Below are 288,358 nucleotides of genomic sequence, written 5' to 3'. Positions count from 1 at the left end.
ACCTTTAGATCATGTGCTTTTGACAATTGCATAGTTTCTCCATCGCATATTACACGAACATTTGTTCGAGTATTTTATTCACACCTACAAATACACGCTTTCATTTAGATATGCTTTCGTTGTTATGTGTCCACATATATGTACATACATACATATATTTACATAAGCATTAGTTGCATATGCCGGAGATATTACGCTGAAGCACGTTCATCTTGGCTAACTCCTTTGTTATGCAATCCAAAGAATTTTCGAATAAGTGAAATGGCATGCACTTTTGTGTGTGCGAATTTGTGCTTGAATGAATGCAAGAGTATATATATACATGCATCTACAAGTTGAGATATGTCTCTTCTAAGCTTGGTATTTGTGGAATTGCGCATATTATTTATGCTTTGTCATTTTTGATAAAGACATAATAGTACAAGCATGCTGTTTAGAATTATTTTATTTAAATTTAACTGTACTTTTGCATACTAGTTTGTTCGAAATATGCATATACATATGTACATACATACATACATGTATACACTATGCCTTTCGTATGTGCCATGGTGTCAAGCAGGTATTTGCTGCCTGTGCTTTAAGGGGGTACTCTCATGTAAACGCATACATTTTACCACTTTCTAGGAAAATTTTTTTATGCGACAACAAAATTCAATCATCATTTTAATTTTTTAATGTATTTTTATTTGTATTTTGAAATGTCCAAAAAAAAAAATTTTTTCGTTTTTTACATTTTTGATATATTTTTTTTTAATCAAAGTAGTCCCCAACAAAAAAAAGTAGTTCACTGGTCATGATGATAGCGGCTGTTCATGTTGTCTGAAATAAAAAAATCGAATGGATTATTATTCAGTAGTTCTGCGGCTACCAAATATAATCAACTTCATTAAAAAAAAATCGCGAACTTCAAAAAAAAGTCACGAAAATCTTGATTTTTTCGTTAAAAATCGTTTAAAAAAAATATGAAAAAATTTTCGAAAATAAAAAATTCTGGTAGAGACGATAACTGTAAATGAGTAGAAGAACATATATGTATTTTAAAGCAATCGGTTGAATACTTTTTTTAGGACCATGACAGTTTCAGAAATTGATGATTCGAGAAAAATGGGTTTAAAGTTTCAAGAGAGGTAGACAGTCGCTTACGACACATCGGCGACTATGAGCTGTAACTTATCAAATACTATGAATTTCGGTCAGAATTTTTCACAGCATATTTTCAATAGGTTTTACTGTCAAAATATAAAAAAAAAAAACAAAAAAACCGTCATAATAAAATATTAGTTTTGTATATTTCGAAGAATTTTCTCTTAAGCATCTTACACGCTCTTTATTTTTAAAAGTTTTTGTTACAAAATTCCAAAAATTTCACATAAATTTTTTTTTTGCAATAAAATAAAAGCTAAAAAAATTTTTAATTTTTTCGTTGGAAAAAAGTTTGTCTCAATATCATAAAGTTGCAATAAATTTAACTTTTTAAGTAAAACATGCGATATTTTAAGAAAAATTGTTCTTCCTTCCGATTTTTTTGTTTCTTCCTATGAAAGATATGTATGTATGTATGTGTGCTATTATGTAGGGTTGCCATTTTAACTCAATTGCAATGAGGACTACATGTGCGCCTACATGCAGAATGTTCTTTTATTCGCTCGTTAATAAATTCCTGAGTACCTTTTTCGTATTTTTTTTATTCAGATTTCTTGTGCATTCACTTTTCTTTTTTGAATTTCTGGCATACGCTGTCCTATGTAAGAGAAATATAAAATTTATGTTAGCAACAAACTAATCAACGTTTTATCGTTTCTTCGTGCAGTTAGTATGAACAGGTAGATGCAAAATAAGAGGCATATATGTATGTATAAGCATCTCTCGAATATTAACCCTATAGTGAGTAGTGAGTACTTATTGTTTTCATATGAGGAACTAATTTATAGTCGTCCGAAATCGGCTGTTCTGACAAATGAGAAACTCCTTAAGGAGCAAAAGACGTGAGTAAAATTACAGATCGATATCTAAAAATTGAGGGACTAGTTCATACCGACAGATAGGCCAAATCGATTCGACTAGCCATCCAGATCCTGTATATATATATTTTATAGGGTTTCTGACATTTTCTGCCATAAATTTTCTGACAAATTTGGTTGATTGGTTGAAAAAAGGAGGCGCATGAGCGTCAGAACGTGGATCTCCGCACTTAGGCCATCATTAAGCCCATTGCGCTCCCGGGCGGTAACCAAATTAAGTTTTATCCAGTAACTTAGCCGAACGAAGCAAATTTAAATGATTTTTTTTCCAGTTTTGAATGTCAAAAACTTGTAAATTCTGAACATCCACTTTCAAAACGGAACGCTGAAGACTCTGGAATACTTGTATTAGAGTCTCTCATAACTAACGTTCCATTGGAAAGATTAAGGCGAAGCTTAATCTTATTTGCTTTAAACCGAACTGATTTTACAGGACCGCAGAACCCGCATTTGATCTCAACTATGGACAAAGATTTCTAATCTGCAAACTATTAACAATTTCTGAACTCGCCCTCTATGGTATCACACTGCCACAATTTGGTTGGAGTACGCCACTTATTTCTTTGCATATACAGTTATATGTATAAACTGAGTTTTGCACGGCGATTTGCCTGAATTCTGATTGCAACTACACGGATGAAGTGCAGCAGTGGCGGAAGCCTTTTAAATGTCAGCTCAGCAGGATGCAGCATGGCTGTAGCAACAGCAACTCACACACAGATTATCACATACTATTTTACCGACTCAATCGGCAACTTTTCGTTATCGAGCTGAACCATATACCCATATATAACTGTGTATGCGTCAGCCCATACCTCCATAGATACTTTTCGCAATCTGCTTTATATTTGCGTCTATTGGTATTCGCTTGGGGCTATTAGTGAAATCGTTCTTCTATTCACTCACCTTGCAACGCCTTCTGGCCATCGCTTTCATTTCAGCTTCCACGAGCGTTCGTGTGCACTGTTATATGTAAGCTTATTTAAAATGTTTTGCATGTGTGTATGTATGTGTGTGTGTGTGTGTGTGTGTGTTGGCTTTGTTTGCTATGTTCGTGCCATATTGCCACACCAATTTGCAGCAAGTGCTGGCGCTTGTATTCACGCTGTGATACAACAACAACAACAACAAAAACACACATATACACTCATCTATAAAAGTGCAGAATACAAATAACGGCACATACCGTTCCATGCACCCAAGTAAGTGTATGTGTGTGCGTGTGTGTGTGAGTCAGTCCTCTTCCTGTTCTTGCTTTTCCTGCTTGCCGCTAGTAGTGCTGCTGCTGCAGTTCCGTGTTCCCGACTAACGTGCCCGGTTGCTTGCACTCCTGTGTTTGCATTCTATAAAATTAGGTCAAAGTTCAAATGCGATAAAAATCGACAGCACAAGTTGTTGAAAATAAAGTGAACGTATGCCGTTAAAAAGCGCGCACTCAGAAATGGAAAGCCGAATGGCGCTGCTAGACGATTGCGATCTTACCCAGCGTATACACTCATTCCTCAAATGTATGCGTGTGTGTGTGTGTGTCGTTAAAGCTCTGTAAAAGTTTAATTTCAGCGCTTTCCTTTTACAACTATAGTCTTATGGTTCGCCAGTGTACGTGACTGCGGCGTCGAACTTTTCTTCTTGTAAATAAATATGTGTCAGTTACTTGGCACGTATTGCCCACTGTGAAAATTTTAACGATATCATAAAAGGACTGTTTTCACTGTTTATTTAAGAGGAGTTCATCGCCCAGACAACTTCAAAAAGAAGACATTTTAGAATCTGACGCATTATGGGTACATTTTGCAACTCGAATTGCTAAGACACCTCTTCAGTAACATTTAGTGTTCGGAAAAACTTTTCCTCGAGCAAATTTTGTAACATTTGCAAATCAATCTTAGTACTGAAAAACTTTCGCTGGTTAACTCCTTGATTGCTGCACACCTACACTTCAGGAACAACTTAGACTACAGGATTTCTTTTCCATACATACATACATATGTATGATAGAGGAGTCTCACCGTATTCGTTCTCACTGTTAATTCGCTTCCAGTGCAACATTTATACTTAGAGCAAATATATGTGACCCTAACCTTGTGCACCTCTATAAATTCTGTGCTTGATTTGCTGCCAGGCCAAAAATTCTTCTCAAATGCGTTGGAAGATCGCCAAAACTACTTTTGATCAGACTTTTGTCCTAACGTTAGCTCTTGCAACACGAAATTCTCATGTTCAAATGCCAGTATGAACACTTCTAAATTTTGTAATGAGAAAAAGTTGTTTCATAATAGCGAAGACCGCTTGTAGTTAATTCTGAGCATAATAATATTTGTGTCAAAAGTATTTTGACGCCATTTCCGAGTCCTTTGCAGTCTGTATGACCGATTTATTCACGCCTTCATGTTACGAGGTCTTATACAAAAGCGATATAAGAATCAAAATTGAATTTGGACAAGTGAAACAGAGCTGGCAAGTTATTTCATCGTAAGTGGCAACCCTTGAGGCGTCAGAGAGCTTTGTTTTGATCGTTTTTATGTCCAACACTCTGTTCATTCTAATAAGACCAGAATATGGAAGTGATATAAAAACTGATTCTTAGTCAAACTTTGCTTTCATTTCGTGTTTAATCTTGCTCTTTTTCTGGTAAATAGATAAGCTAAAGCCAATTTTATTCAGACTTCGACTGCCTAAAGGAAATTATCAGAGGCTTGTTCGTGTTAGGATTATGACAAGAGATTTTTTAGAATACAGATCATAATGAATCCGTCCCAGTCTTGTAGTTTAAAAGACAACTCAGTCTACATAACTGATATCTGTTACAACATCTAGTTTGCCAAGATCACAATAATTCCGAATTTAGAATTTAGACCGATTTAGACCGACACGATATAGAAAAATGATCAATTAATGACTCAAAGCGATTTGTGTTTGAATGTGAGATTGTTGTGCAACCATCGATTCGCTGTTTTTATAACCTGAGAGGGGTATATTAAGTTTAAGTTTGCCAGGAAGTAGGTAAACTCCAGAAGAAAGCGTTGGAGAGCCTAATCTTGTCAAACGATACAATTTATTTATATTTTAGATACATACATACATATATGTATATGTATTACATCTATACATATGCTTAGCATAATCCTCGATTAATCAAATGACCGTCATATACAGTTATATGTGTTTCCATATCACATTCGCTAACGCAAATTATTTAGTGCCCCGCTTATCTTTACTATTTCACGATTTCGACAACAATTTCATTAGGCAAATGGCCACTTCATATACAGTTAGTCGTATGTTTATGACACTTATGCTTTGTCCCCCAAATTCCACACTTGTAGCAACACTTGCCGTGCACATCCTGCTGTCTTACCTCTGTTACCCGAAGAAGCGGCGCAAAACGGAAAACACACTCAGGTCTCCATGGCTGCGCGTACTTATGTGATTACCCACACAAGCGTACGAACACTTGATAAATGGATTAGTGTGGTGAAATTGAATTTCTGCTGGAGATATCATTCCATTCCACTTGCGCTTCTTATGACATTTCGTCGTTTTTGCCGCTAGTGTAGCTTCTATTTACAGTTACCAGTTTTTTGTCATATTTATTTCGACCGTTTTCACTTTTTTCGTCTGACACATCAAGATTGTGCTTTTTGGTTTTTTTTTTATTTCATCTGGCATAAGTTTTTTCCATATCGAACGTTGATTGGGTAGGCGGCACACCTGACACTCACGTGTCATTGAACGACAGACAGGCATACAAATGTATATCGTTGCCTCAAAAGAAATCCCTGCAGCGAGGCGTGACACGGTGGCAAACTAAATTCAAATCAAAACTGTGGATAAACGTAGCAGGGAAGGTAAGCGGAGTGAAAGTGACGTGACAACTACATTTCAGGATATTTACGACGTTTAATGCACTTTTCTAATTAATGACTGAGTGCTGGCTAAAAATCTTTCGTTAGCGTGCGAATTCGTCTATGCATTACATTCAGTCGCGTATGTAGACATTTTTCAGCATATTTTTCAGAAAAGCAAAAACACTCGGTTAGTGTCAGGGTTGTATGAGACGAGAAATTTTTTAAGAGAAATATACATTTTTAAAATTAAATTTCAAAAAACTTTAGGTAAAACTCCTGATTTTTCGCTCTACTTCTTCTTTAATGGCGTATACACCTCTTACGTGGTTATAGCCGAGTTAACAACGAGCACACTAGTCGTTTCTTCTTTCTGCAATGTGACGCCCTGGCGGGTACTGCGTCGAATACTCTCTGAGCTTGAGTGTTTTCATCCGTACAGTACGACATGACCTAGCCAGCGTAGCCGCTGTCTTTTAATTCGCTGAACTATATCAATGTCGTCATATATCTCATACAGCTCATCGTTCCATCGAATGCGATATTTGCCGTTGACAAAGCGCAAAGGACCATAAATCTTCTGCAGAATCTTTCTCTCGAAAACTCGTAACGTCGACTCATCAGCTGTTGTCATCGTTCAAGCCTCTGCATCATATAGCAGGACGGGAATAATGAGTTACTTATAGAGTTTGGCCTTTGTTCGTCGAGAGAGGAACAATTCTCAATTGCCTACTCAGCCCGAAGTAGCACCTGTTGGCAAGAATTATTCGCGCTTGATCTCGAAGCTGACATTGTTGTTGGTGTTCATACTGGTTCCAAAATAGATGAAATTATCTACTACTTTGAAGTTATGACTGTCAACAGTGACGTGGGAGCCAAGTTGTGAGTCGCGACGACTGTTTGTTTGATGGCACGAGATATTGCGTATTGTCCTCGTTCAATACCAGACCCATTTTCTTCGTTTTCTTATCCTGTCTAGAGAAAGCAAAACTAACAGTGAGGATGTTGATATCAATATCATCGGCGTACGGCAGCAGCTATACTATACACTCTTATAAAAGATTGTGCCTTCTCGATTCAGCTCTGCAGCTCCAATTATTTTCTCCAAGAGTGGATTGACGAAGTCGCACGATAGGGAGTCGCCTTGTCTGAAACATCGTTTGGTACCGAACGGCATGGAGAGGTCCTTCCCGATCCTGACGGAGCTTTCGGTATTGCTCAACGTCAGTTTACACAGCCGTATTATTTTACGGGGTTGCCAAATTCAGATATAGCGGCATAAATGCAGCTCTTTTTCATGCTGCCAAAAGCAGCTTTCGACGAAGGGTGGTGTGTGTCGATTCTCTTTTCACGGGTCTTTTCCAAAACTTGGCGTATGGTGAATATCTGGTCGGTTGTTGATATGCCAAGTCTAAAGCCATACTGACAAGGTCCACTGAAAATTAATGTGGAAATATGTATTATACGAGTATATATAATTTATATTCACTACAAATATGTTTTTCGGACATTTTTTTTCGCATGGCACAACAAATGGCTTCGACCTATTTTCGCCACTGCCACAGTTTAGCCAAACTTTGATTTCCCTACTGTTTATGTCATATTTTATTCACTTAGTGCCGTTATTTTGCATATTTTTTAATATTTTAAGTTTTCTATTTCCCTTTCTATTTTGATGGCAGTGCATTTTCAATTCCACTCAATTTTATTCGCCTTGATTTTCTTCAGTTCCATTTTGTTTGGAGCTTTTGTTCGCACTGATTAAATTTTTAGTAGCCCAATACACTAGAAATATATACGCTCATCTCTATAGCAACAAAAGGTCACTTTCACAAATATATATAACTATGTATGTATGTGTGTAATGTAAGTAAGAAAGAGCAACTGCAGTTTGGGGTCCGCCGTCGTTACTAACGGCAATGCAGCATATGGATGAATGCAAAGCTCATTAACTTACTCAGGAACTGCCAGCAGAATGTCGTGATCCAAATGCTGTGTGCAGTAAAATGGTTCTGCAAATGCAATTCATCCATTTTAATTACTTAAATAAATGGATTTCGTATTAAAATTTTTTGATCATGCAATGCTTTTCCTGGAATATTAAAAGTATTCTTAACGTACATAGTTCCTTAAAATGTGCTATCGCATTTGTCCCACGAAATCTGAGCAAATTCTTTTTCTAATATCTCAAGCGTGATTGCCTTGAAACATTAGCATGGATAATATGATACGAGACTTTCGCATTGGCTCTCACTTTTCTCTCAAACGCGTTCCCTGATTATTTGACAGCGAAGGAGATCAGGGAATTTCGAAGCTGATTTTAGAAAAGGTGTGATGCCAGAAGTAAACCGCTATAATTACTTGTCGAAATTAGTGTGAAATGAAATTTCATTGAACTGTGCGAACATATTTTGGCAAAATAAATGTTTATATAAATTAATTAATGATTTTTCATTTTAGCATTTATATATGTATGCATTTTCAAAGTGTTAAATTTAGTGTTTTGTATAATTTATTAAATACTCAATCTAATATTTTTCAGCAGTGGCATCATTGGCAAATGTTATAAAAAATGCGAGTTTTGACAGCTCTCTCTCGAATCAAAGAGTCTCGCATCATATTATCCATGACATTAGTATCGCTCTTAAGCTCAAGGAAGCTAGGTATATGAAGTGGTCCGAAAAAAGACACGCCGGGATTCTCTCTCTCTCTTATCTTTCAATTGCATTCCTGAAAACTTGGATCACGCAGACGCGGGGCGGCTTGTTCTCTGCTCACATATTGACGAGGGAGATGTGGGTAGAGGGAAGTGGCTGGTGAAGAGCCATAGGGATCTTTTTTACGGATGGAAGCTAGGAGGGAAGGTCGTTTTCTGTAGAGAACTCTCCGTTCATCTTAGCTTTAAACTACCGAATCACTGTATTGTTTTTCAGGCAGAAGTGGCTATTATCCGGTAGACGTACTGCTATAAAGTGCTGCCTCTTTCGAGGAGGTGAGCATTTGCTTCGACAGCAGAGCGGCAATACTAGCGCTTGGAGTAGAACGCTTCTACAGAACTACTTGCCATTAGCAAAGTTAATCTTCCCGAAATTGTAATAGTTCTTACTGGATACTTTTCAATTGATATTTCTGCGGTCAGGCTTAAAATCTTGTCGCACACTCCATTGTATGAAGACGAGGGTGATGTTGAAACATCCAGTCACTTTTTCCTCATTGTCAAGCCTTTGTAAGACTGAGTTTGAAACATCTCGGTAGTCTTCACTTCGGCAAACTAGAAGACATAGCCGAAACTGATATTTGCCGTTTCAACATATTTGTGACAGGCTCAAAGCGCTTTGTCTGTAAGGTCTATTATATTTATAGGTACCACAAAGGACTGAGCTTCTAAGCTGTCCAAGTAAGATTGTTTTTAGCATCGACATTTAACTCCAATCTAACGTATCTTGTCTAATAAGACATTTTTAATATACAAATTTGGTTTGAGTAGCTTTTTGAAGATTCGAAGGATTCAGATAGATATCTCGAAACCTGAGGAGCAGTCGCATGTATACAGATGGATAGACAGACGGGCATGGCAAAAACTACTCACTCATCATCATCATCATGATGATTTATGCATTTATAGGGTCTCAGATGTGTCGTAAAGCTGGCTTCTAAGTTAAGATGATTGCAGAAAAATCCTGAAATCGTCCTGGTTCCTGGTTCCTGTGTTCCAGCATTTGACTGTTCCTCTGACATATATTCAGACTTATCCAGCTACTTAGATTTCGTATTATTTGGCACTTATGGATAGTTATTTAGAATTTGGACATAGTTTCCATGAATTTTGAGAAGATATGAAATTTTATTCATAATTGGCATAAAAGTGTGCTGCACCAAAACCAAGAAGAACTGAAATTCGCTGAAATTGCTCCACAGACGTCCAATTAAACCAATGCATCGTTTTCAAAACAAGGATTTGCTCTTATATTATTGAAATTTGTATTAGAAAAAGCGTTTTCAATTTTTAACGAAATTAAGTTTTAATATTCAAACGAAATACTTTTTTCTCTTATGCATTTTCAGTAAAGCAATGTCTACAAGTTGAAGATATTATTTATAACCACAGGGATTTGGTCGTTTTGGCCTCATTGGTGCATTTACACTGTAATGAAGTCATTCATTCTATATTTAAGCAGCACAGCCTTCATTAAAGCATTTAAAAATCAGTCGAGAAGCACAGCCAGGCAATAAAGTGGAAAATTTAAGTGCCACCGCATCGAAAAGAGTCCACACATACATACAAATGCCAACTCATTCATATAACAAAAGGAAAGATTGGCCACTTCTAGTATTTAGGCGAGCATTGAAAGCACGAAAGAAATTCAAATGACCATTACACACACATACTCGAACACTTGCAGTTCATGCATATAAGCACACATATACGAATTATCCTGCAATACATACACACACATGCATAGATAAAATTAAAATACAAGTAGAAAGCCACATTGAGTGCAAGTTGTGAATTCAAGTAGCCCTGTTTTTGTGAAAACCAAAAATTGTAAACAAAACCTGGCAAGAGCGCACCTATTCAGGCAGGCAACTACGGTGCTCTTCCGTTCTTTCATCTATCTATTCATACATTCTTTCAACCAAGCGGGCAAACGAACCTTCTAAATTCTAAACTCTCGTTCAAATGCACGCTTTGGTCGACCAAAAATAATGTTTTCCGAGTACAACTGTAGGTACTCATATACACGTGTGTGTTTTCGTATGTGTGTGTGAATAACACATACACAAATATAGTTACTTATTTTTGTGAAAACTTCATTTAACCCGGCTAGTTTAAATAGTAAAAAGATGACGGAATTCACAGGTTGCTTGCTGTATTTGCTGCTACTGCTGTTGCTTTTGTTGTTGTAGGCAGCATATGGCACTAAAATTTCATTAAAAATTTAACAACATATGGTAAATTTCCGCTGAGAAATGCAAATGGCCAAACTAGCAGCAGCAACAGGAACGGATCGGTCAAAGTGGCACTGAGAAAGCTAGAAGAAGAGGGGATGAGTGGCAAAATAATACTGTTCTTCCCTATATGAAGCATAGAGACACACAGAAACTGCTCATAAGTTTGTATAGACGATTCCAAGCTCACATGTTTCCGTGCATTGAAGCATTTGAGGTCCCACCAGCAGCTGCAATGGCACCCTTTAACAACACCCTTTGTTTGTTGTGACTAACCATCGCATAAAAGCGTTTGCATTGCAAAGTTATAGAAACTCCAGGTAATTGCAGCAGTTGAAGAAGCTTCACTATTCTATTATATTCTATTTGCATTCTCCATTATGCTTATTTACCGTTGACCAGCGCCAGTGGGGGTTCGGCTAACCGCGCCCAATGGGCTGTGCATTTTATGTTGCGGTATAGTGTGGTGCTGTCGTTGTGGTTTCGTATGTGGTCGTCATAAGGGACTGAGCGCCACTTCCTTTCGAGTGCTTCAATATATTATTGTAGTATGTTATCTATAAGATTTAAACTCTGTGCTGTGTGTGTTAGTGAAGTATCTCGTAGTTGCCAGAAATTCTGGTGCAAATTGGGATTGAGAAGAGAGTAGAAGTAGCATTGCTCTTTAACTTTTTTATTTCAAATGACGATTTTAATTTGTTAAACTAAGCTCCAATTTAGCACGCTTTTAAAATTTATTTTTTCAAAACTTTCTGCTTGAAAAATTATATTTAGACCAGGATAGATAACTTCCGAGAGCAAAAAAAGCATAAACGTAGAATCAAGTCCATTGGAAGCGAAAATTAAAGGAAAAAGAATTTACGGGCGATCTGAGGTCGGGAAAGGTAAGGTGGTTGGGGCGTGTTTGATTTTTAAGGGTTAATATGATTTATCTTGATTACCGGCAAAACTACGAAACTTATAGAAAGAAATTGTATGATAAAGTTGTAGCTAATGAAAAGCACTATAACGTTTGTATCTACACCTCTTTCACATAACCTCAAAATTTATATGAAAAATTCAAATATTCAAGATTTGAGTTTTCCAATATTGGGTAGTCGAAAAAGTCTTTTCGTATTTTGTCAATAAATGTCGTTGCAGTCGTATATAGTGTTGGAAAGGCGAGATAACCTTCATTTAAGAAAAAGTTAAAAGAAGGTTACAGCTGTTCAAAAATGAGGGAAAATAATGAACAAAGAAATCTCTATATTATGAAATATTTGTATAAAAAAAGGAAGAATGCCCGCAAGCCACCAATGAAATTTATAAAATTTACGGAGACACAGCATCGTCTATCAGTTCGTTTAGCACAACAACAATTCGCTCGCTCTGGTCGACCTATTGTTGAACAAGTCGATGAAATTATGGAAAAGTTTGACCAGGACCGTCACATAAGCAGCCATGACATTGCTAAAGAACTTAGCATTCATCATCAAACCATTGAACCATTTAAAGAAGGCTAGCTTGTCTGTGAAAAATGTAATGGACCGAATCAACATCGGCGATTCTTTGCTGAAACGAAATGAAAACGAAACATTTCTGAAGCGAAAGGTAACAGGAGACGAAAAGTGGATCAAATACGACAATAATGTGCGAAAAAGATCATGACCAAGCGTTGTGAAGCTCAGCAAATGGTCGAAAAGCCAGGATTGACGCTTATGACGGTTATGCTGAGTGTTTGGTGGGATTGGAAAGGAATCATTCACTATGACCTGCCTCAGCCTGGTCAGACGATTGATTCTACATCTACAACGTTGGAACTAACTTCTAAAAAACTCTTGTTATTACTCAAAATAGGGAGCTAAACGTAGTTTTAGAGTGGTAGGGCGCTTTTTTTTACCACTATATCACGCCCGTCTCTATTGTTGTTTTGGTTATTTAAAATATCTACAATAATTAATCTAATAAAATCCCTTAAAGCTATGCGTAAACACATAATATTTTACAAAAATCAGCTTAGTAGAGTAACGAATTGTCGGACAGACATGGTAAATTTTATAATATTTACTAATGTTTTTTCAAATATTAATTGCCTATACTATAAATGGATAAATGTTTATTGTATGGCATTAAGCAAATATCCGGTCATGCCCATTTTCCAAATCAACTCATTGACAATCAAAAGTAAAACGCTTGCAAGTCATTAGATCATAACAGAGATAACTTAAACGGATTTCAACCGGAACGCAAATAATAACTTTGCTCATGCAAATAATGAGTGAAAATAAAGCAAAAGAGCGAATAAACACACATTTTTAACTCGCTCAATAAAAAACTAATTGGAACAGAACGTCCAGAAAATGACAAAGCAACAACATCAGAAAAAAACCGTGCCACTTTTTTTCAAACAATTTTCTTTTCTGCCGTTGAATCGGCAGCACGCTTCAAACTTTGGAGATATTTCTTCTCGCTTACCTCTCCCTTCGCTGCGCCACCAACTAGAGGAACTCGTGAAAATGCTCCAGTGACATAACTTACATAACTGCATATATATGTATGCCTAGATATATTTATACTTACATTATGTTTTTGCTTTTGTTTCTTGTTGCTTGTGTCTGCTGGTTTGCAACTTTGCTATCTGGTTGTACGTGTGGTAGAGCAAGTTAAGGTTTTTTAATTCACTTTTAGCTTGCTTTTTGGTTGTTAGTTAAGAAATATAATGTTTTTATTTGAAGAAATATTACGGATAGCTAAAACTAACATTATTTGAGTAGGTTCATGGCAATGCCTTGGCTGTTTAGCAGTTAGCTACATGTCCGAAGAACAAGTTTATGCCACAATTTGTGGTGCAGCGCGTGCAAGTGCCGACAAATTTTCAAACTTTTAAATGTTACAAACTCGCAATAATATGATTTGAATTTATTTACTTATTTTCATTTAAATTGCATTTCGGTTTTCTCTTATTTACAGAGTAAATTGCCACTGAACGCATGCAACAGCAGAAACTGAAGAGAAAGGTGAGTGCATTTAACTTCCTTATATCTATATAATGTATAAAGTATTCATTTTTGATCATGTCATGAGCTAAGTGATACAAAAAGGCTTTGATATCACTATCTTCGTAATTGATTCCTTTTATACTACTTTGGGCAAAAAAAGTAAGACTTTTTAAATTAAAATTCGCGCCAAAACCCGTTCGTCGAAATATTTCTTTTCATCAGTGAAAACCATTTTGAGACATCATTTGGACTTCAGAAAAGTGATAACCGATTGGTTCTAAAATCACTCAATTTTCTCGTCGCGTTAACGTATGTGAGACAATGTTTTCCGAATACCAGAATGTCACGAAATGGTATATTATTACTGGCAATGGGTCTTGGATCTATGCCTACGACCCGGAAACAAACGATCAATCGAGCGAATATCGTGGCAAAGGTGAGCCGAAGTCGAAAAAATCATGCCAAAGCAGATCAAAAATTAAGGTTATGTGGCAGTTTTCTTCGATTATCGAGGTGTGGTGCACTCTGAATTCCTTCCGTCTGTCCAAACTGCCAACGCGTAATACTAGCTGAGTGTTATGCGTCATTTGCGCGAGACTATTCGTATAAAGAGGCCGGGATTATGGGCAGATAACTCTTGGTTTTTGCACCACGATAATACACCGTCGCAAACTGCATCGATTTTTCGTGAGTTTTTAGCCAAGTTATCAACCGCAACCACCATGTTCGCTTTATTTAGCTCCGTGTGACTTCTGGTTATTCAGAAAACTCAAATGACCGCTCCGGGAAAACCATTTTGTGTCAAGTGAAGACATTAAACATGAATCGATACGCGCATTGAAGGCTATTCAGGAAATTGACTACAATAACTTTTCAGAAGACTTAAAAAAACAATGACACAAGTGTATTGGGCCCACTTTGAAAGAGATCATATATGAATATATTGAAGAATAAATTAAGAAATTTAAAATTATGCAGAAAGTCTTACTATATTTTGCTTATTAAGCGGTCATTTAGTACAATATTTCTTTGCTTAGTAAGCAAAGAGGTTTTATGACAGATTCTCCTGACAGAGATTACCCTTTGACGTTGACGACCAAACCAGAGAAATTGTACAAAACCATGTAATTTTTACCCTCTCTCATGAAACGTTTACAGCTTCGTCTTTATTTTTATCATTTCCTACTATCTGTATGCCATACCTAATGAACCATAAGCTCTTGTCAAACGTTCAATAATGTTTAAGCGCTTGTTACCATCATAACGTCAATTACATAAATATTCCTAAATATTTATGAAAAACAATTGAATGTGCAAAGCAAACCAAATCATAAACGCGAGCAACTTTTGCCATCATACCCACAAAAATATTATATAATGCGATTAATGAAAGCACAAATTCCCTTGTAACTTCTACTTTTCTCATAGTTACTCGCTTTAATCCGGTTTCGTGCGAAAATAAACTGGTCGCGCATTGTTTTAGTTTCGTTTGACATAAAAGTCAGTTAACAGCGCTCACATTGTGCTTTTGTTTTTGTAAACGCGGTTTTGATTTTCCATTTTATTGCATTTATTACAACATTATTCGCACGTTGATCTTGTGTATTTGGTCATTGGAGGTGTGACTCAATATGTACTGCAAAGTTCAATTGCAAACAAATTACTTTTACATTAATATTTTCTTAAAAAAAAAATTTTATAAAAAAAAATTCTTTCAATCTTTTAATATTTGATATAATATACAATAATTTACATATGTATATGGAAAATTTGGGTAGACATTTATTTGACTGCTTAACTAGTAAAAATATAAATTGTCGCGATTGCTCAAAATATTAAGCTTTTCAGTGATTGGGATACAGCGAGTGTAAATGTTTAGTAGAAAATTGCAGTATGTCAGTTACTGCCTAAAAGTCTCCCGAATTGACCATTTCAGTTTGAAAATATTGTTTTTGTATAATAGTTGTACACCGCCTTCTAATTACTAGAAGAAAATAGTTACGTTAGATGAATTCACTTACGGGGGTATTCTGGTCTAGAAATTTAAAAAAATCGAAATTTTTTTTTTATATTTTCAAAGTTTAACTATTCAAGAATATGTGTACAAGAGGATTTTTCAAAATTCAAAATATTTTCGGAGATGTAGGCATTTTACTGACCCGGCATCCAAACTGGTTTGGTCGGAACTAATCGAACAAAAGACTTTACGCGAAACTTTAAACGCGTTTTTCTCAAAACTGACTTTTTCGGAACGATACCCACGATTTCTCAGGTTCTACTGTACCGATTTACTTAAACATTTTTAAAGAGTCTTCTTTATAGGCTTGTCTATGGTTGGAACTAGCCCCATCCCCAAATTTTAATTTTTATAATTTTAAAAAAATTCGAAATAGTCAGAAAAGCGATCCAAAAAACTTTTTTTTTCAGGCAGTCGCCAATTTGTGAAAATAATTTTTTCCCACTTTTCGTAGTTCCAGCCATTGCGACATTATTCTAGATTAATAATCTTTTTTTTTGGTTTCAGATAACTAGGAGGGTTGAAATCATGGGTATGGTCACGTGGAAATTTTTAGAGACCCCCCACTTTGTCAGCTCATAATTTTTGAAATTTTTTACTTTTTTTAGTTTTTAATTTTTTTCTGTACTCTTCTAAAATTAACAAATAACTAATAAAAACTTGGATAGTAAAAATATTAATTGCCTTTTTTACGACACTTTAAAAATTACCTGAACTTCATGCTTCTAGACCAGAATACTCCGTTAATCTGAATAGAAGGAAAAATGCATTTATTTGAAAAGCTTGATATTAATCGAACACTTTAGTTTCTAACTTTTTGCACTAAGTTGCTTCTTGACCTGTAAAGCACAACAAGTGAACTCACTCTCTGAACTCCGCCACTACTCTCTAAAAAACACTATTGTATATTTGGAAAATACCCTCCAGTTTGCACATCAGTAACGAAACAAGTATAACGTTTGAAGCGATTATCCATGCCAGTATTGATATTTCACCATTATAATATTTATTCTAGAACGGAACGGTCCAAGAAAACGTAAAACTAATACTGCGATCGAAATACTATGGCTTCTTTCTTTCTAAAAATCATTATTCTATATTTGGAAAAGACCCTAAAAGATGTGGATCAATGACGAAAGTTGCATAAGATTTAAAACAATATTCTTCATCTTACAGAAATTTATTACTATTTTCGTACAATTCTATACATTTGAAACTCTGTGGACTCAAGGAACTCGAACTAGACCTGTCAATAATTTTGTTTATATTTGCATAATACTCTTCTACTTTACTGGCGTAGAAATCGCTTATAACCGAATTAACAACAGCGCGGAAGTCGTTTCTTCTTTTCGCAACGTGGCGTCAATTGGAAATGCCACGTGAAGCCAGGCTTTTCTCCACCTGGTCTTTCCAGCGGAGTGGATGTCTCTTCGTCCTTTTTCTCTACTTCCACGAACGTGTACTGCGTCGAATATTCTGAGAGCTGGGTTTTTTCTTTCATACGGAAGACTTGACCTAGCCAGCAGAGTCACTGTCTCTTAATTCGCTGTACCATGTCAATGTCGTCGTATATCTCGTACAGCTCATCGGTCCATCAAATGCGATATTCGCCGTGGCCATGGCGCAAAGGACCATAAATCTTCCGCAGAACCTTTCTATCGAAAACTCGAATCGCCGATAGTGTTGGACCATCATTTAGCTCATCTCAAGCTAATTTGAAGAACGTTTTTTGTCTCGTTTTGATCATCGTTATGTCATAGTTACCGCATTGGTTTTTTTCTAAATTTAACAGAAGATAAAAGCTGAATCGAAAAAGGTCTTTAAAGCTATACCGGAAAAAGAATATTTCGGCAATTTCGAAGAATGGAAACAAAAGTGCGCTTTAACGAAGAGGCGATTTACATTTTCCAAAAAATCGATCCAAAGCTGAGGCGCAAATTTCTTGCAAGCGTTTATCATAAACGTTCTCCTTTAAGTGTGAGTAACCTTTGCGGCAGCACCTGCGATGAAAGTCAATGGTATCATAGCAGAAATTAAACGGAAATTAAACTTCAGTAGTCATGTAGCTCACATTGAAAGAGGCCCAACATGTGGCAGCGATAACGTTCACGCGGCTCGGTGCAGTGTGCTTGCAACAATTAAAATCTCCCGTATGTATGCGCACACCTACAACCCTAAGCGTGCATGTGTGTATGTTCACAAAGCAGAATTGACGCCAACACCGTTGAGGCTTTGAGCGCTGCTGTCTTTGCTGCACAACCCTGGTGGCCAAGAGAAATGCATTGTCTGGGTTAGCAGTAAATTCTGTATTTGCAATCAATGAACTGGCTGTTTACAAGGAGCCGAAAATGCACAAAGCGCTGCATGTGGCACAAACCGTGGTACATAGCGGCGACGATGCAACAATGACAAAGCCAATAACAACACAAGTCAATAACAAAACAACTTGCCACAGTTATAGAAGCTAAGACTGCAGCTGAAACTGAAACTGTAGCTGAAGCTGCGGCGGTGACTGTAGCGGAGGCTGAGCCTACCTCTCAGCCGAAAACTGTGTCTCTAGGTGGGACTGGCGGTTGGCGTTGCCGCCGCTTTGCAGTTATGTGCAGCGGTAAATGTCTGATTCAGTTATGTTTGATTTTGCTGTTACATTGTACTAGTTGTTGTTATTGTTGTTGTTAGTTGGAAACTGCAGCCTCTATTCGTTTACTGCGTTAACTAACGCTTGCTCTTTGTTGTTGTAACACATTTGTTGTAGGCCCAAAACCGGTTTTGGCTGCACCAGAAACTCAGATTATATTTCGGCTCAAGCGGTTTGCATGCCAGTGACGGCTGAGGGGGCGGCAAAGCACTGTCTACATACAAACACACACACACACACACAGAAACTGTTAATATTTCTGCCAACATGTTATATATCGCCCATTTGTTGCCTTTGTTTGCTCAAACATGTTATGTGTATAGCATATGTTGCTATGTGTGTGTGTGCGATAGTGTGTTAACTCAATAATATGTCTGTATGTGTGTGTTGGTGGGTATGTGCGGCTGGCAGTGTTTTATTCTTCGCTTTGCCATCGCCAATGCTTGTTTGTTAGCAAATTATTACTGCTTTTGTTGTTGCAATTGTTGCTATTGTTGTTTACCACGGCTGAGATTAGCCGAAATGTGAATGCAAGCGTGGCTTACCGCATGCAACATGCTACATATAGTACTTCATGTCACACGCCACATACACGCTACTCTACTCCACCAATAGACCCCATCCAACAGCTCGGTACCCTGCCCGTCACTCACCTACCCTCCAAAACTCTGCAAGCCAATAAGCAAATTTATGCATTTGGAGCTTAAAGCTGGTTAGCCATTGGCGTGCCAGGCAAAGTGGCTTTGGATTACTTTGTGCAGACTGGACCAAATTACTTATGTGTATGCGTATGTGTGTGTGTGTGCTTATAATAAGTAGCGCGCAGCGAGATTATCTCTGCTTTAGTGATTTTTAATCCAAAGCCTCCATTAATGTTTTCATCGCGTAAAAAATGCCGTTTTTGCAGCGAAATTAAACACCTAATTTTAAAATATTTTGTGTATTGTTGTTTTTGTATCGTGTGCGGCCGGTGCGTGTAGTTGCTTGAAGGTTGCTTTGAATTAGATTTTAGTTTGGAATACTATTTGAATGCGTCCAATCACTTTGTTATTATGGTGGCCACATTGTTGGTTGTATGCTCATAACAGCGCCTTCAGCTTTGAATTCGTTTTGAGATCTATATTTGTTCCAGTAATCTAATTGTTTGCCACCGTAATATGAATATTCAATTTCCTCCAAGTTCGCACTCTGTTCTGAGAAAATATTATCCATCCGCTCACTTGTCTAAGGACAGGGCGCTTTCGAGCTTAACTTTTCTAAAGCTTTCACTTTTGTAAAAAATGAGCTTTCGGCCTTTTAAAGAGCTTTAATTTTTGTTTAAAGTTCAATAAGCTTTCACTATTTGTGTGTGTGTACACTTGCTTATTTCTTGAAAACTATTTAATGGCGATCAAAGCTTTTTTTGGAGCTTTAATTTTTTCGCTGTCACTGTGCTTTCGCTCTACTATATATGGTGCGCGTTCACTTTTTGTTTTGTTAAGCATTACGCGCTTCCAAAAACATTTTTTGCAGCTTTCATTTGTGTTCGAAACTCGTTGAGCTTTCACTCTTTTTGCGCAAGTTAGTTTTTGTGTAGTTTTTTATTTAGGATTATTTTCTCTCGAGGAAAACTTTTTTAAATGAAAGATTTTTATATACATATATAACTATATTTTGTGTTGACCATTATTGGGCTCACTGAGGTTGGGTTTTAGACATTATTTCACTTAAGAGTCCTATTGTATGACGCTCTCAAATAGATGTTTTGTTTCAATTGAATAATTTACTTACAAATCTTCCGTCAATTTCGCAATATAATTTTAATATCGTCAGAAATTTTATGCAAGGGACTTCGACAATTTTAGAACTGTTCATCGACAATAGTTTAGTATTGAGAGTTCATAAACCATTGAAATGTTTATTGTGAATCGATTGAACACTCTTGCATTAAGTAACATAAGGTCAGCTTGAAGTATGACACTGGAAGCAATTTGATTCTTAAAGATGCCTCAGAACCAGTTTCATGCTGCCACGAAATACCACGTATCGTCAAACAAATAAACCGTTAACACAATCGTAATTATTTTCTCTCGTTAACAATAACATTTCCTGGTCTTCCTTCACTGTAATGTAATGTCACTATTTACGATCAAAATCCAAAGGCTTGTAATTTTATTTAATCCACTTAACGCTAAACACTGCCTATGTTCTTAACTCTGCTAGAGACCTTAGCTTGGGAACAGTTACTAAAGAAACATAAACAACTTGCAGCATTTGTTTGTTGTTTTAAGCATGCTGCTTCTTTTTTCGCAGAAGCAAAAGTGAAAAATATTAGATTTTTAAAGCGAGTAGATCTTTATCCAAAGCAGAGCGGTGATTAAACGAGGCAAATCGCCCATAAGCAATTTGAAAGCTTAGCCATGACAGAGTACACTCGGGTTGACTTATGTCCAGGCTAACCAACAACGAGTGGGGAGTGATACGAAAACTTTAGATGGGTTGACGAAACAAACTGTCTCCAAGTCGACGCACACGCACCCGTGTGAAACCGAGGTTCGAGTAAGCGACGGCTTAGATAACTTTGGAGCGTCGTGCTGCCGACTGGCCGAGACTGAATGAATGAATATGAATGAAGAAGGCAAGCTCGCTTTGATTTGAGGCGCTCTTGCGTTGGAACAAATATAAACATGTGCATAAATACATACATATGCTGACTCTACACTTGCAGGGGCAATTAATGAAGACTGAAAAATACGCCGTTATGTAGTCATAAATTTTTGATGCCTCTTGTTTGTTTTGAGATTTTCAGCAGCGCCGTGTTGGCAGCAATGACATATGCCAAATGACTCGCAGGGCCAAAAAGGCGACGCTTTGTTGCAAGCATGATTCATAAATAATTACGTAGTTAGTTGAGAGCAGTTGTAAACATTCTACATGCTCATAAGCGCGTAAGTAAGACATATGAACTAAGCGTTGTTTGTGTGGCTTGTTTGGGCTACACTGGTACTTTGCACCAGATAACGGTGTGTCTGACCATGGAAAATGAACCGACAATACATAAATGTTCTAAAAGGTTAAGTGAGGCATATCCATAAACCTTTTTATATATGTATGTATGTATATACTATAACTGATATTCAATACGCAACCAACAGCCTGCGGAGCATACTATAAATGTTGAACAGAACACATTTCATACATGATTAGAAACCGAAAACCTTAGCCTGCTATAGTCGAAAATGCAAATGAAATAGGAGCTCAACAAACCAACCTAGAGGAGTCTTGAACTTCGGCCGGTGGTAAGGCCGGCGCTGAGTTTCAATAATTTAGACTTTTCCAAAAAACTCTTGTAAAGCATTGTTTCCTAATTTGTGGCTTTCGTTGGTATAACATATCCGTAAATACGTTCTAATCAAACTTCAACTTATTTTTTGTCATATTTATAATGTACTTTTTGCCATTTTTCCACTAAAGGCATTATGCCATCAGTGTAAAACTTTTCTGGCTTCTCGGCGAAAAACTGCGCAAAATAATTTTCGCAGGCTTCTCTTGAAGCCAACATTACTCCATTAAGGGAGTTCTGCATTGACCAAAACAAATGGTAGTCCGCTGGTGCAAGGTCAAGGCTATATGGTGGATGGATAAAAACTTCCCAGCCAAGCTCTCCAAGTTTTTGGTTGTGTGTGGTCTAGCTTTGTTCTGATGGAAGACGAAGCCCTTTCTGTTGATCAGTTCTGGCCGTTTTTTTTCAATTGCTTGCTTCAATCTCATCAGTTGTTGACAGTAAAATGTAGAATAAGTACTTCGATTAGGCTGGAACAGCTCATAGTGTATTATTCCTTTCCAATCCCACCAAAAACTCAGCATAACCTTTCGAGGCGTCAATCCTGGCTTTCCGACCATTTGTTGAGCTCCACCACGCTTGGACCATGATCTTTTTCACACATTATTGACATGTTTGATCCACTTTTCATCTCCTGTTACCATTCGCTTCAGAAATGGTGCGATTTCATTTCGTCTTAGCAAAGAATTGCAAATGTTAATTCGGTTCCTTAAATTTTTCACAGACAATTCATGTGGTACCCAAACATCGAGCTTCTTTTTTATAGCCAACCTTTTTTAAATGGTTCAAAAGCTTTTGATGATGAATATTAAGTTCCTTAGCGATGGCATGGCTGCTTATGTGACGGTCTTGGTCAATATTTTCCATAATTTCAACGACTTTTTTAACGATAGATCGACCAGAGCAGGGTGTATCTTTCACATCGAAATTTCCAGACCGGAAGCGAGCGAACCATTGTTGTGCTACACGAACTGATACAGCATCGTCTCCGTAAAATTCACAAATTTCATTGGTGGCTTGCGTGGCATTCTTCCGTTTTTTATACAAAAATTTAAAACACATATAGCAAATTTCTTCATTATTTTCACTCATCTTTGAACAGTTGTAACTTTTTTTCAACATCTCCGAATGCAATGGCACCTATTGACAAATTACGAAAAGACTTTTTCGACTACCCAATATTTGATATGAACAACATGAGTGGGCTTTGCTTTATATTTATGAATAGCAAAGCTGATTTGCAACATATTTTCCGCGGTAAACGCTTCTCGGCACACCAAGCTCCCTTTTTAGTGCTTCGTTAGACTTATTTATTAATACATAAATGTTGCAATAATCGAAAATAGTACTCACAAACGATTCCACTCGTTATGTGCAAAAATTGATGTGGAGACACACAATGTCAAAGTCCGCATACATTAAATTAATTACATTTTAATCGCTGCAGCAGAGCTTGAAACATATTTGCCACATCGTTTTAATTTCCATTCGAAAATTCTTGATAAATCGGTGCATTGTGTACATTGAAGTAATTTACTCGTAAAAGCACACACACATACATAGTGCAAGGAAAGGGCATTCAAAGTGCGCTGCGCTTCAGTGCGTCGATTTGTCCAATCGTCGCTCGTCTCGTCACACATCCGTTCACCCGTTCGACAGACTCTACACATCCGTTTCCGTTGTTAACAGCTTCATTGTTGTGTTATTGAATTCGAAATGGGCCAACAAAAACAAAAAACATCACAAAGCACACACACATATATATAAAAATCATACAAACAACAAAATGCAATACTTTGTGATTTTGTGGCTGCCGCCGCTGCTAAAATAGTAGTGTAATTTACATTATCATCATGCAAAGCTTAACCCCATTTTATTAAAAGCGGGCACAAACTCATTTGACTATCTCGCCTGCGTCGCGCTGCTACCAATTTGCGCAGCTTAAAACCAATCGCCCGGCCAGCCAGTCAGCCAGCCAGCCACTCACCCATTGCCGTCAGCACCGGATTTGGTTACCGGTGAAACGCGTCAATACTTTGTCTTCGGCGCGGCAGCGAAACGGAACACAGGAGTGAATAAACCATTTTTTGTATATGCAGTAGGGTGGGCCGAAAGAACTGCTTTAGATACTCAGAAAATATCGGTTGAAAAGTCGAAAAAAATTAATGATTTTATAACACAATAAACATTTTTAATCTTTTTATACTTTCAACTAGGTGATTCTTAAATGTTCTAACGGGTGATCCAAGTAGAGTATGCGTGAGTCGTGTCAAGCTGTCATGTTTTTTTTTTTTTTTTTTTTTTGTTCAGTATTCTTTGGCATTTTATCATGGAAAGAGTAACGCCTGAACAACGTTTACAGATCTTTCTCGAAATGTATCAGCCGTTATTTCCCCTTATTTTTAATCGTGCGAAATAAAAAACAAACTTTTCATCTGTTTTTCGAATAAAAATAACAAAAGTCATAAAAAATAAATTATTTTATGATTTTGAGGCATTCTTTTTTGAAATAAGGCAAAAAGTTGTAAAAATTACTCTTTGGGATTTAAGGTTAGACTTTGACCTGAAATAACTTTAAGGCGACTCGACTTAGCAAAAAATAAAGTTAGACCGTTTTGTAGATCCCTAAATTTCCTACAAAAGCAAGTTTTCATTTTCTCTATACAATACTTTGTATAATGCATAAACAGCTAAAAAAAATTAAAGCATATTTCAATGTTATTCATATGTCAATATAGATGCATAAAGCGCCACCAGATTTATACAAAGAGCACAAACTTTAGCAGACTTCTTATTTCGTAATTTCCGACTAATATAGTCACAAAATATGTCAAAGGAAAAAATTTAAGATTTTTTTTGGCCCACCTTAATATTCGTACACCTATAATGTATACATTTTTATTCATATATTAACATGTACAGCTATATAAAAATAAAAGGTACACCCCAGCGCGACGAGGGTGGCAGGCATTGGCTGTTAGTCAATTAAATGCGAACGAAAATGTCATAAAGGCCAACAAAAAATGGTGAGCAGTCGAAAAACATACAAACATGAAAGCTGGAACTAAATGTAAGCAGCGGCTCGTAACGCACATACATTAGCAGAGGCTATTTAATACACGCCATTACCATGGCTGAAAACTACAAGCACAGACATATACATACATACAAATATAAATATGTAGTATATCTGCTACTACCGATATTGCGCCCTTTCAAATAATGTACAATTAAAGCAACTACAATTTTTGTTGAAAAAGAAACAAAAAACTGAAAAAAAGGAAAATTTGTTGGCGGTAGGCGGCGCGCGGGCGAATCGTCTACACAAACGTGCAACCGACTGTGACCGGCAGTTTGATGGACGGCTACCCAGGTGTGACAAATAATTACGCGAATAATGTGCACATGCCGGAAAGGAAAAAGTTCATTGAAAACAGTCAAGCTAAAATACACAAGAACAAAATTTCAATGCAACACTCGTGAACATGGAAAAATACGTACAGGAATGAGGGCAAAGTCCACACACTACAAATCAGGTTTTCAATTATGTTTTGTTTTGAATAATTTCCTATTTATTTATTATTATTATTATTTTTTGTTTTCATGAATATATATTCTTTTACTTTATATTATCACATTGAACCGTTTTATGAAAGCATGATTCCAATGAACTTCATCGTGCAGATCAATCTCATCATTTAACCTATATTTTGCTAATATCTGAAATACAAAACTAGAAGAATATCTCTATTCGAACACTTTTAATTTGAGTTTAGTTGCTATACTTTATACTTTTTATGACCTTTTCGTTTTAAGGGGTTAGAAGGCCGAAAAAAGCGAATTTTCCTGAATTTTTTTAAGAAATTTTTGAATTTATTGCTCCAAAAATTTGTACACATATCTTGGTATCTTTCAACTGTATTTTAAGACTTAGTATTAGTAAAAATATTTATTTAGAAAAGAACTAAAGCTGTTTTCCGCGAGCTCCTCTCAAAACAGACGTCTTGAGGTGATCATTGAATCTCTGAGCTGGATCCTCTGAATTTTGTAGAGTTAAATCTAGTAAACAAAATCGAAGGAAGGAAGGCATATACAATTTTTTGATATTCCAAAAAAAAAAAATTTTTGACCAAAATTCTGCCGTTAAATTGATTATAAAAAACTATTAATCGGTGAAATCTACGATTTAATACTAAAAAATGTGAGACTAAACAGTTTTGCCGTTTTCAAATAATGCTGGTCGCCGACTTTGAAAATACCACTTTGAGAAAAGCACGTTTAAAGTTTGGCCTTTTACTTCCAAGCATTCTAAAAAGCCTTTTCAAATTTTCGTGTAACTTCGAAAATATTCATTAATTTTCTGAGTGTATTCTTAAATACATTATGTACATTAAAAAAATAAATTAAAATAAATCGATTTTTTTTTTAATTCTAACGGTATAGCGTTAAAGTAAGTGCAAATTACACGCACTTACATTACTGTCACTCAAAATTTGGTATTTACTTTGTGAGTTAAACTCACCAAATATATACTAATGATTATATTAAAAAACTTTCTCCCAAATTTTATCACTAGGCACACTAAAAACCTTCTTAGATGTTTTCTTGTTTTCAATTTAGAACTTTTTATGCAGTGCTATCAGAGCGAGTCGCGTCATCGTCATATATGCAAATGAAAATAAGCCAACAAAATTCTGCTACAAAAATATGCACTTAAAGCCCATAAAGGTTTTTTCACGACAATTATAAATCACCCCCAATAAGTTGCTTGATATCAAAAATAAGTTCTACTCGAAAAACAACCCCAACGAATCGAAATAATGAGAATTACATCATAAAAGAAAGCAGCAAAACAAAAAGAATCAATAATAAAATTGCGTCAGGCGGTACAAAGACAGGGGAGCGCACTCACTTTTGTCGTATAAGCCACTTTGTACATACCGACACACCTTTGCCGCGACATACACAGTTACAAAAAGTTATTAATATATACATATATTATATATGTTGGTATGTATATATGTTTGCCGATATATCATTTTAACCATTTATTCTCACTCGCCTCTCTGACGTCATCTACAACGCAGCGCCGCTTGGCATTTAACAAACACCTGCTTTTAGGCGTTCAGCAGCGTTGATGCGGTCACCATTAATTCACAGCCCTTCCACACGCCGCTCTAGCACATGTCCAACATTTTATTTGGTCAACAACGCACACGGTTTTCTCTTTTCGCCAAGTAAAGAGCATAAATTGTGAGACATTTAAGTTTTAAGAGAAAGACAGTGTGGATAAAATGAAGCAAAAGTCAAAAACAGCAATGCATTTGGCTGCAGAAGAGACAATCGAGCGTGAGCATGTTGACGTCTGCCTGACAGATGGTTGGCAGATATGAGTGCATGCGTAGGCAAAAGCATAAACAGGCATGCCGCTTTCGCCCAAACATATACTGGCATTATTATATATGTATATACATACATACATATAGTTATATACATATGTAATGTAACAAGAAGAAAATAAATGGAATTTGAATCTAATATCCGGCGTATTCAGTAGCTATTTAACGTTGATGTTTGTTTTATTCTTCCGATCTTTATTTATGTATAAACTATAAACAGGAGTCGTTCGCTTTAATTAGTTAATTAGTTTGTTTGTCAAAGATAAAAAGTTCAAACCTACATTTTGAACACACAAACTATGCAAGGGTTGCTTACTTGATCGTGATCTATTAAAGAAAACTGCCAAAAAAAAAGTAAACATTTTTGAATGATCGATATATCAACCGAATTTGCAGTTGAACATTGTTTTAATCTAACACCGAGGTTAAAAATGCCTTTTCTACATACATCTTATTAAAATTGGCCAAGGTAGAAATCTGTGGACTGAGCTGTCATTTGGTTATCGGAAAGTGTGATACCAATTCTTGAAAGATGTTTGTTGAAAACATGCCTCGTTCTGGACGACCTCCGACCTCTGCAACTGATAAAAATATTACAAAAGTGTAGAACATGGTGGTGGAAAATCATCAGGCAACTGTTAGAGTGATGGCAAGAGAGCTTGACATCTCTCGCGATTCCGTTTGAATGATTTTGGTGGATATTTTGGGTGCGAAACGCGTTCTTGCTCGGCTCGTCCTGATAAAGCTGAATTTTTTTTTAAAAAGAGTACCGTAAACAGGTCTTTGTGGACATGCTTTATCGTGCAAATTCCGATCCTACATTCATTAAAAGCATTATAATTACAGATGAGACAAGGGTTTATGAGTTTGACATGCAAACAAGTCAACAGTTATCGGAATGGAGGGAAAAATGAGCCGTAACCAAAAAACTACGCCAAAACTGCTCAAAAATCAACGTGATGCTCATTGTTTTTTTCTTGGTTTGGTGCATCATGAATTTGTGCCGGAGAAATAGACGGTAAATAAGGAGTTCAACTTGGTCGTATTGAGATGTTTACGTGAAAACAACCGTCGGCAACGGGCGGAATCATGGAAGAACAGTCATGAGCCACAATTGTGACCAAATTTAAAGCCAAAAATGTAATGAATACTATTGATCAACCACCATATTCACCAAATTTGGCTCCGTCTGATTTTTTCTTGTTCCTCAAACTGAAATCAGTAGTTTTTAGTCGATCGAAGAGATAAAAAAAATGCGCTGAAGGAGCAGAAGGCCATCCCAAAACGTGCTTATGAAAAGTGTTTCGAGGATTATAAAAATCATTGGCATAAATGTATTACAGCTGGTAGAAATTACTTTGATGAATAATTAGTACTTTTTGTTCGTCGAGGAAGAGATATGCTTCCCAAAAGTAGCACCTGCAGGCAAGAGTTATTCTGCGCTTGATCTCCAGTCTTAGATTATTAGTGGAATTTATGCTGGTTCGGAGATAAGAAAAGTCCTTAAATTTTTCAATTTCATGGTTGCCTGTTGTGTGTGGTCTCCACCTACTGTGGTCGCGAACGCATGGGAAAGTAAATATCTGAGGCTTTCTTGGTACCTTCTTATTTTTGCTACTTTTATTGGTACACTTACTCAGACATATTTTCGGTATTTAATTCTATCAAGCTTTTCCTATTCGTACGAAAACCCATATCAATCATATTATATGTAGTTTGATTTGATATCACCGTGTTTACTCCTCTAATCGAACGAAATTCTCAAATTTTCAATCGATATTTGTTGGCTAACATGTCATAAAAACGCCATATTTGTAAAGAATGTAGCCCCGTTATCGATCAAACAATTTTCTGTCTACTTTTTATTTGTTCACTTCAAAATAATAATACAAAAACTATAATTTTCCTATTGACTGCATAAAATAAACACAATTTTTATGACACAAGCACGATAACTCACAAATGGCGCAACTCGGTATTACAACAACAAAATTAGCTGTCTATAATTTGATAATAATTGCTGTTTGTCAGGACATCAAAGTTGACAAAGTCAAAACAAAATTGTTTGGTTTATATTAACAAGTGGTAATGGGGCAGGCGTTTACCAGTCTATATAGACAAGTGTATAGATATGTATATAATTGTACATATATATCTAAGAGGTTTATATACGTAGTTATATAAAGCAGTTACATAAGAACCTTGGAAACATAAGCAAAGTAATATAGCTAAAAACTAATTTGAATACAAGAAAAAATAAACCGCTGCAGCAAATGTCATGTTTGATCGATATGAGTAATCGTTTTTTCTCAATTGACAATTACATGTCACGAATGTTTTGGCAGCAACAACAAGCGAAGTTACGACATGATTAATATAGCTCTTATAGAAAATTCCGGCGACATTTGCTGCGCTGATTTGCAACTTCATTTAACTACTTATGTTATTGCATGAAACAAATCTGTGATTACATAACACAGCTTAATTTTACCGAAATTTGAAAAAAAATCTGCATTTCTGAAAAGTATCTGAACTCTAAACACGTTCAGGCGCTTACAAACTGCCACAGATTATTTGCCAAACTGGAACTAGGTGAGGACATGACAAGCCTTTGCGGCCAATGAGGTGAGGAAAGTGCGTCAAGAGCATATGCCAAGCCGTCACCACCGCATACAGCAGCTGATAAGCGCAAGTGGCGCTGCTAAGCTGGTTGAGGTGTTGCAACTTGCGTCGCTCCCGAATACGCAGACATGCCGACGGCAAGCAGAAACTTGTGGAGCTAACCAACCGGAGAAATAAATAAGAATGCGACAAAATGAGAATTACATAAATTCATGCTTACATATGCCCGCAGCACGGGGAATCCAGTCAGCTTAAGCGTTTTCGTAAATTTAATGCGGCAACTTACAACCCTCCTTACCGCTTGTTACACTGTCCATGCGATGTCTTAGGAAAGAGCACAGTAACACTAAATAGAGGAAATAAGGTATGCGGCAGTGCTTAACTTAGAACCGCCACTGGCGTTACTACAATGCTGCGCTGAAGCATAGCGGTTTATTTACAGCGTCAACCAAACCATTTCAGTTTGGCCAAAAGTGCGTCAAGCCAATTTTCAGTCAAGTGCAACACACAGGTGCAGGTGCAATGTGGCAGCACTTTGTTGCAATGCACTTGCAATGGCGTTAGCGCATACCGGTATATATACAGTTAGTTGTGCGCGTCTCTGCGGCGAGGGTGCATTTCAGCGTGTGTGTACGCTTTTGTTGATTTGTCTAAAGTATAAATAGAGTTTAGTTGGAAATGAAATTGAGCCGGCAACAGCAGTAACAACAACACAATGGTGTGGCATAGAAATGTCAAAGCAATATATTTGCTCGCGGCTGAATGGAAAGTGCAAGTGCATTGCAGCGAAATTGGTGCATGTGGGAAAAGTATGACTGAAAGCAAAAATGTGTTATGAAAGGAATGTCATGTGTGTAGTTGTAGTTATTGCTATATACAATATAATACAATAGTAAAATATTTGTGTTGAGAAAATGCATTTTTCGCATATATTTATACGCGGGTTTGGTGAGCGTCCTGAGAGTAGAGTCTCCCTACAAGATCGTTTACACTTTGTCACAAAACATGCTCTCATTGCAGGCGATCTCCTCAATGGACTTGGGTGTGATCCGTACCTCTCTGATATGCTGAAGTGTATAGTATACTTTGGTTTTATTTAGTTTTCAGAGAAACTACTTAAACTTAACTAATTTAACTAACCTAAGCTTCAAAAAATAATTGCTACCTTCTCGTTTTAGAAAAAGGAGGGGTCATAATTTCAGCTGCCTAAGTTAGGTTAGGTAAATAAGATAATATTCGTGGGACAAAGAAAGATGCAACTTGGACTGCCAGAGACGCTTGTCCGTTGTGATGACCAGAATTCCTAAGTACAGATCAAAACGTTACATTTATTGAGAAAACTGATATCTACTCCAGCCAATTCGCCGAGATCGTTGAGAGTCTGGCAACCGAGATGCGAACGCTTTTCAGTAAAGAAGAAAGTGTCAGATGTTTCCATTTCACCTTCTTCTCTGCAACTTTGCCAAGTTGCATTCTCCAAAATTTTTTGCCAATTGGACCAGTTGAAATACCTATAATTGCGACCATGCGAACCTTGCTAAAAGCTCAGAGTTCCATGGATCTTTTACATTCTACTCTGTGCCAGAAAGCCGTCGCAACCCGACAAGTGCTGGTTGCTGACAAACGCTTGTTGGGCTCGCTCGAGGCACATAGATCCAGTGCCCGGATCTATGGGCCTCGATCTCACCCTGTAAATAGCTTGATGCCATCGATAGCGAGATAGTGTTCAGACAGAGCGGTTCTTTAGCGAGTTATTACGAACATGGGAAGAAGTTTTAACCAGCCCTATATATGCACTACGATAATATTCGTCAGCAAGGCTGTGGCTGTTCCACGGACATTTTGTTAGAAGATTGAAGACATTTTCAAAACAGTCCTGCAAATTAAAAATCCACCAGGATAGAAGGTATTTTTTCCATACCGTGAGTAACTGTGGGTGTAAGAGGCGTCCTATTCCAGTAAACAAACGAATAAAGTAGAGCAAGACTTTTCTTTTCACTACTTTAAAGTAAACCAAAGCTATGACACTTAGCCTTTAACGCTCTGCAAATACGATAAGTCTAAAATATGTGCATTTCTAAAGACTATTTTAAACGATTTCCTCTCTTTTCATATTTCCTAATTTTCCGCCTTTCCTTTAAGGACTTGCACAATTTCCTAAACCATTCGCAGCAGTCGTTTCAGATGATGTTTTTGTTGCGATTTCTGCTGTGATTTGTTGCGGAAGCGTCCAGTTGTCGCAGCTTGACTACAGTACGGGCATGTTGACCGAGCAGTTAAGACATCTTGCTGCCAACGTCAGAGCAGCGCACATATGCTCGCAAGCGGAAACCAGTGTGCGTGTGTGTGTTCGTGTATTTTGTCCACTTCACTTTAAGAAGCAAATAAATGCGTAAAAATACTTTACGCACACGACGCCAAAGCTATTGGCTTACGCTTCCAGAGTGCCTGCAAGAAATTTCGATGAATAAAAATTTCTTTCCTCACTAAACAGTTATTGTAACTGCGATTGGAAAAGGCTAATTTTGGCTATACACTTTCTATTGCAACAAATAAAATGTTACTTGGTGCTTGGCATACCTAGGCGTTATTGTCTCGGATTCCCCAGTTAGCAATTGAAAGCCACTCACTTTCCTTTTTGGGCTCTTTTTCAAAGCTTTGCTTTGTGTTTAGATGTGCCCGTGTGTGAGTGTGAAGTGATATGTCCCAGCATGTGTGCACATATTTCACATTTTATGCGCCTGTGTGGGTTCTGGCTGTTTGCTAGTTTGTCGGAAGTGTATTTTCTTTTCGTTTTTACTGTGATGTTTTAATTTAGTGCTTTGGGCAACTGCTTACACTGGTGTTGTTGGAGTGATTTTTGCAGCCCGAAAAAATCCCTCGTCGCTTGTAAACACACTTTAGTTCGTATTTAAGGATGTGTTGGTTGAAAAACGGATCAAATATTTAAGTGAAAATGTTCAATGGAGCTTTCAAGCTTTCAACTTATTTTAGTAGTTGATATATATTTATTTTTAAATTACTTTAATAAAAGTTTAATCGACACTTTACTTTTTGAATATTCTTTTTAAGTGCTTAGTGAATTTATAAAGAAAATTTGCCAAAGAAATCTTTCTTAGATAAGCTTTATAAGCGAATTTTTCTTCTACAAAATAAAAAGCATAAACAGTTTTTATAATCTACAAATATAACTATAACTCACTTATATATATAACAATCTATTGATATTATATGAGGAAAAATCAGTACAAATTGTTATTTGACGCTTGTCAGAACTTTGTTGAGTAGAACTCATAGTTATTGGTGTCAAAAAACTTTATGATACCAGCTTTCATATAGGAGATCTAGAAGATGATATATGGTATATGTAGAAAGTATTTGCTTTAATTTTTGAACATATTCGAAAATATGAAATCACTTATTTTGACCGCAGCGACTTAAAATCACCTGAAAACAGACAAAATGGTCTTTACATACACTATATTTCTTCTTAATTTTTCGCAAGCGGAAAGGTAGTTCGTTTACTTACCAACAGTTCTGTTTCAAAGTTCACGATGCCTACAGCGAAGTCAAGTTTTCAGAAAAAGTGGTGCTATTTTTTATTTTAGTGGACTATAAGGCCACTCATATATAATAATCGAACCAATTCAGACATCAAAACTGTTCCAGAACGCATTCGCAGAACTTCCTTTGAAAATCAGAACTTAATTTCAAGGGAAATATATACATATATAGACCAAATCAATATCAAGGTTTATTTGAGATGAACTCCACATAAAATCCCACCCAGTGGCGAGCGGCCAACGGCCATGAAAGTATCCTTTTTATAGATGAAAGAACATGTTGAAGAAGTTCTACTTTGAAACGCTTGTTACTTCACGGATTAATTTACCAACCAGCTGCTGTAATAGACACAGGTTTGGTATATTACTTATGTGAAAATGGGGTTAAAACTGGGACAAACCTTGAGAACTTGTGCGCTCGAGGCTAGCTAGGCTAAGAAACTGTGTTTTTGAAGTCGGTTGGCAAGATTTATCGAGAACTAGTCAACCGATCTTCATGAAATTTTACACTGGTCTTTGAGATACAATTTTTAAAGAATTGGACCAAGAATTTTTCTTCGAAAAAGGATTTCTCTTTATAACAAATAAAAATTTAGAGAAATTTTATTTTTTTTTTTTTGAAAAAATGTCTGTCAAATATTCAATTTTCAGTTTTTTTTCTTAAAATATATTTTTTTAAATCTTTTTTTTTTCCAAACAAAAAATTTCGGAATTTCTTTTCTTATACACATATGTACATATGTATGTACATACGTGTATATATTTGTTCATATGTATGTACATAGGGATACACTTAAAAATTAATATATACATACATACATGTATATAATATTATGAGGACATGTATTTATATAAAATGAAATGAAATTACTTCACTGGTATAAAGAGAAAAATGAACCTGCTGCCCACCTGCAATTTTAGATAGATTCCACACAAAGGTACATGCAGACACCTACTGTGTTTTTGTAGATACACTCCAGCTGCCCATTTGCATGCTCAGAACTCACACATACTCGCAAAGACATATCTAGATAAACATATACGTAAGCAACATGCTGAAAGATACACGTTAATACGAAGCAAGCGCTTGCTGCCACCAGCCAAAGAGAGTGTGGAACGCAACTGAAATTTGCTCTTAATAATTTATCTACCGAATATGAAAACCACAACAAAGGCGGTGATGAAAATTACGAAGCAGAAATAATGCTATAACGGCGGGTTGCCATTGCAGGTAGCAGTTGAAAGTGTATGATAGCATGGAGTATAGCTAACTTTTGCTAAGAAATTTTAAATTTATTTAAATTTTTTCTATAAAAAATGTATCTTAAATAAAGAAAATTGTATGTATTCTAAACTCAAGTATATACATATGTATGAATATAAAATCTGTATTTCATCAAGTTCCTAACCATTGAGAAAAGGTAGTAACTAATTGGTAACCAAGAGCAACGAATTGCGTTAGTAACAGCTAAACAGCTGAGCGCCAAACTTTGTCAGCCGACAGTGGAGCGTACACACACACACTAAGAAAATATATGTAAATATATACATATATGTATGAATGTATGTGCGAGTTTTGCAGAGCCGAAAGCAAACGGCAACAAACGAGTGAGCGAGCACAACCGAATTGGCGCAATGGTGGTGGCGCTGGCACGAACGAGCGCGCGAACGAATGCGTTGAAGTATACCCGGTAGATTTGTTTGTGGATGCGGCAGTCATTATACTACATACATACATAGGTATACGAAGGCTTGCATTCGCACTCGCTGTATACGGCGCACCGTAGATACTTTATCCGTCGCAGTTATACGAGTCGTCAGTCTAGTGTCAGATACGAAGTTATTCAGCTCAACGTGCGGAAGAAAAATATCCACATTCTCACACATCTGCTTATTGCTAGTAATGTTTGAATGAACGACAGCAATAGTAGTAAAACAATAATATCGTTAATAATAATACAAAAAAAAAAAAAATTCACAATAATTGCAACAGTGTGAGCAATAAATGTAACAACACTAGAACTGGAAAAGTGTGCAAAAATATTACGTAGTAAATTGAAATAAAAACCAATTTTAAAAAATCTAAGCTAAACACAAAGTGGAAGTAAAATTCAAAAGTAGCGCCACGCCAAGCCGTTACAAAGTGTAAAAAGTTTACAAAATTAAAATTAAAAATTTACAAAAATATTAAAAAATTATAAATAAAAAACTTTACTTATTAAAAAATCCATATATGTATACTTTATGTGTTAAATGTTTACACTAACTGACAAACAATACAATTTTTAGTGTTTTAACAAAAATTTCAGCTAAAACAAAGTAAGCTAAAATATTTCAAACAAAAGTTATTTTTATTAAATAAGTTTATTTATTGTGTACCAATAACATAAAAAACAAATTAAATTCATACATAGTGACTTAAAAAATATTAAATTTAGAACTGTATGCGGCGTAGAAAATTTTAAGTAATTAAATAACTTGAAAGTAATATTTTTTATTAAAAAATAAAAATAAATAGAAACAAAAACGAAAAATTAAAAAAAAATAATATTTATATAAAATTAAAAAATAAAAAAATAAAATTTTATAATAAATTAAAAAATATAAAATCTTCAAAATAAATTAAAAATTACAATAAGATTAAAGTTGCATATAGTGTAAAACTTTTAACTTATTTAATAAAGAGCTTAAAAAATATTTTTTATATAAAAATAAAATTGAAAATAAAAAAGTACTTTTTATAAATAATTAATATGTTTTTTATAAATTTTTTATAAATATTTTTTTATATAAAAATAAAATTATAAATACAATAAATTATTGAAAAATTAACAACATACATAGTTACCTATGAACGCAAAATCAAAAATAAGGCAACAACAATTTAAACACTATACCAAACACCAACAAAAATTTGTGCTGACTTTTAATAACCCATCAACGAAGCCAAGCGACAAATTATTTTAAATAATAACCCAAATACGTACATTTAAATAACTGCGTTCAATTTTATTCAACCACAAAGAGTTTATGTAGGTTTTTATGCTTTATTTGATGCGCTTCAGAAGCAATTATTTATGCTTTTCTTATGCTCCTAGAAAAGTTTCTTGCATGTTTGCTATTTGCTTAACCAAGCGTTGTGTCGGTGCTTTGCTAGTTTTCTAACGGTATTGATGTGGTCTTGAGTTCAGTTTAAAAAGCAGCCAACTTCGCTACGCTCGCTCGCATATGTGTGCGTGTTGCTGTAGCAATTTGTGCGCCAATTGATTACCCTGCTTTGTTACGGTCAAGCGGGAATACAATTCAAGGCATAATTAGGGATATGGAAATGCAAATCATAATTAGTTAGTAATTACGAACACATATATACATTTGTATGTATGTACATATGTATATATACTCGTACATATGTGCGGTAAGCGTAGAGTTAACGATGCGAAAAAACTGTAAATTATGAGAACATGGTAAACAAAGATATAAAACATAAAAGTTGTGTTTGAAAAATACGATTTTACTACAAAATAAAATATTTGCAAAGCAAATTTAAATGCTTTTTCAACAGTTCACATTTGTATAATAAACTAAATTGTTTCTGTTTTATGTAATATGCCAAATTTACAACACACTGTGGCATATTTGCGACAACTTCAATGTTTTCAAAAGTAGTATAACCTCAAAATATGTATACAAAAACACATGCTAAAAATTTTAGTTCTTCGAGCTTAAACTAGTCCTATGCATAAATGAATATTATGGTTACATAATTAATTAAAAGCATAAGAATAAAAATTTAAAGCAAAATATAAATAAAATATAATAAAATTTAATAGCTAATATTTTTTTTTCAATATACTGATTCATTATTATTCAAAAATATAGATTTCTCTTCTGTCTCTTTCCCCAATCACTTCAGTTTAAAACTGCATTTATTTCCTACAATTAACCATCATTTTTCTCAGTGTATATTAACATTTCTCAACACAACTCATTTAACTCATCATCTCTAAATCCACTTCGGAAAATAGCCATATTTAATTACAACTACTTGCATATATGGAAAACAACGCCCACACCACTGAGACGAAGCGAACTTTCTTAGCAAAATATTAAGTTTTATAAGTTTCTTGACTGCGTGCGTTCAGCTTCTTTTGATTCAAATACGTTAACAATTTTGTAGAAATATAATTTAAATGAGAAAGCCGCATAAAGCTGCGAAAAAATCGTAGGCAAATCAAATAAGTCATTAGCGTGAGGCAAAATAAGCTATCGAACGCTCACGTTTGTGAAAGAAAAAAAGTTATTTGTATATACAAAAATGCATATATAGGTGACACATGCATTTACATCAGCAATAAAAGTACATGCGAAATAAATATGTGTTTATTTTAAGGTATTTGCATTATTTTTTCATGAAATGTAAATGCCCTGAGAGCAATTGTAGAATATAAATATGTATGTACTTGTTTATAAATTTGTTCCACTGTGCTCGCTGAAATTTGGCAACAGTGCTAGTTGTCTGAAATGTTAAATTTTTATGAGTGAAATTACTAATTTTCACTAATAATATCCGAATTTTTAAAGATACTTAGTATCAAATCTCTCTTCGCAGTGCTGAAGTCAGTATTAATGATTAAATATAATGTTATTTATCCCTAACAACAAGCTCACAAAAGAAAAAAAAATGTCATACTAGTTTCGTTAAATTTACCACTTTTGTTCTTAAAAAAATATATACATATATATAAAATAAGCGTTTGAAGCTTTTTCGATGGTGAACTACTTATGAAGTTTCCGAAGTTTCCTACAACGACTTTGTATTCATATTTGATTATTACTCCCACAAATATTTTCAAGAATACTACCGAGTTAACTGTCTTTAGTCGATTATAAATTCTGGACCGTGTCTGTTGCAAATAAGTAATTGTCGTCGGAATGTGCTCAATTTTCATACCATTGGCCGCTCAAGGCCTCAGCTGTTAAATAAAGTCGAAGAAACAGCTCATCGCAATTAGCTGAAATTTTAATATAATTAATTTTAATTTCTAACAGAATTACAAATTTTTTAGAGCTAAGTTTTGCGATTAAAGAACTAATAATTTTTAATTAAAACTATAATTAAAAATTTAATTTTTAATCCCAAAATGAGAATTAAAAATTGATAAAATATAAACAGTCAGAATGTGCAGTTTACTGACTCTCTCTCTAGAATCTGGAAGATGATGACAACATTGCTTGCTGTCATAAATATTAGTATAACAATACAACAATCAAAGGTCTCTAATAATTATCAATGGGAGAAGGGTGCTAATATAAAATTAAAATTGTCTAACTGTATATTTAATAAATATATTTTCTAATAAAATTCAAGAATTGGGCTGAAAAATAATTTTTTGTACACTTGTGCATATTAATGACCACCCTAATGTAGTGTCAAAGTCAACTCCCAACTCCTAAGCGAAAAGGAAATAAATTAATAAAATAATAAAAATAAGTAAGGTATATACGAATACTTATATATGTATATACTATACAAACTAGAAGTGTTATTTCGAAATCGTGATCGCGTGCAAAAACGGAGCAGAAAGCAAATATAATGTGAAGCCACACCGGTTGTTGGAAAAATTATTTTTTACTCTTGTTTATTGAGATAAAAAATGTTTAAATAGAATTTCATGTTCAGCAGAAATAAATGCATATAAATAAATATATATATATATATGTATATTCTTACTCATGTAGTATATACATGTACATATATAAAAATATGAATGTATATATAGCACCCGGCGCGTTCTTATGTAATAATAGTACTTCGCTTTCAAACAAACGCGGATTTTTAATGGTCTAGACTTGGCTATTTTACTATTTTTTCTTCTCAGTAGTAATATTTACATATACAAAAAGACTTATATGTATACATACATACATATGTATATGCGAATATGACTATGAATTTTATTTTAAGTGCGCGCCTGCTACATATGTGTCTGAGTTTACTGTTGAATAATTATTATTCTTCTACTTTTTTCCATAATGCCACAATCAAGTAACTAACGGACGGTCAGTTGAGTTGAGAACGACGCAATGTGGAAGTAATTAAGTCTTAATTAAAGTAGTCAGCTACACAGACATGCGCGCACACACACACACACTTGAATGCAGCATATGAAGCATACATAAAGCTTTGCAGAAGTATGCGTTATATACAGCTTTTTTGTATGTATGGATATATGTATATATGGGTGTGTGTGTGCTGGCTGTACATTGTCCGCAAGTAAGTGCTCGCATTCGCACAAAAGTCGAACGGAAGGCGCTTGTGGAGAAACTCATTGAATTTTATGAATTATAGGCAAAACCCATAGCACACAGCATAGTTTAGCGTGAGATACAGTAATAAGCTGAAAAAGCGTGCATGTACATGAACTTTTTATGTACTTCAATATATGTATTATATACATACATACATGCATGCATGTGGTCAATAAAGCATATGGCTTACGAGCTCTAGCGCTAAGTAGCGTATATTGAGGGTATATAATAAAACTTACATTGCATTTATTTACTTACCGGCTGATATTATGACTAAGTCATATTAAGCGGCATTAAAATTCGTTGCGCTGACCCGTAAATGAAAGTATTTATTTGAAAGGCGCCTAGAAGCTGACTTGTGCTATGCAAGTAATGTCGTCATCCTAATGAGAAACATACATGAGGACCAGTTATAGTCTACGAAAAATAATCAAAATAGAGCTTTTTAAATTTGGCGGAGGAAAGGATCTTTTTTTAAGTAAATGCCGGAGTGAATGTATTTTGGTTATTCACACTTCGCTTTCAATGTTAATTAAGTGGTTTGGATCGATTTTTTTCTTTAGTTTTAGAAAAACTAAATGTGGATTTAAATTTGAGATGGACAATCTCTTTTCCCAATGATTCTTTTTTGTGCTCAATATGAACTATTAAATTGAAAATTCGCTTAGATTCGTAAGACTACGTCTATTTCGGGAAAAGTTAGTAACTAACTGCTAACCAAATCTCACTAATTTGTCTAAAATTATTTTCTGACCCTTTTAGAACTATTCTTCTATAGATGTGTCTGGGAACTTAAATTATTTTTTAGTTGATCATGTGTACATTGCAATACTGACCTTTGTTCTTGGAGTTTTTTTAAAGATTTTTTAACCAAATATAAACTAGTCAATCAGAGATTTTTCTCTGTGAATCAATTGACTTGTTGCTGGACTTTTATATTCGTCTAGCTTGTCTACCGCAGCGCTTAGTTGAATATCGGGAGAAGGAACAAGTGTAAAACAAGAAACAAAATAACCGCTCATGACAGTTTTCTTGAGTTTATCGAGTTCGTTCTTGCAAAAAATTTCATATTTTGGTATCAGTCCCTCGAGGACCAAAACACAAAACCAAAAGAGGTTATTAGATACAAAAATAGTATTAAAAACCTCTCTATACATTTCTACCGCGCATGAGGTTTGAAAGCATTCATTACCATCAATTCCTCCATGTTTCAGTTGATAAAGAATTTTGCATTATAAGCTCGTAAAAAGTCCGTTATTCCATATTATTGATAACTTTTCTCTTACCATGCTGAATGTTTTCAAGTTAACACTCACTGAAATTGCACAACTAGCATAAACAACAATTTTCCAAATTTTTTAAATTAGAGAGAAAAGATAAAAATTGCAAAGATTTCAGCACAAAGGCATCCTTTGCAATCTAAGCTTGAATGAAAATTTACGCCGTTTCAACAATTTAATGCTGCCTCGATTAATTTACCGTTACACAATTGCATTCACTTAAACAACAACCACATCAGCAATTCATTGAAGCTGCAACTTGTCCGCTGCTGCCATGGATAACTTTCCGGCTAGCTGAAATCTTCGCCATTGCAGCAAAACTTTTTCCTTTCGACATTTCCACGCGCAAAATCAAATGAACTAAATTGCCGCAAAAGTCGAAAACGCGGCAAAAGTACAGAATTTCCGAAAAGTAAATGAAAGGGATGAATTGCCAAAGAGTCTTCGACGCGCCAACTGTTGGGACCATTTAATTTTCGAAGAATTTGTATGCCTTTCCGCATTCCTATACTTGTGTGTGTGCAAGTGTTTGTTTTTTTTATAATTTTTTAGTCAGATAGCTACACAATATATTTAAGCCAAGTTCGCCAGCATAACCGCAGGGCAAGCCGTTAAGCGGCCTGGGAGTTAGCCAGCTGGCCGTTTGAGCAGCGGTCACCGCCGCTCTGCCCTCCTTCTTCCGCTTTGTCGTTTTGGCATTTCGCTTCGCGTTCTCACTCTATTCGGTGGCAGCTGTTGGATTGACGGTAAGCGATTGCCACGACTTATACGAGTGCATGTGCCTCTCTGACTCAATGTACGCAAGTACCTGTTCTTTATATGCCCAGTAGGGTATTCTATGAGATTGTTAATGCATTAAATATCTTATTATATCTGTATAACTACTTTTAGTGTGAGCACTTCCCTTAATTACCGTAAAATGAATAGCATTTTTGCACTTTAGAAGACTTTTCACATATTCTGAGAAAAAAAGAAATCCTTATTTCTTCAACAAAAATAAAAAGGTAGTAGTGTGACATGATTTCTTTTTTAGCTTTTTTGCTCTAATTTCCATTCAATTAGTTTTATTATTTTGATTTAAATTTTTTCTAACCTCTACTTTTCCTACGAAGGCATTTGTAAGCATATTTGCTGCTCTCATTTTAGTGCTAATCCTGTCAGCTGTTTTTTTTTGCTGACATTGAAATCTCGAAGTTCCAATTTGCTTAGCCAACTTAGCTTATAGCTTTATTTTATTTTTGCATTGTATGCCGACTTCGTAGATGTCTAGGCATTGAAAAGTTAGCAAACCTCTCAATTTAGTAGCTAAGTCTCAACAAGAAGTACGCAATTTTTCATTTAAGTTAATTGTAATTACTTGTCTTAAAGAAAGATTTGATCTCAATGCCCTTGTCGTGGTACTTACTTATCCGTCTTTGCCATTTAAGCCATCTGCCCGTTGTTCTAGTCGGGCGCCCACTAACCACAATAGGTATCTAGAAAACCTCTCGGCAGGCGCATACCTTTGCGCTTGTATTTATGTATGTGATGGCACTTTACAGCTATTTATCACTGTTTGTGCACAGCCTCTCAGTTTTTGTACTCACCTCAACAGCTGGTTCGGTAAAAACAGTTAAACATCTTCAGTCACGATTATTTATTGTAGGAGCGATTATAAATTAAATATATTATATACTGTTATCTAGTATTTCAATCAACTCAAAATTTTAATCTCTCTTTTTTCTCTGCTAGCATGAACCCCTTTTTTTTCTTTTTTTTCATCAACCTTCCAAAAAACACACCTGTCACTAGGAAGTTCCAACAATATATGTATTCCGTTTTGGATGGATATTTGACTAGATTATTTTTGGCCATGAATAGCCTGAGTTCATTAAGTCATGTAGGATCAGAAATTGCACCTAGCATTATTTGAATATTTACCCATAAACTTGTGTTTAGATTCATTTTAGTGGTTGGCATTTAACCCTGCTTTCAAATATGGAGTTTACCGTACATTGTGCTTTTCTTAACTCGCCTTAACTACCACTTTTTTGGGGTTTTGCCCATTTACATCGTATAGAAAGCTGAGACCTCAGCTATACTTAACTGAAACCTAAAACCCGAGTTTGTAGCAAAAGGTGAGTGTACCACAAATTGGTCGGATAATATATGTATATAGAACGAAAAACATATTGCTTATGGCAGCTATTAACGATTTCATAAAAAAGTATGTCTTCTACAGTCAACGCAAGGTTTGCATGGATATATGTAAGTGCTTCACGCTAATTTCGATATACTCAGATATTTTTCTATTGAAAAGAAAAAATCTATATACCCTTTTCGTGGTATAAAAATATGTATATTTCAACAGAGATGCGCATGAATCTCTTAGAACAAATGGTGAAACTTAAAAAGCGGCTGATTACCTACGTTAGCACCATTTTTTTCTGAAACTTAGTGAGTAATGAAAGGATGAGTAGATATTGCCTTACGATTGAATTCGTCGTAGCTTCCTGTTAGGGCGCTTCGGATTCAACTCACATAACCTCTACCATTACAATTAAGCCAATATAATATATCTTTATATTATATACATATACACAGATATCTTCTACAAATTGCCAAAATTCTGCTTCTGAAAATATTACACAATATAATTGGATTTATCATGTAGTTCAGAACAAAAAAAAACAAAAACAGAAATATTTCGGGATATTAATGCGACACACGTCGTCATTGGCGCTGTGATTGCACACCATTACAGATTTATGGCATTGTTTTAAATTCACTCAAATATGCGTATATATATGTATATGTATGTGTTGGTATTATCTTTAATGTGCGCCTAATAAAAAAATCGCGCACGTAATGCGAGATCTTGACAAATTTGACACTTTTACTTTCAAGCGTAAGCTGCTATTATTGGCTGTTGTTATTGTTTTATTGTTGTTGTATTATAAAGAAGTCAAGCAATTGTCTGCTGCTTACTTGTGCAGCGCGTACAGCCACCTTTTGCGTTGTTGTACAACAAGTGTTGAATATTATTTTTATTTGAAGAAAATAAAATTTAAATAAAAAACGAAATATTTTTGTTGGACATGCTGTTGTTGCCCATAATATTTGTGTGTGCAGCAGCTAAATGAGGTAGCAAATGGCTAGGAAGTTAACCAGTTTCTGCGCGCCAATCAATTAGTAATTAATCAGACGTGGTTTGGCAAGAACCGGTTGCCGTCGTAACTGGGCTAAGGCGCTCGACGGCCACAGTGCGGGAAACGTGAACTTGTCTATTTTCGGTGGTCGTGCTGATTGTCGAAAATATTGTTTATATGCACATTAACAAAATATTAAGCATAATTTCAAGTGATTTGTGGCGTTTGTGTGAAATATTATTTATACACAATAAACAATTAAATGGCATATATGAATGCACGTTTGACAAGACAAGACAATTAAAGCAAATAACATGTGAATGAAGGCGCTTGGCCAATAAATGTGCGCGCAAATGTTAAATAATAATAGAAAATATTGAATGATAATAAAAAATATTAAATAATAATAAAATAATAAAAATATTAAAAAAATAAAGTAAAATAAAAAAAATTAAAAAAAAATTGAAAACATGAAAAAAATAAGAAATTGTAAAAATAAAATAAATAAGTAATAAAAATTTTAAATAAAAAAAAATAAAAAAACAAAAAAAATAAAAAACATAAAAAATAAAAAACATTAAAAAAATAAATAAAAAATAGTAAAAATAAAATAAATAAGTAATAAAAATAATCAAACAAAAATTCAGATAACAGCACTTTTCAATAACGGAAAATTCATAATACCGCTAAATAATTCCTCAAAATCATCAAAACTTTTCAATGAATTTAAGCGATTAAGTGAAAAGCAACACAAATTTTTGTTGAGTGTTAAGAGATTGCGTGAAACTTTTAAAAAATTCTAAACTAAATGCTTTATTTGGTCGAAATTAATATTTTTTGTTTCTTTCTATTTTCAGTTTCACACAATTTTACATTTCAATGTAAAGAAAAATCAATATTCAAATTCATCAAACTATTAATGGTCAGCGTAAAACATACCTAAAAACAACTTAATACCAAAAACTAAGCCAAGCTTAAGAGTATTTAGTGCATATTGTGATAAATAGAGAACAAGCGTTAAGTGGAAAGCAGAAAAATTTGCGCTTATACAATTTTCGGAAAAGCTGAATATTAAAGGAAATAATACAAAAAGTTCGGTTTAAGTGACACACAAATCGCTGCACGGTAAAAAACGCAAAGCAAAACCAAAAAGCCGTAAAACAACTATTTGAAAGTGTAGAAAACTCATTATGCTCCAAGTGGAAAAAAAAAATAATATTTCCAGATAATTAGTGGCAAGCCAGTGATGCAAAAGGAAAAAATACTTTAAAATTATCAGCAAACAACAAAAATAGCAAAAAGCATATTAAGAAAAAAATTTCTTCACAAAAAACAATATTTAGAAACCAAAAATACCGCATACATACAAACTTTTCAGTGTAGTGTAGTTGTGTATTGTGTAAAAATTAAAGCCGATTTGTGGAAACTTGCGCGCATTAATTGTGAAAAATTTGCGAAACCAAATTAGTAACGCAAAGCCAAACAACAAAACAAAAATAAAAAAAAATCACTAAACAACCAAAATTTAAAATACAACCCAGCAGCGCTATAAAAATCGTGAAAAGTTTAACCCCTGAAAAATAAGCAATCGTAATATAGCTTATTGGAGTACGCATTTATTCGAGCATAAATGGTAAATAATTTATTTGATTAAGCTTTAAAAAAATATAAAAAACTTTTGCGCTGATAATTTTGTAGTTGTATTGCTAGCTGAAAAATATCGTGTGTACATACATACATACATATATAACGTGACTACTAAAAGCGACTAGTCATATGGAGTACGCCACCGATTGGATGCTACACATGAAATTTAGTTAGGTTATGTTCGAAAACTATTTGCAATTTCAATTAAAGACAACTTTAGTATTTGGTATCAAATTGCAGCGCTGAAAATGTGGTGAAATGGTTATGGCGGTGGTTATGCTCTGGATTACAGAAGAATAAAATATGTATTAGGTTGACATTATATGTAAATAATGACTACATTCGCTACTATTGGGTAGTCGAAAAAATATTTTCGTATTTCTAATCAAATTTTAACTTATCTTTTTATATTTATTACAATAAATAAATAAAAAAACTAATATGTACCATTTTGGCCGACCACTTTTTGCCATTTTTCCGCTAGAGACATTATTCCATCAGTGTAAAACTTTCTTCAGTGTAAATCGAAATTTCGAAAGTTCCAGAACGAAAGCTTAAAATCTCACCTTTCCAGCACTTTATGATATGACACAATGTGATTGGTAGCGCTGGAGATATACGACTGCAACGATATCTGTTGACAAAATACGAAAAGACTTTTTCGACTACCTAATATTTAGTGTGACCCTCCAAAATATCATAGATTTTCGCGATTTTTTTTTTAATGTTGAAATAATTTAATTTGTCCGATTTTTTCATAAATAAATAAATTCATGACGAATATAATATTTATTGGGTGTATAGTAGTTAAATAAATTGTTGAAATGGCACGTAAAAAAGAAGGACCTCGATTGCGGCCGCAATTTTGGTATAAAGCAAAAATTTCAAAAAGATTATTAATCTGTTGGAAAGCCGCGTTCATGCTATGAAAGCTTGTTTTGTTTTTTGAAATTTGACAAAGTGGCGGCGGTCTGAACAAAAAGCATCGAATTTGGATTTTTTTCGACACTTTTTCGAAGAACAAAATAAGAAGATTTCAAAAAGAATAACATAAAAGCTTCTATAGCGCGGTACTACTACTCTCAAGAGCACAATAAGTAAATTGTTTTCTGTAACTCGCCTTCGACATTATTGGTGTTTACGAAATGTTCGTGTAACTACAAATTTTGAGTTGTGTTGACAATTTTTGCCTTTGACATTAAACACTACAATCAAGACAATACTTGTACATTTCGTTTAACTCGCCTTTGAACCGCTGCTTTCCAGCGATTGTTATTATTACTTGTTTTTAACGATTTTCGAACACCTCATGGTATATTAACCCAACATTAAATAAATTTTTTTTTTTTTTTATATAAACTCAGATTTTATGTCAAACAAATTTTTGTTTTTTTTTTTTATAAAAACTCAGATTTTATTGTTATTATTATAAAAGAAGTATAAAAATATTTAATTTTCCTTCTAAGTTTTCGCCATCAAAAACAATTTCAAATTCCTTCTCTCTTATAAATATCTAATAATGAGTAAATATTTAACTTTTATAACAAAAAATCGTTATCTTCGTGCAGTTGGAGATTGAAGTGTGAGGCGTAACAGCGGCAGTCAAAGCATTAGTTTATTTATTTATACTCGTACATAGCTAGTATTTGTTTATAAATGAAATAATGGAACCAAGACTGAGACCGACACGCCGTCACAGTGCCTTAGCAAGTGTTTCTCTGTTTACATATATTAAAAACAACAAATAAGTACAAACACATGTAGGTAGATACATGCATAAATACATACATACGTTGAGCATATATAGCAGTTGTGGACAGTCACTGGCTCACTTGCCGGGTTGCAATGTTTTGCGTCTTTAAAAAATCTACAAGCCAAGTGGGTGAACAAGTGGAGCTCACTTTTTCGGCGCTGAGTACGCCCGTATATATGTAAGTGTATATACATATATTTATAAATTGATATATTTATATGGGTGTGTTTTTCACTTGAATTAGTACATTCAATAATTGAGACCTTTTTTATGATATTTCAGAACTGAGCGCATTTTTGCTATACTAAAATGGGGGTTCCTAGGCTTTGTGAGCCGATATGAAAGCGACAAATGTCTGGTGACGAGTTTCTATATATTAAAATATATTCATTATGTATTTATATATATACATTATATACACTCCTCAATATATTGATATACATGTATGCATGTATGTATGTATGTATGCTTGTATGCAATGCTCGTAGTTCACATTAATTGACTTCGTCAAATTAAACAATTTTCGCTTTGCCATTTTGCTTTTGTTAGCCTTGCTTGCTCTGTTGCTTTGTGCGCGTGCATTCTGAGTGAGAGTTAAAAAGCTGATGATAGGAAATACATAAATGAAAAAATTGAATTGTAAAAATTATTGGCCGCCAGTGATCATGAATCGAATTAATTGAAAGAAACTGGCGAATATTTCAGGAAAGAGTGTGGTTTTACTTTATCTTATTTCTATACGTATGGATAGTGTATATACTATAAATCTAAAAGCTCGAGTCATAAATTGTCGGCCACATACATACATTATACATACTTATTTTATAGATGTCTGATCTGATGAATTTCCTTGGAGATTCTAGCGTAACCCTGGCTAACACGCTTTGCAAAATCTTGTGAAGATATCTTTACTTTGATTGATAAGTTTGTGTAATTTTTACATATGTATGTACATAGATATGTATATTCTTCTCTAGTCTCATCAGCTCATAGTGATATATTGTATCTATGTGGTTTTAAATATCGTGGGGTAAGATCGTTGTCGCCACGTACTCACCTGAAAACACGATGACTATTGTTGTAGTCTAATATCGGCGTTTCCAACAAATACCTAGCTTCTTGGAAACAAAAGTGTGCAAACTTTATGAACGAGATCTCAAAAACTAACAGACTAGTTTGCGTATATACAGATAGACGAATGGACATATGTACATACAAATGTACATAGGGACGTCACGCTGATCATTTACATTGTCTGTACATACATAAGTACTTCGTATCAAAGGCTACATGATCAGGATACAAAATAATGGTCAATAACTTACAGTCCTGTAAATTTCTCAGAAAGTGAACATTTTTTGCTGTTTTGTACGATATGAGTGGAATAGATAATATATTTGAGTGTAACTAAAGAGTGTTTTTAATCGAGGTTTTGAAATTTAAAAAAATGTTTCGAACCAATATTAGAGTCAAAATGCGCATATTCAAATATTATATATTTACATACATAAAAAACCTTCCCTATGCATATAGTAAAAGTACTTTTTTATTTATAGACTTTGAAAGCGAATTATTTTTGGCTTCAAAAACTTTCTTTTTTACTTTTGTTACAACGGTATCCTTATCTAAACTAACATTTTTTTGCCTGTAGTATATGCATTTCAATTAGTTAACAAAAATTTTACGCTTTTTGGTGGAGCTTATCAGGCTTATTGAGTGTAGCGATAAGATTTGCCGACAACAACATTAAAAGCATATGAACATATTTGCATAGTTCAGTAAATAAAAATAAATTACATTTGGGACACATTTGCAACGGTTCATATAAACAGTTATAAATAAATATAGATTTCTGTTCATAAAAATGCGGATTTTCAACTTTTTTGGAATTAAGTGTGGATTTTCGCCTGTTTGCTAAAAGTAAAATGTGTTCTAGTTTGCACTGATTGCTCCTGGAATTTTCTGAAAACCATTTTAAGTGAATAAATAGACTGGGCGTTGTGATATTGGCGAAAAAAATGTGATTCGCTCTTAAAACACAATATTAAAATGACTACGTATTTGAAAATTTCTAGGCTAATATTTGAATGAAGATTGCTGGACTAACAAGTAATAGATAAATGGAATTTTCAACTGAAATATATAATAATAATAATGATAATAATAATAATAATAATAATAATAATAATAATCATAATAATAATAATAATAATAATAATAATAATAATAATAATAATAATAATAATAATAATAATAATAATAATAATAATAATACACAATCATTTCCGATAATCTCAAAATACAAATTAACTACAACAAACCCAAGAAAAAACGTTAACTTCGGCTGCACCGAAGCTAATATACCCTTCACAGGTGCATTTCTTTTAGTAACTATGTGTTCAGTTTCTATAGAAGCTATATGCTATAGTAATCTGATTTGAACATTTTTTTCGGAGATTATATTATTACCTTAAGCAATAATCCATGTCAAATTTCGTGAGGATACCACGTCAAATGCAAAAGTTTTCCATACAAACCCTTGATTTCGATCGTTCGGTTTGTATGGCAGCTATATGCTATAGTGGGCCGATCTGAACAATTTCTTCCCATATTACATTGTTTCTATGAACAATAACTTATACCAAATTTCGTGAAGATATATTGTGAAATGAGGAAGTTTCCCATGCAAGTATTGATTGCAATCATTCAGCTTATATGGCAGCTATATGCTATAGTTAACTGATCTGAACATGAACAATAATCTATACCAAATTTCGTGAAGATACCACGTCAAATGTGAAAGTTTTCCATACAAGAACTTGATTCCCAATCGTTCAGTTTATATGGCAGCTATATGTTATGGTGATCCGATATCGGCAGTTCCGACAAATGAGCAGCTTCTTGAAGAGAAAATGACGTTTGCGAAATTTCAAAACGATATCTTAAAAACTGAGGGACTAGTTCGTATATATACAGACAGACAGACAGACAGAATCGACTCAGCTCAACATACTGATCATTTATATAGGTACATATATCCGACCTGGTCTACGAAAAGGGGGCTAACGTGCGAAAACTAGTTTTCTGGGAAAAAGCTGTTAAAAATAGTCGTCAGTTTCTCGTTATCTCATTAATTGTTCTCCTTTTTTTGACACCTAAGCCCCCTTTTCGTAGACCAGGTCACATATACTTTATAGGGTCTCCGACGCTTCCTTCTGGCTGTTACAAACTTCGTGACAAACTTAATATACTCTGTTCAGGGTATAATTAAAATCATTACCAGATGTTTATAAATTGGTCTAAAAAATCACTATCGATTTAGCTAAAGTACCGATAAAAACGGCGCTAGTGACTAATGGGCGAAAAGTAAATACATTTGTATATATGTATGTACATATGTACATAAGTAGATTTGTATACCCACTCGTATGCATGGCAAAAGGAAATCACAGGTTTATCGGAAGCAAAGTGTTTTTTTTTTTTGTTTTCCAAAAAGCACCGCTTGAGATAAGAAAAAACGTCAGCTAGTGCGTTCTTTTTGAACATTTTTTCACATGGCACACACACTCACACACAAGTGCATTGTATCTTAATTCATTAAGTCAATGCATTCCATATAAAAGCAAATAGCTTTTTTCGGTTGAAGTAAAGTACATACATATGTGTTGTGGTGATTTCAGGTAAGTGTGTGTGTGTGTTTGTGAGCTTGCGCCTGGCGCTGGGGGTATTACGATGACGGGCCGTAATTTGTGGCCAACGTCGTTATCTCGTTAAGGTTTTTCGAGTACTTTGACATTATTTTTGTGTTGGAGCACAGACAAGTTCTGCTGAGCAGTCACAGTTATCATATTTATTTGCCTTTTTATTTGTTTATCGTAAATTTTGCAATGTTTTCCTTTTCGTTTGTAGATCTAGTTTGCGTTTGTGTGAAAGTGCAATATTTGACTTATCTACAAACTATAAATATATACATATAAAGCTGATGAAAAGTTATCTAATTTTACTTCTGATAAATTGTATACCCTGAACAGGGTATATTAAGTTTGTCCGAAAGTTTGTAACACCCTGAACGAAACGCCGAAGACCATAGGAAATATATGTATGTGTGTATATTTAGTGATCATGGTGATGAGCTGAGCCAATTTCGCCATGTCCGTCAGTCTGTCTGCCTGTATATACGCGAACTAATCACTAAATTTTGGAGATATCGATTTGTAGTTTCGCAGACGTAGTTCTCGAACCAAAAAGCTGCTCATCTGTCGAAGCCGGCGATATAGGATCCCTATGACATATGTATACTTATGTACTTACTTTGCTGCCATACAAACTGAACGATCGGTATCATAGACTTTTTTGAAACTCCTTTTATTCCACTAAACATATTCACGAAATTTTGCATAGATTATTATCTAAGCCAACGTTATAACATACGAAACAATTTTCTTCAAATTGGACAACTATATCAAATAGCTGCCATACAAACTGAACGATAAAAATCAAGTGTTTGTGCAAAATAAAGATATTCTATGAAAACTTCATTACTTGTGAATGGTATTGCAGCTTCAGTACAAAAGTAGTTAAATTTTTTTTCGTTTATTATGCGTTTATGACAATCATTCCCTTCAAGGAAATAAATTTTAATATTTATGCAACACGTCTGGCGGCTTAACAGCACCTATTGTTAATTCATGTTAACTTCATGTTAATAGCTCAGCTCTGTTGCAAATTTTCAGTTTATGTAATGTTAGTTACTCTGCTCTATAAGGAATTACATAGTCACCATTCTGTTAGCTTCGCTTTGCTCTTCTTACAGTTGTAACATTCCTACCGCCGAAGAAGTTAAGCTCCGTTGATTCTGCTTATCATTTTAGAGAGCTTTAGAGCGATAATGGAAAAGATAGTTGACTTCGAGGTATACACCCTTTCTTAAATATATTTTTTTCCATGAAAATAGCAATTTTTTACCGTTATCGCTGTGTAATTTTAATAAATTCAAATACCACACAAATATGAAATATTTTTAGACTGATAAGACTTGCCATTTTATTTATCTGTTTGACAAGAAAATCGCTTCTTGCATTTTTTCATATCGGCTCTGTTGATTTACTTACGGTTGTTTGCATACACACACATATGTAAGTTTGCTGTGTGTTTCTTTAATTGTACGGCCACACGCAGTAAACCCCAAATTAGTCGCTGCCGGCATGAAAGCACACACACACACACATACACTATTTTTCATTTGTGAACACACACATACAAAACCATATCTCGCTTGTAGTTATGTAGTTAAGCATATGAGTACAAATTTTATTGGAAATTTTCTGCGGTTAGTTGTTAGGTCACACACATTTGGTTTATTTTCTTTTAATTCAATTAAGCGCAATTACTTCCACAAATGCCACACGCACATACATACAAATTGACTGGCAATAAATTTTAATTGAATTTCGTGAAATTTTTCTCAGCCACTTTTTGTAATTGCTCACATGCAAGCGGTTTCTTGCTTTTAAATTTTTTCTCTCGTCATTGTTCCAACCGTTTGCCACACAGCAATCACATAATATACTTGTATGTGTATTGTTGTGTACATACATATATAGACATTGAATTGATTGATGTGAACGTGTTGCCGCCAGTCACAAGCTTCGACCACGGCCCATCAATGACTAACTTCGGGGGTTACGTCCATTTCTTCACTCATTCCATCGATAAGTTTGAACTACCATTGCATCGGTGACCTTTCATAACACATACCACTTGCATATTATCTTATTTTCAATTATCATTTACTCTTAAAGTTGTCATATTTCTTTGGCTCGGCGCGCGTTGACATCTTTCCGTGTGCCTTGCGCGAACTCCAAGTCAAGTTAAGTCAAATTTTATCATTTGATCTCTATGATCTTGACAGCGTGTTGTCGCTGCTTTTACTGTTGTTGCTGTTATTGTACAAATATTATTCTTGTCAATGTGGTTATTCACTTTATTTCCTCAAGTGTTTACACAGTTATGCCGAGTATTCTTGCGCTCTACTTCCAAAACCCTCTTCACCCTTCAACCCGCCGCTCTGCAGGCAACCCACCGCTTGCTTAATGTTTGTGATAAATTGCTTTTGCACGCTGGCAACAATTTGGATATTTTCAAACGATTTTCACATCATTGGCAAATACACATACATACATATATACTTACGTACAATGGTTATCTTGTAACTGTGTTTGTACCGTGTTTCAACTGCATTGAGAGTTTAATTGACTTTGCATTGTTTGGGCGTGAATTGAGTTCAAAACATGGGTCAATCGAATGAATTGCTCTCTACGGCGAAATGTGCATTTCAACCCACGTGTGTATTGGGTTGTGGAAATGACTCGTAAGTCAGCTAAACGCATATAAGGGTCAGCATGATTGATTGCCTGATAAGGTTAAAAACATATTAGTATTTGTAATGAAAATTTATGCACAATTTTATTCAGTAGAAAATTTATATAATAGTTATCCGATACTATAAAATAAGGTTGGATATATACAGAAGAATGTAGCCGGTACTTTGAGAAGTTGGTCTATTTTTATTGGAAACTTTTACTTTATAGAAAAACCGCAATATCATTATTATTCAGAAAGAGCTATATACCCACAACGGCTTTATTTAACTTTTCTAGGTAATTTTTATGGTACCATAGGCAGCTTTTGCTTCAAAAACTATCTCAGTCTCGGCAACTGCTTCCTGAATGTCTATAAATTCTTGCCTGCAACCTTCCTCTGGAGATTTGTGATTAGGAAAAAGTTGCTGAGGACAGATATGTAGAAAACAGGGAATGCAAAAGCAATTCGAAGCTCCATTTATGAAATTGCCAGAGTTATATCTCAACACAGAGTCTTCTTGACACTTCTAGGGTCATTATCAGCCATCTGTCAGTTAAGTTCTGGTTAAAATATAAGGTTATTTACAGAAAAAACGTGTCTTGGTTAAGTTAACCAGAACTTAACTCCTAGATGGCTGCTGAAGAGACATTGATAAAACAACGCTTAGAATGTTTGCTATCTTGCTGAATTTCAACTTCAAACATTTTTTCCAAAATCTTTTTGTGCCGCTTTTTCGGCTGTTGGGGCTGGCGCCATTGTTAGCATTTGTTATATAGCCTGATTGGAATTAAGCAAACCATCTTTTGTATTATCTACGTGCCTTTCTAATGTGCTGGCGGCCTCATTTTTCCTCGGTTACTACGAACGTTTAACGTAACAAAAACACTTGGACTTCGAGAATTGGTATTAATTCGAACGCAGGCTAACAGATATGTATGTTCTGAGCCTTTGTACCTTACAAACCATTCGCTAGTCTTACCATCGGAGATGCTGTTCACATTACCGAAACTGATATTAGCCGTCTCAACAAATTTGTGATAGGTTGAGCAGTTTGTCGCGCTGTAGGGGTCTTATGATTCTGTTCTAAGCTGTCTAAGTGAGTTCCTTCTTAGGATTGATCTCTTAACTTAACGTAAAGATCATAAAAATCACTTATGTTCTACAGATACAACTTTAAAAATTAATATGAATGTTTCCAGAAGTACTTTAAAGTATATAAATATCATTTTACATACATACATAACTTACAACTTCTCAGTGTGTATATTTATTATTACGCCAGAGGTCAGCGCTGTAACTTCCGCTACAACCTTTACTTTTTTATTTTCTTTACATTTCTGTACTTGTATTTTTTACAGTTTTTCCACACATTTTTGTTTCATTTTTTACGCTTTAACTTTTTTCTCATAACAACTGATCACCACCTGACAAAATTTTTTCGTGCAACTGTCAACTGCGGAGCGCACAACCGGCTGTTGTGGAGCGGAATACAAACTTATGTATTTACACATATGTACATACTTTTATATAAATGTACAAACATACATATGTATACAATATGTGTGAAGAACAGTGTCTATATTTCTTTAGCAGCCGCACCGCCAATCAACGAACCGGCTAACAAGAACTGTCGCCGCCGAGCATTTTGATATGATATTTATTTGCTAAGGTGCGCAAGACCATGCATGTTTGTTTGTTTGTTTGTGTGTGTCTTTGCTTAACATTGCAACCCATTTTCTGCTGAAATGTAGTTCAGTGCCCTTTGGTGTTTTGGTGCTCAAATATGCTCAGTGTATACACATACATATACATATATATAAATATATAATGATAAGTTCATATGTGCATTGTAAACACTACTAAAATATGCGACGAATGCTATATAAATACTCTATAACTACGTACCTCAATTTATAGCAAATATTATCAGCTGTCGACCAAACAACTCGGCGCATGCATCTATACCCAATGACGTTGAGTGTTTGACAGTTATAAATGAGTGTGAACGCCGCACACCTACGCAGGCGCGTTTATTGGTATATGTTTTGTAACCACCACCGCTTTCATGGCAGTTTATGCAACTCCCTGGCTCATTCGCACATTTTAAACCTCTAATGCACTTAATGTGCCTCTTGTGTATGTGTGTATCGAGCCTATGGGTGTGTGTGCGCTTGGTTGTTCACACTGTTATCCTTTTACCTTTAGTCGGCTAGTTGATGGGCTTGGCTCGTTCATTTTCCGCACATTTAATGCTAGCATGCAACCTGAAAATTAGTGGCAAGTAGTTTTTTTTATGGATGCATGTGTTTTTATCATGCCACACGGAGCTTTGGTCGAAGTTGTGCGCTCCAAAACCGCTTGCCTGCTAGGTCCTGCCTTACCTATGTTGTTCCGTAATCAAAGCACGTATGAACAGCGGAAGGATTCGTGCCGAAAACTACAGCTTGTAGGACTATTAATGGAATCGAAACACTTCTTGCAACATATTCGAATTTTATAGGGTGTTTAACAAAGCATAATAATCACAATCTAAATAAAAAACATTTTGTACTTAGTAGTACTGGTTGGAACTGAAGTAGTTATGCTTAAGTTTTGTGCAATAGTGTTAATGTAAGGCACATATGGCCACATGGCACGCCGTGTGCAACAAAAGTGCTCATAAAAGCGGCGCGCCCCTAATTGTGTCCGTTTGTTAGTGTGCGTGTCGACTGATGTTAAAGTGTGCGTGTGTGTGTCTCGAAGCTAGTGTAATTACGCCATATCCTGACGTCCTGTTCGTGTTTGTTTGCTGTGTGCGGTCGATTTTCTAATTCATTGTATTTTTTAAGGTGTGTCACCAACATTTGAGTGATATACATACAAACAGGCATAAGTATGTATCTCAGATAGCAAAAATATAACTTTTGGGGGAGTAAATAATCAGTTTAAGCCATATGCTTGATTATTGTCCTTAAACAAACAGTTCTGTATTGTTTTTTTTGCCATTTGGGTAAGAACAATGAACCTTATAAGAATTTTTCTAAATTTTTCTGAATTTTTGAAAGGCGACTTCTAAATGACTTCGCCTGGAAACTTCTCCAGCTTTGCAGCTGTTTTCCACAACATATTTCCACTTTAAGTTAAAGGATCTTTATCTATACTGTGACTTGCGTATTTTTTTCGAGTTCGAACATAATTCCATTTTATATTAAAAGTTTCGTTTAAAGCTCCTCCAGTTTCAGCTGGATGTGATCCTTTTGATGTTTCTGTTACCACTTGTTCCGCTACATTCAGCCGATCTAGCGCAAAGAAGTCTATAGACTTCACATAAAAAGTGAAAAACAGCTTCAGATAGATTGTCGTTGAAAACAAATTTGAATTCTGAACAAGCTTATAGCTCAAAAGCATTATTTTCTAAGGACTGCTTCACTGATTTTTCCTTAATGTATGCGCAAACCTAGAGATGTCACGACTTCTGCATATCCTGGTGTATACGTACCACACTAACAACTTCTACATCATTTCTAAAAAAGTTTTAGTCAAATATTGGTATTATGTTTTGCTGGAAAAACTTGTAAAAGCTTACTTGTGACTCAGCACGTCCTTAAGAAAAGTGACAAGCAATCCAGTTTATAGCCTTACCAATTTACAGCTGATCTCTACTGTAAATGCCTCACTCATACGAATTGACTTCTCAGCTTAAGTTAAGTCGAGTGACTTGATCCAACGAGGCAAAGTAGAATAAAAAGCGAATATGTGCCCTAATAAACAGTTTAATGGGAAAGGTGTGTGAGATAAGGCAAAAGCTACCACTAAAGGTTGGCCATATCGGGAAGCACAATGATGTATAAACCACCAACCCACCCCGAATACTGGTGAGCGGTGGCACTTAGCACGCTCATCAATTGCACATGACGGCGGTGAAGACCAACAATCGGCACGTTGACAACAGCGAGCAGCAACAACCCGCCACCGGTGCCAAGCATAACGCTGTGTTTGGAACCTAAGGTGTATGAGGTGCATAAGGCAATGCAGCCGTCGGCAGCTGAAGTGGAGCAGCTTCATCCCCTCCGCAGTTGTGGTGACAAAAGATGAGTCTTGCAAACTAGTTCCTTCAAGTGGGTTGTTAGCCGAAAAACTGGCACACTGCAAGACGAGAACGATGGCGAAAGAAAAAAAGAACAACAACAAATGCAAGACAATTGCAGGATAATAGCGACAGGACATAGGGGCCCACACAAGCGTATGCCAACCGCAGTGACTTGAACCCCCTGCCAACAGAGCTCGTTCCATTTAAAGCCCGCTTACATATCTACATACGAGTATGTGGTTGCGTGGGGGCAAGTGCGAGTGCACTGGCATGCAGCACTGTATGTGTTCATGGGTGTGTGGCTGTGTGCGTGATTTTCGTTGCGGTGGCATGGAAGCAATTAATGCTGCAAAGGTGTTGCAGCAGACCGGAATGCGGGTAGCAGTGAGCACAAAAAGAAATGCATCGACCAAAATAGCTACGACACAACAACATGCAACCACAACAACTATGCGGTGGCAAGGTGGGGAAAACAGTTAATATAAACGGTTATTTTAAGCATCTTCTGCTCATCCTTGTGACGGCAATTTAAAGTTTTCCGCTTAAAAGCAAAGCCAACCACAGAACACAGAAAAGGCAACAACAACAAATGCACTTGCATAGATTTCCTTACGTTTAAAGCGAGTTCGAGTTGTTCGAGTAAAATGGAAATTTAATGACAGAAAAAGGCAACGGGTGAAATTTTTAATAGTTGCCAGAAGTTTGTAATGAATTGCTGCCTGCACACTCAACCGGTGAGGGTGATTTACGGAGTTCAGAAAATGATTATAAAAACAAAGCGGAAATTAAAAGTTCATCAGTGTGCTGGCAGAATGCAATTTGCTTCAAAAGCTGTTGTTGTGATTTTTTGAAACTACTATTAACTTTTAAATTTTTTAAAAACAGGAAAAATAAGTGACTTACTTTATTGGTTTGCCGAGCTAAGATGTATCTCTTTCAATAAAATTGATATATTTCCTTTCTCATTTGGTCATTCCGAAGCAGAGCTGATATGCATCCAACTTTCTGTTTTCAGTTCTAATGTTACTTTTCATCGTCTTTCTTGTTGTCTTATTAATAAATAACAACATTCTTCTCTCTTTAGGAGCCGGTTTTATACTATTATCTACATCTCAACTTCACTTTACTATTTGCTCTCAGCAGGTTGAACTATGATACGTGGATGAACGTCGCTCTTCATATCGATTAAAAGTTCTTCTTTCATTTTTGCAATAATTAAGCTTTGAAAGACCCTCCATCTAGATTTATATATAATGGTTACGGCCCTCTTTCTCTCAGATTTTTCCAAAATTCCTTATTTTTGTATACCAATATTTTCATAAGGTAGCTTCAAGTGCTTTTAAACTCTCGATAATTTTCTCTTTTGCGCTCTTAAATCTAATAACGGCTTCAACGACCATTTGTAGAGGGAGAATTGTTATTCTGATCCGGATACACCACTTTTCTTTAAAAGCAATGTAATAAAGAAAAATAAAATAAAAAAATAAAATAAAATAATATAAAAAAATAAAATAAAATAAAAAAATAAAATAAAATAAAATAAAAAAAATAAAATAAAATAAAATAAAATAAAATAAAATAAAATAAAATAAAATAAAATAAAATAAAAAAATAAAATAAAGTAAAATAAAATAAAATGAAATGAAATAAAATAAATAAAATAAAATGAAGCAAAATAACATAAAATAAAAATAACAAAAAAATAAATAAAAATTAAATTAAAATTAATTAAACGAAATAAAAATAAAAATAAATACAAAAATTAAATTAAATAAACAAATAAGAAAAATAAAATCAAGTAAATTATTACAAAACAAAGGAAAAATTTTAATTTGAGTTTAATTTGGCGCCTTACTGTTCGCCTCTCACTGCTATTAGCTTACTTTTTCAAACTTCTATTTTTGTATTTTTTTCTCTCGAGTAAATTACTAGCAATCGCCTACACGTATATACAACTTGCCAACACACAGATAAATATTTACGTGTTTATTTTTGTGTAATTTCTCAGCTTAAGCTCGCCTTCCATCCATAAAACGATAATAAAAACGCTTTTGAAAAACTTAGTTTCTTATTACATAAGTAGAAACACCTACACAGACACACAAATCGGCAGATGATCGAGTGATTTTTCAACTTTTCTATTAGCGCAGCAGCGGAAACAATTTATCATGTGTAGGCTTGCATAACAGAACACAAAAAAAAATGTAAATAAATTATAAGCTGAACAGAAGACGCCTCAGTAGAATCAAGGTTTCAACAAATGGCGCACAAAAAGCCTACATTTCTTTAAGTTATAAGCGCATTAAGCGATGTTTGTGTGTATATACCTATTTCGTTATAGATGTATTAGTAAAATATATTAGGGTGAGACAAAATAAACGAAAATTTTTTTGCTTCGTACATTGAAAAATTGGTTGAAAGGCACTTCTGAGAAAGGCTCTCCAAGTATGAGCTCTTAATTGTAACGAGAAAGTTGTCTGCCTAACGGTTTTCTCCGCTCTACTATAAGGCGAAAAAAGTTGTCGCTATTTTTGACCCACCCTAATATACCATATATGTATTTACTTACGGTATGTAGAAAAACGTCTGTACAAAGCATTTTTAATCAATGCTTTTTCACCTGTGTAATTGTCAGACAAATAAGTGTTGCCACCAAATGATTGATTTGGTGAAGAAGTTCAGCTCATTTAACCTTGCATAATAATGCACAAAAATTTCAAGTTTTAGTTCGATATTAATATAATTTTTTTCTCTATATTTTCTTTCAGGTGAGTGACTCATCGGTTTTATATATGAGAAAAAGTGTAAGTTTAACACTAGAAAAATGTCGAAAACGTGGTAGACCGAAAACTATTGCGCTTTGCATATTAGTAATAGTAAATTTTGTTATCGATAAATTCTAAGGATATACATATATTTTTTTGGCTCTGTTTTACTTTTGTATAACCAAAGCAAAGGAAATGAAACCAAAATGCATTCAGTGTTATGCACTCTAATAGAGTGCATTTTAATGTCGATATGAGTTATCGATATATTCTTGTTAATCGATAAATATCGATAAACTTTTATACGAATGTTATAAGACTTTAGGTTCAGGGAATATAGAAATTTTCAAAAAATATACCAATTTTTTTTCAAGTCATCGATAGAGAATTTATTAACTTCTCGAGTAAATTTTTCATCTCACATACTTATTCTCCGCTCTCCATAAATTCTTAAAATTTCCAGTTATGATGCTACTTCACTTACAGTTTTAGACTCAAGTTTTCAGCGCTTACGTTTACGTGTTTGAAGGCGAACTTGAAAGAGTAATTACAAAAGTATTTCAATAGCAATGCACTGAGTTTACACCCAAGTATTTGAAAGTATTTGTATGTGCCTATATCTCTAAACTTGTTTTCGCGCATTCGCTATGCCTTCTACTTCATTCACATATTAATTTCTAATGTTTTTTGTCTCTGGCATATTTTCTTACAACTAATTTTTCCCTTTCTGACCTTCAATGCCACGCCACAGCTGTGAGCACTATCAGTGTATGCGCGAATGTAGCTTGGGAAATAAAACTATTTACTAGTGTGTGTGCGTGTATATAGAAAACATGCAAATATCTGCTTATTACGTTGGCGCAAACAATAAAAAGTTAAAAAAAATCTTAAAATATTTTTTTATATGAAAAATTAAATTTTTTTTTTTTAATTTTATTTTAATTAAAAATTTTATTTAAATTTTATTAATTTTATATATTTTAAAATTTTTTCGTTTTCAAAAAAGTTGTTTTTTAAATATTAACATTTTGGTTAAGATTTAGTAGTATTTTAATATTATTTGTCTACCAAACTTATTATTTTTGTATTATATTTAAACTTAATATTTTGTCTCACCCTATCGTCATTTTGCAAATTATAATTTTTTATAATCAAACATTTAATTAATTTATTTTTTATGAAAAGGTCAAAATTTCGGAGAGCTTTGATAGCTTTTCCTTTTCAAACCTATGAATAAATGGATTTTCATGTTCATTTATGAGACACCCTAATGCGCATAATACACATTTGGCTAACCCTGCTTCTCACTTTGCACACACTCTTTCTGTAGACTTTTGGCAAAGAATCTGCTCAGGTGCCTCATTGTGCCTGCTACTTCGATTTGATTTACACACGGCTTTTTATTGCATTGTAGCGGCAGCAATATTGCCGTTCAATAAATACAAATAAGCAATAATAATGATGATAATCAAGCGGGAAGTGAGTACAAAACACAAAGAAAATGAAAGGGCAGCAAGCGAGTGGCTACGTCGAAGGGCAACGCGAGACGGATGTGTGTCTCAAGCGGAAAGCAAAAAGCGATTTATATTACAAACATATATACATATACTATGTATGCATGTGAGTATGTAAGTATGTGTACGTGTACGTATGCGGTCAGCTGAGCTGTCAGTCTACGTACAAAAGCCAAATATGAAATTCGATGCGAGTATTGAGAAGTTTGCTGGGCTTGGACAGCTTAATAAGTGCAGCCACACACACCGCACATACATATGTATGTACATACATACATATACTCGTATATCCATAACCCACACATATGCGATGAATTTGCATATAGTTGTTGGCAACGGTTGCCGTTGATTTTGCAACAGCTTTTCTTCGCAGCATCTTGCCACAGAGTCAGCCTCCCAGGTATGTAAGTGGCAGTCACACAGCGGCGCGGTATGGGCAGACCAAAGACAGCGCACAATTGGAAACAAAGAATATCGTACAAGTCAGTTCTGAAAGTGGCAATTGTATGGATTGATTGCTGCCACATCGTGTAGCAAATGACAATGGCTGCAACAGCAGCAACAACAGCAACAACAACATAGGTTGTAAGAAACAGCAAACCAGCGATATTGGCGATAAAAACATGTCAATGGCAGTTTTTTTCTCTCTTTTATTGCTTCAACTTTTTCCGTAAGATACATACCAATTTGTTGCTGGCGCATATTCTTTTCATATCACTTCATTCCCCAATCTTCGCTATTGTGGCATACTTGCGGCAATGTTGCAATTTTGCCATTGTTCCGACTTGTCGAGTTGCGAATGCATAGATAAAGTGAAGCGTCCGAAGTGAAGACTCAAATCAAATGGCAACAGCTAATAGAACAATAGCAACAACAATAAAAAACAACAAATAACTATAGCAACAACTAACACCGCGATTAGCAAGTGACCCTAACCACGATATTGGAAATTCACGTGCAATACTTTTTATATACATACATACATATGTACATACATGCCATGTGCTTATACGCATCCATATCTCCGCTTGTTTGCCGTATCGCTATAGAGTACTAAAAGTGGGTTTCGGAGAATTAAACTTACTTTGGATCACAATTTAATGCAAACTAAGAAAATTCAGCTGTCATACTTATTTCTTAAGGTTTTAGAAAAATAGCTCGAAATAGCTGATTCTAAAGAGAAAGAAAGAGAGAGAGAGAGAGAGAGAGAGAGAGAGAGAGAAAGAAGAAAAGAGACAAGGATAAGGAGAAAGAGAAGTTGTTTGGTACCTCAAACATAGACTGAAAACCGAACTTTCCTTTTTGGAGGGACCCACTAGCTTTTAGTCGACTTCCATGAGCTGATGGATCTTATAATAATATGATCGGAGCCTTTAAATTTCTAACCGAAAGCGATTGTTTTAGATATACATACGTACATGGAGAATACTGAGGAACACTACCAATAATTTCTGTTCAAACGACAGTGGGGTCTAAGTAACCGCATTTTTATCCGGCCAAGGGCTGTCAACTTGGCAGAATTCTGCCGTTAAAACAAAAACAATCAAGAATTTTCGTTCGCATATCAACCCGAATTTTTCTCAACTATGTTAAATCAACTGACGGCTCGAAGTCTGATCCTGCGTAATAACAGTAATCATATCTTACTACAAATTCTAACTTATTCGTATATTATGAAGTTCCTCCTTGAGAAATCTTGACAAATCATTAGAAAAAAATATTCTCACATTTTCAACATGCTGAAAGATTAAGTCAGTGTATCCAAATCATCATAGAAACATCTAACCGTGAGAGATGTAAGCGATAAATACTTTATTTTTATTTTTTCTTCATGTTTTTCTACTATATAACAGTTTTGTTAGCACGAAAATATTAAAATTATACAAAATTTCCCAAGTAGGTGTTGTGAATCGAACACGCTAATCAACAAAGCGCAGCCGGTGGAAAGATATTAAGTTGCAAAAAAGTTACAACAAATCACTGAACTTGTAAATATGTAACTATGTACGTATATAAATACGTCACCCAGTCACAGATTGCTTCGACGAAAGGCAACACTCACTAATAGTCACAGAAACTGGGAATAAAGTGTGTAATGCAATAACCAAAGCCGCCAAAGTACAAAAACAAGCGATGCAAAAGTGTGCATTTCCACATTAACAAATACGAGTAAGCACACTGAGTATAGTTCGTGTATATTATATATATTTAGTACATATGTATGTAAGTATATAAGCAGTTACCGGAATACATGATGCACATTTACTAAATATCAGATTTCTATTGCTTCACGCTCGCATTAACACGCTCACGTTATTCGAAAAACTTAACAAAGCGCTGGCGGTGCCAAGCAAAATACAAAATAGCTAATAAATACTATACAGATTCAAATGATTTTATGTGGTTTTAAGATACCATATACCACACATGTATAGTATGTACATATATGTAAGTGGAAATGCATAATTCACAAACTAAAATCACAATTTATAAATTCAAGGCGCTAACGTTGACTGCCTCGACAAATTTCTCTGGAGACTTGTGCTTGAATGGCAACTAGTACCAAAAATTGAATATTTAGAACAATTTTGTAGTTGAAACAATTTTGTTATTATTTAATTTTTTTATTGAAATGCGAAATATTTTTTGATAACTCACAAATTTTATTTCTTTAAGGGATCATTGGGGTAATCTGGCCTGCTTTTTGACATTTTTTTTTTATAGAAATTTTTGTTCCACAATAGCACTGTTTTCGCATATCATGAGCTATATCATGAAGTGTATAAACAAATTTTTTCGGAATTGTTTGATGACATCTGCCGGAGATGGATAAATGAGATGCGTTTTTTCACTGGCGGACACGATTTCTCATGTTTGGATCATCAAAAACCCAATTTATTCTTAAAAAGTACGAGCCACGAGAATGGTTATCATTCCTACTAGAATCATGAAAAAATATTGATAAATAAAAAAGTAATTAACGCTTTTTTTTTGTAATTCTTCCCCACGTTTTTTTACATAAATTTTGTCATAACAGTGTCAATAAATTATAAAATTATATAGGGACGATAGCCAGGTGTTTTGTGAACATTAAAAAAAAAGTAAGCAAATCGGGAGAGTAGTTCGTCCAGAATCATGTCCGCCAGTTTAAAAAAGTGTGTGTTTGAGAAAAACGCGTTTAAAGTTTGAGGTGTGCACTCCGAGCGCTCCGAACGTCGCGCGGTATTATTATTTTTAGGCCTTTTCCGAAACCTTCCAATGGTAAAGTGGGTTTCTACATTAATTCTAAGGGTTTAAGAGAACAGAAAATGCAAAAAAAAAAAAAAAAAATTTGAAAAAAGATTACACTACTGTTTACTACCTCTTAATGTTTTAGCATAATGAAATTATGCATGCTTAAAGGCTCTAAGTGACTCATTACAAAGGAAAACTTATTTAACTCTTTCTATTAAGAAATTTTGGTTCCATATAAATTTATAAATTTTTGTGACAACCAATTCAATCATTTTGTTTTAAGATAAATTACTTATTAACCGATATATGCGGTATAAAGTCATCCGGAAGTTCGAAAAATTTTATACGAGTATTAGGTATATGAGGGAAGTATTGACCTGATTCGATCCATTGACACACATACATACTATTACTATCAGGAAAGGAATCTCCCTGAATTTTAACTATACATTGGTCAATATGTCTGTTAAAAATCAACTAAAAGTATTGGGGTCCAAATATTCGGTACCTAGGGTCTTCAACTGTTTTTGTTGGATTTGGATAATTTATTGGTCGTAAGGTGGCATACTCTAAAGGGAATATTCGTGAAAAGTTGTATATAGTTATACTAACTGCTTCTTGATTTGTACACTCGAAAGGAAAGAATCAGAAGTAGGCGTGGCTGTCATCCGATTTCGCACTGCGAAATAACAATGTCACAGGAATGTCACATGCCATGGTTGACATCGGTCTCGAGCTGTGTGATTTCACCTAAAAGTGGGCGGTGCAATTTAACTAGTAAAATTATTATTTTTTACCTGTACCGTTATATGGGGAGTGAGTAATATTGTTAGAGGGCGGTCTTAGTTATGGCAATTTGTAAGTTTTCGGTTAACTCGTACTTTTTGCTGCTTTGCAAGTGCCACAAGTTAGCTGTTTATATTTGGATAGACAATATTTTTCTTTTTTATTTTTTGTTTGCTAAGCCTTAAAAAAAAACACTTCTACAAACAAGTGAAAAGTATAAAAACTTGAGCATATTTATCTGGTTACAGTGGGACAAAAAAAAATATAGTATATATATATATTAAATTAACGCTCATATATGTATATGCAAGACTTTTTCATAAAAAAAAAAATTTTAATACTTTTTGTTGAGTTTTAAATATAATTAGACTATTGAATTGATATATTTTTCGTATCTAAGCTTTCAATTATTTTACAGTGACAACGAAAGTGGTTAACTATCAATTGCAGCAAACTTAAGCACTTAACATTTGATAGCATCGATTACAAAACGATTAATTAATTTAAAAATGTACCTTTCAAATTTATGTGGCTTATCAAATGGCTTCCTCAGCACTTTGTTGTTGTGTAATGCTCGATATTACAAAGCAAATATAGCCGCAAACCCAAAGGTTCTATATGGATGTGGGCTTAGATATACTTATGTTTGTATGCATGCCTACCCACACTTTCTAAGCAAAAACAAAACAAAAGAGTCGAGGCGATAAAACGATTAGGCTGCTGTTGAAATGATAACGCTAATTGGTTTCAGTAAATAAAGTGAAGCACATAATAAAGTTTCATTGCACCAGCAGGCGATGGTAAAAATCTGCGTAACCCTTTGGACAAAAAAACGAAAATAATAATTAAAACAAATGTAACGAACGCTGCCGCTGCGGAGATAAGAGATAGTGGAGTGTTTACGGCGATGTGGGTATATGTTGTGTGTAAAAAATATAAAAAAAAACAAAAACAACAAAAATAAACTAACTAATTTATTGTACTAAAAAAGCGAATAAAAATCAATTAGTAGGTGTCATAAGTTTAGAGCTAAATGTTAAACTAAATGTGTTAATACATCTTTTTTTTTTGTGTTTTGGGTTATAATAACCCCAAAATCTAGAAAAAATATATGATAATGGAGAGAAAAAATTAAAATAATTTAAAATAAAGTGAATATTTTAGCCAAAAAAAAAACAATATTTTGAATTACTAGACTACGGTAGCATTAAATTTTTAATGGCCTTACAGACAAGTATTTCATAACATAAATATGTTCAAACATGCTTTGCACATTTCTGGCTGGCAATTTAAGTATTAAATTTCGCGCTTTCAAATAAAAACATTGCAATGATATTATTTTATTTGTTTTAATAAAAAAAAAAAAAAACATTTTAAATTACTTATTTTTGTGGTCTATGGTATTTTGGTAGTCTATGGCATAATTGAATTACATTGGAATATCAAAAAATATATAAATTTAATTATTTATTTCTGCGATGCTTAAAATTCTTTAATAATATTTAATAAGGCGTAGGCAAAACTTTATAGCAGCTGGAAGTTCGAAAATCTTTCTATTAGGTATGTATATTCTTCTGCTTCTTTATTGACGTAGACACCGCTTACGCGGTTATAGCCGAGTTTACAACACCGCGCCAGTCGGATGTTTTTTGGTTACCCAGAGGATACTTGGTTTAAGACTGGAAGTCGTGAGCTGCTTGAGTCATATGTAAAAGAATCGATTCTAGTCATTCCCAAGTAATTAGCGCGCAGAGAACTTTCCTCAATTACGTGAACTACTAACATATGGCTCCATAGTAGTTATATTAGGTACAAGTATATTGGGTATATTATTTTGAAAGAAACATTTTCGCCGAATTACAATGGTATATCTCACAGATCAGTCATACGCACTGGGCTGCACATATTTGGAGTTTGTATGTGATGATGTAAGAATTTCAGGGTACTATTACATATCAAACTTGGTTAAAATCGGTAGAGTATGTCACGAGATAATATATTTTCAGCTTAATGTGGGTGTTTGACAATGGTTCCTATAAAGCTCTTCTTAGCTTTAATGATTTAATGATGGGCGGAGCCACGCCCATTTTAAAATTTCTTTTAGGTGCTCCATACCTTGCATTTGCAGCAACTAGTAAAAGTTGAACCTTATTGAGGGTGAGAACTTCTCATTTTCCTAAAATTTCACACACTCAAACCTTCTTATGTTCTGTATTTCAAGTTCCTTATTGCCCTTTATAAACAACGCCATAACACTGTGCGCTGACCGCCTTATTATTGACCAACTAGCCAAAGCGAGGTAACATAAATTTCGATTTAGCACACATCAATCAGTTATATGCACACACACACACTTGCATATGTATGGAAATGTAAATTTTGAGCAATAAATAAAGCACTCGATGCTGAGTAAGCATTATAAAGTGTAATACAGCTTAACTTTCGAACAGCGAAAGAAGATTAAGAGAAGTTGAGAAAACGTGGAAATAAATTATTACGAAATAAAGTATTATTTACAACATTATTTGGCAATCAGGTTCATTAACAAATGCATTTGTCAGCGTTTCATTCGACACATAATGATTGATATATACGAAAAACGTTGGCTTGAGCTTCAACAATGGCACAGTGACTCTCAACGTCGGCAAATTATTGAAAAATATTATTATTTAATAGAAATGCAAGCGCATAAAAAAGCTGTGAAACAATAAAGTGTCAAATAAAAATTGAAAAACAAAATGAGTAAGATATGAAAATGAAATTTTTAACAAGAAATCATATTATTTGACTCGACTTTGGCTAGGCATACGGCTTAAGCAGCGCTCTTGCTATTTATTGCTGTTATACATGTGTTGTTATTGGCATTGTGGATGCTTAAGCAACGCGCGAAATGCACGTGCCACATTACAAGTGGACGTGGCTTTTCGAGTGCGAGTTCAGTGGCGAGTTTGCAATGAATTATGATTATCAGGCTTAAAGCTCCACAAACGCACTTAATGGGTAATAATAGATTGCAAAAGGCAATAACACCATGAGAAGTCACGCATACCCTGTTGTTTGTTTGCGTGTTTTAATAACAGCATACAATCGATTTTGCGGATGTACGTAAGTATATACAAACATAAAATTATAATTTATATAATATGTTTGTACATACTTATGTATATACTCTCCAACTTTAGTTGTATTTAAAAACAAATCTGTCTACATGCCTCCAAAAATCCACAGGTGTATGGATATATGTGTGCACCTTTATCAGCATGAGGCAGATTAAGTGAGTAGAAAGCGCAAGAAGCTCGTAAAACTAATTTATGGATTTCAGCGTCTTTGGGCCACATAAGTGAGTATTTCTGTGATTTGCAGGTATATAATTTGCTCGCGATGTTTGGATATACATAAGCTTTGAGTGTTTGACAACGTCGCCGTGGGCGCTAAAAAGCAAAATCAAAGATAATGTCGGCTTGCTTCATTTGTCACATTCGTTCAACTTTAGTCGCTGATTTATTTTCACATTTATTAAGGTCATGTTTTTGTAATTCGCTATGGTTACATTGTCTACCGATTAAAATTTTTTCGAAAATTTTGATTTTTTTCTTTTTGGTCGATAATTACTATTTTAATAGGTTTTACCAAAATTTTATATATATTATTTTTAAATTTTATTTTTCAGCAATTTTATTTTCTAAAATTCAATATTCTTTTATAAAAAGTAATGTTTATTAATGCCCACCGCTCTTTAAGTTTATTATCTCTAGTTGGCGCTAAAGCCAAATTATTAAAAGTAAAATTGGCCTCAAATGAAATGAAATTAAATTAATTTAAATTGAATTAAATTAAATAAATTAATTTTTATTAAATTATATTAAATTTAGTTAAATTAAATTAAATTAAATTAAACTAAATTAAATTGAATTAAATTAAATTAAATTAAATTAGATTAAATTAAATTAATTAAATTACATAAATTAAATTTTCAGGTGGAATTTAAAATTGTGTTATATGGGAAGTACCCGTGGTTTTTATACGATTTCGCCCACTTTCTTCATGTGATATAATAATTCAGTGTAATATCACATACCAAACTTGATAGAATAAGTCCATGGATATCGATTTTCAAATAAAATGAAACTAAGTTAAATTAAATAAAATAAAATTAAATTAATTTAAAATAAACTTATATAAATTAAATAAAATAAAATAAAATAATTTAAATTAAATTAATATAAATTAAATTAAATTAAATAAAGTTAAATTAAATAAAACAAAGTAATAACAAATAACAAATAAAAATAGAAGGCAAAAGAAAGTTGTAAATCCAAAATTAGTCTCATTGAGCTGGAAACATGTTACATGTTCTACAAAACCACTTGCTCTCTTAGAGCTTACACCCATATTGAAAATAAATATTTATTTTGATAGATTTCCGAAAATAAATAAAGAATATTAATCTATCTACCGCTCACAGGCAAAAATACACATATGTATATATACTCGTCTATGCATACTATATATGAAAAGTATATAAATAAATATTAAAATAATAAGCGGAAAAATCTGTTTGCTCATTTGTCATTTGAAGCTCTACAAACGACATATAAATTTCACTGTTGCAAATACAAGAAAATCAAAGCAAACATTGTTATGCGTTAGCCAGCGCAGGAGTGTTGTAATAGAGAAATAGCTGACACTATCATCCTTAAACAAACACACACAGAACTATACATATGTATACACACACAAATGCAGTGGAGAGTGCAAATTCTGACAGAGAATTGACACTCATGTTCGGTGGAGATTATTTACAAATCATTAGCAGCGCACGCGCTGAGCGCTTCTACGCCTACAAGCATGCCACATAGAAGACGCTATAGCGCACAGCACATATATATATAGTATAGCTGTGTTTAGTGGCTGTGTTTATACATTTTTTTATATAATTTTTTTATATATAAAGCAGGGAAACTGAGAGTCTACAACTAACTATGCTTATTGTTATTACTTTGTTATGGACGCGATAGCAGCGTATTTGCCTACATACGTGTATACACATATGTAAATACTTATGTTTATATACACGCCTATGTATTATATTTGATATATTTATGCGTCAAACAGCCAGCTCATATTCTTCTTTGTCTCAATTTGCGTTCCGCTCCAAATATCCTGACGCAACTTACTCTAATGACAACTGCCAAGCACCGCGCACCACAGGCAACGCGCGCCAACACTTGGCCTGCCTGTGTGTGTATAGGTAGTGGAGCCAACAATGCGATGCGAGCGTCTATTTAGCACTTGTAATGCTATTTAGTTACACAAATCAAAATTTTCACTCTTTTTTCTCTGTGTGTTGCCACATTTTCACTTTTGTTTCCTTTGTCGCTTTGACAAGAAACAGACACACGCATACACACAGTTAAACATATTCGACGCTATGAAAATAAAAGTATGTGAATGTAAAATATTATGAAAGTCTGCTTGTATTATTTACACGCTCGTTCTCTGCTTTATTTTTCCAACGTCATGGCGGAATTTTGCCAAAGCAAGCGTGAAATAGCGACACTGCTTGGGCGACCCTTGCTGTTGCATGTGGCACAATAGACGCAGCAAACCTGTCTGCTGCCACACTGACACACACCAATACATATACACGCACGCGCTTATGCAGTGGCAGCACAAAAGCACGAGGGTAGCTCGTTGGCTTGTTCGGCGGTGGTGCGGGAGGTGGACTGTGCGCAAAACAGCATGAAAGGAAATAAAGAAATAAAATAAGATACTAAAATATTAAGTTATATTCGTAAGCTGATATGCTTATATCTCGTAAATGCTTATGAGTAACGCTGATACATCGCAGACGTATGCTCGACATGACATGACATGCCAACATGCAACAACCCCTTCATGTGTGGACTTTGTGCGCGCTTTAGGTTTGTGTGCAAATGGTTGATCCTTGTGTCGTATGCGCGCACCCAATATCCTGTTTTGCTGCTGAGGGTTATCAGCGATTGCAAATAGCCCCGGTAAGTGTGTGCTGCTTGCTTCCGCCTTCTATTTATGTTTCGGTGTCTGACGATTTTATTTTATTACCACTGCGTTCTCCTTTCCATTCTGCTTTGTTGTTTTCATTTTTTTTATATTGTGGGCGTCTTGTATTACATGCTGGCGGTATTACAGAATTCCTTCCTTCATTCCTGCTATCCTGTGGATAATGGGCGCTCAAAGTGTTGTTGCTGCACACGTCTTCTGGCTAAACACAGCTAAAGCGTAGGGGTTATTGCCTTCCGCTTGATTTGTGCTGCAGCGCGCTGTTTAAGCTTGTCTGCTGCTTCGACTTCGTCTTCGGCTGCCTCTTAAGCCTTCGATTCCTTGCATTATAAATTTATGTCTTGCAGACTTTATTTATATTTCCTTCTGCCCTGCTCTGGTAACAAGCCGCTTAGCGTGAGCTACTTAAGCGGACTTTACTGTAGGTGTTGCCTTTGAATTGGAGTATTAGAACGTATTTAAATTTCATGCAGGCGGTTCTGTAAAATAATAAATGTTATGAAGTTGAAAAGAAAATCTTTATGTATAAGTTAAGAAAGATATGTAGCTTGAGTATAGTAGGCACTTAAATGTGTTGTTAGTGTGTCTGTTAATTAAATCTAATCACGAAATAATGAAACGAATTTCGATAAAATGAAAATATATAAATTTCGAGAGAGATTCGTAAGACCACTTATCTACGCGTATACACATTAGAGCAGGTCGATTTTTTTTCTATAAAATCGCGTATGCGGCATAAGTGGTTTCGAGCCATCGATATTTGAGATGAAATTTAATTTTTCGGGATCATACACATTTATTTTTGGAAATCGTACAACTATAACATATCTCTCTAATACAACCGATTACTCAGACTTTTTCCGGTTAATGCCTTCCATGAAAAGCTCAATGTTTGTAATTTTGCAGAATAGTTCTCCAATGTATATAAAGAAACCGGTTTTAGACCGATATTTTCTTAGACAAAGCTGTTAAGAACGATCCGAAGATTGCCAAACTTCTGCCATACACAATTTTTCCGTTTTTTTGGCTTCCTATAAATCAATCCGCTCTAATACACATGCACTTACTTCTTAAGCTCTGCGGCACATACAAGTTTGCGAACCTTGCGAAGTTGTTGTAAGCAAAGATATTCGCACATAAATCTCATCTTATAAAGAAGGAAGTTGTTGTACATAAAAAAAGTAAGTAACTTAAAAACCAGTAAGATAGTATTGAACGATGTACTGCAGATATTGTGAACCTGCAGGGATTATTGAAATATCCTTAGACATATGTACATATGTATACGTACATAAGCAGATACGCACTTGTGTGAGAGAGTTTGTGTACAGCGTTCAGAGATCCATTATATTTTATTGTTATTTATTTGCATATTTCCAATGCTGAGTTTATATTTATGTGCATACCTTTATTTCAAAGGAAAAATCATAACTCTCATATGGTTCACCTTGTATCTCTCTTTTGGCATTGCGTACAGCAATAGTCCTCTTTATAGGCGACAGGTGCTGTTGTTTGGATAATATAGTATATGTGACCTGGTCCACGAAAAGGGAGCTAACGCGCGAAAACTAGTTTTCTGGGAAAAGCTGTTAAAAATAATCGTCAGTTTCTCGTTATCTCATTAATTGTTCTCCTTTTTTTGACACCTAAGCCCCCTTTCCGTAGACCAGGTCACATATAGTGTTGTTGTCTTCAGAGTAATTTGAAATATTCCGCGAATAGTTTTGTGGAATTCTGCTACGCCACCACGCTAGTTGACCGAATATGAGTAGGTTTCGAGACCGATTACGTTTCAACAATATGAAGTATGTATGAGTTGAATGAATACTATGTAACTTCCATGAAAATAGTGCGCATATAGTCTTGATTCTGATGAGATGGTTGACACAATTGCCACTAATTTCATTTCCTCTTTCCTTGGAAGATTTCACAGTGCATCCCCTTTTCATTTACAATGTTATTTCATTTTAGCAAAATACCAAGAATTTGCAGAGTTGATATTACTGATAAGTTCTCGAAATATAGTGTTGTACAATCTTTGATGGATCGCTAAAAACAGAGATTGTCAATGCAAAACGGCATAAGCAAACCGAAGTTTAACGTACTTCGGAATATCCTTAATCTAATGACTCTTGATTAGATAAGAAACGGAGAGGGAGAGGACAAACTCTTTTGAGAAAGTCTGGTTAAAAAATTACGTTTTCTATGTTAATGGGTTACATGGGTTTACGGATTTCAAACGATCGAAATTTTATTTGTCTTATTAAGTTCTATTACACCTTTAGAATATTGCCCTAAATTTTCAAGTTGACCCGAGGCTAGGGGCGCCGTCTTTAAAAGCGTTTTTTTTAGAAACTGTGTTTTTGAAGTCGGTTGGCAAGATTTCTCTACAACTACTCAACCGATCTTCATTACACACAGGTCTTTGAGATACAATTCTTAAAGACTTGGACAAAGGATTTTTTTCGATTACAATTATTTGAAAAAAATTTCGCGAAATTTTCAGTTTTTTGTAAAAGTGTCTGCCAAAAATCCAATTTTTAGTTTTTTTTCTCTTCGTCCAAGTTCTACATAAATTAACGTTTTAACTAAGACAAGTATATTTTTCACTTTAGCTGATCCGGTAAGGAGTTATCCTACCAAATGCTGGCGCATCTTTTTTCCGTGGGGTCACCGGAAATGGCGTCTTTTTTCCAAAAATTTTTGTTTATATGTTTGTGACGTTAAAAATTTTAATTAAATATTTAATTTTTTATATGAGAAAAAAATTGTTGAAAAAAGGCTGTGATCTACGAATCCTCCGAAAAGGAAACCAAAACGTTAGTAATGCTGGGGTGGATAAAGTTTGAATATGATAAATGTGGAAACAAACAGACTGGTATAAACAAATTATCGAAACAAAAAAAAAACTTAACAGACTGTTCAAAAAAAGCTACGAATTTGTAATGAAAGCACAAAAAAAAATGTCCATTAAGCAAAAGCTCCAGAAACCTTATGGAAATATGCCCAAAATTTGGAAACCACGCTTTCCTTTCAGTGCATTTTATTCCAAAAGCTTGTGCGTCTTTTGATATGTCATTAATACATATATATATTATTATTTTTATTTTATTATATATGTATATAAATGTATATATGAGTATATAAATATGTTTTTAACTTATATCAGTGAAAATATGCTTATATGTTTGTAATGCATTGGTGCCTTTTATCAGCCAAGCGTACGCCTCCCCTAGTATGCGTCAGTCCACTTGTTTTGTTGCTGTAACTGGCACCTGTGTGCCAGTGTCACACACACACACACTCGTACAGGCAGGCGTCATTAAATAAGGGTTCATTTCTTGACTTTACAGCCACAAGACTTCTCGTATTCTGCTTGCAATCCCTTATTTCCTTGTAACAGCCGCCTTTTGTTTATGTTGTTGCAACCTTGTCGGCATACACACACTACTACTGTTTATGCATTATTCACCTGTTCGCCTTTGAAACGGTTTCCCTTATTTAAAACTTGTCTTCAGCCACACTTGGTGCACAGCACACACACATACATATCTGCATCTTGGTGTGTATGTGTGTGTGTACGCATGTGAGCGCGTGTGAACGCAGTTCCTTTGTTGGCGCAACTCTTCGTAGCTGCACAACAATGCCAGAGTCGCGCGCCACATTCAGCTTATCTTTCGCAGATGTACATACTATATGTATACGTAGGTACATACATATGTATTTACACACTTGCATATGGAGGTACGTCTTTCAATGTGTTCTTGCTGTTGCCGCGCCGCATGCAAACACTTCACTTGCACAATTCTTTGGCTTCGCATTGGTGGTGCATTGTGTTCATCGGTATTCACCGACAAGATTCCTTACATGTGCGCGTTTGCATTATTGTCTTATTGTGCGATTGCATTCACTTCACTTCACTTCACTTGTTTGCCTTTACTTTTGCGCGTACGCGTCTCTTTGCTTACATTTTCGGCTCAATTGCGGCTTTTGCGATGACGCGTTTATTTGCCACCACCGGCCGCTCTCTTACCGCTGCTGCTTACTACGTTGCTGTTGCTGTTGTTGTTGCACAGCTGCGACTGCAGGTGTCTGCTGACTTCGCATTAGCGTTAGTCTATTGTTTACACGCTCGAAACAGATGATTTTCAGAGGTTTTATCTATGGTGCCGCCAGTTAGTTGTGAATTGTGTTGCGATTGCGTTGCGGTAAAACGAAAAAAAATACACAATTGCAGAACTGCCACCAGTTAATGCTGTAATTAAAATTCAAATTGTATTTACTCACAAACACAGCGAATGCTTAGATATGAGACTCTATTGTTTGCTCTCTCAGAGTTGTATGTACATACATATATTTGGGCGGTCTGTATTTCGAAAGATCTGTGAATCATGTTGCTAAAACTTTTAAAATAAGTGCTAGTAGCGTACTGCGAAATTGCTAACAGAACAATAACTCTATAATAAATAACGGTAATAAATAGTTTAATGTGGATTATTATGCATAGCCCGAACACCGCCCACTCTTTAACAACTTTATACTCGTATACATGGCAAACCCCTCAACCAATTTGAACGAAATTCTGTACGTAGTATTCACATGGTAGTTCTAGTAATTCTTAAGTGTGGTGTGAAAATAAACGAAATCGGTCGAGATCTACGTCTATTGCAAGTATAACGAAAATCCAAATACTGTCAGTCAATTTGTCATGCCAATGTAATTTTAATAACATTTTGGTCGGTGAAGTTGACAACGCTTTCGATTTAATAAAAGATATGTACGAATCAGTTCAGTTCTCTAGTTGCTGACCCATAGAGTTCAACGGTTGTCCTAGAAGCTCTAGAACTCTTCCAAACATTGTGGCTGTTGTTAACTTAACTGTAACCGTGTAAGCAGTGTCTACTCCAGTAAAGAAGAAGAAGAAGAGCTTGCAAGAGTACAGATGCTGAAACCAACTTTCGACGGTTTTAAAGCATAAATAGGCTGATACTACTGCAAATTCTAGTTCGTTATTCGTTCGAAGCTCATCAATCGTCGCTGGCTTGTTGGCATAGACTCCGTAGGTTGCTATATATATTTCTGGCCTAATAATGTAAATAGGCATATTTATCAACGAAAATGGTTTTTTTTTTTTTTTTTTTTTTTTTTTTTTTTTTTTTTTGTCCATTGCTGTTTTGTTTCGGGCTCATACGCATAGATCCATAATTCGTCACCTGTGACGATCTTATAAATTGTGCGGGATCCAACGAGAACAAACCGTTTTTACGGCCAGGTGTTCATGCAATATCGAATGTATGCTGGTGGGAGAAATGCATAGGCATGCCTCTATCTGAAGGTATTGTTACATGACGGTTTTGCGTTATCAGTTCACGTACGGCATCGATGTTTTCTGGCACAACGGCTGTTTTTGGACGATCTTCACGGAATTCGTCTTTAAGCGAGCGTGGGCCACGATTGAATTCGTTGTACCAGTTTTTCTCAGTGCTATAGGATGGTGCTTCATAGCCATACAAAGATATTAGTTCATCGATGCACTCTTGTCGTGATAATCCACGTCGAAAGTTGTGAAAAATGATGGCACGAAAATGTTCACGAGTTAATTCCATTTTTTGGCCGAGATGAATTTTTTAATTCCCTGTAAATAAAACAATTCACGATTAAATGACAAAACGTTCTGAGTGATGTTATGCTAAAAAAATGACAAACTTTCCAATGGAAATGTCAGATTGCACCTGTCAACACTTAGTGTTGTCCTAAGCCAGAATATATATAGCAGCCCTCGTATAACCAAACATTTCTCTCGCCTAGCCCCACAGGAAATAGTCTAACGGTGTCAAATCGCACGACCGAGACGGCTAATTGACTGGGCCATTTTGTGAGATAACACGTTCACCAAACTTGGTTTTCAATAAATAGATTGTGACATTCGTTGTGGGGCTTGAGGCGCCGTCCTGTTGGAACCATATATTGTCCAAGTCCATATCATCCAATTTAAGCCAAAAATATTCGGTTATTTTTGAGCGGTAGCGATTACCATTCACAGCAACGTGCTGGTCTGGATCATTACGGTAGAAGTACGGCACAATGACGGCGGCGGCCCATAAATCGAACCAAACCGTGTTTTTTTCGGGATGCAATGGTGACTCGTGGATACGTGTGAATTGCTGCCTGACCAACAACGCATATTTTGCTTATTGACGAAACCCTTCAGCCAGAAATCATCGCTGAACATGATTTTTCGATGAAAATCTGGATCATTTTCTAATTGTTGCTCAGCCCAATTCACGAACATACGACTATTCTGGTGGTCAAGTGGCTTCAGTTCTTGCGTCAATTTGATCTTGTAAGGATGAGAACTTTTCTCAATATTCGCTACAACGACGTCACAGAAACGCCTAACACTTGAGAACGACGTGTGAGAGACTGATTTGGGTCTTCCTCAATTGATGCACTAGCGGCAGCAATATTATTGACAACAACGCCCTTCTTTGTCTCACTGGCACGGAGCATTTTGTACTGTGCCTGTGTATTTAAATTTTTTCTGTAGACGCTCAAATATTGATCCGACAAGACGATTATGACGACCATAAATTAGACTTAGCGGTCTTAAAGTTGAAGCCACTGACTCCGAATTTCGGCAGTAAACTTTAATAATTTCGACTCGTTGTTGGATCGTATATCCAATCTTTCCATGATGAATTGGAATGTAGCATCTCTAGTGCATATAGTCTCACTGTATCCCCAAGTAGTTTAATTTTCTATTTCCATCATTATAAGTTTCTTATGTGCATTGCAAAACAAAATGGATTGAAATCAATTTCATAATTCCGAAAATAAAGAATTATTACTATCTGTTTTGCGTGATGCTCCTCCCCTCTATTTTATTATATTTGCACAACTAACGACTGTCTGCATGAAATCAGCAAAAATTAAGTGTACAACTGGCACATGCAGACGCAAATCTCTCACTCCGGCAGCGGCGAGTGCTTTTTTATTTTTTATGTTTTCTTTCATTTTCCTTTCACTTCAGTCCGTTTAACCAACGTGCAATACCCGTCGGTCCGTCCGTCCATGCTGCAAACAGCATCTTCATTTATTCTAACATTGGTTGCTCAAAAGTTTTTGCTGGCGGTCGCATGGTTAGTCGCTTCCATCGTACGCATGGCTGGGCGGTCGGGTGGTGGGTCGGTTGGTTTGGTGAATTTAACCGTTATTCGTTCATACAGACGCTCGTTAGTCTATCCATGGTCTATGCCAGTCACTTCTTTGTTTTTATGTGTGTCTGTGCTCCGGTTTTTGCGGTGAGTTTGGCAAATTCTGAGCCAAGATAATCAACTTTCAAATCTTTCACGCAAACATGCCAACAACACTTATGCACTGCGTACAAATATACATACATATATGTAAATAAGCAACATTTAGCATCATACAATTTCGTTTGCTGGTCGCGTGCTTCTACAGAATTTGTTTATTTGGCGCTGTGGCAGCATTGCCAAAATAATGCTACGGGTAAGTATATGCTACTGTTATTGTTGCTACTTGTATGCTACTAGTTCCACTGACCGCCAATTCAGGCACATTCTACGTGTGACTGTGTGTGATTTCTTGCTTTTCCCCTAGCACCGGCTGAGATTTTAGCTCCAATCCTGATAGTTGGGTGCGTCCCCACCCCAGCAAATTCTTTGATTGTGCGCCTGCTGTTGGCACATAGCGCAGTTAAAGCGTCTTTGAAAATTGCTAGGAGTAATTGAATTTCAAAGTTCGGCACAATTGCAAATCGTTTCGGTTTATTGAATTTGTATGTGACTTTGTATGCTCGATGAGCGAATGGTAGGCTTGACTTTAAAATTGGGTTATGGTTGAAGGCTTTTGCTGATTTCACTACAAATCGATTATTTATTTCAATGCTGTTTTTATGCTAAGCTATAAGCTTCAAATATTGCTCATGCAAATTGAATAAATCATACTTATATTGCTTTACCTTTTCGTTTCAGGTGAGTACTCAGTCGAAGTCGAGGTCAAGGTGATCGATTTTCAAAACTTTCAATCAAAGTTAAAGGAAGCCGAGTTAGGTGTCTAAATGTGAGTAAATATATTTATGCATTGATTTAGTTAAGTATAGGAGAGTACACAAGACGAGTTCATGCAAAAATTTCAGTATTAGTGAGCCATAATTTTATTGATATATTGCCAAGACTTCATTTTCGAGAGCTTATGACGCAGTCTCACATATAATTTGCCTTAAATAGTGAGTGCGTCGTTCTTAAAGCCGCGGCTCTTACGACATCCAAGTTTTCACAACAACATAACTCAGTTAAATCTATAAATATTATGCATAATTATGCCCACTCTCCCTTTGACCACTTAACCAGCACTCATTTAACAAATGACCCACTCATTTGCCAAATGTAAAAAATCAAAGTGCTTCAAACAAAATCAGAACCAGTGCCACACATTTACAGACTTACCGCATTAAAAACTTTTAAATTAGTGAAGATTAATCGCTGCTCTTTAAGCTTTAGCACTCTGCCAAAGAACTTCTCCGCAGAGTCCCACTTGACTGCGGCAGACCGAAGAGTAAACACTTGCAAACTATGTAGTTGCAATAAGAATGGAGCACCAACAAAGATGTTAACACGACAGCCACCCAACTGAAGCCGCGCATGGGGGTGTTCTAGGTGGCCGATCAGCTGGTCGCAAATAGAGAGCCGGAAATAAGTTTCTTTCCAAAAAGTAAACTAAGGGAAATTGTTGTTGAAGAAGTGTGGTTGAGACACGAGGTGAACGGGTGTTCGATTGTATGTGCGACTGTTAGGCGAGAAGTAACGATGTTGTATTCCGAAAAGCGAATAGCTCGATACTCGTGAAATGAAAACTCAACTGGGGAGTATCTTTGATTTATTGACTCGTTGCTGGGAAGCTGGCTGCACAAACAACTATTAACATTTAAATGAATATATATGTATATACGGACTAATGTGTTCAAGTACTATCAATGTATTTGTAGTTGTTTTTGTATATGTATTAAAATATATTGGCGCGCAACGCCCGCAGAACGCATTGCAGAATTGCCAATAAAAGTCATAGGAAGAAAGTGCTGCGGCGTCTGATGTACAAACTTTCGCTGTTGTTTTTAGTTTATGCCACTCTCATGGCATTCTGCTTAGGAGCTTCAAGGCTAGCTTCAAAGAAAGCAATTCTGTACGTGTGCATTGGTAACGCCGACTTTCTTCACGCTGATGGGCGACTCAAAGCCGCGTAGGAATTACCGACGCACCAATGACCTCTCCAAATGCAAAAACAGCCAAACAGCAAAATAATCAGCTGCCCAATCATTTCTTTTGCTGCTACTTTTCTATTCTACACACTTCTTTTATTTAATTCCCAAGCCGTGTGGTGCCTCTAACGCTTTGTGAGCGGTCTTTACCCATAAGTCTGCGGCATTATATTCGTGGAACGCAAGCAAGTCTCAACTATTTCTGCAGCTAAAGTGTTAAAAGTGGTATTTTCAATCGTTTCTTCTTTCATAAAAATATTCTACTATTACTGCCATATTCTCTCCAGAGAAAAAAAAAATAGTTTTTTTCCATTGCTTCGTACACGATTCGCGCTTCATTTATCACGCTGAGCAATGTCGGTTGCGGTAAAAACTATGTCCAGCTCAAAAGATTGCTTCAACACACACACACACACTTTTATATATTTAATAGAGTTCATTTTCATACACACACACACGCACGAACCGAGATGTCGTGCTGTGTGTGTAAGCGCTTGCCACCATGAATGATAGTCGAAAAAGAGAAGATTTGTAATGGTTTTAGAATGGAAAGAAAGCGGCGCATGGGAAAAAGTGCTTAAAGCTTTAATTGTTTTCAGCGAAGATTAATTAATCTTTTATTCCACAAACCGAAAAAGTCTACAAAGTTGAATTACGAGAAAATATAAAGCGTATAATTTTAATTTGAGCAACTAAACACCCAAAACGCAGACTGAAAATGCGAAGACGGCATGAAAGTGGAAATTTTTGAGACTTGACTTGAGATTTTAATTTGGATATTTCATTTTGTGAATCTTTGTGAAGCAATAAATGCAAATATTGCTACCGCAGACTCATACGAAAAGGCTTTTTCGACTACCAAAAAAAAAATTCTGTGAATTGAATAGCTTTGGTAAATAAAATACAAACTTTTAGGCATTCTCTATAAATATCGAACAAATATTGAGCTTTGTGTGTGAAAGCTCGCCGATAAAGCTCAGTTTTCGGTTTCAGTTGTAATATATTAACACTCCGTGATTAATACTAAACATTTGTTTAATTTCTGTTGATTATAATATAGTCCCATTTTGAAAATTATAAGGTAATTCTTTAAATATTTCGATTGGTGTGCCATCTATTGGAGTTTTTGCACGCTTTTTATTTCTTTTAATGAAAGAAGACGGATGGGCATTATTAAAGATGACACATGCATAAAGTGGTGGGAAGTAGGCCGCTGGAACAGCTTCTATGTTCCTGTCTAATATTATCTAGAACTTGCTTTAAATATGTAGGAGCTTCAGAGTTCAAGAAACTAGATGAAATATATAAATTAGAAACCAAGTAGCTCTTAAAGTTCGCAAAAAGTGTTGACGTATGTATGACGAATACTTAAGCTCAAATTAACCTCCATCTGGTATTACTAAAGATCAGTCGGTCTATGGGATTGAAAAAATAACGAATTTAAGGATGCTTTTTCAATGTCTGATCGGCCAATGTGAATGGTTAATTAAGATGTCCGCTTAATAGAGCGTCCATTTAATAGAGCTTTCACTTTATTTTTTTATTTATTAATTGTTTTTACTACCCTAAATTTTGCTAAAATCGGTTCAGTAGTTTGGGAGTTCAACGCGGACAAAGAACGTGAACGTCATTTTTATATATAAAGATATATAACCTAACTTAACCTATATTTTTTGTCGCCTGTCTTTGATAACATTGGAACTTTTGCTTTGGGGAAAGCACGATGATGCTTTAAGTCTATTCTAAACAGCCGATAGATTTTTATGAGATTAAAATGTAAATTTTTTAGTATCTTACTTCCACATTTTTCAAGTCATCAATATTTTGAGCTTCATATTTTTTCCTATGGTCAGACTTCCAACAGTGGAGTTATGAACTTGTATAGAAATTTGTTTTAGATTTAAGTCAAAATGTTTAATTCGAGAGCCAGGCTTAAGCACTGAGGAATTTTTGTGTGTATTATGAACTTTTCTACTTATTTTGTTTTTCATTTTGAAAACGTTTTTAGCATTTAACAAAGTTTAGAGGCTAGTTTAAACGCTTTGAAACTTTTTACCTGATTATGTACTTTTTTTGAGCGATGTTTTTTTTTTCTAAACAACTTTACGGGTTAGCTTGAGAGCATAGCTTGAACGCTTCGAAATTCTTTAGTAACTTAAAATCTCTTCTTTTTTTACATTTTATCTCACCATTTTCCACCTACGAGTTGGAATAACTCCACCCTGCATTAAATTGACACAATATTCAATGCTGACCTGTGTTTAAGTGCAGACGTCTTTTCGTGTCACACGAAACTGCTTTGGTTAAACAATGCCTCATGTTATATTGTTATATAATATATATATATGTATATAAGTACATGTTCCAAATGTGTGTAAGTAATGAATATTGAAACAATGTTTGCTACCACAAAACCTAAACATTTCATTAAATGCACAGAATATTTAATGAATTTTATTTGTATGAGGGGATGGCAACACATAACGGCACAACGCACAGCTGCAATTGTTGCATCAAAGCCAATTTGGCCAAAAACCAACTGTTGGCTTAATGACAAAAGGGTGGTGGGTTACAGGCTCCCAAAGCACATTTATCGTGTCACAGTGGCGCACAGGTACACACACGCTCACACATACATGCACATAAATATTTATGTGGTTAACATACAGTTGGAATGTGATATGTAAATATGTAAATTATTTAGATTAAAAAACGGAAATGCGAACACACATGTTTTCAAAATAACGGCAACAACAGCAACAAGAGGGATTTCAAGGCAAACGACATTGCATATTTCCCGAGTGGCCTGCGACAAGGCGCACCTCGACAACAATTTCCATTAACAAAAACAAAGCCATTGAAACAACACATGAGCGCTTGTACACACATATGTTTATACAAACATTTATAGCCATGTACATATGTATGTACTTGTGTTAGCATACTTAATAAAAAATGCGAGCACACTAACGGCGGCGCTTATGTCCGCCAACAAATGGCAAATAAGAGCGTTACACAAACAATTAATTTTTTGTTTGTTGTAGTTATTGTTGTTGTGCTCATGTTACACGTACAAGTTATGCGAAGCATGCAGCATGTTCGGCGGAGTTCCCCACGGCGGCTACGCCCCACGAAATCGCTGTCGCCTCCCGCACCAGCCAAACGAAAAACAACAAAGTCGCGTAGAAAATTAAATTGAGAAACGTGGCAGCTTCCTAACCACAACAACTAACCGGGCGCAGAGTGATCGAATGGCGACAGAGCCAGCCAAAAAGCACACGGGACACAGCGGCAAAAAGGCTGCAGCCAGCAGTGCGAGTTGCTATCAAAACCGCGGCTTTGTTGGCAAATTTATTTAGCTGCCGCTTGTATTCCCACAACGTATGTTGCCGTCGCACCGCTAGCTGCATGGGAGAGAGTGTGCCTGTGGCGGTCGGTGGCAGCAACAAGAGTCGTACGCATTTGTTTTGCGCCGTGTTGCATGTGTCGCACTGCTTGTTGGCAACAAATATTGCCACACGCGCACGCACACACATTTCTTTCGACGCCCGCGCTGTCATTCATGGCGTTGGCGCACTAAGCGAATTTTCATGTTGTTGCAACAATGCGTAACATGAGCAACTTAGCGCCTTTGTACATGCGCGCACACATGCATACACGCACTGACGCATGATGATTTCATCACTGGTCGGGCGCGTCTGTCACTTGCATGACCAAAATCAATGAGGCAGCATGTGTTGCTGCGCCTAAATGCCACAGCCGCAGCTTTGGACAATTCTGCAGCTACGCTACGTAACAGCATAGCAGCATGCTTGTGGCATGTGGCGTTTGATATGTGGCATGTAGCAGGCAACGCGGCAACGCATGTGACACTAGTGCCTATGTCTGTAGGTATGCGCGTGTGTTTGGCATGCGTCAAAAGGGGTTTGCTAAGTAATCCAATGTGTTCGCCATGGCACGCAGGCGCAAATTGCTCGTTAGCCTACCCGTTGCGCCACTGCTGAAATGTGGCTCACATCTTCCACGCCATCAAAGTGGGATTTGTCAACATGCGGCTCATGATTCCTTTCATTTCTGCCATGTTGAATGTGCTTTTAATTGTCGAGGGGCGGCGCTCTTCGGCACTCAGGAGCACACGAGACGTGTCGAGCGGAGATGAAAGTGCAGAGGCGCACAACTTCTAATCATTTATTTCTGCTGATTGATATGTGTATGGCAGTACAGTGCTTGGTTGGTTGGTTAGTTGGTTGCGCGCTGGTTTTGTCCGTTATGGTTCGAAGGTGTGCAAATGCAAAATGAGGCGACTAATTTGACTGATTTGTGAAAAGCAGCCAAACGCGTCTTCCCACTTTGCAGCAGATTAATAGAGAGGGATTTTCTGAAAATCAATGCAACTGGTTAGATGAAGTGCTTGTTGTTTGTTTGGGTTTTGACTTGTGAAAGAGTTGAGCGGCAAGGCGAATAACTAAAGGCGGTACGAATGAGAAAGAATACATTTTTAATTTATTTAGTTTCATTTTCAAATTATCTTATCGAAATCACCAAAAAATTATGTTCGCGATCTATTCCTCTGATTGAGCTTTTCCGATTTTTCTTTATCTTTGAAATTAATATTCAAGCTTTCTAATCTCGAAAGAAGCCATTACTGAACTAATGTTCTCTTCAGATGAGTTCAAACTCCAAATCCACAGACCAGAGATGAAAGAGAATGCAACCCGTAAGCTTACTTAAGACACTAGGCTTGTATTTATCTGCATTTTGTTGCATTTCAGAGGTATTGATGAACTTCTTATTCTTCCTCGGCCGTTTTTCGTCTGCTTGAGAAGGAAACCAAATCTAATCCACATGGTGGTTGACATCTTTTCGCAAATCTTATAGTTTTTGAAGAACTCAATGAAAATATTGGTAGTCGATAAAGTCTTTTCGTATTTTTAATCAAATTTCAGCATATATTTTTTTATATTTATAATGATAAATAAATAAACGAATATGTACCATTTTGGTCGACCACTTTTTGCCATTTTTCCGCTGAAGACATCAATCCATCAATGTGAAACTTTCATCAGTGTAAATCGAAACTTCGAAATTTCCAGAACGGAAGCGAGCGAACCACTGTTGTGCTACACGCACTGATATAGCATCGTCTCCGTAAACTTCACAAATTTCATTGGTGACTTGCGAGGCATTCTTCCATTTAAAAAGAAAAAAATTCAAAATATACCGAATTTCTTCGTTATTTTCACTCATTTTTGAACAGCTGCAACTTTTTTCCAACTTCTCCGAATTTAATTCGGTTTTTGGATGAATGAAGCTTAAAATCTCACATTTCCAACACTGTTCCAACACAATGCAATGTGTTTGGTAGCACAGGGGATATACGGTTGCAACAACATCTATTAACAAATTACGAAAATACTTTTTCGACTGCCCAATATTTGATCTTTTTGCTCTCTCCGAGGTAATCGTAGTATTATGTATAATCTAAATCCTCTTGGTTAAAGTTTTCCCCAGTTTTCATTATCTAAACAAGGTTTATTAAATTTGCCACAAAGTTTGTATCACCCATAAGGAAAAAATAGTGAGCCTAAAGTTCAACTTTTGTAGAACCCCCAAAGGTGATCTATTGACCGATGCCCAGAGCACACTAAAATTATGGAGGGAACACTTCTCCAGCCTGCTGAATGGCAGTGAACGCACAACGCCAGGAGAAGGCGAACCCGATTTCCCAATCGATGACGATGGAGCAGACTTTCTATTTCCTGACCATGAAGAAGTTCGAATAGCAATTACCCGCCAGAAGAGCAACAAAGCGGCGGTGGCCGAAGTATTGCCGACCGAGCTATTCAAACACGGCGGCGAAGAACTGATAAGGAGCATGCATCAGCTTCTTTGTAAAATATGGTCGGACGAAACCCAATGCCCAACGATTGGAATTTGAGTGTGCTATGCCCAATCCATAAAAAAGGAGACCCCACAATCTGCGCCAACTACCGTGGGATTAGCCTCCTCAACATCGCATATAAGGTTCTATCGAGCGTATTGTGTGAAAGATTAAAGCCCACCCTCAACAAACTGATTGGACCTTATCAGTGTGGCTTCAGACCTGGTAAATCAACAACCGACCAGATATTCACCATGCGCCAAATCTTGGAAAAGACCCGTGAAAGAAGAATCGACACACACCACCTCTTCGTCGATTTCAAAGCTGCTTTCGACAGCACGAAAAGGAGCTGCCTTTATGCCGCGATGTCTGAATTTGGTATCCCCGCAAAACTAATACGGCTGTGTAAACTGACGTTGAGTAACACCAAAAGCTCCGTCAGGATCGGGAAGGACCTCTCCGAGCCGTTCAATACCAAACGAGGTTTCAGACAAGGTGACTCCCTATCGTGCTACTTCTTCAACCTGCTTCTGGAGAAAATAGTTTGAGCTGCAGAACTAAATAGACAAGGTACAATCTTCTATAAAAGTGTACAGCTGCTGGTGTATGCCGACGATATTGATATCATCGGCCTCAACACCCGCGCCGTTAGTTCTGCTTTCTCTAGGCTGGACAAGGAAGCACAGAAAATGGGTCTGGCAGTGAACGAGGGCAAAACGAAATATCTCCTGTTATCAAACAAACAGTCGTCGCACTCGCGACTTGGCACTCACGCCACTGTTGACAGTCATAACTTTGAAGTCGTAGATAATTTCGTCTATCTTGGAACCAGCGTAAACACCACCAACAATGTCAGCCTAGAAATCCAACGCAGGATTGCTCTTGCCAACAGGTGCTACTTCGGACTGAGTAGGCAATTGAATAGTAAAGTCCTCTCTCGACGAACAAAAACTAAACTCTATAAGTCGCTCATAATTCCCGTCCGGAAGGACCAAGTGGAGAAGGACCTGGCTTCGCTTGGAATATCCAATTGGCGCCACGTAGCGAAAAGAAGAAACGACTGACGCGCTGTTGTTAACTCGGCTACAATCGCGTAAGCGGTGTCTACGCCAATTAAGAAGAAGAAGAAAGTTCAACTTTTTAGATATCTACATAACACACACACATGATGCACATGTCATTTTCTCTACAAGACGCTGCTCAGTTGTCTTGTATGGATTTCGAAATTTGCGATGTATAATGGTCAAATATTTTCAGATTGTATTGCTGATCTTATATAAATTGATTGACCAAAATTAAGATAACGATATTTTTAAACCCTTTAGTGCTATAAGAAATGCGCTTAAGAAGGGTTGGTGCAGCCGTTCCTGCTTTAATATCACTTTCGCTCAATGAGTACTTTGACTCTCTTAGCTTTCTTAGTGTTTTGTGACTCTTACAGAGAGCGTCGAAATAAGAGACAAGGAAGAAACTCCTTCATAATTTGATCAACGCATCCAAAAATTAGTTCGAAATTCTAATCCAGCCGTACTTACAGGTGTTCTCGAGCCAAATTTGTTTCATACAACAAATTTTACGGTGATATAAAGAAACGCGCAGCACCGCTTTTCATAGTTTTATATAATGATTGAGCATGCAAAGCTTTAACAAAAAATATTGAAGGTCACTGGTTTGATGTGTGACTTCTAAGTGACGCCTCTTTAAAATGTTCCATATATCTCATTTGGATCTTATAGTTTCACTATTTCTAGTTTGCATCACAAAACCAAAATAATGACTTGCTCCATCCTCTAAAGCGTAAATATGAATTCCTAATCGTACACTATAGAGATCTACCCAATAATATAAAGCGTTTCCTATTTAATAGCACCAAACCTAAGTAAAGCAGAGTAGCAGTCACTGACTGCAGGAAGTCACAAATCTATACTCGTGGTTATAGTCATGGCAACAATCACGCGTCAGTTACTGATTCGACGATTTGCCAACAATTGAAGCAAACCGCATTATATTCGAGTGCCACATCAAGTACCGTTGTTCATACGGGTAACTTGGGTAGAACACATTTCCATACTGCGAATTGATAAACCGCAAATCCAAGGCTTCCGTAACCGCATTTACCTACATGCTGTGCACTGTGGTTGAGCTTCCTTCGCAATGGCAATAAACAGATACTTACTTTACAATAATACAGGGCAATTGCAACAACAGCGTTGCAAGCGCTTCAGGGCATAAGCTGCCGTGGCGGTATGTATGTATGTATAACAAAGCGCGTGTGTTTATGTGAGAATAGAGTCGAGCATACTTGTACACACACACACACACATACAGTTGCGGCAAGTGCTGTTTGTTTGGTTTTTGTTGTTTGTTTTTGATAAAAGTTTACTGGGTTATGTGGGTAGCAGGTGTGGTGCGTGCGTCGCACCAGTCTTTCAGGCTAGTATGGCGACGCAAAATGGCATTCGGCTTCTAGATGGCAACATATGTTTGTGCGTCCTTGTGTCTGTGTGTGTGTATGTGTGAGTGTATGTGTGAGTGTGAGTGTGCCGGAGCATTAGTATTGTTCTCCAATGCAGCTTGGCTGCTGTTAAAGTCAGCAATAGACAAATCTACGAACGTCGATCTCATGGCAACGTCGTACGATTGTTGTTGCAGGTAAATGCAATCAGTTATGACATTCTCCAATTTTTTTGCGGTTGCGTTTTTAGCTTTGTGTCACGTAATTTTTGCTTGAACAACAGATCGAATATTAGTTTGCGCTTTTATTGTTTGTGTAACTCTCTTCTTACCTAACTGAACTTGGAAATATATGCTTGTATGTACATATGTACGTGTAACTATATGAATATCTGAGGAAATGTGCACTTTCAATGCAAGCAGACGCTATTTAATCTGCTGAAAGTTTGTCTTGCAAATTATTGTTTTCTGTTGTCATTGCGGTAGAAATTCGAGTAGACAATTACATGCCAATATATCCGTTTATATGTGTGTATATGTGTGCAAATGCGCATGTGTAACATTACCACAAAATAATTACTTATGTGTGTGTTTATGCGGTTAGTTAAATATACAAAAGTATATGCAACATTTGCAAATATTGTTTGCTCTAACTTTTGAGTCATATTTACATAACACTCCGGCAACAAATTCAATACGCAGCGCAAGTATGCTGCCAGCCAACAAGCTTACAGCCCTCGAAAGAGTGGAATTGAATTTAAAGCGAAGCGATTTGCGTTGTTAAATAAATGGTTGTCAACCACATATGTATGTATGTATGTATGTATGTAATAGAGGAAGCAAAAGCGTTATAAATATGTACATGCTTATGGCACAGAGAGAGCTCAAAAATATGTGAAGTGAGTCGAATTTCGAACAAATTGTGTTTGAAAACGATTATTTTAGCTTTATGGTGTTAACAGAGGACCTTACCATTTCTTATTGGTTGATATTGTGGTTCATCATTTGAATATGATGCCCTTTTTGCGTCACTCTTGTGTCGAAAGTGCTGATAATTTTGTAAAAAAAAACTTTGAATAGAAGTCGGGAGCAGGATGTTTGTCAGGAAAACACATTGATATTCAATTTCTGGTACTGTATAAACTATATTTAGCTGCCTAAGTGTGAGCTTTTCCCTCTCGGTAACCGCAAATATATTGCAGCCGTATGCTTTATTACAAAACTTCCTTTTTATATACTGAACGAGTCCCACAGTTTTGAGATATCGGCTTGAAATTTTGCGCAGATCCTTTTCTCGCCAAGAAGCTGTTGATTTAATATTAATTAATTAACGTCGGCCTACTATTTCATTTAGCTGCCATGCAAACTGAGCAATCAAAAACAAGCATTTTTGTGGAAATATTTTTTATCTCCGAGATATCTCAACGAATTTTGGCATATATTAAACTCCATGTCGAAAATATAATCCGCGAAAAAATTGTTAAGATCGGATGACTATTGCTTAAAGCTGCCATGCAAATTGAGCAGTCAAAAACAAGCATTTGTGTGGAAATATTTTGTATCTCCAAGATATCTCCACGAATTTTAACACATAAGTATTATACTCCATGCCAATCATATAGTATACCATGAAATTATTAAGATCGCACAACCATAGCATATAATTGACCAATCACCAATCAAGCTCAAGTCCTTCTCGAATATTATCGCTTCGCTGACACCGAAGTTTACTTTTTTGCTTGTTCCACTTCATTTTCAAAGCGTTTCGGCAGTCACTGACAGCTGAGCGAGTAACACTGCGCGCTTTTCAATCTCTAGAACACTCACTCACTTATAATTTGTTGAATCCATTTTGATTTCCTGCTGAATTTTCAAAATGCCAACACTACTACGCATATCAAGCAACAACAACAATATTAATGGTGAAATTATGTACGCCCTTTTGATTTCTCAAAACTCCCAGCAGCTCTCCGCGAGTGACTTGCATTTCACTCGTACATACCGTACTTGCCGCATTCTTGCTTGCCACAACGTGCTGCAGCGATCACATTGCAGCTGAACTGCATGTCAGCACCGCAACAACAACAGCAGCATCGACATCAATGATCGTTAGCTCAGCTAGCTATGTATGTGGCAATTTCCTTTATATTTCTTATGCTTTATGCCAGTTCTTCTGCCGTTGTATTGTTGTTGTGTGGAAAATGCAAATTAAATAAAACTACTACAGAACTATACAAATATATTGTTCGGGATTGAAGGCGATACGGCAAATGGAAAACAGCTGAAACAAAGCGCACGAAGCGACAGCCACAGCTGCGCAGTTGAACCGCCGTGCGAACTCAGCGGCGGACAGTGGCGCGGCTTTGTTACATTGAACTTTTGAACTAGTTTCACTTTGAAGGTTTTTTAGCAAGAGCAACACCGCCGAAAGACACGTCAGTCAGACGTTAGCCGGCTATGTATATAATTTTCGACACGCTCCCCCGCCTTTTCACAGTTTCACTGCAAGGCACTTAGTGAGGCGACTGCACGCTCGTATTGTCTCTAGCCGCTTCCCAACGTCAAACTCATTATGTGCTGCTGATATACATAGCAGTATGCACATATGTACATAGTTAGTTGTATACTTATTTACTACAGCAAATGGAGTAAATTGGACTTTTCCCGCACTCACAGCTTACTTTCCTTTTGTTGTTGCTTTCTTATTGCTGTTGTTGTATTTTGCATTTCTTGCTTTTTTCTTTTCGTATTTTGTAGAGTTCAGATCTTTGCTGTAGATCGGCGAGCACGCACAAATTGTCTGTAAGAAAGTCTGCAACGCCGCCTTAAATTACAATAATGAGAGATCTACTTACGCTTATTTGCTTATTTGCTTGTTTGCATTGGAATTGAAAGTTTAACTTCCAGATTCATGCTTTTCTAGCATTTGCAAATAATTAGATAATCGCGTGTGTAGCGGCATTAGTCACTTGGCATTCCCAAATCTCGAAATAAGCGAAGAAGTGGCATTGCATATATGTTTGTGATATGTCTGTCTGTGAGTATCTGCAGTGGGAGCCAGTTCTCAAATTTCCTCAAAACTCGTTTTTAATGCAAATTACAGCGCTATTATGCTTGTAAGCACATAAGAGTCTGCCAATGCTTAGTTTATTGGGTCACGAAAACGTAAACTCTTTGATCAGACTTGGAGGAAATGTCCAAAATCACTGAAAAGCACATACTGGTGAGAAGAGCAAGTATGTTTTTTGAGTATAAAGTTGGCGTAAGTCTTCGATAATAACCAATGATAATGAATATATATTTTTTGAGTCTTCCTTTACTCGGTTGAGGCCATTTCCAGGCTGTGAAGTTAACCGTAAAAAATTTCGAAATTTTTAATCATTGGTTTTACAAATAAATATATTATATAACAAGTTTTATCGCTTCGTCCTGGTGGTTAACTAGTAATTATGGTAATTAAACAAAAATAACTAAGCATATATCCAGGCGCTGAAACATAAGTTTTCCTGAAATTTTAAAACCTTTTTGGATGGCGCAACTTCACGTTTCCGGTGTTTAAAGTTAATATTTAATTGTTGAAGAGTACAAGTTCCAGTTGATTACAAGGAGGAAGGCTGTAACTGTACAGGCAATAATTTGGAAAAAAATATTTTAATAAGATTTAACTAGCAAAATATTTTTGGTGCATTTCTGCTTCTATTTACTTCCATAATACATATCCATATATGTATATGTTCATATATAAATATATCCAAATATAGTCTGGTTTTTGATATACCATGATGATGCTTCGAAATATTGTTGACTAATCATGATTTTCCAATCGACCACGAAGCAGATTAGGGTTTAATTAAATGCACGCGAGTTAGAAAATATGATACCAATAAAGAAAATATTCAAATAACGGTTTCATAGTCCATAACGATAGGTGCAAACTACCGCCGCTAATGGATTTATAGTTGCATACTGTGTGCCAGAAAGGCACCACATCAAGCTGCAAGCTGCTTTCTTAATATTCCAACTCAAATTCAACCCCCTCGATCCAGGTCGTTAATGGATTTTGTAATTTTATATCACTTTGAGCGGTTGCTAACCCATTTTAAATGCAGTTTGTGGCTACACGAAGGATGTGGTTATCATCCCCGATTGTTGAGATATGCTCGTATATACATATATTTACCATTTGTTCGACAGCATAGTTGCATATGTATGTGGGTAACAATCTGTGGGTGGTTGTTAAATTGTAAGTTGAAAGTAAGGAGGACAAGCCAAAATAAATCCAAAGTGAGTATTACCAATAAAGAAAATACATTCACTTGTGTGTGATTCTGAAAATTCGTTGTGTGGCGTTGGAACCTTCATTGATGTGGGGTGGATAGGGAAATATTGATCCTTTTAACCTTAGAACTGAGCTATATTTAAATGCTGAAATGTGAAGGAAAAAGTAAAAAAGTCGACTATTAGAGTGACCATATTAATATACGAAGTCTATATTGACACTGATTTTTTTATTAGAATGAAACTGTTTGTGCATTTTCCGATCTCTTTTTGTGACCGTTTTCAGAAGCTTTGCTTTGACAGATCACAAGTGTGTCGTGTCAAGCTGTCATGTCAGTTTTGTACAGTTTTGTTTGACATGAGACTTACGCCTGAACATCCGTTACAAATTGTTCAACTTTATTACAAAAATTCACGCTCTCTAAAGACGATTTTTCGCGCGCTTAGCTCAACTTATGGTAAAAATAATCGGTCTACTGAGCTTGCTGTTCGCAACACCATCATCCATCTTGAGACACAGCATTCATTATTGGATAATATTCGACCGAATAGACCACGTCCAGCACGCAATGAAGAAAATGTAGCAACCGTAGCTGACAGTGTACACGAAGACCGTGGAGAGTCGATTCGGCGCCGTGCGCAGCCACTCGGATTGACGTATGGAACGACTCTTCGTATTTTACGTCGCTATCTTAAATTGAAAGTGTACAAAATAGCGTTCGACTTTCTCGAGCGACATTGAGCGTTCCAAGAAGATTCGACGTTTTCGAGCAAAATTTTGTTCAGCGCTGCGGCCCATTTCTGTCTCAATGGGTATGTAAATAAGCAAAACTGCCACCTGAAGAGATTCAAGGGCTGCCATTTCATCCAGAAAAAGCAACGGGTTGGTTCTTCAAAAATGATGCCAGTAAAATCGTATTCCTGAAATTGAAACTCGTGATCTCGGTGACATATGGATTCAACAAGACGACTCCACTTCGCACACACCGCATCAATAATTGGATTTATTCCGCAAATTTCTCGTTTTGTGCCGATCGATTGGCCACCGTAATCGTGTGATATCACCCAGTTATACTTTTTCCTGTTTGGATATGTAAAGTTTTAAGTATATGCGAACAATCCCGCTTCAATTCTGGGTTTGAAGCAAAACATCACGCGTGTCAATCGGCAGTTACCAGCCGAAATGCTCGAACGAGTCAACGAAACTTGAACTTAATGGATGATCAGTCTGAGACGTAGCCGCGGCCAACATTGGAAAGAGATAATCTACACAATATAAATGCCAAAGAATGTTTTTTCAAATTCCCCTTTACATTTGTAGTTTCTGTGTTTTTTCTTTAAAAGAGTAGGGAATTTCGAAATGGATCACCCTTTATAAAACACACTACTAATACATGCTCAGAATTATTTAATAACAAGCACAGTCTAAATGTTTTCTTAATTTAACGGTAAACGCTTCAATCTCCCATACCATCTTGATATATATGTATATCCGGCGCAAGTTCTTGCTTCCTGTTAGCCACCTACTTATTTTTCAATTAAACTTTCGATTTTGTTGCGTATTTTCTCTTCTTTTTTCTTACTTTTTTTCTTTTGTTATTTATTGTGTTTTTATGCGCGGCTTTATGGCTTTTGGTTTCCATAATTTGCGTGCTGCCACTTGTTGTCATCGTAATCAATGAGCACTTCAGCAGACACAGGCCAAGCGCAACACGCGTGCTTGCTGCCACAATCCGACTTGCTTAACGACTTATTTGCTATTTTTTTCGAGCGAAGAATTTCTCAAAAGCCGCCACATACTTGAAATGCCGCAATGTTCATTCAGCGGCGCAGCAAGCAATGGCAGCTACCAGAGCCACGTGCGCAGTGCTTCCTTTTTTGTTTTGCTTATTTGTGCTACACAAATATCTGTAGTCTCCACTTCTCAACCATATGTGTGTGTGTATTTGTGTTTGCTTGTATTTGATTTTTGCATTTTTCGCCAAGTGGTTTTATCCAAATTGGCTGAGATTTACTGCGACGTGCAGCATCACGCGAATCCGTGGGTGTTTGTTGTTGTCGCCTCATTGTTGTTTTTCACGTTGAAGTTGAATCTTTTGTGTAATGATATTTTGTAGCTTATTAAGTACGTTTAGAGACTTCCACATTGCTTGCTGATAAGCAAATTTAGCGATGAAGCGCTATACTTTAAGTTACTTTGCGTCAATTTAGAATTTTGTTGAGTATTTTCTCAACTTTTTCATGTCACTTAATGTGCATTGTATGCTTTGTTTTGTTTTTCAGATATTTAGCGCTTCTCTTCTGCCGTTGACATTGGGCGTTGAATTGACTTTCGCATTGACATTTCAACAAAAGATTGTGCGTTTGACAAGCAACAAGTTTGTTATTTAACCGCTAAAATCGAATTTCCTTTATTTCATTATGTAACTACAGAACAATACAAGCATATTTGTGAATATTTGAAGAAAATAATACAATTGGATAATATTGGAAATTTTGAATTTGCTTATGACAAAACCAAAATGAAATAGTCAAATATTTATGAAAATGCTTTAATACATTTTTTAAAGATGAGATTCTTAAGCTCAGCACGTCTATTTCTTCCCATATCTATGTATTTGTATGTACATATATATATGTACCCAAAAAGCTTGCTGTAGCAACCCAAGTTCAATACAGCAGCACACAACAGGAAGTTGCTAAGAAGTCGTAAACAATTACTCAATATAGTCGTGAAAATTGCTAAGCATTATGTATTACCCGCTGCGACAAAATCTAACTGTGCGTATCTATGCATCTTTTAGTGATGCATATCTAAAAGTCATGTCAGAAAAGTGGGAACTATGCAAGAGCGGCATGAAGTGCAGAATGCTCACATGTGAATATATGTCTGTAGCGTTTAATAATGTGTACATATATGCATGTGAGAAAGATTTGTTGCCTTTGTCACCTCAACAACGCTTATAATGTAGAAGATATGTACATATATGATTTGGTAAAGAAAGAATTGGAAATGAAGGTTTTTTCTAACCGTTATGTGTTTTGTTGTATGAGAATTATTTGTAATTTAATACAATACTAATAAATATGTACATAATCACAAAAAATTGAGATGCTCAAGAGTAAAGATGGGAACAAAATCGAGTCATACAGAAAGAGTAAGAAACATAGTTTCCTCAAAAGCATTTTTGGCATGAGCAGACAGACTTAAAACTTGTAAGACTCTTTATTTTTCGGAAAAAATATAAACTCAAGTTATAAATTAGTACTTGAGTGCTGACAATAATCATCTAAGTATGTGAAAAAACTGTATATCGCATGTCATATCCACAATACCTAACTATTATTCACCATATGACCCATAAGCAATTTTGAGAATAACTCACTCTAAATCGTATATAAAGAAGTTGGGACTCAATTTATTCATAGATCAACTTCAGCGTACTAAAAGCCCTAATATTATATTGTACAAGATAACACATGTCTTATTTATATTTAATTTTTACGATTTATTATATTGCTTAAGGTAAAAGCTAAATAAAATTCGTATAGAAAACCCGTTCTTGTGCCATAAATAACATTATCCTTTCACAAAAAACTAAATTGCGCTCCTCTTGTTGCACGAAAACTCGAATAAATGACTGAAAATTCTATAATATCGTCAACTACCAAGAATACCGTAAACTATGTACTGCTTACTCTCTCTCAAAGTGTTTGCATACATGCACTCGAAAGCTTTTACAAAACACCAGAAACTGTGAGTTCCAATGAAAAGACACTTTACCGGGATAAGCAGTTATTCCACTTATTCCGTTGCTCTCAGGGAGCCTGATTACTACTAAAATTTATATGAGGATCTAACCTTTAACCTTTCTTTGACCCAAGCTCAGGTTATTTTCTAGTGATATAAATTCTTCCTTCTTGTTGCATAATAATGTTAACACTGTAAGCAGAACTATCAATACCGCAAGTCAAGCAAATTCCGTTTGAAAAGCACTGAATCTTACATTGATTTCAATGCATTGATATCAAAGAGAGATTGTCTACAACATTGACTTAGTGCAAGGAAATCTTTTTTATCGCTTGACTAACTCTGTAATAATTATAATGTGTGGGCTGTTGTAAAGGTCGAAGAAAGGCGAAGACTACCTCAAATTGCATCCTGCGCTCTTTCAAATTCAATTTATCCGCTCCCAACGCGGCTTGAAAACTCTTTGCATATTTTACCTAAGAAAACAAAAAAATAAAACATTTTCGTGTAGAATATACAGATTTCATAAATATTTAATACTGTCGCATACAAATACGATATTAAACAATCGCGTTGATACAAAATATGCGCCAAGTAGAAAAAACATAAAAGAAATAATTACTGAAAACCAAAACCAATAAAAATGAAGAGCGAAACACTGCATAAATCATTAGTTCACCAACGATGGGGCGCTCAATACTGTTATTGTACTTATTGCTTTTGTGTGGGTGGCCAACAAAAGTACACACACACACACACACATGCACATGCACACTTTCGTATTTATCGCCAATGTTGCCAGCTTCGTAATGCGTACAACGCGTTCATATGCAATAAGCGCATGACAATAAGTTCGAATATCATTAAAGCGAGGATAAACAAAATATATGCACATACTGAGCGACTGACTACATAAATATATACCTACATACATATTTTACATATTCACATTAGAGAACGCGCTTGCGGATGAGTACTGGCGACACAGATATGACAGTCAGAGCGAGCGATTATAATGTCAGCAAACACACTCAGCGTTCGACTTATGAGTAGGTGGGTGATTGGGGAGGCAAAAACAAAAATCATGTAACAACAACAATAAATATTACAAACACAGCAGATCTTTGCATATGGAAATATGCAAAATCACGCTATTCATCAGAAGCGGCTGATCGTTCGGCTGATGTGTGCGCTGGCATTGACTGACAACAGAATCGGTTTTGTTGGAAAATTGTATGCCCGATATTATGTGTTATTATTTGTTTTAACATATAAACGTTTAATATAAATATATATACTTATATATATACATATATATACGTTTGTGTGTTTATGCCTAAAAGCACTTAAGTTGCACGACATTTTCGCTTCTAGTGCGGCCGTAATGCAGCGTTGCAAGGACGTCATTAATCGGTTTTATTGGTTTAATTATTGTTGTTCGCGCTTTTCCAGGAAAATTGTATATCTCAGAGTTGGACTACAATATTGATGCGATGGACACATTTTTTGATTTACTTTTTATATTTGTACTTTTTATATTTAATAAAATGAATTTATATTCCGCGAAGCGGGAGCGTATTTTTCTGAATTCGGCCTTTATGTATGGTATTACAGCTGTATAAATGATCCTCATACATATTTTACCCGAACGCTTACTAGACTTGTATTATTAATGGAATCTCATGAAATAAATCGATAATGGATTTTTAACAGGAAAAAAAAATCATAAAACATATCGAATTCGAGTTACTCTCATATTTTAACATCTCATGTTATAAAATTCTCAATAAGAAAGGGGTACTCAGTTATGTACAACAAAACGGAACACAATAGAACAGAATTGCAAATATTATGTATTAGAAAATGTATTAAAAAAATGTAAGGTTAGGCTAGTCTGGTAGGCCAATAAGGCACGCATAGACCAGTTTGATCCTTTGCGATACCAGATGGACTTCAGTTGCTATGTCCAAGAAGAGTAGTCATCGTTTGGGATGCCTGCGCTTGACGCGAATTGTAAGACTCTGCGGCCTCACTATCGATGCTTCCTACAGTGTATCATACTGTGGATACCCCAGAAGCTTACAGCGTTGTATTCCAATGCGGGACAAGTGCTAAGAGATGCTCCATTGTTTTTCTGGTTTCACGTATCATCTAGAGAGATTGTGAAGATTGATTTTATTCGTGCTGATATGGCGATGGTATAGATCAGGGTAGATAATTTTTCAATAAAAAAAGAAGAAATCATAGCAGCATGTAACTCATCGGTGACGAAATATAATGTAACAAACATTAAGGGAAACATAATTTACGGGGGATCTGAGATCGGGAAAATAAAGTGGGAAGGCGTGATTTAATTGTTGAGGCTTAAGAGCGGTTTATATAGATTATTATTTACTCTTTCACCTAATTCAGTTTGTGGATTTTTTATTTTTATCTTGGAAATTTACCTTTCTATGCCTCAAAAACACTGAATTTTTTTAATTTGAAATATTTACTTTTTTTCCTCTTTCCTAATATCGGAAAAACCCAATATTTTTAATAAAAAAATCTCAAGTTGAAATTTCAAATTAGTTTAATTGGAATAGGTCTTATGATTGCTGAAATCTCCTCTTTTGATGGCATTAACAATATAATATACACTGCTATGCCAAATTTGCTCAGAGAACGCAAAAGCACTCAACAACTGAAAACGATTTAAAACTGTTTATTTGCTGCTGCTTGTATGCACGACCGAGCTTCTGGCACTCTCAAGCCACAGTATAATAATATTTCAGTATAAATATATATCTACATACAGATATAAAGAGTAAATCGCAAGCTTAATCGCCACGGTAAATACTTTCGAACCGACAATGGGAAATTCATTGCGTTGATAAATTGAACGCTGGCACGCAAAATGCTTTTCCATTGCGGTAAGGATAATAATCTGAGGCGATTAGGTCGCCAGAAGCAGGTATCCTTTCATACAATGGTGAATATGCATATACCGTTAGTTCGTAGCAACGACCACAAGCACTATAAGCGGAGCGATAGAGAATGGGAGTTGGTATTAATGTGCGGCGAGATGAGTTTTTAAGAAATTTATGGCGAAAATCTAAATTTGCTCGCACATTACGCGTACATTAGTTGGGGATAATGCATTTTTAAAAAGTTGCAAGTGACCTGAGAACGAGCGAGAGTGATATAAGTACTTAAAGTGATTTACTTACATAAACATTTATATATTAAGAAGACAACTACAGTTTCTTTAATATGCTGTATATATGTTTTCTACTTACAGTTATGCTGAATTCCCCATGTACAAGTTGAAGGGTACAACTATACTTTTCCATCAAATCAATTCGTATATGATAAAGCGTAACGCTTGAGACTCGACACGTAAAAGCCAGCAAATTAAACGGAGTGAACGTGAGCGCGGTAAGTAGTACAAGTAGAGAAACGACACAAGATCACTACACCCCAGTCAAACGTTTCGAAAAAAGCCATCACCATTTCGTCGATTGCGATTAAACGCAGGCCAACGCTGCCGCAAACGCCAGCGAGTGCCCCACAGGTGTTATCGCCCAAGCGACAGTGCGCCACCGCCGTTTCGGTCATACCCGCCGTCGCCGCCGCCCAACTGACACCACAAGTCCAGTACGCCGCCACACCAGCCGCCGCAGTCGCCCTCAAGGCCGGCCATCAATTGACCTTTAATCCCGCCGCTGCCGCCGCTGCTGCCCAATACGCCGCCACTGCCGCCGTCAATACACATCAACACCACCAACACCACCACCACACACAGGTCGCTGCCGCAGCTGCAGCTGCCGCCGCCGCAGCACAGCAACAACGCATCGCTGTCGCCGCCCAACATTATAATTCCTCGGCTGCTGCATTGTTGAATCAGCACTTGCATTCGGTTGCAGCTGCATCGCATTCGTTGTCACCGGCCGCAGCGGCTGCCGTTGCTGCTGCCGCCGCACATCAGCAGCACGTTGTGTTACAACAACAGGCACAACAACAACAACAACAGCAGCATCATCATCATCACGCCCAGCATTCGCTGAGTCAGCAGCACGTTTATCAGCAGCAACAGCAACAACAACAACAGCAGTCATTGCGTCAGCAATTGCAGGCACAACAGCAACAACAACAACAACAACATTTGATCATCAGTAGTGCCAGCACAGCCAGCAGCACACCAAACACCGGCACATCGCTGACCGCTACAGCGCCCACAGCAAATACAACAACTACAACAGCGACAGCGGTTTCAAACGCAAGTGTCGGCGCTCAAACAGCCACAGCTGTTGCTGCTTTAGCAGCCAATTCGGTCAACGAAACTTCGTCACATTCGAATACATCCTCTGCATCGACTACACCGTCACCGGCGGCAGCGACAGCAGCACTTAATACGCACGACAACAACAACAATACCAGTGTGTTGAGCAGCAGTCCAATCAGTAGTAGTAGCAACAGCAACAACAACAACAACAGCAACACAATCATTACCAGCAGCTCGACAATGGAAAATCAAATGGCTCTAGCTCCACTGGGATTATCGCAAAGCATGGACTCAGTGAATACGGCCAGCAATGAAGAAGAGGTAAGTGCGTTATGTTTAGATATACCTCGTACGCCTAACAATGGAGACAGAGATAACAGCTGCAAAACAATTGCCCTTTATGGAATACCTATATGAAGTCCAATATACGGCCTAATGCGTTTTAAGCCCCCGAAGGCTTGGCATGATATTGATCTGTTAGTCCTCTCACATATTTTATGATAAGTCTTGTTTAAATTAAGGGTAAGGCGTATTGGTTTGGCAGCACAAGAGGCTACTACTATTCTGCTGGGATGGACATTTCGGTTTTGAATATAAAACTGCATTTTCTATTTGGTTTTCAAAAGCTGAAAGAAATAACAGTTGTTTGTTCACAATTATGTTATCAGTCTTTTTACATTTCTGATTTTTTTCTAGCTATATTGGAATAACGTTAGATGGCATCCTAAAGTGCTAGATCCGCACAAACTTTTTAATGTCCTTTCAAAGCAGTTGAACCAAATGCCTTTGCATTTTAGTCTTAGGGTCACATTGTCTCCAATCATTTTTTAAATGGAATTTTTTGCAGTAGCGTACCCGTACATCCTTGTTGTAGTCATTATTCCCGACGTATAGTGCAAGCACCGCAAACAACATAACTATATTGTTTCTTCTTATCGCAAATTGACGCCAATCGAGATACTAAATGCAGCCAGGTCCTTTTCCACTTGATCTCTCCAACGGAGTTGAGGTCTCCTCTGTTTCCCGCCGGGTACTGCGTCGAATACTTTCAGAGCTGGAATGTTTTCATTCAATCGGACGACATGACCTACCTGATCTTAATTAGCTGAACTATGTCAATTCGTAGTGTAACTCATGCAGCTCATCGTTCCATCGAATTCGCTTTTCGCCGTTGCTAATGCGCAAAGGACTATATATCTTCCGTAGAACCTTTCTCTCGAAAACTCGTAACATCGACTTAACAGATGTTGCGTCGGCCATCTATTTGCCTCGCTCCCTTATCCATTCTGCAGAAAGCAGAAGTAACGCCGCGAATGTTGAAGCCAATGATATCAATACCATCGGCATATGTCAGCAGCTTTATTAAAGATTGTGCCTTCTCGATTCAGCTCTGTAGCTTGAATTATTTTCTCCAGCAGTAGATTGAGGAAGTCACACGGCAGGTAGTTGACTTCTCTGAAACATCGTTTGAATTCGAACGGCTCGGAGAGGTTCTTCCAGATTCTAAGGGAACTTTTGTGGAGGGAATATTTCGCCTTTTCACTTTAACTCGCCTTTAAACGGATGTTTTTAGGCTACCCAAAAGATACTTGGTCCAAGACTGGAAGTCGTGATCTGCTTGAGACATATTTGAAAGAATCTTTCCCGGCCTCCCCGAAGTGTATGGCGCCCAGAGAGTTTTCCTCTCTTGTGTCACCCTCCTACGTCCACGTTCTATAAAAAAATTTGTTTCACATATCCATCACCTATTACATTAAATTCGAACATTTTAATTCGGAAATTCAGGTCGTTCTATAATGATGACTTTGCAGGGAAGTATGTATATTGTGCCTTCGCCTTACACTACTCAACAAATCTGACCAACGACAGATATGCTATGAGTGTGGTGTCTTTACTTCATATTTAAGTTCAACAATTTTCCACCACATACTGTTTAATATTTGTCATTTTAGTAAATCGTGGTGTTTTTGACTCACATCCTACTTGTTGGAAAAGTTTTATATAATTTTTGGTTTTAGCAACCCAAAATTAGCGAGAAACAAACACTAACATCACAGTCACAAAATGGCAGTAAAGTAGTGTTTTTAGCAGACTGATAACATGTGGGAACTCCGCTCTCTTTTTCCGTATTCTATAGCATGGCCGAGCCTCAAGTGAACTTGACTGAACGTAGGGCTACGTGAGTTGGCTGGCAAACCATTAATTCTTGCCTAGTTAAAAAATCTTTCTCGCCAGTAGTAAATCACAAGAGACTCTGTGTGCTCCCCGAACTCAGAAAAGATCAATATTTTCCTATAATTTTTAGCGAGTATTGCAAAAATCCTTGGTACATATATGAATTTCGCAAAAAAACGCCAGCTTCCCATAAAGCCACAACTTCAATTTAACACACAGCGTTTAATTTCCCAAAAGAGCCCTACAACTACAAACTATTTGATTTACCATTTTCAATTTGCATTATGTCATGGTGTACAAATAAGTGCATTATCAGTTACATTGTACTATTAATCGCCTTAAAGTATGCTATAAAAGTTTTTAAGTGCAAATTACAGCGAAAGCAAGTTGTGATAAATGTTGTTGGGCAACGGTGTATACGGCAACGGAGAGACGCGACAACAACGCAGGTGCCACTTAACAGTTTTGAAGCGTGCTCAAAATTTTAATGGCACTCTTACTATTTGAAACGCTTACAAATTCTACGAAGGGATAATTTTCGATCAAAAAAATAGAGTAGTGACAAACTGCGTAATGCTTGCGTGTGTTAGTGTTGATCTTTAAGTAGAAGTGATGACGGTGTAAAGATGATTTCAAGAGTGTTTGCGCAAATTTGTGGAAAATGTGTCAAGTGTAGTTGTGTGCGTGTTGTTTTTGGACTTACTTTTATAATGGGGTTAATGTTTCGTAAATTTTCAACAACAAAACGCCATTATGTTTTTCTTTGTGGTAGAGCTGGCGGTATTTTGTGATTTTTCGGTGTTTCTTCGCAACGTTAAAGCAGTTTGTGTCTTTTGTAAGCCTTCAGAGTTTGACGCAGGCTGTATTTTTTTCTATTTTATTGATTATTTTTGAAACAATTTTTGTTGCGTATTGAATATTATGCAGGAAAATAGTTTCATATGTAAATTGAACTAAAATATAACTTTCAAGCAAATAAATTTATGCAAATATTATTTTCTTTCTCGCCAAATCATAAATTAGCTTGTCATTCACCATTCTCTTTGTCACCTAGCTCGCTTTTGCACTTAATTCAACGCTTCGACATTGTTGTTAGTTAGTAATTATTAAAAAAATATTACTTGCAACTGACTGCTCAGCAATTTTTGGGCATTACAAATGTTGGCTTTTGACTTCTCTCCGCTCTTCTAATAAATATTTCATAGGCTGCTCTGAGTGCGAAAGTACATGACACGCCGCGTGGTGTCTGTAAAATGAATCATTCAAGTTGTCATGATTACAAGTAATCAAGTGCGTAAACTTTTGCTGCAACGGTAATTCGAGCCTGCGTGGCAAGTAGACGCAAACTTTTTAACAGCAAAGGCAAATAATTTTCGTATTTTCGCGGAGTGTGCGGTGAGCAGTGAAAGCGGCATATATACTATATATAACTGTATATTTGTGTATGTATATTTAGTTCGTTGAGCCGTTACTTGAGCGAGAGAGTAAACAGAAAGTAAATTTGTTGTTCGGTAGTCACGTCGGTGCTGAATTGTTTGAAGTGTTAGAACTTTTTTCAGTTTGTTAATGGCGGAATTTGTTTGTATGTGTGTTTAAATGTACATACATACATACATATATTTAGCTCGAGTAGACATTTCAATGTCAAATTTGCTTCTTGCGGCAAAGTGGCAAGTGTCAAGCTTACATTCTAACTACTGACAGCGGCACTTTTCGTTATTTATTTCATTCGAAGCGTTGACTAAAGTTTGTTACAAGTACATATAGACGCAAACACACACCTATGCACATATCGTACATAACTGATTTTTTGTTGCAAGCCGGAAAAGTTTAGTTGTTGAACTTATGCATGTGTGTGTGTGTGTGCGTCGCACGGTATAGAACACTTTAGTGCCCTAACAAATAGCTACCCGCTAGCTCTGCTAACACGCACACGCACAAACAAACGCGCTGAGCGGAGTATACAAAATCGCCCTGGGCTGTTGGCCTTTTGCTTCCCAGCTCTCAAATAACAGTTGCTTTTAAATATGACAAAAAAAAAAACAATAAAGAAACAAACAAAGTTGGCTATACAACATAGGACCACCTAAAAACACACACGCATAGATACCCTTATGCACAATAACATAAAAAGACAACCGCTTTCCTTGCCTCCCCCGTTCATCGGTCATTCTTTGCTTCATTTTGTTAACTCTACATCACTTGGCGCGCTCCAACGTGCCACTTGCAGGCGTTCACGCAGGCGACGACGTATAGCGCCCGTTGTTGTTGTTGTTTTTGTGCTAAGCACATTTAGATATGTACATATTTTCGTTGTAAACTTGCGGACAAAGTCAAAGTTTAATTGTGTGCAGCGTTTAAATGCTTCGCCACTGTTGCAAAACCGTTAGATTGTTGCACAATCTTTCGGTCAACTGATGACTTGCAACGTTTGCTACCGCCACCGCTAACACTGTTGCCTTCACTTGAACACCTTGACCGCTCGTGGATTGAAACTTTTAGCAGGAATCACCGGAACTTAAGTGTACGAGTAGTCGTGTTGGAAATTGTCAGGAGCACAACGTTGCATCACTGATAAGCATTTCACTCATGTATTGTTGTTGGCATGCAGTTGAGGTTGCGAAAATGAAATGCAAAATGATATGACACTTTGTTGGTAATGACTGTCAGTTTAATATTATTGTAATTTTTTCATATTCAGGGTTGAACTTGTAGTTACAAATTCGTGTTTAATGTTTTGTGTTTTCGAACAAGTGATGGGAAATTACTGGGGTCCTTAAAAAGCGCTCAATTCGATCTTGCTTACTGGCTTGACAACCTTTCATCAGAAGCTTAAGGAACTCTAACTGAATAGCAAAGATCAACTCGAGTATAAAGGCTTTTACTTGTTAATAAAAACGCTGAGAGGATGGAAACCCTAAACTCGAGTTTAAAAGCTCACGTTAAAAAGTTATAAGAGTTGCCACTGAGGTGTTTAAGGTATTTGCACCACTGACTAACTACACTAAATTAAGTTTCATTTATTGTGTACATAAAAACCGAAGTCTTGAAGTTTTCAAGAGGCTTTGACTTGCCATTTACCGAGTGAACTGTTGTGCAAACTCAAGTTTAATGTTTCCTGTTACGCAAACCGGTTAAATATGTTCATTGAAGTATTCTCTTGTGAAATGTTGATCGGCTGATTTGACACTAAACTCGAGTTTGAAGTTTTATGTCATACTTACAACATTATAATATTGTTATTGTATTTAAGAAATTCTGATTTCAAACTGTCAAAATATACTGACACCATCAACTCGACTTTAACATTTTGCCTTTATAAGAAAATGTTTAATGTGTGCATTGAAAGTGTAAAATGAAGACAAGCCAAAATAGTAAATTTAATGCTTATGAGAGCTAAATATCTATAAACTAAAAAAAAATCAATAAACTCGAGTTTATGAAGCGGGAGGAAACGTTTTTTATTTTTCAGAAGAAGTAATTAACCAATAACTCACTGCTAGGCTTTTATTGAAATTTTTACTTCTCCAAAACAGGCAATGCCGTGGAAAAGACGAATCTTTTATGACAAAATACTCTAAAAAGTTTTAAATCATCAAATATTGGGTATTCGTAAAAGAATTTTGTCAATTGCAATTGTCGTTGCAGTCGTATATCGCCAATCCTACCAATCCACATTGTGTCATACCACACATTTTTTAGAAAGGTGAGATTTTAATCTTCTTTTAACCAAAGTGATTAAATTCGCGGAAGTTGAAAAAACTTACAGCTGTTCAAAAATGAGTCAAAATAATGAAGAAATTCGCTACATTTTGAAAACTTTTATATAAAAAACGGAAGAATGTCACGCCAGCCACCAATCAAATTTGTGAAGTTTACGGAGACGATGCTGTATCAGTTCGTGAAGCACAACAATAGTACGCTGGCTTTCCATATGAGCTAAGTGCGTCGCTGATATCTGTATATACGCCAACTAGTCCCTTTGTTTTTGGATATCTATCTGAAATTTCGTACACCACTTTTTCTCCCCAAGAAGCTGCTGATTTGTTCGGAACGACGATGTCCACAATAGCATACAGTCTGCGAAAAAATTGTTTCGATTTTTTAACATATAACTGATATATAATCCTTTGCTGGAAAACATGTTTTTATTTGAGAAAATGTATTAACGATTTTTAGCATAGATTATTGTCTAAGGCAAGGCTACATATAATATAGCTACCATATAAACTGACCGATCAACATCAAATACTTTCTTAGAAGACTTTTTCATTTGATGGATTATTACTCAAGGCAACGCTAAAACACCTGAAGAAATTTTCCAGATCGGGTCACTATATTATATAGCTGCCAAATAAACTGACCGTTAAAAAACCGGTTATTTTATGAAAAACCTTTTTATTTGTTAAAGACAGCATAGCTTTTGGCGCATTTCACATTTTTTCTTGTTTTTTGCTTGACTTCGCTGCAATTGTATTCACAGATCTATCTACATATCTTACATACAGCAACGAAATTCATATCTTCTGGTGTTTTAATATTTCATTACTACAGAAAAAAATCTCCACATTCAGTTGCACCGCCGCACACTTTCGCGTTAACTTTAAAATATCGATATACCACGCACGCACCCACACACGCTTACAAAGGAAAGCTATCAAATGTAATTTTACAACAGTATGCATTTCAAAGGAGCTTAAAATATTCATCGCTTTCATTTATTATACACTTTTACGCTATCTGCAGATATCCGGCTGTATTCTCCACGCCCCATGCCATTGAGTGCGCACCTACACTCACATGCAATACCTATACACACGTACTCCATACACACACATACATGCGATAGTGTGGAGTGCGATTGGAATGAACTTACGCGCAATTACTTGCTTTCAATCGAGTGCCACACATAAATTACGCGGAAAAAGTTGCGCAGCAAATGCGAATATGAATAAAAGTGATACGGTAAATTTCGACTGCAACGCGCGCACTCGCATTAAAAATGTATCAATCAAATGCCGAGTCGGTGCAGCAACACAAAGAAGACGCAGATCTGGGATAAAGTATGCGTGTGTATATTAGCATATACATTTCGAGCTAGTATACTTTCTGAATTCGGGAGGCTAATATAGTTTTGGAAATTTATTTGACGCTGAGGTCAGCAAAGATTTTCGGGGTCTAAGGTTGCGTTCAATACTTATTACTAATATATTGATGGGATTTATGGGATGATAATGAAAAAAAGCAAATAATTTGCACTTGATCTTCTTAAATAAAAAATATATAACATGTAACGTTATCGAGTTCAAAATGTTGCATTGACAACAAAAATGTTCGTACATCCAGTTCTTTTGCTCTGGAGATTGTATTGGGTAGTCGAAAAAGTCTTTTCGTATTTCTGATCAAATTTTAACTTGTTTTTTATATTTATAATAATAAATAAATATGTATCATTTTGGTCGACCGCTTTTTGCCATTTTTCCGCTAGAGGCATTATTTCATCAGTGTAAATCGAAATTTAAAAATTTCTTCATTATTTTCACTAATTTTTTAACAGCCGTAACTTTTTTCAACTTCCCCGAATTAAATTTTTTTGGTTGAATAAAGCCTAAAATCTCACCTCTCCAACACTGTATGGTATGATACAATGTGATTGGTAGCACTGGAGATATGTATACGACTGCAGCAACATCCATTGACAAAATACGAAAAGACTTTTTCGACTACCCAATATTTCTCTCTTTTCTAACAACAAAAAAAAATTTCATACACATACATTGTATATACAAAGGAAAAATGATAAAAGCAGCAAATTACTACTAATAGATTTGGTCACAACCAAAAAATATACTAAGGAGATGCACATATAACATTACAGGGAGATGCTAAAGCGTCTACATTACAAAGAAAGTGAGTTGCTTGCGAAAGTAAAAAACGTTGAAAAAGTGTGGGCGCATGGATTCAATAGTGAAAGGAATAGAATAAAATAACTAAAGCATTTCTTTTTGTTAAAAACAAAATGGCAGAAAGCAATTTCGTAGGTCGTTCTAAAAAAATGGGCATTCGTTGAAGGAACGCTGGCATAATCAGCAGCAGAAAAGTGTATATGTGGATGTGTGTGTGTGTTCTTAACAATGCTGCTACGAATTGTGTGAAAACAGAAATTTAATATTCGTACTTTTCGTAGTTGTTGCTATAACTGAGTGAAAGGCGTAAGCTGCTGTGAAAATTGCTAATAGAACAGAAGCAAAAAAACGCTAATTTGAGTAACCGCGCAAAGAAGAGTTGAGTAGAGTTTAAAATGCAAAACAAAAAGAAATAATAATATGAAAAAACAGGGAAAGTCAATGAAAAATTTTAAGCAAAATTTAAAAGCAAATTAATTTAAAAAAAATAAAAAAATGTATTTGAAAATAAAAAAATATTAGAATTAAAAAATTAAAAATAAATCAAACTAAAATTAAATTAAATGAAATAAAATAAATTAAAATAAAATATTTTTTTTTTTGCGGATGAGGGGGTGGAAAATGCCTTCCGCAGCATCCATGCTATCGTCACAGCAGCGGTATGTGCCACTTGCAGGTTACTAAAAACCCCCCCCGTCTAAGGAACCGTTACCCACCCTGAGATCGCATTTGTATTACTTCAGGGTGGCGTTCCTTTTTTCGCATTGAGAGATTTACATCTGCGCACCAGCGTGCAGTTCTCGCTCCTGAGTGAGCCTGAAGGCCTGAGCTCAGTCTTACCCATAAAATAAAATAAAATTAAATAAAATAAAATAAAATGAAATAAAATAAAACAAAATAAAATAAAATAAAATGAAATAAAATAAAATAAAATAAAATAAAATAAAATAAAATAAAAATAAAACAAAATAAAATAAAATAAAATAAAATGAAATAAAATAAAATAAAATAAAATAAAATAAAATAAAATAAAATAAAATAAAATAAAATAAAATAAAATAAAATTAAAATAAAAAAATAAATAAAATAAAATAAAATAAAATTAAATTAAATTAAATTAAATTAAATAAAATAAAATAAAATAAAATAAAGTAATATAAAGTAAAATAAAATAAAAAAATGAAACAAAATAAAATAAAATTACATTAAATTAAATTAAATTAAATAAAAGAAAAAACACTTTATATACTTATATATAGTACACTTTACAAAAACAAAAGATTGCTAACAAGAAATTGATTTTGATCGGTCTGTGTGTATGACAGCTAGTATATGCTTTGGTGATCCAGCCTGTACAAAATCTTTGGAGATTAAACCGTAGTCTAAGGCAATGACCCACGTCGAATATCATGCAGATATCTTAACAAATGAAAGAATTTTCCATACAAGTACTTGATTCAGATTCTTCAGTTTGTGTGGCAGCTATATGCTTTAGCGATCCAAGCTGTATAAATTCTTCGGATATTGCATTATTTCCTTAGCCCAGAATTCACGTCAAGTTTCGTGAAGATTTCACCGTTAATCGCTTCCCATTCTTGCTACGCCAAAATTTTTTGCACTCTTACTCATACTGTTTCGAACTTAATTTCTGTTAATATTTCTCTTTTGCCTTAACTTGTTTAATGCTTCATTTTTTGAACTCGCGTAGGGTTTCTCGGAACTTTTACTTTCATTTCAACTTTCTTCCTTCTACCCAATATACTTACAATTATGTAATCAAGCAAATGCGACGAGCCGTATGAAAGTGAGAAAAGGTATTGAAAAACAAAGCAAATGCTGGAAGTGAAGTGATTGTTGAGCAGACAGAAGACCGGTGTAGCCTCTTTAATGCTTCCCTTAACCACAAGTGCTTGTGCGCAAACACTCCATGCACTGTTTGCTGTTGCCCATTATCCTTTGCGCACTTGCTCCGCATATGCTCGGCATTTCCCACCGCTTTTTGTTTTCCCTGTTTGCTTGCTTTAGCCCAAGGCGCATGCAGCACACACACACACACTAAAATGTATATTATGCGACTTAATTTGAATTTTTTTTACATGAACTTAAAATTTTATTGTTTTTCCTTTTAATTTTTTCTCTTTTTTTTTGCTTTCAAGTAGCACTCACGGTGCCCTGCTTTCGCAAATCTGCCAATATATGCATTGAGCATATTCGAGTTTCGAGCATGCAAGTGTGATTGTTTGCGCGACCGCTTACATCAAGTGCATATCCTCTTGCTGTCACTTTCAATACCCTTATTGTTTGTTTTGGCATCTCGTTTCTTTTTGCAACTTTTTGCATTTGTTGTATGCAGCCTTTCAACTCGTTCATGCGATATTGACCGTTTGGGCAGTCAATCAGCGATAGCAAAATATGACAACACCATACATATACATACATACATATATATATGTATATACATACATATGTATGCCATATATGCATGTTAATATGCTTTTGTATACACTTATGTGTGTTTAACTGTATCGACGCTCATATGCGGGTGCCACACTCTGTACTTTCAGCATGAGCATGAATAAGTTAGTCAATTAAAAAAGTATGACAGAGGTTGATTGTACGTAAATATTTTACTAGGCTCTTGCTATTGCCTCACTTACCCTCGTTACCTTTGACAATTGGCGCGCATGTATGCGCACACGCACACATACATACATATACATTTTGGGTATTACCTCCTACAGCTCAGCTTTACTGCCAAGTCACATATGTCACTGCGCTGCACTCTCCTCTGATTTTCAGCCGCTGTGTTATTTTATGCATGCCTGTGTTTGTGTTCAGCATGTGCTGGCGTTGCACGCGTAGCGACCCTTTATATTTTCACTTCAATCTTGCAACATTTTCATTTAAGCTCTTTATGAATTTTTAATACGCTGCCGGGCAGGCATTGATTTATACAAGCAAGCGGTAGCCATATTGAAAAAAAGTGCTGAATTATACTTTTTACACATTCGAACAGTATATTTTTAGGGAAAATTTCGCTTCTGTGCATGACACTCATATATGCATAATAACTAAGTGGCTTCTATTGAAGTTGGAAGCAGTTTAGGTACAACTTTTGGCTGAAAGCGAGTAAGAAATGCACCTACATTACATATTTGCGTACACATTCAACAAAAATACTATATGCATAAGTACAAATTTTAATTTTCGCATTTCCTTCAACACTTATGCATATTTTTGCAGCAACTCAATGCGGCATGCACGCCGATGTATTTGTTTGAGCAAAGTAAGAGATTCTTGAGTACATGCATAAATTTCCACTTGAAATAACCTCATTAACCCACATCATAATTCTAAAGCGAAAGTGAAATACACACACACACATACACTTACACAGTAATAGTTGTTGAACAACCTAACTCACACATCATTCAGTTTCTACAATTGTAAAGAAAGCAGTGCGCAGCATTCGGTCGCAAAGCTTTGCACACATGTCAATCAATACTTTCAACCTACACAGCGCTTAGCACGGTAAAGTGCAGCTGCAACAGTAGTGGTGTTTCAAAATTGTACTTGTAGTCGTTGCAACACTCAGCCGCAGCGACGCCTCTAACACAATAACCATAAAAACGCGCACACCAACGTACACACATGCACACCTATATATTTTTTGCACATATACGCACATGGGTTTGAGCTAACAGACGATTTTGCCGCCTCTTCAACATTTATGTACTTTAAAATGGCTCTGTTTATACAGCAAATACGCCGAGCCAGTAACTATAGCATACTTTAAGGCGCTTAGAGCGTTGTGGCAAGCGAGTTGCTGCGTTAAGCGTTGGTGGCCAAAGAAAACATAAACAAACTAGCAAGTGTATGCTCTAAAGTGTAAACACGCTATTTTTACACAGTTATGCAAGCGGGCATTCGTGTGTATATATGGGTGTAAGTTAATGCATGTAACCCTATATGGAAACGAACTTCCTTCGAATTAAATTTAAAATTTTTCGGCGTAAAGCAAATGTAAAATGATAATTTCGAGTATATTTGAGCGATAATGACTTCTGCGGAAGTCGATTTGCGTGCACTAGCATACCATACCAGTTCCTAACTAGTTGTTTGGTCACCAGTTGTATTTGTTTTGTTGCGGTTGCGGTAGTTTTGAAATGTTTGTCTCTAATGAAATAATAGAGGAAACAAAAGTAGTTTTTTTATAGTTGCCACCTGGTTATAATTTTTATTTAAATTTAAATTGAAATAAAATAAGTTGTTATTCTCTATTTAAACACAAATTTAAGCAGGTAATTGAATTTGAATATATGTTATTTTATGGTTGCCACCTGGTTATAATTTTTGTTTGTATTTGAACTTAAATGGTAATAAAATAAATAATTATTCTCTGCTTAATCACAAATTTATGCAGGTAATTACATTTGGAAATATGAGTTTTTTATGGTTGCGACCTGGTTGAAATTTTTGTTTGTATTTCAACTTAAATGATAATAAAATAAATAATTATTCTCTACTTAAACACAACTTGGTTATAATTTTTGTTTGTATTTGAACTTAAATGGTAATAAAATAAATAATTATTCTCTGCTTAATCACAAATTTATGCAGGTAATTGAATTTGAAAATATGTTTTTTTATGATTGCCACCTGGTTTTAATTCAATTTGAAAATATAGTTTTTTTTATGGTTGCCACCTGGTGGTAATTTTTGTAGTATTTAAATTTAAATTAAAAAAAAAGGATTTAATACTTTCGATTTAATCGATTATTAATGCAGATAATTAAGTTTTCAAATATTTTATTAATAATTTCAACTGACTTTTTGTTATTTAAGCAATATTTAATTTAAATTCGATTAGAAAATATCTCGAGCTAAAATATTTATATATTTCCACATTAGACAAATTTATATGATTTATTCAGAGAAGACAATTTCTCCCCACAACTCATTATCTCGAAATAACTGGTTTGGTCATTCATTTCCTAGTGGCATCTACAACACTTACACAAGTATGCTCTCCCACATTCAAGTCGGCCGCTTTCAATTCTCATGCTATTACAATTCGCAGCATTGGCATCTTGACAAGACAATATTTGTGCAGCCGCATTTATGCAACTTCCATCAACCCACTGCCACTCACTAAGCGCAAAATCAAAATCTTATCCCATCCCTGCATCCAACTTTGCACTCCCCCCACTTCTGCAGCTTAAGCTTTTTATACGCTTTGTAAAAAAACAAAACGCATTTCTTTTTGTCAGTGCATGCACACATCCTTCTATCTCTATTTGGCTCTTCGACAGATGAATAGCAGTGCGCAGCCTTGCCCGTTTTTGTTGCCTTTGTGCATTGCATGCAGTATGTGTCACTCATAGCTATATGCTTCTATATCAAATGCTTAAGTCCTGTCATGCAGGTGTATGTGTTTCATTGTACAAATATATATATACATATATCTTTGTATGTGTTAGTGAGCGCGATTCGAGTGTGTGTATCTAACGTTTGTTAGCATTGGCTTTTGTTTGTTTTTAGTGTTGGCATTGCTGCTTTAGTCCATGTCAGACGCTTGCTTGACTGACTGTCTATGCAGCATGCAGCGCTTTCACACACAAACACAACTGCGCGCTTGTAAATACGTGTGAATATGTGGCGTTCGCTGCACTTTCAATTGTGCTTTTACTGATGCGTGAAATATGTTTCCTTGCAAATTAAGTGTTGCACGTGTTATGGTATATGGTCTTATATGTGTTGCAAAACAGACGCACTGAAAGAACGAATGACATTCTTTCTGTAGCTGTAAAATTGTAACAATCGAGAATAAATGCGCCTCTAATGAGCATATACGAATTTAACAGTGGCACTTGTCTACATATGACTGCATGAGATAGTCTAGTTTTTATCCTTAAGACTTTAATTTTAATTCTTATTTTATGGTCAGTGCATTAAGGCCTCTCATCTGCGCGTTGAAAACAACAAGGTAATAATAAATCAGTACTGTAAGAGGTGTACAACTACTTTAACGAAGGGAGAATAAGTTTATTAATGTCCTTTAACATTCACGTTTAGAGGTCATGCGTTAAGAAGAGATCGAAGAATATTCCTCATAAAGGTTTTGGTCCTTTAATTGAGTAATCTGAATCCCCACTTGAATATGTAGGAAAACTAATAGATCTGGCCACGTGTTGCTGTGGTATACATTTTATACTATTATTCATATACATAATAAACTATTCATTACAGTGAAAATTTCATTTACGAATAAAGGCGAAATCGTTTTTGACGGTATAAGAATCCAGGAGATTGTACTTGAGGTTTAATTTTGAATATGTTCATACAAATAAATGTTAATGGAAAAAGTAACGAATTTAAGGCTGTTTTCTCAGTTATGTTAACAGCATCTGTCAGTTCTATTTAAAAAACGTTCTTTGCCGAAAGAAGGAATCTTGTTTAAGCCCATCAGAACTTAACTGGCAAATGACTGCTAAACAGACATTGAGGAAATGACATTTAAGATTTGGCATTTCACTGAAAATTATAATTACAGTCGAGCTTTCCTAACTCGAATCACCATAATACACAAAAACACTTCAAGTTATGGCAGGATATTTGTATGTAATTTGACTTCTATTGCTATTTAAAGAGTTCAAGTTATAGGGATCTTTGAGTTATAGAAGTTTGAGTTCAATTGTATTATATTTTAGAAATATATACAGTGAAATCTTCCATAAACAGGCACTAATGAACCAGCATTTCCCTCTAGTTTTTAGCGTTGTTCGCTTAATAGATTACATTTAATAAATAACAAAAAATTTTGGGACAGGTCAATATGTTAATGGATATGCCCGCTTAATAAAAGCGACCATTTAATTAATCTTTCACTGTAATTTTTTGTTATTTATGAATTGTTTTAACTATCGTATCTTCTAAGTTGCTTCAAACTGGACACAGTGTGCTAAATTTTGATAAAATCGGTTCAGTAGTATAAGAGTCCAACGCGGACAAACAACGTGACACGTAATTTTTATATATAAAGATATAGGAAAATTTTGAATGAGAAGAAGTTTGCAACACCCAGTAAAAAGCTATGAAAACCTTCTACAATGTATACAAATGATCGACATGCAGAGTTGACTTCAATGAGCCATGTCCAACTGTTTGTACATCTGTACATACACGAATTAGCCGCTCAGTTTTTAAGAGATTGATCTGAAATTTTGCACACGTCTCTTTCTTCAATTTCCAAGAAATTGATAAATTTGTCAGAACCGCCGATAACACACTACTATAGCATATAGCTGTCATACAAACTGAACGATCAGAATTAAGTGCTTGTGCGGATTAATTTTTCATTTGACGAGATATTTTAATGAAATTTGGCAAGCATTATTGTCTAACTCAATAATTCAATCTCCGAATAAGCATTACAAATATCACTATATCATATCTTTGTTATTTCACAAACGAACGATTCGAAATGAAATGCTTCCAAGAAACCCTGTATCTGTGAACGGTATTATAGCTTCTAAAAACAATATTTTCTATATCTTTTTCGCTTGCTTCATTATGTTCTAATTTTTATGAAGTTGCTTACATGTTTTAATATGGCAACTTTTCCGGTGGTCTTGCACATCAGTCGGTTGAAATAAAATTCTTGACAACTTTTATTTAACGGGCTTTAGCTCGAGTTTTTAATGGCTTTCAGAACCCTGTAGGTAAAGCAGAAAATCTAAACAATTTTCTGTAGTCCCTTACATCATTTCACACCATCCTTACTATCCATAATGCAATTGTTGCATTCTTTTCTCCCACACTCGCTCAAGCGGCACAGCGTTTGCTTTGAGATAAATATGTGAAATGAGATTTTCAGTGGACTGCCGCTGCGATTGCCATAACGTGCACTTCTTGTGGCTGTGTATGTGTGCTCTGAATTAGCGTGGTGTGGTGAAACTGGTTGTTTTTTATTATGGTGAGTTTCATTATTTCGCGCCCTTCCACTTTTGGTCGTTAGATTTTACTGATTTGTAGGTCCAGTGTGGCATCCGCAGCGGGTCAGCGGCAACTACGCCATAACCTGCTGTGCCATAAATTAACACAAAAATTACAGAAAATAATGAACAGCGCTGTGGTTAATGATTGCAATTAGCTGAGGTAGTAAATTGATGATTATGCTTTATTAAAAATTAAGTTAAATGAATAAGAATATAATTTGAAATTTGTTTGTAAATGAGATCATAAAAAATATTTCTACTAAGTGCGACGAAATACTTACAATTTTGTGGAAATCTCAAAATTGCCAAAAAATAAAACATATCAACTGTCAAGCTTAATTGCAGTTAGGACTTCACAGAAGTCTATTCAATCTCTTATAGCAGTTATAAGGGGTAGTGTACCTCGTGCAAATATACTAATTCAGAATATAGATTTTAATTTAAATTGACAATCAGTTCAAATATTTATTATTTTAATGAAAGCATCGAATTTATATGGAACTTACGTTGAAGGAAAGTTCTATAGAATTTATAAATTCACTAGTAAATTTTATGTGAAACTACAATCGCTTGCCTATTTGCAACTGAGGGGCCTCGTTTAAACATGAAAAGTACGCATTAAGTTTCCTTGAACAGCTTTAGCAAAAAGTTTCTTGTTTGTGTGTGCGTGTGTGTGTGTGTTTATTCTTTTTTTGGTGGGCCTCGCAACTTGCATGTCATGAACGCATAAATAAATGTGCAGGCAAATGAAAACATAACCAAACTTTAACACTGTCACATTCAATATGTTGCTGTTATGGCGCCTTAAGGTATGCTACAGCAAGCAAATGACCGCATTTAATAGTGTTGCTGCCCGTGTAGGCACATTACTTGGACAAAGTAAATAAATTTCAACAGCATTGCTGTATTTTATACATAAATAAATAAGCATATGCGCGGCACAAGCAAACATAATAAAATCACACACATAAACATGTCGTGTGGGTATACAACTTATTCAGTACAGTAGTATGTGTTAGCTACTTCTTCTGCCAAATTGTGTAAGAAATGAAAGTGTGTACTTAGATTGCTCTACGCTATGCTGCATTGCTCAGCGTTGTGGTTATTGCTGTTGTTGTTACTTTTGTGCGTCCCTTTCCTTAAACATAATAGCTGGGGTATTTGTCGTTTGCTGTCCGCTTGTTGTGTCATCACTGACACGCAAGTCAAACAAATCGCCAAACAAATAAAATAACAAAAGCGAATAAACTATAAGCGCACAACGGCAACAAAAACAGCAACAACAAGAACAACTACAGTAATGGCGCACGCAATCAATTTGCGCCGCAACAACGAAACACGTAACGCGCGGCTGTTGCCTGAAAGGACAAAAGGTGTGTGTGTGTGTGTGTGTGATGTAAATGTATTGTTGTAGATGTTCGTTTTCAGGAAGCCATAGAGCTGCGCGTGCAAATTTGACAGCTTTAAGATATTTACTGTTGTGAAAAAGGAGCAGCGCAATTATAGCGCCGCCATTGTGTGGCACTTTATAGTTACAACAATAAAAGAAATGGCGGTTGTTAACGTGTTTGCAGGCGGCATTCCTTTTTTCATTTTTATTTGATTTGAAAGCGCTGCAAGCGTGGGTAATTGAATTTTTTGGCTGCTTTTAACGCCGTAGAAGGGTCCTACCCTTAATAGTACTGAGAAAGGGTGTAGTTTAGGCAGGACACACTTAAACAAATTGTTATGTACGTTTGTAGGAATGCATAAATATACTTATATATGTGTGTAATTTATATTTAATTTATATTAATTTTATATGTTGTGTTGAAAGAGGTATAAATTTGAAACAGCACAATGCTCAAAGGGAGAGATATAAAGTAAAGTAAAAGATAATTAATTAAAAATCTTTGTTTGATAAGGGCACCGGGAAAGTGTGACAGTGAAAGGTATTATCAGGTAGCTATATATGTATTTATGTATATATTGTGTATGAAAATTTAAAAATATACACATACAAAGCATATACCAGCATAACCAAAAACAACTAAAAGCAATACCTTCCTGTTACCTTTTCCTTCAAGCAACAAAATGCTTTATATTTACCTGCTATCAACTGCCTCACACAAAAACAAACACACACATACATATATAAACGAAGGAGTAAAAAAGAACGGCTAATGCAAAAACGTTGTTATTTGTTTGTATGTTTATGTCAAGTGTTAAAAAAGCTTAACATTTTCAATAACACTCGGCAGCATTGTGTCAATCAAGCTGGCTGCGGTGATAAAATGCAGGGCAAGTTGGCAGCCCAGCTCATGGTTGCATTTATGGGTCGAGAAGGGTGTAGATAAAAAATAAATAAAAGACAAGGTCACATGTAAAATCTGCATGCTCCATTAACTTTTTATTCAATACCTTGACTTAAATTTTAATTTCTCTAATTCAAATACCTGAAATCATTTCACTGTTTCGAACGAAATTTGTTCATGTAACTGTCGCATAACTTTTGATTTATTTTACATCCGCTTGCTATATAAATTTAAATTCCTAAATTTGAGACACAACATTGCAATTACATGTCCTTTAAACTTGCTTACTGACTTTGTGCTTTTGTGCGTGCATAAGTTAAAAATAACAACAATGCCATTAGAAGAATATTGGTAGAAAAGACAGACTTAAATGTGTCACTTTAAGGTGAAAATGTTTCATTTACGTAAAGAAATTTGAGGATCTGTGATTTGTATTTCAAGTTATTTTGTAAACTCCAGTTAAGACTTAAATATTTATGAAAGTTTTTAAAATATGCCAGCAAAACATGATTAGTCACATTGTGGTATAGTGTTGCCAACTTTCGACTTAAGACATTGCGGTATTTATCGAAAAATTATTCACTGAAACAAAGTAATGTCCAGTATGAAAATCTGCAATTTAGCAACTTTTTAGTGCAGAGTTGCCAAGGTTTGATGAATTAAAGCTGAAAATAATTATGCAAAACACACCTCAAACAAGAAAGCTCTAACAAGACTTACATTAAAGTAATTTAAAATGTTTTAATTTACATATATTTTTTTGTGAATATAGAGTTGCCAGCTTTAAAAAAATATAGAATTGAGATATTATAATAGTAACTATGCGAACAGGAATCATTAAAAAAATTAAAAATAAAGTTTGTAGGTTTGTAATATAATTTTTTTGGCAGAGTTGCCAACATTATTTGAATTAAAACTCATATTAGCCCTACCAAATAAACCTCAAGCATGATAAGTTCTGAAAAGACTTGCATTAAAGTAATTGAAAATATTTTAAATTATATATTTTTACACATAGAGTTGCCTTTTAACAAAAAAGATTAAATATAGTAAAATTGAGATATTATAATAGTTTCTACGCAAATGAATCATTGGGAAAATCTAAGATAAAGTTTGGACGTTTGAACATAATTTTTTTTTGGCATATGTTCTGAAAACGAAAAGCTCTGAAAAGTCTGCATTAAAGTAATTGGAAATATTTTTATTTTTATATATGTAACAACAGAGTTGCCACATGTCGAAAAAATAAAATATTAAGCAGTATATTTGAACGTAAATTGTTGAAGCAGCACTACCGCAAAGTATGCTGTGGGCTTACAATTTGAATAATTATTGGAGCAGAGTTGCCAACCATAAACTGCAAGCTGGACAAAATTAAACGAAATGTGCGGCAAGCTTAAGTGTTGGAGGAAACGAACAGGAAAAAATTGTACAAGATTTTAATTTATATATTTAAAAATGGAGTATAAAACTGCAAAAGTATGAAAAGTTAAAAATACCATGTAATACAGGGTGTCCCAAAATTAACGGAAAATTTAAATTTGCTGCCATTTCAATTAATCTGCACAGTTCACGAAGTTAAAACACTATTCCGACCATATTTTTTAAGCAATTATCGAACTGCAGTCGCCAAGTTTTTATTATTTTCACGAAGCCTTTAAATTAAATGCTACATTTTAAGAAATATTTTTGGTTTCTTATCAAAATAGTAATTTTTGGCTGAAAGAGATTTCTACAAAAGCCAAATTTCCAAGTTTTAAAAGCATATGTAGCACTTGTAAATATTATCAGCTCCTGAAATGAGCTGTTTTACTTCTTAAGCTGACATTTATCTCTTTTCTTGAGCTCTGCATTGATGCCAAATCAACAAATGTCATATTAAAGCCAACTTCAAAGGAAAACACTGTAGAAATGGTAAACCGACAAAATGAATTTATAATCCTTAAAAAGGTTGCCGAGAACTAACAAACTCAACTGAAATAAGCTTAATGAAGCATGCACCGCAGAAAGCGAAAAAATGAGAGAAACATAAAATTAAAAGGCGCCACTCAGCCGGCACGCAATGTAAAAGGATCAACCAAAGTACTGCGTGTTTTTTCCCCACATTTTAATGTGCTTTTTGCGTTTCTATTTCAGTACACTAGCACCGCGCTGCTGCTCGCTTCGTGCTGCTTTTTGGGTGCGTTACTACACATGTATAGTAAATTATATGGCATGCTTTTAGGCGCTTACACTATATGAGTAGTGAATAAGAAGTAGGGCTGCTAGTGCAGCGCCAAAAGCTCGCTTGCATGCCGAAGGCTATTTGAAAGGCAGGTAACGCAAGAACAAGCGCCTGCCTCTATTCAGCACAACACAGTTCGTGGCACACAATCGTCGCACACAAAAGGTGCGCACAAAAACGAGGATGTATAAAAATCGATATGTATATGTAGTTGTCGAGGGGAAGTGGGGCAGCGGCAACAGCGTGGGCACATGGCTTATAAAGAGCACGCCCGGCAGCAGTGGGCTATTTATTTGTTATATTTTTTTTTGGGCAAGCTGAAATGTTATTATGCGCTGTGGCAGCTGACGGTGGTGGGGGGTGGAGAGAGGTTGCGCTTATAAGTAGCATATAGTAAATTAAATGGATTGCATGAGCGCAAAGTTTGAGTGCTGGCGCTCGTTATTAGTTGGTTGCGCTGCTGGCGGCGAAAGCTTTCTTCAGGCAAGCCACTCCAGAGAATGCATTCAACCACGCGCATGCAATCGATGCACTTAATGACCATAGTAAAAATCGAAATTAATGTACCAATGAATGGCAAACTTTAATGCATTTATCATAAATTTCTAGTGGTTTCTTATTTCCTACTCAGTTGTGAAGTAAATGAAGCGGTAGTATTTTCTTCTTCTCCTTCTTTGCTGTTGCGCAATTCAAAGTTTGCAAATAAATGCTATTTGCGAAGAATTATTTGCTGAAGTTTGTGTAAAAAACGCATTCTAATTGGATTGAAGTGAGTACAATTCTTGCGGCACAGCGAATCTATCGTGGCAATGCCGAGTACTTTTTGTTGCGTATACGCCCCGTTGTCCTTTGCAATACAATTTCTGTTTATGTTTGGGTAAACAAAACTGTATTAACTTATACAATTTTGTAAGATTTTTGCTGCATGCCACAAACTCCTTTTGTTGTTGTTTTTCTTTTAAAATTGTAAGTAAATAAAGCTCGAGATAAAAATCTGTCAGAAATCATTGAATTGCATCAACGCATATGAAATATGCTCCAATCTCAATGTAAAATTGCAGTGCTATAGTTGCCGCTGGCAATTCAATGCAACGTTGCACACCAACGCATCTGTACATACGCACCCCCACACGCTCGTTATTTGACTTTTCATATTTTGTTTATCATTTTATTTATTTTCCTCTGTGTGTATTTTTCTCGTTTTCGTTGCCTTCAAGGGTATTTCACTTCACTCCAATTTTGGTTTTATTGAGTGAATTTCATGTTTGCGCTTCCCATTCGCTTTTCACTTGCCTTGCGGCGCTCCGCTCGTTGCAACTTCGCTTGACTCTCAGCTTTGCTACCTGAGTTTTCAATGTTCCAGCAAAGTGCAGAAGCAACAAAACAACAAAAACAGGTACAACAAATATTTGAAACTTGATTTCCGGGGCAATTCGAATGCGAATTGTTCAACTATAAAAATCGAAAAATCAATTACAACAACAAGCTGTATTAACTATTGCAAATAGCCTCAGTTGTTGCAAAACAGCAAACAGCGAAATGTGTTGCATATATATGTATGCTTGCTGGTCTAGTTCGGTATATTCGTGCAATGTATGGTATTTGTTATCTGCTGTCACTCTCTGCGTGGCAAGCATTTCTATAATAAAATCAGACAGAATTTCGACACGTGAAAATTTGGATTTATTTTTGCGCCATTTTATACAACTAACTATAAAATGGTGCAAAAGTATACTGGTATCTGTGCTTGTGTCTAAAGGTAGTGTTTTCGTTTGTTTTCTTGCATCTAAAATCGCAGACTGTCTAGGTGGCTGCATATTTGAAATATTATTATTGATTTCAAAAGGTGCAATTTCCGGCTGAAAGGATTTAGACCTTTTGTATTACCATTTTTTCTATTTTTAAAGTGGCAACACCATTCAATTTATATGGCAAGCACTTGAGCATGGGTTTTGATTTTTTAGCTCATATTATTACTTCGCAGTTGCTTCTCATCTATTTTGCTAATTAGAAGTGATTTTTATATATTTGTTTATTAATTTTTTTTTTTGGATAACATTTAAATAAAGTAATTGGCGAAAATATGTAATTTCTCTTTCTTCTTTATTGGCGAATACGCGGCATACTTTAATTGAGCAAAAAAACACAAATAAAACATTGGAATTTGGTGTGCCTATTTATACTAATAATGCTTAAAGTACTTATAATGATTTTTTTGTGTGACTATTATTGTTTGAATAACACAATATTTTAAATTAAGAAAATTTACCTCCTTCTTCTTTATTGGCGAATACACCGCTTACGCGTTTTACTACAAAGATGCTTGAGCTCCGTAAAATAAAACATCTGTGATCAAAAAATAAAATATTTTTCAACATCTCTAGGATGTTGTCCAAAATTTTTAAGTTGATCCGTGTAATAGTTTCGGAGATTCAGCTTTCAGAAATTGTGCGCTCGAGCCTAGCTAGGCCAAGTGCGCCGTCTTTAAATTCCTTTTTCTCGAAACTGTGTTTTTGAAGTCGACTGGCAAGATTTCTCGAGAACTACTCAACTGATATTGATAACATTTTACACATGTCTTTGAGGTACAACTCTTAAAGAGTTGGCTGAAGGATTTTTTTCGATTACAACTATTTAAAATGTCGCGAAATTCTCACTGAAATTTTCATTTATTTGTAAATATGTCAGCCAAAAATCCAATTTTCAGTCCTTTTTATTTGTCCAAGTTCTAAGATAAGGTTTAAACTTAAAATATTTTTTTCGAGAGGTCACTCGTAAAGGCGCCGCAATGGCCGAGTTAAAAATATTTGTTTCCAAAAATTTCAGAATTTCTTTGTTAATATTGTTTGCTTGTTACAAAAAAAATCGAATAAAATATTCCATTTTTTATATGGGAAAAAATTGTTGAAAAAGCTGTTTTTACCCTAGGAAACCAGTGTAACCCCTTAAGGCTTGCCAACCAATCAAATTCAAAACTTACCATATATTTTTATATTTTTTAGGAAAAACACACAATAATATACTTTTATACTAATAAAATTTTTATATTTTCTACTTTCAGGTATGTGAACAGTTAAATCAAGTGCTTTATTATCAAACATTAAGTAGTCACAGCAGTAAGTAATCAAGGCTTTTGTTCGATATTTTTTTAAAGCGCAGCAAAATACTATGAAATCAAGTTTTGACAGATAGCCAAAGCCTTGCTGGGCGACCCTCTTTAACCGAAATCATATGAAATTATACAAAATATTTCATATTTGTAATTATGCGATTAAATCGCCTATATTGCCGCTGATAATGATAATGTTGTTGCTGAAATGGCCAAAGTCAGCGAGCGCCTCAAATAATAATCATAATAATTGCGGGGCGTGGTCGGTCAGGCGATTGTGGCGTGCGCTTTGGTCGTTGATATACACGCTTGTCATTGCTGTGTGGCTCTACACACACCCACACTTAAGCAACTACAACTACAACTACAACACTTGTGGTTATTTGTTTGCAATTGTAATTGCATGTGTGCGCATGTGCGTGCATGCATTATTTCTGATAATTATTCATGTCGAATGTTAATTCTACTCCACATTGCCGACTCGTTCCGCACGCCAAAGCGCTGAGTGACCGCCACCCGCCGACTGTTGCCCGTTAATTAGACGCCAAGCGAAAACACGACAACATTGCCAGTCATGGCGTACGGCTGTGTGTGTGTGTGTTATGTAGTGGTGGTGTTGGTGCGGTACACATAGAAATTGCTGTGCTCACATGTGCAGGCGTCGCCGCTTTACTTTCGCGTACCTTTAATCGTGTCGCACACAATTCGTTTAATTGCGGCTTTTCATTCAGTGATATCATTGTTAAATTTATATTATACGCATGTGTGTGTGTGTGTGCGTGCATGGGAGCAGGTGTATGTGGCGTTAATGTTATTCCACACTATGTTATGTACGCTGTCTGCTTCGTGTGGTTTTTTCGCGGTTCGGCGCACATTTGAGCCGCAACGAGCAACTCATTTGATATATCTAAACAATTACACTGTTGTTGTTATAGCATTTTCTTTGTTTTCGCCCCTATTCTGTCTTTAAAAAAAGCAATGGTAATAGTCACATGCAAGTTCGCTTGAAAGCTCGTTAAACGGATGTCATAAATCACAAAAATAGAGTTAAATCAAAAAGTTGTAAAGTTTTATTTTAAATTAGAATTATTTTGAAGTATATACAGGGTGCCTGAAAAGGAGAATAATCACTAGAATTGAATAATAACACCTTTTTTGGTAGCGTCTTTTATAGATCGTAAGTTAATTCGTGTTAATGCGCTTTTCTGGTGTTTAACAACGACCACTACTCCAAAAGAGAAGCAGCTGAGAGCTCGTTAAACGGAAGTAATTAATCATAGAAATAGAATCAAGAAATAGCCAACATATACATTCTTTTCTCCACAAGAAGTTGTCGAAACCGTCGATAGCGGACCATTATAACATATAGCTGCCATACAAACTGACCGATCCGAATCAAGTTTTTTGTGGAATCTTTCTAATTTGATTATTTTTGAATCCAAACCGTATTAAATTACTGCAGCAACCCTTGTAAGCTTCATATATAAGTACAACCACTATAAGGTACATATTCCTACACATGCATAATACTATATATTGCTATACATTTATTTTAATTAACTTAACTTGGCTCGCCATGCTATCGCTCTCACCTCAGCGTTAACCTTCACGCTTGGCAGCACCCACTAATGTTCGACAGTGTTGTTGTTGCTGTTAAGATATATACAAAAAACGTTAATAAAAACAGCACTATCATTGTGTATGTGATTATTGTAGTCGGAAAGGAAGTTCGCTATTATTAATAGTTATTTCGGCCACAATGCTATTGCGTTATACTTGTGGCACTTAAATGATGAACATTTGTAAAAAAACTACAAAAACATTTTAATGGCAGCACTGAAGTAAAAACATGATTACTAAAAATGATTGTGGGCATTATGAAAATGTCAAATAAGCACGAAACCTCACAGGAAATGCATATACTTAAAATACTTGAGTTGTGAAATACGCTACTGTGTGTGTGTGTGTAGGTGATTTTCAGCATGTCAACGAAAAATTCTTAATATAAAAAGTATTTTCAATAAATATGTTATTTACTATAATTTTTGTTATAATTTAAGCCTATTTGACTTTTAGCAGTTTAATGTGAGAATTCTAGCAATAATTTAATATTACGGATATAACCGTATTCTCCAAAATAGTACTTCTATTTTAAATTTTTTCATTGTAGCTCTCTGCATGAAATACATAACTATTGTAAATTTTACTTAACACTAGATTGCCTAAGCAAGTCATTTTGATTTTTAGTTAAAAAAAAATAGTGATTACTACAGCAATATTAGAATCGTAATTGAAGATTATTTATTTTTGTATTTATTTCTTCTAATCAGACGCGAATCCACGTGGGAAAAAACTAAGCAGTTATACATTATTTCTGACATTAGAAAAGACGCACCGCGAAGAAAAACCTTTGAGTTGCAGTGCAAAATTATATAGATCACAATTCCTAGTAATGTTTTTTTTTTGATATTTCTAACATATATTTATTACAATATTAACTATTTCGTTTACTTCCAAAACATATATTCTCATATTTCTACTTTTGCCACTCGCTCGCTAAGATAACTCTTCTGTTAAAACCACGTCTTCTTGTGGCTTGCAGCGGCATTCACAGAGCCACACCCGTGTGCAAGTGTCTCTCTTCTGCTTTAAAATTCTACATTTCTGCCTGTTTGCTTGGCTTATGGAAAGTGCTATCTATAAATCGAAAGTAGCCATATGCAATAGTGGCTGCCGACTCATAGCGAGCTCATTTGATATATTCGAAATTGTTTTATTGTGGTCACAACTTTTGCTGTGTATTTGTACACAGTTCTATTTTTTATTACTATATTATATTTATTTTTACTCTAATATGCTGATTTTCGTTCCACGCAAATTACAAATAAACCACATTTCACAGACGCAACTGTACTAGTGGTCATCGCTAAAAAGGAGGAAAGCTTGCGTGACATTTGTGTATGGTATTTATACATTATGTAGTTTGAATATATAATACATTAACATATAGATATTTTTCATACCAGTAGAAAAGTAATTTTTTGTTGGAAATATACTATTGTGATTTGTATGGAGAGGTATGTGATCTTTCTCTTACTAATGTTTTCAAAATTTGATAATTTTTTGAATTATCTTGATCAATGCTAATAGCAGAGATCCCGAAAAACAGTGAGGGTTCCCTTAGTAGGTTAGGTTGGGTTAATCTGTTAGGCCAATAAGCCAGTTTTGGTCCTTTGCGATACCAAATGGAGTTCAGTCACTAGGTCCAAGAGGAGTAGTCATCCTTTAGGGTGCCTGCGCTTAAAGCGAATCTTAATAGACTCTGCGGCCTCACAATCGATACCTCCTCGAGCGTATTATACCGTGAAGGCCCCAGATGCTTACAGCGCAGTCTTGCCGATTCGAGACAAGTGCACAAGAGATGCTTCATTGTTTGCTCTAGACGTTTCCTGCAGTCTTCTCAATCATTCAGCCCTATTCTGCGGGCGTTTGTCGCCATCAGACAGTGACCAGTTAGTATTCACATCAAGTCTTACAATCGCTTTTATCGAGTGCCAATAGGCATTTTGTGTACTTTCGATCTGCTGTTTTGCTGTTTCCACTGCTGCCCTGCTTCCCAAGACATTTCTGGCCAATATGCGATACGAGGTTACTGCCTTGATTGCTGCTTGGCTGTCTGGAATTTTCTGGAGATGCATTAGAGGCTAGCTCCGCGGCTTTCGCAATAACAAAGACTTCAGCTTGAAATATACTGTAGTGGTTCCCTTAGTAATCTAAAATCGAATACTTCCATACCAAAATACCAAAATATCTATCTTTCCAAGCTATATAATCGACTGACTAGTGATGCTAAAGGCCACTAAGATCTGTAATGTCTTGTCGGAATTGTTTGTGTTAGTTTCCTTCCATCTTCGAAGACTCTTTATAACACCAAATACCAGTTATCTATTACTTTTAAAGTAATGCTCAATCTTTAGCAAGAAAAGTTCGCAATTCATTTCTAGAAACGAATATCGGTTACAGTGTTTGCGAATTGTAATATTTTCAAAAATAAACTTGATGAATCAACAAAATTTTCAAAGTAAATGTGAATGGAGAATATATTAATTGCTGGAACATTTTCTCTAAAGATAGAACCTTAAGATGAAAGAAACACAAATTTCGGGTTGAAATCGTTTCGACAAGTTTATGATTGAATTTAGCGAAACCGATGATCACCATTGGATTACAAAAACTCTCACAAAGAGCTGAAGCCTACTGAGGAAAGTTACTTTATGTGTTGTAGAAATTTATGACAAAACATTTAATTCAGAAATGATTATAGCAGAGACTGTGGCCTATAGTTTAAAAATTAATTTTTTTCCAGAGAAAATCGAAAATTAATTCCAAACAAAGTCACAACATAAAATCTCCTGAAACAGTATGCTTCTACATATAGCACAGACTCACATATTTATTTGTGTCTAGTTGAAATTCCGTGCATGCCACGCGCAGCAACAACTCAACTATGCCATTGTGGCAATAACGTAATGTTGCATACCACAACAGATTACTCCTAGTTGATAATGCCACTTCAGACACTTCCATCAACGGTATCAGCACAATTTAATCAGAATAGTGGCATACGGAAAATGCATGTTTATTTTTATAAATATGTGAATGTGCGCGCCAAAGCCTGCCAAATGACCAAAATAAATAAAGAGCAGTCAGCCAGACAATGCATGTATGTGTGTATGCTTGTAATATAATGTAGTTTTCGTGGCGAGCAGGCAAATAAATTGAGCGTAATGCAGCGGACAAATATTAAGCATAATAGAAAAGAGGCGAGGCGCTGCTGAAGGAGCTGGTGTGGCATTGCACGTGCTTAATTCGCTAACTTTCCGCCTTTTCTTGTCTTGCTGCCGTTATTTTGCTGAATAAACTATTTTTCCACCAGCTCATTTGCCGCGCAACATTTGAGCCACCCTTTCGGCCGCGCTTACTAGTTAATTATTCGGCTTGTGAAGAAAGTTAGCTCGCAGCTGTTTGTATGTGTGTGTAAATATGTGTATGTGTGCAGTTGCTTCACAGCCGATGCCGAGCATGCAGTTGTTGCTTTGTTATTATTTCCTTTGCTTTATTTCTACATAGTAATAGTGGTAGTAGTCACAGCTGTTGTTGTTGTTGCAGTTGGCTGATTTTATTATGCAGATCACAACAGCGCTCTTTTATTCCTACAATAATATAGCAACTGCTAAGTAACATAGTAAACGGTCGGCAGTTGAGGAGCCAGCAACTTGCACAGCATCCGGTTTAATTCATTTCCGCCTGCACAACATGCGCCCCCTCCGCGCGCGCACTGCCGCAAGCACACCCTTGGCGGTAGTGCCAGTTCGCAGTTGCTTTTTCAGCTTTTTTATTGCTGTGTTTATTTTTGTTGTTAACATGCGTGTAGTTGTTGCTACTGCTATTTGTGTAACAGCAAAAACATATTGCTTGTTCTCGCTCACCAGCAGCTTTTCACATTCGTATTCAGCGCGTGCGAGCGTGTGGAGTTCCCACAGTTTGTAATTTAGCTTTTCGTCTGCCACAACACTTGGTCGTCCCTTGCATAATTCGCTCTCTGCGTGTGTCAGCGTGTGAGTGTGCCAGCGCTAACACCAAACAAACCACATTCCGGTGTGGCGCTGCCTTGAGCCAGTGTGTAAATTAGACACGAAGTGTGGCTCCTGAGTCTTTGGTTGCCGGCATATGGCCATGACTAGCTGTGCGCTTATTGTTGCACGCGTCTATAAAATCACCAGAAAGCCAAAATAATAATGAATGCGTGTTATCCCTAGCAGTTTTATGCACATTGGCAGGATGTTCAAAGCGTGCAGACAGTTCTTAAGCAAAAATACTACGAGAATAGTTTTTTATGTGCGTGATTTTTCCTCTTTTATTGATGTGAGTTTTTGTGACAAAATTTGGGTGCGTCATTACCGAATTTAGTGTTTTGCATTGAATTTTTTATAGAAGCAAAATGTTTTCAGTGCAAATAATCAGATTTCGGAATTGTACTTTTGACCTTGTGCATAATAATTTATGTTATTTATGCTAAGTATTAGTCATACTTTGACTTTTTGAAAATGTTATGAGTTGGCAGTACTTGTTCTTATACACAGTAAGTCCAGATATCTTACAGCTTCGTAAATTTACTGTCGGTGTAAATTCGAGCTGGATCGGTTCATAAAAAACTACTGTCTATAGAGAACTCTTCATTCATTTTTTTATACTCTCGCAACAATGTTGCTAAGAGAGTATTATAGTTTTGTTCACATAACGGTTGTTTGTAAGTCCTAAAACTAAAAGAGTCAGATATAGGGTTATATATACCAAAGTGATCAGGGTGACGAGTAGAGTCGAAATCCGGATGTCTGTCTGTCCGTCCGTCTGTCCGTCCGTCTGTCCGTCCGTCCGTGCAAGCTGTAACTTGAGTAAAAATTGAGATATCTTGATGAAACTTGGTACACGTATTTCTTGGCTCCATAAGAAGGTTAAGTTCGAAGATGGGCAAAATCGGCCAACTGCCACGCCCACAAAATGGCGGAAACCGAAAACCTATAAAGTGTCATAACTAAGCCATAAACAAAGATATTAAAGCGAAATTTGAAACAAAGGATCGCATTAGGGAGGGGCATGTTTGGACGCAATTTTTTTGGAAAAGTGGGCGTGGCCCCGCCCCCTACTAAGTTTTTTGTACATATCTCGGAAACTACTATAGCTATGTCAACCAAACTCTACACAGTCGTTTTCTTCAGGCATTTCCATATACAGTTCAAAAATGGAAGAAATCGGTTGATAACCACACCCACCTCCCATACAAAGGTTATGTTGAAAGTCAATAAAAGTGCGTTAACCGACTAACAAGAAACGTCAGAAACACTAAATTTTACGGAAGAAATTGCAGCAGGAAGCTGCACCCAGGCGTTTTTTAAAAATTGAAAATGGGCGTGGCCTCGCCCACTTATGGACCAAAAACCATATCTCAGGAACTACTAGACCGATTTCAATGAAATTCGGTATATAATATTTTCTTAACACCCTGATGACATGTACGAAATATAGGTGAAATCGGTTCACAACCACGCCTTCTTCCAATATAACGCTATTTTGAATTCCATCTGATGCCTTCTCTGTATAATATATACATACATTAGGAACCAATGATGATAGCGGAATAAAACTTTACAAAAATACGGAATTTGAAAAACATGTAAATGACGTATAATGAAATCTCGATTATCACTTTATCATGCGAGAGTATAAAATGTTCGGTGACACCCGAACTTAGCCCTTCCTTACTTGTTACATTATAATTTTATACATATATAGGGTATATAAGGTTTGCCACAAAGTTTTTAACAACCAAAAGAAAACTTTGGAGACCCTATAAACTGAATATACAAGTATAAATTAGCATCGTGACGATCTGAGTCGATTTACCTACGTCTGTACGCGAACAAGTCTCTTAGTGTTTGAGATATCGATTTGAAAACTTTCACACATTCTTTTCACCCCGAGAAGCTGCTAATATGTCGAAACCGCCGATAGAGGATCACTATAGCATATAGCTAGCATACCATACTGAATGATCCGGAATCAAGTACTTGTATGGAAAACTTGTTTGTTTGACAAGATATTGTGAAGAAATTTGGTATTCGTGTTTTTCAAAAGCATCGCTACAATATCTGTATATATTGTTCCGATCGGAACATTATAGCATATAGCTGCCATACAAATTGGCCGGTAAATGACAGAATAATGATTTTTTTTAAATATAAAAATAACGTCTCTGAAGGAAACTTCGATGTAGCCGCAGTAAACTTTTTTCTTATTTTGATATCAATGCTTTCGACAGAAATTTATATTTTTATCTTTTTAATTATTTGAGACTATAGTTCCGAAAGTTCTGTTCGCCAGCACAGTTGTCGAGGATAGTCTGTACTGAAACCTTTTTAATTTAAAAAAGAGGAATTACATAGAAGCTTATTCTCTTTATATTTAATTATGCTTTACACAGTGCTCAGCGAACAAAGCGAATCTCTACTAGTTCAACTGTGCAACTTGAGGCGCATCCTTATTGCCTTGTAGAGCTGAGATGAAACATCAGAACATCATTTTCTGAATTGGTGTATAGTACCTTCTCAGATTCTTCAGAACATAGTGTTTAGAGACTGGAATCTGCTAGGAGATCCCAAGATATACCTTTTTTCAATAGACTTTTAGTGTATGCACTTCAGGAACACATGGTCTAATATTTCGGCATATAAAATCGATATTCTCTGTGACAGTGTAGATAATCAATACATATTTTTAATAAGTCCAGGCAAGCTTATATATTACATTATGCCGCTCCCATAAGTCTTAACTATTTTCAGCAGTAAGCTCGTTAAGTATTAACTGCCTTGTTTTCAAAAAAAAAAGAGATTGCTGATATGTCCGATCGCTTTGGCGATTCCCCAAAAATTCGCCACTTGGCCGATCACCTCAGTTAAATCGGTTAATCTTGTGCAAACTCAAAGATTTTGACCAATCCTGGGTTATGAAAGGTCTAAGAACTATAAGTAAGCAATGTAGCTGCATCTAAACTTAAAAAGATCTCATAAGTTGATTTGATTCAAGACTTTGTGAACTTCTCAGACAAAACTAATGTAAAAACGCACATAACATCTCTGGGTCCAAACAATATAGAATATTGAGCGGAACATTTCTTTCTTTTCTGTGGTGTTTTAAAGACGTACAACTAGATCTTTGTCAGCTAAATATTTTTTACTCAAAACTTCGGGTGCGACATGCCGATGAGAAATACTAATTCCAAGCATTCTCATATTAAAGTTGATTAATGTTATCATTCGCACAATGCCTCTCATGTGCTCGATAAGCGTTATCGCTTGTCATACGATAACTCTAATTTAAAGCTGCTACAAGCGCTGTTCAATGCTCAAGGATGCCGCTAAACAGCATCGCTATTATACATATAATATATATGGGCAGTAACTACCATATATGCATTGGCGTCCCAAATGCCCATTAAGGAATTGAGCAATCGGCTGAAATATACGCATTGAAATAACTGCACTCAAAGTGTTACTTCAATACATAACGGTGTGTTGCATCTCATGCACATTCCAACGTTGCACCGCACATTTCGGTGTCAGGATTCATCGCACTCCCGAAATGCTATGTTAATACTCGTACTTTAACGGCGTTGTGTGGTCGGTGTATTATTCAAAGCCGCTTATAGCAGACCTACAATCGGTGCAAATTTAATTTTATACTCACAAGTAGCCGACTTTATCAAATACCTGCACCACCGCTATGACACTCACAGGGCTTCTGCATTGCAGATAGTCTGCTAAGCTGCTAAGGCTGAGACATTTGCGAGCGAGTGTGCGAATTTTGTCACTTACATTGCGTGTCGACATACATACACACCTACTGATATACAAATATGTATTTATATGTATATGCGCAGTCATAGACACGTTCGCATCTCTAATCGCCCACCGAACGGTGAGTGAAAGCGAAAGCGAACACATGAGAATCGCATGTGTGCGTGTGTTTCGCAGACGTTGGCGGCAGTAAAATGAAATTACACAAAAGCGCATTAAGCATTTGCGCACAATTTATTTAAAACTATTTTAAACGATTAAAATAATTTCCACTTAACGCTTTAGTCGACTGTCAGAGCACGCCAAATACATGGAAATATCGGTATGTGTGCATGTAAATTAGTTTAAGTGTGTGTATGCTGCAGGTATTTCTCACATAACTGTGGTGCTTAACTGTCTGCAACTATATGCATATAAATGTGTGGCAAGTTTCGCTTTCAGCCCGACAATGGTGGCAAAGTGGCCTTATAAATTCACGCTCACACACCCACAATTCCCCATACCAAATATATGTATGTGTGTGTGGGCCAACACATATGCGCTTGTTGTGTGCCGTGCCAAGCTGCGTTGCATAAATGATAATGTAATTATCGGATCACTTAAGCAATTTTACACTTAGCAAAATTGCTGAGGCAACAAAACAAAACGGCAAAAATGCATGGCTTTCAATGCCAAAGAAAAAAATTTAAATGTGGCAGAAATGATTTAAAATTTTTAACAAGCTTTGCTAACGATGCAACATCAATTATGACCTCAAATTTTTCCATTGCTAATTTGAGCGTTTATGCTCAATTAGTTGCATACAAAATATATTTATTTAAATTTTATTGATTTTTAGTCATAATACTGGTTTATTAAAATTTTTATTATCAATGGCAATTCTGAACTATTAATGAAAGCTCTCTTGTGCACAAAAAGCACTTAAAAGCTCTAAAGATTAATTCGTTGCCTATGATACTCTTTAAATAATTTCTGTCACTTATTAAACTTTTGTAACCACATATTTTCCATCAATAATTTTACCATCAAAAGCTTCAATATTTTAAGAGGGTTAAATACCGAGTTCATAATACATTCATTTCTTAATCATTTATTTCTAATTTTATTGCAATTTTCGTCTTGAAGGAACCTGTCGTTTGAAAAAAAAAAAAACTATTTAAAAGCATAAACAAAACTGTTCTTTTGTAAAGCTTAATAGGATTTTAGCTTTTTCATAAAAGCTTTTTAACATCTTTTTGAAAATGTGCTTTTCACTGCGCTTATTAGCACTGAATTACGCATATGAGCCTGTTACATATAAAATTGCAAAATAACCCACTATAAAACCTGTTTTCAGCTCATATTCAAATATTTGGTAGAAGCTTTTTAATTAATCTGAAAGCTTTCAGTTATCATAGCCTTAATTATAACTTAATAAATCATATTTTACTTTCATAATAAATAACTAATGAAAGCTCGCTAAAATAACCGAAAGCTTCGGAGCATTATGCTAACACTTTCCTTTACCATAGACTTAATAATAAATATGTTTTAAATTATTTACTCTTTAAAAACGAAAGCTCCAAAGTTTTGTTACAGCTTTCACACTTTCAGCCTTCTTGTGCTTAATTTTCAGTCATAATGTTATTTATTACTTTTATCAATATACATCAAAATAACTAGTGAAAGATCTTTAAAATAATCGAACGTTTCAATTAGTTACGAAAAGTTTTTGCGAAAAATCGAAAGCTTTAGAATTTTGCCAGAGAGCTTTCAGTATTAATGGATTTATATTCAAGTCATTAATGCATTTATTAAATTCATTAAAACAGATTGAAATTAAATAATTTTAAATAAACTGAGAGCTTCAAATCGTAGCCCCAAAGCTTTCGGCTTCCATACACCTAATCATGAATACAGTTTTAATTAGTTATAGGAAACTCTTTTAAATAGTCAAAAGTTTCAGAAATTTCCCCCTATGCTTTCAGCTCTCATGACCTTAATTTTACTCACCGAAGCGTTATTCTCAATGACTGGTGACAAAAAATAAAGCTTCTATCATCTTCTCAAAAATGTAAAAAATAAAGAATATACCACAAAAAACTATAAGTCAAAAACTTCATTAAAATCAATTTTCAAATAATTGCGCCAAATTCATAATTATATAATAACGGAATACTCTGTGAATGAAGTCGCACGCAAACAACCAACCTGCCCAACTCAACTCCAAATAATAACTGATTTGCATGCAAATAGCTCTTAAGTGGCTAAACAATGCTGCCGGCTGATTATAGGAAATAAGCAGCAGCATTTGTAAATTGCAAATCTCCGTTGAGAATACTTGTATCTGATGATGATAAAATGATGACAGATAGCGAATAGTTGTTGGCCGCCTTTGCGATTGTTGCCTTGCAGTTTCGTTTGTGCGACGTGCAACTCTGCCAGCTAACAATGAGCTGTGACACGACAGCCAGGCGGATTAGCGGATTTCCCTTTCAACAAATCGCAAAATTAAAAAAAAAAAACGAAAAAGTAACTTGCAAAATAACAACAAATCAACTGTTAAACGGCAAACTAATGACAGAAACCGCTGGCTCATCAACGGCAATCTATTTACCAGCTGTTATTGCTGTTGCAGGCATTAATCGCACGTCTGCGCATTTAATCTGTGTGTGGGTTGACTTTGCTGCTGCACGCTGATTGCTGACAGATTTTGATTAGTGCACAAGCCAATTGGCAAATACAGCTGTGTAAGTGTATGTGTGTGTGTGGCAATTTAGATGAAGCAAATCTCAGCGTTTGTGAGCGCTGTGTGGCAATCAAAAGACTGTAGCATATAACTATGTATCTACAAGTTTTACAACAAACACATAGCACGTTGTAACGAGTGTACTATAACTGGAGGCTGCTGACAGCCTTCGCGCTTGTGACTCATGCGCACTTGATTGTCTTCGAATGTAATTAGCTGCTCGATAGCAATTTAACTAATTCGCAAATCATTTGTTTATTTTTGAAGTCACAATGATTTATATATTAACAGTTCAATACATATACCTTTATATAATATACACATATTTCTATCTACTATTTAGATGTATATTTTACTAGCCACTGACTTCATTCGTGATTTCGTCGCATTTGTTTTGAAGATTTTCATTTTCATGCTCATTGCCTAAATCTACAGCGCGCTTATTGTGTTTTTTGTTATTGGCACTTTTCCCACTTCTCCCCTTAGCGCTATATTTTCATAAGTTGTGGGTGTGGTTAGGCTTCAATTAGGTAGACTTGACATGACAAATTGCTCCCAAACACATTCAAAGCTAATATTTTTCATTTTTTGTGGGTGTATGTGTGTAAATACCGACAATACGCGAACAACGGTCGGTTGTAAATAACTTTTATGAGTTACTCACTAATTAAGTTAATTACGTACATCTCTTTCTCTCTGACTCAAGATCACTACGAAATTACGTAACATTGACAGCGGCCAATAGCAAAAGCGAGTGTAGAGCAACTCAACAATGTGAGGCAGGCCATTTGACATATTATATACATGTATATATATATATTTTAAATACTGGACGAATTATTACTCATTAAAGTGGATATAGTATAAATGCTCAAGTGTCACTAGTAGTAGCTGTGTGGATATCTAGCTTTTCAGCTTTTACCTTAGCCACCATCCCATTGGGTTATGCGATAAATTTCAATAACAATGACAAACAAATAACAGTACGGGGTGTCGCATGAGATTATCTATGGTTTTCATATGATTGTATCTCATTATATTTATATAATTACTGATTGCGGTCGATTACTCATTGAAATGATTTGCATAAACGCTGTTTTATGGGTCTATTATAATAAAATATTTTTCCGTAAGAACTGGCATGAATTCGAGCTGGAATCAATGTAAAGTAATTGCTCTTGGGAGAATGATCTGGTAAACTTTTGTAACTTGTTGTGTGTGATTTTCGTCGAAGCAACAGATTTTCTGCTGTGTCATATGCCTCGGATTCATTCACCTATCGCGATACTTATTCTGACTATTTTTTCGAATCTTGTGTTATTTTTGGATAACCCTGTATTCAATTCCAATCCTGCTTTATTTTTGGGATACCTTTTATGTGTATTATACATTTCCCAAATAATTTTTAAGAAGACTGTCAAGTTTACATTCCTTGATCGTATATAAATCTGAGTTCGTTTCGATTACATAGACCCGAAGATCTTTTTTGCTTTGCTGCTTGTAGGCGAACGGCTGTTGGTTCGTTAACTAGCCGCTAGTCTGAACATATCTGCAACTTAACTTATAACTTAAACAGCGTGAATTAAGGAAGGCCACGTAGTTTGCAGCACCAAAAAGAAATGTTCAGAGGTCCTATAAAATACATATACATAAGTATATAACTATTTAGCCTAATGATCTGAGTCCGTCTGTCTGCCTGTATACACGCAAGCTAGTCACTCAGTTTTTGTAAAATTTTGAAGTTATGCATATGTCCTTTTCTAACCAAGAAGCTACTTAGTGTATTGCCGATATCAGATCTCCATAACATATAGCTGCCATGCAAGTTGTCCGATCCAAATAAGGTCCTGCGTGAAAAACGTTTTTTGGTTGACAAGAAATATTCACCAAATATAAATATAAAGCATGGTTTATTTTCCAAAAAAAAAAGATAAAACTTACAAATAAATTCCTCGGGCCGAACTACTATGGCATATAGCTGTCATACAAACTAACCCGTCAAAATCAAATCCTTGCATGGATTTTTTTTTTTTGCTTTACAAGATATCATCGCAAAGTTTGGCATACTTTATTGCGTTAAGCAACTATATCATCTCGAAACAAATCTTTAAGAACCGACCATATAGCTGCAATACAAACTGTACGGTCAAAATCAAGATAAATATCTTCTTGATATTTTCGATTTTTATGCTAAACAAATTGGCTAGAAATATACAACATAATCAGTTCTACCGCTCTTACGAATGAGAGCATAAATGGTAGAATTCTAAAGTAGCTCATAAACGAAACAACATATTAGAGCTATTGCAATAGACAGATGGATAACCAAAACTGTTTTGAAAAACAATTGAACCACCACCAAAAGAGCTGCGGCGACCATATAAACTGTTAAATTCATAATTATAGCCAACTTAATTTATTTAATTATACAAACATAACAAATGACTGCAGCTAAAATCTGAGGCAATTTGTGGCTGTTGGCATTTTTAAGCGGCTTGAAGAGCTGACATTTTTATTGGCCGTGCAGCCGCGCTGTAAGCTCGCATATTTTTGACTTTGCCAAGCGATTTTCCACTTGCTTTGCTATTAATTTAATTCTTTATGGTTGCACACAGGCGCTGTGACAATATAGGTATGCGCCATGGCATGTACATACATATGCATGTTTGTGTGCGTGTTTTTTGCCCTAATTAAATTGTTGCTAAGCTCTGGCGACGGCTGACTGCTGGTGCGACGCCGAAAGCTCAATTAAACTCATTTTAAGTAGTTTTTAATTAAACCATTATTTGTGCGTGCGTGTATGAGTGTATGTGAGTATATGTGCGGCAAGTAAACAACATGATATTAATTAAACGAATGGCATACGCCTACACAAGCATGCTTAAATGCCTAATATATGAACACTTATACACATAAAATTAATTATTTTATATAGAATTTTACAGAGAAATATATATACATATGTATTTGTGAAGTGTTATCATAAGGATAAATGTGTGTATGTATGCGAGTGTATTTTAATGAATTGCTGTACAAATATTCAATATATTTCATGTCATGAGAAATTTTGTAGGCAATTTTCTAGCGAACATATTGGTTATAGACATACATTGTGACAAAAAACTACCGGAAACTTGCAAAAAAAAACGCAAAATATTTAATTATTCATCAATATTTATATTGTCGGCTTCACAGTAATCTCCACCAGATGTAATACAGTAATGCCAACGATTTTTCCGGTCCTCGAAACACTTTTCATAAGCACTTTTTGGGATTGCCTTCGGCGAATTTCGTTTTATCTCTTCGATCGACTGAAAACAGGTTCCACGAAGCGGCAATTTCAGTTAAACTCGGTCAAAATCGTACTCTTTTGGAAAATTCGGTTTTATCGGAACGAGTCCACAAAATATCCGAACATCTCTCTAATACTTGCTTAATGGTTTTCAAATACCATATCTTTCAATTTTTTAATGTTTTCATCAGTGTACGAGGCCGTAGGTCGTCCAGAACGAGGCATATCTTTAACGATCTTTTGTTAATTTTTGAAGGCGTGGGATTGTGTTTCTGAATCTACTTATATATAATACTTTATATTCCAGACTTTTTTTAAGATCCATATATGTATTTTATATCTGCATATCCATAACCTCAGCTTCAGAAACCATGCAAAGATCCCACGACCTAAATTTTATATTTGATCTAAAATCTTTATAGATTCAGTAACCTACTTCCATAACTACTTTCCATTTCATTTCAATGCCAAGTTCCCATTTCGAAGCTGATGTGTGCTCATATCAGAAAAAGCTTAAGTCGGAGCCATCTAGCGTGCTTATCGAATGCTTGGCATTCTTTCCGCGTTAGCAAAGAAATATACTCTTGTGCAGAGAGAAAACTTAAAAGCGATTGAAGTGTACTTAACGCGAATGTTCATTTGGAAGAATGATAATTGAATTTCACATACAAGAAAAGGCGTTAAAGTAAGCTGAGATTATTACACACATACATACAAACACACGCAGCAACAATAGGAATGCGTTTGTATAAATTACATATGTGTATATGCATGAATACTTATGTTTTTGTATGTGTTATGTCACAGCATTTATGATGGCGGCCGAAGCAACCGGCAGTTCGGCTGATAAAATGCCAACGACTGAACCAACGCCAACATACATATGTTCACGCTTCTAATATTACTTGTGATATCATGTGGCCCTGTAGGTGAATTATGGGTGGTTACAAATATTGTCCGTATTGGAAAGTTATAGACCTTCTCATTACTAATAACACTGCCATTCAACTTTTTTTCTATAGGACTCGTAGTTGTGCGACAAATGTAAATAATCCATTCATAATCCTTAAAAACTCTACCACGCCTCTCCCCTTCCTTTTCGCGAACGCAGTTCGCTCGTAAAATATGTTTCCTTTAATGTTAATGCTGAATGTTATTTCAGCTTTCGTTTCGGATGAGACTCAACTATGAGCGTTCCTACAGGGCACCCTCTAAGTCCATTACCGACTACGGTGATTACATGCATATTTTCACACACATACTTTTGTATATATGTATATATATATATATGTACATGTGTATATGCATAAGTAACGCTATACAACAAAAGCGATAATGCCGTCACCGACATATGTCAAGTACATTTACTTAATTGCCATAATTAGTGCGGCACTAAAACAAAAGTCTAACTTAACTGCTTGGCAAAGTGCAATAAAGCGATGGCGAACGAGTGAGTTGGAGCGCGCCAACGACAATCAAAAGGCGCGAGCAAAATGCGCTAAAGTGCTGGAGTAGGCAGATGTCGTCAGCATGGCATTGTTTTTGCTTTTCAATGCTGCCAGAGTGCCAAGTACAACTGGTGGCACGCATTTTCACACCACATACCATATATATTGCATAGAAATATACATATATGTACATATACATCTGTCTACATATGTGTTAAGAAGCTTGTGAAAAAACGAAAACAAAAGCACAAAAACAACAACAATAAATATGAACAATAGCAGCCATCAACAGGCGACGCAGTAAATGCGAGGAAGATTGTGCACAAGCATTCGAAAAGCAAACAAATCAACGGCAATAGTTAGAACACAACAACAAGAACAACAACCACAAACGCGCACAAATTTCGCTTGGCAATCGTTTGAAGAATGTGAAAAATGCCTTCCTTTTGTACTTTCGCAATTAAATAATAATCTGTGCGCACTCAGTGGCACACACACTTGCACAAATGCATATATATACACATACACACACACATATGTATATATATTTATTATTAAGCGTTATTTGTTTAGCAGCAGCAGCGTTAATCGTGTGCGTTTGTCCATGGAAATTGCGTTGTCGCCGCGACAATTGCTGTGCTTAATTGATTGAGCAATTCCTTTCGTTCCACACCTTTGCTTTAAATTTTATGTTGGCCCGTTTTGTAGTTGTTTCACTCATGTCTTTCCTGCAGCTTTTCACATTTTTTTATTTTCTTTGATTTTTTCTTATTTTCGTCGCGTTCGTTGTGGCGAGTGGTCTTAGTCGCTCAATGAATCGCTGCCACTTGCGCATTGTCTAACTACCCATTCATTTGCTTACCGCCCACCAGCACACAAACACATTTAAACACTTACTGTGTATGTGTGTGTGTGTGAATTTTCATGTTGCCGCTTATTTGTGCTGTTGCTCATTGCTCATCACAAGCAATTTGCAACAGATGTTCTTATTTCATTGTCTAGTCGCGACGCGTTGCTGCGGTACAGCTGGCACTTTGGCGCACACCGCATATCACACGCACTAGCACAGGCACACACACACACTAAAACACACTCGTACAAAGCGGTATCTTCAATTACTTTAAGCAGTTGCTGATTTGCACTGCTCGTTGTTGCTATTTTAGCTAGTCAACATATAGACTGCTTTTGTCTTTACGCTGGGAGTTGTTGTAAGCAAAAGACTTTTGTTTTTCGTACACCATGGCATACCATTTGCATTGCAAATATGTGTGTGCTTGTATGTAGCTGTGGATTTCCACTTTAAGTTCAACGAAGACTTGTACGCTTTCAATGCTCTGCACGGCATTGTTGGTGTTTTTGTTGATATGTGAATGTCACTATTACTTTAGGTTGGCAAATTAAATATCCCGCATTGTTGCAGCTAATTTCTTTTGTAATTAATTGCCTCAATGCAGCTGACACAGATGAGCTAGTATAGCGGAAAGTGAAATTTTTATAACAGACCTTTTTACCATTACAGGTATATTGTGCTGAGAGTTTTTAATTTGAATAGAAAGAGAGGCGCCTTCACAGAAGTTAGAGTTATCTTTCAGTTAGGGCACCGCAAAAGGTGCCGAATCTCACGTACAATTGGTATAATCAACACAGATAGGAGCATAGGTTATATAAACTGGTATAAAATACGAAGGCAAGGAAAAACCGCAAAATTTGGTATAAAATAGGTAAACCGGTATAAAAGCATTAACCTGTGTAAAATACAAGGGCAATAAAAAACACATAAACGGGTATAAATAGCATAAATCTGCATTATTCACATAAATAACAAAACTGGTATAAAAACTATTTTAAACAACATGAACTGGTATAAAACACAAAAAAATTTACATCACAAACTGGTATAACATACGTTAACCGACATAATAAGTGTCAATAACTAGTAAAACAAACAACATGCAAAAATCACATAAAATGGCATAAATCACTGAAACTGGTATAAAACACATCAACTAACTTGCATACATTAAATTAACTAATGGAAGTAAATTTTTGTTTATCCCGAAAACAGATATTAATCGCTTGGTTTGGATTAATATACACAAACTGGTGTAAATCAAATGCTGCTACACGTAAAAAACAGAATAAACCACATACTATAATGGTATACATCACAAAAAACAGAATAAGATATATATTACAAAACTGGCATAAATTACGTAAACTGGTATAAATCAAACTTACTGCTATAAATCAAAAAAACTATAGTAACTCACACAAACTGGTATAAATCACGTAACTGGTAGAAATCAAAATCATGTAAAATAACAAGTGGTCCCACCTGTTTCATGCAATTTAATGCTAAATTGGCATGAATAATTATTTTTAACTACTTGAATTCTTCGCCTTTATACGCAAATAAAATTTCCTCTATATTGCTTAGTTTATCATAATTGTAGTTAATGTAAACCACGGTTACAGCAACGCGTGGTTGAATCCTACCGATGAATATATGTATGTATATAACAGATTGGAAAATGACATGTGGAATATCAATGCGAAATATCAAAAATGCCGACCTGGACCTACTCGCCCAGGCAGTGTATATTGTACGGTCGCTTTGATTGGCATCTTGTTTCACACACATACACATATGAGCGGCTATGGCAGCTCATGAATATGAAAAGCAAGTCGTGCGTGTAAAGCAATAAATTTGATTTTGTCGATAAAGCAAAAATTAAGGAAGGCAAATAAATGTATCAGCAAAAAGCGAATAAATATGAAATTTATTGTATCAATGTGCATTTGATAAGGGAAGGAGCGTGAGACGCACAAACGCACATTTAACAAAATATTTCTTATTATTGATAGTGTATCATTTAATTATATATGAGATAAATTTGCTTAATTTCACATATTATTAAGTTCAGTAAAACGTAATAAAATACAAATCTGTATTTCAAATTAAGAAATTACTAGAATATTTCTGTAGCGATGAGGAGCATATAAACAATGTCAATCATCTTTCAGTAAATGAAATATCAATGAATAAATTTCTTGCTTCTTGATGCGACAGTTACCAAAAGGTTATTCAGCCACAGGAATTACATGTGGAAAAGCAGAGAACTGTAAACTTACATATAAAGACTTAATCGCTTAAGGAAGCAACTATATGTAATATCAGGGAGGTTCTTAATTCTTTTATATTCCATATTCGAACTCTGATATTTAAGTTAAAGTGAAATTCTAAATCGTAAATATTTAATGTAGTAACATAATTTAAAGAGCCAAACATTTATTCAGAGAAATAAAAAAAATATAAGAAATTAAATATTTTTACGAGCTAATATGATTAACTTTTTTCAATATTTATTATATTCACTTTACTTTTTATTTTCTTATTATTTAAATAATTGTAAAAGACATCAAATTTCAAAAAAATTGTCAAGCCTCTCATAAATGATAAATACTTTACAATACACCACCGAGAATAAGGCAAAATAGTGACTATTCAGCTTTGTTGCCTTCACATATACATATACATACATACATACATATGTACATAGTTAAGTAAACCCGAGCGTTAACCTCTCTATTCCAACCCTTCATTCACAACTTATCCGTAATCGCTTCTAACCGACCAGTTCCTCTCTACTCAACCCCAACGATGCTTGCAGTTAAGATAAATTATGCATACCAAACCACTTTTCCCAAAGCACATTTAGTGAGTCAGCTACCCTAACCAGCCACATTCGCTCCTGATTAAAAGCGAAAAAATAATAATGCTGAAAATGAAGAGAAAAAAATCAAATAAATATGATTAAGGAATGAATAAAAAAAGAAACGTACACGAAACATCACACAAGCCGTGGCAGGTTTGTTTTAGGCCAACAAAAAATTAAATCACCCGCCAACAGAAAATTTCGCATGACTGTGGAGTTTTGCAAAATTGCCGTCACTCATACGCCATGCCGTGCCAGTGCCAGTCACACGGCAAGCACACAAATATGAGCATAACCGCCATTAAATCAACTCACACACATACATACATACTCATTCGCACACCACCACGCCAGCAAAGTGCAGAAAGCAAAGTAATGTTTTCCCCATTTTCCGTCGCGCAAATAAACAAAAAGCCAAATGAACGAGCAAACATGACCTTTTGTGCCACATACCGCAGAAATAAAAGGAGCGCGCTTTTTTATCATTCACTTTCCGCTCGCTAAATGCGTACATATGTTGGCGTATATGGCGGTATCCTTACCTTTATCCAGTATGCGGGCGCTGCAGAAACGGCTTGCTATCTGTATTCTCACGCCCCTGGGTGCTAATGGAAATTTCAAATAATTTGTCATCAGGCCATAAAATTTAAAAATTACGACCTCCCTCTCTAACAAAAATTTACATACACATGCCTGTATACATTGTGTGGCAACTTTTGTGGTACGCGCACCTCTTCAGTGACTTGAAAGCGCTGTTGCAAGCGGAGAGGCTTAAGCATTTATGTAGATCCACGCTTACTTTGTACTCTTTTAATGAAACTGCTAACCGCTTATGCTGGGTGCGCAAAGATATGCATGAAGGTAATTGACATTGTGTAATTATCAAATTCTTGTTTTGAATAGTCCGGTATCCACACACTTATAATATATCATATTTCACAAATTTTAGAAAACTTCTTTTGTAATATTATCTTTTTAGGTAATAGTTTTTGCATTACATTCTATTTACTACTTTCACTCACTTCAATTCAGGCCTCACAACTCTCACATTTCTGTTATCTCCTCTCTGATTTTGTTAATCTTCAGTGCATTGCCCTTTGCAGAGCATCAATTTCCCGCAGGGTTTGTACTTTTGTCCTGCATTATGCTTTTACGCACACATATGATTACATATGTATATGCATTTGCAGGCTATTAATTAAACCAAACATTGAGTGCAGTCACCAATGAGCATAAAGTCGAAAACAACCAGTTGTACATACAGGAAACTGTTGCAAGCAGGCGAGGCAAGGGGAATATAAAATGTTAATCGAAATACTGAAATTAAGGAAACTGATTTTTTGCTCAACAAAGCGTTATTCTTTCGGAAATTGGTGGCTACCTGCACTGGTTGCTACTTGACTGAGCTGCTCTTTCCATCTGTGGTGTTTACCTGGTTGATTTCTGAGAAAGGCCGGACAAAATTATTTAAAAGAGACTCCGAATTTTAATATATATATATATAATATTTGCCTGGCGGTAAAAATATATATTGAGAGTCGTGCATGTATGTGCGTAGAGCGAAAAATAAAAGGGGTTGATTTTATTTTGTAATATTATTGAAAAGCTGTGTTGTAAGCGATATAGATTGGATTCCGATTTCAACCTGTTACAGATTTCTTTTTTTTCATACAATTAGGAATATATATACTTTTATGGAACAAAACAAAAATTAAAAAATTAAGAAATAATAAAAAAGGCATAAAATACATACTTTCACATTAGCATATTTTCTCTCTTGAGTGTTAACATTTTTTGCTTTTAAAATATAATATTTGTTGCGAACAATCAAGTGAAGATTTTGGAAAAGTTTGCGTTAATTACGAAGAAAATATATAAAAATTTAGCCTCCATTGAGATGAAGAACAAAATCAGAAATCTACAAGGAGCGTTCCAAAGTAAACAGGACTTTTTGAATCTAGCGCCCCCTGGTAGCGGCATTTATATGTCGTCTTCATCGATTGTCCAGTATGTTTGTTATATCGATTGGAAAGTGAGCTTTGCGTTTCAAAGTGCCAACATTATGTTTTTTTAAATCGGTAAAACTTTCGAAACCTTTCAATTGATGAAACAAGTTTCTGGCGTTGATTGCCTATCCCGTAGCAGAGTGCACGAGTGGTTTCAACGTTTTCAAAGTGGTCGTGAGGACATAAATGACGATCAACATGTGGGCTAATCAAAATCCGTGATCACCGGAAATTCCATCGAAACTGCGCGTGAATTCATCAAAACTCAGCCGAAATTATCATTGAAGGTTATGAAAATGGAATTGAACATCTCCGAAACATCGATTTATCGCATTTTGACCAAACATTTGTGCTTACGAAAGGTGTGTACACGGTTATTCCGCACAAATTGACTGACGACCAAAAATTGCTCAGAATAAAACATTCGATGGACGATTATTTGACCAAAAATCACATTTTAGCCATTAACCGCTCCCCGTATTCACTTGATATGGCACCGTGCGACTGCTTCTTTTTCGGAAAAATGCATTTGCACATGAAAAGAAAGCGTTATGCAGACGTAGAGGCCATTCAAAAGGCTTGCACCGGCATAATGGTGGCCATACCGGTCAACGAGCTAAAACATTCGTTCGACATGCTTTTGGACCGTGCAAAAAGCTGTATTGAAGGAGGAGACTAATTTGAATAAAATAAATTGATTTTGATGAAAATACCATTTGTTCTGTTTTTTTTTGTTTACTTTGAAACGCTCCTTGTATATTTATTTCTTTCGATATATGTATATATATGTGGGTATACTTAATTAAAGACCTCCCACCTTAGCATTCACCAGGCTGTTAACTGCATGTTAATGTCAACAATTTATGAACAAACTCTTTATCGCCAAATAACTCCAGCTGTGCTGTTTTGAGTACCGCTAGACTAGATTTAATGCAATTTATGTTTATTAGAGTTCATGAACGTGATTAATTTTAATTTATGTTAGACGCGTCAGTCGAATAACGCGCAACAGCAACGCCAGTTCAGCGAAATAGTTGAAGTTGAGCTGTTCTAGCGCATAAATTTTAAGTAATTTAAATACATATGCTTGTATACATAACTGTAATACATGCAAACACTTGAAAACTTCCGCATAAAACATTTACTGTCACCATCTTCTGCGGCATGCAACATGGCGGTATTAAGAAACCACAAATCCCTGGCAAAGAACGACTTAAAAGTGCTCATTAAATCAAAGCATGTCTGGTGGTTTGCCAGCTAAGAATCAAACTTATGCCACTTGCACATATAACGTGCGTACACACACGCGCACAAACATTCATTTAGCCACTAATTTTGTTGCAAAAGCCACATTGTAATGTTGCTCATGTCGCTGCAGCACATTCACGCAGAATTTATGCCTGCCGGTGCTGTAGCTGCCGCATATTCTATAATATCATATATATACCTTTACATATATTTATATACATATCTCTGTGTATGTGCTGGCATGTAAATTGCTACAAATTGTGGTTGCATCATTAGTGCTACCAGCAAGCTTGCCACGACACAACTAAGCAGCCAAGATACGTACAGCTTCTGAGTTGCACACTTATTAGTATCTATACACATGCCTGTAAGCACAAGTTGAAGTAGCTGTGCATAACACCACTATTTTAATACATCTACGCTGACACACAAACACAGGCACATTACACCACGCATAAGTGATTGCTCTTCGCGCTTTTCTACTTCAAAGGTTGTACCCCGACTAAGTAGGGTTAAAAATGGAGCAAAACATTAGCGTTTGCTAAATACAAGCCGCGCGCACTACAACAATAACAACTCAAGCAGCATTTGCTTTGCTGTAAATATATGTTGCTGTCTGGTTTATACTTGGTGTCGTGAGCGAAATTTATTAGTGCTAAGCAGCCTTACTCGTGCAACTCCCGCGCACATTCACACACACACACACAGATACGCACGCATACTGAGAAAAAATGTACGTGCTTCTCGCGCTTGCCGCCTCATTTTTATGCCCTGTTCGTGCGCGCCGTCGACATTTGGCACTCATACGCCCTGTTGGTCATGGCAAGTGTCTTACATAAAGTTTGCTGTGGGCATTGAGCTCACGCTGGTCATAAGTTGCGCCTTTAAGATTGCGTTTTACAATGTTTTATATCATTATCCTTTCCAAGTAATGTGGCTCCAACGGGCTAAGCGTGCTTTAGTGCTGCATAACGGTGTATAAAGACATGTACGCATGTCTGCGTATAACATTTTTTGTTTCCGCATAGACGCAAGCACGTCATCCTGCAAACACACGCACACCTCGCGTTTGATATAAAAAATTCTCATAGTGGCATTGCCAGGAAATCCATCAAATTTCGTGACTCTCTTGTTTTTACCATAACTTCAAACATAAATATGTTAGTGTAATTGCTTGCGTGTATACCGCACATACTTTTATATTTATATAAACTTACACACATAGCGGTAAATTTTCAAGCCTAAAGGGTTGCCTGCTTATGTACACACACATATATATGCATGATTATGCGCATGAATGAATAATTCCAATTACATTTATGTCTGGTACATACATGTATTAAATTTATGCCTTTGCTTCGCCCTTAGTTTATCTTATTTAGTATAAACCTGACATTTTTAATAGACCTTATCATATTAATCTCATTCTTAGCTACTCATAATAATGAGATAAGTGTAATATGCTTGGGGCTGTCTTGTTTGACATTGCAGACACGTACGAGTGTACTTAGTTGGTTTTGTTGTTGTTTTTGTTTTATTGTGGCGCAAGGGTCGTTGCTTATAGCTCATAAGTCATACAACGTCAGAAAGTTGAAAGTATTCGTGATGGGTACATACGAAATAAATACAGTTGAGGCCAACCAGTTATAATCACTTCATCTCCGGTAAATATTTTAAGGTGACAAAAATATTATAATAAGTAAACCCAAAACTAATGTCTTTTCATAGCAACCCATACCATCCCATCCACTCACTTAATATGCCTATAAATTTATGTTTTCTCCGAAAATATACATGCAAACTTATATGCTTATAAGCACATATGTTGTACAGATAAACTTTTCCGTTTGTGTAATGCGCATATCTTTTATCAAATTTGTGACATTCTGTGTTGGTCATTAACGATAATTTGCTCAAATCACTTGGCCAAATGTGTTTGTCATTATTTTCATTACTGAGCATCATAAATTTTACGAGTATTTTCGAATATATAAGTGATGGTTTGTGAGCAAGTCAAAGCATGAAAGTTGGTCACGAAAGTATGTGCGAAAGAAATCACTTTGATGCTAACGGTGAAAAGAGTAACAAAAAATGAGTAACGCCTTCAATAAACATTTTCCTTACAAGTTTCTCCAACTAGAAGGTCCTCTGTACTTTTCAACACTCTTGTGATATTTTTCAGTTTGGTCGAGGTAATTTTTGAAAAGCTATTATTTAGTTAGGTTATGTGACGTTGTATGATTGCTCGTGTTGCGAAAGGTAGCGATGGATCTCACTTGACTAATCACGTATCTAGTTTTATATCTCAATAACTATGAATATACATATGTATTCAGAGAGTGCGCCTGAGGTAGGCAAAGTTTTTATTTCTGTTACTGTTTCACTGCCTATAATAAGGCTGTGTTAAGTTATGATAGTGTATTAAATATAACTGAAATTGTAAACAATTCATCAATACTCCTAAACCCGACCTCCCAAATATTTGCTATATTAATAATTTACGTGTACAAATCGATTTTTTTTATTTTACACATAATTTTAATAAAATACTGTCTAAATGTGGGCGATAATCTTTGATTGTGATGTTCTGAAAATGGACCCAGCTTTTTTCTCGAGCAGCTTGTCAGTTAATCACAAATAAATTTGTGAAGCCCTTTTCAATTTCCTCTGAGTGGAATGAGCCATATCGCGATACTTACAGTATATCGACCATAAAAATTCATTTGCCATAAACATTAGATATCATTACGAAATACTTTTTCCTGCCAAAAATCGTATATGAAATGTTTTATTGGATATATGTATTTTCGTTGGGAAAAGTTTGCGTGATATTGCCTTTTTATTATCGTTTACGTTCTAATGAAATTGCGTTTTCGTTTAGCTAAACTTAGTTTGTCGCTCTATTCGTAAATGATTTGCAACTTACACAATGTACTCACATATAACATATGTCATTAATATGAGAAAATGGAAGAGAGCGCAGTGGGTTGCGGAAAATTTGGCTTCGGTAACATTTATGTAGTCTTTCAATACATAGTATATCGTATTATGCGGAGTTTTTGCGTCATATAACTATAGGCTTTTGAATTTCTAAGAGTATCAATAAAAAATATCGTTTTACGTCACTATTTTCTAATAAATTTTTACCAATTAAAATTTTTATAGGCTTAAAACTTTCTCACAATTATACGAAAAATGTCAATATCAGCCTCTTTATCCTAAAATATATGTCAGAATATGATTTATGTCTTTACCTTTACCTTTATGAAAATAAATTTGAGCTTAAAATAACAGCCTTTAAACCTTAAGGGTTTAGATGGGTTTACGGGTTTCAAAAAATCGAATTTTTTCATTGTTAAATTTATTTATTATTTTATTAAATTTAACAACATCTCCAGAATATTGCCCAAAATTTCTTAAGTTGAACTGAGTAATAGTTTTAGAGATACAGCCTTGAGAATTTGTGCGCTCAAGGTTACCTAGACTAAGTGCGCCATCTTTAAACGCATTTTTTCGAAATTTTGTGTTTTGAAGTCGGTTGGCGAGAAGTAATCAACCGATGTTTATGACACACAGGTCTTTGAGATACAATTCGTAAAGACATGGACGAACGACTTTTTTTCGATTACAAGTATTTGAATAAAATTGTCGCGACATTTTGACTAAAATTTTAATTTTTTTGTAAAAATGTGTGGCAAAAATCCAATTTTCAGTTTTTTTCTACTTCATCCAAGTTTTAAGTTAAGGTGTTAACTAAAACACATATTTTTTTACTTTAAATAATCCGGTAAGGAGTTATTCTGCCAATGCAGGCGCATCTTTTTCCGAAAGGTCACCGGAAATGGCGTCGCAATGGCTGAGTTTAAAATATTTTTTTCCAAAAATTTAAGAATTTCTTTGTTAATATTGTATGTTTGCAACAATAAAAATCTCCAACAAAATATTTAATTTTTTTATATGAGAAAAAAAATTATTGAAAAAAGTCTGTTGTTTACCCGAGGAAACCCATGTTACCCCTTAACATATTTCACTAACTTTCAGGAATATTTTACTGTATTGGAAAATAATATTTAATATTAATTTTAATTATTCTAACTGTATATGCTGTCACTTTCTATTCGTCAAGCGTTATGTTTAGAATTTAACAATTAAATAATTTCTTTTTTCTTGTTTCTTTGCAGGTATGCCCACAAACTAACTTCTTAGTTTAAGCTACTGGTTTGTAATAATATGGTGAAAGCTGTACATATTTATAGGTTAATTATAGAATAGCACAAACAAATATTAATAAGAAACGTGTACTATAAATATGTTTTTTCTACAAAAGTATGAATACATAGAAAAAAAGCAGGGTTGATAAGCTCGGCTTACTTAAAATGTCTCTTAATGCAAGCAGTAGCCTTATGGGCTTTATTTCGAAAAATTCTAGAGTGTTAGATAGCTGAAATTTATTTTTATTTTATTTGATAATTTTAAAGTCAGTATGCAACAAATAGGTGGCAAAACATTTGCATTTAAATATGTTTATAAATTTTTAACATACACTGTCACAAAAACAATTACCCGAAGGGTTTGCGGAATGAATTGAATATGTTCACCTTTTTACAGCCAACAACATTGGCTGAACGCAGTTTTTATTGAAACCCCTTCTCTCTATGCTCCTTTCCACCACAGAAGATATTCAATTTACATTTTGCCTTCAAAATAAAATATTTAAAGCACATTTAACCAGAAGGAAATAATATTATTTATTTATCAACAGCAAAATTTCGTGTCCTGCCTCACACACTCTCCTTGCAAATAATAAGTTCTTTCGTAATTCTTGCCAACTCAAGTCCACTTTAGCAACCGCAGCTGGTGTCAAATGCTAAACACGTCAGGAATACACAAAATAAGAAAGCCAAAATACGAGTCATTATAATAAAGAAATAAAGTAAATTTAAAAGCGAAACAAAGTGAGGTAGAAAAGTGGAAGTAAAGAGGGAAAAATATTGTACATGCTTATGTGTAGGTAAAAATAAAAAAACCTTCGTAGCAAAACATTTTAGTTTAACCGCAAAGTAGTAATGAATTTTTTATAAGAATTGCCGGCATGAGAATGACAGCAAAAACAACAATGCAAGAAAGAATGGAGCTAAAACGCTGAACAAACCAGCTCCACAAAGTAGATATGTGGGTGTGTACATAGGAATGCTTGTGGAAGCAGATATGTTTCTAACCATAAAGTCCATAAGAAAAGGTGAAATATACCACAACAAAGACGTAAAAATTGCTCAGTTTTTTCTTCGATGCTCTATACTCATTGTAAAACATAGTTGTGCTGAGATGAGCGCTCATTTCGAGAGCATGCTCCATTTAACCGAGCACAAAAAACACTTACTTCAACAAAGCACTCGGTATTTGTAAGCGTTTTAGTCACCATCCCGCTGTCACTACTTTCTGGATGTAGTTAAGAGACTTGCTTGCTAACTGTAATGCATATAAGATGTTGCAATTTGCTGCTCGCACCTTACGAGTAGCAGAGACAACAAAATGGTGGAAATAATAAGTGATGGCAGGCTGACGAGTTTCTTAGCCAAAAAGAGGAATTAAAGGGAGGTGAGTTGTAATGGTTTGTGAAATGACTCTATAGATATGAGGGGATTCGAAGAAAATCTACATTTGATAAAAAAAGTTCGTAATTTAAAGCTCAGAAACAACAGCAACAACCACCGTTAGATAGCTTAAAGTATTAACAGAAAGTACTCGCAATATTGTGGCAGGGTATTAAAATATCAAACTCTTAGCGAAAAACTTAAAGAAAACGACAAAAGAGTGCCTTGCACTGCCAAAACTTGAACATTTCAAATGTGACAGCTGTCAGGTGTGTGACAAATCAGCAGAAAATGCAAGTTTACTGAAAAAAAATGTAGGCAAAAATTTCGCTATGCGGCAATGAGATGTAAAAAGTGAAAATATATTGATACTATATATATATATATATATAACGTATTTTTATGCTTATATATACAAATATATACACATATATATATATATATATATAAATATATATATACACATTGTAAAATAATAGGAACAAAGAGTTCTTAAGAAAAGTGTAGAATTGGAATAATTTTTGTTACTTTTGTCGAGCCCCAATGCTTTGCGGAAAATTCTCAAACTGCATTTATGGAATTTGAAAATTAGTAAAAATTTAAATACTCAGATACACCCATTATTTAAGTTATAAACTAATATCTCGTGCATCTGAACTTTTATTGCCACCAGCTTTGGCATTGTAGAAAAGACTTCTGTTAAATATTTTTAAATAATTCCTCTACTAAGCTGCTTGGCAGCTTTTTTTCCGCATCGTTGCAGACGAGCTGCATGAAAAATACGCTTTTAGAGATTTACAGAGGAAATGTGTAACCACATATGGAAAAATTAAATGCCATAAACCTCAACTATGCTCCATAACACGCTAGCTCTTGCAGCGGCGTAAGTTAGAACTGAGTACTTTGTGACAGGAAATCGCAATGGGCGCGTTCTACGTTTTACTCTGCATGAAAGCAAATATGTTTTCTCAGTTCTTTGCGCAAAGCTGCGCATGCGCACTTGGCTAACCAAGCGCAGATTTAATTGCTAGCCATTTTAATGTTTGTAAATATGTACAAACTCACTTATAATTATTTAAGCAGCACCATATGAGTATATAATTCTTTCTGGTTGCTCATTGTAGAGTTTGGTGTCTACTGTAACTAAGCAAATATGAATTTTTGTGCTTCTTTAGTATTGACTGTAGTTGTGTGAGTGAGATAGTTTGTTATAATAAGTATGATATTTTCCATTGTTTTTTTGGGTAGTTCAAGTAACTCAAGTTCTATCTAGCCAGTGGATTTCCCATACCGAATTTTTTTTTTAATAAAAAATAAATTTTTACACAAAATGGTTCAGCAACCGTGCTAAATGCTTTGAAGAATCGGCTTTAAGTGCGCATATGTCGATTGAATGCTAGAAGAGACAACTATTAACATTTATAGAAAAGATTAATATGGCTTCGAAAGTCTCTCTTACTACAAATTTCGCACTCTGGGCATTTTTGATATGTTTAGCAATTTTTTTTAAATTCTTCTACAAATCAAAATAGTTTTTTAACACTTAATTATAAAAAACTAAAACTACAAAAATATTTGTAACAGCTTAGACTTTGCTTGTGAGAGTGTCAAGAGAGAGAAGACTCTTTCAAATGGAAGAATGCTAACTTATAGAAAATCTCCAGGCCTTATTGTATCGCTGTATTGATGACAAAAGCTCTCGATGATCGATAAATTTTTCTAAAATATTATCACTTGAGAAAACACTATTGGAACAGCTGCCAGTTTGAACAATATATTGGGATCAGAGGACATACTAATGACTGTATTTGCTATGTAAACGAAGGATAAAAGTGACTGCGAAATGTTTTCATGTGAAGAATCTACGTTCATGCAAAAATTCCTTCTCTTAAGTACACATGAGAGACAAGGGATAATTCTAAAAACTCTTGTGCCAAGAAAGCCGCTTGGCAACTATGTCCATGCTCTATCCATTTTTCCGATTTTTGCTGTTCACGAAAATTGTTGTGTTTCACTAGCTAACTGCTGATCTTGGCATTATGCTTTCAATATTCCGATTTTTATCCCTCTAGTTGCCAAATTTCCTTTAAAGCAACTCAAATTTTCCTCGCTTGGCAACATTTTGTACATAAGTACTTATGTATTTAAAAATATTATACTCATATATCTGGCTAATAACGGTAGCCAAAGCTATGTTGCTGCGAGACAATATAACAAAGTAGTTGTAGCTGGAAACGAATTAGTCAACCTTTTCCTGGTTTGCGCATAGTTCATTTGTTTGACGCAGTTATAATGCTGATTTTACGAATTTGATATGCGAATCTCATTTGTCTGATTGTTGCCGCAACAGCGATTGCGATGCGTTATATGGCACCTTAATACAAACATATATCTATGTACATATGTGTGTGTGCATATTTTGCTATTGTATGTGGGCAAATTGTTGCTGCTGTTGCTTCCTGCACATTTGCCAAGAGCAATAAATTCTGCATGCACACGCACACCACTGTAAACATAATACAAATGTAAATGATATTGCACATTTAAGCAAGTGTATGCATGTGTTGGCGGCAGGTAAAGGGTTTATACGCATTGTTATTATTGTTGCATGTACATATATACGCATACATGGCACTATACGCTGTCATAAGGTTCATTATTTTATCCAGATTGTGGAGCACGCTTGTGTGCTAGCTGCTTATTTTTGCTGCCATTCTTAGTTGGAGACTGTTGTTGTTGTTGCTGTGCTGCTGTGTTGATGAAATTGTCTTTTTTTTTAGATAGCAAGCAGCAAAGACGCGCCATAATTAGCATGAGGAAGCACAAAGTTACGCTGCATTGCCCACACTCCGCCGTGATACACCCCACAGCCGTCGTTTCGGCGTGCCTGGCGGTCGTTGTTACTGCTGTTGCAAGCACGCTGCATTACTTGCCACATTTCCCAATGTTGAGTTTACATTGTACAGATTTTAATTTTGATTTTCGTTTTATAATTGGTGCGCTTTGCGGTGCACTGCACTCATCAACTACTGGTTGTTAAGCTCGCGCGCCGCTGTTGCCCGATAAGCCAATTGACCTCACCCGGGTTGGTGGACTGTGCCAGTGCAATGGCAGTTTTGCAAAATGGAATTTTTAATATTCTGCCAAATTGCAATTAACAGCGCAGGCTTAACTTTAGTACAAGAGTCAACATGCCGTGTTGGCCCTTAAATGGCTGCACATACCTTTTCGCACGAATTCAGAGATTTTATTGGAGAGAATTTTAAAACGGCGTATATTCCTATAATCCTCAGCTGATTTATGAATTTTATTATTTATTTCATACAAATAAAAATTTAAATACTAAGGTGGACCGACCGAAAGGTACGATTGTGCGGTTATCTCTTAAGCTGATATTTGGTATAGAAAAATTTTCAAGTTTTCAAATTTTAATATTTTCCGTTTTGAAAAATAATCCCAAAAATTAATTAAAATTTGACAACGCTTTTTTCGATGTTTTCGAAATGTACTTCAGACAATTGTATGCATAAGTAAAATGAGACATTTCAGTAAGAAATATATTTGTTGATATGATTTTTTTAAGTATTGTTCCCTTAAAAGAAATATCAAATTTATGTTTGTTTTTGCTTCTGTAAATCTTTGTCGGCGTTTTTTTGCCCAGAAAAAAAGTATTATACAGCACTAAAACATTTGACACTGATATTTTTTTGTTGAGTCAGTGATTTTGAAGGAATCTGATAAACATGTGTAAAATAATTAGAATAATTAGTCCACTTTTTTCAATTCTGAAACTTTATAGCGCACCCTCGTATATGCAAATTAAAAACAATGACTTCTTACATACAAAAAGTTAAAAACATATACACATGCAAGCCGTTAAATATTTGACCTGCAGTTTTCCGCGAGCAAGTCGCCACTCGCCAGTTTGTCAATGCGGGCGGCCATGTGGTATGAGTAACTTTTTGATTCAGACCAAAACGCAGAAAAAAACGAAAAAATAAATAAATAAGCATGTGCCTCATTACAAAGGTAAGAGCATACAAAAAAAAATTAAACCAACAACTACAACAAGAAAACAGCGCATACAAATGCTTATAACAAACCTTGAGTGTATAAAAAAGTGGCTTTGGCGAACCTGCCAGAATTGCGTTTTTAATTATTTACTCATAAAAAGCAACTCATTAACATAATGTGCGGTTTATGCTGCCGCTGTTGCTGCACGCAGCCTTAATCCTGCGCTGACAACGCGATACGCCGCTTGCCGCCTGTCGCCTGCCGCATGCCACTGCCACCGTTAATGTGCTGGGGCAGCGTAAAATTCAAAAATTGTTTAACTTTGCTTAAGTAAATGTAAATTAAGAAAATGTAAATTCAAGTGGCTTGCAGTGGTGTGCTGTGTAGCATGCAGCTTTAATGCCATGGCTATGGCTCGGCTTGTCGAGCGGTAAATCAACTGCAACACCGCTGCCTCAAAATACACCACCGCTTTGCCACATTTTCCCGTGGCACTGTTATTGTTGTTGGCACTGCACAATTTCGCACGCTATGCGGTTATGGTGATGGCTGTTGGAAATGCGGTTTCTGCGCCAGAGCGCCAAGATTTGTTTGATGGCAAGTGCAGTAAATCTCAATAGTTAGCGGCCACGTGCAGGCAAGCGTGCGGCTACTTAACTTGGAATTGGCTGAAATTCTTGCAACGAGCTTACGATTAGTGACCTAAAAGACTCTTTTCGCTCAACTCGGTAGTTTATGATGGCTTAGCTGTGGCTAACTTGCCACGTTTGCTGCTTCGCAACAATTTCAGCGCAAAATTATTTTCAATCCTAATTGATTTTACACGAATTTTCTAAGTTCTTCTACAATAGCGGCTAGTTGAGGAGTATAACTGTTTGCTTTTGAGCTAGCTTAGGCATACTAAACATATTAAGAAATTCAAGACTGCGAAATTAATTCTTTTAATAATAAATTATGCACAAGTTGTTCAAACAGCAGGTTAATTTGAAGGCGAATTTGAAAAAAATATTTCAAGACATATTCAACTTTTTGAAAACAGTGTTGTTTTCAACACACAAAAATGTTGAAAACTTTCAAAATTATAATTTTTCAATACCATTATCACTTCTTTTCAAGACACTCTTTCAATATCGTATTTGTTTAGCATATTTATATATATGTATATATAAAATATGGCAACCCCACATATAACACAATTTGAAAAAAATCTGACCAAATAATTTAATTTGTTAGCCGCTTTGGAATTAAAATTGTCAACCTTTGGGGTTTATTAAAAAAAAAAAAAGGTGCGTGGAGTCCCTACGCGCGGATGAAGTTATACTTCTTAGTGATATTCCAAGAAATGCATATCATTTCGCAGAAATGAAAGACAAAGGAAAGAAAAAACAGTATAACTTCAATAATGCACAAGCATACAAACATACATATGCGCAGAAGCAGCAAGGAAAGAGTTAACAATCGGCGATCCATTGTATATTTCGTACTGCATAACCAAACCATAATTATGACAACGCAATTCAAGTGTCAATGGTGGTCGATGTGGTAAGCGCTTGGAAAGTGACGACGACCACGTTGGAGGTGCGTAGTTCGAAGCCCAACAGAACTGATTTTTTAATTGAAATATGTCACCAACCAAAAATTGAAACATTGTTCTACAAAAACAACAATAGCATAAGCATGGCAACATTGTGTTGTTGGTAGAAAAGCCGAGCTGTGCCGAAAGAAACGAACAAACGATCGCCGATTGTCACCGCTTCGCTTGCTGCTCGAACATCTTCGCAGACAAGGTTGCGTAGATTCATTTCGAGCAAGGTTGCGCTTGAGCTAGGTTGCGTAGATTCATATTGAGCAAGATTGTGCAACCTGAATCTATCGCAACCTTTTCCGAACTCGTATAAGAAGTATAACTTCAAAAAAGTTAAATAAAGTCAGTTGGTAACCCTTAAAATGAGATGTTTGTAACATTTTCATGTGCTGTTTCTCTATTAATTTTTACTGACGTATTTTTTGTACCAGTTTATAAAATATGCAAAACAAGAATTATATATGTATGTACCTGTGGCAACCCTTTTATTTTTTCTTTTGCTAAATTATCTACTTTTCTAAATTCAGAAAATTTCGGATATTTTTAGTTGGCACATTTTTACCAAAATTATTTATAAAAAAAAAAATACTAAAAACCAATAAGATCTTTAAATAACTTTATACGGAGTATGGACCACAGGCGGCCGCGCTTAGGGTGATAATCACTTTAAGTCTTATCCAGCAAATCAGTGGAAAAAATCTGATCCTTCATATCCCAGCTGCCCAAGGCCTCTTAAGTTGAAAAATTAGGAACCGTGGAAGGTCGGATATCCGACTGCCTTTTTATTTATGACAAAATACCCAAATGGTATTAGTTACCTACCTAAGCACTAAGTATTGGCGCTACGGATGGCCTTGCCGCTGGACTATCGCCTATAATATGTATGGTCTTGCTGCTTAGAGCAGCAGCTCAATGGGCATCTTCTGTTATGCCCATAAATTTGGCCTGAAAGACTGAACTATAATCATTTAGCTTGCAGCTCCTTTTATATATGGACTATTGCAGGAGAAACCCGGTCCTGTTCCATTCCAGAGCCATTGTTTCGATCCTCTTTACTGAGGGCTGAAAACGATGTGTTTAGTTCCTCGTGAATAACCATTTCTTAGTCGCATTTTCCACTTAACCCGAATTCATTAATGTGGCAATGTGTCAGTATGATACCCTGCTCGTAGTGACGTCTAGCCTGGTTCCATTTGCATAAAATCAGGAGCTGCATGGCCGTAAGCATTGTCTCATATCTAGTTTGTACAAGGTTGGTTCCAAAGTAAAACAGGACTTTTTGAATCTAGCGCCCCCTGGTGGCGCCAACTTCATGTCGTCTTCGTCGATTGTCCAGAAAGAATTTCATGACATTGCCTTGATTGCAAGTGAAGTTATTGCGTTTTAAGTGTCAGTATGTTTTTGTTATCGGTGCGAAAATGACCTTCGAACAAATAGCCAAGTTTATGGCGATGATTGCCTATCCCGTAGCAGAGTGCACGAGTGGTTTCAACGTTTTCAAAATGGTCGTGAGGACATAAATGACGATCAACATGTGGGCCAATCAAAATCCATGATCACCGGAAATTCCATCGAAACTGTGCGTGAATTCATCAAAAATCAGCCGAAATCATCATTGAAATTCATGGAGATGGAATTGAAAATCTCCAAATATCGATTTATCGCATTTTGACCAAACATTTGGACTTACGAAAGGTGTGTGCATGGTTTGCTCCGCACTAATTGACTGACGACCAAAAACTGCTCAGAATCCAAAATTCGATGGACGATTATTTGACCAAAAATCATATTTTAACCATTAACCACTCCCAGTATTTACCTGATATTTCACCGTGCGACTTCTTTCTTTTCGGAAAAATGCATTTGCCCATGAAAGGAAAGCGTAATGCAGACATAGAGGCCTTTCAAAAGGCTTGCACCGGCATAATGGCGGCCATACCGGCCAACGAGCTAAAATACTCGTTCGACATGCTTTTGGACCGTGCAAAAAGCTGTATTGAAGCAGAAGGAGGCTAGTTTGAATAAAATAAATTGATTTTGCCGAAAAACCCATTTGTTGTGTTTTTTTAAGTCCTGTTTACTTTGGAACACACCTTGTATATATGTATGTACATATATTGGCCGAATATCAAAGATAACTTTCAGAGACATACGAAAGTAATTAAAGGAAACATAATTTCTATGTAGTGGTTGCCATATGCTAAAATTTATATACAAAACAGCTTAAATTTATAAAATCGAAAATGTTTACATAATCCATGGATTATCATGTGGATTATAATTTAGAAATAAAAATTTTAATGCTGGAGTTGTCACAAGTTGTTTGCTTTATCATTGAAAAATCAAAAAGGCATCAATATATACTTAAGAAAATATATAATGCAGAAATTAAAAATTTTAGAAATAAAATCGCACACATATTTTAGCAATATAAACCGATTTCAATGCAAAATTATTTTTAATAATTTTTTTCAACTTCTTTCTATATTTTTTAATACATAAACGTTTTTCAAACAATTTTATTATTGGTGCGCTTTTTCGCGCAGATAAGCAACTTTTTGTCGCTCAGATTACATACCGAAAATATGCGAAAAAATTTTCGGAAGATTCTAATTAAAATCAAACGTAGACTTACGGTCCCCAAAATCTCCTGTAGTATTCAAAGAAATCTTCTCTTTTCATTTCAAGCGTTATTTGCATGCTTCCGGAATCGGAAATGTTGTTGAATTCATAGAAATACGCCAAAGTTACCAATACAAGTGAATACTAGTTTACTGAACATTTGCAGCAGAAACCCTTTTTGACAGCTAATTACAGCAGCAATACGCAATTTCAAAGCACATTTGAAAAAATAATTGTCAAAAATTATATTACAAATGTATACGCATTATATTTAAAATGGCATTCAAATGAATGCAAAATCAAAACTTCATTTGCGTAATTACTCGAAAAGCTATTTGAAACCGCAGTTTAGAGTTACAAAATCTCACGCAGATTAACGGTAACGCTTTACGGGGTATTTTACATTACATTCTCACTAATTGTGGAATTTACAAAAACAAAAATCCAAAATGTAATACGGCAATTATGATGTAAGTACCAATGAAAATTTCAAAAATTATTATTTAAAATGTGTGTTATTGATATTTAACGGTATTCATGCATTTTCCGAATGCCTGTGGCAGTCGTTAAAAACACGAAAAATACTGAAAGTGTGCTTTGGTGAAACATATGAAAGCCGCACTTTAATAATAGTGTACTTTTGGCAATTTGTGGCAATTTATTGCGTTAAGCGCTTAATACTGAAGGCTTTCCAGGGAAATTTGGCGAAAAGTATGCCACGCTTTGGTATAAAAAAATTGCATTTAAACGCATAAATGGACATAGCTAGTGTTTCATGTAAAGTAGTTATATGCGGTATGTACATATGTAAGTAATACCGTTATGTAGGTAACCAGCTAATTGCGGCGCTCTGGTGTACATTTTCCCTCTGGGCGCGCTTGGCGGTACTTAATGCCTTATTCCAGCAAAATGCTGCAATATTTTATTTTATTTCAAAAACAAAAAAAAAAGTGGCAGCATTTTTGCGTGCGCCTTTTGAGGTCAATCGTATTTTAGCGGCATTTAAATTTAATAAAATATTATTGCAAATCAATTTGGTTGTGAAAGCATTTTATATGCCGGCAAAATAGTCAATACAAATAATATTTACTGCTTTTTAGTGTTAAAATAATTCCGCTTGAAAATGAGAAAGAGCTGTCTCAAAAAAACGATGTTAAGTTGAGCATCCACTTTAGCTGTTTTTAATAAAACTCTGAGTAACAATTATTGAGCAATAACTCACCAATTGAGCTGCACTTATTACACATTTCCATAACAGTTCAAAGTATCCAGAGAACGACCACATAAAAATTCTCATGAGATAAAAAAGTTTACTGCGAGAAAAAACGTTTAGTGGCCGGCTCGTTTAAATGGCTGGGAAATTAAAGTTGACTACCGGCAATTACGTACATGTGTTCATCGATTAATTCAAAAGATAAAAAAAGTCAAATTGCACACTTCCTATTGAAGTCCAATTGCTAAGATGCGAATGTGGGCGGTTAGAGAATTGACAGAGCATACTATAAATTAAGGTGTGTAAGTTAAATGCGCATATTACAACAAAAAAAAAACATTGAAAACAACAAAAAATGAACTTCGGCTGCTATAAACTATAATACCCACCACAAATAAAAAAGTTTCCATACAAAAACTTTATTTTGATACTTCAGTTTGTAGGGCAACTATAACATACTATAGTGTTCCGCTCTCAACAATTTGGTCAGAGATTGTAGCATTGCTCTGGAAAATAATTTATGTCAGTCTTTTTTGAAGATATCTTGTCAAAAAAAAAAGTTTCCCATACCCGGGCTCGACTTTGAACGTTCAATTAGTACGGGCACTATACGCTTTTGTTGCCTGATCTAGTTGTCAAATTTAGTGAATATACATAGAGTTCAAATAAAAAAGTTTTTCCTACTAGAACTTAATTTTATTTATTCAATAAAGAAGTTCCATTAAATTTTGTGTGCGGAGTTAAATTTCTGTTGCCAATTTTAAAAAAGACCTTCGGTGATAACTGTTTGTCGCGAGCAAGTGTTTTTGAATTTTTCAAATTATTCACAGAAGGTCGAGAACGCCTTGACAATAGACCACGTCCAGGTCGACCATAAGTACCAATTGATATTCAAGGCAATAAAATAAAAGAATTGGTCCTTGTGAATCAACTATTAATAGTCAGAGATCTTACTGGCATCGTTAGAGTATCAAAAGGATCAGTGTAAGCCATTTTGAAAGATCAATTGGTTCTAAGAAAATTGAAAGGACAATCGGTACCAAAATCACTCAATTTTTCCAAAAGTAGCGTCACGTTAATGTCTGTGAAACAATGCTTTTCGACTACCAGGATCTCATGAAACGTATGATTACTGGCGATAAGTCTTGGATCTGTTCTTACTACCTACAAACAGACGACTTATCGGCCGAATATCGTAGCAAAGTTGAGTCGAAGCCGAAACCACGTCAGGACAAGTTAAAAATTAAAGTTATTTTGACAGTTTTCGGGATCTGATGCACTTCGAATTCCTTTCGTCTGGCCAAATTTTCAACAACTTTTGCCGTGTGAGTTCTAGCTATTCAGCAAACTGAAACGACCACTTCGGGGAAACCGTTTGGAGTCAGTTGAAGACATTAAATATGAACATCGGTACACACTGTACATGAAAGCAAACACCCTGCATATGAAACAGTTTCTGTCCACCAAAAACCAAATACTATATATATATATGTATAATACATATACATACATCTACGGGTATATCACTTCACTAAGCATGCGAGCGGTGCCATGTAACGAATTGGCAAGTCAACAACAACAACACACCAAAGTATTGTGTCGAAGTGCGCTGGGGCAATTGGTGTGTGCAGAGAGCATAACGAACTGTACGATCGACGCTAATGACAGTCCAACTGACAATCATGATGCTTATTTATATTTAATTACACTCAAATTCTAGCAAATGACTATAAATTTTGGAACACTTTCGCAATACTCCATTTGCTCCATTTCGCATTATACCATGTAAACTATTTTTGTTGTTGTTGCTTTCAAGCGCGTCCATCAAGCGGCTTTACTATAGAATCAAAGTGCGTATGGAACGCGAAATGAAATCCAACAAAAGCGATTGATAATGCGCTCAAAGTACTGCATCGCCGCTTATGTGGCACGTCAATTAAATGTGGTACTAACTGCTGTTGGTGTATACAAAGCTGTCGTTGGTGCCACACCTTTCGGCGAGAGTATATAGCATACCAAATTGCCCGTATCAATTTGCATGTCAAGTCGAAATACCGTTTGCGCACGAAACACACGAAACAAAGGCGCTTTATGAGGTTCGGCGACACAGCAACGTTTGATGTACGCACACGTATCGGTTGCTTGTGTTAGTGTGCGGCATGTGAACGGCAACAAAATATGTAGTCATATACTAACAACTAGCACAATGTGGCGCATTACGCACAGGAGCCATTTGAGGCTATTAAATACCATTTAGTTGCCACATTACAGTCAGCTACTCGACACTGAAAACGACTCGCGTACACACTAACACACACAAACGCTTAGCACTGTAACGGCTAATGTGCAGCTTCATACGCTACGCTACGCTAACAAATTCATTTTCGCGTTTGCATATTAGTTAATGGCATGTGTGTGTGTGCATTCGCGCGCAGCAACACACCTTGAAACGTTGTCAATGACCCCTCCTACTCCGTTCGCTACTTTCCCCTTATGATTTTATGTCGAAAATTGTATTGTGACACCATGCAGAACGGCGCACCGGAAACCGTTAAACAGCGCTGTCGGTCCACTATCCCTAAGCATAGTTGTGTTTATCCGTGTGTGTGGTTGTATGTGCAGCACACATACCCGCCACCAGCTAAACCTGCATTATGGAAATTATATTAAAATTTTAACAACCTCAGCTGGCAGTAATATGCAATTGAATAGCAGACAGCGGCTTTCTCAAAACTACTCGGTGGTACTATTATCAGACAGTTGGAGGGAGATAGCTCTGCTTTACACTATGAACTAATGCATATATGAATTTTATTCCGTAGTCATACTCCTTCTTTCCATACTTGTACTATATTGAAGCCTTGGCAAGTCAGATTTTCGGATTTTGTAATATTATGAAACTAAAAATAATTTTTAACTGGGCATAGCACTTTTCCTATTGATGTAAAACACCATCACCACATGTTTTACCAAACAAGTCGGGCTTATGTGACCAGCATAAACCGGGACTTTATTCGACGAAGGACTGCCAACACAGTAGTATTCCTAAAAATTACTTTAGTGATATTTTCTCTCACTACAACAACAGCAACAATAGATGAAGCAAACGAAGCTAGGGAAACTTTAAGCTTCGAGGTCTATACTTTACCGGTATAACTAACTGTAAAAGCCGATATCTTATTTAATTTTTATTTTTAAATTATTTCTTTATATTTATTTGAATACAGCTAGTGCTTTAAAAGTCATAAAACGAATAAAATATTTATCCGTAAATCCCATTTTCTAATGTTGCATTTAGAATAATAAAGTAACATCTCCTGAAGTATGTGTTTTAGTTTTCTCACAGGGGCTCTCGCTCGCTTTGAGTTAGTTGATTTGACTTTATGACCGAAATACCAACATAACGTTGGTTTTTAATAGTATTTGTCCCACGTGAACTCTGTGTATTATAATATAGCCGTCGTTCATAGCCACTAATAGGAGCCAACTTGAATGGATGAAAGAAAACGATTTTGCAAAGTGACCTTAATGATTATTTAAGTTTTACTAGCAGCACATACAGTTACATGAAATTATAGGCAATAATACTATCAAAGCTTATTTTATGTTAAGTAAGGTAATATAGACATATATACCACATATAATAGTAAAACAGAAGTTAATTTATTTTCGAAAACCTTCTAAAACTCTCATTGCCTTCAGTAGCCATCGAGGCAACAATCCAATCATTGCAATTACAATTTCATTCTAAAAATACTCGTCAAATTACACTTCGACACCTAAATAAGTATGCGATCGGACAGTCAAATGTTAAATCCAAAAATCGAAAGCGGACAAACTGTGGCAGTAAGTTGTGAGCTTTGTTGAGAAAGCTAACAGTAATGGAAATTGTGGTTTTATATTGTGGTTTTTACGCAATATGTGCTCAATCAATAGAGAGATGGATTTCTCAAAAATAGAAGAGGTCATTTCATGATTGTGGCATCTATCACTTCGAACTGTGGATGAATGGTTTCGACGATTCAGAGCGGGTGAAAACGACATCGTGGATAAGCCAGCCGGCGGAAGACCTGTGACGACGAATACCGAACAAATCATGGAAAACATCGAGTTAGACCGGCATGTGGCATACCGTGACATCGCCCAGAAGATGGTAGTTAGTCACCAAGCCATTTTAAACCATACGCAGAAGGCTGGATACACAAAAAAGCTTGATGTTTCGGTGACGCATGAGTTGACGATGATTGGACCGAATCAACGCCTGCGATATGCTGCTGAAACGGAACGAATTCAACCCATTTTTGAAGCGAATGGTGACTGGTGACAAAAAATGCATCACATACAACAATATCAAGCGAAACTGGTCGTGGTCGAAGGCCGGTGAATCGTCCCAAACAGTGGCCAAGCCGGGATTGACGGCCAGGAAGGTTGAAGCAGGCGTTCGACCAGAAGCGTCCAGAATTGGCCAACAGGAAGGGTGTAGTTTTCCACCAGGACAACGCCAAACCACACACTTCTTTGATGGCTCGTCAGAAGCTACGGGACCTCGGATGGGAGGTTTTATCGCATCCACCATATAGCCCGGACATAGCACCAAGTGATTACCAACTGTTCTTGTCCATGGCGAACGCCCTTATTTGTAAAGTAAAGTTGAACTCAAAAGAGGCTTGTGAAAAGTGGCGGTCTGAGTTCAATTAAAGCAAAATGTGCCATAAAAGCGCTACGCTCCTAAACACTTTAATACAAAAAGATCTGAGTTCAATTCAAACATTGAAAGCAAGTTGTAGCATACCTACCGGCGCTTAGATAACTAAAAAATATAGAACGTGTACACACTTCTTTTGTATGAGTGCGTTTAAGAATTTTCTAAACAAATATTTGCGCCAGACACCATTAAGAAAGAAGTAAAAGTGAACTGAATACAATTCAATGCATACTTTCAGGCTACAAAGCGCAAAAGGGAAATTCAATCAGGCACACGCATACAAACATACTTTTTCCATAACCAACATAGCCCATAGCCTTATAACGCAATTTAACTACCGCTAACACACATGCGGCATACATACATGGAAAAATCACACATACACACGTACAGAGATAGCGTGTTGTCAATGTGGCGCAGCTCTTTTGCACACATTACTATTTTTTTCTAATTAAGCTGCAACAACTTCCTGTTTGGGCTTTGCATATCATAGTGCCACATTACAGTGAAAGCTCAAATAGTAATTAAAAGCGATATACTGTGCGCTGCAAGCAGGCAGTTGTTGATGATGACTGGATGAGTGAAGTAACAAATCGACGTATTTTCCTGAAAATGCTTGAATGGTGTTAGTTGCGTAGGTTAAATTGGGGCGATAACTTCTATCTGCTCTACTACATACATACATTCAAGTATATAGACAATCACATGTCATGTATATATATGTTTGAGTGGTTGCAGGTGTGCGTCGTTATTAATGCATTAGTGTACAGTTAGATGTAGATATCAGTTTGTTGCTACTACTCAAGCGACTAGCAAAGCCAATATTCAGCGCTTCTTTATATGATATATTAAGTCACAAACGTACGAAGGCATGAATATGTATGTGTAAGTACACATTTACTGAGACTTCTGCTTGCCGTGGCTAAGTCGAACACGCACAACATGGCGATACCGATACTTCTTTTCAGGTTATTGTTAATTTTTCGTTTTCGTTTTTTATTTGGGTGGCAGCATTGACAAAGTGGCTATAAACATGTATCTGCGTGTGACTTTGACTTATTACATAATTATCAATACATCAAATAAGTCGCAGGCAGGTAGAAATATGTAAACCAAAACGTTTTCACTACTTTTTTTCTTATGCTGTATTTTTTGCTTTATTTCTTCTATTTCTCGCGCACTGTTATTGTGTGTCGTCTGTGTCGTACATCTTATCTCATGATCGCAAGGCCGGAAACGATTGTAAACTTTAGGGCACTTATTTAGTGTTCATAATGTGGATGTGGATGCTATGTTTGGCTAATTTAAAGGGGAGCCTGCTTTAGAAGCTTCAAAAAATCGAATTTGTTTGCCTAAATCTCTTTAAAACTAATATAAGAATATGTCCCCAAAGTTATAGATGGAAACTCGAAATATTTTCGAAGCTAGAAAGGAAATAGTGACCGAGCGTCTAGCAGATATATTAGCGCTTGGGCAGAAAACGAAATTTATACTTTTTTTTGAAATTTTTTTAGTTTAACTAGAAGATAAATTATTAAAAAATATGAATCTCTTTGAATTTTTTATTTCCGACAGAAATTGAGACCTGTATCCTGCCCGCCGTCCGACAAATGCACATGCGAGATGTATCGGGCAATTGCTTCCCAAAGGCAGAATATCAAAGATTTCGTATCCAAAAAATTTGTGAACGATGTTTAAATATATAACTATAAACACTAGAAATTTCGCTTTAATCAATTATTTATTTTTTTAAGCCTCTAAAGCAGGCTCCCCCCTTAAGTATATAAATTGAATTCTAAAATATATACTTAAGTAACAAGTAAAGAAATAGTGAAATACTATTACAAGGGGATCGTTTAGTAAGTTTTGAGTATTCAATGCCCAATCCGATAATTTCTTAGAAATTTAAAAATTAAATTGTGTCAGTTAGTAAAGTGAGCACATATTAATATATTTGGTAAATTGACAATTAGTTGATAATTAAATAAAAAAATAAAAAAATGTAATTGAGTCAATTAGTGAAATGTGTCATCAATAATGCTACATATTTACTTAAATTGTAACTTTAGTGACAATAAAAAAATTAATTGTGTCAATTCGTAAATTGTGTATTCAATAATATTTCATTTTTACCCAAACCGCAACTTAATTAACTTAAAAAAACATTATTAAATTGAGTGCTCATAATAGTTTATATTTACTCAAACTGCAACTTAATTAACCACAAAACAAATGTAATTGAACAAATAGTATACTCAATAATATCTCATATTTAATCAAACTCTAATTTATCTAATTTAAAAAAATTTAATCTATAAATTAGTAAATTGAATACTCAATACTATTTCCTCTCAACTCAAACTGTAACATAAGTGGCGATAAAAAAATATAATTGAGTCAATTAGTGAATTGAGTACTTAACAATATCACATATTAACTGAAAGCGATACTTAATTGACGATAAAAAATGTAATTGAGTCAATTAGTAAAATGAGTACTCAGCAATATTAGATACTTACTCAAACTGAAACTTAATTGACTACAAAACAAATGTAATTGGGTTAATTTCTAAATAGTGTACTCAATAATATTTCATATTTACTCAAGCGGACACTTTAGGGGTTGCTCTGAATAGGGTATATTAAGTTTGTCACGAAGTTTGTAACAACCAAAAGGATGCACCCTATAAAGTATATATATAAATGATCAGTATGTTGAGCTGAGTCGATTTAGCCATGTCCGTCTGTCTGTCCGTCTGTCAGTCTGTCTGTATATATACGAACTAGTCCCTCAGTTTTTAAGATATCGTTTTGAAATTTTGCAGACGTCAATTTCTCTTCAAGAAGCTCCTCATTTGTCGGAACTGCCGATATTGAACAAGTTCTTGTATGGAAACTTTCACATTTGACAATGTATCTTCACGAAATTTTGGTATAGATTATTTTCTAAGGCAACAATGTAATCTCCGAAGAAATTGTTCATATTGGTTAACTATAGCATATAGCTACCACACAAATTGAACGATCGGAATCAAGTTCTTGTATGGAAAACTTTTGTATTTGACGTGGTATCTTCACGAAATTTGACATGGACTACTGCTTAAGGTAATAATATAATCTCCAAAAAAATTGTTCAGATCGGATTACTATAGCCTATAGCTTACACACAAACTGAACACATAGTTACTAAAAGAAATGCACCTGTGAAGGGTATATTAGCTTCGGTGCAGCCGAAGCTAACGTTTTTTCTTGTTTTTAAGTATATCAATTTTTATATCTTTTTTTTATTTGTATTTGAAGAGTACACAAAACTAGTTAAGAAACAAATTTCCTTTTGAGTTAGACCGAAAGACCGGGTGTGACTCTTGTGGTCATTTTAAAAATAAAGCAATGATGGATTTTTGATAAGTACGAATGTATCTCAAGAGGCTGATAAACTGAAACAAAAATTATAAAATGGCGGCTGCTCAAAAATAAAGTCAATATATTTACTTAATTTTATTAAAAACACTAAATCAAGAGGTTTTCTCAAAAATTATTTCAACTCTTGCTCGAAAGTGCATGCTTAACAAGCATCAATACAATATTTTTACATTTACGAATTTAATCTAAATTACAATTACGAATGTCACAAAACGCAACATTTCCAACCAATACGCCCACCTGCAAATATAAATCATCTGCGGTAAAAAGCATACAACCGATAATCTACTCATCGTAACCACCTTGCGCCACCGTAAAAACCATAAAATTCAAATGGCGATTTAAACTTCTATTTATAAACACATAATTTTATCATACGAAGCTAAACACCTGCACATAAATAACTTACAGCTACACCCACAACATGCCGCAAAGCAATAAATAGCTGAACACTGCGGCGCTCTGCTACTCCTTGAACATGAATTCAAAATTAGTTGAAATATAAATGTAAACACATACATATTGTAAACACATTTGTATGTGTGTACATGGATATGCACTTACATATATACACGCGCACACACAAACACAACTGGCTCCATTGGCAGCTTAAAGCATGCTGACAAATAATTTCATTAGCACTGGAAAAGCAGAAAAGCAAAATTTATGCATAACCTGCGAACCCTAGGTGGTGACTGGCGAGAAAAATCAGAAACAACAGCAGCACAACAACAAAGTACAGCAAAGTACAATAAAAGTGGCAGACAGCAGCTGCTGCTGTTGTTAACTATATTGCTGGTCAGAGCACAGCTACCAGTGGTGACATCAATAAATTCTCTCCACACAGCACGAAGAATGCGCGCAACACGGAAACGCGTTCGTTTGAAAAACGCGCAACTTCACAAAAACAACAAAAACAATGTCACTTTCATACTTAACACCTAAGGTGGTAAACCCATAAACCTCAGCTATTTAAGAGCATTATTTGTAATACAATAAAAACAGCAAATAGCTAACTCAGGTTGTCACACGTCAATTTTCAATAGTATCTCGTCCGATGATTGAATTTCAAAGTCAACTCTCAATATTTATGATATAAATAAACTTATGCTAACAACAGTTTCTGGCCATCGTTCGTCAATATTTAATAGTTTTTAAACAAACGGTTGAGCGCTCAAATCTATTAGCAATAGTTTTTCAATAGACCATTCAATTCTCAAGGCAATTAGCAACAGCTTTTCAACAGACAAGTGAATGCTTAACTCTTTACTCTTTGACTGTATAGGATATTTAATTAAAATATATTTGGAAGAAAATATGATGTCCTACTTTTTGTAAGGTACAAGTCTGACTGGTCAAAGAGCTGATTTTTATATTCTTATGAATGGTATGCTTTCTCCACTCTCAATATTTTTCTAGTAAGCAATATACATTTTTCGATTCTTACGCAAATCGCGCTCAAAAACATCGATAGACTTTGATAAAACTATCAAACTTAAATACATAAGTATCAAGAGAGTTGGATGGGTATTGATAATTATACATATAGTTAGATCGAAAAAGTCTTTTCGTATTTCTGATCAAATTTCAACTTATTTTTTTTATTTATAACTATGTACCATTTGGTCGACCATTTTTTGCCGTATTTCCGCCAGAGACATTATTCCATCAGTGTAAAAATTTCATCACTGTAAATTGAAATTTCGAAATTTCTAGAATGGGAGCGAGTGAACCATTGTTGTGCTACACGAACTGATAAAGCATAGTCTCCGTAAATTTCACAGATTTCATTGGTGGCTTGCGCGGCATTCTTCCCGTTTTATACAAAAATTTTCAAAATATTGAAGTGAATTTCTCCATTATTTTCTCTCATTTTTGAACAGCTGTAACTTTTTTTCAACTTTCCCGTATTTAGTTGTTTTTGGTTAAATGAATGCTTACAATCTAACCTTTCTAACACAATATGGTATGACACAATATGATTGGTGGCACTGGAGATATATAGCACAACTGCAACGACATATATTGGCAAAATACGAAAAGACTTTTTCGACTATCCAATATATATGCCCAAAACCATTGATCAGCTTTGATAAGAAGGACAATAGAGTTGGATGTGGACTTATATCAATTCAAAAGAATTCCAAATACAACTTTTAAACCCTATATTTGGAGCCTTTAAGCTTGCACGTCAACTTTTGTTCTAGCGAAACTGAAACGAGTTTTTAAACCCTCTTCTGAAGCATAAAATTACAAAGCTGAGCTTCCAACTAGTGACGAATTCTATGTACCCGTAAGAACTCGGTTCGTTCAACGCTTGCAATAAACAAGCTTGGAACTGAGTAAGGCTGGCATTACTAAGTAACCAGTTTCAAACTAGTACGGCATAGTAAGGATGCATATTTATTACGAAAATATTTTTACTATTGTGTTGAAAAGTATATGTATGTATGTATGTGTGTATGTAAAAATAGTACTTTCTGCGTGATAAAAATGTGCATATAAATAAAACGAAATTCTGCTGCTCGACGAAGCATGAAAATCGTGTCGCATCCTTTGGCGAGTCCTTTGGGCACTCATCGAAATAATTTCTCATGTGTGCCGGCGTATATAAATATATACGTGTCCTCAAATACTCATATATATATATATATACAAAGTTGCATATATCCTTGTTAAAGTTTTAATGTGTGCACTCTCTGCTGCTCGGAAGCAGGAATATACAAATTTGAAATGTAGCTATGTAAGACGACATATATGTATATTTATATGTGTATATGTCTGCACAGGTCAGTTGAACGTTTTGTGCGGAAGTGCTTTGTGATGCGCTGCACCTTATGCACTGGGAAATACAGATGTTTGCACTTTATTTCGCATACCAAAAAGGACCTACACACATACATATATGTAAAAGCAAATACATACACGCTCTTATGTATGCAAAAAAACGCTTTTGGAGGAAATGAGTTTTAATAAAATTGACATTGCTTGATAGTGGTGAAGAAGAAGCGCATGCCACCTTGCAAGGTTGCTGTTATCCTTGCGGCCTTGCAACGGTGTGTGCCAGTTCAACTCACTTGCACTAAAGTTTCGTTGCTTACTGTGAAGCTGCGAGCAATTGTGCGCTGAGAAATCAAACAAAATAAATTATTGAGAAGCAACAAAAAATCTGCAATGATTGTGAGCGCAAACAAACTACAGTAACAGCAACTGCAACAACAACTTGTGTAAACGCACATTCGTAACGGAAGTCATCGGCAAAGTTAATGCTGGCAAAAGTCAGTCAAGCGGCATATCTTTGCGAGTAGCCTCTGAGCTCTGCGGAAGTCTTCGTTAGCCTGCCAGAGTAACTGTTTACAACAGTTGGCTTGTTGCAGGTAAAAAGTTGTGGCAACAATATGGAAACTCGCCACGCAGCCAAGAGCTGCATGCAGAAAGGTGTAAAGGTTTGTATGGTTGTACTAACGGTGTCCTGTTTGTAGCACCAGCACATGCAACACGCACACTGTGTATGCGCGTGTTTGTGCCACAGCGCTTGCCACCACGGCGGATGTAACAGCTGCTGCCTAAAGGGCGCTTCGGAAACGGTCCAATAACAGTAATAACAACACAAACACAACAATACTGCGCATTTGTTTATATTTCTGGCATTTTTTTCATGCTTCATTTTCATTGCTGTTATTTTCAACGAATTCATCTTCAGCTGTGTTTTTCATTACACAGCGCACACGGTGCTATTGGTCATGCTTGCAACCTTCGGTACTTTTGCCTTCAACGAGCGGAAGCTGTCACTACAGTTATACGTGCCAAAGCCACCGGCGCTGCCTTCAAAGTTGCTGCCACACCGTTTTTATTGCACGCATTTGTTTTATCTGCAACGACGACATCGTCGTAGTCGTCGTTGGTGTCGTCGCCGTGGCCGCAGTCGTGTTGCATATTGTTATTTATTGCCCGTTTAACTCCCATTAGGGTTATTTCGCTGCATACTCATACACATTGCAATGCGTTAAAAAACGACTGCAGTTGATTTTATTTCATGGCAGCTCCGTTGAACTTAACATTGCTCGCCGTCAGGCTATGCGCTGCACGGCAATTTGTTGCTGTTTTTCGCAATTTTATACAAAAACAATATTATTGCACAGCTTCATATGTATATGTTTATATACTATATTTATGTATCTGGAAGGATAAAATTAAATATATATAAATGTATGTTCGTTTGTGCGTTTGCTCATCCTTTTCGCAAATAAAATCGGACTTTGCATACAAGTGTAGTGTTTGCGGGCGATAGACAGCGCGGCAGGATGCCCGGTTGGTTGGACAATTGGGTGCAATAAATAGCGCAAGCGACATTAAATATGAATGAGCGGAAACCGAAGGCGGCGACGGCGGCGAGCTGTTGGAAAATGAATATTTGTCAGCAGTTAATTTTTGATTTTTCTTGAGCGCTGCAGTGTTTGAGTGTTGTTGGCGGTGTAAAAATGCTGCAAAATCGTGAAAAAATCAGAAATCATTATGACTTAAGCCCGTGAATGCGTTAATATTGCGTGAGAACGCCGTTGGTGGCATGAGGAATAAATAATTCAAATGAGAATTTTACGTTGAATTCAAAAGCGCCGAAAGGATTGTAAGTAAAATGCAATTACATTTTGAAATGGATAAATCTGTAAAATGCAATTATGTTAAGTTGCTATGGCAAATGCAATTTCACTTCAGCTTTAGTGTTGCACGAATTGGGTAGGTTTGAATTATCAGGCCAAGCAGCATTAAGAAATAAGTGAAAAATAGTCAAAATTTCAAGACAAAAAAAAAAAAGAAGGGACCAACAGTATAGTTGCTATGTTGTTTGTTACTTCATATTAAGTGCTGCAGAGAGAGATAGAGAAGTTGCAGCAAAGCTAGAACATCTTTCACAAATACGAAAGAATCGCTACAAGGACTTGATTCCGATCGTGCAGTTCGTAAAGCAGCTATAAGCTACAGTAATCGAATCTGAACAATTTATTTGGAGATTGTATTATTGCCTAAGGTCACCATCCATGCCGAATTTCGTAAAGATAACTGCTCGAATGAAAAAGTTTTCCATACAAGAAGAAGAGCTTGATGATCTAAACATTGCCGGCAAAGTTTGGTGACTCGTTAATTTCAAAAAATGGCACACTTAAATTGCGTCAAGATTATGCTACTTAACGCCTCTACATTCCTTTCTCTAGGGAAATGCTGAATCAAAGGCTCACGCCAATCAACAAACAAAGCTCGAGGAGCTCGAAAACTACATTTAGCACACTGTTGCCGAAACTCCAACCGAAATGCTGCAACGGGTTATCCAAAATCGACGTAAACGGGTGCAGATATGTAAGCGGAGCCATATTTCTGTCGAAACGTAAATGGCATAAAATTATTTGCATAACAAAAAAACGGATTCCCTTTTTCATTTTTTATTTCCTTTCACTACTAAGGGCTTTCCGAACCATATCAAATGACGCTGCTTAGGTATTAGCCAGTATAGCGCTGTTTGACATCCATGGAAACGAATTCGCGCTACAGAATCGAAAGCATCGCAATGTGACAACAACGGTGGCGAGCTTCATGCAAAGGGTGGGCACACTGACTGCATCATACATTCGTAGGTAGATAGACAACATGGGCAACTGGATTTCCACCTGATCTAAATACTGACCGACCATGGGTGCCTTAGAAGCTACTTATACAGACATCGTCTTGACTTTAGTCCATATTGTCCGAGGTGCGCTGTATGTATAGAAGACTCTGAAAACGTATTCTATCACTATCCTTGGTTTTCAATTATAAGGGAAAAGCTGAAAACCACCTTTGGAGGTAGTCTTACGGTGAAAAATTGTACTGCACTTATGTGCGAGTCCTCTGTTAAATGAAAATCTGCCAGCGAAGCGCCAGCTTTAATTATAAACAGACTTAGACATTTTCAACAGATTAGGCGTCAGTCAGTCTGTACTATAGAGAAGACTTAAATGTCTTCTTCTCCTCCATGAAGTAATACTTTGTCTTGTGGTCGCGTGAGAGAGACATGAGATGGGTAGGTTTAGCGGATTAAAGTCCCGCAATCAGAACAGAGCTTTACTTTCTGAGGTCTAAGTGTAAATGTTATATATTATAAAAATAAACTTATATAACTTACAACAAGTAAGGACCTACCTTTAATTTTATTATTCTCAAAAAGTTAAAAATACTTCAAAAATAGCATTACTTTTGGCTTTAAGTTAAGATTGTACTTAGTTTTATTATAATTTTAAACTTTTTAAAAGCAAAGAAATTGAATAAACAAATAATTACAAAAAATTTTGTTTTTCTTACAGGTATGTTGATGTTTTGCTTCTAAGATTTGATAAACAAGGTAATATTAAGAAAATTTTCTTAATGAAAAAATGGTGAGTTCTCATAAGTATTGTCGAATAATAGCTTCATTACGACTGGTGTCTTCTAATATCGGAATTTTTCGCTTTTCCACTCGTTTTCTAAACCTAAGATCGCTTTTTCAGAAGTTTCAAACACGTGACGCGACTGCCAGTACATATGCAACACTAAAAATTGTTGTGTATGCCTACTTAAGTTGACACCAACCCGATATGGCAAAAAAATTTGGAAAACTTGCGAAACAAAAAAAAAAGACAAGAAAAAGGAAACAATCGTAAAAAATCGCAAAAAAGCTATTCGACACAAAATGTGATAACACCGCAATCACGCTTACCAATATCACCGACAACACTCACAATAGCAGCAACAACAAGCTCACCGCACTGGTGACGGTCAGTTGGCGCTACTGGCAGATGTTGCTACATTATGTCACCCATACATACATACTATATACATTTTGCAGATATTGATTGTTGCAGCAAGCTATGATATACCACGCTGCTGTTGACAATAGCCATTGTTGTCCATTGTTGTTGATGCGTAGACAAGTGACAAGAAAAAATCAGTAAACGAGTTGTGGCACGGCCATCACCGCACCAAACGGTGGTGGTCAACACAAACAACGACTGAGCAGAATTGTTTTGTTGTCGGATATGCATTGTTGTTGTCACAACATCGATATCTGCCACAAATACACGGGCGAGCGTGCACATTTGTTGTAGTGTTGGTGAAAAGTAGTGAAGTGGCGCCTTAGCGGTTTGGAGAGAGCGGAGGAATGTGTCTCCTGCGTGAAGTGTCATTATAAACGTTTAAATATTGATAGCTTGTTTGCCTGTAAGCGCATGATTGCTTGTCTTGTCCATGAGCAGTTGGCGATTAACTCTGACGACGTTTTATTGATGGCGTTGCTTTCGTTGTTGTTAGTTGGAATCAGGAGAAGAAGATAAATGGTGTGTGTGTGTGTGTGTTGGCAAAGAACGAGCGAAATAATATAAATGATGCATGTAAAATGTTGTTTGCATGCTAAACGTGACAATCAGTTTGCTGCACGGCAATAAACATGCAAATATATGTGTGTGTGTTTGTGGATGTATTGGAAGATATTAAAGGATTAAGAGAAGCAAAAAAAAGAGGATTCCATAAAAATGTAGTCTTATAACAAATTTGCTTTCGTCATCTTGCCACAGCATGGTATTTTACGTTTATGCCATGAAATATGCAGCTCTGACCGCATTGAAACTTTAATTGAAATAAAAACGTGCTTTAAATTCAGTTTTTTCCTTTCAAAAATTATGACATACACAAATAAATGTTCAGGCAACTTCTAAAAACTTCTTGCCATATCACTAACTGCTTTACGTATAATGCAAGTTATCCTTCGGCATGTGGTCACGTGGCTTCAAATCCGCTGTGGCAGGAACATGAACATATTCACACACAAATAACTTTTTCTTCACTACTTGCCGTATCATGTACATGCAGACTTTGATGGAATAAACTTTAGCATTTTAATATTTTAAACATGCTTAGTTACTTTTGTTGTTGTTGTTGTTCTTTGTTAAACTTTTTTGTTGCTGATTGCATGTTGCTTCTTTTTGTCAACGCTTTGCGGTGAGGCAAAGCAAAGTTTGCGGTGTTGTCCCAAGACAAACCACGCTGATAGAAAAAGTAGCGGCACGGTTGCGGGAAGGAGAATAAGGAAATAATGCATACGAGAGAGAAGAAGCGCGCTGCATTGCTATACTTTAGCGCTTTGGCATCGGTTTCACTAAATAAACGTTGTAAAAAGTTGTAATAACTATTTCTGACACGTTTTCGTGTTGGCAACTCTAAACAGTTATCGCCACCGCAAGTGTGTATAACTTCTATAAAATATCTATAAATTTATATTTTTATTTTTCATGTGTGTTGCAATATATTTTGGCGTTTCTTGCATTAAAACTACTACAGGTAGTGCTAGACTAGTCCTAAATTAGTACACTTGTTTCAGCGTTTTAATAGTAGCATTGTCACATTAACAGTTAGCTGAAAATGTTTCAGTCTACGAGCGCTTTTAGTGTTAACGGGCGTTTTCAGAAATACTTGTGTAACTGATTTTAGTCAAAAATGTCACCTTTAGAAGGAAAAGTGAAGCAGAAAGATTTGGCACGTTAATTCGTGGTCTCAATGGGTCCAATATCACATAACTTCCTTATCAAAACCCTTTTAAAAATTATATGTGCTATGTGTTATCAAGAAATTTGCGACAGAGTTCTGAAAAAAACTGGTTGTGAGTTTTTAATAACCACCCTAATGCATATTCCTATATATTTATCTATCACATAAGTTACAGCAAGCTTCCAGGATTCATATTTGATATTTTGCCTGTGCAGAATTTTTTACTCATTCTTTGCAACATTACTGAAGCAAACAAAGCATAAAGCGGATGAGAAGTTAAGGCAACTTGGCGCGTCAGTAAATTCTGCTTTCATACATAACAGCCATACCAGTACTTTTCCATTTTTATAGTGTCAACTGTAAACCCAATATAAACGTCAAAACTGTCAGTTGACTAACAACAACTGCGCCAACTGGGAATAACGTTGTTTCAAGCAACAAACACCGTTATATATGCATAGTTGAGCAAAACTGAAAAGGAATGAAAATAAAATATTATGGTTTACAGCGTTTGCACATTTTAGCTTGACACCTTTTGGGGCGCACATTAGATTTTTTGGTTTTGTAGATAGTTTTGCTTTCATAACAATCATTTTTTGTTGCAAGTGTCTAAAAACTTAAATCAAAAAAATAATAAAATAAAGTTTTTTCTAAACTAAAGCAGAAGCTTGCCATCTCGTAGAGTGTTTGTGAAACACTATCCCCAAGCGGCTTGGTGTCAACTAACGGCTGTGCAACTGCCATGCAAAACAAAGTTAAGATCTTATAAGTGAACAGTGGGCTTTCGATAACCCGCAGACATAACAAGAAGAATTTCCCTATCAAAAGTTGCTGTCGCAGCACAAACTCGAGAGCTATATTTACTCAGGACTTTTTGGTTGTAACAGCGAGTAAAGTACAAATCTTGCTACTTTCGCTCTTGTTATAGCGCACAACAATGCATATGTATGTGTGTGTCTGTATACCTGCCACATTCAGGTAAGCAGTCACTCAATCATCATTCACTTGCTGCCGGCGCCATGCGCTATGGCATAACCATGACGCCATGAAGAATGCGAACAATCATTTTTTTGACATGAAAGTGACAGCTAAGCTGCGCAATATGCGGCTGCTGTTGAATCAACGTGCATAAATGGATGCGACACACATACCTAAACACAAAAACTCCACTTTGCCCATACAAATATCTGTGTTTACGGTATACACGGCTTACGTGCCACTTGAACGACTAGTGTGCACCAACTAACGGGGTAGCTTTGCAAAAGCTGCTGCGTTCTTTTTTCCATTCGCGACACGCTTTACTTTCTATCCCGTGGTGCATAAAAAATGTTAAACGCAAAATGTCAATTTTTGACATAAACAATTCGAGTGTAACCCTGTAGGAAAACTGTATAGTTAATGTTAACGAGTTTTTCTTATTAATGGTGTGCTTCCGAAGTATTGCAATATAGCCACAGTTACTTTACAAGTATAAAGAGCATATCTACATTAGCTATAACGTTCTGCAAGAGCCAAATAACATAATAGTAAATGCAACGAACCGTTAAAGCATTAATTAAAGAGGTTTCATTTGAATAACATATTTTTTAATATAAGTATGTATATCTTAGAAACCTGACGGGATAAGGAATATATTTCGATATATTGGATGAAAAAATTTTTTTCTAAGTACTCTGATATTTTTAAAACCATTTCCTCATCTGTGCGTCACATTTATAAAGTACTGCACTGAATATATTTATATAAAAAACCTTTATTGTGAAGTTCCATATTCTCTTCCAAGCCCACCATAGTGTAGTCCCACAATTACTTCCTACAAGTGCTTACAAAACCAAACCAACTAGCTATATGTGGCGCAAGTGGCATGCCTAAATCCAACTAAGTCCACACTATTCCCTCCATACGCGACTGTTTACTCACTTATTTTTCTGCTCACATGTAGGGCAAACACTTTGCTCCCTCACTGCATTTGATTTTACGGTATTTTATGTGAATAGATGAGATTACCACTCTTTGATTTATGGTTTTATCTCAAAAACTTGACTTGCCGTTTTTATTCACTTCCTTGTTGTTACAATCTCAGTGGCAAGAAATGATATTTCGCTTTAGTAGCACAACTATTGCAAATATCTCTGGCATTTTTACACAAAATATTAAATATAACGGTATGTTAAATGATATTTTATTTTGTATAGGATATGTGCTTTCTACTCTTCAAGCAAATAATTGAAATAACGATGCATGATAAAATCAAACCAAAAAGTAGAAATATGTGATGTTGAATGTGAGAACAAAGCAACGCATATGAATTTGCAGAATGGTTCACTTTCTCAGCTTGAAGTTCATACTTATACTATTTTACGATAAATTGATCTGTGTTGTGTTAAGGTATTCGTTGGAAATTTATTATTATAAATAAAAATCTAATAAAAATGATTACTCTCTTAATACTTTAGCATTTTGTTTGAATTTCGCTGGAATATTTTTCAACAAAAAATTGTAAGTGGTTGAAGATCAAGAAAATTTATGCACTAAAAGACAAATAATGTTCTTAATAAAGACTTTTTACATCGTAAAATTTTTACAGTTCAGCAAAAGCTAGAAGGTTCATGATAGGATAACGCTCGGGTACGACAATATCAAGCCAAGCAAAGCCGACGAAAGCTGCAAATTCGTTAGCCTCAGTAGCTCTAGCATCTGCATTTGTCCATTATTGGCATATAAAGATCTAATAATCGACTACATTGTTATTTTCGAGACAAAATAAATATTTTATACAAATAAAACTATTTTGAAGCTAACTTGTAAGAAAAACATTTAAATTTTGAAAAAAATTATGCGAAATTATCCTTTCTTAAATCTATTACACAGAACGCTTAAACTAAAGCAGTCTACTCTGGAAACTATTTTGCATGTTGTTATTATATCCTCAGTTACTGTTATATGTTAGCATCTGTAAGAGAAATGAATTGTACGTTGAAAAGCCCTTTATTCTTTACAATTAGTGCCGCTTATATTCCAATACAAAATAATAGTAATATAGAAGCCTTACATCATAAAAATCGAATATTTGGGCTTAGCTTTAGATTTGAGAGTAATTTCCATTTATTTTAAAATTAATTTTTAACAACGTTCACCCATTCAATTAGGACTAATGGCGGAATTTATTTCTTGATATTTTTTTTTAAACAAGACACTATCTCTTTATATAAAATATATGCTCATAATACAGTTTTTCAATTTCTTAAGTGCGTATGACATTTTTGTCACAAAATCAATCGCTTCCATTCATAAGAGAACTCTCAAAAGCAGCTTAGCGCTAACAAAACACATAATGAGGGTGAAGTGCGATACTTTTAACAAAAAGCCGAAGGTAAATGGCAAAATGAGCCAGCAGCTTCATTGAGGAATGTTATTTTCTTACTATTTTGTTTAATACGGCTGTTCTACCAACGAAAATGAAATATTTGCATTTTTTTTTTGTTTTTCTTATAATTTTATTTTTACATTTTTCAATAGCAAAAAAACCAAACTGTGCTTTTCTTTAATTTTATTTTTTGCATGTCAATTTCATAAAGTCTCAACATTATTAAATATTCTCATTTTTGGCTACCTTTCAATGGGTTTATGTCTAACAACCAACTTAAAATGTGACCACTTTGGCTGCCTTAGCAGTTTTTGTAGTTACATACATTCAACTGCGCACAAAAAAAGCTCAAAAAGCTGATTGAAAAGGTCAGAATTTCTTTCATTTGATTTGCAAACCTTGTGTGCCCCAAATTAGGCAGCATTTGCCAAGTATAAATTGATGTGCTTTTGTATAAAGTATATTAAGTGCAGCTGAAGTAATGCTTGTAACAAAAACGGGCATATTTTCAATGTGAAGTGGAGTTTTTATCACTAAAAGCTGTCATTTTACAATTATTAAGAGATATTTTTTGCAAAAAATACAGTCCTGTCTGTTGCATATCTCTCCCTTTCTCTCTTTCGAGTACTCTTTTTACAACGATAGCAATTTTCGGAACGAATGGTCGCTTAAACACAATATTACTTAGTCCGGCATTATAAAGTTTCGATAGAAACTCACATTCATATATGCCGAACAACGCAATGGTTATGCGACGACATGGCGTATAAGTAACTCGAATGAGGTTTTGTTATTATGCAGGAACATGGCGTATGAGTAACATTTGATACGTAACACAGCTAGCTGTTGATTAAATCTAGTCTAGAATATTTTCCCATAGTTGGACGACAAGCGTATTAAAAGTGTAAGCGATAGTAACTTTGGCAGATCGGTCGGCTACCGGTCGGCTACTTCATTTTTGACCGTGTTTTTCTCGAAACATCGTTTTCCAAGTCAGTGGTCATGACTTCTTTGAAACTAGTGACGCGATCTTATTGAAATTTTCACAGTTCACAGAAGGATTTTTGTAATTTGTTATAAAAATTAGACCTAAAATCATACTAGATTGTTTGCAACTTTGCGAAGAATTCAATGGTTTGTTTTTTTTTTTCAAACCTTTCTAATAATCACGACTTTTATTCATTTACTAACCATCTAAACCCACGTTACCCCATAAACTGCCCAAGTGATGACACTACATTCGGGCAAATCTCAATTTCCATATAACTGTATTTGCGCATACCAATTGCATTTTTCAATCAACACCAATCAATCCGATTTAATGACATTGGACGCAGTTGGCGGAGCGAGCGCATGAGCGCCTTGATTTGATCATCAACCATGTTTCGCGCATCCGTGCGCACACTTACGCTTTCAGCGTTTAACAAATGCCCACAGATGCACGCCGATACAGTCAGTTATACGCATACATGCATGTAGGTGTAGTGCAAGGGCGACCGCGGTGCCCTTAGCGTCTATTTTTGTGTGCTACTCTGTGCCAGTGCTTAATGTCTTTTCGATGTTTTCCTCTTTCACTTCCGTTTTGAGGCGCTTTTTTCAAATTTTTTTGCTGCGAGCTTTTTTTGACGGCTATATTTACCATTTATTCACAACATTTCGCCATGATCAGCTGTACAGTTAAGGTTAACGTCATTTCAATGGACCGCTATATGCATAGGTGTTTGGCTCGCCCTTCTTGTTGTTGCTTTTTTATGCGCTTGCTTTTGCTTAGAAAATGAAATCGTCGCTTTGACAGAGATATAGAGGCATTGACACAGCAGCAATGGCGACTCATGCTGTTACGTTATTGTTGTTGTTGTCTGTGGTTGATTGCATAAGGAAATTGGCGGTTAGAATGTTGGCAACGAGAGAAGATTCAAACTGAATAAGCATGCAACAAAAATGCAAATAGTAGAGAAGAAGCAAAACGAGGACCAAAACCAGCGGTAAAGAAATGAAAGAGTGGCGCTTTATTACAGCGAACCATTGAAGCGCAACAGACAGACAGACGGGGTGACAGAGTGTGCGCGCTGCCACAACCGTTAGCGTGGCTAAATAATGGCAGGAGCAACAGACATAAGCAAATGTGTGTGTAAGTGTATGTAAAAATGTGGCTTTTCATTTATGTAAATAAACTTGAAATTGACTTTACCTGCCACCGAGGTCAAAGGCAGCCGCCGCCAATTGGCAACTGCGAAAGAGCGGCAGGTCTACATGCATGTGTGTGTGCATTTTTTTGCGGCGGATAATGAAAACGAACAGCAGCTGCCAAGATGCATACACCTATGATTAAGTAGAGTGCTGCACGTTACGCCACTACAAGTCAGTGGCAAGTGGCAAGACTGGTAATATGCAATTTTTGTAAAGGCCAATGGCTTATTTATAGCCGCAGATTAATTTTCGTTTATCTCCGCCGCTCAGCCGACATGCACAACATATGCAACACACCTATCATTAGCATATACTCGTATATGCCTTACATGTGCATATTTGTGGCACGCTAATTGTTTGTGGCATGCTAAAGACAGTGTTGCCGTGCACCGAGCACCTTGCGCCAACAATATTTCAACTGAACCATAGCGCACGCTGTCACACGCTACAACAACATTGCTGCAACATTTTGTGGCAACTTTATAAATCGACGACAACTGCGCGAATTTATAATAGCCGGCAATGATTTGTGCCTTATGCGGCAGCTGTAACGTCAGCAACAACAACAACAGTGTAACACTTAGTAAGTCGGTGATGCATTGCTGGGCGCTGCATTCATTGATAAATTGCGGCTATAATTTTAGCAGGAAAGTGATGTGGTGACCCAATAACTGTGAATTTGTACAAAGCTGTGCATTTTGGCAAATTGAAAATTAAATTGTGTGAAACTAAAATGGAAATTAGTTTGTGTGTATGTGAGCGTGAGCGTATATGTGTGTTGCAAGCAAACTGTTGCGCCTCAATGTAGCATAAAATTTGGTGAAAATACAAATACAAAGCAAACAAGCTGCTTAGAAAGCGCTGTTGCAAGAAATCCAAATTTGTGGCATGTAACGGAAAATTGTAATAACTCAAATAATAGCAAACATGCTGCAACGAATGCTATGCCGAAAATCAAAAGACATAATACATTTGTACAAATTGCAAAATTACTACAAAAAAGAGAAGTCTTGAATACACTTGCAACATGTTACAACCGAAATTAAACTCTTTAAGCTGACCACAGTACAGTAGGCATATGTGTGTATATGAACATGCATATACGTATAATATGTATAAATAAGTTTTCCAATACATGCAACAAGACTATTGACATTTTCTTGTTGCAATCAACTGCATGTGCCACAAATGGTATTAAAACTGCACTAAAATCTGTTTAGTGACGCAACAACAAAAGCAGAAGACCATTACAATAACAGTTTGTTACTTGCAACACTGTCATCTAGCCAGACTGCAAGGCTGGCCAGCAATCACATTTGTGTCCATTTTGTTGCGTTTGTTGCATACAGGCGATTGCATACAGGACTGCCTGCCGAGTTACTGCTGACTGCAGTGAAACGACTTTCAGGCAACAAATTCAGATTTTTCAACTTACGACTGCCGCCTCTGGAAGCGCTTTCTTCATCAACATCTCCTTCTCCCACCTCAACAGCCTTGACATTTGGCATTCATGCAAAATTCTATTGCGCAGTCGAGAGGCTTAACTTAGTTCAAACACCAGCAAAATTACCAAAAAGCAAAGCACAGCAGCAACAACAACAACAACCACAACACATTCTTATTGCAAGTTGCAACACACGATTATGCACAACGACTCAGCCTAAAATGGCAGCATAGCTATAAGGCAATCACTCGCATATACACAGGCATGTATGCCCACACAATTTAATATTCGTTTTGCCCTTCTTTGTTCTCTTGCAACACAAAAAGTCATTTTGTAAAGAGTTTTATTGAAAATTTCTGAGTTTTTGTTAGATTTTGTGCAGATTGTTTCGACGATTATTTATATGGACAGCAAACATGATAAGTGTGCGTGTGTGCATGTATGCATGCACAAGCATGGCATGAATGCCAAGTGAAGCGGCATAAAAATTGCACGAATTTGATTTGGCAATTTTGTTGCATTCATTCGGAAAATTTTAGAAATATTTGTAGCGCATATATTTTTCTCAATTTCCTTCTCTCTCTTTTATTTGTTACATATATGGAGCAAGTGAATGGGCGCTTAATAGCTGAAAGCGGCAGCGCAAAGGTTTGCATAAAGTTGAATGTGTTTTGTCGTGAAGGATGACAATTAAAAGCCATTTTACGAAGTCTAAACACATATAGCGGTAGTTAAGAGAGCAACATACAAGTACAATAAAAATTGGAAAATACAAAATGTTCGATTACTTATGGATAAAATGAGTAATGAACCAGAAAACCGGAGCTGTGAAACCCTTCACAAATAAAAAAGCGCACTTTTTATGTTAGCTTTATGTTATAATGATCCGAACTGAAAAATTTGTAAGGAGATTGTGTTATGATCCGATTTTAACAATTTCTTCGGAGATTGCATTATTGCCTTAGACAATAATCCATAAAAGATTTCGTTAAGATATTTCGTCGGTTGGAAAAGCTTTTCATGCAAGCAGTTTATTCAGATCATTTAGTTTGCATGGCAGCTATATGTCAAAGTGAACCGATCTTAACAATTTCTTTGGGTATTGCATTGCTGCCTAAGGAAATAGCACATGTCAAATTTCGCTTCAAATAAAAAACTTTTCCATTCCCGTTAAAGATTTTAATCGGTCTGTTTGTATGAGAGCAATATTTTATGGTGGTCCGAAATCAGATTCTCCGACAAATAAGCAGCTTCTTGGGGAGAAAAGCACGTGGGTAAAATTGCGGATCGATATTTTGAAGACCGAGGTACTAGTTCGCGTATACATAGATATACAGACGGACATGGTTAAATCAACACGACTTATGATGTTGATAATTCATATAAAGATTTTATACAATCTTTGACATTTCTAAGTACGTAGTTTGTAATAACGTCGCAGATTTAATAAGAAACATTTTCAAAAAAGGAGAGAAGGAAGATGCATGGATCTCTGTCACTTAAATCACACGTCTATAAAGGGATCGTCTCAACGTGAAATTTTCGAGAAATCGTTTTATATATACTTAAGTATATGATTATTTATATTTATTTATAAAAAACGGGCCAATTAGTTAATTTCAACATTAAAAAAAGTTGCGAAAATCAGTGATTTTTCGGAGGGTCACAACGAGACGATCCCTTAACAGACTTAATCAGAGAAATTTTCCAAAGAGAAGAATATTCGACGCATGGATCTCTGTAAACGTTTAAGCTTCACATCTCTTAATACATGCCTCTTCATGATAGCTAATTATGAACATCATTTAGTTAGGAGAATTATCAACACTAACAAGTCCTCATTCATACTTATATACATCACTATAAAATTCTAAAATAGCCAGAGTTAATTTTTTTTCAATAAAACATCACACGTTTCTATTTATTTACGAACATTCCTGGCGCATGTTTATTAATGCAACACAACACACCGACCTCTCGGCAGTGGAAGTGTCAGAAATGTCGTTTTGCCATTCGTGCAACATTTGCAACGTATTGAGTGTGTATTGTAACTGGATTTGTTAAATATGCATGACATACTCGAAAAAAGTGTCAAAAAATATTGCCTTAGCTTAGGGTTAGCTAAATAAAAAATTCTCAGAATGTTAAGCGGTGTTATGCGCGTCTGCTAAATGTTGAGCGGAAACATGAAACCGGAAATAGACTGGTCGCTGACGTGCAGAGCGCAGAAGTGAGCATGCAAATCCAGGCGACTACATAAAGCCGTAAAAACTCATTTCCTTAGAGGGTTGCACAACAGGAGGGGAACATTTATGAAGCGGAAGGCCTTCAAATATACAGCCGTTTGTTGTGCATTTTAAATTCAAAAGTATTTGCATATTTAATTTTGAAAATTTCAACATTTCACTAATAAAATCGTTTTTTTTTATAATAATAAATATTTTTAAATATAAAAATTTTTAAAACTATTTCATGTAAAAATTTCGGCGCGCTTAAAGCATATTTAAATAGTCCTTACAACGTCAGTCGACTGCAACGCTTTCGTTTGCTTACAAATCACATAACGGCAATAAGGTTCACCACAAATTTTTGGCACAAATTCGAGGCAACTTAATTCGCCTTTCATCAGCGCGCCAACTAAAAGTGATATCGGCGCTCGGCGCTTGCCTGCTGACACACACACACATACACTAATATATACATATAGTATATATATATATATGTGCATATATATCGCATTATATTTATTTGTTGCTGTTCTAAGGGCATTAGTGCTTGCAACGTGCCGCCTGTTCGTAATGTCATGTGGCATGTACGTCATACTAGCAACAGTACGTGATGCCGCATGCAACATTGGCAGCACACTATTTTAGCGCACATGTATATACACACATACACCGCCACGTGTGTGCGCATTTTGCTGCCTCCGCTCGTCACCGATGTGTGTACTTAAGTACGTGCCGCGGGCACTGTGTCATATTTATTGGAGCATTTACGGAGCAATGCATATTATTCGCAAATTGTGTTTGCAAAAAAAAACGGCAAAAAAATATAACAGAAAAATCTAAAAATGATAATACGCGCGCCAAAAAAGAAAATAAAGAAATAATGCGAAGAAAATCGAGCACCAAGAGCAAAAGACGCAGTCAGTTGCTGAAGAGGTTGCACGTACAAGCTGGCTTATGAAATGAAATTACATGTCCATACATCTGCACGTGTGTGTGTGTGTGTGTGTGTGTGTTGGATAAAGTCAGTAGATTTTTAGACAAAAACAGTTTGCAACAACAACGAAAAATAGTGCTCCACTATATACCTCATTGGCGGTAGTTGAAAGCCTAGTCCGCAGCACATTCTGCTTCGCTGCAAGACCACTTAACCTGTTTCGCTTTGCAACGTGCCGAATATATGGGTCGTCCATCGCTTGATGCTTCATGCGAATTTCATTTCATTTCCTTTCAGAATTATTTAGCGTAGATGCTTTGCTGCCTACGTGCATTTCACTCTGCTGGTTCATTCCTCACTCTTTATAGTGTGTTTATAAAAATGGTTAGGTAATGGTTTTGCAGTTGCCTGCTTTAAGTATTTGAATGTATGTCTGAATGGTATATAACAAAATCGATAAAATCAACGGAAGTTCAACGAAAGCTATAAATTCGCACAAACTGCTCAATGTTTTTTATAGTTCTGCAGTAATGCTACTAAATATGAAGTAAAGGGAACCAAATGGAAAATGGATACTTTCAGTAAAATCCATTGTACTAAAAGGTCTTCAGATTCATAGTCAGCTTTATCAAAACAGCGAAGATTTTAGCTTCTGCAACGATTTGTACAAGATTAAAGTGAGGTTACGATATTGCTGCAACTAATAGGCATTGCAAGACTAACCCTTAAAGTACGGTGATTTTACCCTAAAGAAAAGGGTTCCCAAAGAGCTTTTGTACTTCATATAAAAAATATGGGAATTTGTTGTAGAATCGGAAAGTTTTCCAGGAGCTCGACTAGATATTTAGTCCAATTTTGCTTTTAATCAAACTAAGTGAATGGTTGGTTAATTGTAGGAATTCATGCAATCAAAATCGAAATCAGCAATTCTCTATTTATATATTATATAGACAGCATTCTCCCGATTGCTACTCCCCAATCATGAATAACTATGCAACGTGGCCAACAAAAGCAATATTCAGAATAAACCTATATTGGGTAGTCGAAAAAGTCTTTTCGTATTTCTAATCAAAATCCAACTTATTTCTTTTATATTTTTAATAATAAATAATTAAACAAATATGTACCATTTTGGTCCACCACTTTTTGCCATTTTTCTGCTAGAGACATTATTCCATCAGTGTAAAACTCTCATCAGTGTAAATCGAAGTTTCAAAATTTCCAAAACTGAAGCGAGCGAACCATTGTTTTGCTACATGAACTAATACAGCATCGTCTCCGGAAACTTCACAAATTTCATTGTTGGCTTGCGTGACACTCTTCCCTTTTTTAAACAAAAATTTCAAAATATAGCGAATTTCTTCATTATTTTACTTATTTTTGAACAGCTGTAACTTTTTTTTTCAACTTCCCTGAATTTAATTTTTTTTGGCTGAATGAAACTTAAAATCTTACCTTTCCAACATTATATGCCACAATGTGTTTGGTAGCACTGGAAATTACCGACTGCAACGACGTCTAATGATAAAATACGAAAATACTTTTTCGACTACCCAATATATGCCTTTCTTAACCAATCGTAGCTTCCTTTGTTTGTTCTCTATTATTTCGAGTCTAACTTCTTTGAACAAATTTTGATATCCGAGACAAAACATGTAGTAATTATTTTGCCAAAACTGACCTGTGCATTTTCTAAATGTATAATTATTTAGCTGTCTTCGATTGGCTACTACGCTGCTCGCTATCGTTGATCTCTGTTTCTCAACAAATCGTTTATTTGCAAGTATTAGTAACAATATTAGCGAGTTGAATTTGATAATTAGCAGTACAAGTTCAAGCAAGCTTTTAAGCTATAGTAGCTGTTTGTGTTGGTGCAGTTTCAGCCGAAGCTCGTTTGCAATGGCCATACTTAATCCTTACAAATGCATCTGAAAACAATTGGCCAGAAAAAAATTGTTTTATTTATAGATAATCAATCAAAGCTTTTTTCGCTTTTGAGTGACAAAATGATGGCCTAGGGAACTTTTTTCCAGTTTTTCGGAGAAGAAATAATTTCTAAAAAACCGAAATAGAAAAATCTTTCGGTTAAGCACTATTTGTTCGTGTTTTCGAAAATTAATTTACCCACCAATTCAAAAAACTTAGTTTTGAGAAAAATGCACTTGAAGTTATACGCACAATTTACATAAAGTAATGTACGGTAACTTTCCCAAACGGCCGAGAACTCTTTGCTTATTATCGAATAACTCTAAAAGTATCCGATTTACTTCAAAGTTTCAGAGAATATTTCTTGGGTATAATGTTTTATTAAAATGAAAAAAAAAATTTATAAATATTTTTGAAAATATTTACTTCTCTTAGCGTCTTAATATAGTATGTGTGAGATATGTAATGAATTTCTTCAAATAATAATCATATTTGCCTAAAAACATCAAAAATAAGACCACCTACGCATTTAAATTGCTCCGCTATAGTTAGAAATAGAATCAGTTTAACGATAAAACGGCAAGCATAAATAATAGTTTGCAAACCACAGAATTAACCAACACCATTTATATTAAAAAAGTTAAAAACCAAAAATTAGTAAATTAGGTTCACCGCGAATACGTGCAAAAGTTCATAATAATATTCGCTTTTAACTAGGGATCACTCAGCTTTTGCGTTATACCACATTTTAATATATATGTAGATACATATACATACATATGTAGAGTAACGTTATTTTTCAGCAAATTAACAGCTCAAAAATAAAAAAAAGTATAATAGAGTTGTATGTTATGCGGTTCATAATCATTATACCGCCTTTTACTGCCGCAATTTATGTGCACACATACACACACTGACAACCATGCTCACTACATATATGGATTTAAGTATATGCTTCGCGTTGCCTACTTTACGGCGGTTTGGCCGAACTCCAATAATGTTGTTCATGCGGAAAAATTGCTACATAATTTCATGAGTGTGGCGAGCGCTGATACAGCCAGCCAATAAAACACGAGTCGGCTGCCGAGCACGTGCTACCACGTAGTTCGTTTTTATAATTCTTTAACTTTTATTGAAGCAATTGCGGAAGTTGCTGGCGCGAAAATTTCTGTAGAAATAATTGAACAAAGGCGCGCAATTGACACACTTTGCTAGGCAAATACCAGCACCAAATGGACAGCGGCATGAAACAAATATTACTTAGCTAACAAACATATGTATGTTGGCATGCGTGCACGCAGATGATAAATTGAAACCTCTAAAATGCTGTGTGCAGTTGTGGTAATGTGTGGCAAGCTTTATTTTCATTGCTTTAAACTTTAAATCCGTTGAAACGAGTGCGCTGCGGTCGCAAGCAGGCATATTTAGTAGATTAAAGCACAAAACCAACAAGAGGATATATGTAGAGAGGCTTATATGTGTGTGTTTCTGGCTGCAAGCATAAAAATCTCTCTATCATTCGCCAGCATACGCGCAAAGCCAATGAAGTACGAGCAAGTGCTTGGCCTTATCCGCTAACAATGATGGGCAGCCGATTACGTAAATACACTGACAACACACGCAGAAGTACACTCACTCATACGCATACAAATACACTCAACTCACAAATACAGACACACAAATACACGGTCGCTAACATACCCATACAGCCATAAGCACTAACGATTGCTTTACTGCCTTCATGGACTTTAGACGTAAGCCCACAGGAATCACAGTGAATTTTGTTAGCAGCAATAACAACAATGGCATTGAGGCATTGAACAACGGCCAACAGCTGCTTCGACCGATATATTCTCAACTTGCGCCTTTTATCGTTTTATTTATGTGCGACAATTTTTCAGTTCGTAGTTTTTTCTCCTGTTTTCTCTCCTCTTCGCTGCATTTTTTATCGTTGTTGATTTTGTGTTTTTTCTCTGGTATTTCTGTTGTAACCGCAATTTACCATTTGCCAAAAATGTGTTTTTTTTCTCAGCGCTTTTTTTCGTGTTACCGCAATCAATAAAAATAAATGCACATTTCTTCAGTTTGTTGGTTGATATTCAACGGCTTGTAAGTCGATGGCGATAAGCTGTCAGGCTGCTTTCGTACTTGCTTATCTTATCTAGCGAGCTTTTACTCGTACAGAAACACACACGGACAATTAGATGTGTGCGATGTATTTCTAGTTAGGCTCTTGACTGTCATTTGAGATTTCAACTCAAGAATTTTAAATTTTCGTATGCCGCAAGAATTTTGTAAATATTAAAGTAAACGTAAAAGCATGAAATTGAAACAGCATGTTATTATGGAGAAATTAAAGTTCTTTTTTGATTCTGAGATTTATAGCCACACCCTCAAGTATTAATAATATTGGCCTTGTAGTAGTTCTTGGAAAGACCTTTAAAAAGTATTGGTAGTTTCGTAATCCCACCTCATACTATTCGTAGGCAACCCTAGCTCATAAAGCTAGAAGTTATTATGACAAATTTGTGTTCTACTACGACTAAAATGCAATGTGAACGATGTTAACTAAAGATTACTCGATCTTCATATACCAGTAATAAAGTAATATTGAGTAGTCGAAAAAGTTTTTTCGTATTTCTAATCAAACTTCAACTTATTTTTTTTATATTTATACTAATAAATAAATAAACACATATATACATATATACACTAATTTGGTCAACCACTTTTTGCGTTTTTTCCGCTAGAAACATTATTCCATCAGTGTAAAACTTTCATCAGTGTAAATCGAAATTTCGAAATTTCTAGAACGGAAGCGAGCGTACTACTGTTGTGCTACACGAACTGATACAGCGTCGTCTCCGTTAACTTCACAAATTTCCTTGGTGGCTTGCGTGGCATTCTTCCCTTTTTTATACAAAAATTTCAAAATATAGCGAATTTCTTCACTATTTTCACACATTTTTGAACAGCTCTAACTTTTTTTCAACTTTCCCGAATTTAATTTTAATTTAGTTAAATGAAGATTAAATTCTCATCTTTCCAACACTATATGGTATGATACAACGTGATTTGCAGCCCTGGAGACACACGACTGCAACAACATTTATTGACAAAATACGAAAAGACTTTTTCGACTACGCAATATTTTGCATTTTTAAGAACGGACTAATGGTATAAATGCGGTGTTTAATCATGCGCCTTAATGTAGGCTAAATATGCGGGAAGTACATATGCTTTTTGCTTATCATATAATCTACACAAACACATTACAGCATTTAGAATTTATAAAATAGAATTATGATTATCGAATGTAGATTTCGTGGAACTTGCTTAAATTGATAGAAATATGTAGTCATCAAAATATAGTGCAAAATTGGTACGAAAAAACATTTTTTTCAATAAATGCTCTCACCGCGACCATTTTCAAAAATTTTGTTCAAAAGCCAAATACCAAAAAAATTCTGCTTTAATTATTAAAAACTTAATTAATTTTTCCGTTTTTTATTTGAAGTAAAATCTCAATTTGCCAAAATTAACAAAACATTTATTTATTTGTCCGGGTATTCAAATAATAATATTTAGACTCGCTTTCATATCCAACTTTCGCTGAGTGTTCAAAGTTATTTTTTCAGCTTTTCAACAACCATTTTTCATTAAATTAACTAAGATATACAAAAAAATTTACATTTTCCATGCAACATACCTACTTTTCACAAATCAATTGCCACAAATATGCCGTGAAATCAGTTACTGTAGTTAAAAAGTACTCTTCTATAAACAGTAATGCAGGGTAGTAAACACAAGAAATGCGCACTGAAAACGATATAAACGCCTTTTTTTGCAAAAAATGCACTCTTAATTGTTTTATTTATAAAATTCAAAAATCAAAATAATGCAACAATTTCACTGAACTAAAAAACTACATCTAAATTCAGTTGCCACAATATTCTTTTAAAAGTATGCCAAATAGAATAAAAATGTTGAGTGGCAAATTTAAAATAAAATTGTATCATTAACTAAGAATTATATCATTTTGCGTGAAGTAACTTTTGTTATTGTGACAAATATTGATAAAAATGACTTTCGGCTGTTGATAAAATATTATTTTTTGAAGAGAAAAGATAAAATTGAAGCAAGAACCTGGCTTCACTACGAGTTTTTGGGCACTACCAAAGGATAATCAATCATCAAGGATAGGTATGCTAGGTTAAGGTGGGGTGAAATGAGCACCGAAGATGGTGAACGCAATGAAAGCCCAAAAGAAGTTGTTACCGATGAAAGCATTAAAAAAGTCCACAAAATAGTTTTGAATGACCATAAAATGAAGTTTTTCGAGATAGCAGGCACTCTACAGATATCAAGTGCTCTCGTAGATCAAATCATTCATGAATATTTGGGTGTGAGAAAGCTTTGTGCAAAATAGGCCTCAGTGTTTGCATCGATATGAGACAATGATGAAACGTGGGTTCATCACTCCGAAGTTCCATCGACTGTAATCCGAATGGACTCCACGAAATGGCGTGGAAAAACTCAACAGTTATCTGGCAAGGTTATGGGGTCAGAATTTTGGGGTGGGCATAAATTGATTTTTATTGATTACGTTGAAAAAAGAAGGACTATCAACAACGACTATTGCATAGCGTATGAAGAATGAAATCGCCGAAGATTTGAGGAAAAAGAAAGGGCTTTTTCATCGTCGTCTCACAATTCAGTGAAAACGATGTCAAAAATGCATGAATTGGGCTTCGAATTGCTTCCGCATCCACAGTTTTCTCCAGATCTGTCTTCGGCGACTATTTCTTGTTCTGAGGTCTCAAAAGTATGCTCGCTGCGAAGAAATTTCCGTCGAATGAAGCGGTGATCTTCGAAATTGTGGCCTATTTGGAAGCAAATGACAAATCGTACACAAAAATTATATCGAAAGGTTGGTCGGTCGCTATAATTAGTGTGTCACCTTTGAAAAGAAATACATATGTTGGTTTAAAAAAAAATGAATTTTGCCAAAAAAAAAAATTTTTGATTTTACTATGCCGGCTGGGGACTTTCTAATTGAAATTACGCATAAAGAATGTTTAATTTTAGTAAATTTTGAAATATTTTGCAGCCCAACTAAGATTTGTGAGTGTACTAGAAGATCTATTTTTATTTTTAATTATTTAATTGTACAGTAAATTGAGGGAATTATAATTTAGCAGGACTCTAAGCACCCTTTTCTTCAAAATTAACGTCTACATAACAGCTACAGCTCTTGGTGTTCGACTAACAGGGTTAACCGGATAGCATATTTTTCGAATAATAGCTGTAATATTTGGTTTACAGTATCCAGATAGTCGTGCGTCGTCGACTATTCAATTATACACTGATTTTCGACTAGGCGGGTAACAGTTTGTTGCCCAATGTTCGCCGGAATTGTACGGCAATTGGAATACTATTAGTCAATTAACATTCATACGAACGATTACAAACCGGATGTTCGAATAATCGGTTTTGAACAAAGCAATGGTATAACTATATGAGCGTGGTATATGTAGATATATGTACGTAGCATGCCAGTGAATTCGCACGCCAGCTGCGAATCATATTGCAAAACTCTGCTATTTTCATTACTATTTTGTTTTCAAATGGAATTATCAATCATTTGGCTTTTGTGTGAGTAGTACAGGATTTAATTTAATTTATGCCGTCTCAGCATGCATTTTTTTTTAAATTTACATAGAAGCATATGTGCTGTAAGCAAAGTACCATTTCATAGGCATATTGTCGTGTCAGGTTTTAAATTTAATGCCTGTCGTGCAATTTGCCTTAGTCAGCATGCATTTTCCTGGCTATTATGTTTTAATCCTCAATTATGCATTGGGCATTTGTATTCAAATCATATTTGTTTGAAATAATTATTTATTGTTTTACCATTGCGTTCTATTTTTTTGTAAATTTAATTAACTAAAATCATTGGAGCAGCATACAAAAAACGTGCCGTTGCCTTATTTATGGCTAAAATATTGCACAATCGCCGCTAATGAAATATTCAACAAATATGGCTTCCTCATGTTGAATATTAATAATTTATGGATTAAATTTTTAGTTAATTATAAATGCTTATGTATTGAGATTGTATTTATGTAAAGTACTTTAATTTGAAATTATTCCAACAGAAAAGGCAGGAAATGCCGCCTTCAACATAGGCGTTTTTTCTCGTGTTTCATACAGTGACATAAGTGTACATAGTAAATATCAGCTAAATATTTCACTCTTCGTTTCGCCAGTTTAATGCTCGCTAATTTTGCACTCTTTTTTCTGGTCGAAAATATAGCATATGAAAGACACATGAGAAGTTATCAGATAGCAGACAGCAGGAAGCCCCAAAGTAGTACTTATAACCAGTTAGTTCACTATCTCCATCCAGCCTTTTTTCACATATATCAGTTCTTTCTTCTACTTATTAGTTTTTTCATATTTTCTTTTTTTTTTTAATTTTTGATTAGTTTGAATTTTTATTTCACGAAAGCAAATTTTAAACATACAAGTATACTATAATTAAAACGTATTCTCAAAAATATTATTGTTTGTGTTATCAAAATCAGGTGGCAACACCATACTAATTTGTAAATAATTTTTTTAACAAAACCTAATTAGCAAAATGTATTGGTTCAAACTTTACGAAACATATTATGTACTTATAAATGTAATAAAGTGGCAACATCGCACTTAAGTTAGGAAGAATTTAAACTTTTAAGGAGCTATGTGTTCAAAAATATACACGTAATTTTTTGAATATTACGTATTTATATTATTAAAATCAGGTTGCCACCTGTAATTTTTTAAGATAACTTTTTTAACAAACATTTATTTGCAACATATTTTATTTTTCAAACTTTTCATTAAATGTTTATACTCTCGCAACAATGTTGCTAAGGAGAGTATTATAGTTTTGTTCACATAACGGTTGTTTGTAAGTCCTAAAACTAAAAGAGTCAGATATAGGGTTATATATACCAAAGTGATCAGGGTGACGAGTAGAGTCGAAATCTGGATGTCTGTCTGTCCGTCCGTCTGTCCGTCCGTCCGTGCAAGCTGTAACTTGAGTAAAAATTGAGATATCATGATGAAACTTGGTACACGTATTTCTTGGCTCCATAAGAAGGTTAAGTTCGAAGATGGGCAAAATCGGCCAACTGCCACGCCCACAAAATGGCGGAAACCGAAAACTTATAAAGTGTCATAACTAAGCCATAAATAAAGATATTAAAGTGAAATTTGGTACAAAGGATCGCATTAGGGAGGGGCATATTTGGACGCAGTTTTTTGGAAAAGTGGGCGTGGCCCCGCCCCCTACTAAGTTTTTTGTACATATCTCAGAAACGACTATAGCTATGTCAACCAAACTCTACAGAGTCGTTTTCTTCAGGCATTTCTATATACAGTTCAAAAATGGAAGAAATCGGATAATAACCACGCCCACCTCCCATACAAAGATTATGTTGAAAATCACTAAAAGTGCGTTAACCGACTAACAAAAAACGTCAGAAACACTAAATTTTACGGAAAAAATGGCAGAAGAAAGCTGCATCCAGGCTTTTTTTAAAAATTGAAAATGGGCGTGGCCTCGCCCACTTATGGACCAAAAACCATATCTCAGGGACTACTATACCGATTTCAATGAAATTCGGTATATAATATTTTCTTAACACCCTGATGACACGTACGAAATATGGGTGAAATCGGTTCACAACCACGCCTTCTTCCAATATAACGCTATTTCGAATTCCATCTCATGCCTTCTCTGTATAATATATGTATACATTAGGAACTAATGATGATAGCGGAATAAAACTTTACAAAAATACGGTATTTGAAAAATATATAAATGACGTATAATGAAATCTCGATTATCACTTTATCATGCGAGAGTATAAAATGTTCGGTGACACCCGAACTTAGCCCTTCCTTACTTGTTATAAATGCAATAAGGTGGCAACATCATTTCCAATTACACTTAGGTTAAGAAGAATTTAAACTTAAGGAGCGATATGTGTTCCAAATATCGGCGTATATTTTCCTTAATTATTTATTTCTCTTCTTTCTTCTTAATTGGCGTAGACACCGCTTACGCGATTATAGCCGAGTTAACAACAGCGCGCCAGTCGTTTCTTCTTTTCGCTGCGTGGCGCCAATTGGATATTCCAAGCGAAGCCAGGTCCTTCTCCACTTGGTCCTTCCAACGGAGTGGAGGTCTTCCTCTTCCTCTGCTTCCCCCGGCGGGTACTGCTTCGAATACTTTCAGAGCTGGAGTGTTTTCATCCATCCGGACAACATGACCTAGCCAGCGTAGCCGCTGTCTTTTAATTCGCTGAACTATGTCAATGTCGTCATATATCTCGTACAGCTCATCGTTCCATCGGATGCGATATTCGCCGTGGCCAATGCGCAAAGGAACATAAATCTTTCGCAGAATTTTTCTCTCGAAAACTCGTAACGTCGACTCATCGGTTGCTGTCATCGCCCAAGCCTCTGCACCATATAGCAGGACGGGAATTATGAGCGACTTATAGAGTTTTGCTTTTGTTCGTCGAGAGAGGACTTTACTTTTCAATTGCCTACTCAGTCCGAAGTAGCACCTGTTGGCAAGAGCAATCCTGCGTTGGATTTCCAGGCTGACATTATTAGTGGTGTTAATGCTGGTTCCTAAATAGACGAAATTATCTACAACTTCAAAGTTATGACTGTCAACAGTGACGTGAGAGCCAAGTCGCGAGTGCGACGACTGTTTGTTTGATGACAGGAGATATTTCGTTTTGCCCTCGTTCACTACCAGACCCATTTTCTGTGCTTCCTTGTCCAGCCTAGAGAAAGCAGAACTAATGGCGCGGGTGTTGAGGCCGATGATATCAATATCGTCGGCATACGCCAACAGCTGTACACTCTTATAGAAGATGGTACCTTCTCTGTTTAGTTCTGCAGCTCGAACTATTTTCTCCAGGAGCAGGTTGAAGAAGTCGCACGATAGGGAGTCGCCTTGTCTGAAACCTCGTTTGGTATCGAACGGCTCGGAGAGGTCCTTCCCGATCCTGACGGAGCTTTTCGTGTTGTTCAACGTCAGTTTACACAGCCGTATTAGTTTTGCGGGGATACCAAATTCAGACATCGCGGCATAAAGGCAGCTCCTTTTCGTGCTGTCGAAAGCAGCTTTGAAATCGACGAAGAGGTGGTGTGTGTCGATTCTCCTTTCACGGGTCTTTTCCAAGATTTGGCGCATGGTGAATATCTGGTCGGTTGTTGATTTTCCAGGTCTGAAGCCACACTGATAAGGTCCAATCAGTTTGTTGACGGTGGGCTTTAATCTTTCACACAATACGCTCGATAGAACCTTATATGCGATGTTGAGGAGGCTAATCCCACGGTAGTTGGCGCAGATTGTGGGGTCTCCTTTTTTATGGATTGGGCATAGCACACTTAAATTCCAATCGTTGGGCATGCTCTCGTCCGACCATATTTTACAAAGAAGCTGATGCATGCTCCCTATTAGTTCTTCGCCGCCGTGTTTGAATAGCTCGGCCGGTAGTCCGTCGGCCCCTGCCGCTTTGTTGTTCTTGAGGCGGGCAATTGCTATTCGAACTTCTTCATGGTCGGGTAATGGAACGTCTGCTCCATCGTCATCGATTGGGGAATCGGGTTCTCCTTCTCCTGGTGTTGTGCGTTCACTGCCATTCAGCAGGCTGGAGAAGTGTTCCCTCCATAATTTAACTATGCTCTGGGCATCAGTGACTAGATCACCTTTGGGGGTCCTACAAGAGTATGCTCCGGTCTTGAAACCTTCTGTAAGCCGCCGCATTTTTTCGTAGAATTTTCGAGCATTACCCCTGTCGGCCAGCTTATCAAGCTCTTCGTACTCACGCATTTCGGCCTCTTTCTTCTTCTGTCTGCAAATGCGTCTCGCTTCCTCTTCAACTCTCGGTATCTATCCCATCCCGCACGTGTAGTGGTCGATCGTAACGTTGCGAGGTAGGCAGCCTGTTTTCTCTCCGCTGCGACACGGCACTCTTCGTCGTACCAGCTGTTCTTTTGCACTTTCCGAAAACCAATGGTTTCGGTTGCTGCTGTACGTAAGGAGTTTGAAATGCCGTCCCACAGTTCCCTTATACCGAGTTGTTGACGAGTGCTCTCAGAGAGCAGGAGTGCAAGCCGAGTAGAGAATCGTTCGGCTGTCTGTTGTGATTGCAGCTTTTCGACGTCGAACCTTCCTTGTGTTTGTTGGCGTGCGTTTTTTGCTGCACAGAGGCGAGTGCGAATCTTAGCTGCAACAAGATAGTGGTCCGAGTCGATGTTAGGACCTCGGAGCGCACGCACATCTAAAACACTGGAGACGTGTCTTCCATCTATCACAACATGATCGATCTGGTTGGTAGTTTTTCGACCCGGAGACAGCCAGGTAGCTTGATGAATCTTCTTGTGCTGGAATCTAGTACTACAGATAACCATATTTCGGGCCCCGGCGAAGTCAATCAGCCTCAACCCATTTGGGGATGTTTCGTCGTGGAGGCTGAATTTACCGACCGTAGTGCCAAATATACCTTCTTTGCCCACCCTGGCGTTAAAGTCGCCAAGCACGATTTTGACATCGTGGCGGGGGCAGCTCTCATAAGCGCGCTCCAAGCGCTCATAGAAGGCATCTTTGGTCACATCGTCCTTCTCTTCCGTCGGGGCGTGGGCGCAAATCAGCGATATGTTGAAGAACCTCGCTTTGATGCGGATTGTGGCTAGACGTTCATTCACCGGAGTGAATGATAGTACTCGGCGACGGAGTCTCTCTCCCACCACGAATCCAACACCAAACTTGCGCTCCTTTATATGGCCACTGTAGTAAATGTCACAAGGACCTACTCGTCTCTGTCCTTGTCCCGTCCATCGCATTTCTTGGACGGCGGTGATGTCAGCCTTTATTTTTGCGAGGACATCAACCAGCTGGGCAGCGGCACCTTCCCAATTAAGGGTCCGGACATTCCAGGTGCATGCCCTTAAATCGTAGTCCTTATTCCGTTTGCCATGGTCGTCATCAAAAGGGGGGTCTCTCATCCGAGGCTGTTTTAACATTTTCATTGGTATTGTTTTTTTACGTGGCGGGTCCCAAGCCCAGCGCACAACCCTTGCAGGGAATGTTTCGCCTTCTCACTTTAGCTCGCCTTCGAACGGATGTTCTTAGGCTACCCAGAGGATACTTGGTCAAAGACCGGAAGTAGTGAGCTGCTTGAGCCATGTGTAAAAGAATCGTTTCTGGCCACTCCCAAGTGAATGGCGATCAGAGAACTTTCTAAATATTGCTTTTTAAGAAATGCAATAAGGTGGCAACATTATTCTCAATAACATTTTAGTTAAGAAGATCTATAAGGAAAATATATGTTCAAACATTTTTACGCAAACTTTCGGAAATTATTTGTTTATATAATTAAAACCAGGTGGCAACACGATAGCAATTTTTAATATCAGTTTTTCTAACAAAATCTTATTCACAAAAATACTTTTCAAATCTTTCAATACATATTAAGTATTTATAATTGCAATAAGGTGGCAACATTATTCTCAATTACGCTTAAGTTAAGTTTAATTAAGAATATTTCGCAATTCTATTTATTCTCTACCCATTTTTAGCTTAGGTCTGAGTCACAATCCCATATACATATGTATATTAAAATTCCATTACTCTGATACCGTTAGATCCCTGCTACATCTACTAACATTCTCCATATATATACATATTATATATATGTATATATATACTTTCCAATTGATATAAACTTTTTCTAACTTTTATGAGAGTTTTGATAACAATCGAAATTTAGTAGCGCACCTCCAAACAACTCAACTCGTTAGCGTAGGTTCTAAGTAACCTAAAGCTAGCTAAGTTGCAAGATTTAAATGTGCACAAATCCATTTCATAACGTTTTGTTTAAATTAAATAAAAACTTTGCTTTGCTAAAATTAATAAATTGCCCTGCGCTTGCAACTGGCATCGGTAACAATTAAATTAAGCTGCTTTCATGCTTGAGCTCCATACAATTGTTGGTATTCATATTGCAGTCTGCTTTACTTTTTGCGCTTTTTCGAGTATTTTAAGTGCCACCACTGTGTATAAACAAAATTTAATTGCTTCGATTGATTCAGCTTTTACACTTTATTTATCGTTCCAAAAACAATAGGCAAATCAATCAGCCGAGATACACAAACCACTGCAGCTAACTCTCACTGCTGCCGAACTATGATTGCCAGCTGTGCATGTATTTGCTGTCAAATGCAGGCCGACATAAACACAAATGACAAGTTAAGTCAACACTCGACTCAACACTGCAGTGCTATGTTAATAAAACAAAACAGCAAAAGATACTAAATCAACAAACGGTGGCAAATCCAATTTGATTTTATTGCAGAGAATCGTCAGCATTAAACGTCAAAACAAACAAATTTGTCAAATGTGTTGCAGTTGCAGCGCAAAAAAAAAATTAAAATAAAAAATTAACTCCAACCGAAAATTCAGCAATAGTGAAAAAAATTAAAATAAAACGGTTCTTTACCATACACACACACACACACTCAACGTCACTCAACGCGCTGCACACACACAAAGCTCTTTTTTGTACGCTGTACTGCTGTGTCAATAGCGAGCGTCAAAAGCAGAAATCTGTGCACCGTACTTTTTCAAAATCTCGAAAAAGAATTGTAAAAGTGAAAATCAATATTTCAAAAATAAACAAAAGGGCGGCTGATGTGGCAGCACTACAATGTCCAATAGCACATAACAGTTAAGCGGTAAGGACGGCAGTGCGGCAAACAAGCACAGCCGTCACCAATGTACAGTTACAAAGCGTGCCTGCCGAAACGATGGACACAGCCAGCCAGTCAAACAGTTCTGCAGCACTGCCAACAGGGCGTATGAGTGACGTCGCTATTACAAGTGTGCACCTGTGCTCACACTGCCTCGCTTGTAGGCTTGTCTGTGCGCGCTTGTATTGACAAATGAGCTTGTATACACGCTGACTTGTAGTAATGCAAGTGTATGTGTTGCTCTTACAATACGCTGTGTGTACATTGACGGTTTATGTGTTGCAGTGACGCATTGTTGACATTACCGAATTCATTAATGTCACTTCCGCATTGGTCGCGCATATGTTTCCGCTATTTCTTTGTTTTGTTTTTTTTTGTTTGTTAGTTTGAATCGCTTTTCTCTCTTGTTTACTCGCTTTATTTGCATGTAGTCGCCGCCGGTATATTTGTTTTTTTTCTCTCTCTCTCTCTTCTTTGTTTAGATTCGCTGATGAACTGCAATTATGAGCATGATTTTGTTTGCCACTCCTTTGTAGGCATTTGCATTGAAAAAGTAAAATTTTTCATTTGTTTTTGCTCTGCAAAAAACTGTTTGTTTAACTGTAAATAAACTATGATGAGTCTCTGTGAGGCTTAGTGCTAAATTTTTATACCCTGAACAGGGTATATTAAGTTTGCCACGAAGTTTGTAAAGTATATAAATAATCAGTATGTTGAGCTGAGTCGATTTAGCCATGTCCGTCTGTCTGTCTGTCCGTCTGTATATATACGAACTAGTCCCTCAGTTTTTAAGATTTCGTTTTGAAATTTCGCAAACGTAATTTTCTCTTCAAGAAGCTGCTCATTTGTCGGAACTGCCGATATCGAACGACTATAACATATAGCTGTCATACAAACTGATCAATCGGAATCAAGTTCTTGTATGGAAAACTTTCACATTTGACAATGTATCTTCACAAAAGTTGCCACAGGTTATTTCCTAAGTTAATAATGTAATATACGAAGAACTAGTTCAGATCGGCTTACTATAGCATATAGCTGCCATACAAACTGATCAATCGGAATCAAGTTCTTGTATGGAAAACTTTCACATTTGACAATGTATCTTCACAAAAGTTGGCACAGGTTATTTCCTAAGATAATAATGTAATATACGAAGAAATTGTTCAGATCGGCTTACTATAGCATATAGCTGCTATACAAACTGAACGATCGGAATCTTGGTATAGATTATTTTCTAAGGCAACAAAGTAATCTCCGAAGAAATTGTTCAGATCAAATTTCTATACATACAAACTGAATGATTGGGGCTTGTATGGAAAACTTTTTTATTTGACGTGGTATCTTCACGAAATTTGACATGGGATACTGCTTGAGGTAATAACCTAATCTTCGATAAAATTGTTGAGATCGGATTACTATAGCATATAGCGTCCATACAAACTGAACACAGAATTACTAAAAGAAATGCATCTGTGAGGGGTACATTAGCTTCGGTGCAGCCGAAGTTAACACTTTTTCTTTTGTAGAGTTCTAAAATATTGATGAAATCTGTCATATTAGAATAATGCTAACCATTTTTCAAAGAAATTTTTAGCCGTTAATGATTGCTAAAATGGCAGATTTTGTAGATATTTTAGTAAAGAAATAATTTAAGAAAAATAAGTACAAGATACAGAACTCAAAAATCGAATAAAATTGTTGTAAAGAATTTTTTGTGCATTTTTGCGAATCATATTAAATTTAACGCGCCCTCATGTAAATTAAGAAAATGTGTTTCAATAAAAACATATTTTATGAATAAAACTGGTGACTTTAACTCAAAATATTCTTTTAACTAGATTATAAAGCCCGACTTGTTTGTTTCAATCTGCCTTCGAAAGCATACGAGAACTCTTCATTAGCTGACATAGCAATAAATTTGTTAAAAATTTGTTCTTGTTTATTAAAACTCAGCTTCAAATGCTAAGAAAGCCTGCACAAATTAGAGGATTAAGCCAATTTTTTTTACAAAAATTCACTTCAATTCAATTCCTTTCAGCTATTTTCAGCACAACATTGAATAAATAAAGCACAATATGAATAAGCCGTAAAATTACCACAAATACAAAAATCTGGATAATGAAAAGTAAACACACAAGTTAATTACCCTAACTGAGGTTATTAAAATAAAATCATTATAGCGTATTCCTCTCGATTAATAAGGATAATTTACAAAAAAAACATAAACTAAACATAATAACGGATTTAGGTCAATAGTTCCATAGCTAAATACACGTTCACACACATACTTTTATATGCAAAGCGCTCCGAGGTCTGCATATAAATATGAATTAAGTGAATTGTACTGTACCTTCACCGCAGAATTGCTAATTCAATGAACAACACAGGCAATCAGCGTGCGCCTAGAAACATCACATTATTATACGTATTTACGTAAGTTTGTAAATTTGTGGCATAAACATTGTGACGCATTTATGCAGAAATCTGTCAATGCACACATTTGTGGCATCGTTAACCATAAAGTCAACGGAATTTAATTATTACCGCAGATATTTTCCAACCACTACATTACGTAAAATGCTAATGGCACAGCGAGCTAGTTCGCTGTTTTCGAAAATGTGCTAACGTAGATATTAGTAAGTATTCCTGTACTGGATACTGTGCTTACAATTACATACGTGTAAGATGACTCTGAATTTTTAAAGCAAATCTTTCAAGCAAATAGAGAATAAAAGTTGGACAGCATATTTGAATATGAGCTCTATTTTCACAAAATCAGCAGTAGTTTTAATGCTATTTTTCTTTGAGCAACTTGTAAATATTGGCTAGTCGAAAAAGTCTTTTCGTATTTCTAATCAAACTTCAACTTATTTTTTTTATTTATACTAATAAATAAATAAACAAATATGCAACATTTTGGTCGAGAACTTTTTGCCATTTTTCCGCTATAGACATTATTCCAACAGTGTAAAACGTTAATTAGTATAAACCGAAATTTCCAGAACGGAAGCGAGCGAACCTTTGTTGTGCTACACGAACTGATAGAGCATCGTCTCCGTAAACTTCACAAAATTTCATTGGTGGCTTGCTTGACATTCTTCCCTTTTTATACAAAAATTTCAAAATATAGCGACTTTCTCCACTATTTTCACACATTTTTGAACAGCTGTAACTTTTTTTCCTTGAATTTCAGTTTTTTTTTTGGTTGAATGAAGTCTAAAATCTTACCTTTCCAACATTATATGGTATGACACAATGTGATTGGTAGCATTGGAGATAGGCAACTGCAAATATATCTATTGAAAAAATACGAAAAGACTTTTTCGACTACCCAATATATCTTGTTAATTATATTTAACTTTGTCTGTTATTCTCATTAAATCCGCTAACAAATAAATGTAAAATTACTCAGCACTCCACGCTTCAAAACTTCACATTACCCACATATGCCAATATTAGTTCGCAATTATATTATTTAAATTATTTAGCCGAAATTCATAATTGCCAAGCGAACGACATCAACCTGCATATATTATTGTTTGCCATCTAAACATTACAACGCTTGTGCGCTGTTGTCATCTGTTGAGATTGACAGGCGCTGCAAATCGCTTCTTAGCTGATAAATATTGCACTAATCATAATTGACAGCAACATTATCTCGAGCGGTTGTGGTATTGCGCCGACCACGCGCATACAAACAAACACACAACCACACACAAATTACAATAGCAAAGCATTGTTGCTGTACAACCTTGCATTTGGTTGTCAAAGTTTCGGCTCAACACTGAAATATACTGTAAGTATATGGAAAGTTATACTTGTAGGAGTTTATGCATAAATAACGGTATGAGTGCATAGAAAATTTGTTGCCTGCGACATTAATGAATACACAAACTTATTATGTATGGCATGCATTCTATATGCATTGCAATTAGCCAAGATGTTTGCTGATGTATGGCAAAGCAGAAACAATAAACAGTTCTTATAACTCTCTTAGGCGTTAAACTGGCAATTGCTGAGGTTTTCATTAAAGTTTAAGTAGTACTTTAGGTGACTCGGTTGTTTGTCATAAGCAGAACAATTAAAAATGTAGATATCTACCTGACTTCATACAATACATGCAAACAATAAGAAATATGATACTTTGGCACTAATGGGAGTTGATAGCAATCAAATCACAATTAGATGCTTAAGATTGCGTTTTCTCACATCCTCTTGAGATTACTATTTGACTTGTAAGTATTGTAATTGCATTTATAATGTCTTTTCGAAATAATACAAACAATTACGCTAACGGTACAATAATAAATTTCAATGAAGCTTTGAAATCTATTTTTAATATTTCTGATGATATTTGGACAAAATAGTATGGTTTAAATTTGATTAATTACTTTTGCGCCAAAAAGTATGCTATGCCCACCTCTTACTTATGAAAATAAATTAAGCTGAGCAAATTAAATTCGAAAATCATATTAATATTTTAAACTGTAAAAAGCCTTTTTTAGTTTTGCTAAGTCTTTATATACATATGTACATATGGGAAGCTTTTAGTGAGAGAAAAAATTCTACGCTTTTTCACATAAACAAACCCTATTTTATTTAGTAAATCCAATTATTTCAAATTGGATCATTTTCGATTGCAATTCCTGCGACATCCAACCAGCTGCACAACCTCTCGCACTTTCTCTCACTCTCTTTTCATTTAAATTTTTAGTGAACTTCGATTTGCTGCAATTAAATAAATTAAAATATGTATACACTTCCATAGTCGCTTAATTAAAGTGCTATTGAGTTCCTAGCTGGCTGCCGCCGCACAAAAATTGGCCAGTACACTTCGCACAATTAGCCCATTTCATTTGCAAATGAAATTAGCCGGCGCGGTCTCTGTCAACTCTGTGCCTTCTATGGTCGCATAGACAGTTGAGAAAGTTAGAGTTTCAGCCGCTGCCGGTGGTTAGTTGAGGGCTGCTGGCTGACGAAAACTTTTTGAAGCCATTTATATAGTATATATGTATTATTCCTATATATATAGGTATATTACATAAGTAGCCATTGCATACCAGGAAAGTAGGCGGAAAGGAATTCCAATTGAAATGGTTTAACATCTTTACAACTTAATTCCAACTGAAATGTTGCGACAAGTGGCATTTGATCGAGTTGACTGCGGGTCAATCAAATTAATTGACGGAAGGTCGCGCTTTATGCAAAATTTTAAATGTGCATTGAAGTTCTTAATTAAAATATTTATGCACGGATTTTAAGTTAATCGGTTATAAACGGTTTGTAAGCGAAAAGGTTTTCAAATTGTTTTTGAAATTAAATGGCAACGGTTACTGACAGAATATAGATTGTTTGTTGCTTTATGTGTGCCGTCTTCATTTAATTGTTTGTTGCAAACCCAAAACTTGTTTCTAGAACTAAGTTATGGCAGCGATAACTTAGAAATGTTAGCTTTTTAATTTTTATGTATTTAATTTTTGTATTCATCACTTCGAAAAACTAAAGAACTAACATTTATTTTTTTCTTTTCTTTGCAGGTATTTTCAAAAAAATGTTCTGTATTTACACAAAAGAACAATGGCTTTTAAAAGTTCTCTCAAAGGTGTTCTTGGTTTGTATAAAAGGTTTAAAGAGCTGTTTTCAATTGCTCTGTGAGCCACTAAAGCAACCGTTTTTGTACGACAGATAGCCACAAAGCTTTTGAAGCTTCGATCATTTTGCTAGAATAAATGCTCATGAGAAATCCAAAATGCTTAAATATTTGTAATAAATTATGATAAGATATTTTAATAATATTGGGTAGCCGGAAAAGTTTTTTCATATTTTACAATATAAAATATATACCATTTAGGTCGACCACTTTCTGCCATTTTTCCGCTAGAGACATTATTCCATCAGTGTAAAACTGTCATCAGTGTAAACCGAAATTTCGAAAGTTGCAGAACGGAAGTGAGCGAGTCTCCGTAAACTTCACAAATTTCATCGGTGGCTTGCGTGGCATTCTTCCCTTTTTTATACAACAATTTCATAATATAATGAATTTATTTATTATATTCACTCATTTTTGAACAGCTGTCACATTTTTCCAACTTCCCCAAATTTAATTTTTATTTGGAGTAGCTTAAAAAGCTTAAAAGCTCACCTTGGCAACAATCTATGTTATGACACAGTGTGATTGGCAGCACTGGAGATATATGACTGCAACGACATCTATTGATATACATATACGAAAAGACTTTTTCGACCAACCAAAATTTTAATAATTTTTAAAAAAGATATTATAGTTATCCAGAGCATATTATGGTACGCTAATTCAATCTAAATTACAATTTTTTTCGAATTTTATTTTCATTATACTAAGAATTTTCGAAATCCTTATTATACTGTCAATATATACATACATACATACGTAGTAAATCAAACTTCGAACTTATTTTCTTATGTGCATAGCATCACATTGAATAATAATTTCCTGAAATTAAAAAAAAAACAGTTCCTATACCTGAAAATCTAACTTATAGTATGCCTGAAACTCTAACCATAACTACTTTGAATATTTTTTATTTTGTTGTAGTATGACCCCCACATCAATTATACAGCATAAAAACATTACAAACATATACTGTTATAAATTTACATAGCACACCAATATTCCAATTTCTTTTTCCGTTTTACTTTTTAATCGCTTGCTATAGTATTACGTAACATGTCACCGTTTCGCATAACACGGCAAAGCTAACTTGAGAAAATTTATTGTATGATGGCGCTATGAAGTATCGAAACATTTTAACGTATTTCAAATTTATCCAACACACACACACGCACACACACGGTCATTCGCCTACTTTGTGCGCCAGACAAAAACAATCGATCAATGTCAGAGACCAAAAACGAATAAAATTCGCGAAAAGTAGAACAAATTAACTTACAAAAATAAAACAAAAGAAAAAGAAATTAAACGCTTGCAACGCGGCACAATCTGATAAGCGAGGGAGCCGTGCGCAAAAAAAAAGAAGCGCAACACTGCAGCACGCGCACAAAACAGGGAAAACAAAGCGCAGCGAATGCACACTAGTAAATGAATAAGAATCGTAAAAAGTAAAGAGGAAAACGCTAATTACCGCGCACAATTGTTGGCGTTGCAGTGAAAATCCGCAGCGATAACAATTGTCGGCGCAAACAAACGCACACATACGCACACACCGTGGTACTTGCAAAGCTCCCAGCCATGGCAGCAACTAAGTTGCACAAAAAAACAAAGTGTGTGTGTGTGTGTACGCGGCGCAAATAAAGAGCTAAATAAAGCATTGCAACGGCACAGCGTCGATCCAGTAGCACAATGCGACGGCGAAAATGTCAAGCGCGATTACAGTCAAGTTGCAAGAGCATGGAAGAGCCAGCCAATGCACACAAATACGCACATATTTAACACATATATATATGCAGCTTATATATTTTTGTGTCGTATAATGCTCACAAACTTCAACAATTGCCGAAAGAAAGCACAACATAGACGCTGGAACAACAGCGCATAATACAAATGCCGAGCACTATAGGGAAACGTGACGGCATAAAAGGTAAAAGAGAAAGGCGTGCAACTTGCAGGCGACGCGCAAAATTGCCAACTAGCTTGCAAAATACTCGCAGTGAAGCAGTAAACGGGAACAGCGCCAAAAACAATAGCAAACCACCGACAAAAGAATTTGCCAACAATGCGGCCAACAATGACCAAAACAATAAGGCGCAACAACTTTTCCCCAAACACAGTTTGGCGGGAGGTGTGCGCGGTTGAAGTGAGCAGATCCTTAACTACGCTAGCGCTTGTATGCTCTTGCCTTGATTGCCTAAAAGGCAGGCGCGGCGGCGTTGCGCCCAAACCCATTGCGCATTACGAGTGCATTCACCGGGTCAGTTGGAATTCACCGGAGACACAATCAAACTAATTGAAAGAAAATAGTGTCCCATTATAGTGGCACTCAACTGTTTTCCACTCCAATCCACGCCACGCCACGCCACTCCACTTAATTCGATTCGGCTCACTCGTTTGCAATCGAACAAAATATTATTGAATTGTAGGGAAGTAGAGTTCATTTACTGAAAATAAACTGCTTCGCTCTTTATTTTATCCATAGACACACAAGTGTGGCGCAGATGGCGCAAATCTAACAAAAACCCAACTAAAAATGCCCGCTGCACACACAAAACTCAAACATATTGCTGCAGTTGTCACCGGCTGGCCTGCAAAACTGCATGCTTATAGCTGTATGTATGTATGTGTAGCTATTGTTGTACATAAAAACAGAAGAAATGTCTACATTCTACAATCTGCTGGGCTCAGCGAGTCGTGCACATTGTGTGGCGTCCAAGCGCAGCTTTTACAACTTCTTCGTCTAACACTTTTGTTCGCTGTGCTGTTGTTTTTGTTTGTGCTTTAGCAACAAAAATGCTAAATTGCTGTGTAAATAACAAAAGACAAAGTAAACTTAAATCAACATTTGACTTGTTTGCCGCTTTCTTTCTACAGCGCTGTGCGCGCTCGCAACGCGCCCAGTTGGTTGCTCATACGACATGGTGCACCGACTTGCTTGTTATGCGACGGCGTTGGGCTGTCAGCGCGGCAGCACGGGAAATGAGTTTAAATTTTTAATTTTTGCATTTTCTACATGCACACACAAGCCAACACGGATAGCAGCAGAAGAGAGAGATGTAGAAAGCCAGAAGAATAGAAGCATTTTAGTTAGCACATTTCACATGCTTAAAAGCTAAAGTCTTAGCTTGCTTTTGTGCGCTCCAAGCGACAGTCTTCAAAAAATATTTGCTGTTTGTTCGTATTGTTGCATGCAATTGCAATTTCATGTTAGTTGCCAGCGCCGTTATGCGTTTGTGCTGTTTGTTGTTCGTGTCCACTCGCGTTGCAGCTTTAGAAATTATTATTAAACAAATGTGGGACAAGGATAAGGACACTTTAAACAATCTACTTTTGGTGTATGCGCCAACTGTTCGCCTTGCTACTGTCACTGTTTCCGCCCGCGCGCCTCCTCTGCAGTTATTGCTTTGATACTCGGCATCTTATTGTTTCTTCTATTTGTTGTTCTTTGTTATTGTGCTTATTTTACACTTGGCACTAGTTATTTATATTTACTGTTGCTGTTGCCGTCGTTGCAGTCATGTTGTTTTGGTGTTTTATTTTAACTATTTTCTTTTTGTGTTTGATTTTTTCTTGTTTTTGTTTATACTTTTATGTTTCTTTAGTTTGTTATTTTCTGCTCTGTTGACTTAATAAACTTACTTTTGCCAAGTCCTTTAAGTATACTTTAGTTAGATCAACAACAACAATAACTATATATGTCGTGACTTGTTTGGAAATGTGTAATATTTGCATGTTAGTGTGTCAGTGTGTGTGATCACGCATATTTGATTTTAAATAGCACAAAACTTCGTTTGCATGCGTATGTGTGAGTGTGTACTAAAATTAAGCTATTTAAAGTTTGCGATGAGAATATATTGGGGAGTCGAAAAAGTATTTTCGTATTTTGTCAATAGATGACTTTGTAGTCGTATGTATGTCTCCAGTGCTACCAATCACATTGTGCCATACCATATGATTCTGGAAAGGTAAGATCTTAAGCTTCATTTAATTAAACAAAAATTTAAATTCGGGGAAGTTGAAATTTAATGCACCGAATTAAAATCGTCGATTCTTTGCTGAAACGAAATGAAATCGAGCCATTTCTGAAGCGTATGGTATTAGGAGACGAAAAGTGGATCAAATATGACAATAATGTGCGAAAAAGATCATGGTCCAAGTATGATGAAGCTCAACAAATGGTCGCAGAGCCGACGCCTGGAAAGGTTTTGCTGAGTGTTTGGTGGGATTGGAAAGGTAGCATTCACTATGAGCTGCTCCAGCCTGGCCGAACGATTGATTCTACATTTTAGTGTCAACAACTGATGAGATTGAAGCAAGCAATCGAAAAAACGGCCAGAACTGATCAACAGAAAGGACTTCGTCTTACATCAGGACAACGCCAGGCCACACACATCTTTGATGACTCAGGGGAGCTTGGCTGGGAAGTTTGGATGCAGCCAACATATAGTATTGCCCTGACCTGGCACCATCGGACTACTATTTGTTTCGGTCAATGCAGAACTCCCTTAATGTAGTAAAGTTCGCTTCAAGAGAAGCCTGTGAAAATTACTTGTAGCAGTTTTTTGTCGAGAAGCCAAAAAGTTTTACACTGATGGAATAATGTCTCTAGCGGAAAAATGGCACAAAGTGGTAGACCAAAATTGCAAGTATTCGGTTCATTAAAGTTCATTATAAATAAAAAAAATAAGTTGAAGTTTGATTAGAAATACGAAAGAACTTTTTCGACTACCTAATATTTTCTACAAAAATCAAAAATTTCCATTACTCTTGAAAACCGCCTCGTAGTTTGCACACAAATATGTAAATGTGCGTACCTGCTTTCATCATTGTTGTTAACGAACACGAGCAGACCCCATAAAACCTTTCCAGCAACAAACGGGAAACAGAGAAGCCAACAAACTCAAAATATTGCCACAACTTAACAGAGACATAACAATTGCAATTACTATCGTGCTAATGTCAATTGGGGCGACAACAAAAGTAACACCTCATTTAATACAAACACACAATGCTGACGCCCACAAACACACACACGTGACGCATGTACGCAGATGCCAACATGTGCGCTAGCGTTTGTGGCAAGAACACACACAGAAGCGAGTTGAGTCGACTTTTTCACAAGACTTAATTAATTTTCAAACAACTAACGAAGCCAACTACGCAACTGACAGCTAAGCAGTTGACATTTCAATGCGTGTGCACATACGCGCCGTCAACAGCTAGCTGCTGTGATTGTGAAGCTGTTAAAGTGTTACCGAAAATCGGGTTATGTGCCACATTGACAATAAACAGCAATGGGAATGGCACGTAGAGTGCGTCAAATATTACGTCTGTAGTTGGTGGCACTGCAGTGGTTAGCTAATTCAAATGTTGCCTCTTGCTGCAACAATAACAGATTGCCACACGCGCGTACACCCAATTCCAACTGATAGAGATTGAAGTTGCAATAGCAACAAACTGCCACTTACAGCAATGCACCGCGTGCAGCGTGTGGCGTTTTGTGTGCTGCCAAACCGTTAACTGACGCTCGTGCATTTAATATTCATAGATTTGCCGTGTGGCGGGCGATGGCAAGCCAGCAACGCTGCGCTCATACTGACAATCATAAAGACGCCGCTTGATGATTGCCGTTTTCATTGCCGCCACCTGCATTGTGCTGACTTTCGTCATTGCCATTGTTGTTTGTATGCCATACGTGCCAGCGTTGTGCTGGCGTCAAGGCGTGGAGGCAAAGCACACTTTGATTAAGTGTATGTGCGTGTGTGTGTGTGTAGGGTATAGTACGTGTCGCACACTCGTGCAGTTGGGAAATTCTTTAGCCCGCCATTTCGTAGTTGGCAGTGGCAGCTCCCTTGGAACACGCCACAGTGGAAGTTTAAGCATTTGTTGCATAATAAGCTTTTCTCTGATTATCTCTCATTAGTTTGCCTCAATGAGTACGGTGAGCACGTATCTTTGTTTGTATGTGGTAATGTTTGCCATAAAATTGTGCATCGTACGAATTTCCAAAGGGAATTTACCAACTTGCCGCACTCAACTTCGAAATGCAACTTTGATATGAGTGTGTTGCAAGCTAAGCGTGCAACATACTCTTACCACAATAAATAACTAATACTAAAGCATGGATTTAGCTCTTTGCATCTCTTCTAGTTTGCTGATGACCCAAATTGATAGCGTTTTAGGGATTGGTGTAGGAAATTTCAAAGTTTGGTTAACTCCTTAAGCACCAGCCTTAATAAAGTGCTGTTATTCAAATTTAATGATATTTTATTTGAGTTTGTTTTATCAGTTCATCGGTTTTATATATGGTATAAGTATTTGATGAAATAGTTAAGAAAAAGTTTTTTGTTAGTTTTTTGGATTCTTAAAATATGAACTTTTGTAAGCTGTTTAATTAAAAGATGGAGCGGTAAATTTTGAATGTAATTTTAGTTTTTGCAAAAATTTGTCTTAATTTTAAAAAATAGGTCCCACCGAGGGGTAGTACATCGGCTATGAGAGTTTTCAAATCTCCCAAACTATTTTAGTAATTTTGTTTCGACGATTATTTATTGATGAACCATAGATTTATTCCAAAGACTATCCTCCTGAGGTTTCAAAGTTGAAACTTTTCACTGAGAACATGCTCTACCTAGAGTCAGAGAGTTTTTTGTCGTTCAAAATAGTTTTGGGAATTTTTTGATAATTTTCTGCTTTGGTTTACCACTTGGTTAATAGAGCTCGGCGGCTTCATGGTCTTAATGCAATTTAGCAAACCACTCAGGAATGGTTACCACTCCTGACTTCATTTATGAGAGTTGTTCGTTTGTTTCGCCAGTTTCTAATGTACGACAATACGTAGCCGCTATGAAAATTGGACAATGGGCGCGGCACCGCCCACTTTTTGGTGAAATCCCATATTTCGGGACGCGACCAACCAATTTTGACAAAATAAGACTATGCACGAAAAATGTCTCTAGTAAGTGCCACCTTACGATCAAAAATTGTTTAAATCCAATAAAAACTGTTCAAGCCACTAGGTACCGAATATTTAGACTCCGTTACCTATAGTTGACTTTTGATCGAAAATGTCGGTCAATATGTGATATATGTAACTTAAGGGATAATCCTTCTCTTATAATGTTATGCCGTATACCAAAAATGGGTTGAATACCAATACTTCCCTTGGTCCTCATATACTTAATATAAAAATTTTCCAACTTCCGGCTGACTTTGTACCGAATATATCGGCCAATATGTGAGTTATGCCAATGGAAATAAAGGAGCATGTTTTATTCATAGCAGTGTATATTTGTCCCTAAAATGTATAAATATGACCGAAAACTTAACTTACCCCCAATATATAACTAATATCAGGGCTTTCAAACATCCGGCTGACTTTACTCTATATGACTGGTTTCACGCCTTAAAGTATTTCCCTGGCTTTGATTCTTGCAAGTAGCAAGAGTATAAAATGTTCGGTTACGCCCGAACTCAGGACCTCCTTACTTGTTGAAATATAAATTTGACTGCCAAGTTATCACTTCGTTTATTTTTGACAAAAAAGCTGAAAATATTTTTACAATTTATTTCATTTAAATAAAAAAAAAGCTTGGGTGATTGATATTTCGCAAAACTCTGCAAATTATCAAAACTCTCTCGATTTCATTTATCAGCTCTTGTGCAGCTATTGCAAGCTTTGGCAGCGCACAAATATAAACTGGTTCAAGGCTCACAGAACTGATTCACAGCTTAGCAATATGCAATAAATCAAAATGTTAACTACCAATGATATTCAATACCGCACAAAAACAAAAGCAAATCCATAAAAACTGCAATTAAACGGTGCCGTAATCGCTTTGTCTTACAAGAATTTGAGCCCACATTTTTTAATCGCCCATATATTTGCTTACGGCGGCTGTTACTTTTGTTGCTTTTGTATGAGCGACAGCACCAACGCAAGACGTTGAGTTAACACCACTACTGACAGTCGCCAATGACAGCTGTAAATCTTTGCGACTTTCTTGTATTTTCAACTCAATTTTGCTTTGCTGCCATCAAATTGAAGTTGAGCTTGTTACTGCCACTTGTGAGTGGGCAGGTGGCAAGCAGTGTAAACAAACAAGCAAGTCAAGATGCGGGTATGCAAACACACATTCATTAATTTGCCGTAAATGTGGCAATATTAAAGGCAATTGAACTGTCAATCGACAATGACAGTGTGTAATAATTTATGTTCGCTCGGCATTGCAAGAGACTGTTGCACCAGTCAAGTATGCACGTGTGCGTGTCTGCGACTACGTACAACAAGGCGTAAAATTGCAACGCAATGCATATTATTTATATATTTTTCAGTTATTTGATCTCCTACGTCAAGCCTCTTAGTTGCAACAAGGCAACATTTGTCATAGTATCAGTGCAGGTTGGACAGCGATATGACAGCAGCATGACTTGCGTATTGACACTAGGGCTTTGAGTGGCAAGTTGAAGGTGATGAATTCTGTCAATTCAGAAACAACTCTCCAATTCGGTTGGTAAATGCATTTAGAGTGGTTCATAGAGTGTTTTCGCTCACTCGATGGAAATACGAAATGAGAATATTGCAAAACATCATACATATATTCCTACTCTTTATGATACTATACGAGTATTATAGAGAGTACCTAGAGAAATCACTTTAAATAAATATTCACCAATCATAAGAGCATGGAATATTTGCTGCGAAGCTGCCTTTTTTGGAATAATAATTTTTTTTTGGTTTTGAGAAACCACTGTAAATGAACTAAAATAATAGAAGTAGAAAGATGTTGCTGAATATTTGGTAGATTTCCTCTCAGCAGAGAGATCGAGGCAATTCATATAAGAACGTAGGACTCTCATTTAAGCAGAGTACAAATTGTTATGCTTAAAAACTGAAGGGCCTAGACACATATTCTCCGTTACAAACGTTCCTAAGAAGGTTCTGTCCTCTTCGAGTTGCATTTTATCCTGTCATCTTAAGATAAGAGCTCAGCGCTGTAACTGAAAATTTTCAACTAATTGTGATGCCTCAGAGAGCTTAAAGATCACATAGTTATGGAAAAGTCTAAGTGTAAAAACTCAAGGTTTAATGTTCTCCACTTTACGCAGAATACGATTATCGCTTCCTAAGTGATTTCGTTTTCTTAACGAAAGTGTTTTTCCATGAGGCCATAAAAGTTATCACATATATGGACGATGCTCTACTGGAGCTGCTACTTTAGCAAGTTTCACCAAATATTAGAACTGTGGCCGCTTGACAGCAAAGCTTTGGTGGCTTTTTGTTTTCGAGTATTATCTCTCGCAAAGTGACCAGATCGACAGCTTATAAATAAGGGAAATATTGAAAATTTATGTGGGCTTAGCCTGCTGAGATAGAATGATTGTTTTCTTAATGCTGAATGACAATTCTACGCATATTAAGCTTAGTTCAGCACATGTAAATATTTGAATCCAGGAGATGCGTGACGCGCTCTGTTATTGGTTTGCTTTACAATAACCTCAAAGCATGTCAAATTGCTAAGAATTCACAGTGCCATGGAATTACTGGTAAATACAAAATCTGAATGAACAGATAGATATATGATAGCAACTTACAAATTAATTATACAAATTTTGGCAGGCATATAGACGTATGTCTATGAGCTATCACCACAAACTGGTTTCGCCTGCAAGCTATCAAAAGATAAGGCAACCAATCAGTAGATCTCATAACCACATATAAATATTATTACATTCCTGCATGTGTACGTGCGTAGGATTGTCGGCAAGTTAATTTAATGCAGCCTGTACTGGGCACAACAATTAATTATTAAATTCGGAGATGGGCTTTCGAAAGCAAAGCATTCCGTGGCCGCTTGACCAGCTCTGTGATACCCCAAACCAATTAAGGCAAGACTCCCGTGAGCCAAGCGTGAGACGAAGCAAATAATGCACGAACATGAACAGCTGTGGCAAGCAAATCATGTATGTGCATAGCTGTAAATTCCAACAAACAATTGTGCATTAGAGTTCGGGTGCAACTCCTCGTTGCGGGGCAGTTGCTGTTTCCTGCTTCCTGCCTTAGTTGCTGCGATAAAATGTCACATAATTTAATAATTTATCAGCATCCTGAAAGGCAAAATAAGTTTCAGCAACAACAACACCAGCAACAACTTCAACTTGAACGTGGCAAAATTTCTGTATTGCTGCGGCTGGTAAAACTTAAATTGTTGTTACACTCAAGTGACGCACATGTTTTTATACTCTTGCAACATGTTGCTACAGGGTATAATAGTTTTGTTCACCTAATGGTTGTACGTATCACCTAAAACTAAACGAGATAGATAGGGTTATATATGTAAGCAATCAGGATGACGAGACGAATTAAAATCCGGTTGACTGTCTGTCTGTCCGTCCGTGTAAGCTGTAACATGTGTAAAAATTGAGATAACTTGATGGAACTTGGTATGCGCGTTCCTTGGAAAAAAAGTCCGAGTTCGCAGATGGTCGTCGTCGGACCACTGCCACGCCCACAAAACACCAAAATCGAAACAGGATAAAACTTCGCACGAATAATGCCTTTGGAGTATGCTAGTTTAATCCCAAATATTGTATAAATGGAAGCAAAACTGTTGAAGCCCCTGGGTACCGAATATGTGGACCCCAACACCTAGAGTTGATTTTTTACCGAAAATAACAGGAAATGTGTGAAATATATAATTGAAATTTAGAGAAAATGGTTTGAAATGGTTTGAATCGGGTCAATACTTCCCTTATTCTCCATATACCCGATATGAAGATTTTCGAACTTCCGGGTTACTTTATACCGCATATATCGGGCAATATGTGAGTTATCTTAACAAAATTGAGAGAGCATGTTTTTCAAATAACGGTACATTTTTGTGCTTAGAATTAATAAAATTGGGTGAAAACTCGTCTTGGACCCCATACATCTAACAAGTCTTATGACCTGAAAGTATTACACTGGCTGCAATCTTAGCAAGTTGCAAAAATATGAAATATTCGGTTATAAACGAGCTTTGCCCTTCCTTATTTGTTCGCGTTGTTGTTGTTTTCCTCAAATTTATGCAGCAGCTTAATCTTATTTGGAAAAAGCGACAAACGGCAAATTGTAAGCTAAAAAGTTGATCCTACGAGAGTGGACGGTGTAACTTCAGACTCCTCCTTTTCTGCTGGCTCTCTTCATCTTCTTTTTCTTCATCTTCTTGTTCTTCTTGGTAACATTAGAACTTCTTCTGCACAACGAAAGTGTTAATGAGTTTTAATTATTAAAGGCAATAGTGTGGCAGCGTAGTTGTTGCTGTTGCAAGTACATTTACCGTTATACGACGCACACACAATTCGGTTTAAACATCAACCGCTGCTGCACCTTTTCCAACTATTAATATTTCAAGCGCGCCAGGCATGCCGCACGCAAAATGCCATGCCACGTAGAAAATCCATTTTGGCTCGGTTGCTAAGTAGTCAGCGCCGCAGTTGCGCTGGACGCTTGGCGAAGTGCTTAGCAAGTTTTTAGCAAGGGAAAATTGTTAACACTGATTACTTGTTACAAGCAATTTTTCGCCGTTAACACCGACGACAGCCGGCAACGGCAGCAACAACATTGGCCAGCATACAACTTACAACTTTCAACTTGCAACAACAGATCTAATAACACTGAACACTGTATTTGCAGCTGCTGCTAGTTGCTCTAGATTTAAGATATTTATAAGTTTCATGGCGGAGGGCGCGGAATGTACCGTTATACATAAGTTACTTAAACTTAACTTGAGCTGTACATACATATATATGCATTTTTCAAGACGACTCTCTTCTTTTGCGCTGTCGCTTACGACTTTTATAGAGAATTTGTTGTTGTTGTAGCGCTCGTTGTATTTCGCCGATGTTTGAAGGCCAATATTTTACGCTATTGGAAATATTATGTAACAACATTCAACATTATACAACAATTCGTTGTTGTAATTGCTGCGCGCGTTGATCGATAAATTTCTGTATAAGCACATACAGTTAGATGTGTATGTTTGTATCTATAGCAAAATTAATTATTTCCCAGCAATACCTATAAAACTACTCTAGTCGGTGTGAGTGGAAAGGTAAAACTCACGAGTGATAACTAATTAGGGTACAATTTTAATGAGCAAAATTTCTACATGCTAATGAATTCCGAAGTGAGTTTGTTCAGTGAAAGGAAACAAAAACAACTGTTTGAAAATTTTAAATGGAATTTTAAATTGACAATTGTGTTACTTCGCAGAAAACCCTGAACAGCGAAGCAAGCTTATACTTATTAAACATTAATAATACATAAATTCTGAGATTTAGAGTTGAGCTTAAATTTACTTTAGCAATAAAAAGCTGCAAATAATGATCAGTTCAACAGACCTTCCTATGAAGGGTTTGCTTATAATAAAAATTATTTAGAAAAATTATGGTAATGGTTCTTGGCAGGAATGTTTAGCTACGATGTGATGAATGTGGAAATGACCATCTTGCGAACACAATGTGTTTAGCCTTCGTTTGGGCATATTAACTGTGTTCTCCAAAACTAATCACGTTTTTGGACTTTTATTTTTATTTTGTACAAAAAATTGTTTTCTTCCACGAAATTTGTTGTAACTTTCTTTTGTCCCAAACACACTTTCTTTTTTATTAAAAATTTTAAGAAGGAAACCTTATTTCGTGTTAAAACCGAAAAAAATTCAATCAAAAACTCTCGCATCAAAATTTCACATTTTTTAAACATCGATAGGCCGTTTCTTCGCTTAAGTCACTGCTTTCAGACGACATTTATATATTTTAATACATTACTATGAAAAGTTTTCTCAAAAAATGCAAAAAAGACCTCGCCGAATGATTTAAAACTGGTTTTTTACTGCTGCTACTGCGAAATAATAGAAATTAAATAATATGAAATAAAAAAATACTTTAGAATCGGGTATCAGCTGTTTAGTAGTGTATTCTGTGCATTTTACGACAAAATTATACATACATATATATGCATTTTTCAAAACGTTATTTTTCCCAAATTATCTACCATGCTCTAATTCGAGCAATTCTCAAATGTTTTAATTTTGATATACATACATATGTATGTACATATAACGAATACTCTCTCTCAAAATAAATGTTTTTCCCTATTTTAAATATTAACTATGAATAACAGTGTAATCCTATCTAAATATTCGTAAAAAAGTATTTAAATACTTATTTTATGTTTGTTAGGCATTAATTCGAAATAAATACAAAAAATGGAAAAGTTTTGTTATTAAAAATTTATTTATTAACAAACAAAATTTTTTTAATTTTTTTTTCAATTTTTCACTCGCATCGCTTGCTAAGCAATGCGGAATATTTGTTTATCCAATTCCATACAGCTTTTGCTAACATAAATATTTTTACAAGTTTTACAATAAAACAGTTTTTTTTTGTCAAATCAGTATTTAACTAAGTTCAGTTTTCATACATGCAAATGTGTCCAAATACTTTATTTATAAATATACCGAAGATGTTCAAATGAGCTCAATATAGTGCAGAACTAGTTCGATAAAAGCCGGTACTGGTTTTCAGTTTAAAAAATCTGAATAATTTGTTTTATGGGAGATATACAAGTACATATATTATAGTAGTAAGATCTGACCGACACTGACAAATGATAAATAGAATATCAAAATGCAGCGACGTATTAAATTCGATTCGGAAATCTCAAAAACTAAAGAAAACATTTTTATGATCCCTAAAATACTTTGCTTAAAAAATCGCTGGCTCGAAACCGTTTTTAGACTTTCTTCGTACCTTAAGTAAAGTTGTTCAGATTGATCCGTAGAACATTTCCACATACGCTCTATTGTACACACGTATACTATATATAATATATATGGTAGATGTAACAATTTGGATAAGCAGCAAACAGTAAATTTGTGTTTAAATCACTCGCAACAAAAACAAATACAAATGAGATGTGACATGGCAAATAAAAACAATCAAAAGGTCGTATGTAATGATAAGCTCATATTGAAATCTGAAATGCATGCGATGTTGTTGTAGATGAATATATGTTTCTGTAAAATGCCTGGCTGTATGAGCAATCAAAACGAGAATATACTGACAAAAGAGGCTTTGCAAATGAGTACATAAATTATTTTGAGTTATATACGTAACTGTTATTCCAGCGAATATGGAGTGTAATGAGATATTCCAAATTATAATTTGGCATGAAATATTATATTTTTTGAATTTTTTCTTTTATTATTTTTTTTTCTAGTTTTTTTTTACTTTTTCAATAGTACGTTTCAGCACGAAATTTTTTTTTAAATATTTTTTTTTATAATATATATTTTTTTATTTTTTATATATATATTTTTTTCCAATTTTTTTAGGATTGACAAAATTTTCATGCAATATTTCTCACAGATACTGTAACAAAAATGAGATACTATCACCATAAAAACAATATAAATGAAATGTTTGCTAATGAGAGAAAGTTCCAATATCACTTTTTCTAAAAATTTTACTGAATTTGCATAAACTTTTTAAGAAAAAAAATTATTGAAAAAAAATTTGTTTGAAAGTTTAAACGCTCTTAATTTCAAATGAAAATTCACAGCAAATATATTTAATAAATAAATAAATATTTAAAAAATAACCTCAATATTTTATGAGATATGAAGCTCCTTCCAGCGTTACTCGAAACACAAAATTTAGAAGGAAATATATACCAAAAATTAGACCTCAATTAAGCATTATACTGTGGCAGCACTTGTAAAGCCAAAGGAAAAAATATATATTTATACACATACATGCATACTCTTCAATATACATATATATCATATAATTTATTAAAACAAAAATATATCTATGGCTCTACATAAAATTGTTATAAAATTTCGTCAGACAATTGGCTTGTTTTCCAACAGGGTAAGTATGAATAACCAGCTGCAACTACAACTTATGCTACAGCTCACATACACGGCAGCGAATACACCAACAGCAAGTTGAAAAGTTATAATATTTAAAACAAACACAAAGTTTTCCCTTGCCAGAGGAGGAAATGATATCTGTTTGTATATAGCAACGCTGGCAGATGCTCAAATGCAACTTACGTCATCGTCTGTGTGCGTGTGTGTGTACGTGCTAAAAGTCATTTGCATAGAAAATAATAAACCGGAAGTATTTGCCACATACGCAGCAGCATTTTCAACTTGAACAAATAAATAAACCGACTCAATGGAGTTGCTAGTTTTGTCAATGTAGAAACCCGTTAGGGGACACATAGTGGCAACAAGTCATCAACGTCGCCCAAGGACATACGCACAAGCAAATGCAAATCAGATATTTATGTTTTGCTGCTTACGCACACACAAGCATTGGCACCTTTGCCATTAGCTACGCAGACAATCTTGCAACAATTTCTCTTATTGCACGACTCGCAACCACATTGTAAACTACAAGCAAACCAGAGAAAAACAACAGAGCTGCTGCGTGCTTGGCAATCTTTGACACTGGTTGCAGAAGGCCAATAACGCCAACAACTATGCCAGTTATTCCGGCTGCAATGCTGGGTAATAAAAGCGCCGTTGATGAAGTTGCAAACGACAACGTTAACTAGTGCGAGAGCCAACTAAAAACAATAACAACAACGGCATGCATAAAGTGGTATATGGCAGCCAAGCCAAATGCCGCCCATTCTGCCGCTCTCTCTCTCTCTCTTCCTCCATCTACTATATTTCTGTCCCTCCACGGCTTTTCTGTTCATAGCCAGAATCTGCGTGCAGCCATTAAACTCGACATATTTAAGCGCTTGATACTGTTCACGCATACATATATGTATGAGTTGAAAATCCCATTTAAATGGATAGCACTGTAGCCATCAACCGGTCAACCGGTCGAATGATCGCCAGGCCGTTGGCGCCGGCAGAAATACACCGTTGTAGTCGCCGCTGTTGCTGCTGCTTCAGTAGTGGTAACCACATGCCCAAACACGTGCTCACACACACACACACACACGCTCTAGCACAAACAACCGCATTGAAAGCCACAGCCGCAGCCACGCTTGGCATCCGGTTCTTGTTATTCCCCTTGGCACTCTTAGTTCACTAGCATTCTGCCGTCTAGGCCACCGGCTGATGACGCCACTTTGTCTGGTTTCGAGCCGTCATGGTTGTTCGAACATTGCTCTGCCTTTGTTGGCTATTATGGTTTTTTTTTCTCTCTCTTGGAGACCCTGCAGCAGCTTATATCCGGTGTCAGTCGGGTTGTTGGCCATCAAAGTGGCATTGCCACAGCGGCTATTACTTTTGTCTTGTTATAGTTCTTTATTTATTTTGTTATCTGCCTACCAACAGTGCTGTGCAGCTTTGCTGTTGCTTTATGGACATTTTACAGCTTTAAGCCTTTCGTCAGGAAATTTTAAGTTTGTCTCTGAAGAAATGAGTGTGGGCACAGCTAATTCGATTTGGTGAAAAATGCTGTTTTACAAAGAAAAGTTTAAAAAAAATCCAAGCAGTTTAAACAAAAGTAATATGCATTAAAAGCAGGTAAAGCAAAATATTGGAGAAAATTAACATAAATAAAGAACTTCTTAATGATATTAATAAAACATAATGGCCTGAATGAAAAAGTACTGTTTGTGAACACTTTTTTGAATGAGCAATTATGTAGCCTTGAAAAAATTCGATGAGAGAAATTACAATTGAAAATTTTTTAATATTTTTTTTGTGTTAAAAATGAAGTTTTTTTTAGAAAGTCATTAAGTTTTTAAGCCAGAGTTGAGAAGATCTGCTCCAAGCCCACAGAAATCTCTCGATATTATTTTTTCTGTCGTTAAAAATGCTAAAGCTTAGTAGGAGAAGGCTTTTCGATTTTGACACCACTTTACAGTCGAAACTAGCAAAAAATCATCCCATTTGGTGTTTCTAATAACCTTGCCTACATTTAAGGTTATTTTACAAATCTGATTACTATTTTATTTTCCATTGACTTTAAGAAATTCTTAGCTAATAGTGTAGCTAGAATGATTTTGTATGTACGCATGTTAAGCGTAGCACACACTTAGGAGAAGTTTACAATTTGAAAGTAAACAAAAACCTCATTACGAAAATCTAAAATGTTCATCATACGTTATGTCATCCGTACTGATTTACTCAACATTGGAAATGTACGCATTCATATTTACTTAACTGACATACAACAAGCACGAGGTTGATCGTTCAATAAGGTATGCACTTGCACACACACACACACAAATTGTATGTATATGTTTGTAAGGTTCATTTGCTGCAAATGGTGATTGCCGCAGTGCTCCACATTTTTCTTGTACGCAGTTGTGTCGCACGCTGTTGCATTCCTGTACCTGTGTGCGTGCAAGGCCTCGTCGATAACATTGTGCTGATTTGCCCAGATAAACACGCTCCCAGTAGAAACGCCAAATGATTATTATCGCACTAACGCACGCACGGACTCATGCATAGACTCGTACAAGGTGCATACACCATGCCATATTTAGTTGTGCGTGCAACTGCATGCTCGTTGTGTTGCAAGAGATTGTTGTAACATGAACAGTGAGGGCATGCTAAAACTATACTGAATTGATTTTTTACGCTGACGAAGTAAATTGTTTTCGATTTTGTGCTGCGGCATGTAAGATTGAAGTGTGTTAATAGTGGAAATTGCAAGTTATTCGCATATAAAGGTATGTATGCTAATTCCATCGAGGCCTGTGGTTAAGAATGATTAGTTAACGAAATTAAAAAATTAAGAAAAATTTTAAATAAATTGAAGTCTCCTATACGAAATAAAAACACTTCAAAAAATTACATTTCCCACTTTCTTATTTCTATTGCAATTTTTTTGATAAATTCGAAAGCTATGAGCAGCGTTTTCATTATTTCTTGGTACTAATTAATCCCTTAAAGTTTATAAATTACCAAGTAACGCAGCATACTTTGGTCAAATATTAGTACATAATTAGCAAATCTCAACAAATAGTGTTGTTGTAGTAGTCAAAAAGGGCAAAATTTTCTTTTTTGCCATATCTTAACCGCTCTTGACGTCCATTAGCGCTAATTGGTTAATAAAACCGCTGCCGAAGCGTTGTTGCGGAAGGCACAACCAAATAATTTCACTCGGAAAGCTTTTGGCTAAGCACTTGCAATATTAATTACAAGAAGATTTTATGCGCAGAAAAGCGTAAATCTTCAAACAAAAATAAATAAATATTTCAAATATGAAAAGAAGTATGAAAATTTTTCACTCGAAACCCACTTGAGCTGACGATGTGGTTACAAACGACACATTTATTTTTTTTGGTAGGTACTACTTTGTAAATTTGTTTCAATATTTAATTTTCTGTATTCGTTTGTTTTCTAAGCTGTGCTGTGATTTCACTTGCATTAATTTTCTATAATCACGCTGTCTAATTAGTCTTCCAAAATTCTGCAGCAGCAGCTGCCAACTAAAAACTCTCTAAAGAGCTGTTTCGTTCCAAAGTTCACATTTATTCTAGCACTCAGCTAAGTTTGTGTAACAATGTACGTCTCTTATGAGAAGCAGACAGTGCTTTCGCACGCGATATGGCAATTTGCTTGATTATTTTCCAAAAATTCTATTCACATGGAGTTTATGAGATGTTTAAATGGCGTAAGAGACATTAGGATATGCATTCCAAATGTTACAATTTAGGTTTATATAATATTTTTATTAACTACAACTTTTATAAAAAAAAATAATTTGATTATATTAAATAATAATTTAAAAATAAAATTGTATATCATTTTTTTTAATTATTATTTTTATTAATTATATTTATATTAAGTTTATTATTGTGAAAATTTATTTACTTCGCTGCAAAAATCAGTTCTCTAAATTTGCTGATAGAGCTGGCATCCTAAAGTTTTGTCGAATGAAGCCTCAGAATTTTGTAAAACAAAGCCTATACCATACTTAGCAGTAATCGCCTAAATGTAGGCAACGTTTTAATAAAGGTATAATGCAGACTTTCTACATTCTAGCTGAGACTCGTCAATTTTCATATTAGGAGCAGTGAAATGATATCGAAATTTCTTTTAGGTTGTATTCTAAAGATAATTTTGGAAAAGGATGTAATAAGTGAAGGGCACGCAGTTAGTACAAGTGTTGCCTATATTTTAAATAAGCGCATTTTCGAAGTTTAACAAACGAGATATACCAGAGAGCTTGTCATTTCCCCAATGCAACATAAGAAACTCGTGAAAGCCTTTAAATTAAACAAGTTACAAGCCTTAATGCTCTCAAACCGGATTCTTTTAAAAGCTAAACTTATTTAACCACTGCGCGGCACATAACATATTGATATGGAGAGCAATCATATATTCATTCAAGCACTATATTTTCGTTATAACAATGGCATGTTCTTTCGCTGCATCACACAAGTCTCGTAATTCATAAAAATTCAATTAAAACCGCGTTGTAAGTCTACCGTCTACGTTGGCAATTAACAATGTTGCAGGTGCGGTGGCAACGTATAAACATGCAAGTGTTGTATATGCATATAATAAGTGTTGTTGCATTTTTCGCGTGCTGTTGCGAGTGTTCGAAATGGGAAGTGGCACGTTCCACATTCCGACTGCTGCTTGATTAATGATTTTAATTTCGAGATTTTCAAAAGCATAAAAACACAGCACAACGCATACGCCACCAACTGTGGCAATATGAAATGACGAACAGTTATTTCAACTCACATATAGGCTAATGATATAAATTAAAGCAATTTTCGCACGAAAGCGAGTATCTACAGGCAGTATTTCAAATCAATTCTACACTAATGAAAGTACGGAAGATTTATTTGCTACAGTACGTTCGTTTTCTTTTCATTGATTCAGGTGATAAAAAAATGTGATTTTTTGTGAGTCTTGTTTTGGTTTGAATAGTCTATGTTAGTCATAAACTGTTTGAAAAATTATTTGAGCAAAAGCGAAAAATTCCCGTAAAATTTTTATTCACATCTTCAGGAGTTGCAAGCTGCTGTGAATATTGACCTTACATAGACATTTCTCTTATATTTCTTTTATATTTTCATATAACAAAAATAAATCAATTATTTGTACACAATGAACTAATGCTCAGACCAAAGGTCTATTCTATCTCATGAAATTCCATCAAAATAAAGCTGTCAGATTTAGAGCTCTCGTCTCTTGAACTGTAAGCTATACTATATAAGTATGCATTCACACATAGTCGATGGCCTTAAACTCTTTATTTGTAGCCTATGATATTTAAGCCTTGAATGTGCTGCATTAGTACTATACTAAAATAACTTTGTTTGTATGTGAGCTTATGCAGCCAAAGCCTCTCGGAAATTTTTTGTAAGCAAAAAATATGAAAAATAAAACAATTTGTTGTAAGGAGAAATATGGGTAATAAATTTTGCTTGAAATAAATACATAAGAGAGAGTATTTTAGGATTAAAGAAGATTCAAGTTCGGCATTTACAATTATCTAGCATTTAAAATGCTTTCAACTGTGTTATTTCATAATGTTGATAAACTCTGTTAGTTAAAATTTTTGTCATATATTTTTATTGTATATTTTTGGTAGCAGGAGTGTAGGTGCTTTTATTATTTACATCAACGTGTCAAACAAAGTCATTCACATAAAAATGCTGCTCATCATAGCGCAAATGGCAGCTCACTGTTATCACAGAATGTTAATGAATTCTTTAACATTATCTGCTGTTACTGTCGTAAAATAAAATTACAGCATAATGTGGCATTATGTTGAGTTAATGTTAAAAATCTCTATTATGGTATTGCCATTCAAAACGTTACACAATTTTTACGTAGAAATATTAAATGTTTTCGTTACATTGCTAACAATAAAATTTTTTTATTATTCTGTAAACTATGTTATATCAATACTAACATTGCTCTTAGCAGTTGTCGTTAAATATCTAGCAAAGAAATGCCTTCTTAAATATAGTTTTTATATATTTAAAAAAATACTAAGTCAATTTATTTAAGAAATTTAAGTAATAGCATGTGAATGACTTTCCAACAGGATTCATAAATTGATTACAATATCTGCTCACAAAATTTCATGTGAGATGTTTATATGTTTTTTTTATAATTTCATACATTTTTCTATGGTTTTATAAATTTTTAATTTACCATTGCGTGAACGATGGCTTAAAGTGTCAGTTAAGCGCATCAAAATCACGCAGCATGACAACTATCCGTACATCAAAGTTTGGCTATATACATACATACATAGATGTAACTTTCAAATAACGTCATATGATTTCATGCAAGATTTTGTTAAATTTTTTTGATTAATGAAGTTCTGCAGTTCTCTTTTTCATAGCCTTAGAGTTTATAAATAGTTTTACAAAATTCAGAGTATTTATATGTTAATTTTATGAAAACAAAACATTTGTAGGAGTAAAGTAAAAAAAATGCTAAATATTGAATGAAAAATAAATTATGTGGACAAAATTATACTCAGAAATGCAATCACATATATGAAGGAATTAAAACAAAAAAATATAAAAATAGTTGGCACTCATTATTTTATTAACATTTTATGTTTGACGCGAAAACGATACCAACGTGAGCACGTCAATTATAAGCAGTCTAATAAAAAATGTATAACATTTTGAATACATACATACATTTTTAGCAATTTATTGAAATTAAAATCTTTATTATTTTGAAAAATAATTACGAAATCCAAAATAATGACAAACTCAATAGTACAAAATCACGCATTTCCTTGCATGCACACGAAAACATACATACACAAAAATAAATTAATATCTCTGCATATATGTATGTAGTAAAGTATGTGCGCTGTGACAAGTCATCTGCTAAATTACACAACAGATTTCCCGATAGAACACGTTTTTCAGCTTAAACAAAATGTCCATATGCATCGCTACATGCAAACGCCTGCCCACACACACATAGTGCGACACATGTAAACTACCACCTATATACATATGTACATATGTATTGAAAAATGTCAACACTTTTTCACTTGTCTTTTGGCAATGTGTTGTCTATCAGCGTCAGGCAGCAGTCAGCAGCCAGAGGATTCCCATTGTCAACACGATCGCTATCAACAAAGGTGCCACATTTATGTTTCGCCTCATAAGTGCACACACATACATTGTGGTATACATATGTACATACGAACATATCCATGCAAATGTGAGCTGCTAGCGGGCTTTAAAGGACGTTAACGCCACACTATCTGCCCTCGAATCGCATAAAGTTCACGCCCTGTTACCCCTTAGCGTCCCATTCGCCCGTAATTCGCTTAATGAATTCAGCGTTTATAATGCTTATTTAGTTGGAGAGCTTTTTTCTCGCACTTGGCTTGGTAGCGCAGATGACGCTGCTGGCTCGCGCACACACTCACACTGCGAGCAAGACACACACGTGCATATAATGACTCATGCATAGCGGAAAGTTACACGTAGCACCTACATAAATGTATGTATGTATGTATGTGCGTGGGTATATACAAATTATATGCTTAGTATGGCAAGGATTTTGGTATGCGCGCTAAAAGGAGCGCAATGACATGCGAAACCACGCACACATATACATATATCATGTAAGTGCGTGTGTATGTTTGTGTGTGTGAAGGCGTTCATTCGGTCACGATGTGACCCAAGTGATTTTACTGTTAATTTGCTTCCACTACTCAGGCGCGCACATACTCACACACCCGCACACATACAAATATTCATTTTCACACACGCTTACGTAATTGCTTCGCAGCTATTTCGGCTTCCCAATTGTAGTTTCCCTGTTTTGTTGTATGCTTTGTGCGCACTTGATATTGTTGTTAACATCACACATGAACTTTTGAGAGTGCCAAAGAGCACTCAAACATTTGCATTTTCAACAGCGCACACACACACACAAGCTCATACACTCAAGATAATGGCGTCCTTTTGTTTGCATAATGCAGTTGTATGCGTGCGTGTGTTTGTGGTTGCTGCCATCAGCTGTCAGGTGCGAAGGTGTAAGTTAATTACGCTATCATGGAAAATTGCTTTCATGCATGTAAAGTGCAATGCTTGATTTTTTCTGCTGAACTTTTCGGCATTTTCAGGTAAACTACAAGTACCATATACTAAAGCGGAACTGTAAGCTTTTAAAACGGACTTTAGGGCATGTAACGCTTTTTTTGGCAGCTAAATATTTTTCGTACATTTTTATTTGTGTGTTTTCTACATAATTTTAATGTTTGCAACTAATATTCATGTATGACTTTCGTTTATCTATTTTCAGGTTCGCACCCTCTTCGTTAGCGGTTTGCCAATGGACGCAAAACCACGCGAACTTTACCTTTTATTCAGAGCTTATGAGGTGAGTGGGCAATTTGTTTTTAGTTAAAGCAAATGTTTTTTTTTATATTATATGCTAAGGCACTGAAAATTCTGTAAATATTTTTTTTTGATTTTCAAATTAAGAAAAAAAATTTAACAGATTTTTTTTTCAAATTCAATTCAGTTCACAGAAAACAAAATTTTTTACAGAATTTTAACAGATTTTTTTTCAAATTCAGTTCCTTTCTGTACATTTTTTTCTGTAAATAAAAACGTTTTTTGGTTATTAAAACCGGTAGGCAAAACCTGCATTTTTTTGGTGGCGTTTCACGAGTAAATAATTAATAAGCAGAACTATATATAAAATTGAATTAAGACTCAGTGCTGTTTTCAGCAGCATTTATCTCGATTATGTGCACGTTATTTTTCTAAAATAATTTAAACCTTTAGCACGCAGCTCGATTTATATGGGCCTTTTTCGAATAGCCCTTTCGCTGAAAAAAATACTGTTTTATACCATCCTAGAAAATAGTTTCTAAAAAATGTCACTTCTATTTTTCTCTTCTTGGCACAAAATTTTTCATAAAGACTAGCGATTTTTATTTAAGAAAATATATGTCGTATAAAGTGAGAATGTTCATGTCAACTTAAGTAGCATCTTGAGAACCATTAAATGATCGGATGGCCAGTTTACGAGATTGTTTGTGACACAGACTCACATAAAAATTATTTTATGTTATGAGAAACACTCAGCAATATGCTTTTATAGTGAGGGGAAATACTAAATTTACTTAGGTTAGGCGTATGCAACAACAATAATCATAAAATAAATACAATTATCGTAGATATACATAGTATACATTTTAGGGTGGGAGCTCTTATAATTTATCATAATAAAAGAAAATAGAAAAATGTAAGTAGGAGAATGTTTCCAATAAGAGGTAATACTTGGAGAGATGTTTTTAGAGGAGCTTGCGAATCTTATTTTCAAAGTACCAAATGACAAAAATATTTGTTTTTTTTCGGAGTACCAATTGAAGACAATATCCGTTTTTTTGACCCACTTCAATATGTATTGCTTTTATATAACAAAAATCAACAATATCAATATTCATAACATACATTTCGAAAGCATTTTTGAAAATTCTCTTCTACATCTCTACCTTGCAGGGCTATGAAGGATCTCTCTTAAAGGTGACCAGCAAGAATGGCAAAACCGCATCGGTAAGTAAAACACAAGTTAGGTATTACTTTAAGTGCATATATCCCAATACACTACGGCACGGCACTCCCTTTTTCCCACTATAAGCTACTAACGGTTTTACTTCAATGCCAATTTACAGCCCGTTGGATTTGTAACATTTCACACCAGAGCCGGTGCGGAGGCAGCTAAACAGGATTTGCAGGTAATATTAATTTTGAAATTACAAACAAAAAACGAGCAAAGAACAAAAGCTATCACAATAACAAAAACAAATTAAGCAAGAAAACAGATTTAATATGAGAATGTAAACTATTTTGTATGCAATTCCTACCGCTATAAAGGCACACAACATTTGTTCAAATGCAATGAAAATTTTTTTACAAAAAAAAAAAACAAAAACGTTTGCAAATATTCAGCAGCGCAAAGAAAATATTGAGCAAAAGCAAAACAAACCAAAAGCAAGCAGGGTTGCTTATTTGAGCAGCGCACACTACTTTATTTACTTTTAGTACGATCGATGTAAAATTCGCATAACGCAGGCTTGGCGTGAACACACTATATCTACAGACAAAAATCAATACTGAGCATAAACATGTAAAAAGGCAGCGAAGTAGTCATTTTCAAGTGAACTACAACAATAATTAATTTAAAACCCGCGCTTTTGCATTTCAAAAGTACACTTGTGGGTGGTGTGTGTATGTATTTATACTATCACTTACAAGTGCAAATTTCATATATTCCATTAATGTAATGAACAAATATATTCACGCCTTGCAAATTTTTGTATAAACACACCGCCGTGGCTTGCCGCACACGATTATACCAAGCAAAGAGCAACAACAACAACAAGAAATGGAAAATATGAAATATTTCGTTAAATTGTGCACTTTGAAAATGACTACTTCCACTAACAACAAGAACAAATAAGAAGTTAAAAAAAAAACATTTCAGCGCGTCCAAAATGTTCTCTCACACCAGTACTGCTTTAATTCCCTACATTTTCGGTTCTTTTTAAGACTGTTGTTTTCTTCTTCTCTTTTCTGTTATCAAACGCAACCAACACGCCTTCTCTTCTAATCCATTTTGTTTAACTATCTATCTAACTTTCATTCAAACGTACAAATATGTCATCACTTTTTGTTAAGCATCTCAACTTTGAAATATCCTTGTAGTAGTTTTTAGCTCTGGTGCATGTATGGGAAATGAAAACACCGCCACTGCCAACCACAACCTACTAGCAAAACAGCAACAGCAAAACCACACACTGAGCAGCAAATTCCCATTTTTAGAAATGATAGTTAAAAAGGGGTTGAGTAAATTTTGGAGAGCGATTTTGATTTACAGACAGTCACTAGATAATTTTCTTGTGTTAAAGTTGCCCATTTTAGTTATTTAACTAAGCTAAGTAGAAATAGTGCAGCAAAAACAGTTGTAAAGATTTCTAAAGCTTTCAAAGACAGCATAAAGCAGACACTCAATTGGCTTCAACGATTAAAAAAATAAACAACAATATAGCAAATATTTAAACTTTTACAATAAAAGTTGATCAGAAATCAGTTTTACTAGGTAGAAGAGTTAGAAGGAGCTGTTAAGGCATAAAATTAGATTTGAACTCTCATTGAAGTGAAAGCTTTTAAGCTCTTTTTTAATGCTTTAATAAATTGACATTAAACTTATTCTTAACGCTTTCTCACAAATTTGTTTAAAAATAATAATGCGTGTTTGAGCGCTTTTCGTTCCTACCGAACTTTTCAGATTAAAAACATTAAATCGTTTTTAGCGAGCTATCACGATTTCACCAACAAAAACTCTTAGACTTAATATAAAAAATGCAATCAAGTTAGTTTTAGAAGCAAAAAAATTAAAAAAGCTTTTAAAGAAATTTGTGGAAGCTTTCTTTTAAAAATTTTTAAGAGACTAAAATAAAAGAGTGAAAGCTTATCATTAGTAGTAAAATAATATAAAAAAAAAGTGAGTGAAAGTTTTAGAAGGTTCAAAATTAGTATGAGCTAAGCGTAAGCTTATCAATTTTGTCAATTGGCTTCAACATAGAGATTTGAGATATTTTATACAAATATAACTCATCAAGGCATTTAATAAAAGTGAATCTGCCTAACACATTCATCAATACACAAACAGTTAAACGCGTTGAATAAAAACAATTAAAGCTCTATAGCTTTTAAAAGCTCCCACCACTTCCACACTCTCATTAAAATACAAGCAGTTACAACAATATAGCTATATGCCTCCAATGAATTAAAAAAAAAAAATGATTAGTTTATATATTTACGCCAATTTCATCCTACTTGTGCCTTTTGTAGCATATTTTTAACCCAATTTCTGTTTATAAAACACACACGAAAGTTTTTGAGCTAGATAAAATGTTATTATGACATATTTTTGGCGAATTGACGCGTCTCAAATCGAAACTGCCAGTCGATACGGTAAAAGTACATAGTTAAATTCAATTTGCATAAAGAAAATAATTTCTAAACTACAAACGAAAAATCTCGTAATAGATTTTTGAGTTGTCGCAAGAGAATTTCGCGCGAATTTCGTATAAACTTTGTGAACAAAACAGTTTACTTTACATGAAATTTGTTGTTTTATTAAATATATTGGATTTTTTGCTTAACAATGAACTTTGAATAAGTATATTGCAAATAGAAAGATTGAAATATATGATTACAAAATAACTGCAAAATCGATTACTATCCGTCGTACTCGCTCATTTGCAGCAGGGTGTACGTTTCGATCCCGATATGCCCCAAACAATTCGCTTGGAATTCGCCAAGAGTAACACGAAAGTGAGCAAACCCAAACCACAGCCCAATACAGCGACAACAGCCTCACATCCTGCATTGATGCACCCACTCACTGGACGTAAGTAAAGAATGTTTGAAAAATCAAAAATCAAAAAAAAAAACATTAAGCAAAAAGTCAAAATCAAAATAGCAAAAAGATGTTAAGCAATCAAATGTTAAATGCAAATTTTTATTTTTCTGCTTTTAATTTTGTATATATGTGTTTATTATATTTGTAGTGCTTTGACTATTAGAGCTTTCTTATATTTACTTTGCATTTTTCATTTACTTATTTTATTATTTATTTATTTTTATTTAAAGAAATTTCTGTTGATTTCAACTGCTTTCTGTGTATTTTTTAAGTATAAAAATATTAATTACATATAGTATGTTGTTGTTGTACAAAAACAAACTTATAACTATATATAACATTGTTTACTGAATTCTATGACAAAAGCGCACTTAATTAATTTCCCATATTTATATGAATTGAAAATACAATAAATTCAAATTAAATGGAAATAACACATTCTCCCAACAACAAAACTGCTTTAGAGCACCTACATAAGATTTAAGTGAGAAATGTAAACAAAAATTTAATTGTTATGAAAATAAGTTTCCCTGTTATTTTGAGATAAATCAATATTCAAGCCCCAAGCAAAATGTTTTTTGCACTGATTTCACCACGTGGTATGTCATCAATAAACGCCACCCACCACCATCACGACCACAACCATCACAATCGCCACTGATACCGTCACAATATGAAAACAACACAGTCACAAAAGCTGCCCGCAGCTGTTACACCGAATATCTGCATATGAAACACACCCACACACAAATACACAAACACATACAATTATATGCAAATTCGTACAAGAACACAGTGATTGCAATTAACATTCCATTATAATTAGATACAGCGTGAATTTTAGCGCTCTCAACTCATTTTACAATAGTTTTTTCTTCTACTGACGAGAGTCTCTGCGCGTGTAAACAATTTCATTATGTTGAAATTTCAATTCTGGGACAGATGTGCCGGATTTATATGAAGTTATTACAATTACAAAATAATTTAATTTAATTTAATTCATTTAATTAATTTTTTCGGTTAAAAATCGGTTAAATTTGCAGTTAGCGCTGAAATTTCGTGTTTTAACTGCATTTAGTGTAGCCATTTAGCAATTCAAAAGTAAAATTAAAATATTTTAAAATTAAATTTAAATTATATTTAAAATTTTTATTTAAATTTAAATTCAAATCAAAATTCCATTAAAAAATTAAATTAAAATAAAATTTAAATTAAAACTAAAATAAAAATTAGAGTTAAGGTTAAAATCAATATTAAAATAAAAATTGAAACTAAAATTAAAATTAAAAATTAAATTAAAATTTACATTAAAATAAAAGAAATGTTAAAACAAAAATTAAAATTAAATTAGAACTGAAAGAAAGTTAAAATTAAAGTAAAAGATAAAACTCAAATCAAAATTAAAATTAAAATAAAAATACAATTAAAATTAAAATTTAAATTTAAATTTTGTTTCAAATTTTTATTTAAATTTAAATTCAAATCAAAATTCCATTAAGAAATTAAATAAAAATAAAAATTAAAATAAAAATTAAAATTAAAACTAAAATAAAAATTAGAGTTAAAGTTAAAGTTCAAATTAAAATTAATTTAAAATTAAATTAAAACTTGAAATGTTAAAGCTAAAGCTAAAATTAAAATATAAAATTAGAGTACAATTTAAATTAAAGTCAACGTTATAACTAAAATTAAAATTAAAATTGGAACTAATTAAAATTAAAATCAAAGTTAAAGATAAAAGTAAAATTAGAATTAAAATTAAAATTTAAGGCTAAAATCAAAAATTAAACAATATTAGAATCATATCGAAAATAAAAAAATTATATCGACACTTAATTTAAAATTAAGTTTAAAACTTAAATTAAAATTAAAACTAAAAATAAAAATAAAATTAAAAAAATTAAAAAAAAAATTATAATATATTATTTAAAATAAAAAATATTAATTTAATTTAAATTTAAATTTTTAAAAATATTATACCGAAACTTAATTGCAATTAAACTCAAAATTTAAACTTAAACAATTTTAAAATTAAAATTAAAAAGAAAATGTATTTTTAATTAATATAACTTAAATATTTTATATTATACTAAATAATTACATAATTATTTAAATTTTTCTCCATTATAACAAAGCAAACTTCGACATCATCAGGGATGATTTGATTTAGCATATGAATATTCGGAAGTTACAGTCAAAAATGAATAGTTTAGCAATGTTTTCAAATTAGAGTTATACTATATAAGCTGTTTTCGATTGCATGAAAATTTGAAAAGGTCGATTCGAACGAACAACTGGCATGAATGAAATAGGCTTCAAACAGTCAAATTGAAAGCATAAAAGCAAAATTTTAGGCGACTTTAAATTGCAGTTTGTTGTGGCTCTCCTCAGTTATTTTTTAAAGAGAGTAGAGTTGAAACTGAGCGAACAGAGAAATGGTGAATCTGTTATTATTTATAATGTGCTTCAAAACAAAAGACTTAAGAAACGAACTCGAAAATAAATTTTATACAAAAGATTTTTTTAACCAAACATTTTAAAAATTAAGAAAATCGTAACAACGACCAATAGAATTGATTTTGTTTTAATATTGGAAAGCTTTCTTTGAGCTGAAAAAATATGAGTTTTTACCAGGATAAAACAGTTAGTGCTTTAAGAAAAATAAATCCTTATTACTTAATTCGGATATTGTTCTAGCTTCCGTGTTTTTAACATAACAATAAACTTTTGATCAAATTAAAAAATATTGCCGTCAATTTATAAGTTAAAGAATTTTGCGCATTGCTTAAAATTATTCAAAAAACAACCCAATTATCTGAAGCAGTTAAGAATGATGTGTAATAGCTATCGAATACTTTAGTATTTTCCAAAAACGACAGAAGCTGCGAAATTCGAGCTTCAATCGATTAAATGCGCTCTTGTCATGTATTCTACCTTTTATCAAGCTCCCACGCAATTGTCAATAACCAATAAGAAATTTTAAAATTAATCAATAGAATATATTAAAAAAAAATTAAAATTAAAAAATATTTATATCTTTACAAAAACAAAAACAAAAAGTTATTTCAACTGTGCATATATAAAACATGAACAATTCTCTTTTTGGTTTCTTCCACTATTTCGCATATTCTACGTTTAGTTGCTTTCCATTCGTTTGCACCGAAGCGTTATTGTTCTCTAACAAAAAACAATTTCTCTCTTTCTGCACAACACTTAGATTTGGGTGGACCATTCTTTCCAGGCGGCCCGGAATTATGGCATCATCCGTTAGCATATTCGGCAGCCGCCGCTGAATTACCCGGTGCAGCTGCATTACAGCATGCCACACTAGTGCATCCAGCTCTACATCCGCAGGTGCCGGTACGCTCTTACCTCTGACTAAATACAGATAAAGTTATCGAACAGCCTATGCATCAAGTGAGTATAACAGCTAACACTACACCGTATTGATATATCAGCCGATACAACTTTCAACGATTTATCATAAGTAATCGCATTTTTTTCCATCTACTCACAAATTTACACTCACTCAGACTCAAATGACCGCTATGACGCAACATCATCAACAAGCAACAACATTACATCCAACAGCTATGCATATGTCCGCTGCTGCAGCTGCTGCTGCCGCTGCTGCTGCTGGTTTACCGCCGGGCACAGCCGCCACTGGCCCACCGGGACCGCCACCAGCCGGTCATACAGCACATCATCATTTTTTATCCAGCCCCGCTTTGGCGAGTCCAGTTGGTTCCTCGAATAATCCAGCACACCCATCAAATCCACCATTAGCTGCGAACGCGCCCTGCTCGACATTGTTTGTGGCCAATTTGGGGCAATTCGTGTCCGAGCATGAACTCAAAGAGGTCTTTTCCAGGTGAGTGACAGAGAGTTTTCCACTTCAATAATAATTTTTGTAACAACTTGAGTTTCGTGCCAAATATTTGAGCGTCTTTTGATTTCATCCTTTCCTATTGAAAGTATGTCTTCACCTGCACATTCAATTCAATTTGGTTAATAACAAATTAAATTTACATGAATTATCACAATACATAAAATCGCACATTGATAAATTATATTTGCAACATAACTGTAAAAAGTGTTCTACTAACAGTAAGCATTACTTATTTCATAAGACTAAAGTACCATACATATACTGTTAAATAAAATCACAAGCACCAATCGAATATCTAAAATTCACCATTCTACCACGTACACCAGTGATAGTATATGTGAGAAGAAAGTATAGACTCTTCATGCTAAGCTAAGACTTCTCGCAGTCTGGATTAAAACACAAATTCGGAATTCAATGAACTCAGAACATTAGTAAATGATTTTGTATACTTTCTTTTGACATGTACTATGTATGTACTGATAATTTATTTATATAAGTATGTGTATTGCTGATTTGGTTCTAAAATATAATAATTTTGAGTTCGTTGGAATAGTTTCTTGAACACCACCTGAAAATATTTGGCATTTAAACAGAGCTTTGCTTACCTCATAGCGTAGACTGTGTCCCTTTTAATGCTCAGCTTATCCTTCAGTGATAAGATAGAGATGAGATATCGCTCTGAAACTTTGCACACGTTCTTTCCTGGGCAAGAAGCTACGCAGTTGTTGGAACCACTGATATCGGACCACTATATCATATAGCTGTCATACAAACTGAAGTATCAAAATAAAGTGATCGTAGGGAAATCTTGTATATTTGCCAAAATATATTCGCGAAATTTGTCATAAACTCTTGTCCAAGACAATGATGCACTCTCTGAAGAAATCTTTCAGATGAGATGATTATTTTATATAGCTGCCATACAAACGTACTGATCAAAATTAAGTTCTTGTATGGAAAACTTTTTCATTTAATGAGATATCATCGCGAAATTTGTCATACATTACTGCCTAAAGCAATGCTACAATATTGGAAGAAATATTTTAGGTCGGATCATTATATTATATAGCTGCCATACAAACCGACGGGTCAAAATTAAGGTTTTGTAAGAAAAGCTTTTTTACTTAAAGAGATATCACCACGAAATTTGGGATTAATTAATCCTTAAGGCAACGTTACAATGTCTGAAAAATTTTCACCGAACGGATCACTATATTATACTGCCGGCAGACAAACTGAGCGATCACAGTCCATTTGTTACATGAAAACTTCTTTATTTGAGAAGGGTACTATAGCTTCGTTTTGTTATGCACTTCAGCCTACTTTCACGGAAATTAATAAAAAATCAAAAGCTATACACATACTCTCATTATAATTATAATGCATATACGCAAACATAATAACCACAATCACATACCTTTTGAGACTTTATTCCTTTCATACACAGAACTCTCTTCATTCGTATAAAAATTAAATATATATAATACATGATATATATCTGTAAAATAAATTAAACTATTACAGCAGTACTACTATTTACTTACATGCATATACTACCAAGCATACATATATATATATTTATTGTATTTACAAATATGTATAATTTGTTACTTAAATATTGAACAATTGCACACACACAGTATGCCTGGCTTTTGTCGCCTCCGAATGCACACAAAAGGTTCGCACAATCTCACTTCTACTTCTACTACTACTACTACTACTTCCACCATCACCAATGCCACCAACACAAGCACCACTTCTACCAATTCTAATGCAACAGCCATAGCTAATTATCACGGAGCTGGCAACAACAACAGTAACAGCAGCAGCAATGCCAACCATCCCGTTGCGTTTATTGAGTTCAAAGATACCGTTAGCGCTGCAACAGCAATGCAGCAATTGCAGGGTAAATATTTACTATCCTCCGACCGCGGTTCGATACGCATAGAATTTGCTAAAACCAAAATGATCAATGACACTTCCACCGGCGGTGGCAGTGCCAAGCACAACAACAACAGCCACAACAATATCAACAACAACAACAACAGCAATGAAGCATTGGCTATGCAGAAGGTGGCCAATGTCATGAACGCCACACAATTGCTCTCGGCGAACAATTTGACGGCCCTCAGCCCCGCCGGCACGGCTATGACGGTTATCAGCAATCAGCCGCCACAGCCACAGCTGATCATCTTGAATGGATATGCACAGCAGCAACAACAGCAGCAGCAGCAACAACAGGCAATACAACAACAAGTGCAGCAGCAACAACAACAACAACACCAAGCACTATTACAAACGGCCGGCGTTGTGCAACAGCAGGCCATCTTGCCGGCCCAGCATTTTATCACCGCAAATGGTGGCAATGCAACGGCTGTTGCCTATCCAGCAGCTGGCGGCGGTTTGCAGGCCATGTCAGCAGTGGGTCCATCGTTGGCCACCATTTTTACTAGCACCAACAGCACGAACAATTTGAACAACACCACCAGCACTACTAATCTAAATAATAATAATAACGGCATTAATATCAATAATAACAATAACAATAACATTTACAGTAATAACAATAATATTGTGCACAATCGTTCTACCGCACTACCACCGCCTACTGTTGTTGTAAACTCACTACAGCACCAACTTCATCCAACTCAGCACCAAAATCATCTCTTTAGAGACGTACGTATTGGTTATCGAGGGTCACTTCGATGACTTTCACTACATAATTATCTTTAGTTTTTAGTGTTTCGCATTAGTTTTTCTTTGAATGCTTGCCTATTACAATAATTTTTAATTATTTAGCGATATTTATCAAGGCTTACTCACTTTATTAGCATTTCGAGTTATGCAAAGTATTTTCTTCTGCATTATTGTTAGAAATATTCCACACATGTATATTCATATTTTTATATATGCCAAATTATTTTTGCGTAAAAATTAAAAAAATACTTAATCCACAATTTTACAAGGAATAATTTCTACTTTTATTACTTTTGGTATTTAATATAAAGTTTTGCTATATAATAAAGAAATATTAACAGCTTTACTCATAACTTAACTGTATTGGATTTCACAACCGCATAAACAGTTAGCCGAATTGCTTCCAGATACGCCTTATAACATTTAAGAACTTATACATCATTATCTAGCCCGTTTTTTGGGCTTAAGAGCTCTTCTAAGCAGCTGAGGGTCCATCTTTGGAAAACAAAAATACTCTGAGAGATTATAATTAGATTCAACCCTAGAAAACCTTTCAATTATTTTAGATGGAGAAAAGTACGGAAGCGTCCATTAAGACTTACCCTAGCCTTCTTCGCTGCGTTTTCAACTTATGAGCTGTCAAGCAGCGCGATGAAAGTTATATGTGAACGGGATAATACTGCATAAACTATTTTGTCTAGCTTATCCATTTGCTTCTTCGTTTTTCCAACTATTCAAAGCATCAAGTCCCGCTCTCCTCGGTCCTAAAACATTATTCCTCTTCTATTGTTTTCTTTAGTAAGCACGTTTTTTAGAGAACTGAAAATTCCATAACAATTCGAGCGAATTCTTCAACTGATAAAATTTTCAGAAAGATATTCGGTGAGAGGACCAATATTTTGCAACAATGCTTTCAACTGAATATCTAATGTAATTTAGATTGTTATATTGCACGTGGCATTAAAAAAAGTATATGCTGTAAATGACGAGGCACTGAAGCACTATTTCATCGAAATGCTCAACCAGTTGATAGGTCTCTAAGGTTTTAATATAGAAGAAATAGGCCAGTTAGACGGTCAGGTGGTTATATTTATATTGGGTAGTCGAAAAAGTCTTTTCGTATTTCTAATCGAATTTCAACTTAATTTTTTTTTACTTATACTAATAAATAAATAAACAAATACGTACAATTTTGGCCGACCACTTTTTGCCATTTTTTCTCTAGAGACATTATTCCATCAGTGTAAATCGAAATTTCGAAATTTCCAGTATAGCAGCGAGCGAACACGAACTGATATAGCATCGTCTCCATAAACTTCACAATTTTCATTGGTGGTTTGCTTGGCATTCTTACCTTTTTTATACAAAAATTTCAAAATATAACGATTTTCTTCGTTATTTTCACGCATTTTTGAACAGCTGTAACTTTTTTCCAACTTCCCCGAATTTTTTTTTTTTTTTTTTTTTTTGGTTTAATAAAGCTTAAGATCTCAGCTTTCCAACACTGTATGGTATGACCCAATGTGATTGCTAGCACTGGAGATATACAACTGCAACGACATCTAAATACGAAAAGACTTTTTCAAATAACCTATATTATCCATGGATATTGTCTTTCACAATATTCCTCACTGTGTTCAACACATTAAACGGATTTTGGAAACCTTTATGAAATCCAAAAATGCCTGGCTTCGTACTTTGTATTTTACTTGATTCTCGTGCGTAATTTAGTCGCCTTATTTCAACGAAGCATTCTTTGCTGTTACCCAAAATATCGACGATGTCTTTATGCTTTCTGGGCTTCATTATTCGATTGCAACCAGAAACGTAATACACTGCGAAAAAAATATCTCTGAAAAGGACACAGATGATGCTATTATTGAGTTAATTGTCGCAGGCGTTTTTTGTACCAAAAAGTACTTACATAGTAGGTCTAATGTGAAATCGGAATTAAAAAAGCAAAACAAAAAATTATATTTTTGAAAAATGTTCCATGTACACGTTTTTCCATTCCTTTTCAAAAAGCAAATTTCTAAAACAAAAACATTCCCTTATTCAACCATATTTCTTCCAACGCTTGACTTTGCAACTACACCTAAAGTCCTCGGTAACGCAAGTAATTGGAATGCTAATGTGCCGCACACCTACCACCTCACTAATTTGCCTCTGCAACGTCTGCTGATTTAAATTCGCTACGCAGAGGTAGAGCGAACCAAACGCTACGCTCATAACCATCGGCACTAAGTCGAAACGTAAATGCGAGCAATTCCTTTATGGCGTTAAATAAATACACACAGATAAAATAAAATAAAAATAACGACGCTGCAACGCCTGAAAGTATGCACTTAATACAAATAACACCGAGCAACTAGTATATGTGTGCACTAAAGAAACGCCGCTAATGGCCAACAGCGTTAACCTGTAGTGTGCACACGCATTTACAAGCATTTTACCACTTTACCGCTATTTTATGTTTGATACGTTTTTAAAATACCAAAGTAGGTACCATATAAATTTGTTTTTCAATTTGCACAAAAAGTTTATAAAAAATGCAGCAAGTTTGTGCGCCCCATACCTTTTGCCGCACGCGCGTTTGTTTGCATTTACACCGATAGATTCTTAGCTGACTTAGCAGCGCCTCGTCGCCTGCGCTATATTGCCACACACCCATACATACATGCACACATATGTATGTATGTGCAGACATATATTCATGGCGGCAGTTAACCCTTCTGGGTTCGGCCACAGCGGCGCTCAATTGTTATGATTGTGGTTTCACCACAAACCAACAGTTCACAAACACACATACACATGCCACACATACCATAGATTTAACGCTGAGGCGTGTGGAAAATGTATAGTGTTTAAGTTAGTGTGTATGCAGCTTGCCGCTTGTGAAAAAAGTAAAAAGTGCAAAGTGTAGAAAACCGCTAGACAGTAAAATTTCCAGCATTACTCGTGCAAATAGACGTATGTACATACATATTTCGCTACCATATTGGCATGGCGGCAGCGCCCTCGTCCCTTGGGTGTCGCAATCAATTTGCGCAAAAGGTGAAACTTTGGCCAAGCGCGGGGTGAGACCGGAGTGCTTACTCAGCGATAGCGCGAATTACGATAAACAAGTTTAATAGTTTAAGTGGCATACATGCAAAAAGCTGCATAAAGTTATATGCGCATACCCTGTAGGAAATTTTGTTGAATTTCGGTTTGACGGTTGAGGTAACGAAAACCCAAATAATGTTACATGGTTGTTAGAAAATGTTGACTAATTATGCAAACTAAGTTTTCTAATCGAAAATCATTACAGCAAAGCCGGTGTCAAAAATTGACGTTTGGCGTGGCACCGCCCACTTTTATGTGAAATCACATATCTCGAGATACGCTCAACCGATTGCAACCAAATTTGCTGCGGGACATTATTCTCAAATTCTACAGCCACGCCTTCTTCCCATATAACACCGTTCTAAGTTCCCTCGATTCGTTCGTTCGTTCACTTTCCAGTACAACAATCAGGAAGATATTAAGGAGCTGACATCCTGACTTTAAATTAAAACTGAGTATTGTTGTCTACATTTACTATACAATGACCTACGATCTTTTTGATTGGTTGTAAATTGTCAATATGGCATAAAAAACTACCATTTTTAGCCTCAAAAACGAATTTTTCTTAATTTTTGATAGGAATTACCTTCAACTTCAATAACCTTTTTGAATTTTTTTCCCTCTGCAACTCATTCGGTAGAAATCATGTCAGCAGTTGGGACCCTTTGTTTTTTGCACCTCCGAAGACAGCACACAACTCCGTTATTTTTCAACATTTTTGTTAAAAAAAATCTTAAAATCTAGCTGAAAATATACCTTTTTATGTGCAATGAACTTCGAAACATTCGGTCGAGTACTTTCTTTTAAAAAAATTCAAGAAAATCGTATAATTTTTCATGCGTTACTCTGGTGTAGTCCCTTAATATAACGGGATAAAACTTTGCACCAATAATTCATTTAGTATATGGAACCTTATGACCAAAATTGTTCAAATACAACTAAAACTGTCCAAGCCCCTAGGTACCGAATATTTGGATCCCAGTACTTACAGTTGACTTTTGATTGAAAATATTGGTCAATGTGTGAGATATATAAATTAAATTCAGAAAGAATACGGTCCTGATAGTAGTCTGTGTGTCAAAAATGGGTCGAATCGGATCAATACTTCCCTTGGCCCCCATATACTTAACAAAAGGATGTTCGAACTTCGGGGTGACTTTATACCGCACATTGCGGTCAATATGTGAGATCCTGTTTTTCTTATATCGGTGCATATTTGTGCTTTGAATGAATAAATTCGGGTGAAAACTCGCCCTAGACCAAATATAACTAACAAGCCGTATGTACCTAAAGGTACTCTCATGGCGGCTTTAATCCCTGAAAGTTGCAAGAATATGGAATGTTCGGTTGTACCCAAACTTAGCTCTTACTTGTTATTAATATTTTCCTACTGGGTAACAGGCACTCATTAGCACATAACCACCTGCGTTGTTGTTCTGCTTGTCTACGTTTTTCACATATTGCACTGATGGCTCACTTTGTGAACTTTACACCACCCATATAATGTTGGAAATAGCACTTACTATTAGCTTTTCACTAAAAATACACTAATAATACAAAGTGCTGCCCATTTCGTGAAAATGTATTTTAACGCTCACTTCATAGTCGGTAGAGAGTAAAAATATGTACTCTGAAATATTGAAAAAAAAAATCTAAAATAGCATAAATGAACGAAATAGGTCAACGTCGTTATTGGCACAAGCTTAATAAATTACAACCATGAATAAGAAGATTTTTAGAAATATTACAGAATTTATATAATTCTTAAGATATTTTGTAACAGAAAATCTAAAAAGAAAACTCGCCGACTCACTTTCGAAAATATAGAGCTTTCTAATTGACTTTCATAAAGCTTTTTTCAAGAGTTGATTCAATAATTATAATAAGCGCTTTCAAAACGCTTTTAAAAACTTGTTGAAAATTAGAAAAATAAGATTTAATGCTAATGAGCACTAAATGTTATAAAGAAATTTTTATAATATAATAATATAGTATGGTGTGGAATAAAAGTTAATCTATCCCAACTACCTACAAAGATAAAAAGCTTGCCTGTAAGAGTAATCGGTACTTGTTAGGCATGAACTTTAGATAGCATTTCTGCTTTAATAAAGATTCTTATAAAGTCCATCGGCTGTTATGAACTAGCTTTGAATATGTTCGCGTTCCCTTGCTTGTTCGTCTCAGAAACTTTTTTACAGATACTTGTAATACTTCTTTATTAAGTGATTTAGTATTCAAGACGCATACATACATATATCGATATTCATAAAAAGAACCAAATCTTCTTTTTAATAAGTTTAATAAATTTTCACTAAAATTATATTTTTTATAAGACAATATTTATATATAAAGCTTGCATGTGGTATAAAATATGGCGCAAAGCATATAAATATTAGCAAAAACTCACCATAAAAGCACATATTGCGAAAAAAGCTTTGTTATTATTATTTTTTTTAGTTCCTATATCTACTTATATTGGCATAAATATATATATATATATCTACGTATTTATAATAATATATTAATAATTCAAAAATTCAACTCCACATATAACTGTACATAGTTCCAGCTTAGCGCTTCAAAAGCTCTACTAACACACACAGTCTAACTACAAAATTGCTTATAAATAATAGAAAATATTCCACTAGCATTTGGTTTTAAATCGACACCATTTCATTTTACAGAGGAGCGGGTATGGAATCAAGGCATGATTTATTGAATAAAAAGGCCGAACGCGACTTGCAACATCATCAATTTTTAATGACAACACCGACTTGACCCGTTACAACAGCAGCGGCAGCACATCAGCATCAACAGCAGCAGCAGCAGCAACAACAACAACAACAACTGCAGCAGCAGCAGCAACAAACGCAACAACATCAGCATTATACAACGCACTACCAACAGCAGCAACAACAACAGCAACAAACAAACGCAGCGACTCTTTCAACGCATCTTAATCACCACCACCACCACCAACAACACCAGCAGCAGCAGCAACAACAACATTACGCAGCAGCTGCCGCCGCCACATTAGCCGCCACCCATCACATACCAACAACACTGATTTCGGGTGCCACGCCAGGAGCGGCAGCGGCAGCTGGCATCTACTCCTACGTTTTGCCGGCAACAACACATATCGCGGCATAGTACGACAACATCATCGATGGCAACTACAGTTACTAGTGTAAATGCCGATAAATGCAACAACAACAATAACAACAAGCGTAAAATACGTTCACCAAGCTTGCCTGTGGGAGTAAAAGAAACAGCAACAACAGTAACACTAGCAACAAATACAACCAATTGCATGAAAATCAGTGACAGTTTGAGTTTATACAGCATGCAACAGGGGCTAAAGCGAGAGTGTAAGTGTAACAAGCGTACGAAGCGCAGCAGGCAACAGACTTGTCATGCCACGCGCGTGGAGGAAAACAGCATATTTAGAAAATATCTAAGAAAAGCATACCAAATATAAGTAATTATACATAAATGAGATATGATAGTAAATAGTAAAATACTTACAAACACATACATATGTACTAAACTGCTATGTGTGTGTGCATAGTGTAGTACAATTTGGAAACATATGACAGTTAAAAAAATTAAAGCAATTTCAAAGAAATATCTGTATGAAAACACTAAGTAAAAGTCATTTGCAATTTTTTAAAATTTAAATATTTTCTGTAATTTTTATGAACTTTTTAATAATTTTTTTTAAATATAATATTTTTTTAATTGCAAAACTGTTAATTTTTTTTAATTATTTTTTTTTTTTTATTATTTAATATATACTATATATGCGTTTTTTTTTTAATTATTAAAAATACTTTTTAAATTATTTTTTTTTTTAATTTTTTGTAATTTTTGTAATTTATTAAATTTTTTTTTATTTTTGCCAAGTTTACTACAAAAAAATTTTTTTATTTTTTTCAATACTTGCACCTCTAATAATATTCAAATTTTTAAAATATTAATTTTTAATTTTCAAATCCAAAAATTTATTTTCTCAAAAGGAATTGATAATATTAGACATCAATTGCTTATTTTGTCTCTTCTTAAAAAGAATATATGCAATTTTTTGAGATATTTTTAAATTTAAATGCATTTTATTGCTAACAATAACCAAAAATAATTGTATAATTAAAATACGAAAATTGACTTTAATCATAAAGATATAGAAATATGTACTAAAAACTTATTGTCATAAAAGAAAATTAAATTAAAAGTACATAAATAATAAAGAACTATTTATAGCTTAACCGAATGTGCCCTTTACATAGCTCTCTTTCTAGAATTATATATAAAAAAAACATAATTATTAAAAATTATTACAAAAGTAAAAAATAACAAATTGCAAAAACAAAACAAATTGGAGAATCCCAAATATCATAAATTTTTAAATGCATTGAGCTATAAAATTATAACCTTTATTATTGCCATAAAAACACGATGGAATAATTATTGGAAAAAAATACAGAAACTGCTGAGTAGTGCGCATAATTGCAGTAAAGCATGTAGAAATTTTGATAAAAAGCAAACTAGAGTTAGAGTTACAAATAAACAATAGGCAAAAAAATAATAAGAAAAACAATAACAAAAAGTAGGCTACATGAGACATAAATAAATACAAAAAAATGACATTTAACAATGAAAAAATGAAAAACAAATGAAACTACCAACAAATCATAAGGTTTCCGAATTGCTTAAGTAAAACTAAAAAAAAAACACAAAATTATTGATTTTCTAAACAAAAATATACATAACAAAGCCTGTTTAAATCAAGCAACAGAGTAGCGTACGAGCCGAATATTAAGTGCTTACGAACAACACTTAAAGCGGCCGAAAATAGGTATGACTGCTGACAGTTTGCTAATTGACTAAATTAAGGCGCTGTCTGAACGCCATTAAGGCTTGAGAGTAGACTGCGCTGAAATTAGTCGCAGTTCAGCAGATAGTAAGCGTGATGCTGGCAGCTGAATGATAAAAAAGTAACGAAATGACCCAATAGAAACAAAAAACAACACAATATATGCGGATATCGAACAATGAGCTAACATACTAACTAAACGGAAAACGAAACTTGTATACTACTTATACTTTACAAAACAAACGCTTTTCTACCACTTTAGCCGTTATTCATAACCAAAACTTTTATGCAACCTGGCTGCAGACTACAGAACAAAGCAAACATAGCGATTTTCTTCTAGGACTATAAAACAACTACTTACATACACATATACTTATTAAAAACTAACTTCCGCCCAATTTATAAAAAATAAACAAAAACAACAACAGCAACTAGATACAGCTACCACTAACTGACAGGTGAAAATCGCAGCTGACAGCTAGCAATGAAAGCGAAGGCGACATACACAAACATACAAATATATGTACATTGGATAAAGTAATCGTGACTGAAAACTGAAACCAAAACCTAAATTTATGACAGCAGTTAAAGCAAACATAAATGCAAAAGCATGCATAAATACGCAAGTATACAGTTAAATAAAAAAAATAACGGGAATTACAAATGGCGTAAATTTTAATTTAAAAAAATATATATATCATGACATATCATCTTGCGTAGTGTAAAAGTTTATACTGATGTAAGTAAAAATAAAAATAATAATAAATAATTAAATGAAGCGTAAAGCAAATAGGTAGAGAGAGCCGTAGATGAAATCTAGGCAAGCATGTGAAATAGAGTGAATTAGAGAACAATATGCAACAAAAAAGAAAGGTCAATTGACTCGTAGCAACATGAGTTGTGGCACGCAATGGTCGAAGAAACTGGGAAATAGAAAGGTTTATTAGAAAATTATTTAAAAACATTTAAAAATTACAAAGAAATACTTTAAAATTATTTAAAAATATTTTGAAATTTTTTTAATTTCTTAATAGTTTTATATAATTAAAAAAAATATATACATATATTTAAAAATATTTCGAAATTTTTTTATTTTCTTAATAGCTTTAAATAATTTAAAAAAAATTTATTTAAAAATATTTTGAAATTTTTTTCATTTCTTAGTAGTTTTATATAATTTTACAAAAATTTATTTAAAAGTATTTTGAAATTTTTTAATTTCCTAATAGCTTTATATAATTTTTAATAATTTTTTTTTTCATATCAATAATATTTTTTTTAATAATGTTTTTAATAATTTTGAAATATTTTTTAATTTTTTGTTTAATAATTTTTTAGTATTTTTAAAACATTACTTACAAAATTATTTAAAATTTATAAAAAATATTATTTTAAAATAATTAATTATTATTTAAATGTTTTTATAATAATAATAATTATTGAAATTTTTTTTTAAATAATAAATTAAGGTTTATATTAAGTATTTCTAAATTATTAATAATTATTAAAATATTGTTATTAATAATTAATAATATTTTAAAAATATTTAATATAAAAAAAATATTTTACTATATATTAATTACAATATTTCAATAACTATTCTTTTAAATATTATTATTTAAATTTTGTTATAAAATCTTAAATATTTTTAAAATATTAATAATTATTAAAATATCGTTTTAGTAATACCAAAAAAATGTTTAAAGATGTTTCAAAGTTATTTAAAAATTGTTTTACAAAATTATTTTAAAAATTAAGAAAAAAAATATTAAAACTTATTTAAAAACTTTGATCAAATTTATAAAATGTTAACATATTAAACTCAAACGCAAGCTAAAACAACTTTTTTCAAAATATAATTGTATTTTGTATGTAGCAAAATTAAAAATTTCAAAATTTTTTAACATAATTTTTCTTCAACCGCAAACCTAACTTACTCGCCGCATCTCTCCCAAAACTACGCCATTGTGAACACGACCTTATTTGCCAGCGCAAATCTATATCAAATCAAGCGTTGATGCATTGCATATATAATTACATACATCATATACATACATATATATATTGCTAATCGAATGCAAATAATGCTGCTGATGATAATGCTGATTATTTGTAATGTTGTTTTAGACGATGTTGATATAAAAATGTACCGCATATATAAGCATACATATATACGCATTCATAATATATGAAAGGCATATATAAACAAGTGTAATATGTATATTTGTGCATACTAATTTTCAAAACATTCTTAAGTTACAAACTAAAAAACAACAAAAAAAAAGTATTTTTAAAGTAGAATTTTTATGTGTTTTTCATTACCAAAGTTGTCCTTACTAAAACAAACAAAAAGCGTTAAACAAAAATTAAATATATATTATATCTATATATATTATATAACATTTATTGCAATTTTTTGTATTAATTAATTGATCTATTATATAATTTACTGTTTCTTAGTTTAGTACTAGACATACCAAAGCAAATTCAAATGGTTAAAATTATATCAAAACTTATATACTAACATACATATATATATATATATATGTACATATACATATATAGTGTTATCTTGCAAACATACCTACCTAAATATGAGCATACAAACTTATACAAAAATATCAGCATAAATTACCGTAAACGCTATACATTTAAACAAAAAAGTGTAGAGAACTCGCACTAAGCGAAATTATGGTTTTAGCTTTACCGTTAGCGGTATTTAATTCAGTTTGAACTGGCAATAAAACTTCAAAGAAATTATGCAAAAAAATATTACAACAAAATGCAAGTTGCATATACGCAAATAAATCAAGCTACTCATACATACACACATATATACATGCAAGTAAATAGTTTGTATACATATTAGTCGGCATATGCATATTCCGTCCAATAATATTTTGTTAATATGTATTTCAAAAGCTTAATTATAGTTTAACTTAGTTTATTTGTTTTTGTTGTACGGCTAGAAATTTTGGTGATTTGCAGCGTTTCGATATGAAGCAACCAAACGGCCACTTGTGCTGCATACACACCTAAGTATGTAACGGTGAATTGATAACGGTTATTCATAATTAATAAATAAAAGTAATAGTTGTAATAACAGATACTACTAACTAATTAGCTATGAGACAAAGTCTTTTTCCACGACCGCTCGCGTCGCCGAAGAAGTCAACTGACTACTAAATGCATATCATACATTGCGCCTTTTTTCCAAACTCTAAAAGTAATTATTATTATGAAAAAAAACACAAAACAAAACATACATACAAGTACGAGTGTTTGTAAACATATTTAAAAACTAGTTAAGCGTGAAATTTTTCGAGAGTAAGCCGTTATTATTTTCGAAATTTTAGCAATAGCGTGTATGCAGAAATTTATATGATAGCGTGAAACCCATACTAAAATGTCATAATTCAATTGTTATTCATAAATGTACACTTTTAAATGTTGCATATGTAAGTGTGTCATTTTAACTAAAATCAATGACAAATTGAGACAAGTATTTTACGCATAAAAATTATAAAATCGGTAAGTGTTTAGTATATATCAAAGTAGTAATTTAGTGGTAATTATAAAATAACAGTTAAATAATAACTGTTAATGACAGCGTAACTGTTAAGCAGACACAAGATGGCATAAATATATTCACCGTTAAATATAATAGTGGCATGCGGCACAGTGCTCGTTTCGGTGGCAAGCAATACAGAAAAGAACACGCGTATTTGTGGCAACATTTTGAAGTAAACATGTTTTTATGTTATTTTATTATTTTTTTGAATTTCATACTATTTTATTTAATTTAAATTCAGTAGCAGAATTGTTTAATTTTTTTTAATTAAAAATTTTTTTTTTTTGAATTTAATACTATTTTATTTAATTTAAATTCAGTAGCAGAATTGTTTAATTTTTTTAATTAAAAAAATTAAAAAAAGAAATAAAATAAACCAAATTAAATTTAAAAAATTACAATTAAATTAAATTTTTTTTGATTTAAATAAAATTAGAAAAATTTAAAATTAATAAATTAAATTTAAAAATTACAATGTAATTTTTTAAATTAATTAACATTTAAGTTAATTAAATTACGATTTAATTTTTAAATTTTTAATTTCAAATTGTAATTTAATTATTTTAAATGTTTATTAAACTAATTTTTTAAAATTAAATCGTAATTTAATTAATTTAAATGTTTATTAAATTAATCAATTAAATGTTTATTAAATTAATTTTTTAACTTTAAATGTTTATAAAATTAATTAACATTTAAATTAATTAAATTACGATTTAATATTTAAATTTTTAATTTCAAATTGTAATTTATTTAATTAAAATGTTTATTAATTTAAAAAATTTAATTTAATTTTAATTTTAATTATTTAATTTTGTTTAATTAATTAAATTGTAATTTTTATTTAATATATTTATTATATTTTTTATGCTTCTTCATTTTAATTTAATTTTATTATATTTTCCTTTTTTCTATCGTACTTTATTTTATTTAAATTTGATTAAATTGTTTTAATTTTTCATTTTATTTTATTGCAACTAAAATATGCGCATATTGCTTTACTTTATGTTATTTGATTTTATTTTACTTTACTTTATTTAATTCATTTTATTTTATTTTATTTTATCTAATTAATTTTAATTAATATTTTATTTTATTTGTTTTTTATTTCATAGTATTACGCTTTTAATTAAATTCTATTTTTTATTGTTTTGTTTATTCAATATAATTTAAAATTTTATTCTATTGTACTTTATTATTGTATTTTTTTCTTTAAACTCAAACATTTTATATTTTTTTTTAATTTTATTGATTTTCTTTAATTTTATTATAATACAGCTATCTTGTTCTAGGTTATTTAATTCTTTATACTTTGTTTAGTTTAAAATATTTTTTTTAGTTTAATTTTTTTTATTGATTTTTTTTCTTTCACAAATCGTACAATCTTTTTCTTTTTAATTTATGTACTTGATTTTACTATTTTTATACTCTTGCAACATCTTGCTACAGAGTATAATAGTTTTTCGAATTAAATTTTTATTTTAAAGTTTTTTTATTTATATTATATTAAATTTTTCTTAAAATTATTTGTTGAAATATTTATTATATATTAACACATCTATAAGCTGAGCTGTTTCCCGCTTCAAAAATACATAAATCACCAAATTTTTCGAAGCGCCTGTTTTATTTTTTTTTATTTTTAATACTTTTAATATTTATATAAATAAAATCAAAGTAAAGTAAAGAAGCTAATATAAATTTTAATTGAAATTACTTTAACGTTATATACTTATATACATACATATAAATACATATAAAAATATATATTACCAACATTCGACTATGATTAACCAAGCATGAAGATACAAAGAAAAGACAAACCAAAACAGTAGAAGCGAAAAAAAGACAGCCAAGCGCAGGTTCAGAAAAGGCATATATGAAAAGTAAGACGCGAAACCAAGGAAACACGAAAGCAAATTACCAAACAAAAAGTCGTTAAAGCGGCGATTACAATTACAAAACCAATAAACATATCTTTGAACCAGCAATTTTACATTTTTTAAGGGTCAAAAAGGTCAGAACAAATGCCGCCGTGAAGACGCTTAGCAAGATTAAGTTTTAAACTGTAGATATAAGCGGTAATTAACTAATAAAATACAGCTGCAGTGCATGCATACAATACAAGCGTGTAAATTGTGCGAAAATTAACTAAAGAAAAAATTACAAAAAAACAGCAAGAACAACAAGAACATTTAGACAGGAATGGAAGGCATGCAGCGGTGGATGCCAGATGCAAGTTTTGTGAAATGAAATCAATTAACTATTAAATTAAAACACAAAAACAACAAATACATATCAGCAAAAATTAACAACTTTTACATTGCAGTGAATGCGCATACATATAAGAAATACATAAGTAAAGTAGCAGAATCTAGCGAAAAGAGTAAAAATATAAAAAAACAGAAACGAAAACAAAAAGCAAGAAAATAATTAAATATACTTATACATACTTATATAATAGACGCTGAGGAAACTTTTAAAATATTTATTGTTTTCATTTATTTATACATGAAATGGGTATGAAATAATATTTACCGGAACCGGAAGTGCGACTACATACAAGTATGTAGGCATACATATATGCAGAAATCTAGCGCAAAGGCATATAAATTAACTCAATCAGCATGCATACACATACATTATACATTTATAGTGAAAGGAAGCAGTTACCAAAAAAAACAAAAACAAAATATGATATGATAAATAAAAATTTAGTTATACTTAAAACAATTATTGTAAAGAAACTACTGACCACAGTGTGTGAGTATGTAAAGTGAAGCAATTTCGTAATTAAAATTATATTAAAAAGTAAAAAAAAAAACAACAAAAAATAAAAAAATAATGAGAGCGTTGTGCTGCAGATGATGGAAAACAAAATAGCAGGTATTTTTATGCATTAATGCGTAATAAACATAATAAATTATTAGGGAATACATTAAATAAATAATTTACAGTGTATACATATATACATACATATATTGTATAAAATATGTAATAAACGTAAATTTAAGGGAATTTCAAACAAGTAAAAATTAAAAATTAAAAATAAAATAAAATGTTATGCGTATAATTGGAAACTGCTTACAAAACATACAAACATACACATACTGCGACAAAAGTGCATACAACAAACTTTGCATAAATGTTTAACTAAATTATTTTCGTTTCCAATTTCGAGCGCTCATTGATTGCCTTATCATGCCGTAAACTTATAATTATATAATTATTTATGTTAATGCCACATATGCACACGCGCACCGAGAACAATTGTGTGCGTATGCGTGTGTGTGTGTGGTATGCCTTTGCTTATGAAGCTCCTTAAATAACTAAACGTAATTAATTCTCTCTGTATTAATAAATATTTTTTGTTCGTTCAAAATAAAATTATTTGGTTGTTTTATTTTAATTTGTAACAATTATTTTCATAACGGTCCAACTGAAAAGGATTAAAAAATAAAACTAAATAAAATTGTAAGGACTTACGAGCACTATTTTGCGCAGTGCACGTTTTCGGAGCAAGCAGCGAAAAGTTATTACCAAAGGAGTTTTGAGCTGGTTTTATAGCAAATTAATCCGTCATTTGCAGTTTCTGTTGCTGAAATGACAGCTGACAGCTGATAGCTTTTAGCCGATTTAAGAAGATTTTCTGTGCTGAAATGAAAGCTGACAGTTCTTTATCGAATAAAAACTGGAGTCAAATTGACCCCAACCGACTTTGATGGAAATGGCCATGCTTTAGTATTTCATAGCGGAAAATTAAATGTTTTGACACTCTAAGTATTTTACAATACTTTACCGTTGCTTCGAGAATTTTGTATTCATAACTACAACCAAGTGATTTAATGTGGAGCTCTTAGAAACTGAGTCTAATGTCTCATATTCCATGTGTAAAAGTTTAACAAAGTGGTTAAATATTTCAAGAACATGACTTAAGTTTCTTACAAAATAGAGTTTTGTCTGCATTAACCATGAAAACGGTTGGGTTTTAAGGCGAAGCAGCATTCGTACTGCGCTTTTCTTAACGTTAAACACCAATATGGTCTTAAACACGAGTTTATGGTTTCAAAAAATACTTTCGTTAACAAAACGAAAATCGCCACTAAACTTGCAAAACAATAAACCGAACACTTAATTCGTGTTCGTAGTTCCGATTAAATGTACATATTTCAAGGAAAATAAAATTTAATTTTAAAATGCAGTTTAGTTCTTCCTGAAAATGCGGATAAAGTTAAAGTTCAGTTGCCAATCAGCAAGGTGTGAAATATGTCACTTTAAGTTACTAGTTTCAGAGTAATTATTTTGTCTATTGATTAGTATCTGCTTTTAAAAGAGAACCGTTTCTAGAAAAAAGTTTAAACTTTTTAGAGTAAGAAATATTTTTCGAATTATTTTTTAAATTTATAATAGTTTTTGTTTAAATTTTAACGCAGCTGAGTAAATATTTTTCGCCATGGCGTGTTTTATGGCAAGTATTTTAATTTAACTGGCTTATTTTTGCTTACTACTTTGAAGCAATTATAACCAAACTTCTTATGACAAAGGTTATGTTGAGCTTCAGATTTTTAGATTTTTTCAGAATTCTTTTACGGTGTAACTTAGTATCATAATTAATATTATTTTTTTATACTTTATTGCTTAGAAATTTTAAATATTTTTGTTTGTATTAGCTTTTACATTTCTGCCTCGATTTAATAAATTTTGTTTTTGTTTTTCTCCTGATAACATCATACATACATATTTATAATGAGAAAAATATACTCGTATTTAGTATATATTAAATTGCTAAATTAAATGAAAAACCTTAATGAAACGAATTTTGAATTAGTGAAATTTTTGCATAAGCCATTTGGAAAATATACATACATACAATGCAACAAATTTGTAAACAAAAACAATTAATGCAATTTAACAGCAAACAAAAAAAGCATAGATTATTGAAATAAAAGTTTTATTCATAACAAAATAAAAATTTCGAAAAAAAATTTAAATAATTTTTGAAACCTCAAATTAAATTAAATTCATATGAAATGAATAATAATAATAGACAGAATAACAATATAGCGAACTGAAAACGCTGAAGGTGTGTAATATTTGCTACAAAAACATTTTGTTATGGGAAATATTGTAAAAATGGTAATAATAATAATAATAGTTGTAATAAAAAAGACAAAAATAATAATAAAAATAATAATAACAAATTTTAAATAGTCAAAGAATTATATTAAAAAAAATTTTTAATAACAAACAAAAAAATAAAATGAAAAAATAATTAAATCATAAATTAAATAAAAACAATTAATTTAATCTTATTGTTAATAATAACAATAATAATAATAATAACAATAGTTATAATAAAAATAATAGTAATAATAATAAATTTTAAATAGTAAAAAAAATATATTAACACATTTTTCGTATAATAAATTAAAAAAAAATTAAATAAAAATAAATAATTAAGAAATAATATATATATAAAAACAATTAATTTAATTTTATTGTTAAATTTATTATTAATAAATTTTTTAACACAAATATTACATATAACAACTAATGAAAAAAAAATATTTTAATTAATAAAAATCAATTATAAATAAAAAAAATATAAAAAAAATATTAAATATAACAAATAATAAAAAAATATTTAAACTAATAAAAATCAATTATAAGTAATAAAATAATATATATAATAAAAAATAACAACAAACAATAAAAACTATTACACATCACAACGTGTAAATGTATTTTAGTGTTAAATTTAAGTAGACAAATTTGACAAAAACTTATAGTAAAAAGAGTGCATAAAAAGTTTATTATGCAAAGCAAATTATTAAATATGACTAATATATTATATTACAATATACAAAATTAAAGTGAATAATACTTATTAATTATATATATGAAAAAAAACTGAATCTTTAGCTTTTAGGCAGTACTGGGTGCGAGAAACTTCGTCAAAATAATTTAGTGAAAAAAATTATGAAAATGCAGCATTGACTAGGCCGCAAAACATAAGTGAATACATGGAAATACTTGAAAACATATCAAATTCGTGCCCGATAACAAAATATGAGAGTATAATTACTATAATATACTTACACTTGTATACATACATACATACATAAATACTTACACAAGTAAATGGAAATGGCAAAAAGTTTTAATAATATTAGCATCTATACATTCTACATATACGATATTGATATTTAATTAAATATATATTGCGCAATGTTGCAAATGTCTACTCAACATTATTATGACATTGACATATGTATGCTACATACAGACAGTTGCAGCATGTATAGTATCAATTACTTTATATATCAATTACAGTTGTTTATTATACAAGCATTTTCTTATGTTTTTTGAGATTTGTTTTTGTTTCTATGAAAATATGTATTGATACATACATACATATGTATACGTGCTGATGCATATGTATTTGAAGCAACAAAAAAGCAAAAAAAAAAAAACTCAGTACATTATCATAGCAACATTTGAAAATTTTTACAAATTTACGCATTATTAAAAAATAATTTATTAAAATAAGAAATAAAGCTATACAACAAGATATCTAATAATAAGTTCATTCATTAAGCAACAAGTTTACAATCAATTCTAAAGCTTTCATAGATACATTTTTTTCATAAGAGCTTTTGCGCGGTTGCCCGCCTGCAAGTAAAATTAAGGTGAAAGCAACATTTTCTAAATTTCCAACTCGATTCCAATCAGCAAATAATGCAAAATGTGCTCAAACTTGCAGCAAAATACAAAAAATGTTTTTTTTTTCTAAATATTTTGTAAAAGACTTATACATACACACATACATACGTCTGAACATAAATTATTTCTTGCGCTTGCTATTCAATTTTCGAAGAAAGTAACTACATTCATATTGAAAATTACTTATGTGCTTAAATATATATTTGCATTCAAATCATAGAAACATAAAACCTACATACAAATTATTGAAGTAAAATACAAGCCTTGTTCTTTATACATACATACAATACAAACAAAATATTGAAATATTGAAGCAAAACTAATGGAAAATACAAAGTGAAAGCAAAAAAAAAATTATTATAAACATTAATATAATAATGACAGCTGCAAGTAATGCAAATTTGCAAAATAATGATATTTTAAATAATATAAAAGTAAACAAATATTTAGCGGAAATATTGTAATATTGTGAGTTTAAACGTATTGTTGCATTCAAAAATGAGAAAAAAATACAAAAAAAAAAATATTACAACCATAAGAAAATAATTGTTTACTTAATGGAGCGTAAAGAGCGCGTATGCTATTAGAAATGTACAACGGTAAAGTGCGTGAAGCTAGCAAAAGAGCACACAGAAAAATATAATACACGCTATTAAATTGAACTTCAAAATTTAGTGTATAAAAATTATGTTAAAATATTGAAGAAAAAGCTTTTTTTAAAAATAACAATTTCACTATGCGGAAATGATGTTTTATGCGATATTTTTTGATTTGCAAAAAATTGCATATTTTCTATGAATTTTGCTATGATATCTTTAACCAGTATTTAATTTAAAGAATTTATAGAAAATTCTATTTTTTTTTTTTTTTTTTGTTCTTTCCTTAAAACCAATTATCATACGCCGTTGATCCAAGCAATTGGATAAGAGTTGGAAACATAGAACATAGAACGAATTACGTACATAAATATATAGATGCATGACAAGTAAGTGAAAAAAGAGTAAACAAATAAAAAAATATGAAAATAAAATTTTAAATTGTTTTGTGTAATTGTAAAAAATAAAAAAGAAACGTTGTTTTATTTTCATCGAATGGGTGTGTGGCAATTTCTCATGACTGTATAATATTTTGTGAATTTTTCATAAAAATGCAATGGAAATTCATTTATTGTGACTGCTATGTAACTTTAAGAAAATGCTCTACACATATCATAGTTAAAAAAAAAACAGGAAAAAACTTTAGTAAATATGTGTTCAGTTTAGTAATCCGATCTGAGCAATTTCTTCGGAGATTATATTATTACCTTAAGCAGTAATCCATATAAAATTTCGTTAAGATATCACGTCAATGAGGAAATTTCCCGTGCAAGTATTTGATTCCGATCATTCGGTTTATACGGAAGCTATATGCTATAGTAATCCGATCTGAACAATTTCTACTGAGATTACATTGTTGCTTTAGAAAATAACCTGTGCCAACTTTTGTGAAGATACATTGTCAAATGCAAAAGTTTTCCATACAAGAACTGGATTCCGATCGTTCAGTTTGTATGGCAGCTATATGTTATAGTGGTGCGATATCGGCAGTTCCGACAAATGAGCAGCTTCTTGAAGAGAAAATGACGTTTGCAAAATTTCAAAACGATATCTTAAAAACTGAGGGACTAGTTCGTATATATACAGACAGACGGACGGACGGACAGACAGACGGCCATGGCTAAATCGACTCAGCTCAACATACTGATCATTTATATACATATATACTTTATTGGGTCTCCGACGCTTCCTTCTGGGTGTTACAAACTTCGTGGCAAACTTAATATACCCTGTTCAGGGTATAAAAAATATATACATATGTATATACTTTACATTTTTAAATTCCCGTAACCCCTTAATAAAAGTCATATATAAAAGCGGTATATGACCCTACAAGATAATTCAAAATTGTGCTAGACACCTACCTCTTCATTGAACAGATATTTTCCTATTACCACTGAACACACTTCACGTAGTTGCAGAGAGAATTCAATTCAAATTTAAAAGCGTTTTCGACTGTCCCGTTACGTTTCAACACGTATACCTACAAGAAAAAAGAAGTATTTTCTAAAATTTCTCACAAAACCCTTCTTCCAAGTGTTTTGAATTTAAAAAGTTAATAAAATAATAAAAAATTCTTTGTGCATTTGCACTCACAATTTAGTATATATTGCAACCTTAATATCATATTTTAGCCACTGCTGTTATTGGTTCTTAACTTTGCTATATAGACCTGCTAATTTTGTAATAGCTGCGCATTTTGCTGAGAAGAGTCAGTCAAATGCTTTCTTTATTTATATATATATTCATATATAGCGCATAAATTTATCTCAAAAATATTTTAGCTTGCTTTGAATTCATAGAACTGCTTCAAATGTTCGGCTATTAAATTTGTTTGACACTTGCAACAATTTGCTTAGCAACATGTTCCTACAACATTTCAACATTAAGCAACACGAAGCAGCTGATTTTGACGTTTACGACTTTTAGTTGATTTATTTATTACAGCGAAGGAAAAAAGTGCCGTTTTTCTAAATTTTGAGTAGAAAGCTTATCAAACTATATTACTAAAAAGTTAAAATGTTTTGTTGTTTGCGTACATGTTTTAACGAAAATATGAGGAAAACAGCTTCCTCAGCAGCTAGTAGAATGCGTGAGCCCGACATATTTCTCGATTCTTCGTTTGCGGGTAAACATTTAACAATAACTGGCATATGCAAACATATGTATATATGTATATATATACATATTTGTGTATAAATTAGTGTTATTAATCGTAAATAAAACTTAAATGTTGTCTATGTTCATATATATACAAACTGCAGGACCTGATGTTATACTACTATCAAGACAGTTGCGAATTACTGGCTCTGGTGGCGCCTTGGCCACTGCACCACTTGTACAATCTAAATCATATTTCGAAATTAAAATACAACAAGGTGGCAGTTGGTCGGTCGGTTTGGCAACGCGTCAAGCAGATTTGACGAAAAAGTTGGGTGGCTGTGACAAGGAATCGTGGTGTCTTTGCTCCGACAACGCAACACGCCACAACGATGAAACTTTCCGTCCAGTAGTTGTGACAACACAAGAACCAATTAGCAATGGCAATAGTATTGCTAAGGATTCTGCATCGGCGGCTGCCCTTATTGGCATTGAAGATGTACCTGAAGATAATTTGCTTGGCGATGCTCTGAATATTAGTAGTAACTGTGAGGATAACCTTCTCGCACAACCGCTTCATAATTTTCCCGATGAGGGTGATATTGTGGGTGTAGCATTCGATCATATAGAATTAAATTTCTATTTTAACGGTAAAAATTTGGAAGTGCCGTTTCGTAATGTAAAGGGCGCCGTGTACCCAGTAATATTCGGTATGCTTTGATAACAGTATTCACATATTTGCAAATAAGTATATATATTTTTTGAATTTCTAGTGGGCAATGGTGCCATTGTGGATATTATTTTGGACAACTTTCAGTATGGTGCGCCGCCAGGTTTCGAAAAAATTATGCTTGAACAATCTCTACTCTAAACATACATTTTTCAAAGGTATAATCCATACATATGCATAACATTTTGAAAAATCTTAAATATACACGTTAAATATATTTATTTACAGGCGTGTCCGTTTCGTTGAGCAGTCGTGTGCTATTTTGGTAGCAGTCATATTGTATCATACATTATATTGTTTATCAACTATAATTCATTGACATGTATATATGTATGTATGACCCCTTACACAATTATTGAAACGAACACATTATTTTTCACACTATATTATGTACTAGTCAATGAACATTTCCAAGTATTAAACTGTCTACTCTGCATTTCGTCACTAATATACTGGATTATATAAGATTAAAAAAAACAAAAACTTATTATTTCACCTAGAATACTTAAAAAGACTATTTGTATTTATTTTATATATGCTATGTACATTTTACACAAATATTTTTTCTAATATTAAATAAATCATTTATGCTAAGTAATACTGTTAAGCAAAATAGTTACAATAAATATAAATAAGCTTATCAAATTATAAAAAACGAGCTAATACACATTTTGCTTGCACTATAAAAAATCTGAAAGCCTATTACTTATAAAATATATTACATAATTTCGTTAAAATATGTGTGTCCATTTTGAAACATGAATTCTATTGTTCGTACCTACCTTAACCTAAAAAGTCTGCGGACAATAATATTGATATATATATGAAAGAGTCGCTTGCAATAACTGTAAAAATAATAAAAATGCCGATGTTTGTGTGTATATAGTATTCTGATGTTATTAATAAAACGAGATACTTTGATGCAAGCTAAACTTTTTCTAGCATAATTTTTCGATAGGCTTCTTCTTCTATAATGGTGTAGACGCCGCTTACGCGATTATAGCCGAGTTAACAACAGCGTGCCAATCGTTTCTTCTTTTAGCAATTTGGCGCCAATTCGAGATACCAAGTGCAGTTAGGTCCTCCGCGTGGTCTTTCCAACGGAGTGGCGGTCTTCCTCTTCCTCTGCTTCCCCCGGCGGGTACTGCGTCGAATACTTTCAGAGCCGGAGTGTTTTCGTCCATTCGAAAAATACGATTTAGCCAGCGTATCCGCTGTCTTTTACGGTAGGACGGGAATATTGAGCGACTTATAGAGATTGGTCTTTGTTCGCCGAGAGAGGACTATACTTCTCAATTGCCTACTCAGCCCGAAGTAGCACCTGTTGGCAAGAGTTATTCTGTGTTGGATTTGGAGATTGGCATTGTTGTTGGTGTTAATGTTGGTGCGAATATAGACGAAATTATCTACTACTTCTTCGCTAGGTTCCAGTTCCACATTAATCAACTTAAACCGATATACTACATATAAATCGAGAATAAAACACAAGCTGTAAAAATTATGACTGAGAAAACTGTACACCGTCTCCGCTGAGAACTCGGATGAATTGCCCCTACCTCTACTCTCTCTCTTTCACTGCCGATTATCTAGAAGCGTGGTCGCCAAGTTAGTTCCAGAAAGTCTCTTCTCTGTTTATCCTTCACTTGCAGATATAACCGATGTGGAACGGTTGGAGTAAAGAGGCAAGAGTTTTTTATGGATACGTCGAATTCAGAGAGAACGTCAGTGCAAAAGGCTGTTGTCGGAGACTTTCCACCAATTTTAAGAATGCTGCAAAGTGCAATCGCTGGAAATTGCTCAGCCGTTGTATTTGCAAGAAAAAGCCATCATTTGTTATATAATCACTCTCCATTAAGTTTATTATTGGAGTCTTTTCACGCCATTGCAGTGCACTTTTTGACTGGGTCTTTCTCTCAGTAAAGTTCGCTATTCCTAGATTTTCTGATACTATTCTGTCATTGTCCAAAGACCAAGAGTTAAAATACTTGGCGGATGCTCATTTCGAAATTCCTTGGAAGAGCGAAGGGTGTAATCATCTCTACTTTACAATTCTTAACTGTTCTGATTTTTCATGACTACTGTTATAACACTCTGTATCAAATCTTCAGACATGCTTGCGAATCGAAATAGATAACTTTACCAGATTTTGCCTGTTTGGCTTAAGACGCTTTGAGGACACATGAAGGTGTAGTTCTATCTTCAGTAGTGATCGATATCACAAAAGATTTGTCTCAACATTGGCAAGTGTGTGTTCCCTTTCGGTAAAAAGCTTTAATACCTAATCAACATCAAAATCATTATAACAACGGAGATGTTAATTGAATGAGGAAATTAGACCTTGCGAAGAGGTTCCTAGATTCCCACGATTTATTGCTATAGAGAAAACGTACCGTTATCAAACCCACAAAAAGAAGTAATTTCAAAATGCATTACCTAGTGTATTCTTACTAATAATTTAAGCCTAAAAATACTCAGTGATCACAGCAAAGCTCATGCGGCATTTGGGCTTAAAAGTTCAGACAATTTTTGATAATATTTCTACAAAAATTTTTTTTGGTAACAGACTGTAAAAATTTCAGTTCTTTGCAAACACTACACCGTGAAGTCTATCAGAATAATGGAGAGAATACTTTTGAAATTTTAACAAATACAAAATTAGAAAAAATCTCGCATAAAAACTAAAATTTTCAAAAAAAATATATATATTGCAAAATTCAAAATTTTGAAAATATTTAGCAAAATTATTATCAACAAAAAGTCTACGAATGTTTCGCACATTTTAATTTCGGTAATCCAGACAAAATTCACAGTTTATGAAGGCTACAACAATAAATGTCAAGCCGCGTAAGTTTGTGTATTTCCTTTCTCATTTTCATGAAATAAACTCTAACATTTGCACATGCTTCCGTCGGATATGTCACTACTAGGGCGAAATTATACAAATTCATATTGGACAAGCTGGAGTACAAATAGCAAATGCCTGTTGGGAGTTATATTGTCTCGAACATGGAATCATGGCAAATGGCGCACTGTGTCAAATGCCGAATGACGATTCGTTTCTCACATTTTTCGGCATCTCAGGCATGGCGCTAAAAGTGGTGCCACGCATTGTGATCGTCGACACGGAGCCAACTGTTATTGGTGCGTATCTAATAGGCTTATCGTGGCCGCCGAAATTTCCCTCACTATTTACATATGCATTCTAATCCTTTTTCAACACTTAACTCCTCGTTCTAGATGAAATACGCACGGGCGCCTACAGATACCTCTTTCATCCGGATACACTCATAAGCGGCAAAGAGGATGCAGGCAGCAATTTTGCACGCGGCTACAATCTACTGGGTCACGATCTCATCGATCGCACGATGGACGCTATACGACGAGTGGCAGAGCAGTGTCGGAATTTACGTGGTTTTCTTATATTTCGCGCCATTGGTGGCGGCACCGGTTCCGGTTTCGGCACGTTGTTGCTGGAAAAGTTGGCCGATGCCTATGGGAGGAAGACTACGAAGGCTGAGTTTCTAGTATTTCCATCACCCTCGTGAGAAAACAAAGACACATTTGATGATCACAAACTAAATTAACGGACTCTTATCATCTTGCAGACTTTCGCCTATTATTGTTGAACCGTATAATGCCCTGTTGGCCACACACTATTCCATGGACTATGTGGATGTGTCCTTCATTGTAGATAACGAAGCTTTGTATGAAATCTGCGATACGAAGCTTGGTGTTTCAGCGCCCACATATACCAATTTAAACCGTATTATAGGACAGGTGAACTTCCACATCATTACGCAGTTTTATTATACAATATTTCAATTATTGCCATTGCAGGTTGTCTCCGCATTCACAGCGTCGCAGCGTTTTTATGGCACAAACAATGTATCCTTTGAGGAGTTCCAAACAAATCTTGTGCCTTACCCACGCATACACTATCCATTGCTTACATACGCGCCGCTGGTACCAGTCAGCAAGTTTCCCTATGTGAACAGTAATGTTGAACAACTGACCCAGTCCTGCTTCCATCCGGGCAGTCAAATGGTGCGTTGTAATCCGACGCTCGGCAAGTATATGGCTTGTGTGCTCCTTTACCGAGGCGATGTTTCACCGAACGACATCAACTCCTCCATCCAACATATTAAATCATCACGTACTGCTCGTTTCGTGGATTGGACGCCGACTGGGTTCAAAATAGGCGTTAATGCCATGCCGCCGGTGTTTGTACCGGGCGGCGATCTAGCCCCTACATCTCGTGCCGTCTGTGCGATTTCCAACAATACCATCATTCGCAGTGCTTGGTGTCGGCTGGTTAGTAAGTATGATAAATTGTACAATCGACGTGCCTTCGTGTATCATTTTGTGGGAGAGGGCATGGAGGAGGGCAGTCTGTCGGAAGCCTCGCAAAACGTTTGCCAGCTCGTGGCTGACTATTATGAGGTGGAATCATCAGCACGCAGTTCAGTGACGCAAGACGACAATGACAATTAACATTTTTTGCTCGTAAACAGAACACATTATATTATTTAAAAACCTTTGTTCTAAACCCAAAAAAAAAAAAATAAACGTAAATTGATTAGTACTGAAATGTATAGTGAAAGCTGTATGTGTTATGTTTTTATTGTTGTGTAAACGTTGCGGTCCAAATAGTCCTTAAGTGAAACCATACTCAACCCTAGCTTTCCAAATGCAAACCCTTACACTCTTACCAATTTCCGGCGCCATCTACTTAAAGATTTTCTAACATCTGTGTAACACGCATCATTTTCAACTACTTTACGCGCTCAGCTTTATAGCACGATGATACCTACATGGGTTTATTTTGATTCACCGTACTATCAATAAGAAACTGGTGAGTTTACTAGCTACTGAACTACCAGATTACCGTTACTATTGCTTGTGATGTCGGATATCGAAGCATTCAACAATTTCTGATTTCTCTTTGTTCACAATCTCTCTTGTCTCTTCTACCTAACTCTCTTTTCTTCTTTTACGCGCCAAACATACCTTCGGAGGAGGTCAGGAGCGTCAGGATTGTACTTTGAAAACAAAATATATTTAGAAGGGTTCTGCGTGTGAAGTCAGGACCTTAGTTGTTTCAGCCTTAGGTTTTTTTGTTCGGAATTTTGGAAAAAATTTTGTTATGAACCGTTAGGGTGTTAACCTTTAGAATACACATGAAATTTATACATACCTTCCTACGACTGTGGCTGACGCTTCTCCATATCTGTCCCACACAATTCGGTCCTTACCGAAATATTGATGACATAATTGCCATAATTGCGTGAAAAATAACTTCATCAATGTACTCGTACGTTGAGACGCAACTACGGCGAAACCTGTGACGACAGGCAGGCCGTCACGTAGCCTAAATGATCGATGATGGATCACACTCGATTACAAATGCGCATAATGGCCCAACATGACGTGTGACGCCAGGTCAACGCCGCACTGACAATATTCTGAAAGGTTGTATGTCGTACCGGCACAACACCCGTTTAGCTCCGAGTAAAACAAACAACGATGGCATCGAGACGTACACGCAGACAGATGAACAACAATATTTGCAGGGTGCGTGCCCCAACAATTACTGGTCTTGCAAACGCACGTCTCTGGGTCACCAGCGAACTCATAAAAAATACAAAAAAAAATAATAATAAAGAAATAAAAATAAAAACAAACAACGCGGTAATGTTAAAATTAAGTATTTATGGGCGCACAAAAATCAACAAACCCACAATGCACTTTCCTCCATACGCGTTTGCTGCACACAATGATGATGATGACGACGATGAGCAATTCAAGCGCATATCCTGCCCCTCATAATAACCCATAATTAAAAGAGTGGTACCCTTTTATTTCGGCCACTCGCATTGGCATCACGCGCGCTGCGTAAAAGCAACGCGAACGCAAGGCAATCCGCGCGGCAACACGACACATCTGGTCACAGAGCGCGTCAGGCTCTGAGTCAGCCTGCGTCTCCTTCCAACGCCAGTTACATATATATATATACATATGTATATATATATGTATATGTAAGTGTGTATGGAGTTTTTGTCGTTTGGCGCTTACTTGCGGCAAGGTCTTTTCGTGCGTCGCCTGCGCAATCGTGATAGATTCGAACGCTGTGGCTTTAATGTGCTCTTATCGATTATCCTCTTTTCGATGCTGTTGATACTCCCAACGCGCTGTGACGCTTTGCTGCGCTCCACTAGATTATCTGTGCGGATGTTGATCTTTCAACTTGCGTGCCTTATGCCTATCCGCATATTCAGCTCAGCCCGGCTTTATCCACGTAAAGACAATGCCACAACAGATTGCAATGCCTTGATTGTGTTGCGTTTTGTTGTGTTGTTGTGTCCGTTTAACAGAATGCAGAACATTTATGCCGTTGCGGTACTGCCCCGAACGAACTGCACTTGAAATTATTTACGCCATCCTTTGTGTTTTGCTTTGTTCTCTCGTCAGAGCTTACAGTATCGGTATCGGAGAATATAATCGTGAGAACCGATGCGTGTGTTCCCGGCCATTTGGTCAATTCGCAGAGCCAATCTTACCTCGAATGCTTTTCGTTTGACTTAAGTGTTAATGAGCTAAAGGAAATTTCGGCGCATACGTGCCAAGACCGCCAGCTATGGTAAAATTACCACACATATCAATAATGCAAAATAAAATAAAACAAAAACACGACGGTAACTTTGAAATATTTGATTAAAGCCATCTGTTTCGCTTTCTAAAGCAGTTTTGATGATTAACCAGTTAGTGATCGGCTGGTGTCGCCGGGTTTAGTGAGGGCATTATGCTCTATCATACATATTTCAAACATCTTGAAAGAAAACAAAATGTGGACTGAAAGTGAGATTTAAGCTTTGAGTTTCTAAATCCTCTGTAAAAGATATAAATGTGAGGTTGTTGATAGCGTTGCTATGAGCCTTATCCACTCTGAAGAATTTCTGAGCTCACGATATGGCTTTCTTTGGGTCAGACGTGGTGACGCTTTCCATATTAGAGGAAATTTATAGAGTTTCCGATGTTTTTTTTTTGTGTTTTAGGAATCCTCATACGGGGTTGTAATGGAATGGAATGGAACTAGTGCCTTAGCGATATAGACTTCTTAGGGTTCGACGCAGTGCTTGTCATACCAGAGGATATCTTTCAGGACCTCAGTTGTTGTTGTGTTTTTGAGAAGTAATCCTCATATGGGATAAGCATAATGGAGTCTGACTCTACTGCATGGGCATTGGTGTGCCTTAAGCCGACTTTGGTAATTGTGTTTAATTATTCGCTGGAGCACTATTTTTTAATTTCCCTATGTTTTAATTTTCCTCACATTCGCGCAATCGTTTTTGTTCAGAGTCCATTTTTGCTCTAAAACTCTTTTCCAAAAGTTTGAACCGACGTCAATAGTTTCAAGCCATATCCGATTTGGACATTTATTTCATAAAGGCAAATATTATACAAAACCAAAGGTGATTATCCTCACCTATATGTGTGAGTGTATACAGCCATCCGTATTTGATTTTGCAATGCGCGTGAGAAGATTCACAGCTTATTGCGGTTCACTTGCCGACTGCGGCACCATATGGTCAATTGTTGTGCCGAGGCGGAGCTGCTTGTAACGCATGGAAGAAGGGCGCCTGCGGCATCTTCATACGCCGAAGCAGTTAGAGCGCTGTCCGCTTATTCCACCAATATATTCCTTCACATATGCACACCGAGATGCACCTACAACCAGGTTTATAACTTATTAGCAATATTTTTTATGCGCCTTTTTGCGATATTTTTGCCAACACCCGCTTCTATTGTGCCGAGCTGTAGGACGCCGTAGATTCATAGCCAAAATGAATTCATAAAAATGTAATTCGCTGCGCCAAAGTGAAAAAGAGAAATTGCCGGCATTGAATATACATAATTCACATATGACTATGCACATGAGCTTAAGTACATATGTACACCTATGAGTATGGACAAATACTACTCCTAAAAAGTGGTTGCCAACGGCGTTATTAACAATTGCGGAATGATTTGGGTTTGAGTGCGGCACTTTTAACACAGTTTTCCATTTATCGTCCAGCATGTAGTATGTCATAAGGGTATTATGACTTAGTTAACGGTACAGTTTATTTTTAACAGTCTAGATACTAGTTATACTATGCAGCTAAAAATGCTCGGACTCACTTTATACTTTTTGACCAAATGGTACAATTATAAAGTTCTGGAGTCCTGTTGATAACTAAATATGATTCCGTGGAAGGTTTTATGAATCAGACCACACAAAATATCTCTCGAAATTCATTTTTGAAATTAAAGAAACCATCATCAGACCGGAATCAGAGAATCAGAATCAGAGCTCTCTTATCAGTTCCACGGGAGCTTCTTTATCTAGCGTATCCGATCAAGTATGCCAAAGTAAATGCTTAAGACAAACTTTTCTGAGCTCTTCGACTAAACAACTCAACACTAAAGTTGATTCATATATTTTGAAACATATCAGCTACCAATGAGAGTAGTAACATCCACCGCCATCTACCGGTTTTCCTCTCTTAACGAACAAAGACCAAACTCTATAAGTCACTCATAATTCCCGTCCTGATATGGTGCAGAGGCATGAACGATGACAACATCTGATGAGTTGACGGTACGCATTTTTGAGAGAAAGCTTCTGCGGAAGATTGGTCCTTTGCGCGTTGGAAAATGCTAATATCGCATACGATGGAACAATGAGCTGTATGCGATATACGACGACATTGACATAGTTCAGCGAATTAAAAGACAGCGGACAGTGGCTAGGTCATGTCGTCCGAATGTATGAAAACACTCCAGCTTTGAAAGTATTCGACGCAGTACCTGCCGGGGGAAGCAGAGTAAGAGAAGACCTCCACTCCGTTGGAAGGACCAGCTGGAGAAGGATCTGGCTATAAAAGAAAGGAAAAGGAAGAACAACTGGTGCGCTGTTGTAAACTCTACTATAAGCGGTAGAGAATAAGAATTGGTTGTAAACCTTAGAAATAAATACTTCATCTGCGCAGTGATTGATGAGATAAAGCTTATCGAAAAGAATATATCTTAGAGCCCATAACTATGTATTATAATATGGGAAGTATCCTATGATGGCAGTAAATACTTATGTATCTGAATCGCACTGGTAGTAAAGGAGGCTTACATAAACGAACGTCGAAATCGGCAGTGTAATAGAATTACTGATGTCCCTCTCCTTCGCTAATGGCACCTTCCGAAAACGGTATAATTCATATAAACATTAGCCCGCAGAGTCTGTTAGACGATATCGGCGAGCCTCTTATCTACTTTTGGCCAAAATAAAAAGACGGCGCTCGTTGAAGGTAAGGTCTAACTATCTTCTAAGGTGCCAACCATTTATCACGATCTAACCGCCGGTGCTCGGCTCGACAAGAAATTGGCAACTCTGCTGGCGCGCACAGTTGGAATGCAAAACAATAACCTGTTGTAGGAAAAAATTAAAATATTTTCCTCATACATCGGAAAATGCATAAGATTTCCAATTTATCTCTTTTCGTGTATATTGCTGTTCGGCGCTGCCACAAGTAAGGCGTTGCAACATTGCTTATTAGCAAAAAGGGGCCGATCATGTGCACGCACGTATGAAGCCGATGTACGCCGCCAAGCTCACTGCAGCAGTACCAGTCGGCGTAGAGTTTGTTTACTTGTTAGATCGGACGTTAGTCGCCTGCTAGTTTGTCTATTCTTCCGTCTGTTTGTTCGTACTTCCATTCGTCCATCCGTCCGTCCGACCACTTGCAGCTCTTTTATTCATTCAATTTGTCAGTTGGTGCAACATAAATTCGCTCGAAGCTTTAGCGTCTTTAGCACAAGTGATGTGCGCCAAAGTCAAAAGGTTATCGCTTGTTGGAACAGTTGTTGCACTACTGCTGTGTTTAGCCTACAGCTGGATGGACGCGCAGGCCTTGGCGGGTTGTTGGGTTGTCGGGCGCATAGCGGCACGTCATGTTGCGTTGGTGCAAATGGGCGAGTGCGCAAGTGTGCGGCGCGCGTTTGTTTCTTATGTTGCATGCAATAAAATTATTAGTGGTAATATTTGTGAAATATTTGTTTTCTAATCTGTAAACACCAATCATATTAACAATTTGAATATGACAGGAAAATAACAGACAAACAAACATAAAGCACTAGCGGACAAGCAGTGAAGAGTGGAAGGTGTATGTGAATACATATGTGGACGCATATATGTATATAGCTATATAGCTATAGATATATATTTGTTGTATATTCAGCAGTATTTTATGCTCTCCAGCTGAAGATTGGTTATAAATTATTATCTATTCCATTGGCTCTATTTAAAGATTTGCGTTTGAAAACTGCCGAAGGCGTTGAAGTTCGCATTTGTGGCAGTGATGCCGTTTTCTTTCAATAAGATAGCGTTACCTTTGAGTTATTAAAAACTTCTGCTTGTGTATGTAATTTTTTCATATAACGGATTTTTCAATAAGAGCGATACAAAAGATTTTTTAAATATTTAAAACAGAAAAGTTTGAGATACCAATGAAATTATTTATTCCTGTAAAAGTGCATTCAATGCCATTATGTATGAAACTCGATTTCTATTGCATGGTCCATACGCTGAATCCAATTTTCGTCAATTTTTAAGCATAAATCGGCCAATACTGCTGCAATTACACATTCGATATTCGTACGAAATTCATCAATCGTCGCTGGCTTGTTGACATAGACCATAGACTTGACGTAGCCTCACAGGAAATAGTCTGACGGCGTCAAATTGCACGACCGAGGCAGAAAATTGACTGGGCCATTTCGTGAGATAACACGTTCACCAAACTTGGTTTTCCATAAATCGATTGTGACATTCACATGTGGTTTGTGGGCCATCCTGTTGAAACCATATATTGTTCAAGACCATATAATCCAATTCGGGCCAAAAATATCGGTTACCATTGAGCGGTAGCGATTCCAATTCACAGTAACATGCCGGTATTGATTATTACGGAAGAAGTACGGTCCTATGACGCCGCTGGCCAATAAACTGCACCAAATAATTTTTTCGGTATGCAATGGGGACTCATGGAGTATGTGTGAATTGCTGCCTGGCAAATAACTCATATTTGGCTTTTTGGCGCAGCCATTCAGCCAGAAAGGAGCCTAATCGCTGAATATGATTTTTCGATGACAATCCGGATCATTTTCAAGTTTTTGCTCAGCCCAATTCACGAACATACGACGATTCTGGTGGTCAAGCGGTTTAAGTTCTTGCATCCATTTGATCTTGTAAGGATGTAGATCAAGATCTTTTTGCAAAATTCGCTACAACAACATCACAGAAATGCCCAAGGACTGAGAACGAGGTGTGAGAGACTGATTTGGGTGCACTGGCGGCAGCAATATTTTCAACACTACATGCACTTCGTTATCTTACTGGCACGGTAACATTTTGTATTGTGCTGGTGGATTGAATCTTTTGCAATAGACGCTCAATTGTTGATCAGACAGGACGATTATGACGAACATAAATTGGACGTAGCGCTCTTAAAGTTGAGGCCACTGACTCCGAATTTCGATAGAAGGTTTTAATTTTGACTCGTTGTTGCATCGTATATCTTTCCATGATGCAATGGCAAACTTTACTAAATAGAAATGTCAAAAGAGCGGGAAAAATATGGCGGTTGCTCCCTATCGGTCTACTTTTGAAGTGCCTTATTGAAAAACCCTATATAACGGGATAAAACTTTCCATAAATAATGCCTTTGAAGTGTATCATCTTATGACAAAAATTTTCTAAATCGAACCCAAATCGGTATCAAACACGAAACTATTCAAGCGGTCTAGGCCTTTTCTGGGAGCTGAATGTGCATCGATGTAACTTGGATTGGTATTGTGGTAAGAACAAATTATATTACTTTTCTAAGGTTTAATTCAAATTAGCCGTTTAAAACCATAAGCATTTATTTTTTAAGTCCAACCATATTTTCATACCATTTAAAGAATTGGAATCATGCAGTCAAATAATTTTACCGACTATCGAGATATCTCCCACTAGTATGTGGCTCTACATTCCATGGTCACACAGTCCATATTAACTAACACGTAATTGCGCTCACGTCGGAGGTCATGTCAAATGGCAAAGCAAGCTGAATAGGCTTTTAACACTCCGGCATAAGCAAATTCACATACATAAATAAATTCATAAAGAGCTTTTCGCACTGATGGTCAAGCATATATAGTATACAGAAGTAACCTGCAACACGTTGCATAAGTAGTAAATGCTTGCATCATCATGCCACGCCGGCACTTAGCATTGCAGTGCAACAGGCGAGCGTTTTAGGCCGAAACTTGGCGCAGAAATGAAGTCATTAGTGCAGACGCATAGCAACACTGCCATTTAGGCAACAGAAGTCGTGTCCCTGGCCAAAAGTTCATGTTATTTGTGAAGTGATGATAAATTATCTGACGTCTTGTTGCGGTCGCTATTATGGCTGTGTTGAAATGTGACCGCGTGCGACTAAATGCACTTCTGTATAAATGTATACATGTATGTATGTAAGTATAATGTGTGTGTAAAAGCATAAATCGCTTGAAATTAGAGTTGCTATGATTTTATGAATGAAATATGTTTGTGAGCAAGGCTGTTGTATAGTAATATAAATGATATATCCATAATACAATAGAAGTTTTCTTATAATGCTCAAATGTTATATTCGCTATATATGTATGTATATACAAGTACATGTATTTATATGTATATGCCTGCTATGAGCTGCTTCGTGCAAGCTCTGCTTGATAAATGCGCATGCGCCGCTTACTACGTGCTTTAGATGAGCTTCTATACCCTAACTTGTATGTATTTACATATGTGTGTGTATCTCTACAATGCATTGAAATGTTCGCGCGAAATGTGCTCCAACAAATTGGCATATCTTTATGAATTTCACACATTCATCTACATGTTATTAGCGCATTCATTTGTCCGTCTGTCAGTGTGATTGCCATTTAAGGCAGTGCAACTTGTAGATTAATTGCACGCTCAGCTGCCAGCACATTGTTGGTGTTGGTGTGAAGTCATTCAAAAGTTGGTCAATTGGTCATAGCACTTCGGCAGGCAGCGTTCAGTATTTTGAAATAAAAAAAAATATACATATGTATGTAGATGTATATCGATTTTGTTATTATGAATGAAAAATAGAAAAGAAAAATATTTAAAGGCAAGTTAAGGCTATTTCTGGAAGGAGTTACTAAAAAATCTTAATATAACATGTTAGGCCGAAAAGTTATTATTGAAAAAGAGGAATAGCTCTTTTGGTGAAATTCGATTTTATTATTCAACATTGTGGTCTTAAGGGGCCTTACAGCGATTTCAGCCATCATTTAATTTTTCATATATTTTTTTTTAATAATTGCGTATGTTTCCTTTTATATTTTGGGATTAGATAACCAAAACAAATATAAATAATCGAAAATCGCTTATTGTTTTTCAAAATATTCTCCAGTAAGATTTGCTTGAATCAATCGTCGAAACACTTTTGCTACGCTGATCTGAGTTATCTCCAAAACATGCGTTCTGAACACATCAACCGCCTGTTCAGACATATAAAAATGTTGATCTCTTAATTTATTTTTGACGTACGGGGATGCCAAGTCAGTACTTTACGGTCGATTACTCATTAATCGATGTTTTAAGTGCTCTGCATTTTGATTGTTTCAGTCGATGTGTGAGAGCGCGCGTTGTAGTTGTGAGAGTGATCCATCTTTGACGCTTGTGTTTCCTGATTTTTTGATAGACAACTGACAAAAAATTGTTATGTACCACTCGGAGTTTACTGTTCAGAGTTGTTCTACGTAGTCACTGAGATTTGCGATTTTTTCGAATGAAAGTTCGAATGACAAGGAAACCTCACTGGAGGCCAGATTCGGAGAATATGGTGAATGCAAAATCTATCCGAAGCAAAACGCAGGCAATTTTTCTGTAATATATACAGTATTCTCTTCATCAAATTGGAAAATATTTCGCTTTTAAATATTTTAACAATGCAATTTTAAAAATATCGTTGAATGTTTTGTTGTTTAGTTTCGTTTATGGCAAATCGTTTTGCAAAATTTTGTTCTGCCAATCTTACAACTTTCATGTTGAAATACTCGGACCAAATATAGATTTTTGCAGAAATTTGAAAATGTAGGTTTTATTTATTAAAACCCTGAGACTATAGTAGAAAAGAAATCATGAAGAGAAATTCGTAAGTAATGTTTAATTTGAGCCGTTTAGTCGAAGAGACCGAATCTCATTTCTAGTTCTCCCCCTTAGTAGTCTCCTCCTTTAGTCGGCTGCCATAGATGTCTATTTTATGTATTTAGTAAAAGAAGATATAGACAAGCGCATAGCTATCACTGGTGTCGCAGTCAATATAATCTACTCAGTTGGTAAGGTAAGCAAGCATTCTCCTAAAACGCCAATAAGCTGGCGGTAAATTTCAGAATTGGAAAATTCTTTGCTTAGGTTGCTAGACTCTAGAAGCGATGGTTTCTTCGGCGTTTCTTACTTAAAGTCCATATGTACATTGAAATTAGGGAACTGAGAAATATACCAAAAATCAGGAATTTATCAAAAATTCAAACAGAAGATCAATTCAAAGATGAAGAGTACTCTCAGTTTTTTAATGAAGGCTACAAAAAATCCTATTTTCGACTTTCCGCACACCATTTGGCTCTATAAACAATTGCGAATGCCAAAAACACCGTCATCAATGACACGGCGAATTATATGGCACTTTGCATTTTAAAGCAGCAGTTAGCAATAGATGGTAAGATTGTGATTTGAAGTACACAAAATAGATTCTAATTGGTTTGCAAATTAACAAAAGTATGCACACACACATAGGCACACACTTGCAACAGACAGAAAGACAATTATTTGAAAGTGCCTACGAAATTACTGCCTTCAGTAGGTTTGAGGACTCGCAGGCTCGGTGCTGTTGTTCGACTAAAAATGTCATGTGTTTTCTTGGATGGATGCGCGCTGTTTGGCGCAGACTCCACTTGCCACAACTGGGCAATTTGATTTGCAAATTGCGACATAATGAATTGTGCGCTCCTTCTGTCCTCCACGGAGTGCTTAACTTGTTGCCTTGTGCCAACCTGGCAAACTGGCGAGCTGGCTGCACATTGCCGATGGAAGATTGTTGGATCGTTATCCATTTTGTCAAGTAACTCTGCACTCGGTATTACCCAGTTTGGTGCCAACCGTGATTTGTTTCTACAAATTATGTCATTATTCTTGCCATTTTTGGCTACACTGGCAATCAGCTGATGACAATCGCTTACAAAATCACAGTTGCCACAACTGCCACAGGCGTATACGTTGCAACTGGTTGCATGCAACATGATGTAATTTGACGACCGATTTGTGTCGATTGACTACGTCTCTGGCGATGTACATATTCGATAAGTGTCTCCTAAACCGGCGCAATTAAAGTGCCTTGCATAGTTGGTGTCGCGTTTTGGTTTTTTTTTTTTGTTTCCTTTTCATGCAGTTTCGTTTCGCTACATTCCAGTGTGTGGCGAATTTGTTGGGAATAGCGTAAATTTGCATATGTGTTGGCAATCAATTACACATACACGCATACAGTAGTGCGGTGGCAAAGTGCTCGAAAGGAATAATTTAGAGAAAAACAAGGTGCTGACACCACAGCCTGACCAAAGTTGTGGCCCTGTCGCTGGCACATGTCCAACGGCCGCCACTGTCGCCGCTTAATCAATTTTGAATGGCCGCATTGGATACACTTCCTCAAGCCAGTCGTAGCAGAATGTGGCAGCACGTGCAACAAGCATAACAATTCGGTTCCGATCTCTTTGCTACCGATGTGCAACTCCAGCAGCCGCTGGCAGCCCATGCGAAAGGCTATGCAACAGCAGTGTGGCTTTCCTGCCCAGCGACCCACTTGCTGGCATGCCCATACACACCATTACATATGTACTTATGTAATACTGCAGGCTGCACGCGCCAGCTTCTGTCACCGTTCTGTTCGGTGGCTGGCCCAAAGCTGACGCCTGTCGAATGTGCATGCGCGTGCGCGTAAATCACTTGGCCTGTTATTGCTGGTGCAACTTTGGTTGCGGTTTGCCCTTTCAACAAATTGACACAACCGCTCCCCAGCGGCTTGCATCCGGTTCTGGCCCACTGACAATCTGTGACAAATTGAATTGTGGCTGTTGTGCCCATTGCGTTGCCAGCGGTGAATGCTCATCAATGTCACCTTGATAATTTTCACGTTATCTGCTTGACTTTTATGAATTCCTTGCCGCACTGACACGGGAATTCGTTGATATGGCACTTCGGTGTTGTAGAGTTCTTAAGGGATTTGAAAGTCTTGAATTGCTTGATTGGATAATCGCGTTATTCGTTAAATTGCTGCAATGTTTTCATTTGTTTATTGAATCAAAACTTTTCATTTATCATTCGTACATATACATTTATACACATTAACATGCAAATATTTAATTATTCTTCGAAAGTCTTCGAAAGCTCTACAAAAGCAAGCCGAAATTAGTTCTTAACTTGGTTAGTTGCTTGGTGGGAGAACGGATCGCGATATAATATACGATATTGTGCACTGCCAGCGCTTCTTCCCATCGTCGAAACGCTTCTTAAACTGAATTTTTGCCATAATCTTTAGCTCCTTCAGCGAATTTGCTTCTATTTTTTAAAGCGACGACCCTTTCAGTTCTCTTTAATTTGGAAATAGAAACAGTCAGACACATCCACGTCTGGCGATTATGGAAGCCGGGCATCGTTACAGTATTATTTCTTCACGAACAAGCAACGAAGTGTGAGCTTACAACAAATGAAAGTCGCCAAGCTCATAAAAACAGGTCTAAACTTAGCGGCTGTTACAGACGAAGTCAAAATTTTATCATGCTTCAGGGCGTGCATATCAACAATTAGAGTCTTCAAAACCTCTAAATTCAACTGAAAAGTCCCCGGCCTGACGCATAGATAGCATTACTAGAAAAAACGATATAATTTTTAGTTTATCTCAACTTTCCAAAGGCGCGTGTATAAATTTGAGATCTGTCGGATTATTAGTTTGTAAATTATATCATTTTAAGTGAAGCAAATTTTGTTATTGTGAAAAAATGGACGCATGTTGATAAAGCATTGCTTCTTGAAGGTAACACATACAGAAGAAGCAAAAACTTGGCTTGATGACGAGTTTCCAAACACCATCTCAAGAAAATTAAGCATCAAGGATTGGTACTAACTTTAAACATGCCGAAGTGAGTACCGAAGACGGTGAAGACAGTGTACTCCCAAAGGAGGTTTTTACAGAGGCTAGGTTGAAAACATAAAAAAAAATTTAACAAAATAATTTTGGATGACGGTAAAGTGAAGTTGTTCGAGATAGCAGGCACTCTAAAGATATCAACCGCACATGCGTACATCATATCATTCACGAATATTTGGGTATGGAAAAGCTCTGTGCAAAGTAGGTGCAGCGCGTGCTCACTTTTCATCCAAAACAAAGTCGAGTTGTTGATTCGTAGCAGTGTTGGGAAATGTTCAAGCGAAATAAACCTAATTTCTTGCGTCGATATCTGACAGTGGATGAAACATGGTTTCATAATTTCACTTCGAAGACCAATCGACAGTCATCCGAGTGGACTGTACGCGATGAACCCGCTCCAAAGCGTGGCAACAGACGGCTGGCAAGTTTATGGCCCATGGAACAATTTTTATTGACTAGCTCGATAACCAACAACAGATATTTTCGGTTCAAATAGCTTGTGTGTCAAAAAAACAGGTGTTCTCACCACTCCTGTCATAGGAAATATCTGATGTTTCCTGTAATAATATAAATTAATAAGCATGAATGTTATCCGCATAGATTTGTTATGGCCATACATTTGTATAAAATACCGCAGAAACACATTCTTGTCATAAAAACGTGCACAACTATGAGTTTACATAACTCAATTACGGCTTCGGTAATATACACATACATATACACTTTTCTGAAAGCCCACAATAGCAACAGTAGCTACAGATCATAAGCGCAATTAGTTTTATAGACGCCTGAAAATTGATCTTTATCTCAACACCTTAAACCAGTAAACAGTAAGCCAGCGCTACAGTTAGCCGCGATTTGCAAAGAAAGTGTATTGAAATATGTGAATGAATGTCAGATTATCATAGCAAAATGTATTGTTTACCGTCAAGGTGCATCGAGCTACACTAGTGGCCTTCTGGTGCTAGCCTTGCTGGAGTCTTCGCATTCAACATTTGAAATTGCAAAATCGTGACTTACCAACGATAATCTTGGCGATGACCGCCAACATAAAGTTTGGTCGTGGTGCTTCCAAACTGCAATAATGCTTGGTGTTTGCTATTGTTGTACGAGCGGCAGTTAAGCGGCCGTTTTGTTGGTCGATTGGTCAGTTGGTCAGTTGTGGGCAAACTCATGATTGCGAACTTGAATTGCTACAAAAACGAAAAAAAAACAACAATGCATTACATATTAGGCTGGATATTTGTTTATTAGACGATTTTGTTACTCGCACGTGAACTCATGAATTGATGCAATTTACTCCAAGACTTTGCGAATTCTGGTTTTATCAGAATTTTGTTTTATTCGTGCATTTTTTGCTTGAATTTTTATTTTTTTATAGATCCACAGATCTCTTGCCACTTTTTGAGGTACTTTTCCAGGAGCATGCTAGGCATGATGCTATTCCTTCGAAATTCAGTGATTCGGGGAACAAGTGTGATCATTTCCCCATCTGGTCTATCGAGGTGATCGAAATCCATCCCATCTAAATCGACTGGGACTCAGAAAAGAAGGAAGAAGAAAGCTGTAGACTAGCTTTATGCAGGCAGTGGATGGCTCAGCAAGAGCGTGTGATCTTGAGATTTCCAACGTAAAAGCGGAGACAGTCTCGCCTTTGTCAATTAAAAATTACAGAAATATGATAAACTATTTTATGTGACCGGACATAAATAAATTATATTGCCTTTCCAACTGAAAATATATAACATCACAATTCTTTACTCATAAACTCGGTTGCCACAATCTGCTCTCTATGTTAATAAATATATATGTATGAAAATATTTAAAGATGGCTTATCTAACTATTGCAATCAAAATAACCAGCTCCGCTTAAGTACCAAGTACCGTTGCCTGCCCCATTTGATGAGGTGCAAAAATTTCCATTAACTTCACAGATAACAACACTTCTTGCAACAGCAGCGTTGCACCATATTAAGTCGAGATTAAAATCACATGTATGCACGCACACACACACACATATACAAAGCTTAATAGCCAGACATAAATACTTTAACGTGTTTTTGTTGCATTAACTACACTTCAAATTGCCATAATCCGCCGTGCTACTGCCGTTGTGGCAACATTTTTAAAAGCAATCTTTCACAGAAACATTTTCATAAATTGTAGCAATTTTTCATAATCATCGCCATCATAAACATATGGCAATCAAACAAGCTTGCAAATATAAACATACATACAAACAAATGTACGAGGGCATACTACAAATTTTTGTTTTGATTGCCATAAAGCGTTGAAACTGAACTTTCGTAGTTGGTCAAGATTGCCATAGCTGAATAACATTCCATTTCGAAACGCTGTTATTTTTTTTAAATTTACTGTAGAGGTTCTTATAATCTGATTTCACTTCAAAGGTAACTGCCTTACAAAATTCATAACTCAGCTTTGGTTAGGTTAGGTCGTAGGGTTTATCCTAATCGATGGATCTCACTAGTGCAGCTGTGAACGTTTGTTCTTTGTGTTGCCCAAAAACTCTTCGAAATGGATTACCTGATCCCCATAGGTAACGAAGCGACTTGAGCTTACCATACACTTCTTAAGGCGGGAAACATCTACATCTACCGAGATATTTCAGTCTCTATAGAGTAAAAGTGACAAGATGATTGCACCTTGCCTTCCTCCATACAGTTTTGGTAATGAACGTCCGAAAAAATATTTAGCAGCACTGCGTGTAAGCCTATTGGACAGAATTCAGTGTGAGCACCTAGAATTCCGACAAAACTTTGCTAAGGCGAGGTGGTTTAGAGGATCGCCTACGGTTCACTTTGTGCCAGATGGATTTCGCAGTCACGCAAATTCTCATTGCTGATAAACGAGCTTACGAGAGGTCCATAGAGTACTGACACGTTTAAAATCAGATGAAATTGGGACAGAAGTGAACGATCTAGAAAGTTCATCGCATTCCGGTGATTTCGGGTGACCGGGCACCTAAACATATCTAATAAAAAGCTTGAAACTACGTACTTTTATTGCTAATGAGGTCACTCTTTGACTAGTTTTGAGCGCATAGTTATCGAACTCAAAGCCAATATAGTCGCTCTGCTATCGGAGTTAATGCACACCTCTCTGAAAGAAGTTGAAAAACAGCTCCACTTGCAAGACGCTACAGTTGTCTGGAGTTGGAGTTGCTGGAACTTATCTTAGGCTAAAGCTTATTACTAAAGAAGGAATTATTTCTGGACGCGCTTTCGAGTATTTTTCGAGGAAAAGGAATCATAATTGATATACGAAATATGTATATTGGGCTGTCCTCCTCCTCGGCAATTACGCATTGGTAACGCTTAGTGTTTATTTTGAAGTGGCCTCGCTTCGGATGATATTTCGTAGTCCGTAGCATGACGGCCGTCCTACGATTCGTA

General features: G+C 35.2%; 3 protein-coding genes and 2 long non-coding RNA genes across 5 annotated transcripts; all 5 read left to right on the top strand.

Moving 5' to 3' along the window:
- Nucleotides 1-35,161: 35,161 nt before the first annotated feature.
- Nucleotides 35,162-61,023, top strand: LOC126750764 (uncharacterized). Its single transcript, XR_007665813.1, has 3 exons — nt 35,162-35,677; nt 44,933-45,708; nt 60,676-61,023. It is a non-coding gene; the product is annotated as an uncharacterized LOC126750764 (long non-coding RNA).
- Nucleotides 61,024-63,780: 2,757 nt separating this feature from the next.
- LOC126750793 (uncharacterized) lies at nt 63,781-67,252 on the top strand. Its single transcript, XR_007665824.1, has 2 exons — nt 63,781-64,355; nt 66,625-67,252. It is a non-coding gene; the product is annotated as an uncharacterized LOC126750793 (long non-coding RNA).
- A 17,995-nt stretch (nt 67,253-85,247) lies between these two features.
- Nucleotides 85,248-251,949, top strand: LOC126751014 (probable serine/threonine-protein kinase DDB_G0267686). The gene is given in 10 exon segments (XM_050460903.1): nt 85,248-85,416; nt 101,315-102,474; nt 235,243-235,320; nt 236,451-236,504; nt 236,624-236,686; nt 239,226-239,367; nt 242,597-242,796; nt 242,913-243,250; nt 244,909-245,944; nt 251,755-251,949. Coding segments are annotated over 10 exon segments (3,267 nt in total). The 3' UTR covers nt 251,782-251,949.
- A 14,804-nt stretch (nt 251,950-266,753) lies between these two features.
- LOC126768096 (SPRY domain-containing protein 7) lies at nt 266,754-268,589 on the top strand. The gene is made up of 4 exons (XM_050485992.1): nt 266,754-266,955; nt 267,092-267,637; nt 267,701-267,815; nt 267,886-268,589. The coding sequence occupies exons 1-3, from the start codon at nt 266,847-266,849 to the stop codon at nt 267,796-267,798; spliced, it is 753 nt and encodes a 250-aa protein (XP_050341949.1). The 5' UTR covers nt 266,754-266,846; the 3' UTR covers nt 267,799-267,815; nt 267,886-268,589.
- A 1,724-nt stretch (nt 268,590-270,313) lies between these two features.
- LOC126768055 (tubulin alpha-1 chain) lies at nt 270,314-272,257 on the top strand. Its single transcript, XM_050485940.1, has 5 exons — nt 270,314-270,501; nt 270,585-270,798; nt 270,895-271,198; nt 271,263-271,434; nt 271,495-272,257. The coding sequence occupies exons 1-5, from the start codon at nt 270,490-270,492 to the stop codon at nt 272,146-272,148; spliced, it is 1,356 nt and encodes a 451-aa protein (XP_050341897.1). The 5' UTR covers nt 270,314-270,489; the 3' UTR covers nt 272,149-272,257.
- The last annotated feature ends 16,101 nt before the right edge of the window (nt 272,258-288,358 follow it).

The sequence above is a fragment of the Bactrocera neohumeralis genome, chromosome 2 (assembly GCF_024586455.1).
Source record: "Bactrocera neohumeralis isolate Rockhampton chromosome 2, APGP_CSIRO_Bneo_wtdbg2-racon-allhic-juicebox.fasta_v2, whole genome shotgun sequence".
In the NCBI taxonomy this organism is placed as follows: Eukaryota; Metazoa; Arthropoda; class Insecta; order Diptera; family Tephritidae; genus Bactrocera; species Bactrocera neohumeralis.
This window is presented reverse-complemented; position numbering and strand designations above follow the sequence as displayed.

Excerpts from the sequence above, each read along its gene's own strand:
- LOC126768096 (XM_050485992.1), top strand. The coding sequence starts at position 266,847 with ATGTTTTGTTGTTTGCGTACATGTTTTAACGAAAATATGAGGAAAACA. Across the intron at positions 266,956-267,091 it reads TCTCGATTCTTCGTTTGCGG|GACCTGATGTTATACTACTA; the intron begins GTAAACATTTAA and ends TACAAACTGCAG. Across the intron at positions 267,638-267,700 it reads CGTGTACCCAGTAATATTCG|TGGGCAATGGTGCCATTGTG; the intron begins GTATGCTTTGAT and ends TTGAATTTCTAG.
- LOC126768055 (XM_050485940.1), top strand. Across the intron at positions 271,199-271,262 it reads CTAGTATTTCCATCACCCTC|ACTTTCGCCTATTATTGTTG; the intron begins GTGAGAAAACAA and ends ATCATCTTGCAG. Across the intron at positions 271,435-271,494 it reads TAAACCGTATTATAGGACAG|GTTGTCTCCGCATTCACAGC; the intron begins GTGAACTTCCAC and ends TTGCCATTGCAG.